The 288,358-nt window shown below is 36.2% G+C and overlaps 2 protein-coding genes and 3 pseudogenes across 5 annotated transcripts; 3 read left to right on the forward strand and 2 right to left on the reverse strand.

Moving 5' to 3' along the window:
* The first annotated feature begins 50,259 nt into the window (after nt 1-50,259).
* LOC144253040 (lysosomal cholesterol signaling protein-like) lies at nt 50,260-98,602 on the forward strand. The gene is made up of 16 exons (XM_077794994.1): nt 50,260-50,321; nt 60,934-61,430; nt 69,233-69,632; nt 71,343-71,508; nt 72,347-72,502; nt 74,262-74,345; nt 74,962-75,079; nt 78,677-78,761; nt 78,855-78,945; nt 79,923-80,133; nt 86,313-86,417; nt 89,299-89,435; nt 91,290-91,385; nt 93,482-93,546; nt 95,153-95,290; nt 97,840-98,602. The coding sequence occupies exons 2-16, from the start codon at nt 60,965-60,967 to the stop codon at nt 98,135-98,137; spliced, it is 2,616 nt and encodes an 871-aa protein (XP_077651120.1). The 5' UTR covers nt 50,260-50,321; nt 60,934-60,964; the 3' UTR covers nt 98,138-98,602.
* Nucleotides 96,627-130,679, reverse strand: LOC144253039 (secernin-3-like). Of its 4 annotated transcripts, none has more exons than XM_077794993.1 (8): nt 130,602-130,679; nt 128,689-128,855; nt 125,482-125,663; nt 124,804-125,003; nt 118,946-119,158; nt 107,364-107,526; nt 106,240-106,420; nt 96,627-96,704 (listed from the first exon to the last, which is right to left on the reverse strand). In XM_077794993.1, the coding sequence occupies exons 2-8, from the start codon at nt 128,842-128,844 to the stop codon at nt 96,699-96,701; spliced, it is 1,101 nt and encodes a 366-aa protein (XP_077651119.1). In that variant the 5' UTR covers nt 128,845-128,855; nt 130,602-130,679; the 3' UTR covers nt 96,627-96,698. The 4 variants fall into 4 exon arrangements, with proteins under 4 accessions (XP_077651119.1, XP_077651118.1, XP_077651117.1 ...); XM_077794992.1 differs by lacking the exon at nt 96,627-96,704 and adding an exon at nt 101,170-103,420 and having other exon boundaries at nt 118,946-119,008; XM_077794991.1 differs by lacking the exon at nt 96,627-96,704 and adding an exon at nt 101,170-103,420 and having other exon boundaries at nt 118,946-119,155.
* Nucleotides 130,680-130,730: 51 nt separating this feature from the next.
* Nucleotides 130,731-166,654, forward strand: LOC144253037 (corepressor interacting with RBPJ 1-like; annotated as a pseudogene).
* A 14,744-nt stretch (nt 166,655-181,398) lies between these two features.
* LOC144253034 (protein spire homolog 1 pseudogene) lies at nt 181,399-194,236 on the forward strand (annotated as a pseudogene).
* A 60,675-nt stretch (nt 194,237-254,911) lies between these two features.
* Nucleotides 254,912-255,871, reverse strand: LOC144253045 (heterogeneous nuclear ribonucleoprotein A1-like; annotated as a pseudogene).
* Nucleotides 255,872-288,358: the final 32,487 nt, after the last annotated feature.

Here is a 288,358-nt window from a genome sequence, read left to right on the forward strand (position 1 = left end):
TGAGCAAGATTGGTGACACAGGCATGGAGGTCAATAGTACAGGCCCCTTGTGGCAGGCAGGAATGTGGCCCTTTGCCTACTCAGTCGCAAACACTTATGGATTCATACATTTGTATACTAGGAAGTACTTGGGGATGTAAGATGGAATTCTTGACCCAAGAAACATATAAACATGAAGGAGAAGTTAGACTGATCATAAATATTGCTAAAACAAAACATGCTTTATTTACCCCACAAGCATTTTCTAAGCACCTCCCATTCTGTGTACAAAACACTGCAGTAGTGTCATAGGAATTGTGCTTGGGGTGCAGTGAATCCATTCAGAGCACCATGGTTCTCTGTATAGGCAGACCTAAACAGCCCATATGAGGGGGGATGGGAAGCACAGGAAATGCCAGATGACAGTGCATAACCCCAAATCTGCCCTCATACCTTGGCCCTGTGCTTCCCAAGATGAAGACTGAGGACATTTCAATTGGGAAATGATTGTGGTGCTTCTCTTCCATTTTCTTTCTTTTTTAACACATGGTTATTAGTGTGGATTCACTCTGTTTACAGTTTGACCACCTCATAGAAAAACATGTCTGTAATATACCTGGTAGTTGTAAAAAGGCTCAGTTAAAGCCAGAGAGCCAGATAAATATATGTTATTGTTCAGCTGTCCCAAGCCAGTCTCCTTACACCCAAGGACTGTCTGTCCTCTCCTAAATTTTATTCTCCTATTCTTTCTGCATAATCAGGGATTTTCAAAAATCAGGGAAATCAAAGTTGTACCTTCCTAAAAAAATACCTTTTTTTAACAAAAAATCTTTATATCATTTCAGATAGGCTTTTAAACTATGGACAAAGAAGAGAGTTGCAAATGTATTAATCTGGATCAACATTCGATCCAAATAGAAGTTATCTGTCAAAAAAGGTCCACAAATATCCACAGAGCACTTCTGTGATACAGGCATGGTGGTGATACCTGTATTAAGTACCATGACAGATACCAGAGATTCTAGCACTTTCTCTGCCCTCAGCATCCAAGACACAGTGTCAGAATAAATGGTGAATCCACTACCTGTCCCATCACCTGTGGAAAGCAAGCTGCCCTGTGGGCTTTGATCAGACCTTTTGCTCATCTTTGATATCCAAAGATAAACCCCAACCTGCCTTCTTCCCTTCAGTGACTTTTCCAAGACAAGTTATATTCAATTCCTTGAATACATTACTTTATACATTTTTAATGCATAAAGTATGAATTTTAAATGTATAAAATTTACTGTGATGATGGTCATTCAATTCACTTGAAATTCTGATTCAGGTAACTTTTCATAGGGAGTTAGAATCATGGCTTCTTTGTCTAATTTTAGTATTGATTAAACCCCTTCTCTGCAGGATCCCCAAAGAGACAGTATTCCTGGTCAGGTGCATTGGTGCATGGCTGTAATTCAGGTGGCTTAGGAGGCTGAGGCAGGAGGATTGCAGGTTCAAAGCCAGCCTCAGTAACTTAGCAACTCAATGAGACCCTGTCTCTAATTCAAATACAAAAAAGAAAAATAGCTGGAGATGTGGCTCAGTGATTAAGTGCCCCTGAGTTCAATCCTTGTGTGTGTGTGTGGAGAGAGAGAGAGAGAGAGAGAGAGAGAGAGAGAGAGAGAGAGAGAGAGAGAGAAAGGATATTTCTACTCAAGACACGCGGAAGGGCAGGGTTGTGGTTCAGTGGTAAAGCACTTGCCTACTACGTGCAAGGCCCTGGGTTCGATCCTCAGCACCATATAAAAATAAATAAATAAAATAAAGATATGTGTCAACTACAACTAAAATATATTTAAAAAAAAAAGACACGTGGAAAAGTTGCTTATTGGGCAAAGAAGACAGGATACCACTACAGAGAGATCCAAGCCAATGAATGGAGTGGGAGAGACCTCCAAGTGAGTTAAGATGTTGAGACGCACTGTGCCAGGGTATAGTGACCTAACTTTTCTAATTAGACCCCAGGGCAGGTAGTCTGGTCCATGGCCTGATAATAGGACAAACCATTTGATATGTGGTCACAGTAAAAAAAAAAAAAAAAACAACAAAAGCCAGCAGCTGTTCAGAGTTGAAGTCATGAACAATGAATCTCTGTGAGTTGAGGGACCCAGTGGAGTGGGTGGGAAGCCTGCTGATGTCATCCATTTAGGAGCCAGAGCTTCCTCACCCAACACAAAGAAGGGTTGTTATGAGGTCTTCCTGGAACCAGTGCTGTCATCACCTTGTTGTTTGCAAGTCACAAAGGTGCAATCTCCTGACCAAAAAACAATGAAGCTTTGCTTCCAAACAACACAGTCTGGGAATGCAAAATACTAGGAGCTGGAGCAAGAACAGGGCAGATCACCAGTTGTCTTTTTCTCTTTCAGTTCTATAACTGCTTCTTTCATAGATTTCAAAACACACCATATTTTTAAAGTTCAATCCTCATTCCTCTGCTTGTTAGTCTTCTGATTCAATTTGAAACTTGGGAGCTGTTTTGCTGCAAAGGAAGATATTCAGAAATTCCAATTCTCCTACTTAATAAGAAAGTTATGTCCAGTGTAATGTAATAGGAGATAAGTTTCCCTTTATTGCCAACACTCAAAGTCAGCTCTCAGTTATGTGCTTTGAGAATAAGCCTTGGAAAATATTTTCATTCTAATTCCTAGCAGCAACACAGAAGTTTCTAAGCCTCCATCTCTACTTTTAAATTGCTGTGTGCTTTTTAAACTTATATCCTATCAAAATCTGATTTAAAAATATGGCATCATAAGTTAATTTTGACATTTCCATGACTTGGGCTATCTGAATAAACACTTTATTAGAGTATTTAAGAACTCAGTTTTAGGGGAAACTCAAGGCCAAGGTTTGCAAGCTTCTCCCCTTCCTCCATATCAGAGTTTTAAATAGTAAGCAGAAACATAAAATAAATTTATTTGAACATACTTGCTGTGTCTTTTAGGTTGTTGTAGCCACAAACAAATAAAAGTGGACTAAACTCACAATCTCTTAGAGGAATTCTGGAGGTAGGGCATTTGCGGGTTTGGCTCTGTCTACCACTCCCATACATTCAGTTTTAAACTTGGGAACTGTTTGTTTGCAAGGGAAGAAATTCAGATCTAGAAATCCCAATTTTCCTCCTTAATAACTCTGAGGTTCAGTGACCTACTAAGGACCCAGCTTCCTTCCATATTTCCAACCCACCCTGGGCACATTGGTTTTAATCCTCAAGTCTGCACCAGAGGGTGAAGATGACCTCTGCACAGTCAGCACCTTCCATCGTCTAAAGGCACAAGGTGACAATATCTTCATTAAGAGAAAAAGCTTCCTCAAAACTATCCAGGCTTCAAAGGAGTAAGTAACTGGCCAACCTCTAAAATGGGAGGTGAACTCCATGAGCATATAAAAATGTGTGGGCAGGTGGGTTGGGGAGATGGCAGTTTAATAGACACAATATCTATCATAGGGAGACTTTAGAAAAACTCCAATCATATGTGCTGAAAATTAACAGATCCTTCTGATTATTTTCTAGGGAGATGATATCTGTGAAATGTGCTTAGAACCAGGTAACCATTTTCTCCTCAGTTAAAGCCATAAAAAGGAGAAGGCAAGTCTGAGGGGGTATATAGCTTGATGGTTGAATTGAAAGATTGGTCAATAATGAAGAAAGAAAATCTTCTAGACAATGATAATTAGTTGCTGTTAAGATTGCAAAAAGAGGTCTTTTAAAAAAAAAAAAAACCTTATTTGCCTTCCTTTGAAAATATACAAGGCATCTATGAAGCATTTCTGCAAAAAAAAAAAAAAAAATCAGCTTACGGAAAGTACAGGGAACAGAGGAACTTATTAAACACCACCACAGGTGAAAAAGTCAGCAAAACCCAGACTCTATAGGACTAGTGATCTGATTTCAGTAAATAAAAGAGAAAGACATTTCGAGATTAAAATATATCTGTGAAATGCAACATTCAGACCTTGTACGAATCTTGACTCAAACAAACCAATTGTAAATAACAGGAAATTTAAACCTGAATAATTGATGATAGTAAGGAATTATTATCAATATTTTCATGAGTGGTAAAGGTATTGTGATCATTCTATAAAAGAGCTCACGTCTTTTAGAGACATATGCTGAAATAACTATAGGAGAAATGATATGACATCTGAGATTTACCTCCGAGCCCTCACAATAGTGCAGCAGAAGTGGGCCAGTCAGGGTGGTGGAAGTGACTGGCTGTGAATGACAGTTGGGAAGTTGAGTGATGTGTACATGGAGTTCATCATGCAATTCTTCCTGTTTTTGTTTACTTCAAAATGACAGTTTTTGTAGATTTAAAAAATAAGAGATGAGAAAAGGTTAAGAAAAGAAGGAAGAACTACTGCAAACTATACTTACTCAGTCATCCATTTGAACCAATGGACTTCTGCTGGGATTTTTATGGTCCAGGGCAGGAACTGACAGTGATGGATACTTGAAATTCCTCTAGACAGGCCTTCTGCATTTTTTTTTTTGAGGAGGGGGGTTGTTACCAGGGAATGAACCCAGGGGCACCTCACCTCTGAGCTACATCCTTAGCTCTTTTTTACATTTTGTTTTGAGATAGGGTCTCATTGAGTTGCTCAGAGCCTTGCTAAGTTGCTGAGGCTGGCTTTGAACACTCAATCCTCCTGCCTCAGCCTCTCGAGCCACTGGGATTACAGGCATGTACTACTGCACCCAGCTGGCCTTCTGCTTCTATAAAGTGACACAGTCAAGATGTTTCAAGGGAGTACTCACAACAGTAGTCTGCACCATTATTGTGAGAAAAATGCAGAAAAGCATTTCTGACTATTCCAAACCCAGCATCTTCAAATAAATATCTTTATTCCATTGAAATAAATGTTATCAAGTTATAAAGTGTTAAGTGCCCTTGAAGTCCTAAGTAATTTTTAGATTTTTATTTTTTGATAAAAATAAAATTCTAGTACTCTTATCCTATATGTTGTTGTTAAAGTTAGTGTCTGAAGACTTATAAGTATTCACTTTCAATAAAGCCTCTGCTCATTTTGAGAAGGTGTAGCATGGTACACTTAGAAATAAGAAACTTACTTTTTAGATTGTTTGCTTGCTATAAATATGAGCAAATTAAAAAATTAAACTTTTTCAGAGTGGTAAGCCAACTTTGCTCCAATATGACTTAATTATTTCTATTTTCCAAAGACAAGAAAACAAAATGCAAAACATACACACACCCAAAATAGACAGACAATATTCAAACTTTTTTAAAAATATGAATGGTAAAGATCCCCTCTTAGCTCCAGGTTGCTTGCAAAAGAACAATGGGCATAGTCCCCAATAAAACATCTGAACCACAGCACAAAACTATGGTTTGATACAGGTAGGTGTTCTCCTGACTACATTTAAGCATTTCCTACACTTCTGCTGTAAATCATTTTCACAGTAGCTCAATCAAGATGCTAGTTTGGCGGGAAAAAAATAACTTTAAACCCTATCCCACCCCATTATCCCATCTCCCAGAGGGAGGGAGGGATGGAGGGAGACAGAGAGAAATGGAGAAAGACACTGGAGGTCAACTTAATCACCAATGGACAATGACTTAATCATCCATGCCTATATAATAAAACTTCCAAAAAAACCAAAAGGATGAGGCTCAGCAAGTTTCCCAGTTGGTAGACAAGAATGCATTCATGAGATACATGATGGCACACCCCAGAACTCCATGGGCTCAGAAGATCCTGTGCTCAGGACCCATTCAGACTCACCCTGTGTATTTCATCGTCCAGCTGTTTATTTGTACCCTTTAATATATTCTTTGTAATAAATTGGTCACAGCACATTTGGGGAAAAAAAAAGATGCTAGTTTGGTTTTTACTTCTACCACAATGAGACAGGGACAAGAGTTGGGGGGGAAAGTGGGATGTAAGTAGCCCAGGAAAGACCATAAGGGAAAGAAAGAAATAATATCTATTTTTGGTATTTTTCCACCTTCAAGTTCTTACTTTCTGACTTCATCCCTCTTCATCCCTACCTAGGATTCCAGTGCTGTCAAGTCTTCCAGCTTCCCTGAACCTCTCTTATTTTTGCCTCTTATTAAATGTTCATTGCTCCTTATTCTTTTGGTGTGATCTAATCTAATAGTTATAAAAGCAGTCTAATTGAACTACAGGAGTCCCTCATTAGCCACACAGGATCCATTCTAAGCCCCTCAGTGGATTCCTGAAACAGAAGCTAGTTCCAAACCCTATACATACTGTACCGTGTTTATTCCCATTAATACATTCCTATGATAAATTTTCACATTTCTACTTAAAGGAAGCACTTCAGGGCTTCTCTTTGACATATACAAATTTCCTGTTTCACTAATCTTGTGCTTTGGGACAATAATGGTCCCAAAGTAAAATAAGGGTTACTGGAACACAAGCATTATACACCACAACAGCAGATCTGATTACCAGGATGTATAATAAGCAGCTAATGGGCTGGCAGTATATACAGCGTGTATATTTTGGACAAAGGGATGATTCATGTCCTGGAAACTGCACTGCATGAGATTTCATCATATTGCTCAGAATGGTATGTAATTTAAAATTTATGAATTGTTTATTTCTAGAATTTTCCATTTAATTATTTTCAGAAGACAATTGACCATGGATAATAAGGTCATATTACTGTACCTCTAACAGACATTCTCAGCTACCAGCTCACAGTCCTTAGGGCCTATTAGCCTCATATTCTCTCTCATGGAATGCCCAAAAGTTGCATCTTAAAGAAGTAGGTATTCACAGGCCTTGCATAACAGAAACCAAGGAGAATAAGAAGTTTCAAATGTGCCTAATCATTCTAATTAAAAAAAAATTAGAAATGAACCCAATTATGATGTATAATTATAAAGCTCTAATAAAAAAAAAAATTAAAAGTGTAGCCTGGCTAAGTATTTGGGAATAGGAGTGGTACAAAGCAACAGAACAAAGGACTAGTAGGTTTTTCTCTCTCACCTCATGAAAATTTTCACAGAAAAGAAGTTAAGACTTAAGCTTTAAGAGGTACATAAGAGGGCTGGGGCTGTAGCTCAGCAGCAGAGCACTTGCCTAGCATGTGTAAGGTACTAGGTTCGATCCTCAGCCCCACATAAAAATAAACAAATAAAATAAAGGCATTCTGTCCATCTACAACTACCAAAAAAAATTTTTTTAAAGATGCACATAAGAAGGTTCACGTAGTTTTGATAGTTTCATAGAAGCATTTTTTTCTTCCAGAAAGTCAAGGTAGCTCATGATTTCCCTATCCATCTCTTTTTATGCCCCCATTGAGATAATATGGATATATTTTTAAATTTTAGATTTTCAGGCAGGAAAATATTTTTACAAAAGTGATTTCTAAACCTTATTAGTCATCAGAATCTCCTGGGAATTTTTAAATTTTTTTAATAAGCATTTTTAATCTTCCCCATCCCTGTTGAATCACATTCTTAGCCAGGGTGGGAGAGGAGCTATAAGAGTCTGAGGTAGGAATTTTATTTTATTTTATTTTTTTTTTAAAGAGAGAGTGAGAGAGGAGAGAGAGAGAGAATTTTTTAATATTTATTTACTTTTTTAGTTCTCAGTGGACACAACATCTTAGTTTGTATGTGGTGCTGAGATCGAACCTGGGCCGCACGCATGCCAGGCGAGCACGCTACCGCTTGAGCCACATCCCCAGCCCCTAGGAATTTTATTTTTAAAAAATATATAAATATATATCACTGAGCCACATCTCCAGCCCTTTTTAACATTTTATTTTGAGGCAGGGTCTCACTGAGTTGCTTAGGGTTTCACTAAGTTGCTGAGGCTGGCTTTGAACTTGCAATCCTCCTGCCTCAGCCTCCGGAATCACTGGGATTGTAGGCTGGACCCTACTTATCTTCCGAGATCAGACAAGATTGGGCACCTTAAGGGTGGTATGGCCATGGAGTGTTTTTTAATTCTCCATGTTAATTCTATTGATCAATCAGGCTTGGGCATCACTGTTGAAAGCACAGAGATTTCTACAGTACCTGATAAGCTGTACCTCTTACTGCTCAGAACCACATAGAGAGGGAAGAAAAGACTTTGTGAGCTGTAGGGTGTCCCCTGCCTGGCAAAGTTCATCTGTTCTCTATTCTCAGACCCCTAGAGTCTGGACCGTCCAATTCAGCTGTTTGCACTTCTACAAAAGCCAGTGATCCCTCCTGTAGGGGAAAAATAAGAAGAGGAAATAAATTCATTAGAACCCTAAGTATCAAACAGCTAACTTCTTTACTTCCTTGGCAGGTTGGTATTAGCTCAATTCTGTAGCTGAGGAAGTGGCTAGACAACTGATATTTAATTTTGCTAGGTTTCCTCTGTGGGTAATCAAGGGGGGGCGAGGTTAGAGTCCAGTGTAATGGGATGGGCTAGATTATTGCCATAGTAATTTATGCCCTTGTAGTAATTTATAAAGTAATTTAAATGGTAATTTATATAGTAATTTATGTCCTTGTTTCTAGGAATAGTAGAAAATTTGATTTCCCCCCTCTTTTCCTCTTGGGAAGGAAGTCCCTCACTCCTGTTCCAAGGCACAGGACATTTATATGCTCAAGTGTAAGAGTTTTAAGAACTTTGTGTTCCAAAAGTTAACCTGGAAAAGGCCCCAAAGGAGTTGTTGACTCCTCAAAATAGATGATAGATAAATAGACTAAAAAAAATTGGATTATTCTAAAAATAGAGGAGATGTAAGACATTGTTTCTGGTCAGAGACAGATATGCCTCTCCCCAGAGAGATGGAACCACCCCACTCCAAGTTGGAAAGCGGTGTGAACATCTCCTGCACTCAGTGTGTAGGCAAATTCAGTTTTCCCTCCACCATACCTGCAAAGGAGCAAGGAACATGCCACCCTCAGCAAACCTCGCATCTCAAAATCGGACTCACAGGAACTGCAGGAAGAGAAAAGAAACATTCATTGCAACCTCTACTGTTCCAAGATCACTTTTTTCTGGGACCCATGGATCCTGAGAACCTTCTGGTTGAGTCCAAGTAGGAGCAGAGGCGGCCCTGTCCAGCACGTTTCCTCCTGCCCCTGCTGTGGAGTCATGGAGTGTGCTCCTCTGCTTACAAATTCATGGCCTGTCAAACATCTTATTTGTTATCAAAATAAGGATCAAATAGGATGAATGAAAGAAACCAGATGTGAAGGAGCTCAAGCTGTTTATGTTCCATTTATGTGAAGTTAGAAAATAGCTGAATTCACCTGTGGTAACGGAGGTTCATACAGCAAGTATCTCTGGCCAGGTATTGACTGGAAGGCACCAGGGAGCCTTCTTGGTGCTGGAAACCTTCTTTATCTTGGTCTGGATAGTAACTGTGTTTCTAAACCAGGCTCATCTCCACCTGATGCCCAGGAAAAGCCAATCCCTCAAGTGCCCAGTTTTGCAAAAGAGAAAGCATTTGAATTCTTGAGTCAATAAAGCAGCCAACCAAAAGGAGATTCGAGTCTATGGACTCAAATCCACCTCCCCAAGAACAGGGTCTGCGAGTATTTATGGGGTGGGTAAAACAGGGGGTCGTGGTACATGTGTGGACAAACTTCATGGCACTGCACAGAATGCAGGGTCAGAAAAAGGCAGCATTAGCCTGGCCTTGGGGGGGGGGGACACCAGAGTGTTGCCCATCAGATGCTTTCTGCAGGTGTAGGTGAGAAAGATTGTGATTTTAAGTAGTTAGAGCCAGACAATGCTTCTTTCTCAAAATTTCTTTTTAGAAAGCTTATAGTGATCATTACCACAAATTGAGCAAACCTAGAATTCCAGCTATGGGGAAGGCTGAGGCAGGAGGATGGCTTGAGACCACGGTTTTGAGTTCAAGGCCAACCTGGGCAATATAGCTAGACCCCAGCTCAAAAAATAGTTACCAAGGTGACCATGCTTCAGAAGTGTTATCCAAAATAAATCTAGCAGGGGTCCATCAGACTTTCCCTGAGTGAGTTTTGTGTGTGTGGTTCTTTTGTTTGGAGGTACTGGGACACAAACATGGGGCACCCTACCACTGAGCAACACCCTCAGCCCTTTTTATTTCATTTTGAAACAGGGTCTCACTTAATCACCCATGCTGACCTAGAACTTGACATCCTTCTGCCTCAGGCTCCTGAGTACCTGGAATTAGAGGAGCGTGCCATCACACCTAGCTCCTGAGTGATATTTAAAAGAAAGGATGTGCTCTTTGATTTTAAAATGTTTACTGGGAAGAGAGAATAACTAAAGCTTCCTACAGGGGAAAAAACAAACAAACAATTGTTAATTTTGTTATGAACTCAGAGTTCCACAGGTGCACACATATGTAAGAAGCCATTGAGCTGTACACATAAGATCCATGGACTTTATTTACTGTTAGGTAAATGTTACCTCCGCAATAGTAAATACATCATAAAGCAAACAAGCCAATAAATGAACACAGATACTAAACAATAACCTAGAGTGGCCTGCCTATTATTGGGGTCATTTTTCCCCTCTTGCTGACTCAAGCCCATTCCAATTCCTAAAATGAACATAGTTCCCTACCCCAAAATTGCATGAGAAATTTAAAAAGCTAGAGAAAAACACTCAGCCCAAGAATCCTCATCCATGGTGGGCATTCTGCATGGTGTTTATATGCAGGATAGCAGAGCCAGGCTCTGTCACTGGTGGTTATGACCTTAAGCAGCTTACTTAAAGTCTTCATTCCTCAGTTTCTGGATCTGTGTAATAGGCTTAATAATCAGGATTAAACAAGTTTAATCCATGTAAGCACACTCAGAGATATCCAATACTATTATACACCAAGCCATAGCAAGGATTTTACCAGGATTACGTGCTATAATCCTTGCAGCAACCCTCTAATAGATACTGTCACCCCCATTTTACAAGGGAAGAAACTAAAGCTCAAAGAGACAATGTTTGCATAGTTAGCCAAGGGCACCATCAGGGTTTGAAACTAGGTCTGTCTTGTCTTTTCCTGTTAGAGGACTTCCCTGATGATAAGTGGGATCTTCCCAACTTCTGCTTCCTCCTGGACTGCCCTAGTATTAACCCACCAGTAATCTGCTTCTCTCCTGTGGCCTGTGGCTGAGACTGGATCACATAGTCCACTCTTCTGGAAACACTGTAGTCCTTTGTTCTGTTGGAGCCCCAGGTACACAACTAGTCTAAATAATAGATGCCCAAGTGAGCTCTTAAGACTGTATCCCCTACCATTACCCTCCCCCGATTTTTTATTTTATAATTAAAGGAGGGAAAGTGGTGCTTTTAAAGAACACACAGCACTGGAAAAGAGGAAAATGTGCTACTATCAGAAAAGAAAAATTAAAGTTTCTGGTAGATAGAAATTAAATAAAATAAATATCAACAAGAGTTGGGGGGGGCCCACATTCCAAAACTGGCTGCAGAAAATGATCCTAATAAATTTTTAAAATAATGGAAAGACAAGAGCAAATCCAGAGAGGTTCCCAACTCAGAAGGGCATTTACAACAAAGACTCTGAGTAAACCATCAGGATGATTTATTAAAATCTATTTTCAAAGCATGGAATCCATGGCCTTTTTCTGCCCCTCAACTGGCAGAAGGAAAACATCAGTAGTGATTGGCTTGAGGAGGGCAGAGGGCAAGGAGAGGGCACCAGAGATATGCCTGGGAGGAAGTGTTACTTCTAACTCCACAAGGAGGGTCATGCATATGACCTGCCCCCAGAGTGAAACCCTCCTTACTTTAGCACCATGGCAGGGAAACCTGCAGATGTGTGGGTATTAGTTTTTTATCTCTGCCAGAACAAAAGACCACAAACATAGTGGCCTACCACAACCCACATTGATAGTCTCGCTGTCCTGTAAGTCAGAAGTCTAACACAGACCCTGTGGGGCTAGAATCAAGGCCTGTGGAAGGTGCATCCCTTCCTGGAGACCCCAGAGAAGATTTTTCCAGCAACTGATGTCCACCCACATTCCTGAGCTCCTGGTTCTTTTTTCCATCTTCAAAGCCAGCAGTGTTGCACTTTTCTGGCCCTTCTTTCCTTCTTTCTTTCTTTCTTTGATAGTTTTTTATTGTCAATGGACCTTTACTTTGTTTATTTGTGGTGAAGAAAATCAAACCCAGTGCCTCACAAGCTAGGCAAGCACTCTACCATTGGGCTACGATCCCGCCCCATCTGACCCTTCTTTCACAGTTCCATCTCCCTCTGATAATAGGAAGGAACATTATTTTCAAGAATCCTGTTTGTGGGCCCAGATGAATAACCCAGGATAATCTCCTCAGTTACAATTCCTTTAATTAATCTCATCAAAGTCCCTTTTGCCATGTAAAGGAACATGTTTACAGGTTTTCAGGAATTAGGGGCCATTACTTTGACCACCACAAGATGCCCTTGTATCCTGGTTGGCGGTTCCACTTGAAGCTGGAGTGATGTCCCTGGGCAGAGGCAGCAGTGGCCTAAGCCAGCCCATTTTTGCAGGGTAGCCTTGGCTGTTTCCCTTGATTCCTATTGGTTTCCCAATTCTGATTCTTAGGCTTCTGGTCAACTTTGCAAGCACCCAAAAAGCCTATCAATAAATTATTTTTCTGCATAAATTAGCCAAAGCCAGTTTTTGTTTATTTGCATTTGTGGTGCTAGAAATTGAACCCAGGGCTTGGTTCATGAAAGGTAAGTACTCTGCCACTAGGCTATATCCACAGTCCCCCGGAGCCAGTTTGACTGATAAAAATATCCTACTGCCTGTTCCACACCCATTTATCTTTAAATAAATGCTTCCTGTGGATTCCCCCACAGACCTACACACAACTTACATTTTTGCACTTATAGGAAAGGTCTGTTAGATAACACTCCTATGCAAAAGCAAGTAAGACCCATGCTATTTGTCTATAAACATTCACCTTGTTCTTCATTTAGAACCCAGGATCACCAGGCATTGATGAAAATTAACACCCTGAGCATTTTGAGAAAAATAAAACAGAACTGTCCTAGGAGAAAAAGAGATCAGAACAAAATCTTAACACTATAAGAGTTTATTTGGTATACTCAGGGATTTGAGAATATTTTGCCTACACACAAGAGCATTTATTTAGTGTATAAGAAAGAGATCTTCTTTTTAACAACAACCTTCATTATTTTTATTTTTATAGGGCTGGGGATAGAAACCAGAGCCTTGCACATGTTAGGCAAGCACTGTAACACTGAATTATACCCTTAGTCCCCGCCCCAATAAAAATTTTAACAACATCCATTTTTTTAAAATTTTTTATTCTAATTTGTTATATATGACAGCAGAATGCATTACAATTCATATTATACAATAGAGCACAATTTTTCATATCTCTGGTTGTACACAAAGTATATTCACACCATTCATGTTTTCATGCATGTACTGAGGGTGCATCTCATTACACCATCTTTTTTACCCCCTTGCCCCCTTCCTTCCCTTCCCACCCTTCTGCCCTATCTAGAGTTCATCTAATGCTCCCATGCTCCCCCTCCCAACCCCACTATGAATCAGCCTCCTTGTATCAGAGAAAACATTTGGTATTTGTTTTTTGGGGATTGACTAACTTCACTTAACATTATATTCTCCAACTCCATCCATTTAAAATCAAGATTAATAAATGGGATGGGTTCAAACTAAAACGCTTCTTCTTAGCAAAAGAAACAATCAGTGAGGTAAATAGCCTACAGCTTGGGAGCAAATTTTTACCACTTGCACATCAGATAGAGCACTAATTTCTAGAATATACTAAAAATCATTAATTTCTAGAATATACAAAAAGCTAAGCACCAAAAAAACAAATAACTCAATCAATAAATGGGCCAAGGATAAGAATAGACACTTCTCAGAAGGTGATCTACAATCAATCAACAAATATATGAAAAAAATGTTCATCATCTCTAGCAATTAGAGAAATGCAAATCAAAACCACTCTAAGATTTCATCTCACTCCAGTCAGAATGGCAGCCATCAAGAATACAAACAACTATAAGTGTTGGCGAGGATGTGGGAGGAAAAGGCTCACTCACACATTGCTGGTGGAACTGCAAAATGATAAGCCAATCTGAAAAGCAGTATGGAGATTCCTTGGAAAACTGGGAATGGAACCACCTTTTGACTCAGCCATCCCACTCCTCGGTCTATATCCAAAGGACCTAAAAACAGCATACTACAGGGACACAACCACATCAATGATTATTGCAGCACAATCCACAATAGCTAAAGTGTGGAACCAACCTAGATGCCCTTCAGTAGATGAATGGATAAAGAAATTGTGGTGTATATACATAATGGAATATTACTCAGCAATAAAAGAGAATAACAACATTCATTTTTGAAGTTTAAAAATAAACTGTTTTTAATCAAAGGAAAACAGAGAAATAAGCATACCCGTCTGTATCATTTTAGAAGCCAAACAGTACTAGAAGACTTGTGATTAAAACAAATCTCTCCTTCCTCCCTTCCCAACACCCAGTTCTATCCCTATAGTTTCACTGACATTTTTCTCCATATCTTTAAAAAACTATATGCTTATATTAATTTTCTTTATTTTTATTTATTTATTTTGGAGCTGGGAGTTGAACTCAGGGCTTGCACATGGTAGGCCAGTGCTCAATCACTGAGCTACATCCCCAGCCCCTATGTCACTATTGATTTGTCAACTTTAATCCTTGTCTTTCAACTTCCCTCCAGGGTGAAAAAATGTTAAATATCTCTCCCCTATCCCTTCATTTTTCTTACCTCATGGCTAGTTATATGTAATTTTTTGTTAAACCAATGGTCAATGTTACCTTAAGTCAATATCAATGTTATTCACTGCACCAAATAATGCATTGCAACCTCTTTTCCTCCACCTGCTTTCATTTTTTCTGAAGTTAATAATTGCCTCATTTTCTCATTGGCTTTGTTTTTCATCTACCTATTGTCATTTTTTTCCCAATTTTCCAGTGTATCTGCTCTATACTAACCAATTCTATTTTTTTGAAGCTGAGAACACTTAAGATTCTTTTTTCTAAGCTGCTTCTGGAGCCCTCTCCCTTCCTTCTCAATAGCACAGCTGTTCCCTTGAGGTTCTGGGATATCCCCTCCAGCCACCTTAGGGTTCTCCTTGATGCTTCCACATCTTCCATCTTCTTGTTTAATTTCCTTATTTTAATGAAGTAGTTCTTCTAGCTTCATTTTCAAAATTGCAGCATATTATCATTCACAGTTATTTTCCAGCCAAGGCCAGAAACCTGCACAAGATGAGGACCCAAGTTTGGGGATTTGTCTTGAAAGAACAAAGGTCAGCCAGCCACCTGCTCATAGCTAGGTGAGACCCAAGGCTCCGCGAAGCCTCACACCCTCGAGGAGCCCCAAGCTTCAGTGGAGCCTCAAGCCCCCAAGGAGCCTCACCCCCATGGCACTCAGGTCCACAAGAAAGAGACCTTGAAGGCACAGCAGGTGTCACAAATCTCTAATCCCAGCTACACTGGAGGCTAAGGCAGGAGGATATCAAGTTCAAGTCCAACGTATGCAACCTAGCAAAACCCTGACTCAAAATAAAATAAAAAGACCTGGGGATTTAGTCCAGTGGTAGAGCTTTCTTGTCTAGTATGTGAAAAGCCCCGAGTTCAATCCCTAATACTGCCAAAATGTGAAAAATTTCTTAGATAATAAAACTCCAATAAGAGGACATTGTTCACCACCAAAGCCCAGCATTTGAAATAATGTCTAACATCCAACAGGAACTCAATACATATTTATTGAGTGAATGAATATTGATGGAACCTATACAGCTGAAAATTCAAATTAGTAATCTGAAAGATAAAGGTAAGAAGCTCACAAAATTTAAAATAAGAAGGAAAAAGCAAGCAGAAAATAGAAGAAATATCTTAAGCAATATGGAGAATTCAACCAGGTGACCAAAAATGCATTGAATAGGTGTTCCAGGAGAAAAGTATGAAAACAATGAAGGGTGAAATCATTTAATTTTTTTATTAATAAAACATCCTGGAGATGAAGAGGGCACAAATTTTAGATTGAAAGTTTCTCTGGCAAGTCCTCGTGAAATTTAAGAAGCACACAAATGAAGAAAACCATCCTGAAAAATTCCATATAAATAAAGTCTACAAAGGAGAAGAAGCAGAGGAGTATTACACCTCTCACCAGCAATCCTGGATGCTGAAGGCATCTGAACAATATCTGCAAATTTCTGAGAGGAAAAGCAATTTTGAACCTGGAATTCTATATGGAGGCAAACTTATAATCAAGGGTGAAAAGCCTGGCAACATTTTTGAACATACACGGACTCAGAAGTTTCGCTGCAAATATACCATCTCTAAAAGAATTATAGGGCTGGGAATGTAGCTTAAGAGTAGAGCATGTGCTTAGCATGTACAAGGTCCTAAATCCAATCCCTAGCACCAAATATGAGTAATAAGTAAAAGTAAAATGATTTCTGCCCTCAAAAATGTGCTAGAACAAAAACATCAATGACAAGAAGTACTCCAAAGAAAAAGATCACGTGACACACAAAGAAAGGGGAAAGTCAGAGGTAAAACAAAACCCTCAAGAGTCAAACTCAACTGAAACTAAAACTAATCTAGCGAATTGCTTACACTATAAGGGAAGGAGAAAGTCAGAGCATATGTATGCATATATATACATATATGTATAATTTATTTAAAAGTATATATGTATATATATATATATATATATATATATATATATATATATAAAAGTGTATACATTTTATATTTTTTTTCTTATGGGAGATATTGAGGGGTGGCAGAATATGTGACCCTATAATATGACACTTTGGTTTAAGGATTATTTTGAGTTAAAGGCACTTGAGAAACAGCCAATGCAAGCAGGACATTCTAGTCTCCCTTTTCCTTCCAGGACACAATAAATTACAACCAGAGCTGGGCGTAGTGGTGCACACTTGTAATCCCAGCCTTTCAGGAAGCTAAGGAAGGAGGATGGCAGGTTCGAAGCCAACCTCAACCACTTAGGGAGGCTGTAAGCAACCTAGTGAGACACTGACTCAAAATAAAAAATAAAAAAGGTTGGGGATGTTGCTCAATGGTTAAGCACCCTTGGGTTCAAACCCCAGTACCAAAAAAGAAAAGAAAAGGAAATGAAATGAAATGAAAACCACCATGTGAAAGATGTCGTCTCTGTACCAGAGGAAAAAAACATTCTTGTGCAGGGAGTCAAAGACAAGAGAACTCTGTAGAAACAGAACTTGTTAAAATTATTTTTACTTTAGGCTCCCCACATGGTTTAGGGTTTTTTTTCCCCCAAAATTGCCTCTCTTTATTCAACCTAGGTTTGGAATTTCTTTGTGCCTTCATTTCCTCCTGTGTTAAGTAAGACTTATTTGAATTTGGATGTTTTTCTCCTGTTAATCTGTCTCATGCCAATTTATTCTCAAGCTGAAAACCCTGAGAGGGTGGAGATAAAACTTTGCTTCCCTTACAATGTAAAGATGTATTGATTGTAGATGCTGATAGAAAACAGCATGGGAGTTAAAAAAATAAGTTAACATCTAAATAATTGAAATAGAATATATACCTTTGCCAACCATTCAAGGAAAACAAATGAAACAAAGAGAACTTAATTAATACAACAACATACAAGAAAAGCAGAAAAAGGAAACAGAAAGAAAAAAATGAGTGGAAAATATGTATCAAGATAACAGGAATATATGCAAACATGCTAAACAATAATAAATGTGAATGAGTTAAGTTCCCTTATTTAAAAATCTAGTGCTGATTCAGGTTAAAAATAATTCAATTTTGGGCTGGGGTTGTGGCTTAGTGGCAGAGCATGCGTCTATCACCTGTGAGGCATTGGGTTCCATCCTCAGCACCACATAAAAATAAATAAATAAAATAAAGGTATCATGTCTAAGTAAAACTAAAAAAAAAATCAAATAATCCAATTTTATGCTACTTATGAAACAGATATCTATTACATTAAAGGGAGAGAATGCTCTTTCCAAATGATAAAAGTCACAATTTACTAACCAGACCAAAAAAAATCAAGAATCTTTATTCACTTAACATAGAACTTGAAAATTTGAAAACCAAAAGATGTTGATCTATCTACAACGATGGTAGAAAACTACAATAATCTGAGCCAGGTACAGTGGTGCACATGGATAATCCCTGCTACTTAGGAGACAGAGACAGGTGGATTGCAAGTTCAAAGCCAGCTTGAACAATATATGGAGGCCCTGTTTCAAAACAAACTAAAAAGGGCTAGGGATGTAGTTCAGAGTATTTGCCTGGCATACAAGAGGTCCTGGGTTCAATCCCTAGTACTATAAAAGGAAGGAAAAAGGAAGGAAGGGAGGGAGGGAGGGAGGACTATCATACCTGTTTCAGAAGTTGATAAATAAAAGACATTCTTTTAAGTTAGTAAGTATATTTGAGTAATGTGTTGAACCATCTTAAACTAAAAAATAACTTTATAAGATATCAGGAATCTCTGCTCCACAAAATCCCACTATTTTCACCTTCCTGTCTCAGCAGCAATTGATGTTCAGCATCCCCTCTCCTGAAGCTCTGCACTGAGCTCTAGAGACCCCACTCCCCTCTGATGTTCCTGTAGTGGGTCCAGTGTGGTGAACTTACTTCTCTGGCTCTTCCCCCTATTCCTGACCTCATTAATACTGACTTGCCTGAGAATGAGTCCTAGGTGATCCCTCCAGTTTGCAGTCTTTACATGACATCTCTAAGCTAACTACTCCCAAATGTATTTCTCCTGCCCTGAACTCTCCCCTGAGTTTCAGATCCCTTTACCCAACTCTACTTGAATAACTAATAGGCAGCTCAAATTTAATGTCTCAAACTAAACTCTTGAAATTCTCTACATACATTCTAAAGTGTTTGTAACAGCTCAGATTCTTTTTTTTATTGTGCTAAAGTACCTATAACAAAACATTTACCATTGTAAACATTTTAAAACAGTTCCATGGCACTTAGTTTATTTGCAATTTTGTGCAACCGTCTCTACTAGCCAGTTCCAGAACTTCTCAACACCCAAACAGAAACCCCATATTCATTAAGCAATCACTTCCCATTGCCTTTTTCTCAGCCCAATCCTCTGCTAACCACTTACCTGCTTTCTGTCTACGGATTTGCCTACTCTGGACATTTCATATAATGAAATCATACAATATGTGGTGTTTGTGTCTGAGATCATTCACTTAGCACAATGTTTTAAAGGTCACTCATGTTGTAGCATGTATTTGTATTGTGTCATCCTTTTCTTTCCTGAATAATATTCTACTTGTGGAATACAGGTTGAGTATCCCTTTTTCAAAATGCTTAGAACCAGAAGTGTTTCAGATTTTTTTTTTCAGATTTTGGAATATTTGCATATACATAATGATATATCTTGGGGATGGAAACCCCAAAATATAAAATATAAACATTCATTTATATTTCTAAATATAAATTCATTTGTATTTCATGTATAACTTGCACACTTTGCCTGAATAAACTGTGTGTTAGGTGCCTGCATTTTGACTGCAACCCACCACATAAAGTTAAGTGTGGGATTTTCCACTTGTGGCATCATGTCAGATGCCAAAAGTTTCACTTTGTCAGCATACTACAGTGACACAGCCACATCAATGTTTATAGCAGCACAATTTATAATGATTAAGTTGTGCAGCCAACCTAGAATCTCATCAACAGATGAATGGATAAAGAAACTATGGTACATATACACAATTGAATATTTCTAAGCCATAAAGAAGAATGACTTTATGGCTGGTAAATGGATGAATCTGGAGACTATCATGCTAAGTGAAATAAGACAATTCCAAAAATCCGACAGTTGAATGTTCTCTCTGATATGTGGATGCTAACCCACAACAAAGAGGGTAGTTGGAAGTTCAGTGGATTAGACAAAGGGGAATGAAGGGGAGGAGGAGGCAAAAGGGAAGACAGTGGAATGAATCTGACATCTTTTTCCTGTATTCATATACGAATACAACACAGTGAATCTCACCATTGTGTCCATCCACAAGACTAGGATCCTATTTAGAATAAGATAGATTCCATGTTTGTATAAATATGTCAAAATAGATTCTACTGTCCTGTATAAATAAAGAGAACAAGTAAGAAAATAAAAATAAAAATGTTTAAGGAACAAACCTAAAAAAATGTTTCAGATTTCAGACTTTTGGATTAAGGGCGGGCAAACTGACTACCTTTTGCTTATCCATTTATCTGCTGGTGTTCACTGGAATGAATTTTTCCACCAATACACACTAAGGTTTTTCTTCTCATTGCCCTATGCTCTTTCCCCTCTACAGACATCTCTATCTCAGTTGGTGGTACAAATACTGACTGGTTGTTAAAGCCCCAAACCTAGAAGACATCTTGATTCCTCTTTCTCTTGACCCCAAACCATCAGCAATTCCCAACTGTTGTATCATCAAGATCTGTCCCAATTTGGGTTATTTCCCTAGCCACCAACAGGAGCAGTGAGTGGCACATGTCTGTAATCTGAGCTACCTGGGAGGCAGAGAAAGGAGGATTACACGTCTGAGGCCAACCTGCGCAATTTAGGAAAACCCTGTCTTAAAATAAATAAATACAAAGGGCTGGGGATGTGGCTCAGTGGTAGAGCGCCCTTGGGTTCAATCCCAGTACCCCTTCCCTCCACAATATAGTGTAAATTAGATCATGCCACACCAAGGCTGAAGACCGTTGGTGGTTTCTCATTACATCATAATAAAATCCAAACATTTGGCTATAGCCAACGAGATATGATTTGGCTTCATTACCACTCTGAGCATCTTAGCCACACTGACCTCTCTCAGACATCTTCAGCACGCTCCCTGAGCTCCTGTGGAGGGACCCATGCCTTCCCTTGGGCTGCACGTCTCCCCCTTCTCAATATGCAGACCACTTCCACAGACAGGCATTCCCTGTCTCTGCTATCTGAAATAGAGCTCTCACCCCCACCCATCTCTTTCCATCTCCTTCAGCTGCAGGGGTTTCCCTCATACTGAGATCCATAGGAGACTCTACTATTTTTCTATCTGTTTATGATCTGTCTTTTCCCACTAGAATGTAAATTCTGAGGAAATAAGCACATTGCTTCAGCCAAATCCCCAGGGCTTAGAGCATCCCTGTTATGTCTGAGGCATTGAATAAATACTTGTTGCTTGAACAATGAGCACAATGCATTGTGTACACATACAGAAAGAGGATTTGGGGCTTCATAAATAGAATAGCCAATCTTTTCCAACATCCTTAAACATTTACATGAAGAGAACAAGGAGCATTCTTCAACCAAGTTGGTAAGAGTATAAATTAGTGTAAGCTTTCCAGTTTTAAATATCTATCCTAGTTTTCAATGCAGATATTCTTTGAACTAACCCAATATCTTGAAAGGCCTTTTCTTTCCCCATTGGGTTTCACTGGCACCTTTGTGATAAATTAAGTGATCCTCTATTGCAGGTCTATTTCTGGGCTCAATTTTATTCTGTTTATCTTTTATATATTACATCAGTTTTAATGTTGATATGGATGTTCATATAAACCACAAGGAAAATTTTCCACCATATTATTTTTCCTCCTGTTCTATGTTCTAGAACTGGTTACTCTTTACGATAGGCTCAGTGAGATTTAATACTATGGTAGTGTAGAAAAATACTTTTGGTTTTGATAGAAATATTTTAATTATATTTAGAAGAATATAATTAGGGGCTAGGGTTGTGGCTCAGTGGTACAGCACTCGCCTAGCAAGTGTGAGGCACTGGGTTCGATCCTCACCACATAAAAACAAAATAAAGATATTGTATCCACTTAAAACTAAAAAATAAATATTAAAAAATATAATTTAAAAACACCGACTGTGAGAAGTTGTCCTTTTCTCTTTTTTTCCCCCCTTTTATTTGCAGTGCTGGGGCTTGAACCCAGGGCCTCAAGCCTGCCAGTCAAGTGCTCAACCACTGAGCCATATCCCCCCTACTGGAAAGTTGTCCCACTGAATCTTAGTGTGGGTTTGGAGGAAGGACAGGGGTAAATTTTTTTTTTAAATCAAAGGAACAGTCATTTTGCCTTTTATGTTGTTGTCAAGTATTCTTCCCCCCTCCCAAAATTCCTAAATGGCATTGAAATGATAGATGTTGTAAATAATATTGAACAGGCACCATGACGTGAATAAGGGTCAGGTGTCAGCACTAAAATATCTGATAAAACCAGTTTTTGATTTGAGAAGTTGTCACTGTAGTCCCTGGTATTGATGCAACTGGTTATCTATGTGGCATTATAAATGGTACAAGACTCAACCTCTTTATTCATTAGTATTTACTATGCTAAGACTTCTGTTTGTCTGTTACATAAGTTGGAAGAGAAGAGGACCAAGGATCCTCTTCTGATTGGACTGAGCAACCCTGTTAACATTTATGTCACTTGGGAACATAAATGCCAACTACATTATCACCCAGGGCAACGAATCAACAAATACAACTGTAATTTGGCATTTACAGGTGACACTGAAGGTTTTGTTCACAAAACATGGCAACAATTTCTAAAACCTCTAGCATCTGAAAGACCGCTTTGTTCAAATTATTCTGGTGACAGATTGATATTAAAGAGAACAGAACAAATTGGTATCAGGACAAGACTTCAGAACACACAAGGAAAAAGACTGATGTCTTTGGGAGAGTTCACATTTACTCTTTTCCTTACTAGGTCCTTTGAGTTTGAAGTTGTAAAGGATGATTCTCCCTTTGCAGCTGTGGAGAAGAAACTTTTTTTCCATCTCTTTATTTGACTTTTGACTTTAAAAAAATGACATTTTATATTTTTAGAGCCAAGTTCTGATGTGTCATTCATTAGCATTATTAAGAACCAGAACGCAAACCTGTGAACTTCAATTTAATTCAATTTATTTATTAGCAGTACTGGGCATTGAACCCAGGGGCGCTGTAACCCTGAGCTACATCCACATCCTTTTTCTTTCTTTTTTTAATTTTGAGATAAGAGTCTCACTAAGTTGCTGAGGCTGGCCTCAAACTTGTGAAACTTCTGCCTCAGCATCTGGAGTCTCTGGGATTACTGGTATGCACCACTACACCCAGACTGCAGCTCAATTTTAGAAAATGGAAAATGGATTATTAGGATTTTACTTGATAAAATACAAACAATCTCCCATGTTACAAAGCAACACTCAGGGTGACATCAGAGTTCTCATTAGCAACACGGGTACTAACACACAAATTCTTTGGCAACATGTGTGTGTGTGTGTGTGTGTGTGTACAAGGGATTGAACCCAGGGCCTTGAGTATGCTCAACAAATACTTTGCCACAAGCTACACCCTAGCCAGACATAACATGATTATGAACTAGAAAAAGACAAATTGTACTCAGAAAAAGACAATTAAGTGTGAATGTGGGATAGGACCATTTTTAGATACACAAGGATTTGATTCATTTACCTCCCACATGCTCATTTGGGGGAAGTTCCTTGAAAAACTAAGAAAGGGGAAGACCAGTGATCCAGGAAACAGCAAACAAACCCAAAAAGCCAGAAAAGGAAGTTTCTCTTTGATTTGCTGTTTAGCAAGACTAATGAGAAATCTGTAGAGATTGGAGGAGACTGTGATGCCACGGGAGGTAAGAAAGGGTACCTAAAGGAGAGGGATGGCAACAAGTGATAGAATAAACAATAAAATGAAAAATCTGGGAGTGGGGGGGAGGAAGGAAAATAGAAAAATCCCACAATTAGAAAAGGAAGTGAAAGCACCGTGTGCCCAAGTTCCCAAGAGAGACCTGCCCTCTAGTGGTCCAAGTTCAGTGTTGAGTGGAGTGAGTGGCCGTCAAGTTCAAGTGTCTGCACAGATTAAGGGAGACCTTCAAAGCTACACTCCAATGTGTACCTGTGGTCTAAAGAGGCCCAGAGAACCATAACTGGTTCTTGAAGAACAGAACGAAACGTTAAGGCAGCTTTGGAGTAAACACCAGCCTGCGGTGGGAGAGACAGGAAGCTGAAGGATGCACCTGTTGCAATTTTCCAGGCCCAAGGAGGAGGAGGATAGCCCCACACTAGGGAAGGAGAAGAGAACCATCAGGAAGGCACTCAAAGCAGGACTCTGCAGGACTCAGGTACAAGGACTGGATACATGGGTGGGGAGGGTTCCAAGGCTTTGGGGTGTTTAGACAAGAAAATGATGAGGGTGTTGATCTGGTCCTGCTGTTTAATTATTACTCACCTACTTCCCCTCCTCCTGGCCCTTGGCCACCTCCTTTTCCTCTTCCTTCCCACCAGGTTGATTTTAAGCTCCGTGTTGGCAGAGGTGAAAGTGTGTGTTGGTCTCCTTGACAGGAATTCTGGGGCCCCTGGCAGCAGGCACTCAGATAATGCTGTGGTTGCTGCTACTGCTGCTGCTGCTTCAATACTGTAAAGGTTATTTTATGCTTTGGGGCATAAAATAATGATGATGGAAATAGAGATTAGTGAGATGCCAGCTGCTATCAAGAGTTGGAAGAAACTACCTTTTGAAATTATTGTCATTACTTTGGTGAAAGGCCTTACTTTATTTGTCCTTTCTTTAACATTCTTTAGTTATCCCTGTCAATACCTATGTAGAATTAGAACCATGCAGTATTGGGAGATCTGACTGTCGTCAAGGAAATCACTTCTAAATTCTTCTTTTAAAATCTTGTTTGATTGAAAACTGACTCTTTCTTAGGTTTTAGAGCTATTTAAATCCACTCTGGCCAAGGAGTCTGAGTGTTCTGCATGTTGTTTGTTCATGTGTCTGAAGGGGGAAAAAATGTTATTTTCAAAGAAAGCACTAGATGGCACTTGTGATGTATTCAATCAAGGATCTGTTGCCTCGGATTCTTTTTAGAAAAGGGAAAAATGCAATAAATATTAAAATGGAAAAATCATCATTACAATAATGAAGATCAGTTTCCTATGATTGAGTTTACTATGTTCATATGTATGAGCAATATCTTTATGCAGTGTTTGCATTTAAACCTGGGCTTTGCTTTATAAAAACCATAAGAGGGAAGCTAACATCTCTATAATATATGAAAACCCAATATTACTAAAATAATAAAAGAGAAAATAATATTTGATTTATACTTAGATTGACCAGTGGTGTTTTTAAAATAACTGTTCTATTCCACTTGGAATATTTCAATTTGTAAAAACAGATTACAAAATCTATGTTCCAAGGCCCATCTATCATGTAAAGAAAAATAAGTAATTGTTCATTTAAAATAAAGCACTACTGCTTAAAGTCTTTATAAGTAATATTAATAGTAAGGAAAGAAGGGAGAACAGAAGTAAGGAAAGGAAATAAAAATTAAAGCAAGTGTCTCAGGAGTTTCACAATCTTTAACGAAATAACACTCATGACTTTAAGCAAATACAGTGTCTTTTCTGTTAGTTGGTTAGTCGGGTCTCTTTTCACATGTTGCATAATAATCTCATGAAGCCACTTTAATGTAGAGAGATTGTAAACTTTTAATAGAAATGCAGGTTGAGCTGGTCCTATTTAAAGTAGAAAATATTGTTGCCAAATACCATGGCAACTGTAGCCTGAGGACCCTCTCACATCAGTGCATCTTTCCTCTACCTATTGCCCTGCCTTGTCAGTAACCATTTTATAGATTAGTTTCCTTATGGTTCTATTTCGCTTTCTGTCCTTATTCCCCCTTTGTCTCAGTTTTGTTCCTTATTTCAAATGTACTTTTTCTTCCTGTATCTTTGTAGGATAATTCAACACAATGAAATTCTTGGGGAACAAGATGGGTTATAAATAAATTAATAATAATGCGAATATGCTGTCTTGTAATTACACTAATTTATGGGTTTGGGATGAAATTGACATTTTGAAGGTAGTATCTCTTGTAGTAGTAAACTCAGCATGTCAGAACTCACAGCTGAATATGCAAAACAGCGACAGTGCTGAACAAAATCTGGGATCTGTGGAACAGTCAGTTTCTTAAGATGCAAATGATAGGACAATTCTGGCTAACCAAACCAAAGCAGATTTCAACAGAGAGCTAACCAGGAAGTCTTGGGATAGATGGAAGGCAGGAGGGACAATACCGGACACAAGACAGGAATGAGGTCAGTTCCTGGAGTACATATAGCAAGAACCACTTCAGGATCTTGTCTGGGTGCTGCTGTTCCAATGTATGCATTCCAGTTTTTTTCCCAACCTGTGTGTCTCTACTCAAGATGAAGAGTTCCAAGCAGCTAGACTGCCTAATGTGTTCTGTGCACTCATAGATCTATGGAACCTTGAAAGTTTGCAAAGTATAAAGTAATACAGTTTGGAAAAAAAAGAAAACATTCCAGAAGTCTAGTTGTCTTACCTTGGGTCACATGTGGCTCCTTGGTTTCAATGGGATGAGATATATTGATTTACACCCCTAACAAGACTGCCCACAAAGGGTAAGAGGAAATTGAGTGTTCCTAGGAAGGGAGAATGGTTGCTGGCTGACCCCCCCAAAAAAAAATCAACCATGTGTATTACTAGGTGAGTGCTCTACCACTGAGCCACATCCCCAGCCCAACCATGTGTATTACTACTATAGCAAGAACAGACTGAGTTTCTGTATTGCACTGTAAAGCTCTATATGTGATTGAGTAGTGCCCCTCCCACCTCAAATGCAAAACCTCAGTAGGTGGCCTTATTTGGAAATAGAATTATTACATGTAATTAGTTATGGTTCAAGATAAGATCTCACTGGATTAGGGTGGAGTGTAAATCTGATAAGTATCCTTATAAAAGACAAAACAGGACACCCACAAAGACACACAGAGAAGAAGGAGATATGTAGATGGAGGCAGAGATTAGAGTGATACATCTACAAGCCAAGAGATCTGTGGAACAAGGAATGCTGGCAGCCACCAGAAGCTAAGAGAGAGGCATGGAATGTTTTCTCCCTCAGAGCATCCAGAAGTAACTTACCTTGTCCACACTTTCATTTTGGACTTCTGGCCTTCTAAGTGGTGAGAGAATACTTATCTGTTGTTTTAGGCCATTCTGTTTGTACTTTTTTTATGGTAGCCTTTGGAAACTAATACAACTCCTAAGAGCAATTTCTTTATTGCAGAACCCTAAGAGGTAAGATTATGGAAGTGAACGCTTATACCTTAGTATGTTTTATGTTATTATAACAAAATATACCTGTCACTTGATACTTTACAAATTAAAGAGGTTGATTTGGCTCTTGAATCTGGTGCCTGGAAGGTCCAAAGAGCAAGATGCTAGTATCTGGTGAGGACACCCACCAGCCTCACCCCCAGCCTATATCACAACATGGTGAATATGTAGAAAGGGAAAGAGCTGCATGCAGAAGGGCCAGTCTTGTGGGGTGGCCTCACTTTATAGCAACCTGTTCTGGAGAGACTTATTCAGTCACATGAGACCCAACCCACTCCTGCAGATGGTATTAATCCATCATGAGTGGTCATAAGGGTAAAACCCCTCTGGGTAACAAGCTTACAGCATAAGAACTTTTTTGGAAAAATATCACATCCAAATTATAGCACTTAGTGAATATATATATAGTGTTTGTGTGTGTGTGCGCGCGCGCACGCACATGCATGCGCTGCACTGAAGACTGAATCCAAGGCCTCATCCTTGCTAGGCAAGCACTTTTACCACTGAGGTATATCCCCAAACCCAGCAAATGTGTTTTTATAACATTGAATGAACGTTTCCTTAATGTATGAATGCTTTAGTGTATTTATTCCATAAGAGCCTCTATGCACTGGCATCTTTGAGGACCCGGAAAGACAGTGCGAACAATTTAGACTGAGTCACTGCTCATCACAGAGCTCACATTCAGAGGGGAAGCCACAAACAAGACATATCAGGATTGAGATCAAGGCTATGAAGAAAGCGAAACTAGATGATGTGATTTAGTGATGGACCGGGAGCAAAGAGCCAGTTTAGATTGGGTGGAGAGACAAGGAAGAGAGAGCTAAAATCTGAATCATTAGAAGTAGCATTCATGACCTGGGGTAAGAGCATTCCAGGCAGAGTGACCACTGATGAGTAAAAGGAACTAAACTAGGAGACTTAGGTAGAGACAGATCACTGTCTTTTCTAAAACATAAGGAAATGAAGGATAATAAGTAGGAGAGTAACATTTTCTGATTTAAACATGTAAAGTCAATCTGATGCTGTGTAGGAAAAGGGTCAGTGGGGTGCAAGGAGAAGGAGGTGCCTGGGAGACTGCAGCCATAGGCTAGGTGAGAGTTAAGTGGAGCTAAGAGCAGAGTTTACTGGGGTTGTAGAGAAGTGGACTCATTCTACATATTGGGAGGTAGAGTTTCATGGGACTAGCAAAGTATAACTTAAGTGGCTTCTCTGGGCTTACTGTTACTTGAAATTCTATTAAGGGTGAAAAAGAAATTACCAAGTCTTATATCTAGTAACTTTGCATGTAATTAGAGATAAGGTGTATACCTATGACATATTTATAAAACACACACAGACTCAACGTGCCTTCTAGCGTGACAGAGGCAATAATGTAGGAAAGAAGGCTCCAGTGTGGGTAAAGTTAATAAGGAAAGCTCCATGAACTTGAGAATGGTCTTTAAAGACTCAGAAGATTTTAAAAATCAAAAGATAAAAAAATTTTTAAAAAAAGAAGATAAATAAAATTGAAGGAGAGCATTCCAGGTTGGATAGGGTATGAACAGAAGAGTGGAGGATTGTACAATACTTAGGGTGGGTGAATAAACTGATCTGATGGGAGTAGGGTACTAGTGTAAAGTGAAGAATGCCACCAAAGTTAGGTCAGCCAAGTAACCATAGATGACAGAGGGCTTTAAAATCTAGGACAAGTTTAGATTTGACCTTCCAAGTCAGAAGTCAGCAAACTGTTTCTGAGAGGGCCACACAGTAAATAGTTTGAGTCTTGCAGGCCATACAACAACTCAAATCTTCCTTGCAGTGTGAAGGCAGCCTTAGACAATACTTCAAAAATGAGTGTGGCTGTGTTTCATTAAAACTTTATGAAAACAGGCGGCAAACTAGTATTGGCCCTTAGGCTAGAGAGGTAGTGTCATAAAATAAAGCAGGGTTTTATTAGAATTTTTTAAGTGACCACGTACAAGCATAGTATACATTTTACAGTTACTGAGTCAGCATCTATTTCCCCATTCTCCTTCCTCATGGTTTCCAGGCTTCCAGTCAGATGTCTGCTTCTCTCACATGTGTAGGACGGAGCTGATGCACTTGCCGCAGAGGAGGAATCTCCGACTGTAAATCTCTCAGGTTATCCCATCCCTCTTTCACAATGTTGGCCCCTGCATCCTAGACCTAAGCCAACTAGTGCTTTCATTTGTCAGTCACAGATGTTGGTTCATGGAGAGCAGCTGGTTTAGTTTGGCCCAGTAAGTTTACTAGGCCTTCTGGGAGAAAAGCTTTCTCACATTGTGGAGGGAGCCACCAAATGGGACTCTCTTGCTCCTTCAGGAGAGTTCTATTGGTGCATACATCACTTTCATTATTGAAATCCATCTGAGTTCCCCATTAGTTGAAATTCAAGGATTCTACTGTCACAGCAAAATAACATGGAATGGGTAAATACTGAAGGGCTCCAGATCAGAGGAAGACCAGGACTGATGTGATAAGGAACAAGGTAGTGATGAGAAGGGGCAAAGGGACACTCTGGGCCACTGAAGAGGGAGAGTTAATGTGGGCTAATCTATATTAACATGGCCAGCATTTCCACAGTGGATATATGAGACAAAGGAAAATTTTAAGGAAGACAGAGAATGAGGGAACTTGAGACTACTCACAAGGAAATACATATAAAACAGAATTGAAATGTTGAAGATGAAAGAGACACTTATTTGAAAGTTTAGCCAATACTAATTCAACAGATGATCTCACCCTGGCAACAAAAGCTCACTATAAAAGCTTCAACTAGCCTGGCCCTGGGGGCACAGGCCTGTAATCCCAGTGCCTCGGGAGGCAGAGGCAGGAGGATCCGTAGATCAAAGCCAGCATTAGCAATTTAGCAAGGTGCTAAGCAACTCAGCAAGACCCTGTCTCTAAATAAAATATAAAAAAGGGCTGGTGATGTGAGTCTGTGATTAAGTACCCTTGGGTTCAATCCTCAGTACCAAAAAAACAAACAAAAAAACTTCAACCAGAGTTCATAAAACACTATGTAAAACCGTAAAACTAACATCTGTAAAGATAGAATAACTACCTAACTTTACAGAACTTTACAGAATTTTCGGGTTATGTCTTGGCATGGAAGATGCATCACATTAAGAACAAAAAGAATTGTGATTGTGTGTGTGTGTGTGTGTGTTTTGGGATCAAACCCAGGGCTTCACACATTCTAGAAAGTGCTCTACCACTAGGCTGCATCTCCAGCTTAAGAACAAAAAGGAAGAGAGGGAGGGTGGCCAGATGGCAGATTGTGAAACTAACTAGAGGTCAGTGTAGGACTGACCGATCTATTTCAGTTACACACATTTTAATATTTTGAGTTAGGAGACATGAAGTCCATTTACATATATCTTCCGGAAGCCCCAGTAGAACAACAGGACAAGTTAGAGAAACAGCTGAGAGAGACCCAGCCCCAGTTCACACAAAATCATTGAGCCTTCTCATGTTTCAGTGATGAAAAGGTAGATGGGAACAACTGAAAGGACTAATGGAAGGGCGCCCTGTGCTTAAAAGAAATAGTATTCAAAGGACAGAGGCAACTGTGAAAAGAATGATAAAGTAGAGGATGAAGCATGGCGTTGTAAAAAGAAAGACACGGAAAGTTTTCAAAAGAAGTAATGAAGATGTTACTTCATTACTTCATAGGAAGACCATTTCTTGGGGATGCAGGGTTCAGTGGCACAAAATAATAGTGAGAAACGAATTTTGTTGGGTGTCTGTAGTATGACAAATTGAATAAGATGTCATTTTTAATTCATGTCATTTAATCATGCAATAGGGCTTTATTGTTCCTATGTTAAAGTTAAGAAAGCATGAGGTAAGGTGTAGATTCACACCTATTGCATTAGTTTCCTTAGAGAGTACCTTAAACTCATTCTGAATTTTTTTTTTCAAGAGTGAAAGGAGTAGAATTTATTTACATGAGAAGAAAAGAAGTAGAGCTCTTATTGGGTGAGAAGGAACGTGAGAGCAGTTTACCCTAAACTCGTCTAATTTAAGAGTAGGGATTAACATATTTGAAAGGTCAGTATGAAAAGAGAATCCACAGGAATAAATGAACTTTGAAAGTGCCATAATGAAAACCTTTGGGGAGTAACAGGTTAAAATCATGGGAAATTTTAGTTTGTTTTAATTTTAAATTTATTCTAATTAGCTAAACATGACAGTAGAATACATTTTGACATTGTACACAAATGGAGCACTTCTCCTTCCTCTGGCTGAACATGGTGCAGAGTCACACTGGTTGTATAATCACACATATATATAGGGTAATAATGTCTGTTTTATTCCACTGTCCTTCCCATACCCAAACCCCCTCCCCTCCCCTCAGTCTCCTCTGCACAATCCAAAGTCCCTTCATTCCTGACCCCTTCCCCCATGAAGGATTAGCATCACTTATCAGAGAAAACATTTAACCTTTGGTTTTTTGGGTTTGGCTTATTTCATTTAGCATGATATTCTCCAGCTTCATCCATTTACCTGCAAATGCCATAATTTCATTCTTCTTTAAGACTGAGTAATATTCTACTGTGTATCTGTATCACATTTTTCTTTATCCATTCATCTGTTGAAGGGCATCTAGGTTGGTTCCACAATTTAGCTATTGTGAATTGAACTGCTATAAACATTGACATGGCTGCCTCACTGTCGAATGCTGACTTTAAGTCTTTGAGGTATAAACTGAGGAATGGGATAGCTAGGTCAAATAATGGTTTTATTCCAAGTTTTCTGAGGAATATCTATACTGATTTCCATAGTGGTTGCACCAATTTGCAATCCCACCAGCAACGTATGAGTGTACTTTTTTCTCATGGGAAAGTTTTAAATGTGCTAAAGCTATAAAGACAAAATATACATGGCATATAGTAAGGCTAACATGTACATTCATACTTTGAGCTCCTAAACACTTACCAATGACCGATGAAACATATAAAAGAGGAAATTTAAAAAATAAGTGGAGTCTTTTGGTTTCAGTTTTCACCTCTAAAAAGCTTGGAAATCACCACTCCATTCTAACAAGTAAAAAGCTGAATAAATTGAAAAATCAAAACTCTTCTTAGATCAATCAGAGTAGAATTACAGGTAAACTGCTACTTCCCAAATTGGAGAGACAGACAGATGGATATAGAAACAATTTACTAGAGCAGAAAGGTTTGCAAGAGCTAGCATTTAGGTAGGAATATCTGAGCTTTAACTGACAAATCACTGAAGGCAAGGAGTGGACAAAACTAAGAGCTAAAGACTCCAGAGGGACACAGTCATGGAGAGCCTCCATGCTTTTGTGAGTTTTTACCTCCAGGTGCCCACAGTAAATGTTGGAAAAATTCCCCTAGGGCTCCGGTGGGAGAAGAGAAAAGGTCCTATTTTGAATATGGCAGAACCCTCAGTTGGTACCAAGGTCTGCCCTCAGGAAAAGCTAGTTTACCAGAACCTAACCTGCTGGAGTTTTACTAGCACTTAACTAACCTGGAGGAAGGGAAAAACCCAAATCCAACCTACTCTAGTCATTCCATCCCACCTAAGTGGGGAGAAAAAAAGCTGAGGAAACACTTCTGAAGTTCATAGTTAAGAGGCATAGGCTCATGAAATAATGAGACTTCATCACAGGACCATGAGTGCCTCCTACCTACTTCCACCTTACCACACATTCCTAAAGGTCTACTTAGTCTATTCTTTTTACCCAATACATCATGTTTGGCTACCAATTAAAAAAAATTACAAGGCATACTAAAAGGCAAAAAACACAGTTTGAAAGACAGAGCAAGCATCAGAACCAAATGTGGCAAGAACACTGACATTATCAAAGAGGGAATTTCAAATATCTACGACAAATATACTAAGAGCTCTGATTGGTTAGCAGACAACATTGCAAGAACAGATGGGCAATGTAAGCAAAGATAGAGAGGTAGAAATCCTTAAAAATCAAAACATACTAGGGACTTTAAAAAGCAACAACACGCTATGTGCTGTGGCACACACCAGTAATCTCAGCAACTTGGGAGGCTGAGGCAGGAGGCTGGCCTCAGCAATTTAGCAAGCTCTTAAGCAACTTAATGAGTCCCCATCTGAAAATAAAATGGGCTGGGGCTGTAGTTCAGCAGTTAGGTGCACCTTGGTTCAATCCCCAAATCCCCAGTGGAAAAAACAAAAAGGAACAACATTGTTTTAGAAATGAAGAATGCCTTTGATAGACTTAATGAACAACATGACTAAGGAAAGAAATCTCTAAAATTGAGGATATGAGGATATGTAAATAGAAACCTCTGAGACTTAAAGAGAACAAAGAATAAACAATGACAACAAAATATAACAGACTATCCAGAAACGATGGGACAACTTCAAAAGGTGTAAATACATATAATGGGAGTGCCAGAATTAGAAGAAAAGATGAAAAGAATAGAAGAATTATTTGAGGCAATAATGACTGAGAAATTCCTAAATTAAGATCAGCTACCAAACCACAGAACCAGGAAGCTCAGACCACACCAAACAGGATAAATATCCATCTAAATACACCTAAATATATCATTTTTATACTACAGAAAAATCAAAGATAAAGCCCTGAATAAGCTTGGGGGTGGGATGAGAGTGGGACACGGGGAGGGATTACCACCCTGTCAAAAGAAGAGCAAAGATAAGATACATATTACTTTCCCCAGAAGCTACACCAGCAAAATAAAACTGAATGTTTAAAGTATTGAGAGAAAAAGACTACAATTTAGAAAAAAGACAACAATCTAGAATTCTGTGAAACTATCCTTAGAAAGTGAAAAAGAAATAAAGACTTTCTTGGATAAACAAAATCGGGGAATTTGTTGCCAGTAGATCAACTTGTAAAAAAAAAAAAAATTAAAAGAAGTCCATCTACACCTAAAAAATAAATATTTAAAAAATTTTAAAAAAGAAATTAATATAGTTAGAAACTCAGATCTACAAACATATATATTTATAAATATTTATTTTTAAATATTTATTTTTTGGCTTTGGAGAACACAATATCCTTATTTTATTTTTATGTAGTGCTGAGGATCAAACCCAATGCTTCACGCATGCCAGGTGAGCACGCTACTACTTGAGCCATATCCCCAGCCCCAATAAGGACATTTTTAAAGGAAGTAAAATAAAAACTTTTATTTTAAAAAAATCTTTTCTTTTGAGATGGAGTCCCACTGTATTGCTCAGTGTGGCTTCGACTTCTGGGCTCAAGCAATCCTTCTGCCTCAGTCTCCCAACTAGTGTTTTGGATGTGAGGTATCCCCCAAAAGTTCATGTGTGAGACAATGCAAGAAGGTTCTAAGGAGAAATGATTGGGTGTACGAGTCTTAATCAAATCAGTGATATAATCCCCTGCTAGGGATTAACTGAGTGGTAACTGAAGTGTTAGGGTGTGGCTGGAGGAGGTGGGAATTAGGCTGTGGCTTGGTGTATATATTTGTATCTGGAAAGTGAAGTCTATTTCCTGATCACAGTGATGTGAGCTGCTTCACTCAACCACACTCTTCCTCTGTGTTCAGCCTCACCTTGAGCCATGAGGAATGGAGCCAGCCTTCTATGAATTAAGATCTTTGAAACCGTGAGCCCTCAAATAAACTTTTCCTCCTCTATAGTTGTTCTGGTCAAATCCTTTGGTCACAGAAATGAAAAAGCTGACTAAAACATAGACTATTGGTGTGTGCTACCATGCACAGTTTTATTTTTCTTATTCTTAATTGACTTAGACAGCAAATAACATCACTAATGCATTTGATTATGTATAATTTATGTATATATCATATAAACATATGCTTATATATAAATGAAACAAATAACAGTCCATGATATAAGGGATAGAAGGGAGAAATTATTTTGCTATTGTACTTATACTATTTCATGGGTACCATAGTGTTATAGAAAAGTAAGTTTGGATTAGTTGTTAATGAATATTGCAAACTCTTGGGCAACCACTTTAAAAAGTTTTTTAAAGTATAACTTGAAGCCAGGAGTGTTGGCGCATACCTATTATTCCAGCTACTCAGGATGCTGAGGCAGAAGGATGGCAAATTGGAGGCTAGTCTCAGTAACTTAGTGAGGCTTTTCCTCAAAATTAAAAATAAGAAGGACTGAGGATGTATCTCAGGGGTAAAGCACCACTGTGTTCAATTTCCAGTGCTTCCCCCCAAAAGTACAATGGATATACTAAAAAAAAAATGCAGAGAAAATAGAATCGTATAAAAAGGCTTGATTAAAACCACAAAAAACAAACAAAAAAAGAATTAAAGGCAAAAACATAAACAAAAAACAAGGACAACAAATAGAAAACAGTAACAGATTATTGATATAGTTAGTAGATTTAATCCAACTATATCAATAATCTCTGAATATCAGTCTACCAATTAAAAGACAGTGTACCAATTAAAAGACAAAATTGTCAAAGTAGATCAAACAACAAGACCCAGGGAGCTGACTTTAAATGTAAATATGCATATAATTTGAAAGTAACAATTAGGGAAAGATTTACCATTCTAACACTAATAAAAAGAAAGGGGAGTTGGGCATGGTGGCACAGTCCTGTAATCCCAACAGCTCAGGAGGCTGAAGCAGGAGGATGGCAAGTTCAAAGCCAGCATCAGCAACTTAGCAAGACCTTGTTTCAAAATAAAAATAAAAGGGGGTGGGCTGGGGATGTGGCTTAGCGGTGGAGCACTCGCCTCGCTCGTGTGCAGGCCTGGTTCCATCCTCAGCGCCACACAAAAATAAATAAATAAAATGAAGGTATTGTGTCCAGATACAACTAAAAAATAAATATTTAAAATAAAATAAATAAAAAGGGGTGGTGATGTCTCAGTGGTAAAGCACCCCCCCAGGGGGGTTAATCCCCAGTACCAAAAAAAGAAAAGGAAAAAAGAGGAAGTGGGTATAGCTATACTGGTTTCAGACAGAGCACTTCAAAGCAAGGAAAGCTATCAGGGATTAGAAAATGCATTCTCTAAGAAGACAGAATAATTTTTAATGGGCATGCCTCTAGCAACAAAGCATCAAAATACATGTGTCAAAAGCTGATAGAACTGCAAGGAGAAACAGATGAATCTTCTTTTATAGTTGGTGACTTCAACAACACGGTGTCAGAAATGGACAGATTTGACAGGCAGAAAATCAGTGGGATAAGAACAGCTTTCTAGGATTAGAAGTTCTGACCAGATGGAGGTCCCACTCTCAGGCATGCTTTAGCAGCAAAGCTGCTCTCTCAGCACCTTAGCCATGGAATCCTCATCTTTCCCCGTTATTCCACTTTCCACACATTAGTTCAGGGCATCTCTATCAGAGGTCATGCCCAATCAGACCAGATCCTCCAGTGATAACTGACAATTGATCACAGTCTGTGCTATCTTCTCTGTTCTTTTTTTTAATTTTAATTTGTTATATATGACACCAGAATGCATTACAATTCATATTACATACATAGAGCACAATTTTTCATATCTCTGGTGTACACAAAGTAGAGTCATATCCTTCGTGTCTTCATACATGCACTTAGGGTAATGATGACCATAACATTCCACCGACTTTCCTACTCCTATGTTCCCTCTCTTCCCTTCCCTCCCCTTTTCCCCTTTGCCCTATCTAGAATTCATTTAATCCTCCCATCACCCCTCCACCCCCAGCAGCATATTATAAATCAACATCCTTAAATCAGAGAAATCATTCGGTGTTCGATTTGGGGGGATTGGCTAATTTCACTTAGCATTATATTCTCTAGCTCCATCCATTTACCTGCAAATGCCATGATTTTATTCTCTTTTAATGCTGAATAATATTCCATTGTGTATATATACCACATTTTTTTTTTATCCATTCATCCACTGAAGGGCATCAAGCTTGGCTCCACAGTTTAGCAATTGTGGATTATGCTGATATAAACATTGATGTGGCTGTGTCCCTATAGTATGCTGTTTTTAAGTCCTGTGGGTATAGTCTGAGGAGTGGGATAGCTGGGTCCTTGATCCACTTTAAGTTGAGTTTTGTGCATGGTGGGAGACAGGGGTTTAATTTCATTTTGTTGCATATGGATTTCCAATTTTCCCAGCACCATTTGTTAAAGAGGCTATCTTTTCTCCAATGTACATTTTTGGATAGGTAAAGAAGAACTCAAATTAGCACTATTTGCTGATGATATGATTCTTTTAACTAGAAAACCCAGAAAATTCCACCACAAAACTTCCAGAACTAGTAAACGAATTCAGCAAAGTAGCAGGATACAAAATCAACACCAATAAATCAAAGGCATTTGTGTATATCAGTGACAAATCCTCTGAAAGGGAAACAAGGAAAACTACCCCATTTACAATAGCATTAAAAAATAAAATAAAATACTTAGGAATAAACTTAACAAAAGAGGTGAAAGACCTCCACAATGAAAACTACAGAATGCTAAAGAAAGAAATTAAAGAAGATCCTAGAAGATGGAAAGATCTACCTTGTTCTTGGATAGGCAGAATTAATATTGTCAAAATGACCACACTACCAAAAGCACCATACAGATTTAATGCAATTCCAATCAAAATCCCAGTAACATTCCTCATAGAAATAGAAAAAGGAGTCATGAAATTCATCTGGAAAATAAGAGACCCAGAATAGCTAAAGCAAGTTCCATTACTATACTAGATCTTAAATTATACTACAGAGCAATAGTAACAAAAACAGCATGGTATTGACACCAAAATAGACTGGTAAACCAATGGTACAGAATAGAGAAAACAGAGACTAACCCACATAATTACAGTTATCTTCTCTGTTCTTATGAAACTTCCACATCCCCAGCACACACACAAACAGAACTGTGTCTCTCCCCATAAGACCAGGGTATCTTTATTCTTGAAACAAAGCCTTTGAGTGATTTCAGTATGCAGGGTACAAAGCTAAATAGTAGAGGACAAAAACAGGGTTTATAATCTGCTCAGGAATACGTGCACGAGGGAAAATTATCCTTTTACAGGATGGAATTTGTGAGTAATCTGGCTTGTTGTATTCTTACGAAAATATATGTGGTAGGCTAAATCATAGCACTCCAAAGATGTCCATGTTCTTATCTTCAGAATCTGTTACATTACACAACAAAAGGGACTTGGAAAAAAGTACTCAAAGAAAATTCCTGATCAAATTAAGGACCTTGAGATGGAGAGATTATTCTGAATTTTCCAGGTGGACCTAATCGTATAATCGTTAAAAGCAGAAAACTTTTCTAGATTGTAGTCACAGGGAAATGAGATCATGGAAGAAAGGTCATGGGGAGGCAACATTGCTGGTTTTGAGAGTGCAGGAAGTGGGTCACAAGCCAAGCAATGGGAGTAGCCTCTAGAACCTAGGAAATAATTTTTCTTTAGAGCCTCCTGAAGAAACTGGCTCTGCTGATGCCTTGACTTTAACCCAGTGGAACAGATTTTGGACTTCTGACCTGCAGAACTGCAAAATAATAACTGTGTATGGTTTTAAGTCATTAAGTTCATTATAATTTATTATATCAACAATTGAAAACAAATATGCATAATATGCATGTTTTCCCAGATAGTGTATTCAGTGGTTCTGAAGAGTACACAGAACCTAACACCAAGTTCCTCTTAGGAGGAAGATCATGTAGGGAGCCTCAGTGAAAACCTTTCTGCTAGAATTGGGGTATTTTCTGGGGAGGCAGAAGAACAATTTACCTGGGTCACAGGCACATGTTGGCTCTAGCACAAGATACATAAAGCTACTGAGGCTGTCCCCATGGTGTGAAGGTGCCACTCCTCATTGATCTAGTCTGAATACCCAGTACAGAAATGCAAACTGTAAATGACTGGAATGTCTCATGGGGCTTGCAAAGAAGCTATCCCTTAGGGATGCCGGGGAGGTTGATAGGGACAGAGAAGGAACACTGAGAGTGGCAATAGCCCACCTAAGACTTTGAAGAAAGCAGAAGAGAATTCCAGACCTACAATTCATGAATTGTAGCTAAGCTTATGAGGCTTCTGTGATGGCCAGGGCTCTGCTACTGCAAGAACTCTGGTGACAGATGAGATCTATACACACTGAGAGGCACAAAATTGCCTCCATGTAGAATGCTAACCACTGGAGGTCATAGCACAGCATAGATGACAGCCAATGATTTGAGGGGTGGGGGTCTAAGATATCAGAGCCTCATATTCCTGGGCTGTTAAGGGGTATTGAACATGGAAGTAGTAGAAATGTGACAGTGTCAGTCCATGCCTTTTTACTGAGGAAGCTGACTTGCGGGGTGCGGGGCGGAGTGGGGGGGAGAGTACACAGAGTAGTGAGAAAGAAAAGTGCCATCACCTAGCCAGCCAAGGCAGCCGGTTCAACCCCCTCATTCACCCTCACACCCAGAGACCCACCCTAACCTGCTCAGAGTTTCAGTAACAGCAGTGATACTTGTTCTGGTGAACAGTGGGGAACGCTGCTGCCTGGGAGGAGAGGAATCTTCCCTTGGGCCCACCCAAATATTGGAGTTACTTGCTAAGAGGAAAACAGGTCTTTCCACAAAGGGTGTGGCTACTTAGCCCATTGCAGCCTCATACAAGTTACAGCTTTGAAAACAGATAATTCCATGTCCATGGAGATGCCGCCTTTGCTAGGATGATTTTCAATCTTATCCTATGAGTAAATGGAAAGTATCATCAAGATTTGGTTATGCTAATATAAACCATAGTTTCAGAAGGTAACAGCTGGCCAGTTACGGTTGAGAAAGCTTATGCTCATCTTGAGAGAGTATGGAGGATTCTGCATGGAGGCCCTCTGATTCTGATGGGACACAGGACAGTACACAAGTAAGCAACTGGGTACCTAAGGCAATCCTGGGAGCATGTAGAAGACAGTAGGGGATAAATATTCACAACGCAGTGCAAGAGCAGGAGCTGGAAATCAACAATCAATTCCAAAGTTGAGTCAAGGACTCTAGGGAAATGGTGGGTGTGAGTATCAAAGCAGGAAAACAACTCTTCCTAATCATCTGTGGGAACATCTTCTAGAAATTGTTCAAATATTGCTTTCTTTGAAATGATCGGTTTTTTTAATTTGACCTCACATGGAGCTGTGAAGTGACTTTTGCTCAAGGGCATCTTCAAGGCCTTGACAGATATTACTATATGATAAGCATATCCCAGTTAGACATTAAACAAACATGTGATATGCCTACCTACAGTGGGAGTGATAACTAGCCCTTAGGCCACGTGTGCTATAGGCCTTATCTCTTCAGTATGGAAAAATTTATATTTCCATTAGCTAATCCCACTGTGCTATCTTCTCTGAATACATTTTATAGATGTTTACATCTCTTTGTACATTCTAATTTTATTTCATTTTACATTAAGGGTTTTTTATCTAGATTATAGCAGAAACTACAAAAGCATTTTTCTCTGTGTTGGGCAGGAACTTTCTGCATTTTTGAGTGTATGTAGAGTGGGGTTCTAATAACAAATGGAAATTTGAAAGATGGTACCAAGAATAACAATTTTAAAAGTCATTTAACTCTTAGAAGAAAATGTAGGTGAATATCATTATCACCTTGATGCAGGGAGGAATTTTTTTATTCTAATTTGTTATATATGACAGCAGACTGCATTACAATTCATATTACACATATAGAGCACAACTTCTCATATCTGGTTGTATACAAAGTATATTCATATCATTCGTGTCTTCATACACGTACTTGGGGTTATGATGTCTATCACATCCCACCATCTTTTCTAGCCCCATGCCCCCTTCCTTACCCTCCCCTCCATTTGCCCTATCTAGAGTTCATCTAATCCTCACATGCTCCCCCTCCCAACCCCACTATGAATTAGCTTCCTTATATCAGAGAAAACATTCAGCATTTGGTTTTTTGGGATTGGCTAACTTCACTTAGCATTATATTCCCCAACTCCATCCATTTACCTGCAAATGCCATGATTTTACTCTCTTTTATTGCTGAGTAATAGTCTATTGTGTATATATACCACATTTTCTTTATCTATTCATCTACTGAAGGGCATCTAGGTTGGTTTCACAGTTTAGCTATTGTGAATTATGCTGCTATAAACATTTAGTATGCTGTTTTTAAGTCCTTTGGGTATAGAGTGAGGAGTGGGATTGCTGGGTCAAATAGAAGTTCCATTCCCAGTTTTCCAAGGATTCTCCATACTGCTTTCATTTTGGCTGTACCAATTTGTAGTCCCATCAGCAGTATATGAGTGTGCCTTTTCCCCCACATCCTTGATGCAGGGAAAAAATTTTTAAATAAGATGCCACATGCACAAATATTAAAGAAAAGATTATTTAAAAGCTATATTTTATAAATAGAAACTCAGGAAAAATGGGAGGAATTTTGATTGTTTCTCAAAAACTTTAGTTTTAAGAGATGGTGAAATGACTGCACTGATATTCTGTTACATGATTCATAATATGCTCAACGTATTGACAGAAAACTAGTTCTCCCTTGATGTGAACTTTGTGTCTGGGATTTGAAAAATGGCACTATAGTGAAGATGTGGTATATATCCACAAGACATAAAGAGAGTGGTTTGTTGTGCTTTGTTTTGCTCTTCTCCACAAAGGACAAACCAAACAAATGGAAAAAGTTACCGAAATGGTTTTCTGAAGGAAGATGCCAGATTCAATGTGACTTTTTTCCTATAATGAGAATACATTTATCCCCAGAGAGTACTAAGACTCTAGTAAAACTTTCTGTGCTCCTCTCATACAAATACTACTTGCTTTTAAGATTTATTTCTACTTTTCAGTTTGTTACCTAGATGAGTAGCTCTTGACCAAGAATTTATATTAGAAACATCTGAGAATATGAAAAAATAAAATACAGACCATGGACCCAACTGCAGTGATATTGATTTAGAAAGTCTGCGTGGGGTTCTGGCATCTATATTTTTAAACATTATATTCCCCCAAAGAGGCTGAAGCAGGAGGATTGTAAGTTTGAGAATAGCTTGGGCAACTTAGTATACCCTGTTAAAAATAGAAAGGGCCGAGGAAGTAGCCAAGTGGTACACTTAGCACCTGCCTAGCAAGCGTGAGACCCTGGGTTCAACCAGTAATACACACACACACACACAAACACGTTTTCCCCAGATGATTCTAGTTGAAAACTGTTGTGACAGACCTTTGGATTCCTGACTGTGATTAAGAATATTGCTTAAATCCTCAATCTTTATGACTGATCTTCACCCCATGTTCTTCCATGTTCTTCCCATTTTGGCCTCCCGAGGCTCTTGTCCAGTAGCCACACATGCAAGTCATACTGAACAAATAATGTGTAGAACAAGCAGTAGCCTGGTAGCACCAAATCACTAGCATGTAATAACAAGATGAGATCACTAAAAAGATGAGAAAATGCTGAGAAAATACAAGAATGATAGAGTGCCTGGAAGCACATTAAGACTGAGGCCTGAAGAAAAAAGAACAGAACAGCTATCGTTCTGTTGGGAGGAAAGGTCTAAACTCTAACCCCCTGTTGTTTCGGGAAACATTCCTCATATAATATAATCCCTGTCCCTGCTGTCTCTTTACAGGAGTTTTCCATTGGTCACCTATCCTCAGTGGATTGTTGCAACACTGCTCTTATTTCCAAGATCTGGGGAGACAAATTTCCCTTCTTCACTTACTTTGCAGTTATGTTCACTAATGTTCTACATCATTTGAAATGAAGGCTTTCTCTTCTCCAACCTTCGTATACAAGCTAACTTCCACGTAACAGAGGTCACACTCGTTCCCTGCTTACCACCTTCCATAGTAAGGAAAGGATTTTGGACAAACATAATTCTCCAATTTTTAACACTTGCAGCTGGATGGGTGAAATTCCAATGGTTGAGAAGAGATTCAGAGAGGGTCTTCTCAATTTTATTGGGGTCTTTGTATGTAGTTCAAAGATTTCTTAAAATGTTCCTATTGCCCTCAGGGATGATCTAATTTTGTCACTAAAACAAACAAATCAATTCACTATGGTAAATATTGGGTGTGATTTTTTTTTTCCTGTTGAGGATTGAACCCAGGGCTCTATCATTGAGCCTTAGCCCCAGCCTTGGGCTTCAACTTTTTATACTAGACCTAGGTGGGTTAAAAAAAAAAAGGAAAATTGTTGATCAGTTATTGAGGCAACATATGAAATGAATTTTTTAAAGTGTTTTCTAGGAATTTAACCAAATTTTAACATCACCATAAATATCATCTCCATAATGAATGCATATAATAAACCTATGTGGGAGGGTCTGGGATAGGCCTTTAGGACTAATAATAAGCCAGACTTGAGGATATAGTTAACCAGGCTACTACTAGCTATATAGTACAGAAACCTCAATTAACACTGCATGAGAAACTCACTTTTATCCACTTTATTCTCCAACAATAATGACTGCCAAACTAGTGACTAGGCCTCTTTGTGACAAGGTCTGGGTAATTTTCTTGCAGCTCAGAAGCTGTAAATTTTCTTTCTAGTTTCAATGTTTTGGAAAGGGTTAGGGAAAGCATGCATAAGAGAGTAAAGGAAATATACATAACCTTTGGACTTATAGAGACATTTAAATATTTGTACAATTAATTATAGAAACACTTTATCATATTTAGTCTATATTACAACCAATGATGATTCCTCAACATTTATTCTGTTTCAACTACTGATCTGGTTCCTCTGTTGCCACACAGATAATTGAGTTCTGATTCTTCTTTTCCATCAGTTACTTTTACCAAAAGTGAAAGAAACAGGCCAAGAAAGAGCAGGTGTTTCCGTTTTTTAAGTGATTCTCTAAATACAGAAAACTTCACAAACCTTTTTTGGCTTGTATTCCAAGAGTTAGGAAGTCAACAAGTGCCTACTATGTGACAAGCACTGTTATAGGCACTTAGAATACTATGGAAATCAACAGATAGAGGACCTGCCCCTTCAAGGAGGGAAGAAGACTGGAACCCTTGAAATATATACTCTACAAAAAGAATGTTTCTGACGTACTGGGCTTAATTGTTGGACTGCGCATGTGAGAGCTTTCTTTTCTCTCCCTCTTAGCTAACTATTCATTCACTAGCTCTACACATATTCTAACTAGAAGTGGCTAAAAGCCTACTTATTCCAAATCAACGTTAAAATCTGAGGTTTTTTCCACTTCCTCTTTCTAATGTACAAAATTGGTTATTTTAAGTATTTCGTTTTTTTTTTTCTTTTTCTTTTTTTGGCGCTAGGGATTGAACCCAGAGTTGCTTTACTACTGAACTACACCTCGCCCTTCTTATTTTTTGAGACAGGGTTACTAAGTTGCCTAGGGCCTCATTAAGTTGCTGGGACTGGTTTTGATTTTGCAATCCTCTTATTTCAGCCTCCCAAGGGGCTGGGATTACAGGCCTGCACCATCACATCCAGCAATATTTCATTTTAGACACTATTCACATTAGAAAATGCTCTGCAGTTACAAGGTCACTTCACTAAAGAATGCTTATTAAATTTGTCAGTGAGCCCACTTTTTCATGAACAAGCTAGAAGAAACAAGTGTATTTTTTGTCTTTCATTTCCTATTTCAGATCTCTGACCTTAAAAAAAATGTGGTATTAAGAAACTAAGTCTTGAAAGAGACTGGCTGAGCCCCCAAACTTACCATGCTTCTATTGAATAGTTTCTACTCTTTGTCTTATCTAAGTAACTGAATTAGCTTATAATTTCATCACATAATTCTGTTTTGTTTCTCTTCTTAATGTCTTAAGTGCTGGCCCAGTTAAAAGCCTCTGCCTATTTACCCATATTCAAACATTACCTAAGTCGATAAAAAGATCAAAGTCAGAAGCAGTGGCACATTCCCATAATCCCAGCTACTCCAGAGGCTGAGGCAGGAGGGTTACAAATTCAAAGCCTGCATCAACAATTAAGTGAGACCCTGTCTTGAAATAAAAATTAAAAGGGCTGGGATGTAGCTCAGTGGTAGTGTTCCTGGATTCAATGGCCAGTAATACAAAACAACATCAAAAACATAAAAGGCCAGGAACAGTGGCACACACCTGTAATCCCAGCAGCTTGGGAGGCTGAGACAGGAGGATCACAAGTTCAAAGCCAGCTTCAGCAACAGTGAGGTGCTAAGCAACTCAGTGAAACCCTGTCTCTAAATAAAATACAAAAATAGGGTTGGGGATATGGCTCAATGGTTGAGTGCCCCTAAGATTAATCCACAGTGCAAATAATAATAATAATAATAATAATGAGGTGAGATGGTTAGGCTCCACTTTCTTTCATTGCTTTTGTGAGAATATTTCAGTAATAAAATTGAAAGGAAAGAAAAAACTAGTAGGCATTTCTTCAAACACACATATTATTACAAATATTAAGTTAAAAGAAAATTTTCAGGGTGTTACCCTGACAGATGAGAAACCAAATTATTAAATTAAAGCATTTATAATAACAAAAAGAAGTCAGAAATTTGGAAGAATATTTAAATAAGGCTATAAACAAAAAGCACAAGTGAAAGCTAGGAAAAAATAAGAAATCCACTTATTGTAAAAGAGCTATATCTCCACTGCTTATATCAAATAGCTCCCACTAAATAGAAGTACACTTCAACTTCCTAGATATCTAGTGGAAATCAGTTTTATTCAATCATTCAAAAACATTTCTGAATGTCTATCATATGTCAGAGAAAGCACTAGTCTAAGTGCTAAGGGTACAAAAATTAACAAACACAAAGCCTTTGTATAATATAAGTTTATGCACTTCACTGTATCAGTGCTCTTAAATTGTTCTGTTTTATGGGTGAATTTAGTTTACCTACCTGTTTTAGTACTTGGTAGTGATTTAGAAGAATTTTTATTAAGTATTGTTTAACATTTCCATATAACCAAAATATATCCTTTATGACTTACTTCAGACTTTTTCCTGATAAAATTAATACACATTTTTGATAGAAATTTTGAGAACTTTTCTACACAGAAAAAAAATCATATGTACTCTTGTCATACAGAGATAATTACTATAGGTATTTTCTTTTAGAATTTTTTCCATGAATTGATTTCAGGTAACAGAAAATTCAACTCAAACTTGTTTAAATAATGAAAATAAAAAATGACTGGTTCACACAAACGAAAGATCCCCAGGTAAACTTGTGAGGCTACTTCACATGTATAGTATGTCATCAAGTTCCCTATTACTTCCTTCTCTCTGTTGTGCCAAACTTGGTATCTGCATCATTTTGAGGATGATTTCTTTCACGGTCCCAAGAAGGCTGTCAGCATCTTCCTCTTGTCCAGCAAAAAAGAACATCAATATTTTCTGCAAAAGTCTTAAGAGTCATTATGTTGAAGTACATTAGGGTAAATGCCCACTCTGACTTAAATCACTAAGTTCAAAAGCATGCCATGTACTGATTGGATAGGCAAGGTTACATTACCACTTAAGGTGGAAGGATGTCAACTTCTCTGGGAACATATAGATACCTAGAGAAAAATGGTACTGTTGTAAGGAGGAGGAGAGTTTTCCAGAAACTAAATATTTCAGGATGAAATTGACCAAAAGTAAACTGTTACATTGTGTACATGTACAAATAAATAACAATGAGTTCCACTAATTTGTGTAAATATAATAGTCCAATAAAAAGTTAAAAACACACAAACACACAAGAAGCTGTTTTAAAAGAAACTTACATCATATTAGATATATTCAAACAACACATTTTAAGACATTCTTTTACATTTCTATTCTTCAATTACACTTAATTGCCACTTTTTCATGGAAGATCATCCTCAAATTTTCATTAGGTAGGGCTGGGGTTATGGCTCAGCAGTAGAGCACTCAACTAGCATGTGCAAGGCGCTGGATTCCATCCTCAGCATCACATAAAAATAAATAAATAAAATAAAGATATTGTGTCCAACTACAACTAAAAGTATATTTAAATTTTTTTTTCATTAGGTAATACTTAATTTTCACCATTTCATTAGAAATGCTGAAAATATCTATGGGTTAAAATGTTAATATTATTAAAGGAAAAAGGTACTAAAATCTCATATGTATTATAATCCCATTTTCCTTAAATAAGCTGCATGTGCACAGAAAGTGATATAATATCATTTATAATATTAACAGGTTATTTATAGGTATGATTTCACTTCCTTCATTCCATTCTGTATTATCTGAATATTTTATAATGGTTATTTACACTTTAAAAATCAGAGAAAAATCAGAACTACTTCATTTTGGAAAAAGCAAAATTTTATCAGGAATCTATATGCACATCACATTGTCTCAACATATACCTACATGACACTTATCATTGAGTCAAAACACTTGTTTTATTTCTCCTCTCAATCAGCTGGAGTTGAAGGCAACGGGTTCAATGGCTACAAATAACTTATTTGTAAGTAGTGGAAGTTAAGATAAATTTATAGTTCCTATTCATTGGTCTGCATAACTTTGAGCTTTTCCTCACTCAGTTAACATTATAATTAATAGAGATCTGCATTACACAGAATGATTAGTAGATTTGATAATGAAATCAAATGATTTTCTTATGGCTTTCACCACTAATTGCTTACATAAACATGACTTTTCACTGAAGTCTGTCATCTTTTTCTTCACTTTGTTCCTACAGTTTCCCTCCACAAGATATTCTTGGAAAACTCAATCAGTCCACACAGATGTCTCTTCAAACCACACCTTTAGTGCTATTCTATCTCTTGAGCTTCTCTTTTTTCTCTCTGGGTATCTACCAGAAATGTTTATGCACATACACCAATGCCTTCATAAGTAGTTAGCTCACAAGACAGTGAGGTCTTTCATTCTAATTCTCACCCCTAGTCAGTTGGGTGTTCTAATCCCATAAGGCCTCAGATGGAGCAAATAACTTCGTCAAGAAAAAAGACGACACAAGATTGCTTCCCAAAGTTTTAGATTTTAGGTCTAAAACCAAATTCACCCTCCTTGTAACTGTTTTAGGAATATTTCTTCCTTTCATCTTCAGATAAAAGAATTACAGAAAACAATGGATTTTAAAACTGGAAGAGATATTAAAAGCTCACTACACCAATATCTTCTCTTCATTGCAATACATGAGGAAATACATAGTTTAATTAACGCCTTCTTCTTTGTTAGCCCTATTAGTCACATCAGTTCTCATTTTAGAATATTTCTTAAGCCAATTCCATTCTTTTCACTGCCATCATCCTAGAGTAGGCCTTCATTTCCTTATGTCTTGGGTTTTCCCCAAATCACCCTACTGCTTTTCTTGCCTTCAGTCTTTCAACTAATCCTGGGAAAGCTTCCAGATCACACATCCAAAAGTAGTGTGATCATGTTTCTGTGGGGGAAAAATTTGATGGTTTCACTGTGGTCAAAGAATGAAATTCAAATTCTAAGGCTAATCTAAGGAACCTCCTACAGGTTGATGCTAACTTTCTAGGCCTATCTTCTTAGTAGTCCCCTAATATTCAAAGCTTAGTAAGTATTTATTTAATTGAATTAATCTCCAAACTTTCTAAATAGAGATAACTGTGGTATTAAGAAGATTTTTTTATTTTAAGTAGCCAGGTTCAAGGGAAACATAAAAGGATGTTAAAATGAAAAACACAACGAACAAAGAAGTGTAAGAAAGTAGGAGCAGGATGCATGCCTTTTCTATAGTTTCAATAATGTTCATTTTCTCGAAGTTTCATACCCTTTAACCTATGATCAACTTACTGAGTCATTTCTCGGAAGCCACAGAGTTTTATATCTTTACACTGAAACTGCAGAGATGACAGGATGACAAGAATGTCCTTAAGTTGCCAGACAGAACAGTTTTTAAAAATGCAAAGATTTAAAAAAAAATGCTGTGGAGATATTAAGTGGGATCAGGTTATAAATCTTTTAAAATATGAAATAATTTTGATTCTCATGGCATTAGCCAAGTACTGGGCTTCTTCAGTTTTCAAAATGGCACACTGTATCTGAGGACCTTGACTTCAGGCTCAGAGGTTAGCCTCCGATACAGGCAGATTCTTCTCAGTATATTGAGGGAATACTGCCTTTATGTTTCCCCCAAATTAGAAATACAAGCAGTTACTAATAAGGCCCTTATTCTAAAATCAAACACAATGCTAAAGCTTTACACTTTAATCTGATTTCGAAGGTCAAGGTCACACTTCCTTAGGAAAGATGGGAGGCAGGATTCGACACTGATCGGAGTCTCAGTCCTTGCTTTTATGTTCTGTGCTATGCAAAGACTACACTAACCAAGAGGGGAACTAGCAGATCTCAATACACGAGACTGACGTTAGCCAGAAAGACGAGACAGCTCCGCAGTCGACCAGAGGAGAGACCAGCAACCCCTGGAAATCCCCCGCGGCGACCGCCATCTTCTAGGGGCCGGGCCGGAAGTCGCGCGGCTGCAGACTGTGGTGGCTGGGCGGGGCCTAGCGCGGGGGCGGTGTGGCCCTGAATGAAGCTGGAGACTGGGGCGGGGCCTGAAGCGGGGGCGGGCTGTGCGGTTAGTCTAGGGACCCGGGGCGGGCCTGAGGAAGGGGCGGGGGCTGTGCGACTGGAGGCTGGGGCGGGCCTGCAGGCGAGGCGCGCGCCAGGTTGCTCGAAGCTGGAGGCCGGGGCGGGGGCTGAAGGCGGGACGGGGGCGGGGACAAAAGCCGGCACCGGGAGGGGCCGACCCGGCCACAGTGGCTTACCCCACCTCACTTTCTCGAAACGTGCGGCCGCACTCTGCCGAGGAGGGCTTGGGGCGGGAGATGACGGTGATTTCCTCGCTGCTTGGCCCTCGGCAAGCACCGACTCCCTTCTCGCGGCCGCAGGGCTGCAGACGCAGCAGGTGAGCTAGGGCCCCTGGGCGCGGACCCGCCTAGCCCTGACTCTGCCTAGCGGGCACCCGATGCTCCCGCCCCCGCCCTTCGGGGCTGGGCTGGTGGACGGCGCCCGGCCCTCCCTCTGCAATCAGGCCCCGCGGCCAGCTGCCTGCGTCTGCTCGCCTCTGCCTCTCAGCGCCTGCCTTTGGCCCGAGTGGGACCACCTGGGAAGGCTTGCGCAGGAAGGGCGGCTTGTTCCCTCCCGTGGCAGAACAACCATTCCCAGTGTGGACAGCTCCTCACTGCACGTGTATCCACCCTGTCATTCTCCGACTCTTCCTTTTATCCCGCGGGTGGCCACAGTATCTGCCCTCCTGAAAGCATCTGCTCAGGTACCTAGAGCATTTTAGTTAACCATGACCTTGTGACTTCCATGCCCTGCAAAGTTGAGTGACCACCTTTTTCTTACCCGTTTGCCTTTTCCATTTCCACTGCTTTCCCAGGCGTTGGGTGGCAACTGCCCTCTGGACAGTATTTAGTTAGGGACTCTCCGCACTCCTTATCTGGAAGGGCTAAAGTCTGTCCCTGAAGATAAAGGAAGATGGAAATGCTCAGCGCTCCACACCATGGGTTCCCTAGGGAGGATATTTGGTCCCCAGCAAGTAGGTGGGAGTGGATGAATGGTATGACTGTTCGTATTGTAGAATTCTTTAGTAGTTTCTCACTGTATTGGGCTTTTCCCATGGGATAAAGGATGTCCGTGTTTGAGAAATAGCCTAAGAGTTTACAGCTTTATCTTTGATGTTAACACACACCGTTTTCACTTAATAATTATTTGCAATTTATGTGGTTTGCAGAAGTTTTCTAAGTCAAATATGAAGGAGCCAGACGCAGTTTGTATACATAATTTCTCCAGTACCTGGTCCGGTGAACCGTCTTGTACTGTGACAGGTCAACTTGTTTGTTCTGTAACAAGCCTTATTTTTATAGATGAAAAGACTGGGTGTAATTTTTAAAAACTTCCCTTGCTATGGTTTCTGTTCATTTTTAAAATATGCTTTTGGAAACATATTTTCTTCACGTTTAAAATAGATTTAAGATGAGCCAGGAGTGGTGGCACAAGCCTGTAATCTCCCTGCTACACGACAGGCTGAGGCAGGAAGATTACAAGTTTAAGGCCAGCGATTTAGAGAAACCCTGTCTCAAAATAAGAAATAAAAAGGACTGGGATGTAACTCAGTGGTGGAGCAATCCTAGGTTCAATCCCTAGCACCTCTAAAAGAAAAAAAAAAGATTAGGATGGATAAAACTTTTAAATCCTTTTGATTGTTTTGACTTTTCCCTCAGCAGGTGTTGCTTTTATAATACTGGAAAACATTAAAAGAAACCTCATAGGAAGGAAGAAGTTACTTTTCAAAGTTTTTTCTTTTAATTTTCAATTAATTGAAAGTTAACTCTGGACATTGCTACAATTTTTTGACCATCAGAGAGAAAAATGAAGAGCTCCCTTTACTGTTAGCAGCTATTTAAGATCAAACTAAATTAAATTCAACCTCCCTTAATTTGATTATAAAACAGAAGCTGATAACTTCATGACATATGCTATCCTCTAGTTTAGTTGTAGGATCTTTAATACCTAGTATGTTTGGAGAACCAGGAATACATTTTATTAACTTTGTTACCATTCTTATTAGGACTATAGCTTCTAATAGCAATTGCTACCATTTCTTAAAGGCCTACTTTGTGATAAGCTGTGCATAAAATAGCCCATCTACCCAATATCCCTCTGAGAGGGTTTTTACTGTCATTTTACAGTTGAGGAAACTGAAATTCTGGGAGGTAGAGTCACTGACCCAAGGTGTTGGTAATTGTTATGGTCCAGAATCTGTTAGATTCTTTTCACTGAACTACTGTTAGTTACAATTGTTTTCAAAAAATATTGGACTACATTGATGTTTTTGTGGTCCAAATAAGAGGTTGTGGAGCAGTATGACTTATTAATGCTCCAAACAAAGAGAACTTTTGAAAAACATCAGAAGACTGGAATAGTTTATCACCTTCTTTACAACTGCCTTTCCAAGTCCACGTTTCTTAATGGCTCCAAATGTTTAACATCTTTGTTTACCAGCTGCTTCAAGTATGGGTATTTGTACCAATGAATAACTTTCCCAGGATATAATTTGATGCTCATTTGGTAAACTTCAAGTACGTGAGTGTTGTCAGGTTTGTTTATATTGAACCACTCCTGTCTAATCCTGGTAGAAAAATACCTGTCCTAATCCAGATTGAATGTAAGATTTTAAAGTGGTTTGGTTTATACAAGGATAGGATAGAGAAAACTCTCTTAACACATCCCCATATATCACCTGGTGATCTCTGGCCTGCCATGTGAGTCTTTTAATGTGCTAAGGATATTTGATAACTTAACCATGCAGGGTATTATAAATTTCAGGAAGCATGAGCCGTTTTACTTTCTGCCTTATATAAGGCCACTTTAGATGGTAAACCCAGAATAATTACTTAGAAATTGGCAATAATTATCAATTAACTTCAAATTACTAATAAAATTACTAATAAAAGCTCTTTAACTTGAGTCATCCAAACCTCTTCTTCATTGTGTCCCTGGCAGCAAGAGGAGAGTCTGATAATTTTTTGTCATATTAACATACAGAATTTGTTCTTTGTTGAGCATTTTTGGAACATCTTCATAATGTTTTACAACATATTTGTGTTCTTTAACATTTTATGAACATCTTTAGAACATTTTAGAGCACATTTTGTGTTCTAGGGCCTGTTGCTATAGTGAAAAAAAATTAGAATATTTTATTATTCAGAAAAAAATTCCAGGGGGGGACTCAAGATGGCGGCGAAGGGAAGGCATCACCGCAGTGAGCTGCGTAACTAATCGGGAGAAAGTCGATGTGAAACGGCTAAAGGATATCTTGCTGGGAATTTCAAGTGAAATTGAGGTGCTCCAGAATCTAGTTGACAGATTTCCACCGGGTGAAGTTCGGCTGTGAGAGCTCTATTTCTCCGCACGGAGGGCCGCATAGCCTGACAGGCGTTCGCCCCGCGGCTGAAGTCCGTGGCGGCAGGGGGCCGGAGCGGCGGAGCAGCGATACGGATTCCGGGGGCCACCGCCAGTGGTACATTGGCAGCCCCTAGTGCTGAGTTCCGGCTTTGAGACAGAGGAGAGAAGCGGTCCAGCTTGGTTCCAGATACCGGTGGTCAGACCACAAAGGAGGACAGCAGCCGCCATTTCGGAGAGATGATGTAATCAACTCCATGTTCTACTGATCGCAGCCCATTCAACCACGGAACAGGTGACATAAGGCTGGTATTTGCCTGCATCTAGCAGACAGAGTTCTTGCTCAGGCTCGGGACTGGGGATCTTGTGGAGAATACTACTAGGGGCTCGTGCCAGGCAAGGCGTGCGCCAGGCACTGAGCAGCTAGAGGCTGGTTTCCGGGACTAACCGAGCCCAGGTCTGAGGAAACTGCGGGGTCGGCCTGCGGAGGCCAGCTCCAAGTGGAGTGTGCGCTGAGCTTGGGCCGACTGAGTTCTGACTCCCGGAACAGTTTTGGCCTGGGGCTGGGGAACCCGCGCGGGTCGCTCGCTGGAGCCAGCTCCCAGCGGAGAGTGTATCGGGATCAGAGAGGCGGGGTTCCGGCTACCTAAGCTGCGTTGGCCCAAGGCTAGGGAACCGGCGGTGACTGCTTCTCAATCAGGGTCCTGCTGGGAGCGGTGGGGGCAGAGTGGAACTTCCACCTGTGCCCAGAGTAGAACAAGTGACCCGCCGGCGTGGTATCATGACACCCCAAACGCAGCTGGGGCTGAAGAGAGTTGCTGCCCACGCCTAGAATAGGACCAGCGACTTCGCGGCGCGGTAGTCAAGTAACCTCATTTGGAGTAGGGGCTGTGCAGACCTGCCATCTGAGCAAGTAGTGCAGGCAGGCAGACCTGCCGCCCAATGGCAAGTCAGGCCAGGTAGCTTGCCAGCGTGGTGGACACGTAACACCCAGGCAGTCGCGTCACACTGGTCGGAGTGGGGGCGCAGCAGGGTTGCCGCCCGAGTCCGGAGGGGGCTCAGCGAATCGCTGGAGAGGTAGTCAGATACCCCCCATTGGGAGTGGGGGCTGTGCAGAACTACGACCCACCGGCCTAGAGGTCTGCCAGCGTGGTAGATGCGTCACACCAATTGGAGTAGGGACCCACCAGAGTCGCCACCCACATCCAGATCTGGACAAACGACCCCAGGGTGTGGTAGTTACGTTACCACAATTGGAGTGGGGGTAAAGTAAAGCCGCCTCCCGGGCCCGTGGGGGGGGGGCAGACCTGCGACCGATCAGCGAGGTAGACAGACCACCATAATTAGAGGAGGAGCACAGCTACTACCAGCCCAGCAAGGGAGGCTTCCCAACTATACAAGAGCAACGTAAATAAATAGGGGGTAAATTTCAAAAACACATCAGTTGCACCAAGCAGAAAGAAACGCCAGCAGTATGAAAAGACAAGGAAAGAAGGGACCACAAGCAATGCAGGTCAACTCAACTTTAGAAGAGGTAATAGCTGCAACAGATGGAATGTCAGATAAAGAGTTCAGGATATATATGCTTCAGATGATCTGGAGTCTCAAGGAAGACATGAGACAGCAAAATCAGTCAATGAAAGATCATATTGACAAACAAATCCAGGAAGTAAAAGATCAACTTCACAGGGAGATAGAGGAAATAAAAAATAAACAAATAGAAATACTAGAAATGCAGGAAAAAATAAACCAACTTAAAAACTCAATTGAGAATACTACCAGCAGAGTAGATCACTTAGAAGAGAGAACATCAGACAATGAAGACAAAGTATTTCAACTGGAAAAGAACATAGACAGCTCAGCAAGTCTGCTAAGAAACCATGAACAGAACATCCAAGAAATATGGGACAATATCAAAAGACCAAATTTAAGAGTCATTGGGATACAGGAAGGCACAGAGCTCCATACCAGAGGAATACACAGCCTATTCAATGAAATAATACGAGAAAACTTCCCAGACTTGAAGAATGAGACAGAATCCCAATTCCTAGAAGCCTACAGGATGCCGAATGTACAAAACCATAAGAGATCCACACCTAGACACATTATAGTGAAGATGTCCAACATACAGAATAAGGAAAGAATTTTAAAAGCTACAAGGGAAAGGAAGCAGATTACATTTAGGGGTAAACCAATTAGGATAACAGCTGATCTCTCAACACAGACTCTGAAAGCTAGAAGATCCTGGAATAACATATTTCAAACACTGAAAGAAAATGGGTTCCAACCAAGAATCGTGTATCCGGCAAAATTAAGCTTCAGGTTAGAAGATGAAATTAAAACCTTCCACGATAAACAAAAGTTAAAAGAATTCGCAGCTAGAAAACCATCTCTTCAAAAAATCCTTGGCAAAACATTGCAGGAAGAGGAAATGGAAAATAACATTGAAAACCAACAATGGGAGGTAGGACAGTAAAGGGGGAAAAGTAGTCAAAGAGGATAACAAATCAGGTTTAGTAACATCAACAAACAAATATGGATAGAAGTACAAACCATATCTCAATAATAACCCTAAATGTCAATGGCTTAAACTCACCAATTAAGAGACACAGGCTAGTAGAATGGATCACAAAACAAGACCCAACAATATGCTGTCTATAGGAGACGCATCTGATAGGAAAAGATATCCATAGACTGAAGGTGAAAGGTTGGGAAAAATCATACCACTCATATGGACAGCGGAAACAAGCAGGCATGTCCATACTCATATCTAATAAAATAGATTTCAAGCCAAAGCTAATCAAAAGGGATAAAGAAGGACACTTCATACTGTTCAAGGGAACCATAAACCAACAAGACATAACAATCATAAATATATACGCCCCAAATAATGGTGCAGCGGTGTTCATCAAGCAAACTCTTCTCAAGTTCAAGAGTCTAATAGACCACCATACAATCATCATGGGAGACTTCAACACACCTCTCTCACCACTGGACAGATCTTCCAAACAAAAGTTAAACAAGGAAACTATAGAACTCAACAACACAATTAACAACCTAGACTTAATTGACATATATAGACTATACCACCCAACATCAAGTAGTTACACTTTTTTTTCAGCAGCACATGGAACCTTCTCAAAAATAGACCATATATTATGTCACAGGGCAACTCTTAGACAATATAAAGGGGTAGAGATAATACCATGCATCTTATCTGATCATAATGGAATGAAACTGAAAATCAATGATAAAAGAAGAAAGGAAAAATCAAGCATCACTTGGAGAATGAACAACAGGTTGCTGAGTGACCTATGGGTTATTGAAGACATCAAGGAGGAAATTAAAAAATTCCTAGAGTTAAATGAAAACACGGACACAACATATCGGAATCTATGGGACACATTGAAAGCAGTCCTAAGAGGAAAATTCATTGGTTGGAGTTCATTCCTCAAAAAAGAAAAAACCAACAAATAAATGATCTCATACTTCATCTCAAAATCCTAGAAAAAGAGGAGCAAAACAACAGCAAAAGAAGTAGAAGGCAAGAAATAATCAAAATCAGAGCTGAAATTAATGAAATTGAAACAAAAGAAACAATTGAAAAAATTGACAAAACTAAAAGCTGGTTCTTTGAAAAAATAAATAAAATTGACAGACCCTTAGCCATGCTAACGAAGAGAAGAAGAGAGAGAACCCAGATTACTAGCATACGGGATGAAAAAGGCAATATCACAACAGACACTTCAGAAATACAGAAGATAATCAGAGACTATTTTGAAGCCTTATACTCCAATAAAATAGAAGATAGTGAAGGCATAGATAAATTCCTTAAGTCTTACGATCTGCCCAGATTGAACCAGGAGGATATAGACAACCTAAACAGACCAATAACAATAGAAGAAATAGAAGAAACCATCAAAAGACTACCAACTAAGAAAAGCCCAGGACTGGATGGGTATACAGCAGAGTTTTACAAAACCTTTAAAGAGGAACTAACACCAATACTTTTCAAGCTATTTCAGGAAATAGAAAAAGAGGGAGAACTTCCAAATTCATTCTACGAGGCCAACATCACCCTGATTCCGAAACCAGACAAAGACACTTCAAAGAAAGAAAACTACAGACCAATATCTCTAATGAACCTTGACGCAAAAATCCTTAATAAAATTCTGGCGAATCGGATTCAAATACATATCAAAAAAATTATACACCATGATCAAGTAGGATTCATCCCTGGGATGCAAGGCTGGTTCAATATACGGAAATCAATAAATGTTATTCACCACATCAATAGACTTAAAAATAAGAACCATATGATAGTCTCGATAGATGCAGAAAAAGCATTCGACAAAGTACAGCATCCCTTTATGTTCAAAACTCTAGAAAAATTAGGGATAACAGGATCATACCTCAACATTGTAAAAGCAATATATGATAAGCCACAGGCCAGCATCATTCTGAATGGAGAAAAATTGAAGGCATTCCCTCTAAGATCTGGTACAAGACAGGGATGCCCTCTCTCGCCACTTCTGTTCAACATAGTCCTCGAAACACTGGCCAGAGCAATTAGACAGACGAAAGAAATTAAAGGGATAAAAATTGGAAAAGAAGAACTTAAATTATCACTATTTGCAGATGATATGATTCTATACCTAGCAGACCCAAAAGGGTCTACAGAGAAGCTATTAGAGCTAATAAATGAATTCAGCAAAGTGGCAGGATATAAGATCAACACGCATAAATCAAAGGCATTCCTGTATATCAGCGACAAATCCTCTGAAACGGAAATGAGGACAACTACTCCATTCACAATATCCCCCCAAAAAATAAAATACTTGGGAATCAACCTAACAAAAGAGGTGAAAGATTTATACAATGAAAATTACAGAACCCTAAAGAAAGATATAGAAGAAGACCTTAGAAGATGGAAAAATATACCCTGCTCATGGATAGGCAGATCCAACATCATCAAAATGGCGATATTACCAAAAGTTCTCTATAAGTTCAATGCAATGCCAATCAAAATCCCAGCTGCATTTCTTGTAGAAATAGATAAAAGAATCATGAAATTCATATGGAATAATAAAAGACCCAGAATAGCAAAAACAATACTAAGCAGGAAGTGTGAATCAGGCGGTATAGCGATACCAGACTTCAAACTATACTACAGAGCAATAGTAACGAAAACAGCATGGTACTGGTACCAAAACAGGCGGGTGGACCAATGGTACAGAATAGAGGACACAGTAACCAATCCACAAAACTACAACTATCTTATATTTGATAAAGGGGCTAAAAGCATGCAATGGAGGAAGGATAGCATCTTCAACAAATGGTGTTGGGAAAACTGGAAATCCATTTGCACCAAAATGAATCTGAATCCCTATCTCTCGCCATGCACAAAAGTTAACTCAAAATGGATCAAGGAGCTTGATATTAAATCAGAGACATGGCATCTGATAGAAAAAAATGTTGGTTATGATCTTCATTCTGTGGGATTGGGCTCCAAATTCCTCAATAGGACACCCATAGCGCAAGAGTTAACAACTAGAATCAACAAATGGGACTTACTCAAACTAAAAAGTTTTTTCTCAGCAAAAGAAACAATAAGAGAGATAAACAGGGAGCCTACATCCTGGGAACAAATCTTTACTCCACACACTTCAGATAGAGCCCTAATAACCAGAATATACAAAGAACTCAAAAAATTAGACAATAAGATAACAAATAACCCAGTCAATAAATGGGCCAAGGACCTGAACAGACACTTCTCAGAGGAGGACATACAATCAATCAATAAGTACATGAAAAAATGCTCACCATCGCTAGCAGTCAGAGAAATGCAAATCAAAACCACCCTAAGATACCATCTCACCCCAGTAAGATTGGCAGCCATTAGGAAGTCAAACAACAATAAGTGCTGGAGAGGATGCGGGGAAAAGGGTACTCTTGTTCATTGTAGGTGGGACTGCAAATTGGTGCAGCCAATTTGGAAAGCAGTATGGAGATTTCTTGGAAAGCTGGGAATGGAACCACCATTTGACCCAGCTATTCCCCTTCTCGGTCTGTTCCCTAAAGACCTAATAAGAGCATGTTACAGGGACACTGCTACATCGATGTTCATAGCAGCACAATTCACGATAGCAAGATTGTGGAATCAGCCTAGATGCCCTTCAATAGATGAATGGATAAAAAAATGTGGCATTTATACACAATGGAGTATTACTCTGCATTAAAAAATGACAAAATCATAGAATTTGGAGGGAAATGGATGGCATTAGAGCAGATTATGATAAGTGAAGCTAGTCAATCTTTAAAAAACAAATACCAAATGACTCCTTTGATATAAGGGGAGGAAATAAGGACAGGGTAGGGACGAAGAGCTTGAGAAGAAGATGTACATTTACAGGGTTGAGAGGTGGGAGGGAAAGGAAGTGAGAAGGGAAATCGCATGGAAATGGAAGGTGATCCTCAGGGTTATACAAAATGACATATAAGAGGAAAGGAGGGGTAAGACAAGATAATACAAATGGAAGAAATGATTTACAGTAGAAAGGGTAGAGAGAGAAAAGGGGAGGGGAGGGGAGGGGAGGGGGGATAGGAGAGAATAGGACAGACAGCAGAATACATCAGACATTAGAAAGGCAATATGTCAATCAATGGAAGGGTAACTGATGTGATACAGCAATCTGTATACGGGGTAAAATTGGGAGTTCATTACCCACTTGAATCAAACTGTGAAATATGATGTATTAAGAACTATGTAATGTTTTGAACGACCAACAATAAAAAAAAAATTCCACAAACTAGAGAATGCCTGAAAGAGAACATTGATCCATGAAAGGTTAGGGAGCTTATTTAAGTACAAGATACTGTTTTAGGGATTCATTAAACAAGAACTTTTTTTTTCAGTGTTTCTTGTGTGCCAGATACTATGCTAGATGTTAGGGACACAGCAGTGAACAAAGACATGCTTAGTTCTTTCTTCTGTTACACTTAATGTCTGGTGAGGGAGACAGACATAAGTTCTATGTCACTCTAATATATAGTATAATTACAAAATGAGAAAAAAGTGGTTAAAGGTAAGGATAATCATTCCATTTGAAAGAGACTTGACTTGGCTAATTAATTATATGGTTTAGGAGGATCGGTAGGTGTTAATTATGTACAGAGTGGTAGACAGGTAGGTAGGGAATGTTTTAGAGTGGTTTTGCATGTGCAAAGTCGCTGTGGTACAAAGGAACTCTTGGGCCAGTCAGTATGTGTAGGTTGATGGAATGCCATCATTTTTTCATAATTTTGTCTTTCATGCTCTCATATTCAATCTAAAGTTATATTTAGCTTTGTTTAATTCACCAGATGTGATCATAAGGACTTTACTTGAATAGGCTCACGTTTTTGTGAGGTATAGACTGTTATTGCCATTTCACAGATTAAGTGAGGCATAGAAAAGTTAAAATTATTGGTTCAAAGTTGATAAGTGATGCTATACTGTATTCTTTTTCCTTATACTCAATTATGATCACACTCTGGAAGGGACTCAGAATGACTCCTTGGTCATCCCCTGATAATTTCTGAAATTTCCAGAGAATCTGGATGCAAGTGGACAACAACAGAGACTCTGTGGATCCCATCTCTTAAATACTAGATACCTCAGTTGTGGATCACTGGAGAGAAGAGCCTCAGGGCATCACTGCAGCTGTAATATTTGTGCATCTTATTTAACATATGTTGGATAGGAATGTAGAGTAGCAATACAAATGTTTGAGCTGATCTACCTTAGAGACTAAAAATGTTAATGTTAGTATCCTCCCCACCTCCACTTTATTTCCATTGTATTTTTCCTTGGTGATCGTTGAAGGAAGTATGTATAATTATTTAACCGTTTAATAAGTAAATAATTCTAAATTTGCAGTATTTCCTTTCACCTAGAATTCTTCATATTGTTACACTGAATTTTCTTTTCTTTTCAGAGATCTGACCAGAGTTGGAGAGTGAGAGAAAATGGATTCCTTTTCTAATTTGCCTACAGAGAACTCAACCATTGCCATCAATGTATCTGAGACTTCATCTACCACAGTAACACATGGATTCAATTCCACTAATGATTCACCTTCAATGTCAATAACAAGGCTTTTTCCAGCCTTACTAGAATGCTTTGGCATAGTCCTTTGTGGCTACATAGCAGGAAGGGCCAATGTCATAACATCAACACAGGCTAAAGGACTGGGAAATTTTGTCTCCAGATTTGCACTTCCGGCTTTATTATTCAAAAACATGGTTGTACTTAACTTTTCCAATGTAGATTGGGCATTCTTATACAGTATCTTAATTGGCAAAGCTTCTGTGTTTTTCATTGTATGTGTATTAACCTTACTGGTTGCCAGTCCTGATAGTCGATTTAGCAAAGCTGGACTCTTCCCTATTTTTGCTACACAAAGTAATGACTTTGCATTGGGATACCCTATAGGTAAGTTCTTTGTTGTTTTTTTTTTCAATTTTTAAAAAATTCAGGTGTTTAAGGAGGTAACAAATATAAGGTTTAAATCTAAACATTTGTTAGTAATAGATTCTTATTCTTGAATTTAAGAAATCTTTCATATTTTTATCTTAAGTATATCATAAATTAGGATGGATTGTAATTTTCCCTCAACATAGGAGTTTAAGGATCCTTTAAACACCTACCTAAAATAAATGGTCATATCCTCATAACCTTTGTAAATATTCTTTCTAGTAGTATTCTATTTCTTCTTAAAAATCACATATGAAAGAAATATAATTTCCCAGAAGGGCTCAAATTCTGATTTAAATCATGTAAAGAAAACTTACATTTATATAAAAATAGTCGTTACTAAGTATTAGCATTAGAAATTTATGCTCATTAAGAGTGATATTTTTCCCTTCTTTATTTTTCTTACTATATATATATGTTTGGTTTTACTTTAAAAATTGTTTTGAAGCTTTTATTTTTTTCAAAATTTCAGAGTATTTTCATTGAAGTTAAATTATTATTTAAGAACAGAAATGGTAAGGGTATTTTTATCTTTCCATCTCTTTAAGCAGCCTAATTTTATGTTTCTATATGTGTATGTTTTCCTGAAAAACAATAAATAAACCAAATTGAGATGTTGGGGTATCTTGGAAGGAAACGTACTCTATTTTTCAGAACACTCGGTCACCAAGAAAAAGTACACCTACTAGCTTCTTTTTTATATTTTAAAATTAAAGTTATGTGTATTTTGATCATGAATCGCAATGTGCAGACATGACTTGTATGGATATAGTCATTCATTCACTCGTAAAGCACTGTTATATACCAGTGACTGTGCCTGCTGCTAAGAATACCCCTGTAAACAAATAAGTAGTGTAGAGGCACAGGAATGAGAAGATGCCATTTGAGACAAGGTGGTCAGTTAAGGTTTATTTGATGACATCTTCTGAGCAGAAATGTGATTGGAATTTTAAAGTATACAACTGAAATCTACCATTAGCTTTTTTAAAAAAATTTATTTTTATGGGTGTAGATGGACACAATACCTTTATTTTTATGTAGTGCTGAGGATCGAACCTGGGTCCCACCCATGTTAGGCAAGCGCTCTACCGCTGAGCCATGATCCCAGCCCCTCTACCATTAACTTTTAAGTTTCTTATCTATTCATTTCATCCTCTCTTCCCACCCCCAATTTATTTCACCACTGGTACCAAAGAGACTCTAGTGAACTATACTTCATACCTTTTTCCACCTTTGACCTTTCTCCATCTCACTTACCCAAAATTTAAAAATACCAAAGAAATCAAATCATGAGTAAAGCAGGAGCCTTAGTAGATGGAAAACTAGAATCTTAGGTAACTGAGCTATAAATAGTAACAAACTAAATAGGTGTTCCTTTAAGGTTATTGAATTTTAAAGGAAAAGATTTTTGGAAATAGAAGATCGAGGAGTTAATGTGTTTGACCATTTCCTTAGAACTAATAACAGATTAGTCAATATATTTATGATATAAGAAATTCAGAAGTGGCTCAGTACCATGGTTTATATATTTAATAAATATTGCTTATCTTACTTTGACATCAATTAGAAGTATATTAGTTTCATATAATCTCATAGATTAGTAAACCCATAACTAAACAAAACTAACATTTGTAACTTTGTAGTTTACAGAGTACTTTCTTACACTTATCTCATTTGAATAGGGCAGATACTATTATCCTCATTTTCAAATAAGGAGATAAGCTTACAGAGATTGTTTTATTCCAGGTCACACAGCTAACAGGTGACTGAGATCCAAACCTAAGTTTTCTGATTCTAAGTCCTGGGCATTCTCTTATGCCACATAGTTATATAACATGCCAAGTTTATCTCAGAACACCCAACCAGCCCTTGTTATACATTATTTTCAGAAAGAATCAAAATTCTTTGTCCCTATAGTATTCCTAAATTTTCCATGAAATGAGCAGTAATGAAAAAAAGATCTATTAGATGAATTAATCAAATTTTTTATCAAGGCAGAATATCTAAATAAAGAATATAACCAGCCATTCTCATCCTGCTCTTCTTGTGTCCCATGTTGTTTTAGTGAATCTTGTAATAATCATGTTGGGCATGTGCTTGCCCAAATTTCTTTGATGTGTATGCCAATTTTGGGTTGCAATTTTTGTATTTTATTTTATTTTTTTTTACTCCCAAATAATAAGAACTCTTGTAACATTAGGTTGTAGTCTATAATTTTACTAAAACCCAATAACATAGACAACTTTCTCATATGCCTTCAGATTGGAAAATGTGATACTGAACTATATAGACATATATCTGCTCCTGGGTGAGGTTGTTTATTATTTCTGCCTGTGTCCATCTGCCTTTTGGCCTTGTACAGGGTGAACAGAGAAGCCTCTCCAGAGAGAAGACCTTTCTGTTTGTTCTGTAGCCTCTCCCAAGAATTCCCACTCTCTTGTTCACAGAGGAGCATCAATTGGGAGTTCTAAAAAGATGTCCTTTTTAAGACATTTATTCCATATCTGTCCAATTTATAGGTGACTTGAAAAATGCTAGCAAGGAAAAGGCAGATAAGTTAATGAATAAAGAAAAAGGGTAGTCACATTTGCTTTTTTGAATACCATGACATTTATAATGGTCTATAAAATTACATTAAAGTGATTTTTCTTTTTTACTCAAGTGACAGAATAGTGCATTATGACAGACTTTTTAAAAAGCCCACTGTTGTTTATAACAATTATTTTCAAAAGTACTTTAAAAATCCAAGTGTAGAAGAAACCAAGAATCTACCAAGGTGAAATGTTGATTTCAGCAAATCAGAATGGTTCCCTGCCTCTGTCATTAAAAGATACTAATAGGGCATAGTTAAGTCCTATAATTTATTCTTCAAACAATGCTGATAGCATAAGTACCCTGACTAATCATAATTATGCCCTAGTGCTTGAGCTGTAAACAGAAAGGAAATGAAGCATTTAACTATATGCCATTATATAATAGAATGATCTTGTCAGAGTCTTTGTGTTATTTGCTAGAGATTGAAACCCTGCAGGAATCAAAATAGGAGCCACAGTAGGTGGCTAATTTTATCTCTTAGTTCTTCAAAGCTATATAATAAGTCCTCATAATGGGATTCCTCCCTCCCTCCACGAGCCTTATTTATAAGCATTAATTAATTAGAACTTAATAGTTGATATAATGATTATAAATCTAATTTTAGTTACTGTAGGTTTCCATGTTCATATGTAATTTCTTTTCAGATTTAGAAACCATCTTCAGATTGATAACAGAAAAGCAATGCCAATTTATAGATAAAGATATAATGTTAAATAATTATGCAAGTGAATGGCTGACATAGACTAAAATTCCCATGTTGAACCCTATTCTTCTAGTAATTTAATAAGCATCTAATTACAATTTTTGCTCCCCCACTAGACTATACTTCTTTTGCCTTTGAACACTTGTTCAGCTGAGCTTAAAAACCCCAATTGTAACTAGCTTGTAAATATTCATAGTGTTAAAAAATACTTATAGGATTTCAGTTTGGAGGAATAAGTTCAAGAGATGCATTGTAAAACATGGTGATTACAGTTAATGTCTTATATTTTTTAAAATTGCTAAGAGTAGATTATAAGTGTTTTTATAACAAAAATGATAAGTATGTGATTAGCTCCATTTAGCCATTCCCCAATGTATACAAACAACATGTACAAATAATTATGTTTAATTTTTATTTGTCAATTAAAAAATAGATTTTCTAAAAGCAAAAACAGCTGGGCACATTGGCACATGTTCATAACACCAGTTACGTGTGAGTCTAAGGAGGTTTGCAAGTTGAGGCTAGCCTCAATAACTTAATGAGACCCTCTCTCAAAAACAGGCTGGGGAATGTAGGTCAGTGGTAGAATGCCCCTGGGTTCAATCTGCAGAACTCCTCCCAACACACACAAAAGCAAAAAACATGAAAAACTGATCTAAAAAGAAATGGATTAATTGATGTTGATTAGATAAAAAATTATTGTGTGTTACAAAATACATTTTTGCTAGTCTGAAAACTTTAGCATTCATTGATGGGAAGTTAATCCCATTCAGCAAGTATTTTCAGATTTGTTCAGCACTGTGCTGGGGACTGTGGGTCATAAAATGATGCCTTTAAGGAACTTAGAATTTGCCAAGGTGGTACTAATATGGAACAAAATACCATAGCATTCCAGTGGAGAGATTATTGATGTAAACTGAAGACTTGGTGGAAGAAGTAGCATGAGAGAGTGGCTTTAAATAGCAGCCAAGACTCAGGACTAAGAAAGGAAAAAGAGGGTGCTGGGTGCAGTTGTATGTAACCCCAGTGACTAAGGAGGCTGAGGTAGGTGAATTCCAAATTCAGTTGTGGCAACTGGGCTGTTTATGTCAAAAGAGGTTTTTTTTGTTTTGTTTTGTTTTGTTCTTTAATTATTTATTCTAATTTGTTATACATGGTGGCAGAATACAATTCATTTCATATTACACATATGGCTCAGTTGGTAGAGTGCTTGCCTCGCATGCACAAGGCCCTGGGTTCAATCCCCAGCACCACAAAAAAAAGGCTTTATAGTTGTTGTTTTTTTAACATTTATTTTTTAGGTGTAGATGGACACAATGCCTTTATTTTTTATGTGGTGCTGAGGATCAAACCCGGGTCCCGTCTGTACTAGGCAAGTTCTCTACCGCTGAGCCACAATCCCAACCCTATAGTTCTTCTTGTGGACAGTGAGAACCGTGGGATAATGTTGACTTTTGACAGTTATGATTTGTTAACAGTAAATAAAATTGATGAAGGGAGTAATTGAAAAAATCCAAAATAATGTATTTTAGTAATACATTAGGTAGTCTAATTTTGAGACTTCTAACTAGTAACAGTAGTAAGAATCAAGCAGAGAAAATAAAGAAGATCCTGCCAAAGAAGAAAGTAAACACGGTGGTTCCTCTAATCTGCCAGGAATATGTTCCAGGACCCCTAGTGGATGCCTGAAACTGAGGGTACCAATGTTTTAATCCTATACACACATACCTACCTAAAAGAAAATTAAATTTATAAATTAGGCACAGTAAGAGATTAACTATAATAACTAACAATAAAGAACAATCATAATAATATTCTTCTGAAATAAAAGTCATGTGAATATAGTCTCTCTTTTCTTTCAGAATATCTCATCCTACCACATACTCACCCTTCTTGTTGACCTCAGGTTACTGAACCTGAGGAAAGCAAAAACACTGTTTGATGATTGGGCAGCCTTAGGTAATAAAACTGGTTGCTCAAAGTTGCATTGAGCTCCTAAAACAATCAGAATCTATTATGTGATGAGGACTACTAATGTACCAGGAAAGTAAATTTCAGAAAAAGGTCATTAATATAAGTGGCTTTGAGTAGATCATACAACTGTAAGTTGTTAGAGGAAACACCTTTGCATTGTAGTGTGCCTGCTTAGGGAAAATTCTTATACTCAGATTTAAAACAAGACATTTCCAAAATATCCACTCAAGTTAAAAACTGAGTGGTGAGCAGGTATCTTTCTCTTAGCGATAGAATGTTTAATTAGAAGTAAAATGAACCTTATGAATCATGAAAGAAAACCACTAAGAGTTATAAAGCTAGCATAATTTAGAATTCAGTGAAAATTATGAAACTTTGTATAATCAAATATCTTTTAACTTCTTCATTTTGGAGATATAATAGAACTTCCTATGTTCTTTGCTGAAAAATGCGGGGTGGGGGTGAATTTTATACAAAGAAGATTTTGGCTAATGAGAGCAAGGTGAACTTCTAAAGGTTATATAATCTAGTTACATAACTTTAACGGGTCATGCACATGATATTAACTGAACTTATGTATCCCGAGTAAGTAAACAACTATGTTTTCCTGCCTGTGTCACTTTATCTTAATATAAACAGAGAAACCTAATCTTTACATTTTTCCACAAGATTGAGTCTCTCCTTGGCGACTGGCTGTCCACGTTTTATCTTTTTCAATTTCAATTCTGTATCAGTTTTTCTATTTGGGACCTACTGCCAAAAATGTGCCCACAGACCAAGTTATTTATTCCATGACTCTAAATTGCCCTAATAATCCCAGACCAGGCCACCAACCCTTAACTCCTCCAGGAAACTGTTAGAAGTCAGATCCAATCCACTTAACTCCCTCCAAGGAAACACATCTTATATAGTATCAGATTCTAAAGTCACCTGGATACTCAAACCCTTGGGAAAATTCCTTAAAATTACCTATAATACACAGCACACATACTTTGTCTTATTCTATTTCCTATAACTCTAACATAGCCAGACTTTTTCTTGAGCCTTATTGTTCTTTAATGAACAAAAGGTGAAATAATTAGTTTGTACTTGAGAACATGCTATATGAGAAAAAAAGATTTTGTTTTCCCAAGAAGGTATAGTTGAATGTGTATTTATCAAACGTACATTTATGTAACTCCACTTCATTACTCTCACAAACGTTTGTTAGATCCAACTTTCTGTCCCTACTTGCTTAGTGTCTTCACAGGTTTTCAGTATTCATTGCCTTTCATTCCCTCTCAAATGGAGGATACTCATTACCCCATAGCCTACATACCACCTGAGCCAGAGGTAGGTGAGACTGGCATCCTCACCTGGCTAGCTGCTGTGAACCACTGCTAATCCATTGCTCCCTACTCTGTTGTTGACAACTATTTTGAAGTTCATGCTATCTGTCCAGTCTGTTCATCCTCATTGCTTTCATCTTCTGACTTCATTCTAGCCATCTCCCCTCATTCATTGAAGACTTTACTGTCCTGCTTGCTGTCATCTTCTTTGTCCTAAGTCCTGCTGTTCTCTTGTTTGACTTTAGCATCCTTGTGAACTTCCCATCAAATTCTCCGCCCTCTAGATCCCTTGGCCTCCTCATCTCTAATGATAACTTTACTCCTTGTCAGTGAACAACTCCCGTGGCCACTTTCTGGACCTAGTGATCTGGAAAATATTAAACTCAACTCACTATCTGACCTATTCTGAATCCTATACTTCCAACTGCACTTAATTCTCGAGCTTCATAAGGGCCTCCAGTCCCTGACCTCTCTACTTTCAGTCAGTCACCTCCCATCTTTACTTCTTTTCCTATACAGTGTGGACTCCATTACTTCAGTGCTCATTTTTAGTTCCTTTTCTCTACACCTTCCTCAGTCTTCTGAAATCTGACTTATGCCTCATGACTCCAATGAAGCTGCTCTCTCCAGGGATACAGTCAATCACTTTGTTGCTATTACTACTTAAACATTTAGTTTGATACTAGATTTTTATTTTTATTGTTTCTTTTAAAACTTTTACAGTTCTGCCTTTTTTATGTTTGTTTTTGAAGACTAATCTTAGATCCTAGATAGTAAAAATTAATTATGTTTTACTAAAAATAATTTTAGGGGGCTGGGGTTGTAGCTCAGCGGTAGAGCACTTGCCTAGCATGTGCGAGGCCCTAGGTTTGATCCTCATAACCACATGAAAATAAATAAATAAAATAAAGGTATTGTGTCCAACTACAACTAAAAAATAAATATTAAAAAAAATTTAGGTTATCATTTTGTAAACTAGATTGCATTTAGTATAATAATTTTTTTATTACTAAAATTGACTTTTCAAAAAATAGGATAATGAGGTCATTTGGAACTCTTTAGATAACTTTGCAATATGCTAAAATTAAACAGAAAATGTTATTTGCATGTTTATATATTTCTATGGTAATCATTTTAAGATCAATATTCTTGTTTTGCAGTTGAAGCTTTATATCAAACTACATACCCAGAATATCATCAGTACATTTATTTGGTGGCACCAATATCTCTTATGATGTTAAACCCAATTGGGTTTATCTTCTGTGAAATCCAGAAGTGGAAAGATTCTCAAAATGCTTCTCAAAACAAAGTAAAAATTGTGGGACTTGGATTCCTGTGTGTATTACAGAACCCAATAGTATTTATGGTCTTCATTGGCATTGCCTTCAATTTTATTCTTGATAAAAAGGTGCCTGTATATATGAAAAATTTTCTTGATGGACTTGCAAATTCTTTTTCTGGAGCAGCCCTATTTTATCTTGGTCTTACAATGGTAGGAAAAATAAGGAGACTGAAGAAGTCAGCATTTGTTGTACTAATTCTTCTCATCACAGCTAAACTGTAAGTTTCACTTATTTAACTTGGGAATTATACTTTGTAAAAACCTTGTTTAACCAATTCATTAGGATGTGTCTGAAATTATTTTTTTCCTTTGACTATTAATCCTTCCTTATAGAATAGTTGTGATTTAAAGGAGAATGGAATATTGGTGCATTTTGAAAAAATGGTCTTTCATTTCCTTATTCCATGTAGGCTATTCTTTGCATTTTACTGTCAGATATTAATAACTGTTTCCCTTTAGCTTTTTTATCCTGCTTTTATATAGTTTGTTAATTGTCTCTTAATGTCCTAGTTAGATCTTATTTTTCAAGAAATTTTGCAGGATTTCTGAATCTATTAAAATCCTAAAGGAAGAGGCATCCTAGTTATGTAAGAACAATAATTTTTAACAAATTTTTTTCATGAATTTGGGAAAATATTCTGTAATTCTGAGTTTGAATGAACTTTCTAAATAGAGATGTTGATGAATATTATTGGATATATGATCCTAACCTGTCAAAAAGTTCTTCTTAGCTTCTTAGTTTTCAATTTATGTGTATCATTAGCCATGGAGTCACACTTCATGGTGCAGGTGACATAATTTGACTACAATATTAACTCAGAGTACTTGAGGCATACTTAACTATGGGACTCAGCTCTTGTATAGGCAGTTAAGTTCATGAAAGTGGTGCAATAAGATATGTATTTATATTTGCAAAGTAAAGTTCTGAAAATCATTTACACTGCTGTTATGCTCCTCAGAAACAAAGTATTAAATAAAATTGTCACAGTAATAAATATTGTTCTAATGATAACAGTATTATCAACTTCAACTTAAAAGTAGAATTTAACTAGTCCAATTAAATTTTTTCTAGTTAAATTCTTATTAAGTATATGTATTTTTTTCAATTAAAAAATTAAATGAGTAGTTCTTTATTTCATCCTGGAGCTTCTCTCTGGGTGCTGCTATAACAATGTTATCAACCTCGGTCTTGCTGTTTTCTTAAAGGAGAACCCAATTATTTTAGTCACTGGTTTTATGCTCTTCAATGAAATCTTAAAAGAATTTGTTTAATAATTTATTCTTCACCAGATCTGTGTTTCATTAATTTTTCTGCTCTACTTCAGTTGTTTGAGTTCCTTTTGCTGAATGTACATAATACACACATACACACACACACACACACACACACACACACAAAGAATTAATTGTAAGATACGTATTTTTTCTACTGGTTTTAGAATTTAATCAAGCAGTGTTATTACCATTTAAACTCCCAATCATTTAATAGAATTCAGGTTATTTTCCAAAAAGTAATTTAGTTATTTTCTTAATATTTTGTTTATTTAGTTATTTTCTTAAAAGAAGTTCTTCCCCAAAATGATCAGGTTTTTTTCTTCTAATATTTCAGTGAACCAATAGAGTAAGGAAGATAGCAGCTATAATTGCAAGTTTTACTAATATTTTTTTGGTATAGAAATAATGTTTTCCCCTCATCCCAATGTTTGAAGTATTTACAGAATGTTGTAACTCTTGAAATGGTTCCAATATGAATTCTTAATTCTTTCAATAAAATGTTCATAAGTAGGCATATATAGAATATTTGCAAATAGATACAACTCTGGGAAAGAACAGAAAAATAATCTAATGCCAGTTCACTAGCGCAATCTACTATTGAGGGATAAGCATACCTTGATACCAAGTAAATTATGCATTTCTTCTTTCTTCAGCTTGGTGCTGCCACTTCTGTGCAGAGAAATGGTGGAACCCTTGGACAAGGGTGACAGTGTAGTGAATCACACAAGTTTATCAAATTATGCATTTTTGTATGGTGTCTTCCCTGTAGCACCAGGAGTGGCTATCTTTGCTACACAGTTCAACATGGAAGTAGAGATTGTATGTATATACTACTTTCTAAGTTTGATTGAAATCCAGAAAGCAACATTCTTTCTATGATAATTTGATATCTCTAAGCTACCTCATTGTAAATAAGGAGGTATTGTGTAACATTATGTAACAATAGTTATTTAATCCAGGGTCTTTAGTCATCCTTGCTTTCTTACTATTCTTTTTTAGTTTCAAGTATTCTGTTTCCATACTTATACTTAAGCCTGAAAGTTATTTAAAGAAGGGTAGCTTTGGAAATTCTGAGGAAAAAAATATATTATATTCATGATAATTTATCACCAGATACAAAATACCACATAACCTATAGCAGTAAATATCTAAAATTAATTAACATCAAATTATCAGTGTCTAAGAGTATTGTGTCTACAGCATCAAAGATTTTGAAATATGAAAGAACTGAATTATTTATTGAAGGTCAATTCTACTATATAATCTGAAGAATGTATGTGTGGTTATTTTTCTCTTTGCAAATTGCTTTTTTTGTCCTATATTTTATGAAATAGTATGTAAGGAAACTATTCATGAGTTTAATTATATCATTAAAAGGATCACTTTTAGAACCTAAAAATAACAATGGAATTTCTAGTACTTGTGATACAAATATTGATTTAACCTAGGTTAGAAGAGGGACCAAGGGAACTTACCTATGGTTTCTTTTAAAGACTTTCAGAAAGGTAAAATATGTTATTAGACAATATGCTGGATTCTATAATATCTTTTTACTGATTTATTTTTATTTCAGAAACCTTTAGTGTGTTGTGGGTATTTAAAGTTTAAAGTAATTGAATGAGATCATGACTCCTCAATTTGATCTATTTTTTTACAGATAACCTCAGGGATGGTAATAAGCACATTTGTGTCAGCTCCAATTATGTATGTTTCTGCCTGGTTATTGACCTTTCCCACTATGGACCCTAAGCCATTGGCATATGCCATCCAGAATGTTAGTTTCGATATAAGTATTATCAGCCTGGTCTCCTTGGTAAGTATGTTTCAGTGTAAAATTGAATGGAAACCATAGAACAAGTTTGAAAATAGCTTAGTAATAGAAAAAAGATTTAAAAATTAGTTTCTTAGGAAATAAAATAAAGTTAAAGCCTGCCCATAAAATGGAATATCAACCTTTCAATTAAATGAGTTTTGTCTTTTCATTTGGGAGAGTTGTAAGAGTAGACAAGGTGTGAGATTTAGTCAGACCTGGATTTGACTCCTGGCCCTATCACAAATTAGCTGTGTATCCCTGGAAAGTTAACTTAATCTCTCTAAGCTTTAGTTTTCTCAGCTATAAAAGAAAGATAATAATTTCACATATCTCCATGGGTTGTTTAAGGAATAAATGAGATAATAAATGTGATAAACATGCTGTGAATGACGACTTACCATATAAATACTAGCTGTTGTAGAATCATGAGGTCAGAAGAGATCTTTGGGGCCCTGTTCAATTGCCGATTTTATGTTAGTGACAATTTAGATTACTATTCAAATTGGATATATCTAGTTCAACTTAAATAATTAAGCATTTGACAACTACAATATCTTGTAGATCAACTTGCCTCTTAAATTCAAGCAATATTTTCAATGATAAAGGGGGTGGGGTGGGGATGAATATGTATATTGGCAACAAATAAATGTATGGCTAACATAGTTTTTAATAAATTTGACATGTCACATATTGTAAAATCTATGCCCACTGAGAAGAGAATGGTGATATAAAATCTATTGGCAATGATGGGAGAAAGAAGGAAATTGACTAGCCTACTTACTTGGCCACTATGTGGATAGAATAGAAACCCAGACCTGGGACTCAGGGCATAGCCCAGTGGTAGAGCATGTAGTTAGCATGTATAAGGCTCTGGGTCAATCCCCAGAACAACAAAGAAAAGAAACCTAATCCTTTTAAATATGAAAAATGCAAGATGATAATTCTCAGTATAGATAGTCTGTTTAAAGAAAGACAGCTTAGAATTTTGAATTTAGCTACCTTATCAGCCAGTGTGGTAGAAATAAAAAAGGGAAAACTTAGGATCTTATATTATTGTTATTATTATTATTATTATTATTATTATTATTATTATTACATCTCCACTAAAACTTCTTTCCCAAATAATTGGCTGTGACCCAGTGTCCCCTCTCAGCCATGGAAGATAGGCATAGTTAGAACATGGCTCTAGTCAAAGCATTAGTTTTTAAAGATCACGTAATTTTAAGATGGTTAATTACTATGGGAGATTCCCATGCTTTTCATTTTATTTTTGATGTAGTTATTTACCTTAATACTCTATTTGGTACTAGGTAAAGAAAATAACATTGGAATTTCTTTCTGAACTAAGATAAAGAAGTTTTTGTTTGTTTGTTTGTTTTGTAACAGGGCTTGAATCCAGGGGCACTACCAGTGACTTACATCCCCAGCCCTTTTTTGTTTTGAGACAGGGTCTCACTAAGTTGCTTAGGGCCTCGAAAAATTGCTGAGGCTGGCTTTGAACATGCAATCCTCCTGCCTCAGCCTCATATAACTAGTTGCTGGGATCACAGGTATGCGCCACTGTGCCTTGATAAGAGGATTCTTTAAAGATAATCATCCCAGGGCTGGTGATGTAGCTCAGTGTAATACTTGCCTACTTTGCATGAGGCCCTGGGTTTGAGCCCCAATGCCACCAAAAAAGAGTTAATCAATATGTTATTTAATAAGTAATTTTAAATATTTAGAAACATGAATAACTTTTGAAACTTTTGTCTTCAAGATCTGGTCTCTGGCTATTCTTCTCTTGAGTAAAAAATATAAGCAGCTTCCTCATATACTTACAACCAATTTACTCATTGCTCAGGTTAGTATATCTATAGATATTTAGAATTTTTCAGGGCTATTCTACTGCTCCTGAGAAAATTAATGTTAGGTTTTTCCAGTTATAAAGTCATAAATACTATTAAATATGATCAATTAAATTTGATCATAATTAGTTTATGCCTAATATATTAAATATTGCAATAGGCCTTGAACTTTCAGTTGAGGCTAATAATAGCATTTGATAATAACTTTGAGTTATTAATAGAATCAATTGAATCATTAAAATCTGAACTCTCACAGTCTTATTTTTCTAGTTAGATCTTTGCATGTCACAAATCATAATGGAAAGAAATTTAGCATTTTCTATATAAATCATTACTAAATTTAAGGTTAGTATTTAGAATATATTCATTATCAGTTTCAGTTAAACATGTACATTGTTAAAGGCTCTATATACAGAAGTTTTTATTACAAAGCTTGAATTTTTCATATAACTAGTTGATAATTGGTCAGAAATAATTTACAATGAATAATTATATTTGCTGTGAATAAAACTTATACAAATATAGTTGATTCAATAGCTATTTTCTATAATAATGTTGAATTGTACGATTTGCTTAGCTATTTACAAAGTCTTTTAATAATTCTTTCTTTAGTCTATTGTCTGTGCTGGAATGATGATATGGAATTTCGTTAAAGAAAAAAATTTTGTTGGACAAATTTTGGTGTTTGTTCTATTGTACAGCTCCCTGTATAGCACCTACCTGTGGACAGGTAAGTTGATCATGAATGGATGGATATTGAGGTGTGCTTCCCCTTCCCCCATGTTTAAAAGGCCTCAGCTTCTAGTGATCTACTTGAAGTCTGGTAGCACAGGATCAGGGCGTTCATTCAAGCAGATATGCCCACTAATATGAGCAGTCTACAAAGCTGGTTTCTGTTTCCTAATGTACTCTATTTCTCCCTGGGCTCAGAGCCTTTTCCAATAGCATGGCCCTTTTTCTTGGAGTCTTTGGCTGTATCTAGGCCACTATCAGCACAGCTCCCCTTTGGAGACACCAAGGGGCAGGTGCTGAAGGCAGGTGGAGAAAGTAGAGAAAGAACAGAGGTGTGTGTATCTCAGAGCTTATTACTAGAATCCCATTGACCTGCAAAATTGTGGCTCTGATTTATGCAAATTAATTGCCTTTTGGAGTCTTAGTTTCTTCACCTGTAAATCTGGGTTATAGTATTTTACAATTATTTTGAGGATGAAACAAAAGTATGGATATTTATGTCTGCTGGGTGCTAAGTGCTCAATAAATGGACCTATATTAATTATTAAATAGAAGAACAAGAAAAGTAGGAGAATAAAAGAATGTGGAAATATGAGTCAATAAGACTGTTTCTCATCTCAACTGGCTCCAGAAGGGTATTTAAAGTGTTTAAGCACATTGCTATTCTTAAGTATAACATTTATTTGGATGCCAGCATTTTGGTTGTGTATTAAAAGTTCTGTCTGGCTATTTTGTGTTATTACCACAAATTTGAACCTGTAAAATTGTACATAAAAGGAAATTGCATAATGGTTAAGAAGAAAGTGTCAGAAAGAGGCTTCCAAGGACAGACCTTTGGTTTCATGCCTTCAGGATCAAAAGCAGGTCCCATCCAAGTTAACAGTCTTTTGAAGTGAAGCAACAATGAGGTGAGGAATTGTAGAATGAAAAATTCAGTACAAACAGAAGATAGTTTGTACTTCTTAGAGAGAAGTACACCTTGCATGAGTTTTCATGAAATGTCAAATTAAAAGAGCCTATCGACTATACTTGCAAATATAGAAGCATCAACCTGATCTCTAATACCTAGGTTTATTTAGGTAAAATTTAGGATGAGAATAAGAATAGCAAATAAATCAATATGTTAAAAAATTCCCAATTCTCTCTGAAACCTTCTTCAAGTATGCATGTTAAAATTTATCCCAAGAAATTATTCTGAATTCCCTGACCCTGAAGAGGTGCCCTTTAACCTTCAGATTATTATGATATTAGAGAATTTTAGATCCCAAAGTGTATATTTTACTATATATTTTTTTAGTTGTAGTTGGACACAATACCTTTATTTTATGTGGTGCTAAGGATCGAACCCAGCACCTCACATGTACTAGGCGAGCACTCTACTGCTGAGCCATAACCCCAACCCCCCCAAAGTATATTTTTAAATCTACTGTTCCGTTATTTTCAATTTTATTCATTTGCATACCATTCTCACAATTTTTGCCCTGTCTACATACCACATTTTTTTCTTCTTAAAGTCAACTTATTTTTTTAGTTCAATCAATTGAGCTTTATGTCAATGAAATCTCAGATTTCATATGCTAATTACAATTTTTCAAATGCTCATTAAATGCATAGCTAGTCAAAAAATCTCCATCTTCCTGCTGCTTTAGTTTAAACCCTTCATTTTGCAAATTAGGAAAACAGGCCCAAAGAGTTCAACTGATTTCAGGCAGGGGATCTCACAGCTCCCTCAGTGAGAAGCAGGACTATATTCTGCCTTATTGTGTATGCTTCCTTTCATAAGGCAGAAACGAAAAACAGAATCTTAAGGAGTGCTCTTACATAGTAACACAGCACCATTCGATGATGAATTACTTGTTTCCTTGGCACTTTGAAAACCTAAAACTAGAGAGTATATAGATATATTGATGAGGGAGTAGTGGTAAGAAAAAAAAATTCTCAAAGACCTTTAGGTGGATAAATATTCATTCTAGCAGTGTTATTTAATCTGTATAATTTCAAATCTAGGTATGAATTCTTTGTATACAACTATAAAAGCACAGCAAATTCATAGATTAGAGTCAAGCAAAACTACAAACCCAGTAATCTTTATTAACACATTAAATAACATAACAAAGGAACTTGTGTTACTAATGTAATTAATAACTTGTAATGTAAAATGGAACTCAGTTCCCTGGTATTTTAATTTGGCTTGAATTTATTAGGTCATGACCTGGTTATCTTACTACTTTTCTTTCCTCAAATTACCTCAGAACCTTCATTTGGACTGGATATTGTGATATCATTTGGCTTTCAGTTGTTGCAAACTTTTTGGGAAGGCGGAGGGGTGAGAGGTACTAACCAGGGATTGAACTCTGGGGCACTTAACCACTGAGCCACATCTCTAGCCCTTTTATAAATTATTATTTTTTTAAATTTCCAGACAGAGTCTCAGTCAGGGCCTTACTAAGTTGCTAAGGCTAGTATTGAACTTGTGATCCTCCTGCCTCAGCCTCCAAAGCTGCTGGGATTACAGGTGTATGCCATCACACCCAGCTAACTTGTTACAAACTTAATATAAAACCAAATACAAGCTCTGAAGTCATGAGACTATACTTGATTATAAGGATGGCATACAGATGATTATCACTGAAAATAAGCCAAAAGACTTAAAATTTCTTTTTTTTTAAGTTATAGACACAATACCTTTATTTTATTTATTTTTATATGGTGCTGAGGATTGAACCCAGTGCCCCACACATGTGAGGCAAGTGCTTAACCACTGAGCTACAATCCCATCCCAGGACTTAAAATTTCTAACTGATTTTTTTCCCTCAGATCCTGAAGCATATATGATAGCAACCCCAGGGAGACCTACAGATCTGAGTTTGAGAAACAGGGAATTGAAGAATTTACCTTATGTCAAAAGGCTTAGTTTCTAGACTGGCTCTGCCCTCTGCTGGCTGTCTGACTTGGGCAAACCTTTGTTTCCATGTCTAAAAAATGAAGGTGTTAATTTGAAACAGAGGTCTCTTCTAGCCCTAAAGTCCTAAGATTCTTATAGCTCTGTAGAATTTATTAAGCAAGATGTAACTTGTATAAATGATTGGGTATAAGGTATAAGGAAAGTCTAAAAACTTGAAAACATCCGTGTTTGTATTAAGGTCACACCATGTTTGTATTAAGCTCCATCAGCACACTTAATGTGAAGCATAACTTGTATAAGAATTGCTTATAGTTCTTACCACTGACAGAGTATGTTTTCTGTACAGCTAATTTTCTTTCAATCATATTTAGAATGCAATCATATACATCCAAAGAATAAAATGATCAGGGCTTTTGGGGAAAAAAATCCTACTGGATAAAACAAGATTTGAGTAAAGAAACGATACAGGAGAGAATTCAAATGATTTTTATTATTCATTTTTAGCTGTAGATGGACACTGCACTTTTATTTTATTTATTTATTTTTATGTGGTGCTGAGGATTGAACCTGGTACCTCACATGTGCAAGTGTTCTGTCACTGAGCCACATCCCCAGCCCTCAAATAATTTTTAAATTAGGGAAACATCAAGAATAATGATCTCTCTTTCTATCTTTATTTCTTGTTCTTAGGCCTTCTAGCAATTTCTTTGTTTCTTTTGAAAAAACGAGAAAGTGTACAAATTCCTGTCGGAATCATCATAATATCTGGCTGGGGGTAAGTTGGTAGTTTTTTGTTTGCTTACATGTTTCCATATGCACAGTTACTATTCATTCTCTCTTTCTCTCTCAATTACCCTTGTTATTATAGAATTCCTGCTCTCCTTGTTGGTGTTCTTTTGATAACTGGAAAACACAATGGAGATAGCATTGACTCAGCCTTCTTTTATGGAAAAGAGCAGGTGGGAAGAGTTTATTAGCAGTTCTGTTCTTGAGAACATCTCATTTTAGCTTGTTAATGTACCTAATTATACTTACATTGAAATTAACTTTAAAAATCTATTCTAATTTATTGCAGTTTATACTGGTGATCCTATATCACCTTGTCACACCTCAAATATGATGAACGTTTTGCATGCTAAGTCTGTATTTAGCTGAAGAATGCTTGAGCTTAATTGATTCTTCTTAAAAACTCTTATGAATTATGTTTTCTTTACTGGAGAAAAGAGTGATTAATTTAAAGCCATTTAACAAGCTAGTAGTTATAGTAAATGTCAAACTCTTGATTCTTAATCCTATCAAAAATATAAATTTCAGAAAACAATGTGTCTGGGAAAAAGTGTACTTGAACAGCTATAGAATAGGAGGCTTATGAGCCTGCTGAATTCTTCAGGAAGGCCCCAAGAATGTGTTTTTAAAAACCTCCCTGAAGATTTTCATTTGTTATCCTTTTTTTTCCTGTTCTGTAATTTTGAATTTGAGTTTTTATGAGAATAAATAAGATATACATGTAAAGAACTTTGACTAGTGCTGGCATATAGTTACTGCTCATAAGTATTAGCTGTACTTATTCATTTTTACTATCATTATCATAAAATTTCTCAACTGAAGTATACTTGAACTACATAAGCAAAAATTCAAAATTAAAGTTATAACAAATTATTCCAATTACTTGTAAAAGAAACCAGTGGCTATGTTAATCAGCTGCTGTACAACAAAGCATCTAGAACACTTACATGATTATAAACAGACTCTGATTTCTCTTCAAGTACATTCCTTATATGATGTTACCCATTCTTAAGAACCACTGTTCTAGAGTATTTACAACTGTGCAGATGTATTTTCCATCAAAAAATGCTCTTAATGCATTCTGCTAAGATTATCAGATGGGATTATAAAAGTGGCCTAATGTCTTTTTTTTTTTTTTTAACATCGTCAGATGATCACCACAGCAGTCACCCTGTTCTGCAGCATTCTAATAGCTGGTATATCACTCATGTGCATGAACCGCACCACCCAAGCAGGACACTATGAAGGTTTCAGTCAGTCTCAGAGCCACAAAGCAGTGGAGCCTGGAAACACTGCTTTTGATGAGAGTCCAGCACCAACAAATGAACCAGAACTTTTTACAAGTTCAGTACCAGAAACAAGTATGTTACGTGCCTTTATAGCATACATCCTAATTATTTTGCTTAAGAGAGGATCCCTGAACTATTCTGAAAATCATAGGTATTTGCCAAATTAAGAACCTGAATCACAGTCAATAATCGGAAGAGTTTACAAATTATTTCTGAAAGTATGTTTGTGAGAACAATCTTTTGTTAAAAATGTAGGACTTCCTGAGACCTGAGAGCTTAGAAAGTTTAGAAAAAAGTCACAATGGAAAGGAATATTCTTCCTAGAAATCTACACACATATATATGTTAATTTAACAACATTTTATCAACAAAGTGAGCTAAAGGAGGCCTACTAAGAGGCTGGGTTGATAGTAGAAATTAGGCATCTGCAAACTAGAGCCCAGACCAAATCACACCCACCATATAAAAATGATTTTTACACTTTTAAAAGGTTGAAGAAAAATTAATAAATATTTTGTGACTACTGGAAATTATATGAAACCTAAATTTCATGTCTGTAATTTTATTAAAACAGCCATGCTTATTGATTTACGCATTGTCAATGGCTGCTTTCATGCTGTAATAGCAGAGTTGAGTCATTGCATCAGAGACTGGCTTGTAAAGCCTAAAATATTATCTAACCCTTTATGGAAGATGTTTGCCCATTCTTGGTATAAGTAAAAATATGATCCTAACTAGTATATGTGTTAGTAAGAGTCAACAATTGTTACAGGATTTGTTTCAATTCATGAAGGGAAGTCAACAATAGTGTATGCATTTTGGATGCACTGATGCGTGTGGAAAGTTCACAGATAACGGACATTGTGTTCAGAAGAATAAATGATGGTTTACGATATTTTGTTTAGATAGCTTGTGGAGTAGAAAGATGAGTAAAGTATAAGAAGAAAGAGTGACAACAGAGATAGAAGATAATTTATTCATCTTCAAAAGGAAGAAATGAGAAAGTTTCATTGCACAGCACTTTGTCATGAACTGTGTTAGTGCTAGGAATGTTGCATTTAAAATGCTGCCCACAAATCTCGCCATTTTACATTTCCTTTCTTCCTTCCTCAACCGTTCCAAACTGGAAGTAAATAAAAGAGTGATTAAAAACTTACCCTGGAGCCATATTGCCTATGTTCAAAGCCTGACTTCATGATTTACTACTGTCTGATCTTGGGCAATTTCCCAGTGTTTCACTTTCTTTATCTAGTAACACCTACCTGTAAGAATGTGATTGGAGCCAGGTACAGTGGCAACCTATAATCCTAGCGGCTTGGGAGTCTGAGGCAGGAGGATCCCGAGTTCAAAGCCGGCCTCAGCAACTTAGGAAGGCCCTAAGCAACTCAGTGAGACCCTGTGTCTAAATAAAATGTAAAAAAGGGCTAGGGAAGTGGCACAGTGGTTAAATGCCTCTGCGTTCAATCCCCAATATAAAAAAAAAAAGAAAGAAAGAAAAAGAATGTTACTGTATAAAATGAGTGAACATGTATAAAGTCCAGCACATAGTAAGTATGAGTAAGTAATAGCTATTATTATAACATTTATTAATTTTTTTACAGAATTTTAAGTGTACTCCAGATATTTTATATGACAAACTATGGCAAATCAACTCAATTGTATTGAAACAAAGAGAGTAACTCAACAAAATTATCAAAATATCCAATAATATGAAACTTTTGCATTTTGAATTAATATGGCTTGATGAAGAGCCTCCCAAGAGGCACACAAGAAAAAACACAAAGATACAGGGCAGATCCTGTTTTCTGAAGACAAGACATCCTTATCCAGGAAAAACAGTTTCCTATAGTTCTCCAATATCGCACCCCTGTACAAAACCCTCTGAGCGGGGTTCAGGCACTTGCATTTCTCCTGTTGGAAAACACTGTGGCTACATCCCTGAATGCCAATAATCCCAAGGGCACCCACATGCAGGTGTAGGGACCCCAAGACTCTGGAGGTATAGGACTAGGTACTGATAACATTTTTTATTATGATTATTACTGTTATTGTTATTTTTGGTACTAGGTATTGAACCCAGGAGGGCTTTACCACTGAACTATATCACCAGCCCTTTTTACTTTTTATTTTGAGTCAGAGTCTCACCAATTTGCTGAAGCTAGCCTCAAACTCGCAATCCTCCTGCCTCACCTTCAGAGTCCCTGAGATTTCAGGTATGCACCATTGCACCCCGCTTATTATAACATTTCATTATAAAAGGAAGACATCAAGGTTCAAGACTAGCCTCAGCAAACTAGAGAGCCCCTAAACAACTTAGTGAGACCCTGTCTCAAAATAAAAATGGCTAGGATATAGATCAGTGATAAATTGTCCCTAGTTAAATCCCCAGTACAAAAAAAAAAAAGACATTCATACAGTAAGGAATTCAAATACAATTACAATTATAATTCAAATACAATTAAAAAGGAATTCAAAGACAATTAAAAGAGAAGCTAAACTCTTCCCCTCCCTTGCCCTTGGCTCTACTCCCCAGAGTTATTTTATGGTTTATTTATCACAATTCATAATGTTCCACAACTTCTGCAAAGGTAATGAAATATGAGATAACAATTTTTCTTCTTAGATAACTGTAAGAAATTCAGTAAAGCTTGAACTCAGGGTACATATGGGGAAGAGATCAAAAAAAGTTGGAAAAGTAAGCAGATACAGAGGGCATTCTGTGTCATCGGAAAATATGAAGGTTTTGTCCTACATGTAAAGGGTCCTATTAGTAGTTTTTGCAATAGGCTAGGCCAGATACAGGGCAGAGGGTGGTAGGTGTGGGATGGACCGGATAGGTCAGACTCAGAAGCTGTACTGATGGACTTGCAATCAACTGGACTGGTGAGAGCTAATGGAGGACCTGAGTATAACTTCCAGAAATTTGGTTTTAGTGAATGTGTGATCATCCTTCAGGCCTTCCAGGCACATCTTCTCTTTCCTTCTCAGGTATTTTAGCATTTCAGAACAGGCAGTTCTCCCTCCGCAGGGTCCTTCATCTACACCTGACCTTTATTCCCCACTGTGGCCTCCAGTCTCTCTGCTAGATTCTTGTAATTCCTTCCAAACTGGGCTGCCTGTCTCCCATCACTCCCTGCTCCAATCTGTTTTATATGAATTGGCAAAACCTTCCTCACAGAGCTCTGGTCACATAGACTCCTGATGCAGGTCTAGGAGGACCCTGCAGTTGGACAAGGTTCACACTCCTGAACATGGTGCTCAAGATCTTCCACAATCCAGACATGCCCTGCTCTGGCCCAGTTCTGCCCCCTCTCCTCTTCAGCTTTCCCCTCTCTCCACTACTGAGCTTTCCATGCTTTTCCCCAAAATGGCATTCATTTTATTACACCTCTTTTCTATTATATTATATTATATTATACCTCCTTTTAAATATATAATATATATTTTATATATATTATACCTCTTTTCTATTATATTCTTTTCTATTATTCTTTTATACTTCATGGCCTTTAAACCCAAGCTCACTAATTTCTTTCTTAGGTAATTCATGATTATATCAGAATTTCATTCAAGTTTCTTGACCACTTTCCTTTTGAAAGCTGAAGTTCAAGGATTGAATATTTAAAAGCTGACTTCCATGGGCCTAGAGTACTGTTCTGATCATGCACAACTTCCTTTCCTACTTTACTTTCTTGAAGAATCTTTCAGGTATCCTACAAACCCATATATTGATTGTTTTCTGACAGAGCTTGAAGACCATCCCACCTACAGCTGGCTGTGTCTTTCTTTTCCACAAGTGTTTTAAAACTGGCTACCAAAGGCCAGACATCTGTGGGAATTGCTGAACTAAGAGTTTTAGGCCCAGAGACTTTTGCTGCTACATCTTTACCTATTATTTAAAAATAGCAGATGAACTGTATAATAGCTTTTCTTTAAATCCATTATTATCATCCCCAGCAAGAAAATAACGTGAACCTATAGTATAAATAAATGGAGAGCAAGATGATAGCTATACCTTATCTAAGAAACCTTCTGTGATGTTTATACTTCCCTCTTATTTCACTATTTTATAATTGCTTTTTAAGTTGTTTATATAGCCCACTAGACTAGACTATAAGTGATTTGTCTATCTGATAGACTGGCTGGATGTGGTGGTGCAATCCCAGCTACTCAGGATGTAGCAGGAGGATTGCAAGTTCAAGGCCAGCCTCAGCAACTTACCAAAACCCTGTCTCAAAATAAAAAATGTTTTGTGGATGTAGTTCAATCCCTAACACTGAAAAGAAAATTAGCTGATTGAAACCTTCAAGTTTCTGAAGAAGTATGGACTAGATAATGTATTTTCTTTTCTATTATCCTTTGGTTCTATTTTAACCTTGAGATAGCATCAATATCTTAAATTTAGCAAGGCCATTTTTGACTGCAGTTTTGTTACTTTTAAATACTTTTAAGAACATCATTGAAGAAATTAAGCATGTTGTCAATGAAAGGTTATTCTTGGGAATTATTCATTTTTCTAGCATATTAAATTTTAATAGTTTATTATTAAAGTTATTATTCAATTATAATTCATGTCAAGGAGCACCATGTCTATGTAAGTGTGAAAGGTTTCAAAGAGCACAGTGGATACAACAATTATTAATTGGGCATTATGTAAAATTGTGGATGTGTAACCGACGTGATTCTGCAATCTGCATTTGGGGTAAAATTGGGAGTTCATAACCCACTTCAATATAATGTATGAAATATGATATGTCAAGAGCTTTGTAATGTTGTGAACAACCAATAAAAAAATAAATAAATAAATAAAATAAAGAGCACAGTGTACAGTTCTATGACTATATGGAAGAAAAAATTACAGCTCTATAACAGATATCTCAGTGTGACTTCTATAAGCCAACCTGCCTATAAACCTGCAAGAGATTTTCAGCAGTATATATTTGAAAGAAAAACATATATCATTGTTTTTACTGCATCATCTAAACTAATAGGAGACAGATTCTTGAAAGAAGTGATTTCAAGCCTAACTTAGAAAGCAGGAGAAGATTTGATCAGCCTAGGTCTTTTATTGTTTGTTTGTTTGTTTGTTTTAATTAGTTACACATGACAGTACAATGATCTTGACATATACAATTGAATCAGATGGGATATAATTTCATTTTTCTAAGTGTACAGGTTGTAGAATTACATTGGTCATGCAGTCACTTATATACCCACAGCAATAATAATGTCTATTTTATTCTGCTGTCCTTCCATTCCCCCCTTCCCCTCCCCTCCCCTCCCTTCTCTCTACCCAATCTAATGTGACACAATTCTTTTTTTTTTCCCTCACATCATCATACCTGTATTCTGTATAATGAATATGCAATTCCCTTTCTCCCTACCTTTCCCTTCCACCTCTCTTCCCTAACTAGAGGTAATTTTCTTCTCATGCTCTTCCTCCCTACCCCATTTTGAGTCACCTCCCTTATATCAGAGAAGACATTCAGCATTTGTTTTTTGGGATTGACTAACTTCACTTAGCATGATCTGCTCTAATTGCCATCTATTTCCTGCAAATGCCATGATCTTGTTATTTTTTAGTGCCGAGTAATATTCCATCGTGTATAAATGCCACATTTTTTCTATCATTCATCCATTGAAGGGCATCTAGGTTGACTCCACAGTCTAGCTATTGTGAATTGTGCTGCTATAATTATTGATGTGGCTGTGTCCCTGTAGTATGCCATATTTAGGTCTTTTGAGTCAGCCTAGGTCTTGATGGGACTTGTGGAGGGTGTGAAGAATTTTCCTGAAAGAAGGAAATGCTTTTTGTTGCTTAGGATGGGTAGCTGGCTAGGAAAAGAGGCCAAGTCATAGGCAGCTATCCATTTAGACTGAGTTTGAATTTTCCACAGTTACCAAAAGAACGCTAGTATGTATTTTTGAAAAGTGATGAAATAAAAGCTGTGTTTTAGGAAAGTGAATTTTTAGTTCCCAAAATACAGTAGAATTAAAACAGCAATGAATAAATTTTTTCTTCTCTCATATAAGAAGACAATATATAAAGATGATGATCATTCATCCTACACTTTTTAAAATGTTAATATTGTACAGCACATTTGAATACTTTTGATAATTGTCATGTGAAAATATTTCCATGGAGGCAGCATGAGTAGGTTTTGGGTGGTTTGGTTTTGTTTGGAATTTCTTGAACTTGTCCATTTCTGTTGTGGTTGGGCTCTACTCTCACATTATTTTTCTATATATAGGTTGCTGCTCTTGCTCCATGGGAAATGGTGAATTATGCTACCCATCAATAGAGCCAGCAGCAAACACAAGCACCAGTGGGCCTGTGATTCCTTCATTTGAGAAAAGTAAGTGCCCTGGGATATGAGGAAGGGCATAAGGAACAGAAGAGCCCTTGTCCTTCTGTGTCATGAAACCTCTACATAGTATTTCTTCAGCAGCTGTAATACTACAGAACACTATTTGAGAACAGATTCTCAAATAAAATAGGAAAAAGATGTGAATAGAATAATAATCGTGCAGAGAAAACATTTATTTTAAAAAGATAAAGTTCTTATAGTATCACACGTGTGTATGCATGCACGCATACACGCACACACACACACACACATGCACACACACTTTCCAATAAATTTAACTCAAGAGATAAACCCAAGAAATTTGCCCTAAAAGCTATTATTATTTTGGCTTTTTTTCTTATTTTAGAAGCTGAGACTTTCCCCTATCACTAACCCTTATGACCAGGACTAATTAAATAGTGCTTAATTATATTGTGCTTTAAATATAACTTCTTTTAAAAATAAGAAAAACAACTTTAAAAGTAATAAACTTTTGGCATGTAAACTAAGAGACTAAATCACTTTTTTCTGAATTTTAAATTATTTAAAACTGAACATATTTATATAGAATTGGAATTGCAGTGCACTTTCAGTTGATTTTGCTCTTTGTGATGGAGAATCTGTCAATTACATTGTTGCAAAAGGCATTTTTAAAAGTTTTTTAGTTATAGATGGACCCAGTACCTTTATTTTTATTTTTAATGTGGTGCTGAGGATCGAACCCAGTGTCTTCCACATGCAAGGCGAGCACTCTACCACTGAGCTACAACCCCAGCCCATGGCATATGTCTTTATATAATAAATGTTGGGAGGATTATAAGAAATTATGGGTGCAAATCACTTAGCATTGTGTATGGTATACGTGGTAAATGTTCATTAAATGTAATACTGGCAACAGTTGTTATTCAGGTGGCATTTATATTTGTCTGCTATCTGTTGGCTAGGAATGAATCTTAAATAGTAGCAGAACTTCGGTTTCCATAGAAAGAAATATCAGATTATCAGCCTTCATTAAATTTTCTAATAGGACATCCAATCTCGAATTCAGTTAAATTGTCTTAGTTTTTATTTATGTGCTTCTTTTGTAAAGTAGTGTTTCTTTATGTCCCAAGGTTTGCTTTCTTAATTTTTTTCTCTCTACCCAATATCATAGTAAAGTCATTTTCTGCTTCTCAAATTATCCTTAGTCTTTCTTTAACTATCATTTTCTTCATTACTAATACTGATTCATGAAAACTTTTATACTATAGGGACTTTCAAAATTTTCTGATCATGTTTTGTAAAAATCATATTAAAAGAAAGCCATCATATATGGACATCATCTAACCATGTAATTTAGTATCATTCCTAAGCCTGAAATTTTAAAAAAAGCCTAAAGGAAATTAAACCATAGACAAATGAGAATTTCTAGAGCTTTACAATATAATTCGTCCCCCATTCCCTGCTGTTGCACAAAGGCAAAATAAATATTACATTTAGATTGCTATGTGGCAACAATGTGGGAAAAGGCAAATGAAAAACTAATAAGATTTATTTTATGCATTTTAATAATGTGTGTACATAATATTTTAAAACCAGTTTTTTCATAATATATATACACACATATATAAATATAACTCAAATTTTCTACACATAAGTTATTATGTTAGCTTTCTATTACTGTGACAAAATTTCTGAGGTAATCAGCTTAATAAGGAAAAAAGGTTTATTTTGGCTCATAGTTTAGGAGGTTTCAATTCATGGTCAAGTGACCCAGGTGCTTTGGGCCTAAGGCAGCACAGTACATCGTGGTGGGAGCATGTGGCAAAGAAGCTGCTCATCTCATGGCAGCCATGAAGCAAAGAGAGAAAGAAAGGAGGGGCTGGAGTCCCAATATTTTTTCTTCCACTGTGCCTTACCTACCTCCTAAATGTTTCACAACCTCCCAACAGTGCCTCAGACTAGGGACAGCCTTTAATACTGGGTCTTTGGTGGACATTCAAGAGTCAAACTAGAGCAGATATATACAAATAGTTATTATTAAAATAGAATCATACTACAGAGATAGTTTGGTGACCTACTTTCTTTTTACTTAGCAAGACTGTAAACTTTCTCCCTACCATTAACTATTATGCTAGACCACATTTAGTGGTTGTATGTGTCCTTTCCCAAAAAGTGGCCTTAAGAAATAGATTTTTATTTTTAGGGTAAGAGCTATAAAATTGTTTTTTAATCTTTAACTTATATAAGATTGTATGTTAGACTAGGCATGTATTATGTAAAAATTTTTCCTTTTTCTTTAGTACCATATACAAAGTGGAGCTGAAGTGGAAAAACAAGTTTCTTTTGAAAGATCCCTCACCCCTGTTTTAGGACAGAAAAGAGTCAGTTTTGTGATTTGAGTTTGGTCTCATATGTGAACAAAACATAGCATATAGACCTAGTTGGTACCTTGTAAGGCCTTTTGTAAGGCAAATTTTAAACTCAGAAAAGGCAGGAGTTAATTGTAAATTTATTTCACAGTTAGTCAAAATAGTGTATTCATGACTACTATGAAGATTTAATGCAGGTGAAACATGAGTTATTAATTTAGCCTTTTAAAATTTTATGTATAATTATAAAACATATATTAATATATAATTATATAACAAATTATGTAGATAGAAAACATTGGTGAATGGAATAAAAGGGAAATATTACATACTAGTGGTTTTTTTTCAGATAAAAACACTCTCCAACTAAAACTCCTAAAACAACATGACGGAGCTTTCCCCCGATTTCATCGAAAATTACATACTGATTCTTAGCTGAATGTGCTTTTTTGTTGTTTCTCTTAGGAAGTCATTATAAATTTAAAATGCATTCAAATAAAAAGCTCTGATTACAAATTGTTGTGCTTACTGTTTCATAGATGATCACTGTGTGAGTCGCTGTAACTCCCAGAGCTGCATATTAGCCCAGGAAGAAGAACAGTATCTGCAGAGTGGAGACCAGCAACTGACTCGACATGTCTTGCTGTGTTTACTTCTCATTATTGGCCTATTTGCTGTAAATGTTTCTCTGGTTTTGTTTGGGACCTGTTTCTTTAAATGTCTGGCAAAGGTTTTATTTAGGCATCTGGGACCGAAACTTAGTTGCTACTTTTCAAGAGTAGAGTGGCTAGGCTATCTAAATTCTAATCTAGTTTAAGTGTTTTTTGTTTTTTTAGTTTTTTTGGTGGCGAGGGGAGAATCATTCATATTTCTCTGTTGCCTAAGTGTTCCAGTAGCCTATTCTATTAGAATTACTTATTCATTCTGTGCTCTGAACGTAAATTTGGTAAAATCAGATAGATATCTCCATCATGTGTCCAAGGGCCAGTTATCCCTAACATGCTTGACTGACCGAAGTGGACAAATGCCTACATTATCACTCACAAGATATTTCTCATATAAATTAACTTGAAAGAATAAGATTTAATTATGGAAATCAACCTAACTACTTCATGCAGTAGGGAAAAGAGGAAAAATGCCCATCAAATTACTGACATCTGGGGCTGGGGATGTGGCTCAAGCGGTAGCGCGCTCGCCTGGCATGCGTGTGGCCCAGGTTCAATCCTCAGCACCACATACAAACAAAGATGTTGTGTCCACCGGGAACTAAAAAATATATATATATATATATATGTATATATATAAATTCTCTCTCTCTCTCTCTCTCTCTCTCTCTCTCTCTCTCTCTCTCTTTAAAAAAAATTACTGACATCTAACATTTTTGTGGGGAAGGGGGTGCTGGAGATTGAACCCAGGGTTATCACACATGCTAAGCACAGGCTCTATCACTGAGCACCACCCCTGGCCCCTGCTTTTGAATTTTTAACACATTTTTCATGGTTCTAATAATACATATATTTATAACCTGGTTTTTCACTTATGTCAAGCATTTTCAAAGTGTCCAAAATTAATACTTTAAATGGCTCCCCAGTAAACAATAGAGAGCTATATAATTTACTCAACCACTTCTTTATGAATTGTTTCTAACTTTTCAAAATACTCTAAAAAACATCTCCATGCATTATATTTTCTAGTGATATATTCCCAAAGTTGAGAAACCTGGATCAAAGAGAATAAATATTTCTGTGATTTTAGACGTATTCTACTAAATTGTTTTTCAAAGGGTCGATAGTATAGATTTATAAAGTGCTCTCACCAATATTGAATATTGTAATTTTGGGGGGAGGGATTTAACCCAGATATGATTTCTACATCTCCACCCTTTTATATTTTATTTGGAGATAGGGTCTAGCTTAGTTGCTGAGGCTTGTCTTGAACTTGTGATCTCCTGTCTCAGCCTCCTGATCCACTGGGATTATAGGCATGCACCACCGGGCCCAGCTAGTTATTATAATTTTTTAAAGGTAGTTTAAGTGTAACCTGCCTAGAGGTGGGAGATAGGCCATATAACCTACGAGCCCTTTTCACACAGAATGCTTGTTACATAGTATGATATCAGCCAGCTACACTTTATCTGCTGTTTAAGGACAAAAATTAAAAAAAAAAGAAATGCTTCCAAGAATTCCTGCTTAGTGATATAATTATTTTCATTGTGTAGAACTAATTTTAAAATCAGTCCTGTCTTAGGCTAGTCGGCAGTCCTGGTATATTATGTAAGTCTCTGTATTATGACTCATGTCTTCTTGCTTCAAATCTGATCAGAATAGATGCTGTTTGAAAGACATCTGTCAGAAGAAGTAGTTGAAACCTCTTGTTTGAAAGACAAAGCCTCTGTATTCTCTCAGTGTTTTTCCCTTTAGTCTCTCCCCCCCCCTAATTATTAGGTAGAAAAGTTATTGTACTGTGCTCTGGATGGAGAGAAATGATTAGCAGGCTTCATTTTAAAATACTCTTTTTTTTTTCTTTATAGAATCTTTCCAGTTGTTTATGGTGGCTATTCAACCAAGAGCCTGGAAGACTATACGTTGAGTTACAGTTTTTCTGTGCTGTGTTTAACTTTGGCCAGGTACTTATTTACTGAAACTTTGAGGGGTTTTTGTCTTCCTGGATGAGTTGAATGCAGAGAAGGGTATGCGGATGTTGTTGTTTTCTTCTAAATCAATAGGGTTTAGTTTGTTTGCCAGCTGCTGGTATACATGACAGCTGACAGCTGCTGCCTGTCTTCTAGTAGAGATGAATTCTTATATTGGTTAAAGTCATCAGAATGTACATTGAGTGTTTCAACCAGCAATACCAAATAATTTTTTTGCTTTGGTTTTGAGATAAAGAATCATAATTTAAGCAGGGACAAGATGTCCTAAGTTCTTTTTAAACTTTTTGTAATCTTAAAAACTCACTTTGAGAAAAATAATTCACCTTCCTTTAAAGGATTTATCCCCTTAGATGGACAAATATTATTTCATTTACATTTTAAACAACAGATACTTAAATCTTTACTTTAAAATCATGTGGTGTGTAAATAAAACTTTAGTCAGGGGTAATACTTTTCTTTCCTTGATAGTTATTTGTGTGCCAAAAATTGCTAAGCATTTTATATTCATTATCTCATTTAAACATCACAATAATACTTGCAACATAGATGTTATCATCCCCAGTTTAAAACATAGAAAACTAAAATTCCATGAAAAAGTGATGTAAAAGGTACTATTGTCTATGTTCATGACACTATTAAAATACATATTTAACAATACGTTTTACATATTGGAAAATATTTTTAGGTGCAAATTTCAAAATTTGATCTTTTCATTAACTGTGGGTGTCGGGGTGGTGGTGCTTGGGATCAAACCCAGGATATTGCATATGCTAGTCAAGTGCTCTATCACTGAGCCACATCCCCAGCTCAGCCCCTTACTTTTTAATTAGAGAATACTCATCCCTCATCCAGAGATTGAATATCAGTTTGAAAAAATATTGTATTTGAAATCAGTATGTTGCCTACTAAATGTAAAATAATTTGCCAAGAGTTAGTTAAGACTTGTCAATAAATGCTCCTGCAAGATTTTTCCTAACATTAATTTCTTGAAGTATTTCCAGTTTGTTTTGCCATTATTGTGGGAACAAAATTGTTATATCTAAAGGTACAAATTACCTCGGTTATTTGTGTCAGCTTATTACAACAAATATGAACTTCCCAAGATCTACTTGATAACTATATCTTACATTGTGATATTAAGATCTGACTTTGTATCCAAGAATTATAAAATACTAGATTGAAAAATCTCAGTCTTCTGTGGCATTATGCATTCAGAAAGCCAATTCAAGCTTAGCCCTCCTAGTCCTGGGGCTGAGAAAGCTTCATTGCACTGCACTTTGTCATGAACTGAATTAGTGCCAGGAATGCTCCCACACAAGTAGTTCAAGGGAGTGAGAGACACACAAACCTCACTCTCATCCAGTCTTCCTCTTGGAGAGGAGGAGAAAGATATTCCCTTCTGACTGCTTATAGTTTGGGGTAAAGAAAATCGGGCCCTTCATATAATGTTATATTGCCTTCTCCATCCCACCTTCCACCAACCTGCACCTCAGTATGCTTCACAAATGGCAGCTGAGCTCTCTTTCTCCCAGGCAGTCCTAAATTTCCTGATCTGGGGCTTATATCTGGTGCCAGTTTGCCTTATTACTCCAATTCCTTCAAGCCCTTTCCCTAACCACTAGCCAGTACCACTTCACATAAATTCTGTTCAGTTATTATTATTGGATATTGCAGCACTTGTTAATTATGTAATTTATGAAGTTTCAACAAAAAAACAATAAATACCTAAGCACAGTGGGAGATTTTTTTTTCAAAACAAGAAAACAAAGACATATAATTCTTAAATATTTTTATTTTTCTTTAGTAAGAAGTCATAGGAATATGGTTGCTCAGCACTAGTTTTTATCACCCATCATAATTAGAACAGAATGATTGGGAAGAGGCAGCAAACATGTCTGGTTCCAGGTACTGAACTTTAGAGTACCTGCTTTGTATGCTCCATTTGAAATGTTGCTCTAATCACACTATAGGTTTGCCTCCTCAAGCACTAAATTTGGTGACTTCCTTAATTCCTGCTCTTACAATTTTATTGCTGCATTCAGAAAAAATAATTTTGTTTTCTTCCCTAGGGATTTATTTCCTTTGGAATCTTTGGATTGGACAAACATTTAATCATCCTGCCTTTCAAAAGAAGGTAAATTTAGTTTTGAAATAAATCTCTATATTCCTAAATTTGATGACAAAGCCATTATATTAAGATACTGATATTTTTATACCTTTAAACTGTTAGACCACCACTAAACACCATACAAGGGTTATCTGTTGATTCACATAGTTGTAAATAACTGCAGAGAAAATGTTGGAAGAACTATTATAAATGGAGCAATATAATTTGCATTTTAACAAAAACTGATGGACTCTGATTTTGATCTATGCCATTAGCTACATAAAGTTAAATAAAACTTGAACATATCTTTAGAAAGGGTAGTATTAAGTGGTGCCCCCAAAGGAATATATTTGATTGTCTTTCACCTTTGACAACAGGATTCTTCTATCAAACTAACTTATAGAAAACTCAATTTTTCTTTCTAAATTATTTTATTGGCTTAGTAAAGGGCTTCTTTGAATTAAGATCAAGAATTTTAAAAAGTAACAAGTATTGCAACTTGTAGGTGGGAGGAAAAGGCAGAGGGACAAATCTTTGTACTTCATTTGCTTTTAAAGTCAAAATTAGTAGAAATTAGAAGTGCTAACAGAATTCATCCTACCTGCTCTATGAATAGTGCCCCAAAACAGTATCTTTTATTCTTTCTTTCTTCTCCTTCAGCATCAGCATCAGCATCATCTTATTCACTAAGATTTCATTGTTAGGGTCATAATCATTTCATGAAGGAAAAGCGTAGTAAGAAAGTTATTGAACTTAGTTATCAGCTTCATAATGTGAACTACTCAACAGTTCAATTGTGTGAGCTGGCCAAAACAAAACCAGTCTGTACTCCAGAGCCCAGTATTTTCCTCTGTGATACCAAAATTTCAAAATGATTGAGTAAACTATTTGATATCTAAGTTATCTTTATGTTTCAAAAATACAGTATAAGGAATATTTCTTAGTAAAAACTGAAATGAGCCAAAAATGTCTAGAGGATTTATAAAATAATTAGGTCACTCACCCAGCCTTCTGTGAAAAGGAAACTAAATGCAGAATCAGTTGTGTTGTAGATGAGATGGGAAATTTGGTGACTGGCTTTGGAACAGCCATTTTGATAGAGCAGAAGGGATTCTCTCTCCGTGCTTTTCTTTCGTTAAAAATAGCCTCCTTCGGCTGGGGTTGTAGCTCAGTGGTAGAACACTTGTCTAGCACATGTGAAGCACTGGGTTCAATCCTCAGCACTACATAAAAATAAAAGTAAAATAAAGTTTTAGAAAAAAAACTTTAAGAAAGTGAATATTTTTTAAAAAAAAATAGCCTCCTTAGTCAGGCATGGTAATACACATCTATAATCCCAGCTCCTGGGAGGCCTCAAGTTTGAGGCCAGCCTGGGCATATTAGTGAGAATCTGTATCAAGACAAAAACATTTCTTAAAAAGGGGCTGAGGGGCTAGGGATATAGCTCAGTTTGGTAGAGTGCTTGCCTTGCATGTAACAAGACCCTGGGTTCAAGCCCCAGGACCACAAAAAATGGTGGGGGGTGGGGGGACTGAGGATGTCACTCAGCAGTAGAGCATTTGCCTAGGTTTTCACAAAGTTCCAGGTTCAATCTCCAGTAAGAAAAAATAAACTCCTTAAATTTGGTTTTCAGACTTGAATTTCTATGGAACAATAAAGAAACAGCAGAAAACAGAGATTCTCTTGTTTCTGAGGAAATAAAAATGACCTGTCAACAATTTATCCATTATCACCGTGACCTCTGTATCCGTAACATCGTCAAGGAAAGAAGGTAAGCAAATTGCCATTGTAGATCCAAATAATTATATTTTAGATTAACTATTTTTGGATTTTAATAGGCTAATAGTTATGGGTCAATTTTTAGTTTAAGAAGTAGCATATGAAAGAGACATATTACTTTGATTTTACTATTTTAAAATATCATATAACTTCTGATTTCTACATAAAATGTGAGAACTTTAAAACAAACCCGAATGTGGTAGAATATTAACATTCACTTCATGTTGGCCATTAGTGTCTCTCACAAAGCTTTGAAATACATTGGATTCAGAAATGGTTTTATATTCCCATTTTCTAGTGTTATATTATTATATTGTTTCATATTGCCAAGAAAACAAAATGAAGGCAGGAGTGGTGGCACACTCCTGTAAGCCCAGCAATTTGGGAGGCTGAGGCAGGAGGATCGCAAATTCAAGGCCAGCCATGTTAACTTAGTGAGACCCTGTCTCAAAATTTTTTAAAAAAGGATGTAGCTCTGGGGTAAAGTGCCCCAGATTCAATCTCTGGTACCACAAATAATAATAATAATAAAATTTCTGCCTCTTAATTAATTCTGCTGCTTATATTTCACCTCAAGTCCTAATCTTCCTTTGGTATATGACATTATATCTTCAAGGTATGGAATATACTGCAGCAGGAAATGACCAACTTTGAATAAACAAATTTGTAGTGAAAATATTTTTGGTTGTCATGCAAGAAAAATAAAACATAAGGAAAGTAACATGTGTATAACGGAAAATTATATAGGAGAGTTTATTTGCACCTATTATGCCACTATATTTAATATACATGCCATTATAATCAGAAGGTAGCCTAGGTTAGATGGTGGAAAGGGGAAGCATTTGGGTGTAGGTTAATACTAGAATTCAACTCCTGAATTGAAGTTTCTTGGCTGTGTGACAATAGGCAGGTTCAATTCTCTAGCCTTAGTTTTCCTTTTCTTTAAAAATCCGACTCTCAATATTGTTTGAATTAGGTGACAAAATGTCTGTGATATGCCTAGCCTAATGGTAAACTATGGAGAAAAGCTAATGTTCTACCCTTAAAGGGCTGAGCACAATTATTTCAAGATATTATCCGCATCAACAACTTGTTTTTCAACTGCTTTTCAAAATTAAAAAAGAAAACTCTGTTGTTATCTCTGTCAGGCCTGTTGTGATTGCCAACTGTCGGGAAGTGTAGCTCTTACCATTTGCAGGGCTGCCAGGCTGCCTTGGTCCCAGATGGTTGAATGGGCACCAGCTGGTAGTGTTCTGGCCTGTTCCCTGTCCCTTTCCAGGCTCTACTGCCTGTACAGCATCACATTCTCTGACACTCTGTACATCTCCATGGGCTTTTGTTACAGCTGCCTGATCACAGTCTTCAAGAAACTATTCAATTGGTGTCTGGGACAGAAGGCATTAGGACTATAAATTAAAAGCCAACAAACAGGAAGAAGGCTCAGACAGGGGTTGTAACATTCAGGCTTCTGTCAAAATGATGTTTGCAGTTGCAAAGAATTAAGTTAAGAGTTCTTATTACTAAGTTAAAATATTGTAATCTGGGGTTGGGGATGTAGTTCAGCGGTGGAGTGCTTGCCTAACAAGCATGAAGGCCCTGGGTGACATCCCCAGCACCTCAAAACAAAACATACTGTGATTTTTACATACTTGAGAAACATTTTCGTTTATTAACCTTTTTTATAATTCTTATATGATACACATATATTTTATTTATGATAAAATGTTTTTAAATTCTTGTCACCTGTTTCTCATTTCATCTCAGTCTTCATTCGCTATTTCTCATTGTCAAGCACTTTAGGTTTTACAGCTTGACTGATGCTTGTGGACAGATTTTTGTTGTCTATTGCATATTTGTACAGAATTTATGTAATTGGGTTTGGTTGGGTTTTTTTTTTCATTTCTCTTTTCCTTGTTTATTTGAACACATTTGAAGGACCTCATATTTGCATTAAGAAGACAAAATTTAAGTGATCAAGAAGTAGATTTATAAAGCACATTTTAAAAAATCTTAAGATTTGTAGCAAGACAGATCTCACTTATTCTTTCCTTGCTCTTTAATGAAGCAAATCCTGACAAACACAAAAGTGAGGTTGTCTTGGTTGCTGATGGAAAGAAACACTACTTGTGGGCACGATAATAAAGTTTGATTTGAGTAGTTTAATAAAAATAGTCACTTCTTAAGAGCTTACAAAAAATATGTAATGTTCCTGAGACAATTAAAATTACTTAGCACAAATAAGAATATAAGAAATTATAATATATTTAATATTCAGACATTACCTATGTCCATTTTTTGTTGTTGAAGCGTTTCTGTTTTCACAAGCATTATTGGCATATTTTATTTTTCTCCAGGAGTCTTTCTGGGGTCAGGAAAGTTAACAATTCCTTTATATTCAGAACAGTTTCATTCCTGCCATGCTTTTAACTATCGTGCCGTCTTCCCTTGTTTCCTTCTATTTTTTCCTTGCTTGTCCTCTACCATGCAGTGCTGATACCAGGTTTACAGAACATATGGGTGAATCATTCCTTTGACATACAGGTGTGGTGCAAAGACTTCTGCTGGGACCTTCTGTGGCTGTGACCAGGTGAACTGGCTAATTGAAGTTGGCCTTGCCTCTGACCGTGGTGAAGCTGTGATATATGGAGACAGACTGGTGCAAGGGGGAGTCATCCAACATATTACCAATGAATATGAATTTCGGGATGAGTACTTGTTTTACAGATTTCTTCAAAAGAGTCCTGAACAGACTTCTGCTATTAATGCAGACAGCCCCCAACAGGAAAGCTATAAAGAAATTGAGCATTCACCCCCATCTTCACTTTCTCCTAAGTCCTAAATGATAAAGGAGAGAATCCTCCATGGAATCATATTCTAGTCCCAGATCCAGTATTTATCTGTGTGATCTTGGGAAAGTTAGACCCTCTCTGAGCCTTAGTTGCCACTTCTGTAAAATCTGACAAGATGCATTCCCCCCGCCCCGTGCTAACACTGTGGTTTTAGTATGGAAAACACATAGGAAAGTGACCTAGGAAAAAGAAAGAAACAAAAGGAAAAGTTCTGATAGTGAATATAATAATTACTATAAATAATACTAATGTGGCAACATTATAAAATGATTTCTTCCTGCAACTGTTTGCTATAACTTCAAAATCAATATCCAGTTGACAATTCCTTTTAATTGCCAAATTTGACAGATGTTCTGCTGGTGAAATGGACATAAAATTATGGTAACTTTACATTTATTAATGGCACTTCCTAAAAAAAATAATTTTACTGAATCTAATAAGAGGTTCTTATTCCTCCCAGCCCCCGTCCATTTCTTCGAAAAAACTCATTAACAAATTAGAATCACTGCCTTTTTTTTTTAAATAGGCTTGTCTCTTCTTGCTCTTATAACCAAAGTACTAATCTATGTCATTAGGAAAGGAATAAAAACCTCCATAAATATTATCATCAAAATCCAATCTCTAACTTTTGTGCTACAGATAGTAATTTGTGCATATTTATTTAAATATTAAAAAATTATTGTCATGTGATGTATCACTTATTATTTGCACAAAGCAACATAGTACAGAATAATAACCCTACTACTTTTCTCCCTGCAGTGAATAAAAAGGACCATATATATAGGCCAAGTCAAGAGTTAAAACTTCTAGACATAGCACCCTATGACTACCTTTAGAATTCAGTCTATGAATTCTATGTATTAAAAAAAAAATATGTTTTTTAAATTTTTAAATTACTAAATGTTGCTATCTTAGTCCATTAAGGCAGCTATAACAAAACACCACAAACTGGATAGCTTATAAACAACAGAAACTTATTTCTTATAAGTCTGGAGGCTGTGTAGTCTAAGATTTAAGACATGGGCAGGCTCAGTGTCTGGTGAAGGCCTGATTTCTGGTTTACAGCTGGTGCCCTTTTGCTGTGACCTCACATGGTAGAAGGGAAAAACTCTTGTCTCTTCAGCCCTGAGAAAGGGACTGATGCCATTCATGAGGGCTCTACCCTCACGACCTAGTCACCTCCCAGTACTATCCCACTGGGGATTACATTTTAACATATGAATTTGAGGGGATGCAAACATTCAGACCATAACAGATAAAGTTCATCTTCAGAAAATTAAAGGGAGTTATTCACATGATTTTTGAACATCTACTTAATTATTAGGTGTCAGTTTAACTTACTTAAAATATGTTGAAATGTTTATCTCATGTTTAGTGTTTTCTATATAAAGCCATTTAGAAAATTATTGCCCTTTTAATGCAACAGATATATAAATTTTTTAAAAACCTGCATGGAAGCCTAGTGTATTTAACAAGTAAATTTTACTTTAGTATACCATTAACCTATACAAATTTCAAGCTATCATTAGAGAATGGGCGTGTTTTTAAACAGAACTGTCTTGTGGGGGAACTTTTTCTAAAAAAATATGACCACGTTAATACTCTTTGAATGCTCAGGAGTAAGCATAAAGCCTCACTGCTGTTCCAATAGAGATGTAACTCACATGCATGCAGGCAACTCAAACTCAAGTGGAGAAATTTTTTATTTATGAACAAGTCATACAAATAAGTCATACTGCATATGTTCTGTTATTTGCACAAAAGGATTCTGCAACCTCTTTTTCCATGGGAGACACTAAAAGAAAATCCTAGATCAGAATGATCTGCAGTTTCAGATAAAGGATTTTAAGAGATGTTTTTAGATTAAGGATATGTTAATTTTATTAAATGAAAATATTTGTAACTGTTACTTTCTCACTGACAAAGCAAGTTTCTCAATAAACTACCTATTTTAACTTTCACTGCTGTCATCTTTTCTTTGGGCAACTGCAATGATACAGATACTATCAAACGGGTCTTTAATCTAAGTTCTTAATGTTTTCTTAAATGAGTTTCTTAAGACTGTCCCTTTCTTCATGACCCATTAGGTCCTGTGCATAGGAACTTCCCCAATTATGAATTCACTAAACACCTTTTATGAGTGAGTTAATATGAAATTAAGAGTGCCTTACATACATTTCATGATTTTTCTTAAATATTATTTTTAGTTGTGGTTGGACACAATACCTTTATTTTATTTATTTTTATGTGGTTCTGAGGATCAAACCCAGCGCCTTGCACATGCTAGGCAAGCACTCTACTGCTGAGCCACATCTCATGATTTTTCATATGTAGAGTCACAGCTGAGAAAATTATCTGGTACAATTTTGATTAAAATCTACCCCTTTTTACTAATCTTCAGCATAGTCTATTGTTATCTTAACTCTCAATGAACAAGTCCATGCCTAACTTGTGCTTTGCTTTTAATATTTTTAGAATAAGATAAAGTATATTTTGGTACTTGGAGAATAATGATTAGTGACCCAAAAGTTATGCAAAAGAGAAAAATTCACTATGTAGAACTGTTTTTGGAAAATTTTACAAGAAGGAACTAACTTTCCAAAATTCTAGGCTACATATTATTTCTAGGACAACATTCTTTTTTTAACAATAAATATATAAACTGATATTTTCATCAAGATCAAACAATGTAGCTTTCTGTAAAGTACTCAATTTATTAGATGACTCCCTTGGTTTATAACATAATTTAAGGGTTGACCTAATAAAAAGCTTAATTCAGCAACTATATTTTTTACTCTTACAATAGATAAAATTTAATAAAACCTTAAATTTTTTACAATATATCCCAAGGCATTAATCACCCCCACAAGTACTCACAGCCCAATTGCATTTATACAGTAAAAGTCAAGCTATATTATATTAATTTACACTAATAATTACATACATTAATAATACATTAATAATCCTTGTGTTTTTAAACATTTTGTTGTAGATAGACACAATATATTTATTTTTATGTGGTGCTGAGGATTGAACCTAGTGCCTCACACGTGTGAGGCAAGTCCTCTACCACTGAGCCATGGCTCCAGCCCCAATTATCCTTGCTTTCATATGGGGATATATTCCCATTTCTAATATGGAAAGAAGCAACAGCTTGATTTGAAACTTATCAAAAGCTAACAAGTTGTATAGATAAATTATCTAGATAATTTCTGCAACCTTGCTTTTTATAGGCAGAGGACTGTATAAATTTTTCCTGTCAGTATCTGAATATTCATTTTGCAAATATCTATTAATAAGCATTTATTACATGCCAGACACAATACTGAACACTGCACATACAACAGTAAGAACAAATATGATTCCTAGTTTCATAGAGCTTAGTTCTACTGTGTTTAAAGTTCTGTGCAAATGTTTAATGTATAATTAATTTGTGATCAGGATAGCGTGTGGCTCCAAGAGTATTTAAGAGAGACCTGACCTTGTGGTTTGAGGAAAACTTCCTTAAGGAATTCCTGTCTTGGCAAAACCATTAAAAGAACTACAAAAGGTGAGAACACGGAATGAATGTTCCATGAGGAAGGAACTGGGCACATTCCAAGACTTGAAAGGGCAGCATAGGTGAAACATAAAAAACAATGGTGAACGTGTAATAAGATAAAGACAGAGGACAGATTAATTAGCAGGCTCTTGGTGGTATTTGTTAAGAGACTTTAACCCAAGAACAATGTCTTTGAAAGAGTTTTAGACTCAACAATAAGAAAATGAACAAACAACTGATTTCAAAATGGGCAAAAGATCTGAACAGACACCTCACCAAAGAAGATGTACCCAGGTGGCAAATAAGCAATGAAAAGATGTTCAACATTTCATGTCACTAGGGAATTGCAAATTAATACGAGAAACAACTGCACAACTATTAGAATGGTAAAAATTTAAAACACTGACATAAAAAATGCTGGGAAGGATATGGTGCAACATTGCTGGTGGGGATGCAAATGGTAGTGACTCTGGAAGACAGTTTGGCGAATTCTTACAAAAACTGAACATGGTCTTACCATATGACCCAGCAGTTGCACACTTTGTAATTTACCCAATGTAAGTTGAAATTTTACATCCACACAGAAACCTGCATATGGCAGTGTGTAGATTTACTCATAATTGCCAAGACTTAAAAGCAACCAAAATGTCCTTTAGTAATGATACATCCAGACAGTGATACATCCAGACAGTGGGATATTATTCAGGCTAAAAAGAAAGGCGTTATCAAGTCATGAAAAACACGGAATAACTTAAGTGTATGTTACTAGTAAGCAAGAGAAATCAATCTGAAAGAATACCTACTGTATGATTCCAACATTATGGGGAAAGCAAAACAGAGAAAACTAAAAACAAAATAGTGGTTTCTAAGAGACAGTGGAAGGCTAAACAATTGGAGCTATAAGTTCACTGGTAAGCCAACTCTTGATACAGAGTGTGTTTAAATGAAAGTGTATTTTCAGAATTAATACAATGACAAAGATTTAGTGTGTAAATCTAGAAAATTCCCATGTTAGCACTGGTTAATATTTGCTTAAAGCGTAAGAAAACTCACCACTTCATATTTTTTCCGTTACTAAAAAAAACTTAAAATAATTGATAAAATGATTTGAGGGTTCTACGAAATTATAAGTATAAATCCATGCATCATATTAATGTCTTATGCTTTATGTAGAATTGAATACTTAATTTTTTTTAGTTGTAGATGGACACAATACTTTTATTTTATTTATTTGCATGTGGTGCAGAGGATCAAATCCAATGCCTCACACATGAGAGGGAAGTGCTGTACCACCGAGCCTCAGCCCCAGCACCTGAGTACTTAATTATTGTGACAAAAAAAAAGTTATTGTGGCTAAAAGAAATAATTGCCTGGAATAACACCTAGCTACCTCATGATATATGTTTGGTTTTCTTTGTCAGTATCTCAGCAAAACTATATGAGTTTTAACAATTGAACTATCACTTGAATGCTATTAAAGAATAATAGCTAAGTAGGTTTACCTCAAGACAATGGATTCTGACTTTGAGGGAGATTTCCACCATTTCTATGATTGCTATGAAGTAATATTTGCCTTATAAATTCTAATTTCATCCTTTGTACTCTGAGGAAAGAGATTAGCAATTTTATCCATATCAAGATGCTTGTTTTGGAGGACTGACTCCATCTTTTTGAATAGTTCTTTCTCCAGCTTCCTCATGTTATCCAGTATTGTTCCTAAACAGTATTTATCCTAAACAATGAAAAGTACACAAATACACATACATGAGTACATGAATCTATCCAAATTCCAACCCACCCTCACAGACAAGATTTGTTCACTGTGGTTTCTACTTCTGGATTAGTTACCCCTCCTAATATGTAAATATAGAAGGAATGAATCTCTATTTTAGACTGAATGAAATCCCTGCGTTCAATTATCAGCATCAAAAACAACAACAACAAGGGCTGGGGTTGTGGCTCAGTGGTAGACATTTGCCTCACATGTGTGAGGCACTGGGTTCATTTCTCAGCACTGCATACAAATAAATGACTAAAGGTCCATCAACAACTAAAATATATATTTTAAAACAGCAACAACAAAATCCCTGCACATAACAAAGTTAACATTCATATTTTTTGCCTCTTTGATGCAAAACACACAAACATAAATGACCCAAAAGTCAACTGAGAGGGGCTGGGGCTGGGGCTCAGCATAGCGAACTTGCCTGACATGTGTGAGACACTGGGTTCAATTCTCAGCACCACATATAAATAAATAAAAGAAAGGTCTATCAACAACTAAAAAATGTTTTTTTAAATCACCTAAGAAATAAGCTATGAAAAAAAACCCAGCCAAGTCATTTAACATTTATACCAATAAATATAGAAGATTTTCTATCTCACTAGTAATCAAGAAATGTAAATTAAAACTATCAGTAGGACTGAGTCTCCCTAAAACAAAAAAGTAGTTATAGAGTCAGAACTACAACACAGCTTATTGATACCACCCTCAAATTACATTATTTTTCCACCACTTTATATTGTCAATCAACAATTAACATCTTTTAAACAGTAACAGCTTCTAATGTTTTTAAACATTTATTTATTTATGTATCTTTAGTTTTAGGCAGACATATTATTTTTTTTAATGTGGTGCTGAGGATCGAACCCAGTGCCTCATGTATGCTAGGTGAGCACTCTACCACTGAGTCACAACCCTAGCCCCGAGCTTTTCATTTTTATCCCAAAATTACTTTGTAATTCCAATCAGCAATTTAATTTACTTTAACAAATATTTAATACTAACTCTATAAAGCTCACCTCCCAGAAGCAGTATAATGGGGAAAAGAGAAGTGAAAGCTCATGAGAGCAATTATGAGCAACAAAGGCTGTGTGGAAACTGCACAGGAGGAGTAAAGGGAAGTTCCTGAAGCATAACACTAAGGGACTTGAGCAAAGACCAAAGAATCAGAGTGCACATCATTGTTCACCACACTGTTCTGAGTGTGGAGAATAAGCTAAGTACATAGGAATGATAGACACCTCAGGCCCAGTCACTTGGGCCCCAGTCAGCATATTAAGTGGGTTCCTATTACTTGCCTCTCATTTCACACCACTAAGCTACAAAACAGTATTTAGACTGTAGACCAGATGTGAAAACAAACTGGTCCCCAATAAAGCAGAATCAGCATTAAGAATTCTTAGCAAATAGGAAGTCTGGCAAAGTGCTTCAAGCAAAAGCAAAATAGTGAAGTGGGGGGAAAAAGGCAGATAACTATGCAAACATATTACAGGCAAAAATGAGTAATTGCCTGGAGGAAAATTAATTTAATTGATTTAAATGTAGACAGATGTAAATGCCTAGATCTTGAAAAAGTTAAAGGATTATATAGCAAGAAAAATTAGCAAGTGGTAAAAATAGCCAAGAAAAGATATAGGATGGTTAATCTTTTCCTTCATTGCACGTTGTCAATTGATAGTTGCCTTTAGACAGCACTTGTACTTTCTTTTTTTCTTTTTTATTTCTTTCTTTCTTTTCTTCTTCTTCTTTTTTTTTTTTTGCAATGCTGGGTGGGGATCAAACCCAAGGCCTCATGCATGCATGCTAATGCATGCTAAGCAAGTACTCTACTATTGAGCTACAACCCCAGCCCCATTTCATTCTTATGGGGGGGGGTTGGACAGGCAAGGGATAGGGAAGGCTGAAGAGGTATATTTTATAAAATTAAGTTTCAATCTATGTCATAAAATAAATACATCTGCTTATTTCTGGAGATTTCAGGTGATATGTTGCTCTTTACAATGTTCACATTTTTAAAATAATAAGCATATATTATCTTTTTTAAAAACAACTTATTATTTTAAGTCTATGTGGCCTTCAATCACTTCCAATTAATTTTCATCTGCAGTTGTAGGATTAAAATTTACTGCCCTTTAGAGTCTTTGTAATTTTTGGTGTGAGATACTAAGCTAATTACTAAACCTCTCTCCTAGTCTTGGATTCCTTATCAGTAAAATGGAGATAACAATAGTACCTATCTCATAAAATGATTGTGCAGATTAAATAAAATAATCCATATAAAATGGTATATGATAAGTGCTTAATAAATGTTAGTTATTATTATGTTTAATATACTAAATTTCTCTAAAATAGTCACAACATACATATTCTTAACCAAAAGTAAAAATAATACAGCTTTACTATAGTAATAGCATCTACACTATTTCTTTTTTTTTTGGGGGGTGGGGGTAGAGGGTACCGGGGATTGAACTCAGGGGCACTTGACCACTGAGCCACATCCCCAGCCCTATTTTGTATTTAAAGACAGAGTCTCACTGAGTTGCTTATTACCTCGCTGTTACTGAGGCTGGCTTTGAAATCCAATCCTTCTGCCTCAGCCTCCCAAGCTACTGGGATTACAGGCGGGCACCATCATCTCCAGCAGCATCTATACTATTTATAATCCTACTTTTTACATGAAGGAAAGAAATTGGTTCTTCAATGTTTAGAATTCAGATTGAATCATACTTTAAACTATTCTAATGATACAACAGATAATATAATAATACCTCATTATTATTTATTACTTCCAAAGCCTGTTGGTGGTTTTGGTAGAGTGGGTGTCTTCTGTCAGGCTTACTCTTTAAGTGCAGCCTCTTTTTAACTGGATCTTCAAGTTCAAATGTTGGTGAACTGGTATCCAACAGTTGTGAAATATGTGGCACAAATATGAAAGGCTTAAAAACTGATCTAGAAGAAAGAGACTTAATTAAATTGACATGTCAAAATGTTTAAAAATTCAGCATTATTCTAAGTTTTCCAAGATTCTCTTAGAGAAGTTTCTGTTAATGATGCTACATAAGTAAGTTGTTCCTGTCATATTAATTATGCTATGCCCAAATCCCAGTGTACAGTGTGATCTCATTTATAGCAGGGGCAATGCTTAATTTAGGGCTGCATTCATACCGACCTACTGAGAGCACAGCACATATACCATGTCAGTGAATGAACAGTTTTCCATTTCCTAAGGTAAGAACAATTCTCAGTGTTATAGACTGAGGATTATAACTTGGAGTGAAAATCAGTACAAGTGTTAATGAAGGGACACAGGTTTCACACTCTAACTTCTTGAAGTATCTTTAACAATATGAAAGTCTATAACATTAAGGGATAGCAAGTACGAAATCATTTCTAAATGTAATGTGGTGTTAAATTTGGTAAGAGATACAAATGACTTGAATCAAGATAGTCTATAAATAAAGTCCTAAAGATATAACTTGAACTACTGATAGTTTAAGTTTTATATGTATGTGTTTTCTATATGTACAAAAGTAAATCTAGCACAACTACATTACTTATTCAATTTACTAACTTATAAATCATCTAATGTCATTAATGTCTGAAATCTGAGTAGAGAAACCTATCTACCTTCTTTTCTTGACAATGTTAAATATATTTGTAGGAAAGAGGAGTACAGATAAGGGTAAATACAAAACTATAAGCCTTTTCTTCCCATAAAAAATGAGAACAGTTACACATTTATGGAAATTGCAATCTAAAATTGGCCCAGAAAATCCACCAACAAGTTGTCTTATTTATGTAACAAAAATTTAGTCTCACAGAATTATCAACACACTATGATTCTTCCCCATACCATGACCACTTGCTAGTTCACAGTATTTTGTGACTTTACCTCTCAGGATCAGGAGTCCCCGTAAAGAAGTGAATGCAAGGAAGGTTGGAATCTTGAGGTAAAACAGAAACCATGCTTGCAGTGGTCAGGAATTCTCCCTCCATATTAATGCCACTTGGTTTATCTCGGAGAATTTCCATCATTGTTTCAAATGTTATGTTTCCTAGGGAAATAATTTTAAAATCCATTAAATATGTTTGCATATATATATTTTACAATTACAAACTGCTTTCTCTACTGACAATATAGGAGATATCGATTTTGGTATAAATGAGATATCAACTATAAACAAACTCTGTTTCAACAGCACATTGTCACAGAAAGATATTTTCTTTTAAATATAAAATATGCAAAATCTCAAAAACATTCTAACAGGTAAAAACTTTGTAAGCAAAAGCAATCAATAGTATAAAAATACATTCAATCCTATTGCACTAACAGAATTTTTAAGGCATATTTAGTAATGAACTGATGATATTTCAATAACCTATTATCTGAGCCTGTCCATTCAATCAATAAAAATATTGTATTTAGTTTCCAATATTATAAAAAATTATTTTTATAAAACAACACATTATTTTTCCTATATTAATTTCTGTGTCTGACATTAATAAGCTTACATTAAAGTGTGGGCTAGAACTTGAAAAAGAATGAAGATGACAAAACACATTATGGTTAATGGAATTTGGGTGTGCATAATCCTGCTGGGCTACTTTAAAAATTAAACGTCCATGTGTGAGATGAAACATGTATGTGATGATATATTGCATGTGATTATACTGTTTTATGCTTTTATATTTAATGTGTATTGTTTTTCAGAATTTTTTTTGAGGAAAATAGAAAAAATTATTTTCTATCTTTAGTAAATATAACATGTCCCTGGTTACACAGAGTTTCAGAATTCAGTATTTGGAAAGCATCACAAAAATTTTTTTAAAGTCATTGATGTTTTCAGACAGCTCTGTTCCTTGCTATACACATTTATAGTCAAAGATGTGGCTCAGAACTACCTTACAGTAACAACAACAACAACAAAAAAACCCTAACCTACCTATATAGTTATTATGGTTTGGATATAAGGTATTTCCCCAAAGTTCCTGTGTGAAGGCAGAAATGTTCAGCAGTGAGAGGATTAGATTGTAAGAGTTGAAACCTAATTAGTGGATTAAGCCACTTGATGGATTAATAATTTGAATGGACTAGTTGGGCAGTAACTATAGGCAGGTGGGAATGACTGGAGGAATTAGGTCTCTAGAGGTGTACCTTTGTATTTGTCCCTGATCCCTCTCTGTCTGCTTTCTGGACATCATGAGTTGAGTAGTTTTCCTCCATCAGCCCTTCCACCATGATGTTATGCCTCACCAAGAGCTCAGAGCAATGGAATCAGCTGAGACCTCTGAAACTGTGAGCCAAAATAAACTTCCTCCTCAAAGTTGTACTTGTCAAGTATCTTGGTCACAGCAATTAAAAAGCTGACTAACACAGCAGTCCTACAAAAATAGTTTGTTTTTCTTCTGACCTATCATTAATTTTCTTCTGCAAAATTTATCACTCCAAATTCCTCCTAAATCAAATTCAAACTCCTGAAAATTAAAACTTACTATTAAGCTCAACTGAAATGACCTTTTCCTCTCCATCTATAAGCATTACTAATCTTTTGTTTATTTGTTGTAGCCCCATCATTAGATTATACATTCCCTATAGAAAAGGATGATATTTCCCTCTATTTAGTTCTCATTTATTTAAAAAAAAAACATTTTGGGGCATCTGTTAAGTGCCAGGCACTGTCATAGAAACTAGAGGTGTATATCTATATAGAGATATAAATATGAAGAGATATATCTCTTCATGAATATGATCCAATTTCAACTAAAGTAACAACAGTTAACAAGTCATTGACAATCTCTCCTAAAAAGTTTCAGAATAGGCTTAAAAGTTTTCCTTTGAATATAAGAAATTCTCATTATCAAAAGAAAACTGACACAAGAAAAGACTACTACTCAAAGTAACACATTTAAAATGAGAATCAAAACTTCATGGTAAATAATGGAGTAAAAAGGATTGATTGAACTTTTAATGTAAAATAAAAATATTACAGAAATAAATTTATATAAGTATAAACTTACAAAAAACAATTTAGTTTTAAATTTTAACATGCTAATTCTTAGAACAAAGAATGAAGTATAATTTTTCCAACAAAATTTTATGAGAATACTTTATGACTACTGCAGGATGATCATAAAGACAATTTTCACAAAAATATTTGAGGATTACATCAAGTTTCTTAACCCATCATTTCCCAGCATCCAATAATGGGTTGTCACTCTCTTAATCCTTTAATACTGAAGTCACTGTCTTTGAAAGCACTTGATCATATTACCATCCTTAGTTTTCTCTTCAATTAATAGGTCTAACTCTACCCATGTGTTATTTGTCATTGACTTTGTATGAGACTTTTCTTGGGATAAACTGAAAAAATATTATAAAATTCATTGGCAAAAATGAACATTCAAGAATTTCCAGAAATAAAAAAAATTAAATCAACTAAAAATAAAATATATGATTATTAAAAAAATTGCTAGGATAATTCTGAAAAAGCAGAGTAATAAGGAGGTGTTTTTCATGTCACATAAAAAAACAGTATTATAAATACTCTCATATTGTTCTCTAGCTCATAAAACAGGTTTTGGGGGGCTGGCGATATTAGCTCTGTAACTCAGAGGAAGAGTACTTGCCTAGCATGAATGAAGCCCTGGGTTCAATATATAGCACTGAAGAGAGAAAGAAAGAAAAAGAGAAACTGGGTACCATGGGGCACACCTATAATCCCGCTACTTGGAACACAGGATTGCAAGTTAGAGGCCAGTCTGGGTTAACTCAGCAAAACCTGTCTCAAAATTAAAAGAGGGGTGGGGTATAGTCAGCCTAGCATACTTGAAAAATGTTCAATTCCCAGGACTGCAAAAAAAAAAAAAAAGTCATGTTCTGACTGTTTCAGGTATTCATTCATGTTTTTAAACAGGGAGATTTCCACTACTCCAGTTATTATAGTTATTCCTGGAAGAAGGTAAGTTTAATTCCAAGTACTCCAACACAGGTAGCAGTATTCTTTTAACCACTCCATTATTATGCCTCCAATTTATTAAATACATCAGTTTTTTCTTACCCAGAAATAGTACCAGGTTATTTTTTTTAAAGAGAGAGTGAGAGAGAGGAGAGAGAGAGAGAGAGAGAGAGAGAGAGAGAGAGAGAGAGAGAGAGAATTTTTAATATTTATTTTTTAGTTCTCGGAGGACACAACATCTTTGTTGTTATGTGGTGCTGAGGATCGAACCCGGGCCGCACGCATGCCAGGCGAGCGCACTACCGCTTGAGCCACATCCCCAGCCCAGTACCAGGTTCTTAATAACAACAATGAACATGGTATATCCATATTGTAACAAGTACAGTTTGTTTGTTTTTTAAGTAATAAAACATAGTGTCTGCCATCAGGTATTTCAGATAACTTATGTGGAAATATTTAATTGTTTCCTTAAAATCAGTTTTTGGTTTTGTTTTTGATTGTACCCAGGGGTGCTTAATCACTGAATCACATCCACAGCCCTTTTTATTTTTTATTTTAAGACAGGGTTTTGCTACATTGCTGAAGCTGGCTTTGAACTTCCTATCCTCCTGCCTTAGTCTCCCAAACTGCTAAGATTACAGGCGAGCATCACCATGCCCAGCTAAACATAGTTCTAAAGACTTAAATAACTTTCACTTAACATGGTTAATTGACCACAAGTTTTTGTTTGTTTGTTTGTTTTCCTCTCTCCCCAAACTCTACAGTTTTGGGGCTGGAGATATAGCTCAGTGGTAGAGCACACGCTTAGTATGCACAATGCCGTGGATTCAATCCCCAGCACCAAATAATAAACACAACATTTTACAATACTTACCAGAAAGAAATTTTAAAATGAAGTAACTCACAAAGATAAATAGAATAGGGAAAGCAAGAATCTCCCCACACCATTCCCCTAACATGGGGATTAAAAGAAAAAGCTTCACTGGGAGCAGTGGTGCATGCCTATAATCCCAATGGAAGGCTGAGACAGGAAGATTGCAAGTTCAAACCCAGAGTTTAGCAATTTAGCAAGGCCCTAAGTAACTCAGCAAGACCCTGTCTCTAATAAAATACAAAAAGGTTTGGAGATGTGACTCAGTGGTTGAGTGCCCCTGGGTTCAATTCCGGGAGGGAAAATGGAGGGAAGGAAAGAAAGAAAAGAAAAAGCTCATAGCAAGTCTATACCCAAAATATGATTTTTGTGATACTTCAAAAGAAAATTAACTTTCATATACAATAATGTAATGTTCTGTCATCAGTTAATCATGCAACTTACCAACAATTTTATGGTAATGAAAATAGATTTACACAAGTCCATATTCTATCTGGTTTCTTCACAGTATAACCATGACTTCAAATTCAAACAAGAAAAATAACTTACTGAATTTATAGGTAACTTGTTATAGGAGTCATAATTTTCTGTTAATTTTGAAAAACACAGGAAGAAAAAAGGGTGTTACCCAAAAAAGCACCTTTAATGTTAAAACTCGGCAATAAAACAAAAGCCTACCACCCATACTGATCTACTACTATCAGATACATAGCTCCAATACCTAGTGAGATTTAAAAATGATTCAAGTCTAAATTCCTATAAATGCAAGTTTTAATAAAAAACAGTGGCAGAACATAACACTGTGATAATACAAGTATTACAAAAATGTTTTCTGTATTCAAAACCTACAATTCTCAAAATGAAAGGAGGATTTACATGATCACTTGAGTAGGGTAGCTATAAGTAATCCACTAGCAAGCATTGAATAAGTACTGAGACTGCAGTGGCAGGGTTCAGTAAAATAAATGCAAAACACAGGGTGCAATTTCATTGCAATTTAAACTAGTTATTTAAAATACATGAGTGAATATAGATACAATTTGGATATACATGCAGCACAGTTAATAGCCATCAGGTAGGGATGGTTAGAAAGGAGAAAGGTAGGCTCTTCTATCTAGAAAAATTAGCCATAATGTACTAGTGGACAATTTTCTATGAAAGAATTGGAAATACATTTATTCTTTTGGCAAAGCACAGAAAGCTAGATGAACTATACTTCACACTTGAAAAAAATAAGCTTCATGTCAGATGCATATATTAATATATTCATGTATAACTATCAAATCTACAATTCAGTATTTTGTAGTTAAATATAACAAGTATTATGATGCACTGGGGAATTAATGTTTTATTATTTCTATTTGGTTTTCTTCCTTTTGTCCAATTACTCTAAACCTTACATTCTTGACATTTTCCTTTCCATCTTAATTATGCATTGTTGCTCTTCATTTTTAAAAATTATCTGCTAATTTTATTTCCTTGACTTTATGTTTACTGCCTGAAAAATATACACAACAGTGATCTTTGCTAAACTACCTAGAAGTTACAATTTAATTCAATTCAACCCAATAATGATTCTTAATTAATCATTTCAACACTTATTAAGCACACACAACATAGTAGTACAAGACATTGAGCTAAGTATTAAGATAAAAATAAAGGTAAATTTAAAAAGCCCTTTTTTCAGTTTCATAGAGAATATAAATGAAGAGCACAAATACATATAGTTTTCTCATTTGTAAAATGAAGATAATATCTACTTCATATGGCTGTTTAAAAAGAAAATGTAAGTGAATAACTTAATACAGTACCTAGCCCTGGATAAGTTTGCAATAAATGAGAGTAGATACTGCTACAACTTTTTTTAAATCTACTTTTATAATAAGTCTAAAATTGAAATATTTAGTATAACATTCTGTATCATTTTTTATATACCTATCCCTATGGAAAAATAGTTTAAATATACTTATAAAATGATAAATTAGCTGGGCATGGTTGTACACACCTGTAATCCCAGTGGCTCAGAAGGCTGAGGCAGGAGGATCAAAAGTTTAAAGCTATACTCAGCAACTTAGCGAGGCCCTAAACATCTCAGGAAGATCCTATCTCTAAATAAAATACAAAAAAGGGCTGGGGATGTGGCTCAGTGGTTCAGCACCCCTGTGTTCAATCCCAGTACTAAAAATAAATTAATTAATACATAAAATAAAATGATAAACTAACATTAAGAAACTTTGTAGAAAATATTTCAAATTTTGACATTGTTTTAGAAATTAAAATATAAGATATTAAATACTTTGAAAAATAACTAATGTGAAATTAATTTGTTTAATGAATACTTGAAAAAAGCAAATATCAATCACTGACTGATCCATCTGAGTAGTTGGTATCTGATTGATTTATAGAACCATTTTATTCTTTAAGTGAAGGAGGATAGAGCAGTCACATGTTTTTTTAGTAAAATGACTCTTTTAGCTATTATCTGCTACTCAGTAATCTAAATAAAATTTATTCTGCCAGAATTATTTGGTAGCAAAGGGGAAAAGTACATTAAAAGTTATTTTTTAGGAGTTAATAGTGACCCAATATAAAAAATGGGAAAAAGATACACTAATAAGTGGACAATTTATAAGAAAATTATAAATTTTCAATAAATATCAGAATGTCTAATCTTACTAATAAAATAATATATATTGAGATAATAATATGCCACTTTTACCTACAAAATTTATAAGGGCTAGTCAGGTGCAGTGGCACACACCTATAATCCCAGTGTTTCAGGAGGCAGAGGCAGAAGGATTATGTGTTCAAGATTAGCTTCGGCAGACTAACCCACAAAATTACAATTATCTTATATTAGACAAAGGTACCAAAAACATGCACTGGAGAAAAAATAGCCTCTTCAACAGATGGTGCTGGGAAAACTGGAAATCCATATGCAACAAAAAGAAATTAAAACCTTATTTCTCACCACTCAAAAAACTCAACTCAAAATGGATCAAGGACTTAGGAATAAAACCAGAGACCCTGCATCTAATAGAAGAAAAAGTAGGCCCTAATTTCCATTATGTGGGATTGAGCCCCAACTTCCTTAATAAGACTCCTGTGGCACAAGAATTAAAATCAAGAATCAATAAATGGGATGGAATCAAACTAAAAAGTTTCTTCTCAGCAAAAGAAATAATCTGTGAGGTGAATAGAGAGCCTACATCTTGGGGGCAAATCTTTACCGCTCACACATCAGATAGAGCACTAATCTCTAGGGTATATAAAGAACTTAAAAAGCTAAGCACCAAAAAAACACAAATAACCCAATCAATAAATGGGCCAAGGACCTGAACAGACACTTCTCAGAAGATGATATAAGTCAATCAACAAATATATGAAAAAATGTTCATCATCACTAGCAATTAGAGAAGTGCAAATCAAAACCACTCTAAGATTTCATCTCACTCCAGTCAGAATGGCAGCTAGTATGCATACAAACAACAAGTGTTGGCGAGGATGTGGAGGAAAAGGTACATACATTGCTGGTGGGATTGCAAATTGGTGCAGCCAATATAGAAAGCAGTTTGGAGATTTCTTGGAAAATTGGGACTGGAGCCATCATTTGACCCAGCTATCCACTCTCCTGGGTCTATACCCAAAGGACTTAAAACAGCTTACTATAGGGACACAATCACATCAGTGTTTATAGCAGCACGATTCACAATAGCTAAACTGTGGAACCAACCTAGATGCCCTTCAGTAGATGAATGTATTAAAAGAAATGTGGCATATACACAATTGATTATTACTCAGGAATAAAAGAGAAAAAATCATGGGATTTGCAGGTGAATGGATGGACTTAGAGAAGATAATGCTGAGTGAAGTTAATCAATCCCCCAAAAAACAATCCTGAATGTCTTCTTTGATATAAGGAGGCTGATTTATAGTGGGATAGGGAGAGGGAGCATGAGAGGCAGGGATGAACTCTAGATAGGGCAGAGTTGTTGGAGGGGAAGAGGGGGACATGGGGTTATAAATGATAGTGGAATGTGATGATCATTATTATCCAAAGTAAATGTATGAAGACACGAATTGATGTGAATATACTTTGTATACAACCAGAGATATGAAAAATTATGCTCTATGTGTGTGGTAAGAATTGTAATGCATCCCACAGTCATATATAAATAAAAATTTAAAAAATAAAAAGAACTATTTAAAAATGAATAAAAATAAGATCAGCCTCAGCAATTTAGCAAGGCCGTAAACAACTCAGCAAGACTCTTGTCTCTAAATAAAACATAAAAAAGGGCTGGAGATGTGGCTCAGTGGTTAAGTGCCCCTGGGTTCAATCCTGGGTACCCCCCACAAAATTATAAAGGTTAAAAAATAAGTATTTAGAAAATAGGCACTCAACTATTCAAATATTGCTGGTGTTAATTTAAATTGATGTATCTATTCTGGTGGCCACTGTGGCAGTGTGTTTCAAAAACTTTAAAATATATATACATCTTGACTGCACATTCTTCTTCTAAAAACTCATTCTACTAAAATAACCATGGATATGAATATAAGTAGGCTATGAACACTTTATATGATTTTCAGTAATGAAAAACTAAAAATTACCTAAGTAACAGTTATTTGTTAGCTAAAGTATGATTCATACAATCATTCTTTATTATGTAATGATCAAAATACTACTACATAAAAATTGAGGCAATATCAAAATAATAAATATGTATCTATTTAAAGGAAAGTTCTGCAGATACTAAAATAGAATGATCTGTATTATATACTACTAACTTTGGAAAGTTATATGTACAAAAGTATAAATGGCATGCTACCATTTCAGTAAAATACATATACATATTTGTCTCATTAAACCTGTTTCATCTCTGGGAGAATATATAAAGAACTGCCTATGGGGGAAAAAACTAAGTATTTGGGGACAGACTACAAATGTACCTTTAAATTTTCAATCATGTGAATATATTTATTTTTAAAAGTAAAATAATATCATGGAATAATAAAAGACATGTGAAGGAGTTCTACTTTGAACTTCACTATGTAAGCTCGTATCAGACCAACCCTCCCTAATATAAACTTGGAATAAAAATGCAATGAACAATTAACCTGAGGGCTCTTTACAACTAACAAAGGCAAGAAAATTTGGAGGTGATGTGGATGAGAGGATGATGCATAGGGTGAGTTTCCCAATTTTTTTATGACTGCAACTTATAGGAAGTCCACAGTCAGTGCTGTGCTGGCTGCAACAGATAACCTTGGTATTTCTGACCTCAAGAACCAGAGGTCAACCACAAGCACTGGAAAGTGAAGGGCAAATCCCATAATGCAGAGAGTCAGGCAGAAGAAATTCTAAATTCTCTGTTCAAAACAATAACAAAAAAAGAACACATCTGCCCAAATAGCCCAAATATTCATCTGATCCCTAAATAATCATGTGGGGCAGAATGCAAGCAATGGACTGAAAGTTGAGCCAATGATAGTTTGCAGATTGAGTATAATCAATTAAGATAAGTATCTGCTAAAACAAGTTATCCATTTCTTATTAGGTAATTTTGGTGTTCTGTGGATTTTAGGGAATTGGTTCATTTCCTCTGAGTTAATGAATTTAGGAGCATAGATTTATTTGTAGTATTCCTTTGTTAGTTTCCTAAAGTCTGTGGAGCCTATAATGAACTCTTATTTCTGACACTAGTCATTTATATCTTCTTCCTCCCCAGAATTAGACTTAAACCAGCCCCAAAGGAAAGACTACTATAGAGCGATCCTAATAAGTCTTAAAAATAGGCCTAAAGGAATGAAATTACTAAAATTCCAATAGTGTTTCAAAGAATACAAAATTGCAGCATTCATCAAATAAAATCATAATGCCCACCATCCAATCAAAATTACTAGATCCTTGAAAATGCAACTCCCCCTCCCGCAAAAAAGATGAAAATTTGGTCACCGGAAGACAGACTCAAAAATTATGGAGATGATATTGTTAGCAGACAAGAATGCTAAAATTTCTATTACATTGCTATATGACGAATATGCTCAAGGATTTAAAGAAAAACACAAAGGTAATGAGTAGACAAATGAAAGATAAAGAACCAAATCAAATTTGTAGAGATGAAATACAATATTGAAAATGAAAACATCACTAGATGAGATTTAACAGCAGATCAGATAATACACAGGAAAAGTCAGAATACTTGAGGACATTACAGGAGAAGCTATTATAGTATAGATAGAAACTTCATTCTTTCATCAGAATCCCATGTAATTTAAATGTTTTCAGTGCAGTTACATGTAGATTTATTATAGTACATTTTCCATTAGATAGGTAATTTGAGTAAAATCTGAATATGTATTGTATCAAATATTCACATAGTAGAGTTAGAAATACACATATGCTGAGGTCTTGTATGGTTTACTAATTCCAAACCAACATTTGTTTCTCAGCCCCACACAGGTAGCCCACAAAATAAATGTGGTTGAGAGTTCAATCTCTCATAAGAGACTGTATTGACTTATAGCCTGAGAAAGCAGGAAGCGCAACTCTAGGCTAGGAATCTAGGCAAGAAGTACAGTAGTATTTTTTAGATTTGTACCTTGGGAAAGAGCCTAGCTCCTATTTTCCAAACAAGTCTTTGACCTAGCCATCTATGCTTTCATGGATGTTAAAACTCTAGCCTGTAAGGCTTAGCTCCAATGCAGAATCCCCCTGCCCTTTGACCCAGAGATGAGGAGGACTGTCTGGGGGTGGAAATATTCCAAATCTTGCTCATATTATAGGTTTTCTCTTCATTTTTAGAACCTGGTGATTTCCTATTCTTGTATTTGAACTTAGTTATATATGCTTTTAATGACTATTTTAATCAATATTTCTGAAGTTTTGAAGTGGGAAGGAGGGAATTCTTGTATCTGCTCAGTTTGTCTTCTCAACCAGAACTTCTAGATATAATTTACAGTAATAAAATAACCAATAAGAGTACTATCAAGGGGCTGTAGCTGTAGCTCAGTGGTAAGCACTTGCCTTGTATATGTGAGGCACTAGGTTTGATCCTCAGCACCATGTAAAAATAAATAAACATACTGTATGTTTATCTACAACTAAATAAATATTTTTTAAAAGAGTACTATCAAAAGATAAATACAAGAAGTAGCAGCAAGAGTCAAAGAAGCATGTTTCCATGTTTCAAAAAATTCTGAGAGCCAGGTAGGGTGGTTCACGCATGTAATGCCAGCAGCTCAGGAGGCTGAGGCAGGAGGATCACAAATTCAAAGCCAGGCTCATCAACTTAGCAAAGAACTGGGAATGTAGCTCAGTGGTTAAGCAGCCCTGAGTTCAACCCTGGTACCAAAAAAAAAAAAAAATCTGAGAAGTAACCACAATTTTGTTTGAAGAATATTAACAGAATTTTTTTTAAAGTTTCTAAGAAATGAAAATCTGAACTTTCACATAGAATCATTACCTTCCCACAATTATAAATTTTACACATCTCAAAAAATAGCTTACATCATCATACTGTTTTCAGTTTTAATGACTATATTTTTATTAAATATAATTCCTAAAAACAGATTTATCACTCCTACATTATATCCACAAAAATGTAATTTGTTATTTTGACATTATTAAAATGCTAAAATTACCTTTGTGTTTATTCAGAAGCTTGTAGCCCTCACAGTATCTGCCTGATGAAGTCATCATCTTGGCTGTGTCAAGATAAGAATATGTTGCAGCAAAATCAAATTCCTTTTTACCATCCCACCATCCTTTCTGCTTAGCATAGTTTCTCATGTCTGGGTGTTCTTGGTCAATCTTGGTTGTTATAGAAAGCTGATTAGAAATATTACGAACTCCTTCTATTTTCAAAGAAAAGGGAAATGAAAACGAAAAGTTATGTTTAACATTAATGTTCCATCTATACATTATAAATTCTTAATCACTATTTAAATGTAAACATAGACTTCTAAATTTTGTACTATGTTCATCTATTGCATATTCTAAGAGACAATTTTTAGAATTAAACTTTTTATGTTCAGATAATTGTAGATGCATATGCAGTTATAAGAAATAATCCAGGGAGAAACTGTGTTCCCTTTACTCCATATCCCCCAACAAAAACATTTTGAAAAACTAGAGTATAAAGTCACAATCATAATACTGGTAATGATACAGTCAAGAAAAAGAATGCTTGTACTACCACAAGAATCCTTTATGTTGCCCCCTCTTAGAGCCATACCCACTGTCTCCCACCCGTAGCATACATGAACTCCAGGCAACCACTAGTTTGTTCTCTTATTTCTCTAAATATTAATTCTAAAAATCCTAGCTTTTTTTTTTACTCAACATAATTCTCTTTTTTTAATATTTATTTTTTAGTTTTCGGCGGACACAACATCTTTGTTTGTATGTGGTGCTGGGAATCGAACCCAGGCCACACGCATGCCAGGCGGGCGCGCTACCACCTGAGCCACATCCCCAGCCCCTCAACATAATTCTCTAAAGATTCATCCAGCTTACTGTAGGTATCAACAGTTCGTTCCTTTTTATTGCTGAGTAATACTCAAGGATGTGGATTTACTATAGTTTCTAACACTATTTTTTTTAAATCATAAATACATTGCTTGCAAAGATATTGTGGCACAAGTCACAAATAAAATTTTCCACTAAAATACAAAAGAGGAAAAAATAATAAAAGTCTGTTCACAATAAATTATATAGCTGATGATAAATGAAAATTGACCCAACCACTCAGGAGAATCACAAGTTTGAGGACAGCCTAGACAACTTAGGAAGACCCTGTCTCAAAATTTTTTACAAAGGGCTGAGAATGTAGCCCAGGGGTAAAGTGTCCCTGGGTTTAATCCCCGTATCACAAAAATAAATGTTAATTAATTAAAATTGATAATGTTTTGAAACTGATTTAAAAGACAGCTGCAAAGTAAAAATCAACTAAGTAATTATTCTACTGAAGTAATACTTGGGATAGTCTCACTATAAAATCAAGACTTAAGTCAAAATAGAATCAAGGATAGTGATGAAGTTTCCATCTAAGAGATGATTCCCTATAATCCAACAATTCAGTTTTTTTAAATCAACATATATTTTAATTGACACATAATAATTGTACATATTTATGTGGTACAGTGTAGCATTTCATTACATGTATAATAATGTCTAATAATCAGACCAAGGCAAATGGGTGTATATTATATCAGACATTTATCATTTCTTTGTGTTAGGAACATTCAAAGACAACAATTTAGTTCTTGGGCTCATTTAGAAATAGAAAAACTGGTGACAAAACGTACAACTGGATAATGATACCCAGTGAAGGTGCTTATTTTGCATGACCTAATGAGACTTTTTCACAGAATGTTGAACTGTGTTGAACAGAATTCGTTTGTCTTTTCATGTAGCATATTTGATAAAATTAAAAGTGCTTAATGATATAATAGGGTCAATTAACACAATCAGAAAATAGTCTAAGTTAAACTTTATATATTAAAAAAGATAAAATACATAAAATAAAACATAAAACAATATATATAAAGCAAAATATATAACAAAATGTCCAACAAAACAACTGGCAATGATCTGTTTTGAAAATAATATCCAAATCCTCCAAAGCTCAAGTCTTCCTTTATGAAGCCTTTCTGAACTCCCCCAGCTTACAATGACCTTTCCTTTCTTTAATATTCACAGCATCTATGTGTATCATTCATACAACAATTAACATTTTTACATGTATATATTATCTCCTTAGTAAAACTAGGAGATCCTCCTGGATCTCAAACATAATCACATGATTATGTTTGAACACAGGTTGTGCTCTAGTGAAAGAACACTGAACTGAAATCAGGAAGATCTCAATTCCAAGTTTTGCATATACCAGTCTCTTACATCTCTGGATTTCCTCACTTGAAACAAATAAAAGGAATATATGATCAAAACAAAACCATGGGAAAGAAAAAGCAAAGCATTCTAAAGCAAACAACTTGTGTTGTTCTACCCAATGACATAAAATTTTGTTTTACTATTATATCATCGTACCCTTTCTTTTTTTACTGATAACATTAAAATTAAGCATAATAGTGGGATTTATTATTACATATTAGTACATGCACATAATTTAGACAATTTCATTCACCAGTACCTTCTTTTCCCTCTCCTCTATCCTCCTCCTTGTCCCTTTCTTCTACTCCACTGGTCTCCTTTCTATTTTTATGACAACCTTGCCCCTGCCTTTTATTTTCTTTAGCATCCACATACGAAAGAGAATATGACCATTGAGTTTCTGAGTCTGGCTTACTTCATTTAACATAATGTTCTCAAGTTCCATCCATTTTCCTTTAAATTACACAGTTTCATTCATATTTATGTCTGAATAAAACTCCATTGTCCAAAGTACATGTATGAAGGCACAAATTGGTGTCAACATACTTTATATACAACCAGAGATATGAAAATTGTGCTGTATATGTGTAATAAGAATTGTATCCGGGGCCGGGGATGTGGCTCAAGCGGTAGCGCGCTCGCCTGGCATGCGTGCGGCCCGGGTTCGATCCTCAGCATCACATACCAACAAAGATATTGTGTCCGCTGAGAACTAAAGAATAAATGTTGAAAGTTCTCTCTCTCTCTCTCTCTCTTTCTCTCCTCTCTCACTCTCTCTTTAAAAAAAAAAGAATTGTATTGCATTCCGCTGTCATTTATTTTTTTAAAAATCAATTTTAAAAAGCTCCATTGTATATATATGCCACATTTTCTTTATTCACTTATCCATTGATAGACAATGTTAAGGTCTGTAAACAAGTCAAAATAACACCTGGTATTTTGCCAGGGGAATGTTAGAGTTCGTAAACAAGTCTGGATGGTGCCTGGCAAAATGCCAGAGGGAGTGGTTTGAAAAGTAACAAAAGCGAGCCATTAAGTGTGGAGATTCCTTATTGGTTGACTGATGTATCTACTTTATACTAATTAAGATAAGCTGTGCAAAATGTATAAATAGCTCTGTTGTCCTACAATAAACGCTCCTACTCCTGCTGTATCAATCTACAGAAGTTATTCGTCACCCCCCACCCCCCCACCCCCGGCTATTTTGCTGCAGCCGGACTGCAGCAGATCTGGCATTTTGCCAGGCAGGCACCATCCAGACTTGTTTACGAACTCTAACATTCCCCTGGCAAAATACCAGGTGTTATTTTGACTTGTTTACAGACCTTAACATTAGACACTTACAGACAGACATTGGTTCTATACCTTGGCTATTGGGAATTGCATTGCTATAAACATGGGTATGTATGTATAGCTATGCTGACTTTAATTCTTTTGAATAAATATTGAGGAATATCATAGCTGCATCATATGATCTTTCCATTCCTAGTCTTTTGAGGAACCTCCATACTGATTTCCATACTGGTTATACAAAGTCATAATCCCATCAAGATCCCATAAGTATTCTTTTTCTCCTTCATTCTTGCCAGCATTTATTATTAGTTGTATTTCTTGATTACTGCCATTCTAATTGGAATAAGATGAACTCTTAGGGTAATTTTGATTTGCATTTCCCTGATTGCTAAAGATGTTGAAATTTTTTTCATATATTTGTTGACCATTTGTATTTCTTCTTTTGAGAAGTGTTTAATTTTTTTCCCCATTTATTGACTGGGTTATTTTATAGATTTTTAAAGTTCTTTATATATTATGGATATTAATCCTCTGTTGAAAAACTAGCTAGCAAAGACTTCTCCCAGTTTGTATACTCTCTTCATGCTCTTTTTTTACTTTGCTGTACAGAAGCTTTTCAATTTGATGCAAACCCATTTATTAATTTTTGGTACTATTTCCTGAAGTTTAGGAGTCTTGTTGAAGAAGTTGTTGCTTGTCTGTACCTATATGTTGAAGTGCTGACCCACTTTAAAGTTGCCACGTTTCTGGTCTGATTCCTAGGTCTTTCATCCATTTTGAGTTGACTTTTGTGCAGGGTGAGAGGGAGCTCAACCTCAAATTCAGGGTGAGTTTCATTATTCTACATCTGGATATTCAGTTTTTCCACACATTTGTTTAAAAGGCTATCTTTTCTCCAAAGTATATTTTGGGCACCTTTGTAAGGATCAGATGAATGTATCTGTGTGGGTCTGTCTCTGTGTCTTCTATTGCATTGCTCTATGTGTGTTTTTATGCCAGTTCTGTTCTGTTTTTCTTACTAGCTTTGTAGTGTAATTTAAAATTGGGTATTGTGATGCCATCAGCATTTTTTTATTTTCTTTGAGTTGCTTGTGATATTCTGGATTTTATATTCTTCCATATGAATTTTTGGACTGTTTTTTCTAGTTCTGTGAATAATATTATTGGTATTTTGATGGACATTGCATTGAATCTGTAGATCACTTTTTGTACTACGGCTATTCTGTCTCTCCATGAACATGGGAGATCTGTCCATTTTCTAGTGTCTTCTTCAATTTCTTTCTTCAGTGTTCTATAATTTTCATTATAAAGGTCTTTCACCTCTTTGATTAGATTTATTCTTTCTTTCTTTCTTTAGGTTATTATGCATGGGATTGTTTTCCTAATTTCTTTTTCAACGGATTGATTATTGGTGAATAGGAAAGTTACTGATTCTTGAATATTGATTTTGTATCTTGATACTTTGTTGAGTTTGTTTATTAGTTCTAGAAGTCTGGGGGAACTTTTTAGATCTTATAAGTATGGGATAATATCACCTGCAAACAGTGATAATTTGACTTTTCCCTTTACTCTTTGTATCCCTTTTATTTTATTTCCTTCTCACATAATTGCTAAAATTTCAGAAAATGTATTGAAATATATATACTCGTGAGAGTGGACATTCTTGTTTCACTATATCCTTTCTAACCACCAACCCAAAGACATCCATCTCCAGCTCCATTCCCCTTTTCTCACCTCCATACTTAAGCATGAAAGAATTTTGGTGTTCAGCTCAAAGTTAAAAGAGGACAAGATAGCAAGGGGTTATTAAAAGAAAAAAAGCACTATAAAATAGCCAAAAACTGATGCACATAAAATATACACACATTATATGAAACTCATATAGCCAGAGATAATGCTACCTTTTAACCTTTTCAAGAATGCACTTCATAGTACATGTTCTTTCCAATTTTTAACTTTTCCCCTACAGGTTACCCTTTATTTTGCTGGAATATAAATCTTCAAAGACAATGAAATGCAATATCTGCAGTTAAGGGTATATTTTATTAATAGTAAATTAAATCACACAAAAAAGTTGTCCATCTAGATTAATTACCACAAGAGCAAGTTATTAAAGCAAAGTCATTCCTTATGTTCTTCGTCTTCTGCATGTGCCCATTTGCCCTACTGCTTTCCCCTATAGGCCGAAGCAGTAAGACCTGCCACAAGAAACTGAGCAGATGTGCCACCATATTCTTGGATTTTCCCCCCTTTCAGAATTGTGAGCCAAAATAGATTTGTTCCCTTATAAATAAAAAAAAAAAGTTTTCCATACCTTTTACTTTTTCTGCTGCCCAATGCTTCCCTGCAGTCTCCAGAATCCAGGCTTCATTCCTATCAGCTATCAGGAAACTGTTGTGATAACTAAATTCCATCCTGCCCTCTGTACAGTTTCCACCCTGGCCATATTTCTCTAACAAATCAACAATGACCTTGAGGGCTTTTTCAGCTGTGTCAGCTCTTTCAAGGCCAAGTCTAAAATAAAAATATTAAAATAAACTTTGTTTATTTTTCTGAAATATTTTCATGCTCATATGACTTTGTGTTTACATTCAAAGCAAAAATTCTTTCAAGTTAACAAATAATATGAAATCTAATTTTTAAACTTTTTGACTTGGTAATTTATCGGCAAGTTGCTTTATATCTGAAATTCAGATATCTCATTTGTAAAATTATGATAGTAATACATATTCCATAAGGTTATTGTGTAAATTACACAATTATATTAGGTACTTCCAATGAACCATGATTTCCCTCTCCTTCCCTTCTCCCAATTAGTGATCTTTGATAGCCATGAAATTGCATGCTGAAACTCTAAAACATTTTTATCTTTGATACTATGAAGTATCAAAGTCCAAAAAAAGAAAAATTGAAAAATAAAATAGGTAAGAATTATACCAAGATTTAACAATTAGACAAGTTCTATAATGAAAAAATATAACACACAAATAACCTGACAAGGTCCATGCCCAGTAGTGCTTCTTCATCACAAACTTCTTCTCTTCCCCATACAGCTTCATTCCCAATGCAAACTCCATGCTCACTGGCTCCCATTTCTGCCCCCCACAACCAAGCAGGGCAACTAAGGACAACAGCATATGTTTCTGGAACTTGATCAATTTCTATATAAGTACACTGTTAAAAAAAAAGTCATAGCCATAACCACAAAACCAAAAAAAGTTATCAAAATCTAGAATTTCAAAAATCATTCAAAAGATACACCATTATCAAAGAGGTCAATGAAATATAACTAAATTGAAACTTTTAGTAATAAAGGCATTACTCTTAAAAATATTCAGAATTAATGCTAAATCATTTATTCATCCAAATAATGGCTGAGTATCTCCTACCGTAAAGTAGTCTGCTAAAAGAGATCTTAGTTATAAAGACTTAATCAATACAAAGCTTACTTATAACAAACTAAGACTTCTACATTAAGACACAACAAAATATAAAGTACAAGGGTCATGAAGAGAAGTGAACATGAGGCACTACAGAAGCTCAGGAAAGAATTCTAGTTGTAAAGTCTTGAACATTTTTTGCAAAGGAAGATGTATAGGAATTGATGATTAAGAAAGGAATTCTCCAGCTGCGGTTGTGCCTCAGCAGTAGATCACTCGCCTAGCACATGCGAGGCCGTGTGTGCGAGGGCCTGGGTTTGATCCTCAGCACCACATAAAAATAAAATAAAGATATTGTGTCCATCTACAACTAAAAAATAAAATATGAAAAAGAAATGAATTCTCAACCTCAATGTCCAGTGTTTCCTAATTAGGCACACATATGGTAACCCCTAAATACAGGAGTATTATCATAGAAGTCTATATCACTTGTGGAAGAAGTCCATCAGGTATGTCTGCAGCAGTGGAAAGAATGAGAACCACTGGTTTACAAGATAGCCAGATTTAAATATAGAGATAAAGTGGAACCGGTATCCCAGATGAATAAACAGTTTCAGAAAAAGAAAAAATATATAGCCTAATATATAGAAAATGTCTAATATATCTGAGTGTTAGAATGTCACAGAATTAAAATACAAAAAGTACATAACTTAGCAATAAAATATAAAGTGAAACTTTCACTAAAGTTCCATAGTAAATTATTTCTTCCATAAAAATTTTAAAGGATCCTTCAATTCATTTGTATACTATCAAGTGACTGAATAAAATGCATGTTGTTAGTGCTATTGCAGGGCTTAATAAACCTTTTAATGAGTCATAAACCTTTATCCAGAATCTGGATTAACTTTTCTTATTCTACACCAATCAAAATCTTTTTTGTCTAACAAACTTCCTAGTGAAGCTTTCCTTGATCCCTAGTCTGAATCACATGTTTCTCCTATGCTGCAATATGTTGCTTCTACTTAAATTTATCATTTAATTTATAGTGGAATTAGTTGCATATACCTCCTATTCCAACTGTAGACTCTGAATTCCCATCAGACAACATCTGAATCTTACAGCTGACTTTAAACTCCTTGCTCTAACATGCTTGCATGTGAAAAGTATTCTAATATTTCATCAAAGAATAATTTTCATTAGTTATTTCAATTGCTTCCAAATCATTGAAATAAAAATCAGAAGCCTATTTCTAATTCAATTATTTTTCATATTTAAATTCTTGAATTTTAACTTCTATTATCTCTTCCAAATTGCTAGTTAATGATAGTAATAGGGCTGGGGATGTGGCTCAAACGGTAGCGCGCTCGCCTGGAATGCGTGCGGCCCAGGTTCGATCCTCAGCACCACATACCAACAAAGATGTTGTGTCCGCCGAAAACTAAAAAGTAAAATATTAAAAAATTCTCTCTCTCTCTCTCTCTCTCTCTCTCTCTCTCTCCCTCTCTCCCTCTCTCCCTCTCCCTCTCTCCCTCTCTCTCAAAAAAAATGATAGTAATAACTGTTTTATGATATTTTTAAAGTAGCATATTGCTAATAAAACATGTATTTCAGATTTCCTGTTTTCTGGGATACTTTGGTTTGCAATTTGAAGCAATGAAGATCTCTGACATGCTAGAGGGCTCTGCCTGTTTTTTGTGTCAATTCATGGCCTTGGTGATTTGTCTATAAACTATTCTAAATTCTGGCTCCTGGTCAGAATTAGACAAATGCCTTTTGTGAATAACATGCCACCCCAGAACTCATCTAGGAACGGGTTGTCTTGTAAGCAGAGTGATGCCTGACCTCTTAAAATTCATTTATACTCACCTTCTGTGGCATCAAGAAACATGAACACCCATGGTATATTCTCATTGAAAGTTGTCACATATAAACCAGTGTTTTTAAATATTAGAGGTTACACCTAAAATTATTCTCTGATCAAAGGAAGTTTTCAATCACTGTTGTGTAAAAAGAGTTACGAAATAATAGTGCTACATCTGGAGAAACAATCCAAGGGCCAGTGGGAAACAAAAATTCAACATCATCTCAAATAGAAAGTTGGGGACCCTTCTAAGAGTGTCAGATAGAAGCAGTTTTTCCCTTGGTGGACTGTCTAATTTTTTAAAAGAGAGAGAGAGAGAGAGAGAGAGAGAGAGAGAGAGAGAGAGAGAGAGAGAGAATTTTTTAATATTTATTTTTTGGTTTTCGGCAGACACAACATCTTTGTATGTGGTGCTCAGGATCGAACCCGGGCCACATGCATGCTAGGCAAGCACGCTACCACTTGAGCCACATCCCCAGCCCAGGACTGTCTAATTTTTATTGCTTGGTATTAAGTGGAGAAATTAAGCTATAGATTCTGGTGTTTAAGACAACCTTGGTACTCTGGCGATGTGAGGACTGCACTGCCTCTTAGAAGATGGACTAATATCTATGGGTGTTATCTTATACTTTTTTAATGACATTCTTTTAAAAATGAGTTTCTGGGCTGGGGTTGTGGCTCAGTGGCTGAGCACTTACCTAGAATGTGTGGGGCACTGGGTTCAATTCTCAGCACCACATTGAAAAAATACATAAATAAAGGTATTGTGTCTATCTACAACTAAAAAATATTTTTTTAAAAAACGAATATTTTTTTTAAAAATGAGTTTCCTCTGTTGTACATATTTATGCACTCTTTGTGAGGTGAAGGTGCTTCCCAGATTTAGACTTGGAATGAAGGCAATTTTTAAAAATAAAGATTTGAATATCTAGAAAATAAAAACATATATTTTACCTACCTTAAGAGGTTCTCTGTTATCATGAACTGCAGCAGGAAAATAAACTACCTCTTGTACTTCATCACAGAGTCTGTCTGAATTTTTTCCAAAAATAATCCTCTTATCAATTGTTGCTGGAGGTAATGCCACAAATGTATCACAGGAATAGGGCTCCATTTTCTAAACAACTACCAATCACATAGAAGTTTTTAAATAACAAGAGAAAATATTGTTAAGTATATACAAAACAAATACTCCTACTCTCTGGCCAAGGGATATTATTACCATGTCTAATAAAGGGTGTTCATTAAAGCTTTAAATATCATAAACTATAATACAATAATCAACATGACTTAAGAATCAACCATGAACTACAAGAATCAACAAGAAAATAGCAATGTGAACTACTTTCTTCTAGTTGATGGGTCAAATTTATTCTCTAAAACCTTTCTCTCCTAAAGTCTCCCCTGAATTTCTTTTCATTATTCCTATATTCGGGAATCTCTACACCTAGCCTACTGTTATAAAGGCTATATTCTATATATTTGTGCACCAGTCCTCTTATTGGCAATAAAATCCTTATGAGGCGAGAGTATGCCTTAATTATCTTTGTATTGTTATCATTGAAACTTACAGGGGGGAAAAAAAAAACATGTTTTCAGTATTTTCTCGAAATAAGAAAGAAAAGGTTTCCTTTGACCTAAGGAAGAATATGCAGAGATTATAATATTAAAAAGACAGAAATTTTGAAACAGATTCACTACTTCAAATATAAAAAATGTCAATGAAATTCCAATTGTCAATATTTTATGGTGGAAGTTCACAAATATAATTTGTAAATCCTGATTGTAGAATTTCATATGTAGATTGTCTTCACTAGAAATTTGTAAAATTTAAATCATCAATTTTAGTAATATACTTAAGTATTCTATACTTTATTTTGCTTTCAGAATAGACACATTGTTTTAGCTGTTTATTTTATAATGCCCAAACTCCTGAAGTTTTTCTCTTCTCAATGATGAGAAAGAGGTCACTATCCTTATTGTTCTTTTCTTTGAGTATTTCAACTTTTATATCTTGCATCTCCTTCTATTTGTGTTCCAAAGTTGGTTCCACCACTACATAACTTTGACAAGCTATTTAATTGTTCTATGCTTGCAGGCTCAATAGTAGAATAAAAGATTAAACAGAGTTATTACGGGAGATTTCAATTAGACAAGTTAAGCATTTTGCTTAACATGAAACATAGTAGATCCTCAAATGAAAGATGTTATTATCTGGCAGAAGAGTAAATTACACAAATAGTCTAGTCTAAACCCCGCTAGAGGACTTGGTTGATGTGTGCTCTATAATAATAGCAGCCACATCTATTCAAAACCCTGGAGTCCTGACGTCCATCACGCTGCACTAGGAGATCTCAACTATCCAAGAGGGGTCGTCAGGGAAGCTAGGTACAATTGCTGCCTAGTTAGAATGGTACTTGGCCCATTGAGGACATGAAACTTGGACTCTCACACCACTTATCACTCAACAAATGTTTGCTGAACATCTTTCTGCACTAGGGAACGTACAGCTGGAAATAACTAGAAACAAAAGGAGCTCCCGCTCTTGTAGAGCTGACATTCTATTTTATAGCTTTCAAAAAGCATCACATCGTTTGAACCTCACAATCGTACTCCAGTTAAAGCGAGAATTACTCTCTCCACAAGACAGGTGAAAAACCCGGTGCACAAAAGTTTTTGCAACTCGTGTCAGCGTTCAACGAAAGCAATCTGACAGCTGGTAGAAAGAGCCGCCACCGCGGACCCCGTACACTGCGTGAGACGATCAAACGGCTGTGGCCGCGAGTCCCGCGGTCAGGCAGCGCTGCGCCGCAGCTAGTCCAGGGCTCTGGCCTCCGCTGCGCACGTTCCTCCCTCTAGCAAGCCCCTCACCTGGCCTCTGCGCTTCCAGAAGTGACAGCTGAAAGTAGCGGGAGGAGGCGCCAGTTGACGGAAGCTGTCACCTTTGACCTAGGAAGTTCCCGCGGCTGCTGGAGGCGCAGTTCCGGTTAGGCTGCAGAGTTTGTTTACGTTGCTCGCTGACCGGTTGGTTGCCTTCCTCAGCTCGGATGCCAAGATGGGGAAATCCTTCGCCAACTTCATGTGCAAAAAGGACTTTCATCCTGCCTCCAAATCCAATATCAAAAAGGTGAGTAGAAGAAACCCAAAGGGATCTGGCTTACGGCCACTGGGTCCCCAGGGGCTGCTGGGGTGAGAGTGGTGATGTCGCTGGGATGCCAGGATATCACCTCCTCTCCAGGCCAGAAGCCCAGGTGCTCTCGCCCCCTTTTCCTCACTGATGAAGCAGGCGCTCTACGTTTGTTCTACATCCAAGACGAGTTGGGATGCTCTCGTTGGCTCTGTCGGTCAAAGTGTAAATCCATAAAACGTGGAGCCTGCGCTCACAGTTGCTCAATACTTGCCTTAACTGGTTCGGGTTTGGTCTTTTCGAATCCGAGGTTCACGGCTCCTTAGTTTTCTCCTCTACAAAGACTACTGTTTATTTAAGATAGATCGTATAAAAGAAATCACCCTCATTGAATATTAGCGTTTTAAATAATTAATTACAGTCGGGGCGGTGACGCACTCCGGAGGATCTCAAGTTGGAGGCCAGCCTTTGCAATTTAGCGAGATCCGCAACTTCGCGAGACCCTGTCTCAAAATAAAAAAAAAAAAAGAAGAAGAAGAAGAAGAAGAAGAAGGGGTTGAGGATGTAGCTTAGTGATAGAGTACATCTGGACTCAATCACTGGCACCAAAAATAAATAAAGCAAAATTAATTTATTAGAGGCTGGAGTTGTGGCTCAGTGATAGAGCACTTGCTTAGCATGTGTGAGGCACTGGGTTCAATTCTCAGCACCGCATATAAATAAATGAATACAATCAAGGTCCATCAACATCTTAAAAAATATTTTTTAAAAAATAATTAATTAGGGCTGGGGATGTGGCTCAAGCGGTAGCGCGCTCGCCTGGCATGCGTGCGGCCCAGGTTCGATCCTCAGCACCACATACAAACAAAGATGTGTTCGCCGAAAACTAAAAAATAAATATTAAAATTCTCTCTCAAAAAAAAAATAATTAATTAATTAATTAATTACAGTTTGGCTAAGCTCAGGGCAGAAAAACCATAGCGAAAATGATTGTGGTGAAAAGCAAAAGGATGAAGTAAAAAGTCAGGGCTTTGGAGGCAGACGAGGATTCTAACCATTCCAGCATAGTCGGTATTAGACCTTGCATAAAATATTTATATATTTATTTGTTTATTGGTATTGGGGATTGAACCAATGGGCTACATCCCAACCATTTTTTATTTTGAGACAAGTTCTGCTAAGTTGCTAAGGATCTCTCTCTACAAGTTGCTGACACTAACCTTAAACTTAGCAATCCTCCTGCAGTCCCTGAATTACAGGCATTGTCACACAAAATAGTTAATATTCCTGATCCAAAATTTCTTAATCTACAAATAAAGGATGATCAGTATCACTTGCTTTGACTTGTAAAGTTGTGAAGAGTAAATGAGATGGTGTATCTCATCCAGCCCCTAGGACTGTCCTCCATAAATATTAACACCTCATACCATTGAACTGCCATCCTTTTCTTTATACCCTGCATTCTTCCTTGAATGTGTATCTACTTTCCTAAATCTCTATCTGTGCCTTTGGGGGGAAAAAATGAGATAGTGTGGGTAGAGGATTTGAAACAAAGTGAGTGCTTACTACTGTGTGCATCACATACAGGGGGTACTAAAATTGTTAATTGACTATACACACAAAGTTGTGAAATGAACTAGGCTTTTAATTTTATATATAGCATGTTTTATGTTTTTGAGTTTTATATAGCCATGTGAATATGTACATATATATGTAAAGTATGTTACCACCATGTAAATAGAATTATGTTTTATATACTAATGCATATGCATTAGAAAATCTTTGGCAGAACAGGGCATAATAGTGCACACCTGTAATATCAGTGGCTTGGGAGACTGAGGCAGGAGGATCACAAGTTCAAAACCAGCATCTGCAACTTAGTGAGGCCCTAAGCAACATAGAGAGACCCTGTCTCTAAATAAAATTTTAAAAGGGCTGAGGGTGTGTGGCTTGGTAGATAAGACCCTTGGGTTCAATCCCTGGTGCCAAAAAAAAAAAATCTTTGGCAAGGGTTGGGGTTGTAGCTCAATGGTAGAGCACTTGCCCAGCACATGTGAGGCACTGGGTTCAATCCTCAACAGCACATAAAAATAAATAAGTCAAATAAATATATTGTGTCCATCTACAACTTTAAAAAAATTTAAAAAGAATCTTTGGCAGGATATGCAATAAATGGATAACACTAGCAACCTGTGAATACAATTACTTGATAAAAAATAACTTTTAATAACCAAAACTAAAAAATAAATAACCAAAACTTATAAAGCATTCTATGCTTGTAAAGCATTCTAATCTATGTCTCATTCTCTTTACTATTTTTATGGTGTTGTGAATTTCACACAGACACCTTTACCCTAAGGTGTTCATGCTCCTGAGCACTTCTGTCTTATTTCTTTGGTTTTTTGTTTTGTTTTATGCTGAGGATTGAACCTAGGGCCTCCATCATGTTGGGCAAGCACTCTACCACTAAACTAAATCCCTAGCCCCTGTCTTATCTCTTTGTTTCTTTTCTTGTCTCTTTCTTTTTTTCCTACAATTTCATTTCCTTTCCCTTTTTTCTCTTTCTCCAGTTCTCCTCTCTTAGGGTATTGGTGACACCCAGTAGCATTGGTGGCCATTGCATAACACTACTTCTAATGTTCTGTACTAATGGGTTATCTATGTTAAACATATTCTATGTAAAGAAATGCTTTTTTTGCTCTCTGAAATAATGTAGGGACCGGTACAAGGTGCTGTTGTACCACACATACTGAAAGCAGTTCTCATGTTTGTGTGAAAGTATAGCTATGTTGAATGGTTGAATTTTAGGATTTATATCAAGATACAAATCATATTTTCAGATATTATTTTGTGATGATGTCATTATTACTAAATTGGACTGTCATAAACAATGCCATTTTATATTTAATTATGAAAAAACAAACTTGCTACTTAACTTAAATCCAACTATTTAATTTACTTTTTTACTTTACTCATTTAGGTATGGATGGCAGAACAGAAAATATCATATGATAAGAAGAAACAAGAAGAATTAATGCAACAGTACCTTAAAGAACAAGAGTCATATGATAATAGGTGAGATATGCCCCTCTGCCATTGTTTATAGAATAATCAATTACAGGAGACTAATCCCTTTACTCTCATAGATGGTCACTTTATTTGACTTTACCCATAATTCACGTAAAATGTATTTTCTACGACTCATATAGTTTCTGAGAAAAGCTGGGTGTGGTAGCTGCTTCAGAGGTGTGGCAAGAGATTTGCTTGAGCCCAAGAGTTTGAGACCAGCCTTGGAAAATAGTGAGACCACTGTCACAAAAATAGATTTAATAAACAAAGCACAGTGGGGCACATCTGTATTCCTAGCAGCTCAGGAGGCTGAGGCAGGAGGATTGGAGTTGAAAGCCAGCCTCAGCACCTTAACAAGGCTCCAAGCAACTCATTGAGACCCTGGCTGTAAATAAAATATAAAAAAGGGATAGGGTTGTGGCTCAGTAGTTGAGTGCCCTTGGGTTCAATCCCCTGTACAAAAATATAAATAAATAAATAATAAAAATAAGTAAACCAATCAATAAAAATCAAGTGAACTGTAGAACACTCCTCTGTTTATAGGCATTGGGTTGCTTATACTTTTGAGCTATTGTGAATAATGCTGTGTAAATCTTTAGAGGTAACTGGTCAAGTTCCTGTTTTCAATTTCTTTAAATATATTTTTAGGTGGGGCTGGGATTGTGGCTCAGCGATAGAGTGCTCGCCTAGCACTGGTGGGACTGGGGTTTGATCCTCAGCACCACATAAAAATAAAGGCATTGTGTTATGTCCATCTACACCTAAAAAATAAATATTAAAAAATAAAATTAAAAAATAATAAATATATTTTTAGGAATGGAATCACTGGATCATATAATTCACCAAATTCTTTTCTGTAGTGACTGTGCTATCTTTTTTTTTTATTAGAACTTTATAGTTATATATAGTAGTTGGGGGGCTCATCCCAACAAACTCATACATGCATGAAATTTTAATTCAGGTCATGATCCCCACTTTTTCCTCCCATTTCCTTCCCCTCTCCCATTCTCCTTCCTCTACTATAATTCCATTTGCTTATTTATTTATATTTGATCAGTTCTTTTTACTTATGCATAATGGTGAAGTTCCCTGTTGATTTTTGTTTGTTTGTTTGTTTGGTATCAGGAATTGACTCAGGGGCACTCAACCACTGAACCACATCCCCAGTCCTATTGTATTTTATTTAGAGACAGGGTCTCACTGAGTTGCTGAGCACCTCACTTTTGCTGAGGCTGGCTTTGAACTCATGATCCTCCTGCCCCAGCCTCCCAAGCCACTGGGATTTCAGGCATGTTTTTGTTTTTTAATTTATTTTTTATTTTTAATTTATTTTTTATTTTTTAGTTATAGGTGGACACAATATCTGTATTTTATATTTATGTGGTGCTGAGGATAGAACCGAGAGCCTCACCATGCTAGGCGAGCGCTCTACCTCTGAGCCACAACCCCAGCCCCTCCCGGCCACAATTTCTTAATCCATCATTTATTGGTGGGCACCTGGGTTGATTTCATAATTTAGTTATTGTGAATTGCTCTGCAGTGAACATGGAGGTGAATTTATTGCTGTAGTATGCCAATTTTAGATCTTTTAGGAAAATACCAAGGAATGAGATAGGTGGGTTATCCCTAGTTTTGTAAGAAATCTCTATACTGCTTTCCTGAGTAGTTGTACTAGTCTACAGTTCCACAAAAATGTACAAGTGTACTTTTTCCTTGCCAGCATTTACTGTTTGTGTTCTTGATCGCTGCTGTTCTGACTGGAATAAGATGAAATCTTGGTGTAGTTTTGATTTGCGTTTCCCTGATTGATAGAGATGTTAAACATTTTTTCATAGATTTTTTTGACCATTTGTGTTTCTTTTTTCAGAAGTTTCTGGTTAGTTCTTTGGCCCATTTATTGATTGAGTTAGTTGGTTTGAGTTTTTGTTGTGTTTTTTTGGGGGGGTATTAAGTTGAATTCTTTATATATTCTGTATGTTAACCCCCTATTGGAGACGTCACTGGTCAAGATTTTCTCCCATTCTGTAGCTCTCTCTCCATACTTTTAATAATTTCCTTTGCTGAAATGCTCTATTTAACTTTTTTTTTTTTTTGGTTTTTTGTGTTCAGCAGTAACCATCCTAGTAAGTATGAAGTGGTATCTCATTGCAGTTTTGGATTTACATTTCCATAATATTTAGTGATGCTGATCTTTTTAATTTTCACTTTTTAAAAATATTTTTTAGTAGTAGTTGGATACAGTATCTTTATTTTATTTATTTTTATGTGTTGCCGAGGATCAAACCCAGGGCTTCGCACGTGCTAGGCAATTGCTCTACTGCTAAGCCACAACCCAGCCCTTAATTTTCATTTTTTAATGGTGTTAATATAAGACAAAATTTACATACTTGTGTAAAGATATGTTGACTTCTAAGTATATTAAGAGTTTTTGGGGCTGGGGATGTGGCTCAAGCGGTAGCGCGCTCGCCTGGCATGCGTGCGGCCCGGGTTCGATCCTCAGCACCACATACCAACAAAGATGTTGTGTCCACCAATAACTAAGAGTTTTGGCATCATCACCATAATCTAATTTCAGAACGTTTCATCTCTGAAAAAGAAATCTTATACCTATTAGCAATTACTTCCAATTTCCCAACCTTGTCCTTCTTCTACCTCTCAGCCCTAAGTAATTGCCAGTCTACTATCTCTATAAATTTGCCAATTCTGGACATGTCCTGTACATGTGGCATCTTGTAACTGATTTCTTTTTCTTAGCATGTTTCATGGTATGACATGTATCAGCACTTAATTCCTTTCTGTTGCTGAATAATAATCCATTGTATGGATGTCTGTACCTATGTTCCTTTGCTTCTCTTTTTTTTTCCATAACAGTTGTTTATAGAATCCAATGGAAGTAAGAGAAGAATCTCAATCATGTAGCATATCCATTTTGATTGTCTTTTCCAAGTATGAGAGGAAATTCTATTTCCTTGTTGGCTTTCTTCTTTATAATTAGCACTTTACCTGTATTTTTTTTTTTATATTTATTTTTTTAGTTATCGGCGGACACGTTGTTTGTATGTGATGCTGAGGATCGAACCCGGGCCGCACGCATGCCAGGCGAGCGTGCTACCGCTTGAGCCACATCCCCAGCCCTTTACCTGTATTTTTTGAATTAAACTTTAACTCAGGCATACAATTTGTGGCTGAGGATTTTTTATAAAAAGCCAAACATTTCTTTTTGTAAATGGAACCTGAACAGGAAACTTTCAGTGTTAAAATGGAACAATAAAAATAAGATTTTTGAGGTACAGCAGGCACTGATTCTATCATATTAAGTTGCTTATTGGAGAGTTTTTTTAAAATGAGTCTTTTTTCATTGGCCTCACTAAAGAATTTGATTCTCTCATTTAGATTCTTACAAGCATTAATTGGCTTTGACTTTCTCAAGAAAACCCAGACTCATTTTCAAAACTGATTCCTCACAATTAAGAAAAACTGTTGGCAACCTTGTCCTTGTCCAACTGTTTAACTTAATTCCAACTCTGTGATGACCTTCAGGATTTCAACAGCATTTCAGAATTTAAGAAAAGTCCTTTAGAGTGACCGTAGAGCTTTTCCTCTTTTTTGTTGAGAGGACCAGAATATTTCAAGTAAGAAGACGGTTTCAAAACTTACAGCCTATTATTAAAGAAATAGTATTGTGATTTCCATTCACATATTCTAAAGAAACAGTATTGTTTGATTTCCGTTCACATATTCTAAATGTCCTCTAATCAGTGGGGTAAAATTTTAGAATTTGAACTCTAACAAAAAAAATATTTATTTTTATTCTCTTGGGGTTCCTTTTGGGGTGGAAGGATAAAACTGTTAAGTTTATTTCTTATGTCATTTAGATTGCTTATGGGAGATGAACGTGTAAAGAATGGCCTTAATTTCATGTATGAAGCCCCACCAGGAGCCAAAAAAGGTACTTGCCCTGTTTCCTTAAAATATTTTATATGTTTACAACTACAGATTGAGAACTGCTGGGTGTGATAGCACAAACCTGTAGTGGCAGCTACCAGGGAGTCTCAAAACAGGAAGAGGCAAATTCAGGACCAACCTGCACAACATAGTGACCTCCATCTCAAAGAAATTAATTAATCAAAATTTTTAAAAAAGATTGAAAACTGCTAATAGACTTTTTTTAAGAGAGAGAGGAGAGAGAGAGAAAATTTTTTTGTTGTTGTTTTTAGTATTTATTTTTCAGTTTTCGGTGGACACAACATCTTTATTTTATGTGGTGCTGAGGATAGAACCCAGCTCTCCACACATGCCAGGAGAGCGTGTTACCGCTTGAGCCACATCCCCAGCCAGCTAACAGACTTTTTAAAAGTATTCTTTGTTTTTAAAGATTGTTATCATGTCAGGTGCAATGGTGCAAACCTATAATCCTTATCTGGGAGGCTGAGACAGGAAGATCACAACTTTAGTAACACCCTCACTTAAATAAAAAGGACTGGGTTTGTAGTTCAGTGTTAGAGCACCCCTGGCTTCAATCCCCAGTACTACAAAATAATAAATAAAAAATAAATAAAATTGGTTTTCTGAGGAGATAATAAAGAATAATATTATAACCAATAAAGTAGAATAAATATTAAAAATATTGTTCTAGTAATTTTTCATGAGGTGTCCTTTTGGGAGGAAAAAAAATCTCAACACCAGCAGAAATGCATTTATTCTTTTATAATGTGGTTATATCTTTAGTCTTTCCTTCTAAATATACTTGTGTATATAAAATACAATATTCACTATCTGTAAAAAGCATAAAAGTTTCAAAATTAGCAATTAACAATTAGCAGTTAACATGTTTGTTAAATATAGTATTGTTAAATTCAGTATTGTATTTTATCCTTTCGTCCTTGATTTTTATCTCATGCAAAAAGAAAGAAGTCAAACCAGTACAATCTTACAAATTATAATCAAATAACATATCATAGTGGTAATATACATTTGATTTTTACACTGATAATTTTAACTTGTCTTACTTTTTCCCCTCCTGTATTTTTGATATGCAATCAAGAAAACAAAGAGGTAAAGCACTATTTACTGTTTTAATTTACTTATAATTAATTTTGATTTTATGGAGAAAATTGAAAGACTTTTTAATGAATGTTTTAGAAAGAAGAAACAGAAGGAGAGACAGAATACAAATTTGAATGGCAGAAAGGAGCTCCATGAGAAAAGTACGGTCTGGTTTGCTTTTAAGATACAATATATATCACTATATCTGCAATCCCATCTTATGTTATTACCTTTATATGCGTTAGAGAAAGTAACTAATATGAAAACATTTTTATTGAACTTTCTTATGCAACCAATCTACTTTTATCATAGTCTTGTTTTATATTCTTGTTCTTTTTATTTATAAATTACAAACTATAAGCCTAGATATTTGATAACTATTTTGAAATATTAAATAGACTATAGTTCTGTATACTTATTGAAGTAATAACACATTTCATATTGTTTTGAGGACTATAACTTTTTCAAGTTAACTACCATTGAATTTATTAAATTATTCTTAATATTTTATTTATACATTTTCTCTATTTAATAGATATGCCAAAGATGACATGAACATCAGAGATCAGCCCTTTGGCATTCAGGCAAGTGACATGTATTTTACCCTTTACGAATAATTTTTATTTAGTAAATATCTACATAATTATCAAAAAGGTGTTCACGCTGAAAAAGAACAATATGGTTTGTATTGGTATCAGATGATGGTAGGAATAAGGAGAAAACATTAAATGTGGTAGACTGACCAAAAATGTGAATCAAAATTACTAATAAGAGTTATGGGGAGGCTGGGATTGTAGCTCAATGGTAGAGCGCTCGCCTAGCATGCGTGGGGCCCTGTGTTCGATCCTCAGCGCCGCATAAATTAAATGAATGGAATAAAGGGATTGTATCCAACTACAACTTAAAAAAATAAATATTAAAAAAAAAATTATAGGGCTGCAGTTGTGGCTCAGCTGTAGAGCCCTCACCTAGCATGTGTGAGGCCTGGGTTTGATCCTCAGCACCACATAATAATAAATAAATAAGATAAAGATATTGTATCCAACTGCAACTAAAAAATAAATACTTAAAAAAAAGAGTTATAATGATGTTGGTGTCTGCTCTTTTCCAAGAATTTAGAGAATTAGGTCATGACCAAGAAAAGATTTAAAACAGTAATTTGTTTAGAATCAGGGCAGCCTGTCACTAGAGGGAATCCTTATAAAGAAAATGTTGTTGGAACCTTTCCTTGCTTGTTCATTTATGTATTATCTGTAACTTAAACAGCAGAGCTGAGTCCTTACAGTTGGCACAGAGGTTGGGCCTGAAAAGCCTAAAATAAGTTCTATTTGAACCTTTACAGGAAAATTTTGCCAGCTCCTGGTTTAGAAATTTGAAACTTTTAATTTTGACTTATTAAAACTAAGAAATTTTAAGATGATATTGTTATATTGCAACCAACTAAGAAGTAAAAAACAATAGGATTCAGCTTAGGTGTTAGGCAGAATTTATAATAAGATTTTAGTATTTGTATTAAATTTACCAAACTTAGTTTTGTAGTATCTTTTCCTACAGATCTTTTTAAAATGTGAGTAATTTAACTTGAATCCTGCCAAACATTGGTTAGATTCGTAGTATTTTAGTAACCAAAAGAATATTCATTCACTTTTCTCAGGTTCGAAATGTAAGATGTATTAAATGTCACAAATGGGGTCATGTCAACACAGATCGAGAATGTCCTTTGTTTGGTCTTTCTGGAATCAATGCAAGTTCGGTTCCCACTGATGGCTCAGGTAGGCATTAGACATGATTTTTTTTAGAATTTAGGTAAATAAGGAAAGAAAAATAACATTTTTTTCTTTAATCTGAGTATTTTTTGTTTTATTTGAGTTTTATTGTTTTAGACTAAGGCACATTACCAAAATATGATTATCATTGAGAAATTCTGTGTTGAAACTAAAATGCTTTGTAATAGAATTAAAATGTAATTTTTCCAGCCAAAGGCCCTATGAACTTGATTTTTTAAGGTAAGATAACAATAAATACTTTATCAGGTTAGTGGCCTAAAATTAGAAAATAAATAGTTGATTCTCATATTTAGATTCTCCTGATTTTTAAAAAAGGCTGGAGTGAAAGCCTCAGCAATCATTTCTCTTTGGTTCATGGAATTAAAAACAAAACTGAGTAAAAAAAGATGATAAATATGTTTAAATTGGGTTTATATTGGAAAATTATTTATCTTACTACGTATTATTTTCTAAAAAAAAATTTGTCCACTTGGGTTTGCATCATTTTGGCTCTTCATAAAAAGGATACTAAAACTGTGAAGTTTTAGCTTAAGTTCATCATTATCTTACTACTATTTCATTGAGATAGCCATACTAATTTAATCCTGTCTCAGAATAAGTCATAATAGAAATACCCTACTTAATTCTATAACCTTCAATGAGTAATTTCACTTTTATGGGCTTCAACTCCTGATTTTTTTTTTTTTTTTTGGTACAAGGGATTGAACCCAAGGGCACTTTATTACTGAACTACATCCCCAGCCCTTTATAAAATCTTTTACCTGGAGGGAGGGTTCCACTAAGTTGCTGAGAGTCTGACTGAATTGCTGAGGCTGACATCAAACTTGAGATCTTCCTACCTGAGCTTCCCTAGTCACTGGAATTACAGGCATGAGCCATCACACCCAGCTCAACTCCTGATTTTACAATAAGGATGATAGTATGACTCAGATTTTCAGCACTTTATAAAGCAGCTATAGAACTCTTTTTTTTTTTAAAGAAATCTTACATAAAACCCTAAAACATAAAAGCACTGCTATTTATTGAAACAAGTCCTCTGGGCATTAAGTCCCCTTCTTTCAGTCGCAAGGCCTCCAGTCATCTCTTTAGAATCTCTATGGCTTTTGCTGTTCACCTCAATCTTGAGCCTAGGGTTCACCCTCATTCAGCTTTCAACCTTTTGCATCTGTTCTTACTTTCTTCTAGAAAACCACGTTCAAAAAAGTTCATCTTAATATTAGGAGTTTAGGAATTTGATCCATCGTTATTTTGGGCATTTCCCTAGTGGTGGTATAGATGTTAGAATTGGTGAAGGAAGCATACCTATAAAATACTGTGATTGATTTTTGAAAAATCTTTATTCCTGTAAAATAAGTTCAGAAACCACCTTTTAAGGAGAAGGAGAACTAGTTGTTCAGTTGTAAGACAATGTTAATACAGTCTTTGTTCTGGCAAAATACCTTATAAAAGAACTTACCAGGGCTGGGGATGTGGCTGAAGTGGTAGCACGCTCGCCTGGCATGCGTGCGGCCCGGGTTCGATCCTCAGCACCACATACCAACAAAGATGTTGTGTCCGCCGAGAACTAAAAAATAAATATTAAAAAATTCTCTCTCTCTCTCTCTCTCCTCTCTCACTCTATCTTTAAAAAAAAAAGAACTTACCACTGATACCACAATACAGATACTCTTAATAACCCACATAGCTAATTCTCCCTCCTTCCCTGCCCTCTTCCAATTAGTAGAAGGGATAAAGGCCCCAAAGGAAATAAAACCCCAAAGAAAATGGAGTGGAGTAGGTCATACATCACGAACCCATTTGGCTCAAATATTTTTGACACTTCCCTTTCTTAGTCCAGAGATTCATTGTTACATCTTAAAAGTATATTCTGTTTTCAAGATAGGGTTGCTTCTTTCTCATCTTTTCCTTCATGCCAGTCTTATAGTTTCCTTACACCTACATGATTCATGGGTTGTTTTGAGACAGGCAGAAGTAGTAGCTGTCTTTCTTCCCCAGCCTCATCTTACTCTGATCCTGCTTCTGAGAGAATGAGTAGGATAGACTCCAGGCTTAGCCCTTTCTTTTAATAATCAGTAGGCCTGCCTTGTCTTGAGTCTGTATTAGAAAGTATGCTAACAACAACCCAAAGAACTTGTGTATTAACCTATTTTTAAAAGTATTTAAAACAAGAGCTGGGGTTGTGGTTCAGTGGCAGAGCACTGGCCTCGAACATGTGAGGCACTGGGTTCGATCCCCAGTGTCACATAAAAGTAAATAAACAAAATAAAAGTATTGTGTCCAACTACAACTAAAATATTTTTTTAAAATAAAGATATTATGTCCATGTTTAACTAAAAATATTTTTTAAAAAAATAAGTATTGAAAACAGTAAAACCCCACAGTCACATGCCACACAGTTAGTAAATTCCTGTTTAATGCAGCTGGTTATTGACTTTTCTTTAGCCCTCCATTTGTATCCATTAACCTTATGGTAATTCAGTGTATGCAATTCAGGTTTTTGTATGCCATTCATTGGGGTATTATTGTAGAACTATTCTTTTCAGTTAAGTGAACTTTGTCCAAATAACATGAATGAAGTAGAAAAATACATAACTTGTTGAATCCTATTGTTTTACCTATATTTAACCATATTTAAGAAGTCTACATATATTGACATATGTTACATACAATATATTGTCTGTTTTGCCTGTGAAATTTGGTAAAGACTTGAAAGAACTGTATACAGGGTGTTGGAGCAAATATGGTAAGATGAATATTTAAATCCTTTGTTAATAAATTGAACAGCCATTTTGAAGGGCCATAATATATATCAGAAGTATTCAAAACATCATTTGGGGCATGCCTGTAATCCTAGCTACTCAGGAGGCTGAATCAGGAGGATTGCAAACTTGAGGCCAGCCTTAACAATTTACTGAGGCCCTGTCTCAGAAAAACACAAACAAAAATCCACCATATCCTTTTACCTTCCAGTAGTTAAAAGAAAGCAATAAGGTATACCCTCAAAGATTCACAGTAGTGAAAGATTAGAAACAACATGTAGACTTCTCAAGTATGGTTAAATATAGGTAAAACAATAGGATTCAACAATTTATGCATTTTTCTACTTTGTTCATATTATTTGGAAAAAGTTCATTTGACTGAAGAGGAATTCTACAATAATACCCCAATGAATGTCTATCAGTAGGGGGTTTATTCAGCAGTTATTTATGAAGCAATTATAAGTTCTGTGATGAAAATGTAATTGGAATCTGTGATCAAAACTAACTGGGGAGTTACTATATTAAGTGGTCAGAAAGGCCCCTCTGAGGAAGTGATGTTAAGATGAGACCTGAATGACAAGATGATTACAGCAGTGTGAGATCTGGGAAAAGAGCATTTGGCGTATCAGGCAAAAGGAACAGCCTTTCATACAGAGGGACCATCAATCCTGATAGGGCACATACTTAGTGGCACTCACCTAGTGGTTAAAAACATTGACTAAAGGGCCTGGGGTTGTGGCTCAGCGATAGAGCGCTTGCCTAGCCATGTGTGAGACCCTGGGTTTGATCCTCAGCACCACTTAAAAATAAATAAATAAAGGTATTGTGTCCAACTACAACTAAAAAATAAATATTAAAAAAATATTGATTGAAGATGACTCCTTAGATGCCTGCTTTAGAACTTCTACTGTGCTGCTTCTTAATTGTAACTTTAGGCAAGTTATTTAACATCTCTTGCTGATATGTATAAAACATAATAGTACCTACATCTCATAAAGTTGTTATGAAAACTAGATAAGTTAATACATGATGCTTAGAATAGTGCCTGGCATGTAATAATCACTTCTTGAGTATTTTTTTTATTAATTGTGGAGTATCTCCCGCAAATGGAATACTCTACAACCGTATGTAATATATATACATAAGTAATATAGCTAGAGATCTATGTTGATTTGTAAGGATATAGGAGGATATATAAAGTGTAAAAAAAGTTAAATGGTATCAATTAAAAGTATGTAGGATAAACAAAATGTCAGGCATTCCATAATTAAATTGGCTTTCAAGGATGAAGTTATTTTTAAAATCTGTATGACTTTAGATGCTCTACCTTTTATGATAAAAGGATGACTTACTGATATAAGAGCCTCTATTTTTAGGGTTGTCGGTGTAGCTCAGTGGTAGTGCATTTGCCTGGAGCCTCTGGATTTGATCCCTAACCACCCGCACCCCCCAGAAAAGCCCTATTTGAAAATTAATTCTTAGAACCAGTTTATTATTTATTTTTCAAACACTTGTTTTTAGCAACTATGTATTTGACATCCTACACATTAGCCAATAAGTTTTTTAAACTTTATGTTCTGGTTTATTGAAGGTATAGACTATTCCTAATTTCCAATCAAATCAGAAACATTAACATATCACATAAGAGACAGTTGGGCACAGTGGTGCATGCTTATAATTCTAGCAGCTCAGGAGGCTTAGGCAGGAGTATCACAAGTTCAAAGCCAGCCTCATAAACTTAGCAAGACCCTGACTCTAAATAAAAAATAAAAGGGGCTAGTGACAATCTACTCAAAATTAGAATACGATTTAAGAGTCTGTTTAATAGAGGAAAGCATTGTTAAATTAGGTAGTTAACAGAGTAAGAAGGACTAAAATGATCTCTGAAGAATTAAAATTTAGATAGGTAGAAAGAAAGTTTGACACCTCCCCCCCCCAAAAAAAAGACCTGAAGAAAAACATAAGCACAAAAGAATTTAACTTGAATAGAATAAAATTTGAATGGCTCTCAAGATGGGATGGAGGGAATTTGTCCATTCATCCTGCAACCAGTGTTTCCCAAGCTTACCTACTGTAAGGAATCACTTAACACAGCTTGTTTAAATATTGGTTCTCAAGCTCCTGCCCCATAGGGGCTATTGAATAAGAGTCCAGAGAAAAGTCTGAGAATCTTATCCTCGGATAATGCTTATGATCTGTTGTTTGTCTTTGGAAGGCAAATAATATAGAGGAAAATGAAAGAGAAATGTGTTGAAAGAGCCTTTACATAAAAAAGGGGGGGGACAAATTTTCAACATTTCTAATTTTTAAGTATTGTAAAGAATCTAAATATCGTGCAATAGGGGAATGGCATGATATTAATTAAACTAGGTGTGGTATCGAAGGCCTATAATCCATCTACTCAGGAGGCTGAGGCAAGAGAATCACAAGTTGGAGGCCAGCCTCAGCAACTTATTGAGACCCTGATTCAAAATAAAAAATGAAAAGGGCTGGGGATATAGTTCAGTGTTAGAGAGCACCCCTGATTTCAATTCCCAGTACTCCAGATAAAAAATACTAACTGAATTTTCATTGGAATTAGTTAAGATGTTAATTTGATGAAATTACAAGCAATATTATTTTGTATTAAAATTTTAAAATAAACTTAAAATTTAGCCTTTTTAAGCACTAAAACTCTTCAGAAAGCTAATGCTTTCCTTTCTATTCCCATGTTAAGTTTATTTTCAGAATATTAGAACAGCTAAAGGAAGCAGAGTTATGGTTGTGGTGCAAAGGCTGTGTTCACAATGAGAAATACCTAACAGACTGAATTAATTCTTTGCCTTAATCTTTATATCTTTAAGATATTAGGGAAACTTTATCTTTATATCTTTAAGATATTAGAGAAACTTCCATTTCCAGTTTTTTCTTTCAAACTGACAAGGTATGAGAGTAAAAACTGCCATATACACAGGGTATTTTAATTTCTTAAATTCTGTATCTGAATTGTCTAAGAATATCTGAAGACATTGAACTCTGTTAAAATTGTGAAAGGAATAGGGATTCATTCAGTTGTAAAGCCCTTGCCTAGTATGCACAAGGTCATAGGTTCCATCTCCAGCACCACAAAAAAAGAAAAAGAAATCAGTAGCTTTCACTATCTAGGCTATTACATAAGGTGAAAGTTACCAATCTGTTTCTGATGTACCATCAAGGTTGAAAACCATTATCTTAAGCTGTTTATAAGAATAATTGAAGATTTGGGAGGATAGTACCTTTTACTGTATATTTGTTTGTTTAACTTGTGTTTTATTTATCATAAAGTCATAAATTTATCCTAAGGAAATAGTCATGAATATGTCCTAAAGATTTAGTCACAAAGAATTGTGTATGATAGTGAGAGACAATACTAAAATATCTAGTAAAAAAAAAAAAAAAAAATTCCCTCATACTGGGGTTTGAACCCAGGGGCATTCTACCCACAAGCTATATCCCCAGCCCTTTTTATTTTAATTTTGTGACAGGGTCTTACTAAATTGCTGAGGCTGTTCTCGAAACTTGTGTGTGATTGTTCTGCCTCAGCTTACCAATCTGGGATTATGAACATGAACCTGGACTGTTGAAAGGAAATTAAGTGAATTATGGAACATTGTTATAATGGAATTCTGTACAATGCAGCATTTAAAATGATAAAATTTCTTAATGATGGGGATATTTTTTAAAACATTTAGTGAATTTTTTAAAAATAGGTTATAAGACAGAGAAGTTACAGTTGTATATCTGTTTATGTGTATAGGTAGACACAGAAACAGATATTTTAAAGAAAAGGATTGGAAGGAGATAGACCAAATTAATAGTGGTTGTGTTTGGGTAGTAGGATTACTAAGATTTTTAGTTTTATCTTTTTGCTTATCCATATTTCCAACAGTGAAGATAAATTACATTTATAAATTTTTAAGTGAGCATTTCTTTAAAAGAATTAAAAATTATACATAGAAATAAATTATTTTAAATTGTATTGCTCCATTAATGCCTCTAAAGTTTGACCTGAATTTAGCAGTAGTACTTAACTAAAGCTAATAGAAACTCTTAAAGTTTTCTCAAAAACAAAATCAAAACTCTACTATCTTAAATAGAAAAGTGAGTAATAATGATGTAATATTCTGAACTTGAATGCAATGAAAAATAAACTGACCAATTTCCTAATCCACTTGGTGATTCAAACTAAAAAAAAAATCTTTTCATTTAAAAAAATCACCTATTGAATAATGTCTCACCAGTGAATAGAGATTATTTTTGCAATAAGGCAATTTCAGTAGATGTGGTTATCATGGGATAATCACACCCCTGGGGTACAGCCTTGTGCCTGTAATCTCCCAGGAGTGTAATTATTTCATGATAACTGCACCCCCTGGTGTTACATTATTTCTATTATGAAATTCTTAGTTTAGTATATAAAGTAACTTACTTTGATCACTGGAAACTGCAAGGTGCTGTTAGAATGCTCCAGCTGTGAGGTTTACAGAGACCAGCTATAAGATTTACTTCTCCTTTACAAAGTTAAATTAGGCAATCAAAATGCTTCTTTGGGCTAAGCTGGTTTAGAATATCTTTTCTACTGAAAAGATCATCTTACCTTTTTCATCCACTCCAGATACATCAAAATTATCCTTAAAACTTGTAAGCTTCAGTGGTAACTGAATTTTTATAAAATATTCTATAACATAATTAAATGACTAATTCATATCTTTTATCTATACTCTGTAGAACTTATTTTTTATCACTGACTCTTAACATCTGTCAGTTATTTGTGTTTTTAATGTATATTGAAATTAAAAATCTTTTTCTTTTTTCTTAAACCACAGTGGAGTATTTCAACAGAGCAAGTGATTTGTTTGTTTTTTCTGGTACTAGGGATTGAACCCAGCCAGGGCCTCATGCATGCTAGGCAAGTGCTCTACCACTGAGCTGCATCCCCAGCCTTTTTATTGTATCTTGAGACAGGGTCTCACTAAGTTGCCCTCAAACTGAGGCTGACCTCAAACTGAGCAAGTATTTTTTAAACAGCTTTATTGAGCTATAATTTACATGCCATCAATGCAATGGCTTTTAGTGTATTTACAGAGTTGTACATCCATCACTATAGTCAATTTTAGAACATTTTAATTTTTCTAAAAAAGAAAGAAAGAAAATCCCTTGACCCTCACCCTCCAGTCCCCAGCTGTAGGCAACCACTAAACTACTTTCTGTCCCTATATCTTTGCCTCTTCTGGACATTCCATTCTTCCATGGAATGTGTTTTCCCATTATGCTTAAATGCCCAGATATTCACACACACATACACCAGTCTTATAATAGCCCACCAGGATACAAGTTTATATGTAGGCACCTATAAAACAGGTAAATGTGTAAGATTTTCTTCAAAGAACATAAAGCAAAATTCTATTTTTAAACTCCTTTATTCCCTAAACATGGATTTTGTATCTCTCTCCATGTTTGACTTTCAGATCTTTTTCTTCAGGAAGCAAATAGTTAGCTCTAAATAGTTACTCTATAGGAGAGCTAGACATGCTGAAGCACTTCCATTGCTAATATTTTATTAAAGATTATTACACCTATATTTTTATACCTCATGAGAGGTACTGGCATGTAATTTTTCTTTCTTGTTTGTATTTGGTTTTGGTATCAGGATGATGTTAGTCTTATAGAATAAGTTAGGTAATGTTCCTTCTGTTTCTGTTATCTAGAAGAGATTATTAATATAATTTCTTCTTAGGGCTGGGGATGTGGCTCAAGTGGTAGCGCACTCGCCTGGCATGCGAGCAGCCCGGGTTCGATCCTCAGCACCACATACAAACAAAGATGTTGTGTCCGCCGATAACTAAAAATAAATAAATAAATAAATATTTAAAAAATTCTCTCTCTCTTTCTCTCTCTCTCCCTCCCTCCCTCCCTCCTTCTCTTTCCCTCTCTCTCCCTGTCTCACTCTCTTTAAAAAAAAATATATATATATATATATATATAATTTCTTCTTTAAATATTTGATAAAATTAACTAGTGAATCCATCTGGGCCTGTCACTTTTTGTTTTAGAAGGTTATTGATTGATTGTTGGCTAAATTTCTTTACTAGATAGATGCCTATCAAATGACCTTTTTCTCCTTTTGTCAGCTTTGGTAGATTGTGTCTTTCAAAGAATTGGTCCATTTCATGTAAATCAGATTTAATGGTATAGAATCATTTGTTGTATTCCATTATTACCCCTCTAATGTCCATGGATCTGTAGTGTTGACCCTCATTTCATTTCTCTTTCCTTGGTTAGCTAGAGCTTTATCAATTTACTGATCTTTTCAAAGAACCAGCTTTTGTTGTGATTGATTTTTCTCCCTTGTTTTCCTCTTTTTATTTCTTCTCTTCTTATTTTGAATTTAATTTGCTCTTCCTTTTCTAGTTTTATAAGACAGAAGATTATGTAATTGATTTGGGAGAGGTGATGAAGTTTGAACCCAAGGCCTCACCCATGCTAGTCAAGTTCTGTTCCACGGAGCTACACTCCAGCTCTACATATTGATTTTAAATCTTTCTTCTAATACATGTATTTAGTACTATAAATTTCTTTCTGAGTTGGTTTTTGCTGTGTCCTACAAAATTTAATAGGTTTTATTACAATGATTTCTGACATTAACTACCCAGAAATAGGCCAGACTTCATAGGTTAACAGTTCTCCAAAGACTATTCTCAATTAAGACACCAGCTACAAATTTGGGAGTTCCTAGACCACCCACCAAACCTGCTACAAATCCACGCTTCCTTCTACCTGCCTAAGGTTTGATAATTCACTAGACTGACTTACAGAACTCAGAAACTAACACTATACTTGTGATTACAATTTTACTATAGTAAAAGGATAAAAATCAGGGTAAGCCAAAAGAAGAGGTACATAGAACAAGGTCTGGGAAGGTCCCAGACACAGTCTTCCAAAGTCTCCCTGTAGAGTCAGTACCTGTCAATCTTCTTGTACATTAATATATAACAACTTTTATTAACCAGGGAAGCTTATCCAAGCTGTCTAGTTTTTATTGGTCTTTATTACATAGTTGTGAATGATCAAAATCATTAGCCATGAGATTTAACTCTTCTATCTCCAGCTCTTCTTTCTTCCTCAAAGGGCTTCTCTCACCTAGCTCAAAGTCTAGCCCTCTAATCACATGATTTATTTTTCTGGTATGGTCAGCCACTATCTTGAGTCAGCTCTTTTTTTGTTGTTTTGTTTAGTATTTTTTTAGTTGTAGGTAGACACAATACCTTTATTTCATTTATTTATATGTGGTGCTGAGGACCGAACCCAGGGCCTCTCACCTACTAGGTGAGTACTCTACCACTGAGTCACAACCCTAGCCCTTGAGCATGATCTGATCATGTATATTGAAATTAAAAATCTTTTTCTTTTTTCTTAAACCACAGTGGAATATTTCAATCATGAGTCACCATCATGAGGCACATCAATAACATAAACTATCAGGACCCACCAAAGATACTCTTATTACTCAGGAAATGTCAAGAGTTGAGGTTCCCTCAGAACTGGGGACAAAGGCTAGGCATGGGGACCAGCCCAGCCATTCAGGAAGCTGCGGCATGAGGATCACAAGTTCAAAGCCAGCCTCAGCAATTTATTAAAGCCCTGTCTCAAAAAATAAAATGTGTTGGGGATGTGGCTCAGTGGTTAAGCACCCCTATGTTCAATCCCTACTACTTTAAAAAAAAGAACTGGGGACAAAGACCAGCCCAAAATTGTTATACAGCAGTTGTATTGTCTATTCTTAGTTGAAAATATTTTTTACTTTTTCCTGAGACTTCTTTGATATATGTGTTTAGAGCTCTGTTATTTAATCTCAAAATATTTTAGGTTTTTCTTTTACTTTTATTAAGTTGTGTTATATGGCCCAGATGTGGTCTATTTGGTAAATGTTCTATATGAATGTGAGAAAATATATATTTTTCTGCTGTTGCTAGGTGAATGAAGTATTCTATAAATGTCAATTAGGAAAAAAATGTCAACTAGATCCAGTTGATGGATCAGTTCAATATATTCTGATTTTTCACCTGTTGTATCTGTCAGTTATTGATAGAGGGATGGGAAGTCTCCAGCTATAATAGTGGAGTTGCCTGTTTCTAAAGATACTCATCAGTTTTTGCTTTACACATTTTGATGCTCTGTTAGGCACATACACATATTTGGGTCTTTTTGGAAAATTGACCCTTTGACCGTTATGTAATACTCTATTTAGCCTTGGTATTTGTCCTTGCTCTGAAATCTGTTTGTCTAAAATTAATATGGCGCCAGGTACAGTGGTGCATGCTTGTAATCCCAGCTACTCAAAAAGCTGAGACAGGAGGATTACAAATATGAGGCAATCATACTTAACAACCAAAGCAACTTAGCAACCCCCAGTCACAGATTTAAAGAATAAAAAGGGTGGCTCAGTGGTTTTAACGCAGTGGTAGAGTTCTCCTGGATTCAATAAAATTAATATATATGCTCCATCTTTATTTGGTTATTGTTAGCCTGGGGTATATCTTTCTCCATTCATGCACTCTTTTGCTTTGTTTTTATTTTTGTTTTTTGTGGTGCTAAGGATCGAACTCAGAGGCTACCACATGCTAGGCAAGCACTATTACTGAACTAACCCCATCCCCCATTCTTTTACTTTTAATTTGTGTCTTTTTTTTTTTTTCAGTACTGGGGGTTGGGCCCACGGGTACTTAACCACTGAACTACATCCCCAGTTCTTTTTTGAGATAGGGTCTCACTAAGCTGGCCTTGTCCTTAAGATCTTTCTGCCTTTGCCTCCCGAGTTGCTGGGATTATAAGTGTGCATCCCCCAGCTCCTGTGCCTTTATGTTTAAAGTAGATTTCTTTTGAATATCATACAGTTGGGTCTTTTTTTTTCTTATAGTCTCTTAGTTGGTATGTTAAGATTCTTTATATAAAAGTGATGATTGGTATACTTAATAGCTTTCATTTTTTTAACATTTATTTTTTAGTTATAGGTGGACACAGTATCTTTATTTTACTTTACGTGGTGCTGAGGATTGAACCTAGTGCCTCACACATGCTAGGTGAGCACTCTACCTCTGAGCCACAACCCCAGCCCCTAGCTTTTGTTTTTTGTAATTGTTTTCTATTCATTGCCCTCATTCATCGTTTCATTTTTGTTCTTTTTCTGCTTCATCTGGTTTTAAATGAGTATTTTATATGATTTCACGTTTTCTCAACATTTCAATTATACTATTTCTTGATATTTTTTTTAAATTGGTCATCTCAGACTTTGCAATATACACGTATAACTAAGTCTACTTTCAAAGAACACTCTACAACTTCCTGAATAGTGCAGGTGCCTTTTAACAAAGTACCTAGTTCCTGTTATATAATAGAGTTCTTCCTTCCTATCCCTTAAACATTGCTGTTATAATTTCATTTACTCATAAGCTATAATTATTTATTTTTGCTATCTTTATTTTGAATCAGCAGTTATCCTTTGGATCAGTTAAGAATATGAAAAATGGGTTGGGAATATACCTCAATGGTAGAACACTTACCTAGTATGCACAAGGCCATGAATTGATTCCCAGCACTGCAAATAAAGAAAAAAATTGAAAAATAAAAGATCTGATTGATTTTATTTGACCTTCATTTATTCTTTCTTGAACACTCTTCCTTATGTAGACCTGAGTTTCTGACCTAGGTTATTTTGTTTCTCTCTGAAAAACTTAAAGACAGGTGTACTGACAGCAAATTCCTTGTTTGTCTGTTTATTTTATATTTTAAAGAAGGTCTTTGTTTTTATACTTTTGAACAATAATTTCAGTGATACTGAATTCTACATTGGTGGGGTTTTTTCTTTCTTTTTATTCATTTATTAGTTCTAATCAGTTATACCTGACAGTAGAAAGTTCTTCAATTCATTGTACACAAATGGAGCAGAAATTTTCACTTTTCTGGTTGTGCATGAACTCAACCTATACCCTAAAGATTTAAAAAGTGACGCAACCACTTCAGTGTGTTGTGTATATGTACCATCATTCCATTTGAAAAATAGATACCTTCTTTATCTATTCATCTGTTGAAGGGCATCGAGGTTGCTTCCATAGTTTAACAACTATTCACAATTGCTAAACTGTGGAAGCAACCTCGATTCTGTCCCTCCTTCCTTCCCTTCCTTCCTCACACTAGATAGCATTAATCCCTTTATGAGCGTTGATCCCTCAGAGACTAAACACTTCTTAAAGGTCCCACTACCTCTCAACACCATAACACTGGGAACCAAGGCTCAACATGTGTATTGGTGGGGTCAAACTATATTCAGACCATAACAGACAGATATTACAACTACCAAAAAATTGACTTAAAAATAAAGAAGTTAAACACCAATTCTCTCCTTTATAAAGTTGATCACAAGTGCTTATACTTGATTGTGGTTGATTTAATTTTTTCCTTTATATGTAGATGATTTTATGTTGTTAAATATTTTATGCAAGAAGAAGCTAGGTAGTCGTTGAAAAAAAAATGTGGACCTATTAAAGAGATTATCTAGGCTGGGTACAATGGTGCACACCTATAATCCCAGTGGCTCAGGAGGCTGAAGAAGGAGGATTGTAAATTCAAAGCCAGCCTCAGCAACTTGGCAAGGCCCTCAGCAACTTAGCAAAACCCTGTCTCAAAATATTAAAAAAGTCTGGGGTGTGGCTCAGTGGTTAATTGCCCCTGGGTTCAATCCCTGGTACCAAATAAAAAGAGAAGTTTATCTAGTAAAACTTGTCAAGTCATATTGTGGCAGAAGTCAAAATGATACTCTTTACTAGTACTTTAAATTTTAAGTGACACCAGTGGTTAAGTTATTTCAGACTATTTGTATATATTATATAAGTTAGTGATTAAATTTGTTAAAGTGTCTGTTCCTTGAAATTCTATTGATGTGAACAAATTAATTACAGTCCTGTTCTAAATGACTCTGTTCTGTGTTAAAGGTGTGTGTGGGATTAGAGGAGGCTACAACTCCCACATTCTCAAAGGGGTATTATGATTCTCAGATAACAATCATAATTCTCTCTTACATATTTCTTCCTATTAACATCATTGCATCCTTTCAAGGTCTTCCAGCCTCAAGTAATAGAAATTAGTTTGAGATTACCCAGGAAGGAAAAGGAGAATGAATGGAATTCAGTACACCTAGTAAAACTAATTCTTCTACCCAAATCAAACATAATAAACTTAATATTAACCTTCATCATGTTCCAAATGCTTTGCTTTTTACCTTTTCTAAATTCTATGAGCATTTGAAAATCTAACTCAAATTCTATTTTATTCCTGAAAAATCTTAAGTTTTTCTGAGATAGGGCCTGTGTCTTATTTATTTTTGTATCCCCATTGCCTTAAACAATGTACATACTTAGTAAATAATAGTATAGTTGGTGAATAGAAAGGCTTTGCTAATAAACATCATTGTTGATCATCTCCTCTTAATTATATATATATATATGCATATATGAGTATATATTAGGGGTACCAGGGATTGAACTCAGGGATACTCGACCACTGAGCCAAATCCACAGCCCATTTTTGTATTTTATTTAGAGACAAAGTCACACTGAGTTGCTTAGCACCTCCCTTTTGCTGAGGCTGGCTTTGAACTCTCAATCCTCCTGTCTCAGCCTCCCTAGCCACTGGGATTATAGGCATGTGCCGGCTTCCTCTGATTATATTTTATAATAGAAATTATAATTTGTTTTACTTATGAACTAATTTTCCCCAAAATATTATAAGTTTAAAGGTAAAATCCAAGTTCTTGAGAAGTTCTAGTAAGATGAAATAACAAGCCCTCACTAACACACAAATTTAAAAAAAAGAATTTTCTGTGTTATATACTAGGGATACATAAGTTCAAATTCCCTATACAGGGCTCTCCTCAGTTATATACATACAAAATATATATGGGTATAGCCAGAGTCTATAGTATCATGGTCACTCAGTAATTACTAGTGACTGAAAAGATCATGTGTAACTTTTTTTTTTTTAATAAAATACACTAGTCTTAAGTATAGGGTTTAAGTTTGGCAAATGTACACACCTGGTAACAAACATACCTGACAAGATAAGGAGCATTACCATCACCCTAGAAAATTCCTATCTGTCCCTTTCTGGTCTGCCTCCTCTAATCATGAATTTCTAATCCCATCTATTAGTCATACCTGGTTTTTTATTTGGTTTAGTTTTTGGTTTTTTGTTTTGGCACTAGGGATTTAACCCAGGGGCACTTTACCACTGAGCTACATACCCAGCCCTTTTTATTTTGAGACAGGGTTTCACTGTGTTGCTTAGGGCCTTGCTAACTAAGTTGCTGATGCTTGCCTGGAATTTGTGATCTTCCTGCCTCAACTTCCTGACTCATTGGGATTACAGGCCTGCGCCACCATGATTAACTTTATTATTGCTGGTTGTATCACCACTGTAATATTTGCATATAAATTAAGTTGAAAACAAGTTATAAAGATATAATGAAATATGTGTCAAATATCTTCATACTGATTCTGTAAATCAAGGTTGATTTTAATAAATAGTAATTTTTACTAGCATATAATAAGGACAGTTTGATATTTTTTTGCCTTTGTGTATTTTTTAGACACATGGACTAAAATGAAATGTTTGATTTTCCTTTATATTGTGTGTTTTAATAGAGATCAGTTAGTTGTCTTCAGTATGAACTTGGGATGAGGGCAATAAGAAATCCTATTGTTTCCAGCCTCCTCAAAGATGAACTGGCAGTGTGTCAGGAAAATTCCCAGTATGGAGCAGTTTTATTACAATTCAGTACAATTGGTTCTTGCATAACCTTTAGAAAATCATACATAAAACATTCTCATCTATATAAATAAAAATCACCCACACACTTTATTAATAGCTTTGTTCACTTTTTTCCCTGGGAATTATGCTGCATGTTCCTACTGTGCCCCTTTTTTAGTCTTTTTTAAAAGACAACTTTCTATAAGCTTTCTTAAAAGCAAAATGGTTACAGTAATATAAGTGTGAGGTAATTCTCAATAATTCCCACAAGACCTAGATCTCCCTCTTAATAATGTACTATAAATAGTGTTTCTAAGTGTCATAGTCAGTTTAACCTTAGGAAAGAAAAAAGGACAGAAGATTATGCTTTCATGGAAATGATAGTCATGTTTTCTTTTATTTGTGATAATATATGATGATTTACTTATTTGTATTCATTCTGGGGATTGAACCCACAGTCTCGTGCATGCTAAGCAGATGCTCTGCCACTGAGCTGTATACTCCCAACCAACCACTGGGTGTTTGGGGGGTTTTGTTGGTAGTGGTGGTTTGGCTTGCTTGTTTGTTTCTAGTGTTACTAGGGGTCGAACACAAGGCTTCAGAATTGTCAGTCAAAAGCTCTACCACTAAGCTGCATCCCCAGTGCAGGGGGGTTATTGATCTTATTTATTTATTTACTTATACATTCTTGGAGATTAAATCCTAGGTTACTCTACCACCCAACTTTATCCTCAGCTCTCTTTATTTTTTTTTATTTTGAGGCAGTGTCTCTCCAGCAGTGTCTCCAGGTTGCTCAGGATGGCCTTGAACTTGTGATCTTCCTACCTGGGCCTCCTGAGTAGCTAAAGTTATGGGGCATGCAGCACCACCAGCCAAGGAGTGTTATTTTAAAATACACATTTTCAAGTTTATGCTGCTGTTCAACTAAGGCCGCAGTAAATACATGGTAAAAGGGGTTACAGAACATACTAAGTAGAAGTCTTACTAGCCTGATTTGCTTAATTGGAGATATATTTGGGGGCTATCATTTTCTGGAATACAAACTTTTTGGAAAATTTTCTATATATTATTCCAAAGGTAATAATGTAATAATAAACCTGTAGATCCAACTACCAATTTACAGAAAATTAAGGAGCTGGAAGAACATGTTCAACAGTATCACCCTCCATAATGTGGGATATTTAACAGGACAGATTACCTGGTTTCTTCAACAAATGAATAGCAGGGTGAAGGGAAGGAGCGGGTAAATTTTTTAAGATTAGAAAACTAGATACAATTGGAGAAATTTAAATATAAACTGGATATTAGATGGTTTTTTAAATTATCAATATTGATAGGTATAATAAAAATAATGCAATGTTAAGAAATTGTCCTTACTGATTCATACCAAAGTGATATCTGAGATTTTGCTTAAAATACTTTTCCAGAAAAGAAATTTGGATGTAATAGATGAAACAATAATGGTAAAATAGTAAATGCTTGAAGCTATGTTACATAGGTTTGAAACATTCTGTACCATAAAATTAAATTTAAAAGACATAGTTGGGCTAGGGATATAGTTTAGAAAAAGATTGCTTGCCTAGCACACAAAATCCCTGGGATCAATCCCCAACACCACTGAACACACACATATATTGGAAAGGGAAAAATATAGATCACCACAGTAAAAGTGAGCAAAACTGTATTCACTTTCAGAATAGCAGTTTAGTTTAGCAAACAACATCCCTATAAATTAACATGTAAAATTTGGGGGAAGGATAAAAAGGCATTTATAATGAAGCCTTACTCAACCTACAATTCATCCTATTTTCTCTTATACCATTAAATTTTTAGACAATACTTCATTTAAAAAGAATAATGAACTCAGAATGGAAGATACATCTGACAGTGGGAATAGTAGATGGACCTAACTCTGGCAGCGGAACACAACAAGGGTCTGTCTTGTCTTCCACCTTAGTCTCCACCTTGTACCATTTGTGGCATTCACCTGGGACTGCTGTCTTCTAATTGTGGAGGAGTCAGATTTGTGGCCTTTCCTCATAGCCAGACCTTTGGCTTTGTATATTTATCTGGGATAAAATACCTATTTTACTACAGAACATTTTTGACCTTCTATTGCTCATTGCTTTTGTTCAGTTTTATATATTTTTTAAAATATTTATTTTTTAGCTTTAGGTGGACACAATATCTTTATTTTATTTTTATGTGGTGCTTAGGATCGAACCCGGGGAATTGAGCCAAGGGCCTCAAACATACTCTAACACTGAGCTACATCCCCATATACACCCCACCTCCTCAGACAAGGTCTCGCTAAATTGCCCACACAGCTCTCAAACTTGTGATCTTCTTGCCTTGACCTCTCAAATAGCTGGGATTACTGGTATGTACTAGTGAGCTTGGCTAAAATAAATGTCCTTAATGAGTAGATTCAGCCTCTTACAAACATACTTTGTGCAGCTTAATTTACCTTCTGAGAATTTTTTCTTTCCTGAGTTACTGATTGCATGGTATTTTTCCTGGGAGAACATAGTCCACGTCTAATTAGTATATAGAACTGAACACCATAGCACTGGTACTTTGACACTTTACAGTATTGCCATATTACAATAAGAAAAGTTTGCAGAATAAATTAATATTGAGATTAATTCCTTCAATGGACTTGCTTCCTAAATCAGAAATTGTTTTTTATGCTATAGAGGCCTAACCCAGTGTGGCTGAATGATGTAGAAAGCCCTTGCAAGTCTACGTTTTATTGAAATCTCTAGAATTATTCTGCCATAGTAAATTTAAGAGTTAACTAAATATTCCTGAGACCCAACTCCATTTGTAATTTAAATTAAGATATCATACATTAAAAATGTAGTTATTTTTTGTATTTGAACATTTGCATAATCTATTTTATTAGCATATCTGTATTATCAATGAATTTTGAGTTCTCAGCCTAGTGTCATTTCTGTCAATATAACTCTACATAGCCACTGCCATAGTGACATGAAAGTATAAAGATGTCTTGCTAAATATATCTTAATTAAACTTGACTTGTCACATCTTCTAAACACAGAGACTTAAACCTAGAACTTTTGATGCTAGGAGATTTAAGTACAAAAATAAGCCAGGCATGGTGGCGCACTCCTGTAGTTCCAGTGACTCCGGAGGCTGAAGCAGGTAGATCACAAGGTTGAGAACAGCCTCAGCAACCTAATGAGACCCCTAAGCAACTCAGCAAGATCTTGCCTCAAAATAAAAAGTAAAATGTGCTAGGAATGTGTCTCAGTGGTTAATAACCACTGGGTTCAATCCCCAATACTGGGCTGGGGTTGTGGCTCAGTGGAAGAGTGCTTGCCTAGCACACATGAGGTACTGGGTTTGATCCCCAGCACTACACATACACACACACACACACACACACACACACACACACACACAAAACCAACTAAATAAATCCCCAGTACCCAAAAAATAAAGGTGAATAAGACTAGATTTGAAAAATGTTACTACTAAGAACAATTTTTAAGAATTATAGACTGTTATAAAATAATCATAAAGATTATATAGCTACTGGTAAAAATGAATTGTTACTATTAATTGAGTACTGTTTGTCAGGCACTTCACTAAACACTATTTACAAAGTAGTAATGTATGCTGTTTTTGTACTGCACAAAGTTCGGTTGGGGTTTTAAGAAATATAAATGCCATAAGAGTAATAGTTGTGTAATCTGTATAATCTGTCGCATTGATAAAAGAGAACATTTTCTTGAAGTAGTTGGAAGTACTGTAAAAAATGCATGCTTTCTAAAACATTAAAATTATCCATCTTGTGATGAAAACTAATGAAATTAGTGGTAACCTCTCATCCTAATGACCAAGCTCTTTGGCCCTTTACTAGAGTGGTTTTTATCTTAATTCTTAGCATATTTGCTTTCTGAATTTATATGACATATAATAAAGTTAACAGGGAATTGTATTTTTGACAGTTCAGAGGACACATTTTCTACTTTCTAAAAGTATGTTCCTACATGTGAAATTTGAGAATCCCACCAATTCAATTGTTTTGGGTTCGGGGTTTGGGGTTTTTGGTTTTTGCTGTGCTGTGGCTCAAACCCCCGTCTTTGCAGATACACTAGGTAAGCATCTACCACTGAAGTACATGGAGCTGTTATTCATTCATGTGAAGCCATTAATTGTATGAGCACTTTTATGCCATTTACAGACAACTAGTAACTAATACTTAAATTTTGAATTTTTTAAATTTTTAGTTGTAGATGGACACAATACCCTTATTTTATTTACTTTTTTTGGTGGGGGGAGGGAGGTACCAGGAATTGAACCCAGGGGCACTTAACCACTGGCTGAGGCTGGCTTTGTACTTGTGGTCCTCCTGTCTCAGCCTCCTGAGCCACTGGGATTACATGCCCCAGCGTATTTACTTATTTTTATGTGGTACTGAGGATCAAACCCAGTGTCTCACATGTAGTAGGTAAGCACTCTACCACTGAGCTAAAACCCCAGCCCCTGAAATTTGATTTTTATTTAAAATTTTATTGTCAATATATGCAACCATTTTGTAATTTTAAAGGGTCATTAAAGTAATCCATAGGAATTAAATATGAACTCTCCCCATATGTCAATGATAGGCAGTTTCCTCCCTATTCTCTCCTTCACAGCTAGAGTAGCCATTCAGTTTTTCTTGATAACATGACTAGAATGGTAAAGCCTAGAGAGCAGTACCCTTTTCCACCCAGTTTTACCAAAGCTGCTATTGACAAATGAACAGATTTGGATAGATTGCCTTTTGTTTTTTTTGTTTGTTTGTTTTAAGTTCTTTTTTTTCTTCTTTTTAAAGAGAGAGAGAAAGAGAGGATTTTTTAATATTTATTTTTTAGTTTTCGGCGGACACAACATCTTTGTATGTGGTGTTGAGGATCAACGCAGGCCTCATGCATGCCAGGCGAGCGCTTGAGCCACATCCCCAGCCCCTTGATTGCCTTTTGTTTTCCATGGTAACAGATAGTTACCATATTAATGATAAATAAGTGGTAAAAGACCAATAAAGAAGAGAAAAGGGAAAAAATAGACAAAATTTTTAATCAACAAACTAGAGAATCTGTTTCTGAATGTTTCTCTGTCTCCTACCATTTGTTATGAAGTCCTTGTCTTCAGTAACTGTCTCAGTCTTCCTTGTATTACAGACATGTGGCCCAGGGTAGTTCATTTAAGCTAATGTACAGAAATTTGGGTGTAGTTACCATGAAATGTTGTCAGTTTCTTAGCTACAGGGAAAATAAAATGGAACAGGAATATAGAAAAGAAGGAGCTGGGGTTGTGGCTCAGTGGTAGAGGGCTTGCCTAGCACATGTGAGGCACTGGGTTCGATCCTCAGCACCACATAAAAATAAATGAGTAAAATAAAGGCATTGTATCCATCTACAACTAAAAATATTTAAAAGAAAAAGAAAATTAAGAGTGAAGAATCTCTTCTGCTTTACATAGCCTTATTTTAAGGGAATAGGACAGACCTTTCAACTTTTTTTTATAATGTATATTCTGTTAGTCCGTATCACAGGACCAAAAAGAAACTCACTTTTCAGTTTGGGATTTTGCAAACAGTAGCTTATGAAAAATATAAAATATGCACACCTATACCTATCCTAAAATTGCTTTTATCAACCCAAATCTAATAACTAGAAATTTCAAAATCTGGGCATATTTTATAAGCGAGATTAAAGAGCCTAGTCGTTACTCAGTAGACATGGAGGCAAGACTGTTGATAATATCAACCCCACAGCATTGTATTCAATATTGGTGTTTGATAAGCAGGGGTAAGGAATTTTCTTTTGGAAAGTAGGATAATAAATTGTGTATGTACCTGTAAAAATATCTCTTTTAAGTGAATTCTTACTGAGAGAGTAACTATTAAAAGTTTAATTGTAGTTTGTCATTTTGTTTTGATCTTATACTAAAAACTTCCAACCAAACAATATGTAAATATATCTTTTTCAATATGACAAAGTTGCATAAGAGAATCCCCTTGCACGTAAAGAAAAATGCAATTATTTTCTATTCTGAATCTCCAGACTGCTGTTTTAGAAAATCATATCTGATTATTTGCTCAGCAGAAGATTATTGAGTTGATTTAGCTGTGATTTTACTTAACAAAGCTTCAACTGCATTCCTACTGTGGAGTCCGAAAAAGGTAGAGAGATATAAATGATACATTCAAACTGTGATTTTTGTGAACAGGGCCATCGATGCACCCCTCGGAGCTAATAGCGGAGATGAGAAACAGTGGGTTTGCACTGAAACGAAATGTACTGGGGAGAAACTTGACCGCAAATGATCCATCACAGGTAATGATCTTTTTATCAGTAAGCTGAAAATGTCTATAAATCTAAATGTGATTGCTTGTGAATTGCTACTTAATGTTTCCAATGTGCATATATCCATAGGAAAGTCACATAGAGCAAAGAAAATTCCTAAAATGTATTTTGATTTTGCCTCTTTATTATTTTAACCTAAATGAGAAATTGTTTATAAACATATATTTTAATAAATGAAACGGCTCCTCTGTGTTTATATGGATAAAATAACCGAATGAGTGTTAAGATTGTTTTTCCCTTCCTGCCAACTCACCCCTGACATGACATTAAATTGAACTAATGGTAAGAAATATATAGGCAAACTCCTAAAAATTACAGAAAATATTTTAAACTTTTTTAATTTATTAAAGTTAGAAAATAGTTGAGTTTGAAGGGTTGTATTAGTATGTATTCGATAACATACAACTAATATTATAAAGGCTAAAATTATGGATATCTGTGGATATTTTGACCTTCCTATAAGATTCATGATCTTTTTTTTTTTTTTACAGTGTTGGTAATTAGCTACATGCTAAACAAGTGCCCTACCAGTGAGCTGCACTCCCAGCCTCTCATGATCTTCTTGTTTTTTAAATTTCATTAAATTATTTTAAAGATAAAATATTTAAATAGGAAAATGCTGAAATTCAAGAAATCTAAAGATTGTTTCTGTGTTCATTTTTTCTTTTCTTCCTGATAAAGTTTTCTAATGTTAGCAAGGCAGTTGTACTAACATCTTATGATCCACTGTAACAGGTAGACTACAAAGAAATTTTTAAAATTCCATTTGCAGCCAGGTACAGTAAGATATATCTGTAATCTCAATGGCTCACAAGGCTGAGACAGGAGGATCACGAGTTCAAAGCCAGCCTCAGCAAAGGCAAGGCACTTACAACTCAGTGAGACCCTGTTTCTAAATAAAATACAAAAAATAGGGCTGGGGTTGTGGCTCAGTGGTTGAGCATCCCTAAGTTCAATCCCTGGTACCAAAAAGAAGAAAAAGAAAAAATTCCATTTGCAGTTCCTAGTCCAAAATACCATATTCATCTATAGTATGTCCCTATTAAAAAAAATCTTGTTTATGTTTTCTTTCCTGATAACTACTTGTCTGAAAATTTAGCAATTTGATGTCTTTGTTGACTCAGGAGTATGTTGCAAGTGAGGGTGAAGAGGATCCAGAAGTGGAATTCTTAAAGTCACTCACAACCAAACAAAAAGAAAAACTTCTCAGGTAATTGGAAAAGTATATATTTAATAGATTTTATGTGTGCATGTTTGTGGTGCTGGAGATCTGAAGCAGGGCCTCATGCACTACAAGGCAAGTGTGCTACCACTAAGCTACACCCCCAGCCACACTAAGAGCTCTTGAAGCTATTTAATATGCATCGTGTTGATTTATTCTTCAGCCAAAGTAATACAATTCTGTTGTCTTTTTTTTTTCAATAATATAAGATTGTGTACTTGGATAATACCACAAACTATTGCACTTTTCAGTATATTTAATTTGAAAATTGACTTATTTGTAGGTTTTACTTTTCAGAATAGATTTGTGTGTATCTTTGCACAGTTTTTCTTAGAAACTATTTTTGGTGCTGGGAGTGGTGGCACACGCCTGTAATCCCAGCAGCTCAGGAGACTGAGGCAAGATGATCCCGAGTTCAAAGCTAGCCTCAGCAAAAGGGAGGCTTGCTAAGCAACCCAGTAAGACCCTGTCACTAAATAAAATACAAAATAGGGCTGGGGGTGTGGCTGACTGGTTGAGTGCCCCTGAGTTCAATTCCGGGTACCAAAAAAAGGAAGAAAGAAAATGTTTTTGCCCATGTGTCTTTGTTTTCTTTCTACATCTTGTAAATTTTTGAGAAATGCTGAAAGAATGTTTAAGGTACATGTAAACTTTATATTAGACTACCTTTGGATTAATAAATCTAAGAAATATCTGCTGAGTCCAATAGAGGGAGCTCATGATGTTCTCAGGAAGTAGAGTTTTAAGAATGGCTGAGAAAAGCCAGTGAAGACACTTACCTCAGAGAAACTCAAACATACCATATAAACAAGAAGTTACTCTTCTGAGACTGCATATTCGTCTTTAGAAATTCTCAATGCCCTGATGGAATTGCTCTAATTATTTATAAAACTGAACAGTTGTTGAAAAGTAGTATGTGATTGTTTTGTTACATAAACCTAGAAAGGTCATCAATTTTTATTTATTTTTGTGGTACTGGTGATGGAACTCAGGAGTGGTTTACCACTGAATTACATCCCCAGTCCTTTTTGTTTATTATTTGGAGACAGGGTTTTGAGCCTCACTAAGTTGCTAGGGCTGGTCTTGAACTTGCCATCCTCCTGCCTCAGCTTCCCAAGTAGCTAAGATTACAGGCATGCACCACCTTGCACAGCTAAGGGTATCTTATTTTTTTTTTTAGTTGTCAATGGACCTTTATGTTATTTTATTTATATGTGGTGCTGAGAATAAAACCCAGTGCCTCAGACATGCTAGGCACGCTTTCTACCACTGAGCCACAACCCCAGCCCTAAGGGTATCAATTTTTAAAGTGTATTTTTATTTGGAATTTTTGGAGAATATATTCTTGAATATTGATAATGTAATATTAATATTCTTGAATACTGATAATGTAATATTAATATTTTCATACTTTAATACACAGAAAGTTTCAACAGGTTCAACTAATGTGTACACCATTCACAGGCTTTCAGATATATATAGATATTTCTCTCTTTTTTTTTAATTGTAGATAGACACAATACTTTTATGTATTTATTTTTATGTGGTGCTGAGGATCAAACCCAGTACCTCATACATGCGAGGCCAGCACTTTGCCACTGAGCCACAGTCCCATCCCTCACAGGCTTTCTTTAGATCAGAATTACTATACCTTTAGAGTACTAAATAATTTCAAATTCTAACCCAGTAAGAATTTAATAGTCATTTCCATTGATGAAGTACAATCAGAGAATTGACTTAATACATTTATTTACTTAAATATAATGTAAACATGCCTTGAACAATTTAAAAGAAAAAAATGATTTGCCGTTTAATAAAATAAGTTGTTTATATATGGATACCATTTTTTAGTAGCTTCTAAGAAAGCATATTATCCATTAACAATTTTATAGTTGGTGAAATGGCTACTTTTTAGTTTGCTACTATTTTTTCCCCAATTACAGGAAATTGGACAGACTTGAAAAGAAAAAAAAAGAAAAAAGATAGAAAAAAGAAAAAGTTACAGAAGAACAGAAGTAAACACAAAAAACATAAAAGCAAATCCTCCTCCTCTTCCTCTTCCTCCTGCTCCTCCTCTTCCTCCAGTACAGCTTCAGAAAGCAGTAGTGAGAGTGACAAAGAAAAGAAGAAAAGAAAGAAACACAAATGTTCAGGAAATAACAGTGATTCTGAAGAAGACAAGTCTAAGAAGAGAAAACTTCATGAAAAACTTTCTAATAGTCATAGTAACAAGGAAAAAGTCAAGGAAAAGTCTAGGTCTTTAAAAAAAGAGAGTTCCGGAGAGAATAGCAAACAGAGCTATCCTGATAGCCACAGGTCCAAAAGCCACCACCACAGCCCAGAGAAGAGAGGATCAGAAAAAAAAGAGGGGAGCAGCAGAAGCTGTAGCAGGGATGAGAGGAGTAGGAGAAGCCGAAGCCGAAGTCCTGGTAGTTATAAGCAAAGGGAGATAAGGAAGCAGCCACAGCAGAGTCCCAGTGAAGAGCGCAGCAGAGGAAATGACAGCAGGAGCCATGGCACCAGTGTATACAGAGGAGAAAGAATGCACAGGGAGCATCCCGGAGATAAGCACACCAAAGGGACCCACAGAGAAAGAAGCAGAAGTCGGGAGAGAATAAAGAGACCGCATGTAACAGTTACCTAGTAATAAAAGCATCTCCACTTTCTTACTAAACACTTTTAGTAAGGGCTAAATTATGTACTATTATCTTTGTAATAAATAAAGCTCTATTTTAATTTTCCATCTCTGTAAACTGTCATTTCAAATATAAAACCATAAGAATTAATTTTGCAAATATTTGTAAGTAATGTATTTTGAGAATGTAGAAGTATTTTCTGTTGTTAACTGTTTCTTGTGCCCCTGTACCAGATAAAGCTCCATATAATTCTGACATTTTCTTTGTTCTGAAACAAATTAAAAGAGTGACAGTACATTGAATGGTTATAATTTGATTTTCTTTTTGGTCAATTCAAATTTGTTATTACTTTTAAGATTTGAATTTGCTTGAAGCAAAGTGTAATCATTGAAATTCACTAGTGTGAATTAAACAAGGGATATTTATCAATATTTCTTTAAGGCTTTTAAACTCCTTTCAGGTGTTTTGTTCTACAGAGTAAGCTAATTACATTTGGATGATCCATTAGCTTTCTGTGCTCCCATAGAAATAACATAGAATTTTACCTCAAACTTAGAACAACATAATAAAAATCAAGGCAGAGGCAGGACTGTGTTCCTTCTGGGGGCTCCAGGGGAAAAAAATTCTGTTTGCTCACCTTTGCAGCTTTTTACTGGCTCCCTTCCTCCATTTTTCAAAACTAACAAAGGGGAGTCAAGTAGCAGACACTTCCATATTCGGCATTCTACTTTTTTAGGACCCTTGAAATTACATTGGGCCCACCTGCAGAATCCAGGATAATCTCCTATTTTAAAATCAATGGATTAGCAATCCTAATCCTCCTTTTCCATGAAACATAATATGTACAGGTTCTGGGGTTAAGACATGTATATCTGTGAAGGACCATCCTACCTACCATAGATGGCCTTTCTACTACCGGCATATAACTATTATCAGATTTTGCTTAAAAATATCAAGCATTTAGATTATGTCCCAAATGAAATAATATGGACTATTTCAATACATTTCATGAGTATAAGAATATAAGACATATTTAAACTTAACTGTAAATTCTCCTATATTTCAAAGGAAAGATTTAGAAAAAAGTTAGCACAAATCATAAGTAACATGCAATTTCAAAAACACATATGATGGACATAATATTAGGGCTCTACTTTTTAAAGACATCTGTCATTTAATACAAAACAAATATTGATTAGATGGTTTTGATAGTTGGCAGTCACAATTTCTTAGGTTCTGTAAGAAAGTAAATTTGAAAGAAAAGTTAAATAAAATCATTCCAAGTAGTCTGATACATATCTCTTATTCTTGTCTGCACACACAGAAAACACGTGTGCTACAATTTAAAAGAAACTAAGGTGGTAAGGAATACTTTGGTTATTTAGATTAAGAGAACTAGAGGAGGGGAGAGGAACCTGAATTCCTCTTCACTGTTCTTTCAAAATTTACAGTTCATCTCAAAGACCCCATTCCTTCACATTATATATATTAATAACTGTGCATTTGAAATTGATAGACTAATAATTTACACCTTAAGTTCATCAGTGTTGTAGTGATTATTTTATCTTATACCTTCTTAGACTTTATAATTTTCATAATATCAAAACCTATGCAATACTTAGTGCTTTAAAAATGGTTTCTGAACCAATATAGTACTCATGAAGAGAAATGTTAAAAATGAATCTTGTAATTAAGAATGAATTAAAGAAATACATATTTCTTTTCCCTTTGACTTTCACAAAAGTGCAGTCCACTTTTAACTTTAAAATAGCTGTTAGGTTTTTTTTTTTTTTGGTGTGTGTGTGTGTGTGTGTGTGTTTTAAATTTACTTATTCCGATTTGTTATATGTGACAGCAGAATGCGTTTCAATTCATAGTACACACATGGAGCACAATTTTTTATGTCTCTGGTTGTACACAAAGTATAGTCACACCATTCATGTCTTTATACATGTACTTAGGGTAAGGATTTGTTTGTTTATTTTTAAATCTCTGATTTAATCTTCATTGTTAAGATTGAGAAACCATAAAGTGCTATTTCTTTATGAGAAAAATTTTCTTAGAGAAAAAGTCCTACATAGTTATGAAAGATGTCAATTTGCTGTTTGTCTTATAGCCTTGGTCACCCAAGTGTGTGCTAAACAACCCCAAAAAGCTAGCATTCTAACTTCGTAAACTTAAAAATGGAAGGGAAGCATTTTCACACAGTCATAACATAATAAACAGCTTTAAAGAGGTTTTATCTAGTGTACTTTGTGCACCCTAATGATATAGGGGGGGAAGTGATTTTTTAATAAAAATACTAGGCACCTAATTCTACTTTTGCTTTTGAAATGTAAAAACCAGAGATGAACCTCAAAAAAAGGGGGGGATCTGTCTAATTGTATGTGTAGAGATTCCTCTAAGTACAGAAGCCAAAGAAGAATCCTCCAAGTTTAATATGATTTAAGAACCCAAACAAAAGTCCTCAACAGTCTAGGTTCAGTGGCTACCCAGGAGGCTAAGGCAGGAGGATCACAAGTTGGAGGCTAGCCTGGGCAACTTAGCCACACTCCAGCTCAGAAAAGTAAAAAAAAAAAAGGCTGGGGTTTTAATCTATGCTAGAGTGGCCCTAGGTTTAATCTCCACTACAAGGCAAAATTAGTACTCCAAAGTGACAATTTTGTGAAAATCCATCCGGTGAGGTTGGTCATTCTTCTTACCCTTAATAGAGAAGTTCTTTTAAAGGAATCTGGGTACATGTAGACATTTCTTGATGTGTCCATAGGCCTGGAACTGCACTGAGAGGCATAGAACATGTTTGGGGGACATCCCCTTAATCCTTTTGCCCCAAGCCTAACACTTAACGTAACACTAGCAAACTGATTCCTGTAGGAGGTGCTGTCGATTTACAAATGACCAGGAACGATCAGGCTGCTAGGTTAGGACTTAAGTTATCTGAATGTCTACATAGTGAATTACTTATAATTTCTTTTAATAAATGACAAAATAGTAAGAGGTTGCTGCAGCGTAGCGGCAGGTCTGCTTACCTTGCAATGTGAAATCGATCTTGTTTTGAATCATACAGATGCAATCTGAAGAAAGCTTTTTATGTGAAAGGTTTGGACCTTTCTTACTGTTCTTCCATGAGACGGCTTGCTGACAGAGAAACAGATCAAGTCCCCACTGCTGGAAGCAGGCTTCCCAATTTTAATCATGGAACATTTTTGGTATGCTTTAGCCCTGAAGCTCAGAGTTCAAAATCCACTTGGCCCATATCACTTTTCTTACTTAACGACCAACGAGCCAAGACGCTGGCGGAGGCCTCTAAAAAAGGCCACATCCTCCACACCCTGTGCTTAAGACCAGGAAGAAAGCTGCATTTTTAGCTCCAGTAGCTAAAGGATACTAAAACATCTTATTTAGGTTTTCTGAAAAGAAACCTTTGCTATAGTTACCACTTCTTGAAAAGAAATAAAGAAAGGCATGCAATACCTGCGGGCCTTGGGAGCATTTTAAGATCAAAAGGAGAAATGCTTTTTAAAAGTTGTGAGGAACAAATAGAAACGAGGGAACTTAGCTTTGGGAAACGCAACTGAGAGCTGTTCTGATTGAGGCTCCTAAATCCCGGTTCCTGCTGGCAGAAAAGGAAGCAGATAACTTTTCGACACCTTCTCCTTTTCTCCTCCCTCACACCACACTTAACAGAACCCCAGAACCCCCAGAATGTAACAGTAATAATGAAGCGAGGTTCGGAATGAAATGCCAAGAATTGCTTGGAATGGAGAGAAATGCACGCTCCGGCCGCACTGCCTGTGAGCCGCCTTCCCCCACTCGGAGACACACAAAACCTCTGTCCCTACTGCTCCAAAGACTTCCCGAGGGGGTGGGAAGAATTAAAGGTCCGGGAACTCTGGTGCAGTTCGGAGCCGGGCTTCCAAGGACATCACCCTAAACTTGTCCATTTCCCTAAACCAGCACTCTACCCCAGCCTCTTCCTGCTTCCTTTTGGTTTAGGGTACAAAGTAGGTTGCTAGAAAATTTGAAATTGCCGCTAAGCAGTGCCCCCCAGTAGCGGAGCTCGCTCCCTGATAGAACACAAAACCCCGCTTTTCTTTGCTTGATTTGCTGGGTTGCTGCAGCTCACAGGAAAAGCCAGCTTCCGCACGCTAAGAGCCAAGCTCCAGGCAGACAGGGCGGCTCTCCCATTTTGGAGCTCTAGATGGCGCCAGCGAGCCGCACTCGCCACGCTCCTCTTGTGGGAATCAAGAGCTACTGTCAAACATAAAAGCAAATTAGAGTTTTCAGTTTTTTTAATGTGTTAAGAATGTTATTCCTTAAGAAAATTTGTAGCTAAATTATTCTCACTTAAAATAAACACTTAGTATACCAATTACCCAAATGGGCGGGATTTATGTGAGATTTACTTCATCTGCATTTTTGTAGTGGAAGAGAGCTTTGGTGAATACAGATAATAGATGCAAATAAGATTAGAGTTAAAATAAATAAAGTTTCCATCTGAATAATAAGAAATTCAATTTTACACGATTTGCAACGACTTGACCGAATGTCCAGACACGCCGTTCAGGTGCACAATCTAATCTCATCAAAATAATGTTTTCTCTACTTTGCATAAAGAAAAATTTTTTCCTTTCCTTTTTCCTCACCAGGAAGGATCCAATTCACTCCAGGGGGTTAAAGCAGCGTCCGGAAAGGAAAGCACGGAGGGAGGGTGTAGTTTGGGGATGGATAGGCGCAGGCCGAGGAACGCTGGGTCTTGGTTCCTCTATTGCCCTAGAAGCTGCGGAACAGAAAACTTTGAGAAACCCGCTAAAACGAAATCGCATTTTCCCTCACCCCGGGTCGGGAGGGACTCCGGGCCCCCGTGCAACGGCCTCCAGCCTCGCACCGACCTCCACATCTGTGCCCGGGTTCAGGCGGCGGCCTTCACCTCCTCTGGGTCGCGAAGCCAGAGAGGCCCAGGCCACCCGGGCCCCGAGGTGGCCCTGGGGAGGCACGGCCCCACCTCCGTTGGGGACCCAGCTAGTGTTCTCGCTTATGGACTCTCTCTTCTCACGGACGCCCTCTCCAATTTGCTCGGCCTCAGCTGGTCGCCACCCACTGGGGTCAAGGTTCTCCGCGCCCCTGGGATGCCTACGGCTGAGGGAAGGGACGGAGGAGGGGCTGGAGGCAGTTGGAATCCGTGTTCCCAGGTTGGTTTCGGCCAAGAACGGTTGTCCCGCTCCCACCGGGTTCAGGTTCCGCGCACTCTGGTCTCCCCGCAGGACACTTGGGTCTGTGTCGCCGCCCGCCGTTCTCGGGAGCCGCAGTGATGGACATCGGCTGACCCGCGGGGCAGAGGCAGGGCGCAGATGCCTTGATCACTGGCCTGCGGAGGGAGCTGCGCGGCAAGCGGGACCTGCACAGCCAGGCCCTTTGATCTGCTTTCATTATAAAGGAGAAACAAAGCTTCCTGGACCCGACACCCAGGCGCCCTCATTCCTCGGGAACCCTCACCACGTCCTCACCTCCACGCCGCCCGCCCCCGGCCCCAAAACCTACCCGGCACACTCTGGGCCTGCAGCGCTTCTGTCCAAAGCACCTCTGCCAGCTTCTCCCCAAGACCAGATATGAACCCCGAAGGAGCATGAGGGGCGAAGAGTCTCCGTTAGAAACGGCTTGAGCGGTGAAAGAAAATGGCCAAAGTGAAGAAAAACTATAGAATAGAGTTTTCCCTGCGGAAGAGCAGGGCTGCCGAAGCCGGGGGTGGGGGTGGGGGGAGCGAGCAAAAGAAGCAAAGAAGCCACTGAACCTCACATTGCAAACGCCCCGCTGGGGACCTTCGTTCTGTTCAATCGCTACTTCACTACTTAGCTTTTCAGAGCGGAGTTCTGATGACTGTTAATAACAATAATTATTTTTTTTTCTTTTCTAAGAATTAAAATCTTCAAATTTCCAAGGACAGTAATCGAAAAAGAAAAAAAAATCTGTTGGTGATGACTTCTCTTGTATTTCCTATTGTGTAGGAAGCCTTTTAGAAATATTTTTATTCTGCAAATATGTACTTTATTTTCCAAATTAACATTTTTTTTCCGAATTGCAAAAATTGTCTCATTGACCAATTTTCTTTTCTCTCCCTCCCTTCTCCCTCTTTTTAAACTGGTGCTGTTAAGTTGGTGGTCAGAAGACAAAGAGAGTGAAAATAATTTTCATTTCAATAATTGCCTTCTGGTCAATTTAACTGTGCCTTATTTTGAAAGAGACTGTCTAAATGAGATTCCTGTCCCAAATGTGTTCCCAGGCCTGATCCCAGCCTTTAATTATTCCTGAGTTTTTTTCTTCAGAATAAGACGCCGCACTGAGTAATCACAAAGAAGTCAGAGAGCATCCTTGAACCTTTTCAGAAGCAGCGCCACTGATATTCAAATAACCTGCGAGGGCCATTTGACGGCTCCGGGGACCTAGGCATTTCCAATTCACTATTTGCATAGATCAGCCTTCTTTGAAAAGGAAAGGAGCAGTTGTCTTCCATAACATTAAAAAGCCTAGTTATCAAATCAAGTGCTTAGTTTGGGGGCTTTTAAAACGTTTACATTTTATCTCAGGTTGCCCTTTACTGTTTGACATGCAAATTTGGTGCAGTTAATTTAGACAATTAAAAAGATCTTCAAGGGAGCTTTGTCACAGAGAATATTTGGAGTTTTCCCCGTGGACCAGCTGAGATAAAGTTGGCCAGAACAAATGATGTCTAGGAGATTAATTAGATATTTGATAAGACATGAATCCCTAATAAAGGAATACAAGGCACAGGGGGCTGCTGTGTGCTCTAAGTCAAAATTAATAACATTTAACAAGATTTTCATTTAGGCATGAAATGTCTTTTCCGGGGTATTGACTCTAGCGATTTATTCCCCTAAGATACCTCCTAACCTAGAGGGTCTTAAGAGCTAAAAGACTTCTCTCTAAAAAGCTTTTTCCTTTCACAGATTGTTTTCAAATTACTTTCAAAAAACAAACAAATCCACCAGCGTTGTCTCTGACCCCTCTGGGAAGTTAGGTGTCTCCCCAGTTAGACTTGCCAAGGAACTCTGCTGTTTTTAGGTGATGCAGATACTTAAAATGTCACTTTTCCAGAGCCCACCCATTAAGTAATACAACTTCACGTTCTTATAACCCAATTTAATTTATGCTGTTGATATACAAATAAATAATTTTGACTTCTCAAAAATGTATATGTATTATGGCTTTTATAACCCACATAAACTTTACATTACCTACAACTAACATTAATGGAATTGTTTCCCAACAAAAAAGTCAACCACATAAAGGTTATTAAGGGGGAAACAGGATTTAAAATAAAAAAAAGGAAGTGTATTGTTCAGAGTCCTTTAATAATACCAAAATGAAAATATGTCAAGATTTTCTTCATACAGATAAACGCATTTAATTTCTTTAGATGACCTTAACTTACGTGTTTGAGTGAAATGATAACTCAACATTTTAAATATCTTTTTACATATATACTGACTTTCACAAAGTGCATCAGAAAATTAAAAAAAAAAAACCTCCCTGAATTTCAGGAATTCACCAAAAAGAAAAAAAAAATTCTATTCGAATGAACATTTACAAGAAAATAAAAGCGAACACAATCTTTTGAACCCTATTTATACAGATGTTATGAAATACAGAGAAACTGTCGCTAGACTTCCAGTTTAATTTCTCACCTTAAGCCTCTTTTTTTGATGCTTCCTTTTTAGGAAAAAAAAAGTCTCATTGTAAGTAGATATCAAGCAGGACTTGGAGCATTTTATATATAATATAATCCACACAAAGGGTCTGTTTTCAGTTTTACACAAGACAAAAGTCTAAATCTACAGTAATAAGTAGTGAATCATTGTTTGCCATGGGCTAGTGAGTGAGGAAAGAGTGTGAAAATATGAAGGAGAACTGGGATATTTTTGATGTGATGGAAGGGATATTTTGATTATCACGATGTTAACACAACTATCACTACTTTCCCAAAAGTATAGAAATGAACATTTAAAATAACTGGACATTATGATGTGTACATCAAACCTCCATAAATTTAGCTGAAGTTAAAATTGCAAAAAATGGAAAGATTAATCATAAAAATTTGGCAAAAGTATGGCCACAGAAAATATTTGGAAGAAACTCCAAAAATCAAATCATACAAAGAGTTTGTGAGCTGAGACTTGTCACTAAAAGAGTAAGTCACCTATAAAATGTGGGATCATCCTAAGGGAATTCCACAAGATCAGTGCTACAGATAGGAGACAAGTTTCAGACCAGTATTACATGTAGGATAGAATTAGAGACTCCCATGTTATATCAGAACACTTTGAAGGGAGAGAAACTTGATCCATAAAATTAATAAATAGGGAGACAAGGGGAGATAGCAAAATTATTAGATAACAATGGAGATATGAAAAAAAGAATGGGAATGTCTAATATGTGTGTCTGATCAGATATCCCAAAGTAGAAAAGAGAAATTGGCAGACATGAAATATTTGAAGATATAACCATCTAAACTTTTCCTGAAGGTATTAAAATATAAACCCACAAAGAATTTCTCAAAGTACAATTTAAAATTCATATGGTAAGAACAAAAATATAAATACATAGAGGCTTTTAGGAATGCTGAGAAACACCATACTCAAGAGAGGGATTTTAAAAGTAGTCAGAAAATGCCTGGAGGTATTACTTAGTGCCAGCACAACAAAATGATAAGTACATACATAGTAGCTAGAGAAACATATAAGATCAAATATGCATCAAGGAATAATAATTAAACTGATTGCAGATTTCTCAGCAATTAAAACCTGAAGATAGAATTCTATATTTGGGGTAGAATGTTTCTAGAACATCATTACCAATTAAGATTTGTATATCTAGCAAAACATCATTTGAAAGCAAAGTGAAAATAAATAAACCTTCTCAAATATATAATAATTGAGTATACCATTATCAGGATTATATTTTAAAAATTTTAAAGGAAGTTTAATATTTTAAAGAAAAACACTGAATAAGAAAACAATGTAAATAAAACAAAATCCAAAATTTTTGAGAGATAATGCAGAATAAAAATGTTCAGGATAAAAATGTAGGATAAATAAGTAAAAATTCATGATAAAATTCCAAAAAGTAAGAAATCCCACTTGATGTATATATAATCAGGATGATTATAAATATATTAATATAGTGCTTAAATAGTGGTAGCAGTTTGGATTTTAAAATTTCACCCTTATGCTCTGAATAAGAGACCAACCTAAACACAAGTAGTTGAAAATATGTTAAGTAAAGGGAAAAAAAGAAACAAGTATTGCTAATCAAAATAAAGTTTATATGGCTTTACTTATATCATACAAAATATACCTTAAGATAAATATGTTATTAAGATCATTTTGTATGATAAAAGTCCTAATTTAACAATTTTAGATTTTATGTACCACATAAGATAGCAGGAGGAATTTGAGAAATCTATCCTAAATATCTGAGATATTTGAAATATTTCTTGCAATTAAAAGTATCTCATATACAGAAAAGTTTACAAATGTGTAGTAACTTTTTTAAAAAAATGAACCCAGTTCTTAGAAATCAACTAATTTGCCTACCTCCATAAAATTGATATTAGATCGTCTTCTCAAGCATACATGAAGTATTAAACTGCTGACCACATATGAGGACATAACATAAATTTTTGAAAAATAATATGTACAAAATGTTCTTCGATCATAATACCTTTGAAGTCAATAAGGGGATCAGTAATATGAACACTTAGATATTTTGAATTCTACAATCACATTTGTAAAACACTCATAAATCAAAAGAGAAATTATAGTGGATAATATAAAAGTAGTTTTAAATGAATTTTAAAGCACTAGTTACAGGAAAAATTCTTATTTTTAAATGCTTATCTTACACAAAAGTAAGGACTAAATTATTTATATATGTATGTATTTATTTTTGTGGCAATGGGGATAAAACTCAGGGGAATACCATCACTGAGGTATATCCCCAGTCCTTTTTATTTATTTATTTGGAGAGATGGTCTTGCTAAGTTGCCTTGGCTGATCTTTAACATGGGATGCTCTTTCCTTAGTCTCCTGAGTCTCTGGGATTACAGGCATGTTCCACCATGCCCAGCAAAACTAAAAATTAATAAACACACTTGTAATACAAAATTTTCAAACAAAATTACTAAATAGTACAATAAAACTCAAAAGAGGAAATATAATCATATGACCAAATGTTAATGAAATTGAAGATATAGTAAAAATGATCTACAAAGCTAAAACTTAATTAATGAAAAAGTCTAGTACAATAAGCAAATATTTACCCATATAGACCAAAAATGAAATTTATGAGACCAAATAAATACTAGCTATTGTAAAATAGGATAAATGGCCCCAATAATTCTGATATAATGTACATAGGCATTGAAAAATACTTACAATATAGTCAAAATGCACATATTCCAAGATAAATTAACTCACCAGAGCTCAATTTCATTTAAAAATTTAAAAATCAAAATAGATCTATGATCATTAAAGAAATGAAATATCTAGTCTATAATTCCCATCAAGAAAATGATAGGTGTAAATCATTTCTGGAATGTTTTTCATATTTTCAAAGATGATACTACTACTATATAAATTCACTGAAACATAGGTATAAAAACAAAAGGAAGGAAAGTGATTATTCTCTTTATTTGCTCTCTCATTTAAGCAGACATGGAATCATTTACTTGGGAGATCTGATGTTCACTTATTTGTACTTCTCTGAAATTCTTCAACAGAACATGCTACTGGGAACAAAATTAACTAAGAGTTACAGATTGTTACCTGTTTGGATCCACTGTTTAATTGTGTGAAAATCATACTCTCTTGGCTGCTGTCAGTCCCTGAATAATTGGGGCACTAGTATCAGTCCAGTCTTACTAGTGAGGGCATTCCAAAGGCCACTCTCTGCTGGGTACTCTTTGCTCTAGAATTGTCCTATTTCCTGTGACTCCTATTACTCAGTCATGCTTTCTTCTTCTTTTTCCTTTGTACCAAATCTACTTTGTGATTTCAAAAGTCTTGCTTGCCAATACCTGCTTCTTCCTTTTCCTTTATACATATTTCTCGTGAATCATTTTATGAAGATCTAATCCAATCTTTGCATTTTCTACTCAAAGGTAAATAATAGGTGTAAATCATTTCTGGAATGTTTTTCATATTTTCAAAGATGATACTACTACTATATAAATGATACTCAAATTGAGTGACAAACACTAAGATCATGTTTGGGGACAGGCCATCTATGATACACCTGTCTAGGAGGACCCATCATGAGTGATATGAGTTCTACAGAAAGTTGTTGGCATGGTTATGTGGCCCAATTGCAAACTTTTACTCATAGTGACCCCTAAGAAAATTTCCAAGTGAGGAGAATTTTAGTGTTAGTGTGATGATTCAGGCATTTAAAAGCAATGAGAGGGAAATTCCTCCAAAGATAAGAGAGCTGGCAGGTTATTATTAAGTTGTGTTGAAAGTCAACAGAGGAATAGAGCCTTGTCTTTTTTCAGTATACAAGTACAAATGAGGCATGGTCATAGGATTTGGGACTTTGAGTCAGAGAACTCCAGAAATGTTTTACATCCCCATTCATAACTAAGATTAGGATGCCATTTGAGAAAAAATGGAACTATAAAATGTGATATCAGGATATCTAGATGAATATCACCAAGAATTTGAACTCTTCAAACCTTTTAGAATCCTCTAAATTTGCAAGAGCAGCCCACTCATATGCTAGATGTAGCAGGAAGATTCTATGGAGGTCTCTTCATAAAAAAGAAAAAAAAAGTTATTGCTATTAGAATCTTCCTATGGTCCACTCCTGACTGCTAGGCTGAAATCAAGGCATAACTTTCATAACAACCCAGCTCTGGAAGAGCTATAAAAAACAACAAGCTTTATTAGTAGGCATCATATCTTGGGAACACTCTTGAGATTGTATTTTGTGATTGTTTGATCTAAAGGATCAGAACATAAGACTGAATAAGCCAGAATTCATTGAATTTTGGGTGCTTTTTTGGAACATGGGATTTAATGCCCTGTAAGAACTCAAGGGAAAATGTGGTTGAGAAAGGCCTCAAAAAAAGCAGTGGCCTATTCTGAATAAAATGCCTGAATTTCTCTAGTACATAGTAGAAAAAAAATAAAGAGGCTTAAGTCAGTGGTTACTCTAAGATACATATTTATGTAACACCAGAACAATAACAGAGATTATGTTCTATGTGACAACCAGAACCTAAGGCTATCAGAAAAGTTCTTGTGAAAGGGGAACCAGCATTACTAAGGTGGCAGATGGCCTTTGAAAGCTAGGACTGATGGTAGCAGAAGTAATTGCAGATCCAGCCTCTTTAATCACAATAGGGCCAGGCCAATGGGGCTGAAGTGATTTGGGCTGGGTAGTGATGAATTCACTAGGTTCATGGACCAAATCTGTACTAAATTCTACTCTTTCTGATTATATAATTGGAAATGAAATATTCCAGAGTTGAAATATCTCAGCATAGATCCTTATTCTGAGAGGTAAGAGCTGTTTTAGTGGACAAAGCTGAATGGACCTCTCCCAGGCTACCCTTCTCTTGATGCTGTCCTACAAAAGACTGAAACAAAAATTATATAACATCTTTGGAAGAGTGGTAAAGATTAGTAATGAAATTAAAGATAAAAATTATGACAGGAAAGTAGTCCAAATTATATCTAAGTGTCATTCACCAATATGGCCTCAAATGAAGTTGAGTAAATCTTTGAGAATGACTATAGATTCAATCAAAGAGAAGCCACTAGGATTACCTGTGTTTAGAGGCTATCATTGCTTAAACAGTAAAGCATCAGGTATATATGTTATATTGGCAACAGATTTGATGATTGTTTCTTTTCTTTTCATTGTTTTCTTTTCTTTTTCTTCCTTCATTCCTATTAGCTGGAGGAATTAGAAAGAACAAATTTGTGTGATATGGGTAATTGTATTAACTTAAAGATTTTCTGTTAAGTCTCTTAATTCTTCTTCCCTCAATAGTAAAAGTCCAGAAAGATCTGGATTACTTGGCCATACCTCAGAACATAACACAGATATATTATAATGATGGCATTGTGCTGTTTGGACAGAAGCAATAAGTGGATAGTATGTCAAACATCTTGGTAATACATGTGCTCCAGATGTGAAAAGATAAATCTTATGCAGTTTTAGAGCTTGCTACTAAATATTTTAGGCCCTCATGTTCAAATCTGGGTAGAAATATAATCTTCAAATAAAAGAAAATCAGAGAATCTTGCATTTCCTTACCACAAAGGATGAAGATCCTGGTAGATTTCTTTTTTTTTTTCTGGAGACTTTGTATTCTACCCACAGGTATTTTGTTCAGAATCACATATTGGTAGACACAAAAGCTGCCATTTTTGGCTGACACTTGCCATAGTCCAGCTGGGCAAAATAACCAGAGGTGACAAGCAACTTGAAGGTTGAAGGGAGTGAACTACTATTTATTGTGAGTGAACTCAGCGGGAAATGAGTGAGAACTCAAAGTAGCGGGCACCCAAGGTAGCAGGAGCCACTTCTCTGCGGGACAGCAGAGGTTCATATACCCAGCTAATTACACACAGCTTAACTTAATTAACATCATCTAGATACAGCAGTCAGTCATTAAGGGATCCTCATCATTTTAATGGCTCGCTGGCTTTACTTCACAAACCACTCCTCCTGGCAAAGTGCCAGGTGCCATCTTGACTTGATTTGCATCCCCAACAGAGGCTCAGTAAGGAAAGTGCTCTATGTTGCAGTATTAGAGGCCCCTAAATCTTGATCTATATGATTTGGCTGACCCTGTTATTGTGTCTTCTTGATAAAAAAAAAAAAAGCAGATATAGTTTGGGTCATTCCAGTGCAAGTTTGGGCAAATTACTGTGGAAGAAACATAAAGTAGACCACTAGGTCCTGTCATTGATAGTGAAGAATTATATGTTTGTTTTTTGCAGGTGGTGGGTATTGGTAATTAAACTCAAGGTAACTTGACCACTGAGCCACATCCCCAGCCCTATTTTGTATTTTTATTTAGAGACAGGGGCTCACTATGTTGCTTAACACCTTGATTTTGCTGAGGCTGGCTTTGAACTTGCTACCCTCCTGCCTCAGCCTCCTGAACAGCTGGGATTACAGGCATGCACCATGACACCCAGTCAAATTATATGTCTTCTGATAAAAACTTCTGCCATGTTACTGGGCCACAGTAGAAACAAGCATTTTATCTTCTGATACTTCATGGCTATGTTTCCACAACAGGTTACTGAAGCTGAAGAATAACAAATGAGATTGGAGTGGTAGGCAGTAAAGGCAGCTAGGGATAGATCATGCAGAATATAATTCGGCAGACAGAAGAGCTTCAAATGCAATCAGAATAGAAACCTATATAATTTTATATATATATATATATATATATATATATATATATATATATATATATATATATATATTTCCAAAAGAATGCTCTGTGAGTTGCTGTGAAAAAAATGAATGAAGAGAAAACAAAGATGTAGGAAGTACATTGGATGCAAAATAATGAAGAATTGGATTGGCAAACATGAAGATGGTAAAAAATAATTGTCTTCAGTGTTTTGATTTAGAAGGAATGATAATAACTGATTCATTGGGTATAGGGGGTAATATTTTTAAAATTTAATATCTATATTAATTACCTGGGGATCCTGTTACAATATAGTTTCTGAATTTGCAAAATTGAACTGGAAATGTGATTTTGCATTTTTAACGAGTTCTCGAATGATGATAAGCCAGGATCACACTTGGAGCAGCAAGTTCCTAATGACTGAAATTGAGAACAATCTGGGGGATTTTATGCTGGGCAACACTGATGCAGTAATGTGATAATAATGTGATACTGCAGATGGTCAGGAACAAGGGAATAAAGCATTTTGATTTGGTGAAAATAAATTTAAGATTGCCATTAAGTATACATGTTGAGATGGTAAATAAACAATTGAATGTGTCAATTGCAACTGCAGAAGAATGATCAGTCAGAGCTGACATTTTAAGATAATCAGTTTATAAATTATATTTTAATCTAGGGGATTTTTTGAGTTAATTCAGAAAGAATGGACACATATAAGCTCCAGTTGGGCCACATGATGAACTCTTAGTCACTCTTACATTTAATGTAAAGTATAAACTAAACTCAGAATATTTTTAAGTTAAAAACTGTTAAAATATGTTTCTTTCTTACTTTTTCAGCTTTTGATGAAGGAAAACAGCAAATTAACATAGACATCTTAAAACAAACAACTACAAAAATATTGAAGTTATTTTCCTTTTGTTCACAACAAAGAAAGGAAAAGTAGTCAAGTAACTTTATTTATAAATTAATTGACCAATAACAGGTAGATATTTTATTAACTAACATTTTTCCTAGTATCGCATTCCTCAAAGTATGCAACATTTTAAAAATTTCTCCACAATAATATATAGCATTTTGTAGTTGATATAAATCTCGATGGTAAAAGTTGTATTTCAGGTAATTGAAGACAGGCTGAGTAATAAAATAATTTGTAAGAAATATCATTTACACTGAATGAGAGGAAAAATATAATAAGTAAAATGATTCTTTTTTAAGTTAACCATTTATCTCAATATCATTAGATTGGAGGTAGGCTCTAGATTTTTTGCCTCCATAGTATGAAAGTGCCCTAATCTTTCACTTTTCTAAATAGGTAAAAGAAATTATTTGTATAAAAGAATGTGAGTAAATTGTTTCTATATCTAAGTGAATTATAATGCCATTTAAAAATTAATATTGATTTGATTATATACTTATATTCCTCCTGATTTTATAGGTTTTTTATAGAAGAAGAGGCTAATTATTTTTGTTTCAATAAAATCTGATGCATGGCATATTTTAAAATTTCATCCTAATCAAATGAATGAATACTTCCTTAACATAAAATCCAGGTAATTAAATATAATAATGAGATATAGAAGAAAGAAAAGAGATAGAGAGAGAAAGAGAGAGACAGAGAGAGAGAATGGGAGAAGTGAGGGAGGGAAAAAGAGATATAATTGCAAGAAAACAGAAAAACATAATTTTTATTAATAAAACATTTGGACATACTAACAAATGCATTTAATCAAGTTTATTGTACTATATAGTGTAAATCCATATTGCATTATTAAATGCATTTTACATTTTTAAATGAATCATTCCATTTTAGATGAAATTATAAAATTAAATAATGTATAACTTGAAAGCCCCAGAAAAATCAGCTGAAAAGTTATGAGGAACAATGTGGGAAATCAGTGCTGTACTTCCCCATGTGTATGAAGTTATGGGCATTGTAAAATAATAAACAAATACCCCACCAAAATAGAATATGAATCTCTAAATTTGGATTTTGTATTGTAGAAAAAGTAAATTAGTCACTTTGGTAATTATTTAGTTAAATTATTTATCTTTTTATAATTTTCAGATTTTGGAATATGATTTCATGATTTATTTAATATTGGAAAATAAAATTTTATTCAACTTGGCCTAGTTGTTCTTTGTAGGATATAAAGTTATAAATTAAACACTAAATGGATTTGTATACAACTCATATCTGGAACATATAAATAATATATCAGAGTGGCTTACATAAAATTTCAAAAACTTTGCTTTCCAGGAGAGGATAAAAATAACCATTCTGAAATCTATTCAGAGTACTAAGTCATTTACTTTGCTTTCCATAGCAAAGAGTAACTTCAATAAAAATCATTTTTACCAAAGTCATAAAGAACAAAGGCAGCAGATGCAAAAAAGGGAAAATGTGACATAAATCTGGTAAATATTAATACAATCATATCAATAATACTCAAATGTGAATCACCCAAAAGCACCAATTAAAGATAAAGATTAAAGAGTGAATAATAATAATAATAATAAACTATAGTTGTCTTTAAAAATTTTACTTTAAAGACACACAGATTTGAAGTAAAATATTGAGACAGATGTGTCATGTTAACTCTAATAAAAAGAGTCCTGAAGTAGCCATATTAATTTCAGAAAAGCAGACTTTAGAGCAAGAATAATTATCAAGCATAACAATGGGCATCATATAATGATGAAGAGGTTAATTCTGCTAGAACATGTAACAAAATAGTGTATCAACAATAAAGAATCAAAATACATGAGGCAAAAACTATAAAATGGCAAGAAAAAATAGATTATTCCAGCATTATAATATTTTAAAAATTTTAATTCCTTAATTATACTTGGAGACTTCAACAATCTTCTTTTAATAATTAGCAGACCCAGCAGGTAAAATATTGGGTGAGATATTATTGAACTAAAGATCATAATCAATTACCTGTATCTAATTAACATCTATAGAACACATCACTTCATGATAGCAGAGTATGCATTCTACTCAAGATCACATGAAGTGTTCACCAAAATAGTCTACATTATGGGCCATAAACACACTAAATAAATTTAAAATCCCAGAAATCCTGCAAGTTTCTTTCAGAACACAATAGAATTAAACTATAAATCAATACCAGAAAAATAGATGGAAAATTGCCAAATATTTGAAAGTAAAATAATACATTTCTAAATACCACTTACATAAAAGAGAAAATCTCAAGGAAAATTCAAAAAACATATTTTACACTAAGGGCAAATGAAAATAAAATTCTCAGAATTTGTTGGATACAGTGATAGCACATATATTAGATAAGAACATCTGAAATCAATAACATACTAGAGGCAGAAAAGTAACATAAAGTTGAAGCAAGTAGAAGAAAAACAATAAGAATTAAAGTGAAAATTAATGAAATTAAAATAGGTAAACAATAGAGAAAATCAATGAAACAAACATTTGGCTCTTCTAAAAAATCCATTGAATTGATTAACCTTTATCCAACCTAAGGAAAAAAGGGAAGAAACAAACTAATAATATCAGAAATAAAGAGGTCATCACCTCTTTCCCAGGGACATTAAAAACCTAATAAAAGAATATTGCTACTCCTCAAATTATTCCATGAAATAGGAAAGGAAGGATCCCTTCCAAACTCATTCTTTGAGGCTAGAATCACCTTGATATGAAACCAGACAAAGACACATCAAAGAAAGAAAACTTTAAACTAATATCCTTGATGAAGGTAGATACAAAAATTATGGATTTTTTTTTTTGCAATCACATCAATAGACTTAAAGACCTTGCACCTAATTGAAGAAAAAATAGGCCCAAAAGTTTACCATGTCAGCTTAGAACATGACTTTTTTAACAAAACTCCTAAAGCACAAGAAGTAAAATTAGGAATCAATAAATTGGATAGATTCAAACTAAAAGGCTTCTTCACAGCAAAGAAGATCATCATTACTGTGAAGAGAGTGCCTACAGAATGGGAGAAAACCTTTACCACCTCCACCTCAGCTAGAGTATTAATCTTCAGGATATATAAAGTACTCAAAAAAACTTAACACCAAAACAACCAATAATCCAATGGAAATGGGCTAAGGAACTCAGCAGACACTTCACAGAAGAAGAAATACTATCTGTTGCCATATATATGAAAAAAATATTTAGCATCTCTAGCAATTAGAGAAATGCAAATCAGAACTACTCAAAGATTTTAGCTCACTACTGTCAGAATGGCAATTATGAAGACTACAAACAACAATAATTGTTGACAAGAATGTGGGGAAAAAAGGTACACTCAAACATTGCTGGTGGGACTGCAAGTTGGTGCAACCACTATGGAAAGCAATACGGAGATTCCTTAGAAAATTTGGAATGGACCCACTTTTGACCCAGCTATCTCATTCTGGAGTTTATACCTAAAGGACTTAAAAATCAGCATACTTTCTTGATGCAGCTACGTCAATGTTTATAGCAGTTCTCAATTCACAATAGCCAAACTATGGAATCAATTTAGGTGTCCTTCAACAAGATGAATGGATGAAGAAAAGGTTATATATATATACACAATGAAATATTACTAAGACTTACAGAAGAATAAAATTATGGCATTTTCCAGTAAATGGATGGAGCTGGAGAATATGCTAAAAGAAAAATAAGATAATCCCCCCAAAACAAAACAAAAAAAAAGATGAATGTTTTCTCTGATATGGGAATGCTAATTCACAATATGAGGACTAGGGAAAAATAGAAGTACTTTGATTAGGCAGAGGTGAGTGAATGTAGGGGAGGTAGTATAGGTGTAATAAGGACAGCAAAATGTATTGGACATCATTACCCTATGTAGATATATGACTACATGATTGGTATGATTCTACATCATGTACAGTCAGAAGAATGAGAAGTTATGGTCCATTTTCATATGATGTATCAAAATGCATTCTACTGTTTTGCATAACAAATTAGAACAACAACAACAAAAGAATATTATGAACAACTCTATGGCCAAATGTTTTTAATTTAGATGAATTGAACCAATTTCTTGAAGGAGATAATTTTCTCAAACATAGTCAAGAAGAAATAGAAAATCAGAACATGTTTTTATCTATTAAAGAAATTGAATCAATAATTAATAGTAATCCTTCAAAACAAGATCACTGAGCCCAAATTGATTTCATTAATTAGTTCTACTAGACACTTAGGCAAGAAATTAAATAAAGCTTTTATAATCTCTTCTAGAATTAGAAACGGATTGCATTCATCTCAACTAATTCTATGAAGCCAGTATTATCCAAAGTCAGAAATAGATGTCTTAGTAAAAATATAAAACAGTATCTCTCATGAACACAGATGCAAAAGCCCTTGAAAAATACTGCCAAAAAGAATCCAAAACTGTTTAAAAATAATGGAACATCATAATCAGGCAAAATCTATCCCATCCATTCAGATTTAATAATTAGAACGTTCATGTACTCCCTAAATTCATTTTGAAAGCACCATTGTTATATTAAAAGTTGAGGCTGTTAGGAGGATTTAGGTCGCAAGGACAGAACCTTCGGGAATGATATCAGTGTCCCTATTAAAGAGTTTCCAGAGAGCTGTCCTGCCTCCTACACTATTTGAGGATATAGCTAGAAAGGATAATCTGTTAAACAGAACCAGTGTCTTCACTAGACACTCTTTGTGCCTTGATATTCAACTTTAAAGCCTCCAAAACAGTAAGTAATAAATTCCTGTTCTTTATTAGATATCAATTTATAGTACTATGTGATGGCAACAAAAACTGGCTAAAACAAAACTAGTGCAACCTTGAAAATTCATCAATTGGTGCAAGTTGCATCTTCAATGGGCTAAGGAAAACAAAAAAACATATGGCCATACAAATGGATGCACAATAATTTGATAGAATCCAACACATATTCATGGAAAAATCTATTCGGAAACTAGAATTAAAGGATGAATTTTCTCAACTTGTTAAAGAACACTTAACAAAAATCTATAGTTCATATTATATTAATGATTAGAAATTACATACTTTCTCCCTAAGATTGAGAACAAGACAAACTTCCTCATCATGCTGAAAGTCCTATCTAGTGCTATTCAAAAAGAAAATGTATATTGATTTGAAGAAAAAAATGAATTATCCTCCTTTGAATATAATACGTTTCTGAGGAAAATTTCAAAGAATCAATAACAAAGACAACAATAAAACTCTTGGAGCTAGTATGAAATTATAACAGCAAAGTTTCATAAGCTATTAACATAAAAATCAATTGATTTTCTACATATCAACAATGAAAAATACATATTCAAAATTTAAAACACAATACCACTTTCATTAGCACTAAAAATACTTAGTTAAAAATTTGACAAAGTACATAAAAATCTATATTAGGAAAATTATAAAACTGATGAAAAAATTAAAGAATGTGTAAGCAGAGACATATTCATGTTCATGTATAGGAAGACTTAATGTTTTTATGTTGTCAGATCTAGACAAATACATAATGGTCCATAAGAAATAGACCCATGCAAATGGGAAATAAGCAAAGATAATTAAACAAAAAATATACTCTTTTCAACAAATGTTTCTGGAAGTACTAAATATTGCATGAACAAAAGTAATCTAGACCCATATTTTATACCTAGAAAAATGAGTTTCCTAGATTGCCAGATTTTTCGAGGTACACTGAGGACTCCCGAAGGAAATTTTTATCATGCCTTATGTCATCTGAGAAATAACCTCTAACATGTTAAAACACTTTTCTGCTTATAAACATGCTAAATAACAAAAAAATGGATCAATAGATAAAACTTGATTTTATTAATATATTTATATGCTTTGAATTTATGCAATAAACTCAAAATCATTGTAATCACATTTGTTTATGTAAAAATATCACACATTTGAGCAAGAGACTTGGCATCTTCCAAGAAAAGAAAAAGGGAATGTTTCTACTGGTATATCTAAGAAGTTTTTTGCCAATTTCATTCATTCCATATTATCCCTGGATGATACATGCACATGATTTCTGGTGATTGTGGAGAAGCACAGCTGGTAGCTACCATCAAAACTCAAATACACATCTGTTGTGATATTGCCTAAAAGAATTTCTTACTAATTTATATGACAAAACATCTTTTACCCACTACCCCTTCACACAGTAGTGTAAGATATTTTCAAAAACATCTGGACTCTCTGCTCAAAGGAGGCATTTCTTATCTAGTAGGGCATTATTTTCATTAGATTTTACTATAATTTGCTATTATTATCCAGTGAATCATTAAAAACAACATATTAGTGTCAAAGATATGTTAATTCATAAGCATTTTTTAACTTTCTTTTTTAATCCTTCTGAACTATTCCAACTGTCTCAGGATTTCCAAAGCAAAGCAAATTAATTCATTTCCCTACTTTAGCAAATTAATTTTTCTCCTGATTATTTTTTCTAGAGACTTAGCATTCCATACATTTTTAGATCTCCAAAAGTTGCTTGTAATAAATCCAGTATAAGAATACAAAATGAATTATTTATAACTCATACATTTTTAGGTTGATTTTTTAAATATCTAATTTGTTATTTGCTATATTGCATGATGGTCCTGTTGTTGACACATAATCTATATAGCAGACTGACCAAATAGTTGACAACTAAATTAACATGATCTAAGAGCCCTATCTTCGGTGTTTTCTAAGTTCTTGGAGTATATACTAAATTTTTATTGATTATGCATTACACAGTATCTATTTTAAGTTGAATGCATGGTATCAGGTGACATGAAATCATAGGACACTATAATGAGATACAAAAAATACTTAAAAGAAAAAAAAGCAATTTCCTAATTATAGATGGGTGTTAAATCTGTGAATTTTCAAGCATGAAAAAAAATCATTATAAATGTTAAATTTCACACTTAGGCAAATGTATTCAACAGAATGTTCATGTACAATCTGCACATTCTCCGCATTTCTAGCTGGTTTTCAAATTCCTCACAGTATACTTCTAAACTATCTTTGTGAAATTAGGCATAAAACAGCTTATGAAATTTACAAGGCCAGTCTAAAATGAATATACAATTTCCCTTCAAATATCCCAAGAGAACAGCAAATAAGGCAATAGGGTTGGACAGCAGCTATTTAAAATAAGGGAGGTAGGAAATTAGAGAAGATGGAATCAACTGTGATAGCGCCATTGTTGACTCTTTTAAGGAATTTGGAGTCAATTTTAATGTTATATAGCTAATATAGAGAGTTTAGTAGACAAAGTACTGCTTTCTCTAATTTATCTTTTTAAAGTTTATTTTTTTACGAAATTTTAAGAAAAAGTACAGGTGGTTAAAACCTAGAATGAGATCAGAAATGGGGCTGTCTTAATGTCAGTGTTACATTAAGTCTAAGCTGACCTCTCAGTACATTCAGATTGTGCAAGTATATTACAAATAAAGAATCCAGGATGCCCATGTCAACCATATCTCTTGCGTTGGCATCTGTCCTTCAACTCACATCTATTTCTATTGCCTCATTAGGTGTGTGTGTGTGTGTGTGTGTGTGTGTGTGTTTGTATATACACACAAATGGAAAAGAGAAAGCAAAATTCAAGGTTTAGACAGCTCAATGATACTAAAGTTAAATTTTTTGTTTTCATTAACAGTCCCTCAATGAAATAGTGTGCATATTGAAAATGGATGGTTAGAGGCAGATGTGAATGATGTGGAAGGTTGGAGGCACATATGAATGACTTGAATTTTTGTCTGGTTCTCAAAGTAGCGATATTGGAATATCACTGGAACAATCTTGGAAAACACTGTGAACCTATGGACTTTAGCACAAGTATAAGAATTCTTGTGTCTCATAGCAGCAAAGCAGGTTCTGTAGAAGAGATAGTAAATCACTACACACACATACACACAGTGATTCATTCATGAGTGGAATTCTTTGTCACCTCTGTGCATATAGAATAGTCCTATGAACAAAGTTGTTATGGTTTCAGGTATGTGGAATATTCCTGAGCCAAAGTGAATACTCTCCTTTCTATTAAGTTGGTCTAATTCTTCTATTAGCAGAGACAAACTTTGAGTTTCCATGATGGTATTATTTCAATAGGAAACGGATCAGCAACTTGATGGAAAGTAAATTCTCCAGCTTTCCTCTTTGACCATGGAAGGTGCAGAAAATTTTCTTTAGATAAATGATAAAAGTTATAGTCTAGTAGACTTTAATTTTTAACGTTACTTTTTTTAAGTATCATTATAGTCATTGTGACCATCCATGACTGTGGGAAATTAGTAACATAATGAGTGGTTCCAAACTGTGTAAGCAGTAGACTAGAATTCAGAAGATCTTGTTGGAGCTTCCATCTGCATTGCTTTTTCATGTATTTCATTATTTAGACCAAGTATTTTTTTCCTACTATAATCACATGTTCATCATTGAACAGATTTTTGTTGATGTCAGAGCAAGATCAGCCTGTACCTATGGCAGACTATAAAAGTTAAGCAATTAGTGACCTTAGGAACCCCTCAAAACCAATAACTGGTAGAAGCTAATGAATCTATATCAACAGTTGAAAATGATCATAAAATATATACTTTAAATCAATCTTTCCTGTAACTGTTTTTATCACTTACAAATTAAAATATTTCTATTCAAATCTTTCTTTCTGATTTGCTTTTGGCAGAAGATTACAGAAGACATTAAAAAAAATTCCCTGATTTGTGTTTCTATAAATATGTTCATCAATGAAAGTGAGATGTCCCTTTCACTAGAATCCTGGTTATATCCAGCTTAGCATGTCTCTCTGAGGAATAATGAAATTTCAGAGGATTGTGAGTGTTTGATGCTTCTTTCCCCAAAAATATTCTCTTGTTTAATTTTGTGTTAAAATTCTAAAGCATTAGTTGTGTGTGTCCACATTTTCTTTTCCATGGGAGTTTCTGCTTCTTAGAGATAACACTAATTCTTTATCTCATTCAGTACCACATTAATGCCCTACATTGTAAGACTAAACTACAAAGATTCTATAAATACTTACTTTGTATAAAATAATAGGGAAATATGAGAGGGGAATCTGTGTATTGGCTCATATGGCTCAAGTGGTAGGATATGCCTTATAACCTGGACCAGCTGAGAAGTCTTGTCTTGTTCTTGGACCTATTCAACTTATGTAGTTTTAAAGATTAAAGATATATTGGAAACACATGCTAACCTTTGGTATTAATTACCTCTAAGTCCAAAATGTCACTTATCTTGTGCTGCATCACTTTCTTTTTTTTCTTTTTTTTCTTTTTAAACATGTATTTAATTTTTAGGTGTAGATGGACACAATACAATGCATTTATTTTTATGTGGTGCTGAGGATTGAACCCGGGTCCCAGGGGTGCTAGGACACAAACAGACAACTGAGTGAATGAAGGAAGACTGTACAGGATATGAATGAGAAATTCAATAAAGAGATAGCTATATTGAATAAGAATCAAAGAGAAATCCTGGGGGGGGGAGCACATTTCAAAACCCAGTTAAACATCTCACCAATAGGGCTCAGAGGTAGAACGCTCACCTAGCATGCACAAGGCACTGGGTTTGATCCTCAGCACAGTATAAAGTAAAATAAAGACATTATGTTCACCTATATCTAAAAAATAAGTATTTTTTAAAGTCTCACCAATAAATTTTAAAAAATAGAAGACAGAATTTCAAGACTGGGAAATTCATAGCAATAAAATAAAAAAAAAATACAAAGCTCTTACTAGAATATACAAGAACCCTTGGACAACAATAAGAAACTAACTTAAGAATTGTAGGTCTTGAGGAAGTATAAGAGGTATAGGTCAATGACATAAGATATTCTGTAAATATAAAATTCCCTAAACCTCAGGAAGAAGATGGACATTCATAGACTAGAGGCATTTATAACCCCAAAAGATAGGATTAAAAAAAGAACCTCTCCAAAATGTATTACAGTTAAAGTGTCAGAAGTCAAGTACAAAGAATACAAGTTGCAAAAGACACATAATAAATCAATTATAAAGTCAAATCAGAATAACAGCAGATATCTAAGCAAAATATCAAGGGTCAGGAGGGCTTAGACTGTATTTCAAGTCCTGAAAGAAAACAACTGCCAACCAAGGTCCCTATATTCAGAAAAGCTATACTTCAGGATTAGAGAATAAAAACTTGCTATGATAAATGGGAACAAAATGAATTCATGACCACTAAATTATCATTGCAGAAGGATATAAAAGAAATCCTACACACAACCAAGAGGGCATGGAAAAGAAGAAATCTCATTAGAATTGTCCACAGACAAATGGGAATTAGAAATAAATCAAGACTTAGAAATGAAAAACAAGAACAAGAAGAAGTTAATATATAGCTATGCATATTTATACATATTTATAATGAAAGAGAATGCAAATCATCTTAATTATTCAATTAAAAGATACAGACTGCCCTACTGTATTTAAAAATAAATTTTATATTGTCTTCAAGCAACACGCCTCACAGGCAAAGACATTCACAGACTGAAAGTGAAAGGATGAAAAATGATATTTGATGCAAACACAATCCAAAAACAAGCAGGCACAATCACTCTAACACATGTCAAAGCACACTCTAAACCAAAACTAGTCCAAAGAGACAAAGAAGATGAAGGGAAGAATTTAATAAGAAAATAGTAGGATTATAAATAATACTGGCACAAATATTGGTGCATCTCATTTTATAAAACTAATGTTACATGATATAAAGTTAACCTCAATTGTACTGATAAAGTTCTTTATAATAAAATTGGGGGGCAGCCGACCCGCCTCTCGGAGCCGCAGCGGCGCAGGCCGCCTCGCTCGCCCACGCCGCCCGGCCCTCGGGTCCCGCGCCTAGGCGGCGCGCGCGGCCGGGTGGGGCTCGGCTCGGGCGGAGGCGCGCGGGGACGATGCCACGGAGCTGAGCGGACGCGGCAGTGGCGCGGCGCCCTCCACGGGGTGGCGCAGGCGGCTGGCTGCTAGGGCCCGGCCGAGCCCGCAGCCGCCGCGGGCCCGCCGGAGGCGCTGAGCCTGGAGGAGATCCTGCGGCTCTACCGGCAACCCATCAACGAGGAGCAGGCGTGGGCCCTGTGCTACCAGTGCTGCGGCTCGCTGCGGGCCCCCCGCCGGCCCGCGCCGCGTGCGCTAGGCCGCACAGGTCCGCGTCTGCAGGGACCCCGTAGTCACGCTGGCGCCCGGAGACGAGGGCCCGGCGGCCGCGGGTAAAATGGGAAATTCACGTTGTACAGAAACAGAGGTTATCCAGTCCTTGGGAATTATTATCTATAAAGCACTGGAAGGAGAATGAGGAACGGGAGCTAAGCCCTCCCCTGGAGCAGCTCATCGACCGGATGGCCAACACGGTGGAGGCCGATGGCAGCAAGGACGCGGGCTACAAGGCTGCAGACGAGGGCCTGGAGGAGGAGGAAGATGAGAAGAGGGCCCTCTCTGCCATGCGCTCCTACCGAGACGTCATGAAGCTGTGTGCTGCTCTTCTCCCAGCCGAGTCAGAGGCACCAAATCATTATGAGGCAGTGTGTCGCGCACTGTTCGCAGACACCATGGAGCTCCACACGTTCCTGACTAAAATCAAGAGTGCAAAGGAGAATCTTAAGAAGATTCAAGAAATGGAGAAGAGTGATGACTCCAGCACAGACCTAGATGAGCTGAAAAACGCTGACTGGGCCCGATTCTGGGTCCAGGTGATGAGGGATTTGCGAAATGGGGTAAAACTTAAGAAGGTCCAGGAGCGGCAGTACAACCCACTGCCCATCGAGTACCAGCTGACCCCCTATGAGATGCTGATGGATGACATCCGGTGCAGAAGGTACACCCTGCGGAAAGTGATGGTGAATGGTGACATTCCTCCTCGGTTAAAGAAGAGCGCTCATGAGATCATCCTGGACTTCATCAGGTCAAGACCTCCTTTAAACCCCGCTTCAGCCAGAAAACTGAAACCAACCCCACCACGGCCTCGGAGCCTGCATGAAAGAATATTAGAAGAAATTAAAGGAGAAAGAAAGCTGCGGCCTGTGTCCCCAGAGGAGATTAGACGGAGCCGATTGGATGTGACTACCCCAGAATCTCCAAAGAATGTTGGGGAGCCATCTATGCTGAATGGAGGCCTGACATCGCAGACAGAGATTGGGGGGACCCCTGCTGCCCAGCAAGCAGTAAAAATTAAGTCAGGTAAATGACATACATGTGCATTGACCTAACGATCTCACTAGATTTCAAGTCACGTCTTTCAAATTAAACCAGAGGTTGTTATATAAACGAGTCTTAAAAATAATCTTATGTTAAAGAAATTATGTGATTAATACATGAACTCATACCATGAAAAAAAAAAAATGGGGGACTTCAATATATCTAACTCACTGACAGATCACCCAAACAAAAAAATCAAGAAAGATACATTGGATTTACACTTTACTATAGATAAACTGAACTTAAAAAAAATTAGTTGTACATGGACACAATATCTTCTTTTTATTTATTTATTTATTTATTTTTATATGGTGCTGGGGATCCAATACAGGGCCTCACGTGTGCAAGGCAAACGCTCTACCACTGAGCTACAGCCTCAGCCCCAGATAAATTTAATTTAACAGAAATCTACCAAATATCTATCCAACAACAATCAAATACACTTTTGTTTAGACATCTCATGGAACTTTCTCAAAAATAGATCACATTTTAGTCCATACATTCACAATGTTATGAAATTAGAAACCAATACAAACTGTTCAAATACATGAAAATTATACAGTACACTTTTAATAATGAGTGGGTCATTGAAGAAATTAAGGGTTAAACTTAAAAATTCTTAGAATTAAATGAAAATAGAGCCAAAATATACTAGAATCTGTGATACAGTTAAAGAAGTGCTAAGAAGGAAGAATATAGCTATGAGTGTCTACATAAAAAAAAGAAACAGATTTCTCAAATGGTAAACTTAATGACCCATCTCAAATCCCTTAAGAAATATGAACAAGCTCACTCTAAAAACAGGAGAAAGAAAGAAATAATAAACAGTAGAACTGAAATTAACAAAATAGAGAGTAAAGAATAATACAAAGACCAACAAAAAAAGTTGTTGAGATTGATAAACTCTTCATAAAACTAATCAAAAGAAAGGCAAAGAAATTCCAAACTAATAAAATTGAAGAATAAAATAATTATTTTTGTTACAGCAGATGTTACAGCAGACACAACTGAAATGCAAAGGATCACCAGGGATTGTTTTGAAAACATACATTTAAATAAATTGGAAAATTTAGAAGAAATGTATCTATATCTAGGCTCACTTGAACCTAGAAGATTTAGAAAACCTAAACAGACTAATATCAAATGATTGAAGCAATAATAAAAATCTTTCCAGTAAAGAAAATTTCAGGATCAGATTGATTCATACTTAATTTTATTGTATATTTGAAGACTAGCTAATACCAACACTCCTAAAATTATCCCATAAAATTGAAAGCAAATAATCGTTCTAAACTCATTCTATGAAGCCTATATCACTCTGATACTAAAACTGGATAATGACAGTTCAAGGAAAGAAAACTCTATAACAATATCTTTGATAAACAAAGATGAAAAAATTTTCAATACACTATTAGAAAGTCAATTCAAGAACACATTAAAAACATTATGTATATAATTAAGTTGATTAGTTTTCAAGGATGCGAACATTATTTAACAGATGTAAATCAATAAATTTAATATACCACATAAATAGAATCAAGGACAAAGCTACACAATCATGTCAGTAGATGCAGAAAAATCTAAGAAAATTCTACACCCCTTCATATAAAAACCCTGAAGAAACTAGAATAAAAGGACCTACTTCAACATAATGAAAGCTACATATGACAAACCCAAAGTCAATATCATAGTGAATTGGAAAAGCTGAAAGAATTTCCTCTAAAATTAGGATCAAGGCAAGGATATCCACTCTTACCACTCATATTAAATATAGGGCTTGAAATTTTATCCAGAACAATGAATCAAGAAAAGGAAATAGGAGTTTACAAATAAGAATATATCAAATTATCACTATATGCAGATATACTTAGAAGACCCTCAAGTTTCTAGCAGAACACTACTAAACTGATAAATTGAGAAAAACAAGAAGATTCAAAATAAACAAAAAAATAACTAACTTTTCTATATATCACTAATTATTCAGCTAAAAAAGAAATTAGGAAATTAATTCTATTCACAATTGCTTAAAATAATTAAATCTGACCATAAAGGTGAAACTCCTCTACAATGGAAATTATAGAAAAATTAATATGACTTTGGAAAATGGAAAGAACTTTCTCTTCGTGGATAGGAAGAATTAAAATAGTTAAAATGACCATTTTCAAATTATATGTAAACCCATCAAATACCAATTAAAATCTTCATAAAACTGGAAGAAGACCATCTTAAAATTCACATGAAAGAAAGAAAGACCCAGGACAGTCAAAATAATCCAGAGCAAAAGAGGAATGCTAACAGCATCACAGTACACAATTTCAAGTTATATTGTTATAGCATCAAAACAGCATACTAAGTACTATGCACGAAAACAGACATGTAAAACAATGTAACAGAATAGAAGACTCAAAAACAAACTCATTCTGATTCTTGACAAAGATACCACAAATATGTTTTGGGGAAGAGGCAGCTTCTTTAAAAACTGTTGCTAAGAAAATCAGTTTAGTGTTTGTAGAATAAAACTATATCTCTTATCTCTCACTCTATAGAAAAGTAAACTCAAAGTGGATCAAAAACCTACCTGTGTATATTACTAAAAACTGTTAACTGTTGCATCTGTTAGAAGAAAAAATAGGAAAAACTCTTAACATATAGGCAGAGGTAAATATTTCCTGAATAGGAACCCTACATCTTGTGAAATATGAGCAATAATTAATGAATGGCATAGCATAGAATTTTAAATCTGCACAATAAAGGAAACCAAAGAGTCAAAAGCCAAAGTACAGATGGGAGAAAATCTATGCCAAATACTCTTTTAATATAGAATCAATATCCAGAATATATAAAAAGAACTAAAAAAAATCACTATAAAAACAAGTAACCTAATCAATAAAAAATGGACAAATAAACTCAATGAAAACTTCTCAAAAGAAATACAAATGACCAATAGTTATGTGAAAAAATATTCAACTCTTTAACTCTCAAGGGAATTCAAATCAAAACTACACTTAATTTCCATCTTACTTCAGTTGGAATGGCAATCATCAAGAATGTAAATAATAATATTAGCAAGGATAGAGAAAATAACTTTTGCTCTGTTGGTGGGAATGTACAATCATGTAAAAATCAACATTCAGTTACATTAAAAATCTAAAAATAGAACAATGATATGATCCAGCTGTACCACTTTTTAGAATTTATCAAAACAAAAATTAAGGTCAGCATACTTTAGACGTATATGCATACCCAGGTTCTTTGCAGCACAACTCACAATATCTAAGTGGTAAGAATCAGACTTACTGTCCATGAACATATGAATGGATGAAGAAAATGTATATACACACAATGGAGGTTTATTCAGCCACAAAGAAGAAAAAAAATTATGTCATTTTCAGGAAAATAGATGAAACTAGAAACCATATTTTAGAGTAAAAGAATTTTTAAAAAATTATATGTTGTCTTTCATATGTGGAACGTTGAGAAAAAAAAATATAGGTACTATGCTAGGGTAGAGGAAGGAGATCAGGGAGAAGTAGGGTTCTATGATGGAGCTATTGAGGAATGAAATTTACCATATTGCATTTTTATGTATATGAAAGTATGCCATGATGAAACTAAATATTTTGTATAAACAATATGAATCAATATAGAAAAAATGACATTAACCACATTAATTTGGTCCAATTAAGAAATCATATCAGGAAACTATCTGTAATCTGGGTATCATCATTTATTTTCATGATAATCTACTTAGGTTCTCTAAACCAAAATGCCATTCATCTTTTGCCAAACCACAAGAATTTTCTATAACCCCCAAATTAATATCAACTTAATGTATATAAATCAAAATCCCTCTAAATTGAGTATTTTCTTTTCACTGATACGCATATTCTCTTTAGCAAGTCACTACAAATAAACATTATCATATATCTGGCAATGTTAAAATGTCCTTCCTCAAATAAAGTTTGTTCCCTTTTCATTCTAAATGCACTGTGTCCATGAACTGACTCAGGTCTATAAGTTGGTAAAATATCTGCACCCTCCATTATAATAATTCCAAATAAATACATTTCCCCATGCATGAAAGTTTTTATGTTGTGCTTTGTTTTAAATTTGTTTCATTTATTTTTACAAATCACTTAATTTGTTTTAATTAGTTATACATGACAGTAGAAAGCATTTATTCATTTTGATATATCATACATAGATGGTGTATAATTTCTTATTTTTCTGATTGTACATGTTGTACAATCACATTGGTCATGCAATCATATATATAATTATATATGTATATATTTATATATATGTTATTACATGTAATAATATATATATTATTACATAAAGTAATAATGTCTGTTTCATTCTACTATCCTTCCTATACCCAGATTCCCTTCCCTCCTCTCCCTTCACTTCCTCTACCTAATCTAAAGTAACTCTATTCTTTCCTAGTGCCCATCCCCCTTATTTTGATTTAGCATCCACATATTAGAGAACAAAAATGGCGTTTCGTTTTTGGGGGATTGGTTACTTTGGTTACTTTTTTTAAGCTTACTTTGCTTAGCATGATATTCTTCAACTCCATCCATTTACTGGCAAATGCATAATTTCATTCTTTTTTAAACCTGAGTCATATTCCACTGCGGGGAAAATATATATATCACATTTTCTTTATCCATTCATCTATTGAATGACACTATTTTATAAGAAAATATTTTGTCACATGTCCAAGAGGATTTTATTAGATTGTTCATCTATTTTTGTCCATGTAAAATCCTGAAGATTTGTCTTTCATCAAGAAAACAGAGATGGCATCCAAACCAGATTTTTTTCATTTTTTAATAAATTTTATTTTATTTTTGATTAAGATATAATATTTCACATATTTATGAGGTATTACTGAGTAGATTTGCTGTTTATGACAGTAACTATATCCATTCTGCTTCTGGCATTTTTTTGGGCCATGTCTTTCAAGAGAGATAGAGAACATAGACACTAATGTAGGTATTTCTACCAGAAAGTGATTTATTGCAAGCAAGTTGGTAGTGAAACATCACAAGAGTGTCTGAGTAGTAACCTTCACAAACACATCTGTGTTGCTACAATAGAAAGCTCTAGCCATTGTGCTCTTTTCCTCTTAATGCTACCTCTGATCTCATAAAGATAAGAATATGATAATAGAATACAAATCTATCCATTTCACATTTTCGTGTGCAGTGATTTGCAAGTCAATTCTTTTGACCCAGCTGGGTATAACTGATATCCAATCACTCAGTGTAATTGATAAGTAAAACCCCTATACATTTATTGCACACAACATGGTGTTTTGATATATACCTATACACTGTGAAATGTTTAGAATTAAGCTAATTAGTATATCTACTACCTCACAGTTACTTTTGTGTGTGTATGGAGAGCATTTAATATCTACTCTCAGTGAATTTTGGGTATACAATACAATATTTTTGAGGATAGTCACCATGTTGTACCACTCATTCAAGTCTTCAGCTACTGCATCTAATTATTGTAATCTAATTATCTAGAAATGTGAAAATGTAGCTTTTGTATAGAAGTTTTTCAATGCAGGAAGGTTGAGTACTTATATAATAGTTACATAGTTTCTAATTTTTATGTATTTTCTTATTTGTGCTTTTCCTTATATTATTAGCATAAGGAATTTAAAAATTAAATTGGCAAAAACTCATGAAAAACAATGAGAGTGAGCTTAAGGTGTAATTCAGTGTTAGAGCACTCACCCAGTGTGGGCAAAAACCTGGTTTTGATCCCCAGCATTACATACACACAAATAGTAATAATAATAATAATAATAATAATAATAATAGAAATAATAGCAGCTCTTTTTTTGAAGACTTGTGATATGATAAGCACTGTTATCATATTACCTGCTTTATATATTTTTCTTTTTCACAATAGCTCTATGGGGTATTATAATTATTTTATAGATAAGAAAGTTGAAATGCAGAATGCTACATAAAACAACAAATATCACAGAGGTAAGTGGCAGAAATGGATTTCAAACTCAGACAGTGTTTTTTCAGAGAATGTACCCTGAATCACTGTGATACACCATCCTTATTTCAATATTTTCTCAGTATAAGGCTGATTCTTCTATTCTCTCTCTAGCTGTAGCAAGAAAATTAAACAATGTTTTTAAAGATCTAGAGTCACTTTTACTATGGTTTTCTTTCCTAATTCTTTTCATTTCTTTCTTGACCTAGGTATGTACTATTTCTTATGTTCACTAAATTAGTAATTGTATATCTTCTAAGTAAGGTTTTCATCTCAATTTCTTTCATTAAAAGCAAACATTTTTAGCAAAAAATAAGGATGTATACTATGCATTTATACATATCAACTGTTTTTCTAAATATACATTTATTTACTATGAATTCTAGTGATTGAAGAATATTTTTTAATTTATTGCAAGAATAGGAGGTATAGAATGTTTGTATTTTAAAAACTACAAGAGATTAATACTAATTTTAAATATCAAAAATATTTCCAAACACATTGTTTCTATTATTAAAACTACTGTCTCACCATCACAGTTTTTTTTGGGATTACATATATATAAAGAACAAAAACTTAAACACAAGATAAAGAAGATAAAGATGATGAACAGAGATAATTAAAAGAGCAAAGATATTATTTAGCACCATGTAAAAGGGAAATTCCAAATTAGAAATTAATAGTGAATATATATAGGAGGTTTGATATGATCATACAATATGTGTTATTCCCTCTATCTCTTTTCTCCTTCTGGGGCTGAGGATTCAACCCAGGGTCTCACACATGCTAGACAATCTTTACTGCAGAACCATACCTCTTCCCTGTGTTACTAAGGAGAAAATGGTCATTTAGCTGGTGCTCCAGTGTGAACATTGGAATGTGTCCATTGCTTGCATAACTAGGCTACCCAAGTAGTTTGCAGTGAATGGAAATAGGAAGACAATTCTTATTATTAGTTGCAATATTGCAAGCTTTTGTGTTCTGCCCCAAGCAGATAACTGTGGACACATGTCTGAATTCCCCTTTGTGAAATTAAACCTCTTAATGGGGATTCATAGAAAATATTCTGAAATTGTATTAGTTGAAACTATTATACGAAGTAATTGAAAGAACAGATCATTCAATTCATATATTATGGTATAATTACTGTTTCTTAACAAAATCCAAAGCATTAAAGAATCTGACTTAATTCACATGGCTTCAGTGATGGGAAATCCTGGGGTTATCATACCTTTTCAGTCTTAGTGGCTTGGAGGTCAGTATTTCTAGTAGAATTCAGCACTTTCCCATCACACATGCTAAATTTTATTAATTTCACAAGTTATTTTAAACTTCAGCAGAGATATCAAATCAGGTGACACTTTTCTGATAAACTTATTGAACAGAGATTTCGTTTTGTAGTTAGAATTGAGGTTTAAAAATGATCTGTAACTCTGTTGAACATTGGAAAACCTGTGGAAATATACCAGAAAAGTTTTGTCACATTCTTACACCTTCTACATTTCTAAGAAAAACTTAATCCATATCAAAGAATATTACTTTTAAATATCATTCTGTCTTGGATTTCTTCCAAAGAAAGATGACTATCCTGGTGTTTGACATTTTTCTAATTGAAAGCAACTGATACATCTGCAGACCTTTTTTAAAAAATTTTACTTTTAATATATAATCTAAAAAATAAAGTTTTTCTTGAAGCTATCTCATAACATCCTCTCATTAGCCTCATAGTTCTAATTTTGTTGACAGAAGTAAGTGAATTTATTAACAATAGTTCTAAAGGGACTAATATGACAAATATTTAGTAATAAAAAGTTATTAATAATTAAACTGCTTAGGTATAAATACATAAATAACCAAACATTTGATGGATGCTTTTCAGAATATTCCAGAATGTAATCCAGAATACATGAAATTGAATAAAAAATTCTCAAAGCCTGAGTCTAGTCAATATTGTAATTAGTATATAAGTCTGCAATAAGTAAAAGGAGGTTCAATTATTGTGGTGAATTGTATTTTTACATATATATAAATTTCTTTTCCTGAACTCATTTCAGCTATTACAGGATAATGAGGATTTAGTGCAGTTCAGTATCACAAATATGCTCTTTCTCAACCCTGTGACAATTGACTCATGTCTAAATTAAACTCTTCTAAGCTGCCAATCTTGTTGAACTCCATTTTCACTGAGCACTATTAATTCAATTATTAACACTCTACTTCTTTTGACTGATTGCACCTTGGAGTTTCTAGAGAAGTAATTGAACTGAAAACTATATTCTTTTCTCCCTTTTGTAATTACAGACTGCAATGATTATGGCATAGCTATGCCCAATTTCCTATTTCAGATGATCAAGAGGACCTCATTTAAAAACAGAGATAGTAGGATCCCTTGTGAGTAAGATTTAGTATGTATAAATGTTTCCCTTTTGAGTTTTAGGAAGATTTGCAATTATCAACTCATAAAATATAATTTAAATTTTTCTTGGATATATACTATGTCATTTTCTGGCATATGTATTTAATTTTATTATAGATTAATCTTGATGTGTTTTAGTACTGTTAGATGAATAGCAGTATTTAACTAAATTTCTTTATTCAGAATAATTAACTGATTTAACAGTATGTGCTAGCCTTTTCAATAGCAAACAATTGCGTTGGCTCTTTGGAAGATATTCTTAGAAATCCAGATATATGGGTAAATTTTCCAATCAATAAAAATCTTAGTAATATTTCTTTTATCTGATACATTTTTAAGGTTTTTTTGTATTTAAAAAATTATTACAGGCATGCAATCCAACTGTAAATTTAATGTACATTTAAATGCAATTAAAATTTATTATGGTACTTGAAAAAGATTAGACAAGGCTACATCAGTAATTACACTGTACTATTTAGGGAATAATCATGAGAAAAAAAATCTATACATATTAAGAACAAATGCAATATTTTTTCAAACATTTTTATTGGCAGTGAAATTTATGAGTGCAGAATCTATGGGTATGGGATGGCCAACTGCATTCATTTGAGTGGCTTAATATGCTTAGTTTCTTGGACGGATTTTAAAATCCCTCCACTAGGGTTTTAGAAAATCTTAATCTGCTCTCTATTCTTGGTTCCAACCACAACTCAGTTCTGTAGAAGCTGCTGAGATATCAAATTAATTTTCTTGAATAAAGAACATGAAGTGACTTTATTTAAATAAAAGATTCCAATTAGGCTTCAATGTTAAAATTTTAATATGATAATAAATGATAAATTTTAAATAACCTTCTATTTTACAACAATATGTATCCTCTTATAATTTGAAATACAAAGTTCCTATATATCCCTTGCCCTCATTTCTCTAGTATTGACATTGTGCATTATGGTGTATTTGTTCCAAACAATTACATAATATTGATAACATGGTTCTTAACTAAGTTCAGACATATTTATATTTCCACTGTTTTTGCATAATGCCTTTTTGGTGCTTTAGATTTCCATACAGGATGCATTACATGTAACTATTATGAACCCTAGGCTTCCCTACCCTTTGACAGTTTCTCAGACTTCCTTGATTTTAATAATTTTGAAAGTTTGAGTATTGACTGTTCTGCAGAACATTCCTAATTTGCATTTCTCTCATGTTTTTCTCATAATTAGACTATATTTATCAAAAAAGAAAAGCACCATTCTCAATGAGGTTGTATGCACATGTGTTAACATGTGTTAGTCACTAGTAATGTTAACCTTGATTCTCTGAGATATGGTTCCTCATTTTTTTAAAATTGTAAATTAACTTTTCCCTCTCCTTTCTAAACTGTACTCTTTGACAGGAAGTCACTATGAGTAGCTCACATTTAAAAAGGACACCATTTTCTTGAGAGTATCTACATAACTTATTTAGATTTCTTTGTGGAATATTTATTTCCATTATTTTTGTATTTATTGTGTTATACTTAAATTCCATTATTATTTTTGTTTGTCACATGCTTCCAGCTTTGGCCAATGGAAATTCTTTTACTTGGCTCCTATAACCCCATGCCCTTTGTTTTGTTAGCTCTTATTTTTGGCAGTACTTCAGTTTTATCTTTTATAGTCCATGTCCCAAACCTAGAATCAACCATTTCTCCAAGAATACCTCATTGATTTTACTGAAGAACAGTATCAATATCAGTATCAGTATCCAGACACTGGATTTGCTCATTGCTGCTAGTATAAACTGATATCAAGAGAAAACCATAAATGACTGATGACTTAGAACATCATAAATAAGCTAACAAATTCATCTCTGATGAATCCCACATCGTGGGACAATATTCTGTGGTTTATCTCTCTGCTGCTACCTATGTAGAAGGCCATAAGCATGTCAGTGTGCTATTTGGAATCAAATTCTTTTAAAATAATGGATAAGAGTAATGGACACGGGTTGTTCAGGAAGAAAGCGAGCCTAATTTGCAGATTTGCTGGTCTACAGTGGGGTTTTTTTCCCAGTTATGTAAATACTCCCAGCATGGCTGATTCCAAACTACCAATCAACAGCTTGAAAAAACTCCTGAAATTTTATTTTTTTTCAATTTTCAAATTTTTTATTGGTTTAAAAATGATAGTGGATTGCATTACAATTCTTATTACACACATACAGCACAATTTTCCTTATCTCTGGTTGTATGTAAAGTATGTTGACATCAATTTGTGCCTTCATACATGTACTTTGGACAATGATGTCTATCACATTCCACCATTCTCACTAATCCCCTGCCCTCTCCCTTTCCCTCCCACCTTCTGCCTGATCTAGAGTGCATCTATTCCTCCCATGCTATCCCTACCTACCCTACTATGAGTCAGACTCCTTATATCAGAGAAAACATTCAGCATTTGTTTTTTGGGGATTGGCTTAATTCACTTAGCATTATCTTCTCCAATGTCATCCATTTACCAGCAAATTCCATGATTTTATTCTCTTTTATTGATGAGTAAAATTCCATTGTGTATATATGCCACTTTTTGTTACTCATTCATTTATGAAAGGGCAACTAGGTTGGTTCCACAGTTTAGCTATTGTGAATTGTACTGGTATAAACATTGTGTGGCTGTGTCCCTGTAGTATGCTGATTTTAAGTCCTTTGGATATAGACTGAGAAGAGTGATAGCTGGGTCAAATGGTGGTTCCATTCCCAGATTTCCAAAGAATCTCCATACTGCTTTCCAAGTTGGCTGCACCAATTTGCATTCCCACCAGCAATGTATAAGTGTACCTTTTTCCCCACATCCTCACCAACACTTATTGTTCTTTGTCTTCATAATAGCTGCCATTCTGACTGGAGTGAGATGATATCTTAGAGTAGTTTTGATTTGCATTTCTCTAATTGTGAGAGATGATGAACACATTTTCATATATTTGTTAATTGATTGTATATCCTCTTCTGAGAAGTGTCTGTTCAAGACCTTGTCCCATTTGTTGATTGGGTTGTTTTTTAAGTGCTTATCTTTTGAGTTCTTTATATACCCTAGAGATTATATGATGTGTGAGGAGTAAAAATTTGCTCGCAAGATATAGGCTCTCCATTCACCTCACAGATTGTTTTTAATGATGTGAAGAAACTTTTTAGTTTGATTCCATCCCACTTATTGACTCTTGGTTTTAATTCTTGCACTATAGGAGTCTTATTAAGGAAGTTGGGGCCTAATCCCACATGATGAAGATTAGGGCCTACTTTTTCTTCTATTAGATGCAGAGTCTCTGGTTTAATTCGTAGGTCCTTGATCCATTTGAGTTGAGTTTTGAGCATGGTGAGAGATAGGGGATTAAATTTATTTTGTTGCATATGGATTTTCCCAGCACCAATTTTTGAAGAGACTATCTTTTCTCCAATGCATGTTTTTGTACCTTTGTCTAATATAAGATAATTGTAGTTTTGTGGGTTAGTCTCTGTGTCCTCTATTCTGTACCATTGGTCTACCAGTCTGTTTGGGTGCCAATCCATGCTGTTTTTGTTACTTTGCTCTCCAGTATAGTTTAAGATCTGGTATAGTGATGCCATCTGCTTCATTTTTCCTGCTAAGGATAGCTTTAGTTATTCTGGGTCTCTTATTTTTCCAGATGAATTTTATGATTGCATTGTCTATTTCTATGAGGAATGCCATTGGGATTTTGATCAGAATTGCATTAGGTCTGTATAGTGCTTTTGGAAATATGGTCATTTTGATAATATTAATTCTGCCTATCCAAGAGCAAGATAAATCTTTCCATCTTCTAAGGTCTTCTTTGATTTCTTTCTTTAGGGTTCTGTAGTTTTCATTGTATAGATCTTTCACCTCTCTCATTAAGTTGATTCCCAAGAATCTTATTTTTTTTTAGGTTATTGTAAATGAAGTAGTTTCCCTCATTTACTTCTAGAGGTTTTGTCTCTGATATACAGAAATACCTTTGATTTATGGGTTTTGATTTTATATCCTGCTACTCTGTTGAATTCATTTACTAGATTTAGAAGTTTTCTAGTGGAGCTTTTTGGGTCTTCTAGGTATAGAATTATATTGTCAGTAAATAGTTCTAATTTAAGTTCTTCTTTTTCTACAAGTATCCCTTTAGTTTCTTTAGTTGTCTAATTGTTTTGGGCAGTGATTCAAGAACTATGTTGAATAGAAGTGGTGAAAGAAGGCATCCATGACTTTTTTTTCCCTCATTTTTAGAAGGGAGTGCCTTTAATTTTTCTCCATTTAGAAAGATTTTGACCTCAGGCTTAGTGTAGATAGCCTTTACGATATTGAGATGTGTTCCTGTTATTCCTAGTTTTTCTAGTGTTTTGAACATGAAGGAGTGCTGTATCTTGTCAAATGCCTTTTCCATATCTATTAAAATGATCATATGTTTCTTATCTTTGAGTCTACTGATGTGATGGTTTACATTTATTGATTTCCACATATTCAACCAATCTTGCATTCTTGGGAAGAATCCCACTTGATCATGGTGCACAATTTTTTTATCTGTTTTTGTATTCAATTTGCCAGAATTTTATTGAGAATTTTTGCTTTTTTATTGAGAATTTTATTGAGTATTTATGTTCATTAAAAATATTGGTCTGGGGCTGGAGATGTGGCTCAGCGGTAGCGCGCTCGCCTGGCATGCGTGCGACCCGGGTTCGATCCTCAGCACCACATACCAACAAAGATGTTGTGTCCGCCGAGAACTAAAAAATAAATGTTAAAAATTCTCTCTCTCTCTCTCTCTCTCTCCTCTCTCACTCTCTCTTTAAAAAAAAAAAAAAATATTGGTCTGAAGTCTTCTTTCTTCAATGTATCTTTGCCTGGTTTTGACATCAGGGTGATATTGGCCTCATAGAATAAGTTTGGAAGTGCTTCTTCTTTTTCTATTTCCTGAAATAAATTGAAGAGTATTGGTATTAGATCTTCATTAAACGTCTTGTAGAACTCGGATGTGTATCCATCTGGTCCTGGCTTTTCTTGGTTGGTAGGCTTCTGATGACAACTTCTATTTCATCACTTGATATTGGTCTGTTTAAATTGTGTATATCTTCCTGTTTCAGTCTGGGCAAATTATATGACTTAAGAAATTTGTTTATGCCTTTAGTGTCTTCTATTTTGTTGGAGTATAAGTTTTCAAAATAATTTATAATTATCCTCTTCATTTCTGTAATGTCTGTTGTGATATTACACTTTTCATCTCCAATGGTGGTAATTTTAGGTTTCTTTCTCCTTCTCTTTGCTAGCATAGCTAAGGGTCTATCAATTTTATTTAGTTTTTTAGAAAACAAATTTTGTTTTGTTATCTTTTTTAATTTGTTTCTTTTGTTTTGATTTCATTGATTTCAGCTCTAATTTAAAATATTTCTTGCCTTCTACTGCTTTTGCTGTTCATTTGTTCAGCTTTTTCTAGGGCTTTGAGATGTAGTGTGATGTCATGTACTTATTGAATTTTCTTCTTTTAAGGAATGAATTCTATGCAATTAATTTTCCTCTTAGTATTGCTTTTATAGTGTCCCAGAGATTTCAATGTTGTGTATATGTTCTCATTTAGCTCTAAGAATTTTTAATCTTCTTATTAAAGTCTTCGCTAACCCTTTGTTCATTCAGTAGCATATTGTTTAGTCTTCAGGTGATGAAGAAATTTTTATTTTCATTTTTTTGTTGATTTCCAATTTCTTTTCATTATGATCTGATAAAATGCATGCTAATATCTCTACATTTTTGTATTTGCTAAGAGTTGTTTTTTGGCATAATATATGGTCTATTTTAGAGAAGAATCTGTATGTTCCTGAGAAGAAAGTGAATCAGCTTGATGCAGGTTGAAATATTTTATATATGTCAGTTAAGTCTGATTTATTGATTTTATTTTTGAGTTCTATAGTTTCTTTATTCAACTTTTGCTTAGAAGACTTATCTAGTGGTGAGAGAGGTGTGTTAAAGTCACTCAAGATGATTGTGTTGTGGTCAATTTGACTCTTGAACTTGAGAAGAGTTTGTTTGATGAACACACCATTGTTTGGAGCATATATATTTATGATTGTTATGTCTTGTTGGTGTATGGTTCCCTTGAGCAGTATGTAATGTCCATCTTTATCCCTTTTGATTAGCTTTCGCTTGAAGTCTGCTTTATTTGATACGAGGATGGAAGCCCCTGCTTGCTTCAGCAGTACATGTGAGTGGTATGTTTTTTCCCAACCGTTCACCTTCAGTCTGTGTATGTCTTTTTCTATCACATGAGTCTCCAATAGGCAGCATATGATAGGGACTTAAATAAAAGTGCAATAATTGTGGCTTTAAATTCTGGTTTGCAAAACTATTAGTTTATAAGTAAACAACAACAAAAAGTCTAAAATTTACCCCAAGGGGGGAATATATACATATATATATATATATATACATATATATATATATGTGTGTGTGTGTGTGTGTGTGTGTGTTTTATGCATTTCATAACCATCTTTGCAAGTATACAAATTCATTGCAATAATGTTTGTAGATATGTGCATTGATATTTTAATCATAATTTAATATTTGATTTCTTTAAGAAAACTGATTTCATAATTCAGTCACTTGCATCTTTTCTACAGAACATAATTGGTGGGCAGAATTCTCAAACACATATTTTTTTATTGACATATCTGAGAAAAAGATGTCATTGTGTAAGTTGTATCAGGGATATGAATACAGATATATATTCTTATTTGGCCATGTGAAAAATGCGGTCCTGTAAGTTAAATACTTATAATTTCAAATCAGTTCTTCCCTTGTTCTTATTATTCTTTTGTTGCTTTTCGACCTATGAGATGGAGCTGCCCTTGAACTTGGGGGTTCCACCCCCCGCCACCCACCCTGATCATTCAAGTGCAACCATCAACTTGTCTGTAATATTTTAAATCTGAGGCCTCATAGTGTTATTTTACAAAATAACACCACATAAAAGTCTGGGCTTTGGTTTCCTTAAAATACAGTGTTGGTTGCTTTATGAATAAAAGCATAATTTCAATTTAGGAGACTTTTTGCCTGAAGCCTGCAAGACAGATGCATCTGATTAACTTTAGGGAAACTGGCCTGGCCTGTTATTGTAATGTAGATGTTTTGGGGTTGGGAGGATATTTTAAAAAGGCATGCAAGAAGGTCTCTTTTTAAGAGAGTCAGAGAACAGTTTTGCTACAGAAGCTGCATCTCAGATCGCTTTTTTCCACACTTTTATTTTCTAGTGGAACCTCTCCATTAGCCTGTCTGAATGCAATGCTTCACACTGACACTCGGATAGGGGATGGAACATTCTTCAAAATCCCTGGAAAGTCAGGCCTCTATGCTCTCAAAGTAAGTTGTATTATTCTGCATGTTATGTGTGTTATTACCATGTATCATGCATTTTTTTCAAACATAAGAAGGTAAACAAAATTAAGTTTGAGTGAAGGGTTGAAGAATGACCCCTATGCCTTTTAAATGTTTTCAGATGTCATAAAAATGATTTCATACTGAGAATAAACAATGACATTTTTCTTTAAGGAAAGCTTATCTGTGGTTTCTCCACAGCATCTGGCAATGGAAAATAGCTACGGCTTCCTTAAAACTTTTGATTTTTCAAAATTTATAGGGAGGAGTATCATGAGTCATCAGTGAGGAGTTTAAGACAATCAAAGTTGCCAGAAACTCTTTGACTTAATGACCATCAGCTTCATTTTTACTTATTGCTATTATTCTCACCAATTCTGTGAAGTCTAGAAAACTTGGACTACTTTTCTTGAGGAAATATATGATCTTAGTTAACTGATATTGACTGGGAATAAATAAAATATTTTTTTGTTACTTTTATCTTCAGAAAATAATGGAATTATCAAGTGTACATTTTATATAGCTAACTGTAGTTAAACCACAAAAATTAAAAATGGGTTGCTCCAGAAGTCTCTATTCTTAGATATTAGGAACACTTATGTAACATTTCTTATTTTTCACTTATTTTTTAAAATTACAGTTAATGCAAAAGTTAATCACCCTAATCAAAATTACACAGTTTAAAACTCTATATCTCTGTGTATATATTCATATACATACACACACACATACACATATATACATTTATATAAAAAGCAATAAAACTTCAATGTTTTAACAAAATATCTCTAAAAGTTCAGAAGTTACTTACTTTCTATCAAGATGCATTGGAGGAATCATGATGTCCCAATTTATAAAAGAAAAACAAAGAAAAAAAAGAAGAAAAGAAAGTTAGTTTTCCAACATTAAACATGATTCCACATTTTACCATTTCCATGCATAGGATAATGTGTAAGAACTAGACCAAAGCCTTAGATTTGGCTGCCTATGAGAAGATAGGAAGGAAAAAAAAGATCAGTGGGCTAAAAGTTACTTTGCTTTCCTTCCTAATTCTTCTACAATGTTTTCATTTTGTTCATAATGCACATATATTTTCAGATTATAAATACAATAAGAAACAAATAAGCAGGACAATGTACACCCCCAATTCTTTTCTTTCTTCCATCCTCTATAACTGGGCCTTTTCCTATACACCTGCCAGGGTAGATACACAGCTTATTCTGTTTATTTGTTTTTTTCCCCTAGACTGTAAGGTTGTGGAACCCTTCTAGTTTGTTTTCATTTCCCACAACCCCTGAAGCAGAACAGGGGTGGAATTTGGAGGCAGGGGAGCAGGCATAATTTAAACTCTCTAGACATCAAAGAACCCCCAGAGACACTTTGCAGAGCCCCAGTGCTGTGTGAAACATAGAAAAACCACTGCTTTATACCATCAAAATGCTGATGGGACATACAACATTTTACTAATAGTAAACACTTGGTGAAGGGAATGAATAGCCTCTCTATTTAAATAACTTTAAAATTCAGGAAGAATAGTGGAGAATGTGACTGAAAGACTATTTGCAAACATGACAAAGAAATATCATAATCATGAGCCTCCATTCCTTTATATATAAAGTAAAATGCTTTACATGACAGTACTGAAGTAAGCTTAATATTAAACTATTTTATTAATGTACCTGTTACTTTATAAAAAATTTAGATGGAAGCTATTTCTCATAAACATTTTTAAATCTCATTTTCAGATATGGAAATACAAAAAATAATCCTTTTCAACATAAGTGTAAAAACAGATTGAACAAGCAATTATTAAGCACCATTAGTTATTAGAAGTACTATTAATATCAACAATTATATGCTCACTCTCCTTTCAGAAAAATTATAATTGCTTTGTTCAAGTATTTCCAGTATCAGTTTTCAGAAAATATCTTAATTATAAAGAACACATCTTTAAGAGAAAAGTATGTGGGCCTCTGGCAGTGCAAATATGATTTCAGCTGTTGATCTCTGTGTTTGGGTTATAAAATTAAATTGTTTATACTTAGGATATATGCACTTAAATCTACACGTTTTACTTCACAAAAAAGTTTTTGAATGTTGAAAAGGAAATAATGTACCTTTGGATATATTTGACTATTCATTCTACAAGTGGAAAATTAAACTATTTTTACCAGTGAATGAGGATAACATCTAAGCACACATAGTAATATAGTATATATCAGCTGATAAAGCAGAGGCCTAGATGAATAAAAAGAACCCTAAAAGTAAAGACCAAACTAATGTCTACTCTAAAGAAATGTTACTACTAGTAAGATATTTTCTTAAATGACTGCTAATAAAACCTTTATTAAATACTAAGGTCTTTTGTATGTTATATGAATAATACATGCATGTAAGTATGTAATTGTTATCTGAATAACCCCAGCACAAAACATGCACAAAAATGACCAAAGTAAGCTTGAAATTGATTTTGAAGAACAGTCCCCTAAACTACACATTCCCTTCAAGAAGCTCACTAATGAGAGTTTGATGAACACTGACACAGGAGAAATAACAAAGATTAGAGGTTGGGGGAAAAAAACAGGAATAACTCAGGAACTCAAATAAGAGATGGGTTAAAGGAAGATATTGGGTAAATTTCTATGTAAACATATTTACATGATTTTCAATATTCAGCATGTCTGTAATAGAAATGTAATCCTAGTCCTCTTTTATCAGATGAAGATATTGAGGCAAGAAATGATCATCAAATGCCATATATTATGCAACTTACTTCTTCAATTCTTAAATGAGAATTTCAGACTTCAACCTTAATGCACATCTGATGGACTTCAATATAAGAAGATATTCTTAAACAGATATTGAAACTTAGACATTTTATCCATTTCTATATACTACGATACTGCTACTAAACAGATGGTAATAATTCATACATTGTTACTAAACTGACAATAATTAGGAAACAAAAATTTCAAAACATTAAAAGAAAGATAAAAGTTTAATTAGTATCATTTTAAAATAGGACCTAAAAGGGCATTAAATATCCCTATAAGTATAAACAAAGTATAAAATCTATATTATAATTTTCAAAGTCTTTCCAGTAAAACAGGAGGACAGATATCATCTTTGATTGAAGACATCCAACAGCCTGTATGCCACATATGGGGCTAGATATTGATAACTTTTCCTCTACGAACATGCATGTCCTGACACGCTATGTTAGCCTGCTCACTACGGAAGGCCACAGAATGAACACGACTGTGGTCCCTGGAGGCTGGCAGCCTGAGTTCAACTGAAGCAGACTATTCACAAGATGCATCACAATGAACTCAGCCTTCCTGGGTCACACTCTCTTCAACTACAAAATGTGAACACTTAAAGTCACAATATCATAGAGAACTATTCTAAAGATTAAATAAGTCAAAACATGGAAAACATTTAGAATGATGTTTGACATGTTCTAAGTGTTCAAAAGTTACCACTGCTACTCAACATAACCAATATCTATCTGTAGGCTCAAAGAATGGAAAATGGAAAGAAGTTAGTATTTCATATCTTGTTTAAAAAATTGGTTCAGGAAAAAAAATACATGTATAAAGACATGAAAGAAAGAAAAAAAAGAACTGGTTCAGTTAAGATACTGTTTAAGTTCTAATTTCATTTTCATCTCATTAGTAAGAATTAGCAAGTGAAGACAAAGACAGTGAAACTCCTAGTCTGCAGTCCTTCACATGTGAATAATATTGAAAATCAGGGATGACTTACACAGTCAGAATACAGAGAAAATAACAGCAATAAATGATTATTACAGTTATTGATTATTAAGAACATCTAAAATGTGTCTAGGCTTTCACAACTGATCCATATTTCTTATATCCCTGACAGCTACATAAGATGTAAGCATGATTCCCAGTTTTACAGATGTGGTTGAGGCTCAGATATTAAGAATCTTATTGACGTACAATAACAACTAAGTGATAAAGTGAAATCCAAAATTGAATCTAATTCCAAAACTTTCCACTGTCCTATATTCTGTCTCCACAAAACTGCCTGCTACACTTCACCCATCTTGACCACAAAAGGAAGAATATTTAGCACTTGAAGGAAACACACCAAGAAATGCCAGATGTTGCTGAATAGTAAGGTGGTTGGCTCCATCTTAAGTCAATACTGCATATGGCTTTGAATTCCACAGCACAGATTTTAAATATTATAAATATAGACCTAGGCTATAGAAGATTTTGTCAGTTTTCTTACTTGGGTAACGCTATCCCTGGAAACTAAGGAAGGACAAACTTTGAGAAAATATGAGAGAGAATTCAGACCTACAATTGAGATGCCTTTGTAGAATTGGATCACTAAAGAAAAACAATCCATTCATTGAACAAACATTTATTCAAACACTATATATGTCAAGATAATCTTGAAATAAATTTGCACTCTGACAGTGCTTCGCACATAATGGAAATGTAGGCTGAACTGAACTGAATTTTCTGAATACATATGAAAGGACTGGGATTCGGGAAAAAGGCTGCCATGGGGCACATTACAAATGTGAGGTGAACCATTTAGAATTGAAATGTTGCCCTTAGTTTATTCCAAGGAGGTGACTGGAGATATGATCATGTGTAGATTTCTCATGTCATCAATTCCAAATGCAACAGTCAATCCATGTCCACTGGTGACTCTCTGGGACTATATACTTTTTCCCCAGTCATGCAAGCCCAAAGAGAATACTGCCAGATCAAAATGAAAATTTGTACATTCTACTAGGACCTACGCATCCTCTTCCATCTTGTCAGCAACAGTTAATACCACAACTCCCTTCCCAAAATCTGTTCTCTGGGATATTATTCCCAAGTGATGCTCAAAAAAAAAAAAAAAAAAAAAAAAACCTGACAAATGTGTTTGGAAAACACAGCATGCTGTAGTTGACTCTGGCAAATTTACCAAATATATTAGCAATGTATATTAAAAATCTCTGAAAAATTCTGGTTAACTCCTTGTTTCTTAACCGCATATAATAAAATAATTCTCCACAGCATGATATTTAGCAATGTCTCCAATTATATGCCAAAAAATATACATGGTAAAAAAATGCAATACTATGTTTATATGGTTAGGATCATTTGGAGGAGAGTACTAGTAGTCATCATTCCCAATGTGTTTAATTCTATTAGCGAGAACTTAAAAAGATTATTTTAAAAGAATACAATATATCTATTTTTTATGAAAACATAATGCAAGGTGAGATTTTTTCCTGTGTACATTTATAAAATTGAAAAATACTGACAAGAATTTTGAGTAGTATTGAGATATTATAAGCAGTAACCATATATAATTGAGAATACTGTGAATTTTCAAAACTATATTACCCAGCTCATCCTCCCCAATTTCCAATTGCTTAGTGAGCGGCACCATCCTCCTCTTCATCATCATCATCACTTGGGACAAACATTTCTCAGACTATTCCAACTATTTGCCTCCACAAAGCCTCCTCAAAGTTCACCTTAACTTTACTACATTATTATTATTATTATTATTATTATTATTATTATTATTATTATTATTTTACTTTCTCACATTCTAATTCAGTCCTTGCCTCACTCACAAGAGGATAATTCTATGGCCCCTAAATGTTTTCTCTGCCTTCAATATCTCCCTGCTGTATAATAATTCATCCAACACAGTGGTGCCAAATAGTTTTCCTACTTTAAAACAAAAAAACACTGTTCAGACTGCTTCTTAGGCTATACCATTCACTGGCTTTGTTTTTTAATTTGTGGGGGGTTTTTGCCCACCAAAGGAAGTACAATCTCACCCCGCCGGCAGTGTAGTCCTATACAACATGCTCGGCTCTCATCTCATTTCATCGGCTTCAACCCTCAGACATTCTCCCAGTCCAGTCCAACTCAGTAAATCACAATGCCTCTGCCGTTTTCCACCTCTCTGCTTTAGAGCTCAGGTTAGGACCTGTGCCTGCAACCATCACCTCATTCCTACTGGGTTTCATTTTGCCACTCTAATACAATTTTTAAAGGAGATGTTAACCACCTACTATACAGTGAAGCCCTTTGAACTCAAGTATATCCCCCTTCCTCTGGAAAATATTAACACTGAGGTCCTCTTGCACAGTTTCTTGTCTTCAAAAACTGTTTATACCTCTAACTTTGCTATTCTTCCTACTTCCAAAATGTTTGGAAACTCCCCTGGAGATAGACATATATTTATCTCTGTATCAGCTGACAAAACATTCCAATATACTCAAAAGGTGTTCACTGAAGTAAGTTTGATTACTGCTATAAAACTGTTGCAACCATGGATGCATAGACATAAAACACCTGTGGTGAATATCATAATGGCTCCCTTCATGTCAGAAAACACTCCACACACCCGTCTGCAGAGGTCATCTTACAACTGGCATGCCCTGCAGTCTTTCTTGCAGAAACTCTCCTTCCTTATTAATGTGATTCCAGTGCAGAAATCAATGAAATGGTCCAATTTTCCCACCAAGAACACTGGCCAGATTAGGCTGGGGATATAGCTCATTTGGTAGAGTGCTTGCCTCACATGCTCAAGGCCCTGGGTTCAATCCCCAGCACCAAACAAAAACAAAAACAAAAAAAGAACCCAAGAAGACTGGCCAGATTAAACTATGTTCCTGATCATAGTGATTAGTCCTCGGATGGGAATTGAGTATTTTGGTGGGTGGGGGGTGAGTGGGTAGAATTTTTAAAGAAATAAAGAGAAGGAATATAAGTAATTTTCAGTAGGAACATTAGCTGTAAAAACATAAAAAATATTACCTGGTGCGTATCTCTCTGCCTCTACAAGGATAGAGCCTACTGAGAATAAGGCTACCAAGAGGAAAGCAGAGCAAAACACAGAAAGAAGAGGGAGAAAAATTATCCCACCGAATCTACTGCATTATGTAATCATGTTGAAGATCAACCCATTCATTAGATGTTGAAGTCAAATAAGCCAATAAATCTGGCTAATTTTATTTTCGATACCTGGCTAATAGAAAGCCTAAATGACTTATATAAGCTGACCTTATTTTTATGTGTTTCAATTTCAATTTCCTCATCTATAAAATGATGAGTTTAAAACAGGTATGTTTTAAGGCTCTATTAATCTCTTTCTGGCTAAAGTTTTAAGGGCAGCTAGTGGTTGACTATTAGCTTTCTAAAGCTCATTCCACTTGGGCTTCCTGGCTACATGCTTCCCTCATTCTCAATGCCCTTTGCTCCTATAAACTGCTAATTACCTCTCCAGCCTCTAAGGATCCTCTCTGCACCTCCACAGGCAGTGTAGTCTGTGCTGCTATCCTAGCACTTAGCTCTGGCCAGTCTAACACTGCAATGCTTGTGGCAATAGCTGCCGGAGGACTCCGGCTTTATTAATGATTCTTCCTTTTCCCCTCATTGGAACCCACTGGCCTTGAACACTCAGAAAAATTCAGGGCTTGTTAAGAAGCTAACATTTCACAATTTACAGAGAGGAACAAAATTTAAACCTTGAGGATTCCAAGTATTGGCTGAGGATGTCCAGACATGGGAATTATGAAATACTCTAGTGAGAACATGAACTGATATAACCAATTTGGAAAGACATTTGGCAATATCTAGTGAAAATAAGCATACATGCTCTACAGACCAGTAATTCCACTTTTTGGTATAACTCTAGAGAAACTCACACTTTTACAAAGAGATGTTACTCACTATGGGGGTGGGGGGAACTATAAATACTCTAAACGTTCAGTAGGGTACAACTATAGGCAAACTTTTCACCCAGATAATCAAAGTAAAATGTAAAGTTCCAAACTTTAGTAATACATAACAAATCTATAACAGTGGCTGCCTCTGAGCAGAAAGAGAAGGAAATTGAAGGAATTTCAGCTTTTTCTGATACTTTATTAAAAAACAAAAAAACAAAAACAAAACCTGAAAAACTATGACAATATGTCCAGAACTGTTAATTCCAACTGGTTTCTGCTGGTATATGGGCACTCTGTGGTATTTTCAAAACAGAATTTTATATATATATATATATATATATATATATGATTGATCATTGTTATTGTTCTTTTACCCATGATTCAGCTTCTCTCTAATACTATCGGATTTCCTGCTTGATTCAATTTTTGTTAATGGCTAATTTTTATGCAAGCAAATTAATATTTATGTACATAGAAAGTATAAAGATAAACATTATACTTGGTTAAAAGTAAAAGTGCCTCTCAACTCTCCTCAATCCTACCCAACATTTTCAGAAGCAATAACTACTGAAAAATGTACAATGTTTTCTTTTAGCTCTTTTTGTATTTACATCTATTTATGCACATATTCAAATGGTTTAAAGGCTTTATTTTCAAAACAAACAAGAGCATCATAGTAGGTACGCCTTTGTACTTAACATGATTGGGAGATTTCCCCACAGAATAATTTTTGTTCTTTTTGTTTGTTTGGTTTTGGTGGTGCTGGGGATTGAAGCCAGGGCCTTATGCATGCTAGACAAGCATTCTACCAACTGAGCTATATCCCCAGCCCCATGTTTTATTCTTAATAGTCTACAGAATCTGAATGATTTTAATATTCATTTAAAGCTTTTAAGAGTCTATAGAATCCATATACTGTATCATGACTTAAGTATTTCCCTATTATAAAGTAATCAATTTGCATATAATTTTTTCATTTTGAATAGGGCAGCAATAAAGAGACTTGTTTATACTTTCTAGAATATATACATATATATATATGTATATATTCTAGATTTCATATAAATCTTTTTTAATATTTATTTTTTAGCTTTTTTTTTAGGTGGATACAATATCTTCTATTTTTATATGGTGCCGAGAATTGAACCCAGTGCCTCAGGCATGCTAGGTAAGCGTGCTACCACTTGAGCCACATCCCCAGCCCTAGATTTTATATATCTTGAACCAATTCCAAAAGTTGAGTTTTTAATTTGAAGAGTGCTTTAAAAATGTTGATGGGTACCTTCCAATGAGAGTGCCTAGTTAATGAAGGATCTTAAATCTTTGAATTTTTGATAAGCCCATCAAACGTGGGTGTGGCAAGATCATTCCAAGTAGAGGGAGCAGCACAAATGAGGCATAAATGGAAAGGACAGAATGCCCAGTGCAACATAATTAGCTGGCATTTCCTCAGCAGACAGTAGGAGAGAGTCTAGGGTAGGGAGCAGATTCCTGAGGGAAGGCATGCACTCCATCATAGTGCATGACGTTTACTAACACAGCAAACAGCTTACACTTCATGCAGGAGGTGATGGTGAGGCCCAGAGGATTAACAGGAAAAGTGCTCTTGTCCCTCAGCCAGCAGCAGAACAGATTTAAACTGAGACACTCCTAGATACATACCAATTAGGAACCTGTAAGACTGGCCTGCAGGGAAGATGGGAAGAGTTCCACCAGACAATGATATTAGTATAAAAATGTGTTAGGACAAAAGATGTGGATAAAAGTCAAGAAACACATGGGGAGAAGTAGGGCAGACAATGACAGGATTGCTTCAGGCACTAAATGTGAATAATGCTTTGATTAATTAAGATGGACAATAAGGCTTGGCACCGTGGCGGATCAGGAAGCTGAGGCAGGAGGATAGTGAGTTCAAAGCCAGCCTCAGCATAAGCAAGACACTTGGCAACTCAGTGAGACACTGTCTCTAAATAAAATACAAAATAGGGCTTGGATGTGGCTCAGTGTTCAAGCATCCCTGAGTACAATTCCTACTACCAAAAAAAAAGATGGGCAATAAGAAGAATGGTCAGAAGACAATATGGTGAAATTAGTTCTGGACTTTCTAATTTAAGGTGTGCATCCAAATTCAGATAGACACAGACATCACAGAGTCAATACTGGGGTTAGAGATAAACACTGGGAACCATCATTTCCTAGATAGCATTTAGAATACTGACAAACGATAGGCACACTTGTAGAGAAACAAAAGAAAACTTACTCATTTGAGTTTATTATACTCCAACTTCTGAAAACTACAGGAGAAAATGTTCCTGAGACCAAAGAATGGAAAAATTCTATGAAGACTTCGTTATAATATTGTAAGATCTATTCTAACATCAGCATTTGATTATTTTATAAGCCAGAATTAAAAAATCTGATTTCACAAGGAGAAACAACTTATAAATAGGATGTTATCTAGAGAATCTTGCCAGCAGAAACCCTTCCTTTAACAGTCTTCTTTTTCAAATTAACAAGAATATTACAAAACATCTGCCAATTGAAAAAAAAAAGATGAGAAAAATTGCTCAACTTCATAACCCCTTAAAATACTTTCAGCATTTTGTGAATTTTCTTTTAGACTATTTTTATTATTCCCCTATTTTAAAGTTATAATTTACCTAAATATTACAACTCATGATAACGCTTTTCCATACTACCACAAAACCACCATTAACATCATATCACATATGGTTGAACACATTGTCAGTGGTCTTCAACCTGGCTGCATTTTAGAATCTTAAGTGAACTCTTCAAAACTGTGAATTTCAGGACCCATTCTCTATCTATTAAATAAAAATCTTTGGGTGTGCCCAAACATTAGCATTTTCTTAAATCTTTCCAAATGACTCCAATGTACAACCAAATTTGAGAAACACTGATATCACCAGTGAACATTTACATTATGTTCTTTATTGACAATTGAAATAGCATCGATATGAATCTCTCAGTGCATATAATATCTTTTCCTGGGAATCAAGAATAATTTCTTAAGATGGTGTGCAGAAGTGGCATTATTAATTCATGAGATGGAGGTTATTTAATGACCTTTGGTGAATAATATCAACTGACTTTTCATATAAGCAAGAAGCACAATTTGGAGTTGGGACAAAAGCATGGACTTATTAATGTATTTGGTGCGCCCAAAAACAATCTCAAAGGGTTGCTTTAACTTGCACTTTGATGATTATTAGTAAGAACAGATATTTATCCACCTATTTGTTTATTATTCATTAATCTTCTCCACTGGAGGTCCTCTGTTCACATCCTTCCACCATGATGCTTGACAGTTATTATCTTTTCTTATTGTTATAATAATTTATTTATATAGCCCTTCTAACATGTGCACTAAAATATTTTCTTCATGGGTTTATTGTCATTTTTATATGCAGGCATATTACAAGCCAATTACATCCACCTTTTCCCTCATGCTTTGTTTTATAGCTTCTGTGAAAAGCTATTTCTCTATCAGTGGTGAATTTAAATGTTAGATTTGATTTTTTTTCTGATTTTTTCCCAATGGTATGAATGTTTCATATTTGAATTTTCTATCAGGCTTGTATCTTCTTCAACATAAAACACAACTACCACACTACAGGTTCAATAAAAATTTATCATTTGTAATGGCTTTCTATGGCTCAGAAAGAAAAGGTATATAGTTCCCTTGTCCATTACTTCAGTTCAAATGAATCCTCCCACTCCTTCTCTGCAAAAGACTCTGGCACTACTACTCTGAAATTCCTTGATCAGCAGAATGTCAAAAGAATTCAGCTCAGAATTTTGCTGGCTATGGGAAAAATTTTACCTTTAAATGTTTGATAAAGGAAATGCCTAAAAATAACTACACGGACCACTACTGCTAAGATTGGCATTCACACCACAAAACAAATGCCAATTTGATTTAGTTTTCTTCTCTCCTCTCTCCCTTCTCTTTCTTTGTCCACACATATTCTTACTTTGTTCATAATGCCTTCTACTTGATTAGAAGTGTTAACATAAAAAGATATTTAATAAAAATAACCTTTTAGGAAAAAGATAACTTTCTGCTATAAAATGTGTTTTGTAAAAATTCAAACACCATAGTTATTTATAATGATAAATTTTTGATAGAATTATAATGTAAAAACAAACTTTATTTTACCAAAGGCATAATTTCAAGATAATACTTCTTATGGAAATAATGTGCTTTGGAAAGAAGTATAAATACAAAAACCAATGATTTGAAGAAGCATCCTTCCTTTTCCCAAACTTAGCATGCAACACTTAAAAATATATCTTAAGAATCAGCAGGAGGTCTAAAAGAAAGGCAATACACCTAGTTCTTGCTTTACTTTCACCCTAAGGAAAATATGATTCATGAGAGATATAAATAGGAAGCAGGGGATTGCCGAAATGCTTATGTTTACTGTAACCCACAGTAATACTCTTTCATACAGTAAAAGAAAAAAAAATAACATAAAGTTCAGGATGGATACAATCAATGTAAATGTTTAAAGCAAACAAATACTAATGTTTCAGGCTACCAGTTTTGAAAATTATAAAATCACATATACATACATATTAATAAACTACAAAAGTAATGTTACTATTAGGTTATGTATATATTACTTCTGTTTTATAGTAATAAATATCTTCCTCTGGGAAATTGTGCATTTTGATTACCCATGAGGAGAAATACATGTTTAGATAAAACAAGATTTCTTGTACATTATTTGACAGCAATATCAATGTTCCAAACAGGCATACACAGACTCCCCAGAGAACAACCACAGTAAGAAAGAGGGAGAACAATAGATAAACAAAATTGGGGTGGCAAGAAAAAGAAATGGTGAGCTAAGGTAACATTCAAGAAAAACTACTTCAAACTCGTGGTCTTACTCAACCAACTAACCGGTTGTTAAAATTACAGAAAACCATCTATGTTTACCTAACTACAGGAGAAAGATTTTTTCTGTCTTCATGTCTTAATTGTTTTAAAAACACAACATGAGCTATCATGGTTTCTAGCAATTTGTCAAACATCTTATTTAAATAAGCATAACTCCAATCCATTCAGTTAACTGGAATCAATATTCCTGAATTTTTATACTGCCACTTGCATAAAGCTTTCAGGAAATATTTCCTTGATACACCTGCCACCCAATTCCATGAAATCAATATTTCATTGGAGCCAAACTGGGAAATCCTAAGGCACTGAACTCAAATATGAACGCTGCTTTATGAGTTGCTAAGATAGCAATGAAATTGAACACCACTATCGTCAAAGAGTTTTACCTCTCTTTATTGCAAGGGGTTTGTTTTCTAAGGTACCAATGAAGTAATTAATAACAACATTGTGCTAGGATAACAGTAACAACTTTAATTTATTATATAGCACTTTCCTATTTACAGATGCCAGTCTGTAAGCCCAGAAACAACACTCTTTTGGGCTATTCCTGAAATAAATTTATTGTGGTGGTAAGAGATAGCTACCCATCAATATAAAAAGGAAGACTAACAATACGAATCCCAACTTTGAATCCAATTCAAAGATAAAGACAACCATTTACTAAAATACATACAAATTACTCTTTAGGCAGAACAAAAAAAATTCAGCACACTATCGGCCACATCTATCATGTTCACGTGTGAGAACACGTAAGCAGAGGTTCCAAACAGAAAAATTCTGCACATTTTTTAAAAGCCTTTATTCACAGTAAACACCTGGTATTTGCCTTCAAACGTTGTTTTTTCTCAAATAATTACTACCTGAGTACTTCATGCATTGATCTTTAAAAGTAGTTTCCTAGGATCCAATACAGGGTATCATTACTTCATTTTCAGCACCAATAGTGAACAAATGTCAGAACAAAGATATAAAATCCAAACTCTAAACCTATTCATCTCTTAAATGGTAAACATTTGCTGACCCTAAAATTATACCTTTTGTCACTTGGCTTGTCAAACTGGGTTGTAAGAAAAACTCTGAAAGTTTTCAAAATAAACATTCAGCTAGTACATTCCTATGTCTCCCATTTCCTCCTTGGTTTTTTTCATGGCTCCTAAAAGGCCATGTTTTTCTTTTTTTTTTTCTTTTTCATCTTTTTGTTCTTTTCTCTGGAGACCCCACTTAAAGCTTAACATTTGCTTATAGCCCACTGTGACGAAAAGATTGAATCTAGAATCAGCCAACCTAGGCTCAAATACCAGATCTTCCACTTCTAACTGTGAAGTTAGGCAATATACCCAACTTCTCTCAGCATCAATTTCCTCATGTGTAAAATGAAGACACAGCACCCACTTCTCAATGTTACTGTGAGGATTAAATTAGCCAAAAAAATAGAAAATGCTTGGCTCAGTGCCTGACACTGATCACTTACTGCATAAATGTTAGTTTCCTGCCCTTTTGCCAAAATGACATTCAACAGACAATTCTAATGATATTTACAGACACATACATCTGTGTTTCTTCTTTTCAGTTCTTTACCCACAGGCCTAATAAGATTCCTCTATGTGCAGTGCTCAAAACGATTTTCATTCTTCCAAAGGAAAATAACTGAAACTGCATTGCATAAATAAATAACAACCAAAAGAGGCACCAGATTTCTAAGAAAACATGTCCAAAATTGAAGAAAATCTACCATATTGCTTGTAAAAAACTTAAAATGCCTGAGCAGCTTAAGGAAAATTATGTTGCAGAATTCCTTAAAAGTACAGCCCAATTTGATTCTCGGTTAAACAGAGTCACAATAATGAAGTGCTTTCAATGAATAAAAAAACAAAATCACTGGGAAAAATCAGCCATCAGCCTCCAGCATATCGATTAAACATTACTCAAATTGTAATAGGGTTTTTATGATGAGATAAATTTGTGCTTAAAAATATGGCCACAGTGTACACGAACTGTAATTCTAACAGAGAAATTAGAAAGCACACCAGAGCGCCCCACATATTTTCACTTTCCTACATGTTACCCTTTCTCAATTTCCATTCCAGACGGCACTGCCACACTGACAGACGGAAAGTATGTGAGCGACATCATTCTGGGAATCACTCTCATAACCTTCTACCCAGTCATTCAGATCGCACTGCCTGGTCTTTAAGTTGTCCTCTCATGTCCACTAAACATGAACTGGGAATGAGTGACCACTATGGGGTTCCATATGGGAAGACCCTCAATGTCCATTTCACCCACATCACTAGCTGGTACCTACCCGGAAGGAATGAACGGAACCACTCCAATGCAATCCCAGCCACTCCTGCTAGTTCAAGCATTCGGTTCAGCATCACCCCATGACCAACACGAAAGCAGCTGAGGCTCTAATATAATCATCATGGAAAGTTGTCCCAAATCCTTCATTTGAGGAAGATCCTTCATACACACCAACGCTGTCTCCAAGCCATGCCGGGGTCTGAAACCAGACTGGAAAATATTATATATGTGTATATATAGTAAAACTCCCACAAACCACTCTTCTACTTTGTCATATTTATTTACAACTGCTAATCCCATCCTCTATGCATCACCTTTGCAAGGTGAAAATATGACCATTCAAGGAAAGATCCTTTCCATAGTAGAAGGTAAACTTAAAGCATATGAAGACCTGGTGCTGCCTGGTAAAGTGGTTGAGGCGATCCCAAATGGAACATACTTTGTCCTGAAGGGAAGAGAGAAAACACAATATTGGTTTCCAAGGCTAATTTTCTAAACTTGGTGGACAGGATCAAACTATTCTGATTGTTTTAAAAGCCTTGGCATTTTCAGGGGATAGAATAACAGTGCCAGATTAATTCTTGAAGCTCAATTTGTTATTACCAATTGTGCCTCATCTCCTGAATCCCACTGGGTAGATACTGCTTTCATAATCCTAACTACCACCACCTTAATCACGTTATCAGACTCTGTGCTCATCAAAGAGCTCTACTGCACTTACTCATCGCGGAGACAGGGAGGGCTAGGAACCTTAGAGTGAACCACAACTTCAACTGGGAGGAAAAACAGAAAAGTGATCAATCGAGCCCCAAGATCTATTATAACTTAAAATAAAATAAAATAAAATTCAAGACAATTTTAAAAAAAATTTCCTTCTCTCTCCTTAATGAATAGACTTTTTAGAAAGAAGGTGATAGAGTATACAAAGTTTAATCAAAGAGTCACCATTTTTATTATCTTGAGCCCTTTATTAAAAGATTGAAGACTATTCCTTTCAGCTTGCCCATTTTACCTAAAAGAAAATACAGACAACTACAACTTTCAATCCCACCACAAAATTTTACCAAGTTTCTATTTCCAGAATATGTTTTAAATGAGTTATATCACTGAAACATTATTTTCTATGTACTTACCCTAAATTATTTTGTATCAAGCAAACAGCTACCTATGAAAGTGCTTGTCACATGTAATTCCATTTAAAAGTTAGTAGAATTCTGTCTTATCTCCATTTTCACTTGCTCTCCTGGCCAGACTCACTCCATCCTTATCTGTTACATTCAGTTTATATTAAAAGAGCTTGGAAATGTCCATCTGCTAGCCTGCCTACATACATTCACTCCCAACTCCGTTAAGTTCTGTGGACATTAAATATCCAGAAATCTTTCAGACAGATTTGGACCTGTAATACTTATTATGTTTTTCTGCACAGTCCCCACTACCTCACTACATCTCCTAAAACTGACATGTCCCTCATTAAGGATCATTCACGTAGTTAAGACTCAGAAAACATTATTTAAAAATTTATAGAGATATAAAAACTGAAGGGACAGTATACTTGGTTGTTTAGTTTAAGCTCACAGACTGCTTGGTGCTTGCAAAATAGTGCTTTTCCTCCTAAATGTTAAGTTCTCAAATTGAACCCTGCAGCATTATCTGGTTTCTGACCATAGCACAGTAAGTTTATCAGTTTTCAAACCATCACTTATGCAGATAAGGCTAAAGGTTATCTGTAAGTAATAAAGGTTTGGTCAATAAACATTTGCTCTGATGCCTACTATGAACTAGGAAACGTACAGGATGTGCAAATATAAGGTATGTCACTCACCATTGAGGAATTCATAATTCAGTTGAAAGAGAGAGGTATAAACAAAACAATTATAATAATGATACAGTAAAAACATTCCCATGAAATACAAAAGAAAATTTATTCTGCTTGGATGCTATGGGAAAAGTTTCATCAGGAAAGTGACAATCTGTATCTTAAATGATAACAAGCATTCGAATGACAGTGACAGTAATAACCCACAGAAGCTAAGCCATTAGATCTATGCAATTTACAAGAATCTTGGAAATCAGTTCAATACTTGCAACTAAAATATACACTATGGTATATTTAGTTTCACAGGCAGCAAACTATTTCATTATAACAGAAAACTCCTCACATATTATAAATATTCAAATATATAAAAGCTGTGAGAATCTCAGTGACTGAAGTACAAAAATAATGACACAGATTTTCCAAGAAATTAATTATTTACAACATATATAAATTTAGAGCTAAGAAAAAGCAAAATGGGATTGTTCATTAAAGTCTCTTCTCCAAAATTTTATTTTGTGTTTTTAAAATTTCGTAATTGAATTTCAAACAAAATTTAGGTGATATGTAAATACGCAGGACATTATGATGCATCTTCCTTCCTCCAAAAATAAAAAATAAAACCACGCCAATTAGATAATTAGGAGTACTTTCAGGATACTATATGTTAACGCATATGAATTTAGAAGGTGAGGGAGCAGAGGAAATTCTACATCAAGACTGTAGATTCAGAAGGCTCGGGTGGCTGAACAATGGGAGTTACCTAAGGAAATACACTCTATAGATTGCAAATAAGACCGAGGAAAGCATATTATTTCACAAAAAATAATTTAATTCCTGGTATTCTATATCAGGAAAATCCCTAATCCCACACTCCCAACGTTCATCCCTGGCATATTTCATTACTAATAACAACTGGCTTTGCTCTACCAACTCACAGTAATTTAAAATCTTGTCATGGAGTCTGAATTAAGAAACTAACTAGAATCCCTTTTCTAATCTTGGATGAAATTTTAGATAGAACTTAACTGGTCAATGATATTATACATTTCTTATTGTAATGTGAAACATTTGGCACCACTGTGACAAAATACTACTGTAAATAGCTTAGGAATAATATAAATTGGACTTCATCCCATCTTGATTAACTGCCTCCAAATTGCTAACAAAATGGCCAACATGAAATCTCATAAACCAAGTATCTTACAATTGGCAGCACATTTTCAAATTTTTCCACATTATTTATATCTTTATATAGCCTTATAATGCAAATAAAGTTAAGTTTCTTCTATTTTACTGGAAAGATGAGAAAGAAATGACAGAAAGACTGACGACTGACTGACTGACTTATCCAGGATAACACATTATGTTAGAAGCAGAAATAAATCTGGAATTCAAATTTCCATTCCCTCAATCAGAAAACATCATGAGCCTATTATGTGAAGGGCACCATAGGGAAGAAAAGGATCAATGAGACATGAACTTTACCATTAAGGAAATTGTAGTCCTATTACAACAAGAGAAAATTTGAGAGAGTTTATTAGGTACTACAGCAAAGGAACACACACATTATGTTATAATGGAAAAGCAAGGATAAGATGATGAACTGAAGCTGAAGGAGTTAAAAGAATTCTACACTGAGAAAGTGGACTTCACATCTGAGCCTTGAAGATGGGGGCGGAAAGCAAGAAACAGTGAGGGTCCTTATAGGCTGGCAGTGACAGACCTAAAAAACACATGAAATGTTTACATAAAGTATACAATTTTTTCAATATAAAAACACATATTTAACTCAAATCAAGTCCAAGCATGAGATTAAATGAAAAAATAGGAATGGGAGAGGTTGTTATTTCATCCTCAATAAGGACTTCCCTGCACTTAAGTCCTGCCCACTGTTTAACTGGGAACATGCCTCTTTTGCAATAACCATAGTACACCCACCCCCTGCCCACCCCCAACCACCGCCTCAGCTTCTCTTTGAGCTTAGTACAAGTATAGGTAAGGCCAATAGGACATAAGGAAAGAACTGATGCCCTTAACGTCCAGAACAAATCTACAAAGGGATTACATGTGTTCCTTCTTCCAACTGCAAGCTCTCTCAGATCAATGAGATAAGAAGAAAATCACAGAGATGGGAACACAACAAGCTGCAAGGATCTGGTTCCCGGGACATCTTGGTAGAGCAAAGCTAATCCCATCACTCCTGGGACTCCCCTTCAAACACCTATTTGATTAAGCCACTTATGTGGGAAATCCATCATACCTAATTAAACTTATACATAAGCTTGTATAATAGGTTACTGTATAAAGTAAATAGCAATCAAAAGTAATTCTCAAAAATCTAACAAAACAATCTGAAAATATGTAAATTATTTGCAAGGGCTAAAATAAAATGTGCAACATGCAGTTGTAAGAATTTTTAAGTGTATTTTTAAATTTTAATCTATGGAACAGCCATAAACATTAGAAAATTCAGGGTTCAATATTATTTTATATGTGAGGAATAATAAAACATATAATTAATTACAAAAGATATTTGATAGCCACAAATTGTAATGAATTTAACCTCATTTAACCCATTAAAAAATCATTACACATATTCCATGCTACATTGATACCTAAAGACCCATTCATTAAGTCAAATAAATTATTAATATCAGAAAAATAGGAATCAATGATTGAAAACTTGATTTTTGCTGTAGGTTCACATTGGTCTATGTTTTCATTTACCCAATGGACTTTTCAGACACCTCAATTTCATTGATTATATTTATATATTTAATTATTTTTATATATGTGCATTTAACTGCTATCCACCTGTGTTTATATAGAGAAGAGAAAATATAATAAGTAAGCATAAAATAGAATAACATTTAAGAATATTAATACATAAAAGCACAATAGGCTGCAAGTCCACTTGGAAAAACTGAAATCAAGAGAAAAATGGATGCTGGATGAACCGTTTTATTCAAACTATCTGCAGGCAAATCTATTGGCCCTTGTTTTACTCGTCTTATTCTCATGTACATTAGAAAGAACAACTAGACTAGGAATAGTCAATAAAATTATCTGTTCCATTTTCATTGGTTCACTGAGCCTGGCTCTCGCTGGATCTCTTCAATCAGCCCCCAGCAAGGAAAGTCTATTCTCCTGCTACTCCTTTGGGGAACCAAGGAGCCCATGAGACCAGAACCAAGAACTTTAGATCACGATTATAATCTACAGTACAATCTTTCTTTTACCCTTATGCCAAGAGTGCTACTGGAGGCAAATGGGTCATCAGGTAATAAAGATGATAATAAAATCAGGTAATAGAAGATGACTGGATCACAGTCATCTTTAACTCAACACTTCAGTAAAAACAACTGAAAGGCATGATCCTTCTACTAGTACCTTAGAACACACCTGTTTTCTTTATAAAGTCTAGTCTTCACTCACTAGTAGGCTTTTGTATATTCTACTCAAACTCCAAAACAATCACCCTTTTCTAAGTTGAAAGATGACTCAAATATTCACCAACTCTACTATTGTGGACAAGTGACTTACATTTTCAAAGTCTTAGTGTACTATCTGTAAAATAAGAATCTAAAACTATATGATTTGTGAAGTCCTCCCCAGAAACACAATGGTATAATTCCAAATTAAACTTCATCACATCTTAGCTTGCATCGTAAGTCGGAGCTGTCTGAAGGATCTGCTTCTAGAAGGGAGTTTGCGCTTCACAACTATTCTCACAAGAATAGTTTAAGGTTGACAAATGACAACAGTAAAACTAGTCCCGACCTTCTCTCTACCAAAGCACTTAACCCCTCCTGATACTGAGGGCTCTCACTACCCGTCCACTTTGTTTTCACAGAGCCACACTGTTTAAATAAAGACTAGAAGTTTTGGGAAACTAGGTAGTTGAAGTTGAGTAAAGGGAAGACTGGATTTTAAATTTTAGATAATTATCCTAATTTCCCCAAATGCCTTTGAGTTTATTTCATAAGTACCCATCCCTTTCTTCAAAGAAGACTGTAGGTTCACATTATTCTACCACTGTGCCTGATTATACAAAGTAATTTATGAAAGTATAAAAACTAAAGTTTGTAACTTTTTTTTGGTAACATGACAGATGAATGATTTGTAAAAATAAGCATTAAGTGATCATCTTAAAAATCAAGTTAAAATTCCCAATATTGAAATTGGAATTTTTAAGAGGGTGGGGGGCTGGAGATATGGCTCAGTGTTCTAACATTTGCCTAGCATGCATGAGGCCCTTGGTTTTGATCCACAGCACTGCAAAATAAATAAAAAAATAAATAAATAAATAAATAAATACATAAATAAATAAAATTAATATTTTTAATGTTAGAAACTGGTTTGGTAATGCCTAATAGAATCTCTGTTCCTAGATGTGCACTTCCCTTCTTGGAGTGAACATGTGGGGGATTCCTAAGTGAACTTTGCCAGCAACCCCAACACTTAGCAACTTAAGATTGGAGGCATTCTTTCAACTATCCCACTAACAAAAGCCTATTCCTAGATCTGCAGCAATGCCATTTTCTAGCAATGAGCAGGTCTTCTTCAAAGAACACAACATAAACAACAAGTTGAATAATTTGTTATATAAATCATTATACTTCATGAAGACATGTTAGGAAAGAATTAAGTCATGGATTCAGGAGAACCATGGCCTGGCAATTGTGCATGTCTATTGTAAAAGTAAAAATTAAAAGGAAAGAGAAACGATCTTGTGACTCCCAGCAGGAGTACAGGAAGGCTGATAGATAAGTGGACATGATACAAATTACAAATAACAATAAATTGTCTCTGGTCATTTTCTGCTTAACAAAATTTCCTAAAGGAAGCACTGATGGTGCTTCTGAAACTATATTTACTTATGCCTCTCAGCCTTCTAGTGTCTTTTCCTACTTGCGTCTCTCAAAAGAAAAATGGGATTAATAACCCAGTGTTCCAGTACCTCCACCCAACCACGGTTTAAACAATACCATCTATTTTCATTCAGTTGTTTCCACAAATGGACAGACTGCTAATCTCTAAAATTGTCTTTTGGATTATCTACATTTTGTTAGTAATCATGCTTTGATTAATCAAGTTAGCCAGAAAGAAGAATTTTAATTTCTAAGTCTAAGATCAACAATAAAACAGTAATATTCCTATGAAGTCTTTGGTTCTCCCTTTATTCACAGTACAAGTCACATTCTCACAGTGTTACCTTGTTAAAAAAAAAAAAAAGTAAAAATTTTGCATTTGAACGATGTCTTGCTGCTGCCCATAACCTTGATTCTTTACTCAAAATCACCTCCTCATATTAGACAAGCATAGTCATCAATGTCTGTCAAAGGCGTGGCATCCCACAAATCTCAGGGTTTATGAGAAGGCTTTTTTTTTTTATCCATCCATCCTAATTACAAATAGACTATAAACTGAAAGCACTTCAACACATTTACCTACAAGTTAGATTTTAATCTTGGTGAGTAATATATACAAGATATCAACAATGAACCAGAAAAACCACTAAAGAAGATGGGAGGAGTATTTATTAATAGAATCTTACAGGTTTTAACTTTGTAAAGTTGAAATCCTGTTTTATCACTAGCCACTGGAAGAATTATCTCAAGGTACTTAACCTCACCTTCCCCCATTTCTTCTCTGTAACATGGGATATAGCAGAATATCTACTCACCGCAGTGCTTATTTTACAAAGATAATTCACACAAAGTCCTCAGCCTAATATAAAGGATCAATAAACATCAGTATTCTTTTTATCATCAAGTCCCTACTCATTAATTTGCCTGACATGCTACATAAAACACAATGTCTTGGCACTCTGCTAAGAAAATTAATGGATAAAGGTATCAGTTTCTTATTTTAATGATTTTAGATTTGTGCTAGAAAGACAATCTTTACTGTCATGTTGGAATACCAGATATTTGTAAAAAAAAAAAATCAAGAGTTTAGACATTCCCAAGTATAAAAGTTAAACATTATGCACTAGGTTTAAGACATGCTTCACAGAGATTAGAAGATTGAATTAAATAACACAAAGACTGATCTGGAACCACAGTGTTAAACCCCAAAGCAGAGACCACATTTTGTTTTTCTATTAACCCCATCATGGGCTTAGAAATGCTAACAGAATAAATATTTGCCTCTTAACTTCCACAAAGCCCCTAGGATCTTGTAAGTGAACACTGAGTAGGCCCTTAACTGGCCAACTTTGTGCAACGATAGTCTCTCTCTACAACTTATATTCCTTGATGCCCTTTAATTTCTCTTATGTCCCTCTAATGTAACTCCTATGCATCCTGGGCATACACACTTGCATACTGAGAAAAACCCAAAAGATGATAACCAACAGACTGAAGAGACCAAATACAAAAAAATCTTTACACTACACCTAGCACAGGTCTTGACTTAAACAAAAAAAAAAAAAAAAGGTTAACAAAATAATCACCTGAATTTCAGGCAGAGTTCCAGCCAACAATTAGCAATTTAATTTTGCTTGGGTATGTGAGGAGGCATTAGATAAATAGTCTTTTTCCCCCCTAAGAGAAGTACAACTTGTTCTTAGGAATTATGCACTATAGCTTTTAGAAAACCTGGCTCAACAAAATACCATAATTTTTATTCCTTCTGAAAACAAATCAACTATAAAAAGAAGTCCCCATGTCAGCATATCAACTATTTTGCATTTGAATTATGTTGTCAAGTTCAAAACAATGAAGCAAAACTAAAATCATTTAGGCGTGTGGCAATTAAGAGCACAAGGAATGTAAGAAAGGATGAAGAGAAAAGCACCACTTAGGAAAGAATGAAACAAAATCACGACGCTTACAAGCCTGCTCCTCCCCAAAGATTTTCACCTGCACAGGATACTTAGAAAGACTCATGCACAGTGTAATTTTATATCCATTTCTGGTTCTATTTCTGCACTGAAATATTTATAGAGTGCTCAGTGTTTCTGGAGTAAATTATACCTAGATCTTGGTAAAGCTAAAATCACTTAAATTACCTTTTTTGCTCAATTATTTGGAAGAATGGAGAAAGAAAGCTTGACAGAATAAAAAGATATATTAAGCAATGGCCATTTCATAGCTATAATTGCATAGCTAAGTGGATATTGATGCCTTGAGGGCTATATGCAGTCACCACAGCTATTTTTACCAAAGGCTTCAAATAAAATCCAAATCAATTTATGTTATGTGAGCATACACATTATACTTGAACATGAAAGTTCTTAAGCCAAGTATTCCATCGGTTTGTATGTTAGGAATAACATAGAAAAACACATATTAGCAGTACACAAAATGAACGTATGGTACTATGTTAAGCACACAAGTATAAATACCTTCCAAAATAACCACTCAATTCTAGAAATATTCTTATGATATGCCATGAAATTCAGAAAATGTTCCAAATTTGGAAATCACTGTTATGGACTGAATGCCATTCACCTTCCCCAAGATTCACATGTTGAACCCTGAGCCCTCAATGTGATTATATTTAGTCCTCTAAGGAAATAACTAACCTTAAATGAGAAAGGGGTCCTGATCTGATAGGATTAGTGTTCTTATAAGAAGTGACAGACAGCTCTCTCTTTCTCTGCAAACTGTACTGAGGAAAGGCCCTATCAGGACATAAGCAAGAAGGTCAGCTACAAGTAAGGAAGAGACCTCTAATCAAAAATTGACCCTGCCAGACTGATCTGGGACTTCTGGTCTCCAGAATTGTGAGCAAATAGATTTCTATTACTTCAGCCACCCAGTCTATGACATTTTGATATGGTGGCATATACAAACTAAGACAATCACTATTAATATGACTTTGATGTGGAGAATCCTGTTTTAAAGTTACTATATCACTGTGAAGCACTGCATGTGAAAAGTACATTAGACCCACTCACTCAGCAATTCAATCTTTCTTATATCAAAAATGTGATAACTATCAAAAGTATATGGGAGTGTATACACACACACACACACACACACACACAACTCAATTCATAAATGCCTTGTGGGCTCTACTTCTATTTTTCAAACCATTAAAGAAATAATGGGGGAAATTTCACAATGAAAGACAAGTCATCAACTGAGGCCACAATGTCAGATATTTGATTTTGAAGGCTCTACAGCTGCCCAAGTCCAAGTTAATTAGGGTTGTACTAAAGATCTGGAACCTGATCTTGTAGGATAATATTTCACATAATTACTTTTAACTTAGGAACTGCTTCCACAGTAAAATATAACGGTACTCCCCTCAAGAATTATTTCAATTATTTTTGTCACTATATAAAAAAGTAATTTTAAGTTTAACAAAAACTTAATTTATGAGATTACAAAATTATTTTTAAACAATTAGTAATATTCATATATGACTATGTATTTAATCAACACTATACCATTTAAGTTGAAAATTATATACAGAAAACATACAATGCCAGCAAATATTTTTAAAGATTTCTTTTGGGAAAAGTCAAATGTATATTAAAATGACCAGATTAGAAATTCAAAATTTCACCTACATGTAAAGTATAACAACATGCATTCATCATTCATATCATATATTGTCAGAAATATCGTAATTTATACAGAGACCAAAAAATAGGAAAAATACCATGCCTAATTTCATCTGATTAACCACAAACATACAATGTATAGTAGTTTTTGATTCATAATTCACCAAGTGTGATACTGGTTCTAGAATATTATAGATCATTAGTAAGAAATGCTACAATAAATGTTGTTGTTTGTTTGAGGGTGAGAAAATAGATTTGAAAAGGGAAACCTAGGAGTATGGTCAACAGATAAGAAGACAGTGCAATAATACAGGTAAGAAATAATAAGTGCTTGAAGAATGGCAAAAAGCAGGATACAGAGAAATAAATGTGTACCCGAGTAGTAGAACTGACACTATCCATGAACCAACTGGCCGTAAGGGCTGGGAGAAGACTGTTAAGAATGACTCTAATGGAGATTTCTAATCTCACAGTGATGACAAGTAAAATTTTGCTATCAACCTCTAGAGGCTTGCTTAGACACATGGACACACACATAAATATATGCAAATTACCCTATGTTTCTGCTTAATAACGCCATTGTCTCATGCATCCCTCTCTCAGTAGCTGACTGTGCACACCATTTACACAATGAGATAATTAGATGTTAACAAATGGTAGGGATGACACTGTGTGCTAACACTATAATTCTAAAATGCCCCAACACAAACTAGAACACCATTTCAGTATGAAAGGAGGACTGCCAACATGGAGACTGGAGATAAGAATTGATTTTGCAATAGAAATTATTTGTGTCTCTCTCTTATCTCTAGACAAAACATTTCAGCAGCAAAAAAAGGAATCATCTCCTATAGCACTAATTAGCAACATAAATCTCACCAGGAGCAATGCCAAAAGATTGCAACTTAGTGAAGCTGTAAGAAAATCAACAAAACCCTTTTTCTTTATAGAATAATTTATTAAAGACTGAGAGTGTTTTTAGCAAAAAAGCATATCTGATTTCAATTTGTAATATGAGAGAGATCTTGCAAAAATAAAAAAAAAAATAATCAGTGACACTCTTAGTGTCAAGTATGTAAATAATTTTAAAGTAATAGTGAGCTAGTTGGAAAACACATCTAGGTTGTTAACTGATGCTTTGGAAAGTTAGTCTGCTCTCCAACATATAAAAGTGAGAGAGGAATTCTTTATTAGGGTGTGTATAAGAAAAAAGGGGAGTTTTGACACAGCTTTTAGTTGACCCAGACTGGGTCAACTTTAGTGGGTGATTAGGGTTCTGCCAAGATGATAAATTCTTGATTTATTTGAAATAATGTGATTTTATCTAGTCTTCATAAACAAAGATTGAGATCTAATATAAATCAGGCTTGGCTAAGGAAAAACATTTCAATGAAAAGTAAATGTATGAATAAACACATAAAACAATATTTAACAAAAAGTTAACATTCAGAATATTTATGCAATTATGTAATGATGAGTAATGTAAGAACAATGACAACTAAAGAAAAAGTGAATTAATAAAAAAACAAATAAATAATGTAATGGATTAATTAATGAATGAATAACTAACAAGTACAAAGATGTAATGTGACTGGAATTGTCAAAGTCAGCTCATAACCATGAAAAAGTGTAAAGGTACATAGAAATAGTGTTTTACTACTTACTGAGACATACCCTATGAACTATAAATTCCACTCCTAGGTGGGAAGAGTTGAACACAGAACCCATTCACCTGGCTCTCTCACTTGGGATCTGTGCAAAAAATTACCATTTTCTTTCCCCTCAAATTTTATTGCTGCTTCCAAGAACACTAACCTCTATATTGGGTATCATTGTAGACTTGTAGCATCTGAACCCCTCTACTGTTCAAGTTTTTCTTCTCTTTTTTCATTGCTCTTTTTCTCCCTACCCCCATATCATCCACCAATACTTATTTTGTATAGCAAAATCTACATACTCAGCAATCACCAGTCTTATATCTTACTATATCCATTTCCTACCTTGTGTATGACCACTTTGAGATCCCCTCCATCAAAACGTCAATAGTCCAAAGTGATCAGAATTGGGGGTAAAATTTGCAGAATATTAAAGGTCAGTTACATAACAAGAAAGCTATAAAATGTGGGCTTCATTTAAAAATAAAAAGAAAAAGAAAACCTTTAGACTTCACTAGTTAAAATAAAGGATCCAAGATTTATGAGTCTCAATAATTTGAATTATACTTGTGAGTCACTTTTTTGTGGGGAAGGGATATAAGGACATTGCTAATGAGTTTAAAGCTCAAACTATTTTTTATGAGACAAAGAACAGAAAAGTTAAAAAATATTAAAGTAATTGAGATATCATTTTAATAAATAAAAATATATACATATTTATTCACAAATTGCTTTAACCTTATAAACAGTTATAAGTGTCAATGCACTTCTCTCTGCACTAGCTCCTATTATTGGAAGAAAACTTTGCCTTAAAATAACCCCATACACAGGTATTTAATGCAATTTACAGGCCATTAAATAATAATAATAATAATAATAATGATAATAATAATAATAATAATAATAAGTGAGGTGTGGAGGATTTCAGGGTTGTAAAGCATACCTGTAATATAAGTTAATTGAAAAGCCATCACAGGAGAATTTTATACACTGACATATATATTTAAGACATATATGTAAATATTATTTATAAAAAGTGTTTATGGGTTCTGTAGTCTTTTTTTTCCCCACAGTCTTTTTTTTTCTTGAATATTTTTTGTTGTAGATGGACACAATATCATTAGTAGTTTGTTGGTTGGTTGGCTTTTTAATGTGATGCTGGGTGTTCAACCCAGTACCTCACGCATGTTAGGGAAGCACTCTACCATTGAACCATAACCCTAGTCCCCAAAGTTCTTTACTTAATTCATTTTTTTGGAGGGAGTGTGTGCGTGTAGTGCAGGGGATTGAATCCATGGCCTTATACAAGCAAAACAAGCACTCTACTGACTAAGCTATATCCTCAGCCCTGATCTGGAGTCTTTAAAAAAAAATTAAAAAGCGAGAGAGAATTTCTGCAGACATAGCACCTTTGCTTGTACGTGGTGGTGAGGATCGAACCTGGGCCACACTCATGCCAGGCGAGCGCGATACCCCTCGAGCCACACCCTGAGCCCCAGATGTGTAGTCTTTATACAGTGACAATGGAGCAGCCTGTCATTCAGACTTTGATTGTGTGTCCACTTGGCTCAGGTTGGGGGCAGTGCCTGAAGCCTTGACCAATCAGTCACTTAGGTGAGAACTGTCCAATCCTCAAGCAGCCGGTGATGAGGGGGGGGCTTTCACAATCTTCCGTTCCCTTTTCGTATGGAGCCCGCCATTTTTTCAATCTTTTGGTAGGCTTCTGTCCTGGATCCGGAGCCCAGGTGTCTGTGCTATGCAGAATCTGAAAACAAACCACAGGGAGAATCCTGAGAACCCTGAGAGCCAGGAAATGGTAAGTGTGCCTTGTTATATTGAGACTGGGTAGGAAGGTGGCTTAAAGCTGACAGGAGTGGCAATGGTGGAAACTGGCAGTCATGGCTAGGGACTCCTCGTGGTCCTCTCCAGAGTCTTGTGGCCAGAGGGTCTCTCTGTGGTAGCTTAGCCTTCAAATCCCTCTGACTAGTCTAGTGAGGCTTAGATCAGCAGTTGAAAACCTGGGCATTTTATTCCATAATTGTATGGTGTTTTCAGCTTCTTTCTAGAGCCCTTTGTGGGCTTCCATGTGCCATGAGTCCAGCATGTCTCCAGATTGCATAGTGAAGACTGAGATAATTACCAGGAAAGAACTCCAAATCCATTTATTGTATTCATGCATGAGAGAGGCTGTTGATTTTAGGGCTTGTTACTCATGAGGGTTTTGTTTGTTTGTTTATTTATTTATTTATTTTGTATGTGTCAGTGTTTGTCTGTGTGTGTGTGTGTGTGTGTGTGTGTGTGTGTGTGTGTGTGTGTGTGTGTTGTTTTCTTCTTGGTACCAGAAATTCAACCCAGAGGTGTCCATCCACTGATTGACATTCCCACCCCCTTTTTTAGAAATATTTTTATTTAGAGACAGGGTCCCTTTGAATTTCTTAGGGACTCAGAAATTTGATGATGCTGGCTTTTAACTCATTCTCTTCATGAGTCCTGAGATTTTTAAATGTAGCAGAAGCAGTATCTCAAATCCAGAACAAAAATCTGAAATCCAGAACTTCAGCTCAGCTCTCCATAGGTCTCAGAATAAACCCCTAGTTTTCTAGCTCTCTGTTCACATATCCAAAACTAGGGTTCTCTGTTCACAGAGAATGAGTATAAAATAGAATAGATGATATAATGACCATGTAATTTGAATAATGGGCCTCACTCAAACACACCTGGTGGCTAACTGAAAGATATGTTAATGAGCACCATTAAGGCCTATTTGACATGTAAAAGACCTTGAAGCCCACTTGTGGGAACACCTTCTACAAAGTCCTTTGCCCCAGAGGTGATTCCTGATTGAATTTGAAGAAAAAAGGACGGGTCACAGAAAGTGAACCTATATGGTAGTCAGGATGCCTTTTCCAAAGCCTATTCTAAATGCAGTATGCTCCTTGTTCTGCCCAAAACCATCAGTAAAGTTGTAAGATGGTACACAAAAATGAATTTTTTTTCTGGTATCATTCCTCATACCACATGGTGGTCATTCTATTTCTTTTTGCTTAAATAGATTTTTTTCTTCAAAATTTATGAGACAAGCACCCAGATTCAATTGGCAAACTGAGAAATTTTGGTTCATCTCAAAACTGCACTTTCAGCATTATTAATCATTATTTTCCCATGTTTTATTTCAAATGTATGCATCATTTATAATGTTTTTCTTCAAGAACTTGAGGGCATTTTTAAAAGATTTTAATTTATCATCTGAGATTTTCACATGAGAAAAAAGCAGAATAAAATTAGGTGACATTAAAAAGAATGAATCTCTCCTAAATGAGATTTATGTGTCCCATTTAAGGATTTTTAAAAAGTTTAATGGGTCATCAATTGAGGATTTATTCATTTATTAATTAATTTGTTTATTTACTTATTTATGGTCAGATCATTTCATTAAAATAACCCACAGAAGGGGATGGGGTTGTGGCTCAGTGACAGAGCACTCACCTAGCATGTGCAAGGTCCTGGGTTCGATCCTCAGCACCACATAAAAATAAGTAAATAATAAATAAATAAATAAATAACGCACAGAAACGTTCCAAACATTTCAGGAAACTCTTTTATTCTGGTGTGGCAGGAAAAAATAAAAGTGGGACTAACTTGAATTTAAATTACATGCAAGTTAAATCTCTCTCTCTCTCTCTCTCTCTCTCTCTCTCTCTCTCTCTGTACTGGGGATTGACCCCAGGGCCTCATGCTTAGAAGGCAAGCACTCTACAAGCTGAGCTATTTACTCAGCCCCATTTATTTTTTTTTTGGGGGGGAGAGACCAGGGATTGAAGTCAGGGGCACTCTACCACTGAGCCACATCCCTACCCCTATTTTGTATTTTACTTAGAGACAGGGTTTCACTGAGTTGCTTAGTGCCTCGCCATTGATGAGACTGGTTTTGAATTCATGATCCTTATGTCTCAGTCTTGTAAACAGCTGATATTACAGGCATGCACCACCATGCCTGGCCAACTTCAATCTTAAGGGCTAAAGTACATAGCAAATTAGATCAAAGTCCATGTCAATATCTTGGTACTATATATAAAAGTTGTTGATAGACCTTATATTTCATTTACTTATATGTGGAGCTGAGAATTGATTCCAGTGCCTCACATGTGCCAGAAAATTGAGCTCCACTGAGCTCCAGCCTTAGGCCCCTGGTACTTTTTTTATGGGGGATATTGGAGATTGAACTCACGAACACTTGACTACTAAGACAAATCCCCAGGATTTTTTTTTTTTTTACTTTATTTAGAGACAGGATCTCACTGAGTTTCTTAGCACCTCACTTCTGCTAAGGCTGTCTTTGAACTTTTGATACTTCTTCCTCAGCCTCTTCAGCAACTGGGATTACAGGCTTGCACCAACACACCCAGCCCCTGGTACATTTTAATACTGTTTTATGTAGATTTTAACCAGTAGCTTTAACTTTTTTTCTAATATATATTTGATTTGAATCCATAACCCAGAAATCAGTGAAACAGAATCTATTTTTTTTTTATCTCCAACACTGCTTTTGGTTATGACAGTGTCTGAGTTCAGATTCCCCATTAAAGAGTTTACTGTGTGTTGTGTTCTCATTCTGACCCCCCATATGACCTATTTCTGAGTTTTAGAATATCTGAAACAAGGTTCCCAGAGATTCCAAATTTTTTGGAGTATTTAGAAAACACCACTATCTAAGTCTTGCCTTCTAGGGACCAGTTTGAATTTTAAGTGTATAGCATCTGAAGGGATGGAGTAATTAGATGCTTTGCAGTTGGAAGACATTTTCTGATATACTTTCTATCTAAAAGGTACTTCATTTGTTTCCTTTAATTAGATACTGTGAATAAAGGTACAATAAAAATAGATGTGTGGCAATATATTTAGCAAAACGATTCCAATTTTTTTACATATATACCCAGAGTTATTATTACTGGATTGTATGGCATTTTTTAACCAAGAATTATTATTTATATCTTTTTATTTATTTAAATAATGGAAATTAACCCCAGGGCACTTTACCAGTGTGCTACATACCCAGTCTCCAACACTTTTATTTATTTATTTATTTTTGAGAGAAAGTTTTACTGAGTTTCTTAGGACCTTGCCAAGTTCTTGAGGCTGGTCTTTAATTTGAGAATAAACCCATAGTTTTCTACCTCTCATCCTCCTAAGCCACTGGGAGTACAGGCATGTACAACCTTGCACTGCTACCCCAAATTATTACTAGTGGATTATGTGGCATTTTTATTTTGGGCTTTTAAAGAACCTTAACCCTTTTATAAAATATATTTATTAAATTTACTTAAAATATATTTATTAAATTTATTTAAAAATGTCACCAACATTTTTACATATTTGTGTACCCTGGAATCCCTATTAATTATGAGATATTTGCTTGGTTTTGTATGGTTTGGTGCTGAGTATTGAACCCAGGGGTGCATACCACTGAGATACATCCACATTCTTTTTTATGTTATATTTTGAGATAGGCTCTCATTAAGTTGTTTGTAGCTTTGTTATGTTAATGAGGCTGTCTTTGAATTAACAATTCTCCTGTGTCATTTTCCATAGCTTCTCGAATTTCAGGCATCTGCCACCATACATGACAATTTTATATTTTTATAATAGCTATTCCAACAGCACTGCATAGGCTGCAGAAAATCTATTTGATTACTGCATTAAATCCCTGAGGCAGTTTATGTGAAGTAGCCAGTGTAGGAGTGTTGAGTAAAGATTATCAAGGATTGTGGAATGTGATAGACATTATTATCTAAAGTACATGTATGGGGCTGGGGATGTGGCTCAAGTGGTAGTGTGATCACCTGGCATGCATGCGGCTGGGGTTTGATCCTCAGCACCACATACAAACAAAGATGTTGTGTCTGCCGAACACTAAAAAATAAAAATATTAAAATATTCTCTCTCTCTCTCTCTCTCTCTCTCTCTCTCTCTCTCTCTCTTTTTAAAAAAATAAAGTACATTTATGAAGACAGGAATTGATGTGAACATACTTTATATACAAACAGAGGTATGAAAAATTGTTCTATATGTGTAATAAGAATTGTGATGCATTCCGCTGTCATTTATTTTAAAAATTTAAAAAAAAATCTTTATATGTATTGCTGAGAATCAAATTCAGTGCTTTGCACATGCTAGCAAAGTAGTCTACCACTGAGACATAACTCTAGCTCATGTACCCAGCTTTTTATACTCTCTTTGTAGTAATCAGAAACAACTTTAAAAATTAAAATTGCATTTATATCATTTTTCCTAGTATAGTAATGTATTACTAACTAAACTTATTCTTAGTATTTTTTAAAAATAATCTAATGGATGACTGTTATTTTTTCCAGAGATTATTTTATCACTTCTTTAGGGCTTGGTGAAGAGTCTTTTTTTTTTTCAGAATTTAGATGTCTTCTATTATCAAATGGGTCCATGCTAAGTGTGTTGAAAATAGTGATTCTAAAAGTTTGCACAATCCACACCTTTCCAAGACTATAGGAGAAAGGGAAAGACAATATTCACAACCAAGAAACCATTTCCCATGGAAGCATAGTATCAATGTCCAACCTTTCAGTGGTAAGGTTGTTTAAGAACCACAACCATAGGTTTCTGGGATCCTCTAAAGAACACTGAATGGCTAAAAATGACTTACTCTTCTTCAAAATAAAATTTTTGCTACCTACTTAAAAAATAAAGCACTATGAATGAGAAAGGTGAATGAGACTTAAGTTCTGTGGAGGTACTGAGGTTGACATTTCATTATAGTTTATAAATAGTCAAATAAGAAGGGCCTTAGAGTTGTCTCATCTTTTCCAACACATGATATGGAATACTTAGATGAACTGACATGAAATAATGAAAATGCATTTCAGGGAAGTGATATCACAGAAATTTTCAGGGTAGAATCTTGGAAATGTGGGAAAAATGTATTCATATTCATTTCTATAGAAAAAAATAAGTGATAAGTACATGAGTAGGGTAAATTCACTGTGCCTCATGTATTGTAGGTTGAAAGTAATGAGAAAGTAGAACTGAGGAGATCCAGAACTCTATAATTGTAGGAGAAATTAATAGCAATTTAGAAAAAGAAAATATAGTTAAATCCCTTTAGATTTGCCTCTGTCCTCTGTTCCTCTTATGAATTTGATTCTGTCAAACGAGATTATGTGGGTATGGTTCTCTTTGAATTTGTTTTCTTTTGTTTTTAGGATTTTGTCAGCTATGTCATGTAAAGCCCTGTGTAAACTCACTTTGGGGGCTCTTTTACCTCCTGTTCTGGACTGCAGAGCAGAGACCCACCTCACTCATTGTGTGCAATGAATTGACTTTTGTCAATCTTTGCCAACAATGGTTGGAAGAACAAGCATATTGGAGGGTCTTTCATATCCTATAATATGGTTGTCAGACCCTGTGGGTTAAAGGGTAATTACTTGCTATGTTAAAAACATCTTCCCTATGAGAAGGGCTTACCAATATATATATATATATATATATATATATATATATATATATATATATATATATATTGTTTTGGAAGCCCCATAAACACAAAAGGGAAGCATTTATGCTCAAAAACAAAGGAAAGCCAGAAGCCATTAGATGTGAAAAAATACAAAAAATAAAATCTTCTCTTAGAGCTTTCAGAAGTAAAAAGTTTATTTCTGTTTTGTGCAAGAAAACTAAAATTTCTCTTTGGCCTGACAATATTTTGATGTTTTAAACTTACTTGTAATTTCTACCTGTGTTTTGAATTCACCTATGCCTGGCTATCCCTTACCAGATAACAACCCTCTCTAAAACCTTACTTGTGCCTCATAAATTCTGGCTTCCACTGACCAAACAACAATTCTCTCTAAATCTCAGTGGCAGCTCATAAATTCTAATGTCTGGAGCTGAATTTATTCTCTCCCCTGAAATGTTAGTGATGTAGATCCTTAACCTGCTATCTGCCTTTGTATTATGATTGTCAAAATCTTGTTAGCTGTAAGCACCCTATACACCCACCTCCTTTGTAACTTTTTGTGCTTTAAAAACTTTTTCCTGAAGATCAGCGGGATGATCTCTAGCATGGAATCTTGAAAGAGACAGTCCTGGCCAGTTTTTGTGTACACAATACAATCTTGATTTAATTTGATTTAAAATTGGAGTTGGTGGTCTTTTCTTTGTGATTTGGTTTAACATTAACCTTTTTTTAACTTCACTGTAAATAAAACCAAAGAACACAACAAAACTCCTGTAAATGAGCCAGGTGCATAAAAATAGTCATTCTTTACTGAAAGCACAGTATTCATTATAGAAATGATATAAGCTTAAAAATTAAAAGATAGCTCAAATATCAAGGTAGTTTAGGAGTTAGAATTCTTTTCTTTCAGAATATAGGTAGTAAAATAGGACAAAAGAGAAAATGTGAAGCCTAAATATATTAAGTAATATGCAAAAAAAATCACCAAAATATTTATTATAAAAAATTGTTTCCACAGAAATGGTTCAAAAGAAGCAGTCTTTTTGTCAGGAATAAACATTTGGACAGGAATGGAAGTTTTGGTTCTCTCTTTAAGTAGTTTTACTCATGGTGAATAATCTTTACACTATTTCTGCATTTTACTGGTTGGAATTAATTGTAATTCATATGTCTGCAAAAAAGGTACTAAATGCAGAAAAATATTATCTCTGTATATTAGCAGCAACTGAGTTATAAAATTTGCTATGATAACTTGTCTCTTCATGTACTTAAAGACTATGAATTTGCTGCTTAGCACTTAGGTATAATTCTCTATGTTGTTCTCTAGTTATTTATGTCTCTATGTTTTATACCAAGCTCTTAGTATGTGCCTTAATTACTGTGTGTAGCAATGTAGGATTTATGTCTTATTTGTGACACTTTGTTCCCAGAACTGTGTCTAAAGGGAAATATTAACAAAATGATTCTCTCTAATATTATATTATATTTTATATTTATTTATATATTTATGTATACATATATTTATAATTTAGAAACATACTTTGGTCTGAAACTACAATGATATAGTGTATTTTAGCTTGAATTGGTTGTGAGAAACAAACTAAAAAGACTTTTCTTTTTGTTGGTTGGTGATTTCTGCAACCTCAGGAACCTAATGAATAATGGCAGAAATAAATAAGTAACTCTCTAGTGTGAGGCAGAACCACCAAACTAGATGATGTTTTGCTTCTACTTTCTATATTGATCATTAGAAACATACCTTTAAATTTACATGGAACACTTTTGGAATTCTGTTCTGTTAGTTCTTCTAAAAAAATCAATGAAAGTGAAAAATAATGCAGGAAAGATAAATAATTAATTTCAAACAATTCATTTCTTAAAATAAATATTTTTTTCAAATCACCAAAAATTCTGAAAAGTTAGAAAAGTTGAAAGCTTTAGAAATAGCCTAAGGTCTTTAGTCTGCATTTATTCTCTTATTCAGTTGTTAGATCTTCTTTTAGATCATTGGACATTTTAATAATTAGTTTTTCATTATCTTTATCTGTGATTTTATGTACTTCCATAACTGTGGGATCCTTTGTTGGAGCATTGTGAAGGGGGGGGGGGCGCGTGCCTGTTTCCTCATGTTTTCTGAGATCACGGACTTTCACTTCAAATGAGATGGATTTTCTTTCCTCTTTTTTTACATGTGTCCCTTTGTTGGTATCTTTCTCTGTTTCTGATACGAGTAGATGTCCAGGAGTAGAACCTGTGCAGAGGATTTTTTAGTTTGATTCATCTTGTTTATCTGTTTTTGCTTTTGTTTTCTAAAATAGGGGTCTTGTCTAAAAAATCTTTTCCCATTACAATAGCCTTAAAATGTTTAAAAATAAAATTTTATTTTTTTCAATTAATCCCTGGTTCTCCTGCATGGTAAGCAAGCATTTTACCACTGTGCTACACCCCCAGCCCATTTAATCCACTTTGAGTTGATTGTTTCTGAGTAAAGAGCCACAGGGTTCTAGTTTCATTCTTTTTCCTGTGGATTCCCTACCCTGTTTTCCCAACACCATGTATAGAAAAAAATGTCTTTTTTTTAAGAGAGAGGGAGAATTTTGTTTAAGATGGACACAACACAATGCCTTATTTTTTTATGTGGTGTTGAGAATTGAACCCGGGTCCCTCCTGTGCTAGGCGAGCGCTTTACCACTGAGCCACAATCCCAGCCCCAAAACTGTCCTTTTTCTACTGTACATTCTTACACCTTTTTCAAAAATAGGCTGCTGTAGGTGTGTGGGTCGAATTCTATGCTCTCTGTTCTGTTCCATGGGTCCATGCTTCTGTTTATAAGTCAGCACCATGCTGTTCTGATTACTCCAGCTTTGTCCTGTATTTTGAAGTCAAGTCATGGAACTCCTCTTGCTTGGTTCTTTTCATTCAGGATAACTGTGACTCTTCAGGAGCTTTGTGGTTCCATAGAAATTTTAGGATTGTCTTTTCTAGTTCTGTGAAGAATGCTCTTGGTGTTTTGGTAGGGATTACATTGAATCTGCCGATCTTGTTGGGTAGAATAGACATTTGAACAATATTGGTTATCTTTTTATTTGTGTGTGTGTGTGTGTGTGTGTGTGTTATTTTCAATTTCTTTCCTCATTGCTTTATAGTTTTCATTTTAGAGATCTTTTACCTCTTTATTTTAATTTGTTCCAAGGTTTTATATTTTTTGCAGTTATTGTAAGTAGTATTGTTTGCTTGATTTCTATTTCAGATGATTTGCTATTTGTATATAACAACTCTAATAATTTTATTTTTTGTATCTTGCAATTTTGCTAAATTCATCTATTACCACTACTAGTTTTGGATGAAGTCCTTGGAGTTTTCTAAATGTAACATCAGCTCATCTGCAAACAGTGAGAATTTTATTCCTTTTTTCCCAGTTTGGATGCCCTTCATTTTTTCTCTTGCCTGATTGCTCTAGCAAGCACTTCCAGAATTCCATTGATTAAAAGTGGTAAAATGGGCATCATTCTTCTGTTTCAGATCTGAGAGAAAAAACTTTCAGTGTTTATCCATTTGATATGATGCTTGCTGATGGCTTATTTGACACACCTTTTATCATGTTGAGATGTATTCCTTCTATACCTAGTTGTTCAGCATTTTCATCATGAAGAGATGTTGATTTTATCAAGTGCATTTTCTACATCTATTATATCGGTTTTGCCCTTCATTCTGTTAATGTGGGATATTACATTTATTGATTAGATAGTGTTGAACCATTATTGCATCCCTGAGATGCATTCCACTTGGTCATGTTAAATAATCTTTCTAGTGGGCAATTGAATTTAATTTGCTAGTATTTTGTTCAAGATTTTTGTATCTTTATTCATCAAAAATATTAGCTGTGGGGGCTGGGGCTGGGGCTCAGCAGTAGCACACTTGCCTGGCATGTGTAAGGCACTGGGTTCGATTCTCAGCACCACATATAAATAAATAAATAAATAAATAAATAAAAAGTTTTATCAACAATTAAAAAATATTCTAAAAAAATAGCTGTGGATTAGTTTTTGTGTGTGTTGTCAGGTTTTGGTATCATGGAATTGCTGGCTTCATCAAATGTATTTGGAAGAATTTCTTTCTCTTCTATTTTTGGGAATTACTTAAGGAGAACTAGGAACTGTTCTTCAAATATTTGGTAGAACTTTTAGCAGTAAAGCTCTCTTGTATTGGAATTTTCTTTTCTGGAAGGCTATTACTACTGATTCAATCTTGTTACTTATTATAGGTCTGCTCAGCTTTTTTATTTATTTATGATTCAACCTGGGTAAGATATATATGTGTAAGTGTTCAGGAATTTTTCCATTTATTCTAGGTTACCAAATTTTTGCAAATAATAACAAACATGGGTATCTTTGTTCCTAATAATCTCAAATGATCCTTTGTACTTTTGTGGTGTCAGTTGCAATCTTTCCCTTTTCTTGTCTGAATTTGAGTCTTCTCTCTACTTTGCCTAGTTGTCTAGCTACTGACTTTTCACCTGTGTTTAGTTCTTTGAAGAACCAGCTCCTTATTTCATTACTCTCTCGTGCTCCTTTTTAGTCTCTGATTCATTATTTGTGCTCTGCTCTGAACTTATTATTTATTTCTTCCTTTCCACTAATTTTGGTTCAGGTTTGGATACCAGATGTTTTTAATACACTTGATAAACAATAATCTCCCAGGCTTTCTTAAAAATCACAGTGGACTGGTCATTTTTCTGGCTTTTCTAGTATATCTAACCTGGCATATACAATTTTATGAACCACAAAGCACATACTTCTGATTCCTTCCTTTACTACCTTTCTTCAAACTATGAATTTTTCATTTTATTCAGATTACAATATCACTTTCCAACCTAAAAAGGGCAATCTCCTGGGACAGTAGTGCCATCTCCTAACAGTCAAGCTAAAAGCTATGAACCATAATTATGAACTCTTTCTCATGCAGCTGTGATCCCATCCTCACTGCACCCACCATGACTCAGCATGCACAGTCCCTTCTCCTGCGTCTGATCGTCCTCTGCCAGGCAGGCCCTTCCCTCACAGCAGGCCTGGCACTGCCATTGCCAGGTGATGTTCTGCTGGGTGTAGGCATCTTTCAAAGGGCAGAGGGGAAGTGGGCCTCCTCTTCAAAGGAGGGGAACATGCCCAACTTAAACAGGTGAAGCAGAGAGCTTGGGAAGGGTCATTCTTGGTCTGCCAGCTCAGCCCTTCAGAGGGATGGGGAGGGGGTGCCTAAAGGGTCCTTTCTCACCAGCCCAACCCTTACTCGCCCTTTTCCCTCACAGGCACTCACTCCCTTCACTATGACTTCACCGTCAATTCTAAGGCAGCACCTGGACAGCAATGGTTTACAGTCCATGCCCAGGTGGACCAGAAGAATTTTTTCTCCTATGACTGTGGCATGGACAAGGTCAAATCCTTGAGTGCCCTGGGAGGGAAAGTGAGTGCCACAGTCACCTGGGAAGAGCCCAAAATGTCACTGAGAGATATTGTGAATACGCTAAAACAGAAACTGGCTGACATTAAAGCAGAAAATGACATGGCCAGAGGTATGTAAGGATAGTCCAGGGATATGAGAGAGCTGATATTGGTTGAAGGAAATTGATTGTGTGCATATATAAAAAAAAAGAGTTAGATGTTGGTCCCTCTAAAAGCCCAGACATAACTGTTTTGGAGGACAGAACACAGCCAGATTAGAAGGAAAACAGGGAAGGTGGTACTGGGTTGGACAAAGGATTTGTTAAGAAAGGAGGCTGATTTCTCTCTGATGGGGGCAGGTCTGAACACCCTGGAGGGCAGGATGTGTTGTCAGCATAAATCCAACAGCTCCTGGAAGTTTGGCTTCAATGGACAGATGTGGCTCCTTTTTGACTCAGACAACAGAAAGTGGAGAGAGATACATCCTGGGTCCAACTGGATGAAAAAAATGTGGGAAAATGACAAGGAGGTGACTGAGTTGTTACACAGGTCCTCGATAGGTGACTGTAGAACCTGGATTCAGAATTTGAAGGAATGGGAGGCAGAGTTGGAGCCAACAGGTAACTGGCAGGAGGGGGAAGAAGTGGGATTCACATGAGATGCTTCTACGTGTGTGTGTGTGTGTGTGTGTGTGTGTGTACAATCCATCAAGCATGAGTCAGACCTGGGTTAACATTCATAGGTATAGTCTTCCTATCTTTTTCCCTTCTCACCTCCTAATGCCTCTTTTTTAGTGCACATTCTTTTGGTCTGACATTTGCTCGTCTCTTTTTGGAAATTCCTCTAAATCACTTCACATGTCAGCTCCTGAGACCCTTCTCCACCACCATCCTCATGGGTCTCCTCATATTCTGCCACCAGGAAGGATGAGTTGTATGGTCACCCAGGCTTCTCCCATTAGCTGTATGAGCCCCTTAAAGACATGGCCCGTTTCCTGTCTCCCTCATTTCTCAGGACCTGTCACAGCAGCTGCCACATAGCAGAGATCTAGGAACTATCTGCCTTCCTGAATGACTTGGGGCAGCAGGATCTAAGCAGATATGTCCTCATATTTTGGTCTGAAGAAGGGCTAATACTCTTATGTTTTCATTTCAGGACCTTCAACCACCACCCCAAACACAGTAATTGCGAAGTCCTCAGCCAGTACCTTTAATCACTGGAATTCAGTACCTTTAATCACTAGAATCCTCATCATAGGATGCATCATAATTTTTTTCTCACACGTATTGTAGGCAGATTGAAGAGAGGGATGGGGGAGATGGGGAAGCAATGAGGACAGGAAAGTGAATTCCCAAGATCCTAGTCTGTACCTTGACTGGTCCTTCCCATTCTGAGGTGAGACAGAAGAATCAGGCCTCCTGTCACTGGAAGCAATAGCTTGACCATGCTCAGCCCTGAGTTCTGAGAAATCCTCCCTGTCAGGGCCCATGGGAAAGAGGAGTGGCCATACCAAGGCAGCCTGTGGGCTCTAAAGGGTTTTAGCTTATGCAGGTCTGATTCAGACCAGATTTCTATTAGAGGGACACAGTGGGGCATGGTGTGGAGATAAAAGGAACACAGGAAGGAAATACCCAATCCTGGAAGATGGCAGCATGGTATCTCCATTTAATGTGTACAGAGAAAGGGACTTCATACCCACAGTCAAAGAAGAGGGTCCTGGGACCTCAGTCCTGGCTCAGTGGTAGAGTGCTTGCTTAGCATGTGTTAGGCACTGAGTTTAAACTTAAAATCAAGGTATTATGTTCATATGTAAAAGAGAGGGAGAGAGAGGGTCCTATGGCTAACACCAGGGTAAGGCGCAGGGAAGGCCTTTCCCAGCCCAACCTGGAAGGCTGGAGTTCAGGGCTGCATTCCGACAGGAGGCTCATTTCCAGAAGCTGAGTTGAAAACAGAGTGGAGTCTGTTCAGGATGAAGGCAGAGGATGCCAGCTCTCTGGGGACTCCTACAACTCCAGGATTGGGCTGTGGCCCTGGAACCCAGCCTCCTGCAGACTCCAGATCCTGAGCCAGCTCAGCAGCCTCTGCCTTGAGCAGGGCCTCTGCAGAGACTGGTGGGGCTGAGCAGCTGCTGGAGCCTGATGCTCCAGCTGACTTAACCAGAGTGGAGGGAGTAGGCAGGGCCAGTCACTTTTAGAGCTGTGCTGCTCCCAGGTAAGGAGAGGTTGAGGGAGAAGGGGGAAGAAAGATGTCATCTGCAACCCCACCCAAAGTCTGGGAACTAGGTTCCATATCCCCTCTCTTTGGCAGGACTCTCCGCATCCCCAGGTCCTATGGACCCTCCTATCGGGGGAGGAGCAGACTTCCAGTCAGGGAGCAGATCCAGTCATTAGGGCTTCAGTCCTGAGACCAAAGCCTATAGCAGGGCAGGAACTGATTCTGGCCTGTGGGAAAGAAGGGAGGAGGGGATAGAGGCTGTTGGATCCTTGGGTAATGGATGGAGGGAAATACATGACCCAAGCTGAGCACCCAGAAGAATTGAGATAGAATTTCTTCAGAGAGTTGAAGTAACACCTGTTTCTTTTCTAAAGGTTCTCCCAAGAAACTTCTGAAAATGTGATTCAGTTAAATAACTGGCCTTACTGGTCTTCTGCCAGTCTACTCCCTGCTCTTCCTCCATAGAGCAGATGAAGATTGAAGTACAAATCCAGAGGCCTCCAGCACATCATCACGTATTCTAACTTAGCCTACAGCTCTCCGTTCAGATCCAGCATGGGTGAGGTACCCATGGGAGAGATGGGCTGGCTGTGAAATAAAAACTGTGAAAGTAATCTATCAAGAAATAAATACAAAACGACAAGAATCATATTTTCAAAGCAGGGCATGACCTGTTGGTAAAGTGCTTGCCTTGCACAAGGCCCCGGGTTCAATCCCTAGCACCACAAAAAAAAAAAAAAATTATATACATCATATTGTTAACTTTTAAATAAGCCAGTGTGTCTTAATTGTCTTTTAGAAATATAGTTTACTTTGCAGTGTAGAGAGTAACATAAAATTTTATAACGTATTTATTTAAATATAAAATATTAAATGACACCATTAATTTCCAATTAATTTGTTATTATTATATAGTTTAAGAGCTATTGTTGTAGAAACTTTTGTTTGAAGAACATCAGCTTAGTAAAATGTTCTTTTAAATCTTGTACTTTAATGACGTGTGTATTTGGGAAATAAAGATACAATTAATATGTTATTAATAATTATCATAATTACACTGATTTTTTATATTAACCAAGTTTAGCTTTTAAAGAAAAATTTGAAATATGGAATGTAATGTGGTACTTTTAAAATAACAGTTATTGTTTAATCAAAATGTTATATACCTTAAATCCTTTAAAACTAGTGTTTTTTTTAAAATAATAAAACTCAACAGACATAAAAAATTATTTTATTGGAATGAGAGTAGATTAATATTTTCAGTATTTCTTATTTCTTTTATCCTTTAGTTAGAATTCCCAAGTAATAAAAGTCTGTGAAAAGATCTTATCTATATTGGTAAATAAGCCTCATGTCAGAACCTTAGCAGGATTTAAAGAGTAAAAATCTTTCAATAACTTCAGCTGATTGTGTTAATTTCATGTAACCAATTTAGCTATATGTAAACATTTTGAAAATTATTTTGTACATATTTTGTTTTAATTTACTGAGACATTTATAGCCTTTCACTTTACTAGGTTAAATTTTTCTTAAACCTTTCTATATAAATCACACCTGATAGAAGTTTAACTCCCAGCCCCTTGGTTCTCATGAGGACATAGAGAATAAAGGAATTTTAGATCTTATTTTATATTAACCAAATTACAAACACATCTAAAGTTTAAGTATATTTTAGTTAATAGGGTCTGATGTTTTTATATTTAGTAGATGATATTTTAGCACCCAATGGATGACATTCTAGCACTCTAACCTTGCAAATCAATAAGTACCTCTTTTAATAAAGACATATAATTACTCCCCTTTACCTTAAATGTATTTATTCTTAACTGTAAGATACAAGACATCAAACAAATTTAGATAACAGTATTAATTATCTTTTTCCTGTTAAAGAAAATTGTTAGAAACAAATAGATATAAATTTTAAATATCATAGGGATTAACAACTTTATTATTATTATTATTTTAATATCTGTATTTATCAAGGGGGTCAGTAGATAGTTTTCAATGTGGTAGGAGGCTTGTTTTGGTGCTTGTTTCTTGGTGTTGCAGGGATCTTGAAGGAAATAGGTTGTTTGGTCCTAAAGCTGTGAGCCAAGACAAGGGCCAGCATGATCTGGGCTTTCTTGAACTGGGGAATTTCACCCAGGAGTTCCCAGAAAAGTGGCTTCTGTGCCTTAATGGCTCAAACAAACCCCTAATTTATATATGGTTCTTTTGCTTATTCACATCCAGTCAGGATTTAGAAGACCCTCAGGTATTTCACTTTTAGGGACACAATGGGGTGGACTATTCTGATAGCTGCTTTCACTCTCCTGTCTATTGCAGCAGCCACACCCACCTTTTCTTTGCCACCCATTGATTCCTGCTACCCCAGGATATGATGACCCTCATGAAGATCCTGTAACTTCAACTTTGAACTTTTTTTTAAAAGACATTTATTCAGCGTCATGATCAGACTATTACATTTAGCAATCAACAGCCCAGGTGCCAAAAACAAAGTAGATTAATACCCTTTGTGGAATGCTTTGAACTTTTCACAGAACAGAAACTAAAAATAGCCTGTTATACAATTAGTCACAAGTGTAGCCCTTGAGTTTTTTGCCCATACATATGAGTATTGTCTAAACCATGTCTTCTTTGTAGCAGCTAGGCCCTGCCAATACTGCTTGGCTGAGTTCACAAATCTATTGTAACCTTTAGCTTCCCTGTCACTTCTCTGGCTCTCCTCTCCTGCTAAGCTTTGTTTCCTGGCAGTATTAAAACCTTCTGCCACTGCCATGGCTACTGCTGCTGCTGCTGGAACCACCATTACCATCATGGTTTCATAATTTGGCAAATATTGGCCTCTACCACCATAAGGTCCAGAGCTTCTGCCTCCAAAGTTTCCACCCTTCATGGGTCCAAAATTTGATGACTGATTGTTATAACTCCCAGAATCATTGTAGCTTCCACCATCTCCAAAATTGCTTCCATCATTACCAAATGCATTTTAGCCATCCCCACTGCCACCATATCCACCACCATCATGGCTGCCACCAAAGCCACCATGACCACTGAAGTTCCCTCCATGACCAAAATTGTCATTTCCACCAAGACCACCTCTATGACCACCACCAGTTTCCAGAACCACTTCGACCTCTGGCTAGATGAGGCACTAGTCACCTCTTGCTTTGACAGGGTTTTCCTCACTTCACAGTTGTGGCCATTCACAGTATGGTATTTTTGAATGACAATCTTATCCACAGAGTCATGGTCATCAAAGTTACAAAAGCAAAGCCCCCTTTTTTTCCACTGCCTTGGTCAGTCATGTTTTCAATAACTTAGATTTTCCCATATTGTTCAAAATAATCTCGTAGGTGATGTTCTTCGGTGACTTCTTTAATGCCACCAACAAAGATCTTTTTCACAGGTCAGTGGGCCCCCGGTCTTTGAGAATCTTCTCTTGAGACAGCTCTCTTTGGTTCCACAACTTTTTTATCTACCTTGTGTGGTCTTGCATTCATGGCTGCATCCACTTCCTCCACAGTGGCACAAGTGACAAACCCAAAGCCTCTGGAGCGCTTGGTGTTTGGGTGTCTCACAATCACACAGTCCGTGAGTGCTCCCCATTGCTCAAAATGGCTTCTCAGACTTTCATCAGTTGTTTCAAAGCTCAGCCCTCCAATGAATAGCTTCCACAGCTGTTCGGGCTCTTTAGGGGACACTGATTTAGACATGATGGCAGCAGGAAGAGAGACTTTGACGATGCTTTCTATGCTCATCCATGGGCAGAAAAGCCAACTTTGAGCTTTTTTATTGTGTTTTGTGATAGTTCAATTCTGCACTTTTCATTAACGTGATAAGCAATGTCCTTTGCTAACCTGTGGAAATATACACTTAGCCTCTGGCTATTGGAACAAGAAATAACAATAGTTTCCATCTTGGTTTGTGTAACCAAATATTTCTCCGCACCTTGAGTTGACCTTTGTTATCGTTTAGAACTGGGGTATCCCCCAAAGATCCATGTATTGACTATGGTGCTATTGAGAAGTGAGGAAAACTTTATGAGGACAGGAGCTGGGTCACTCCCTGAAGGGCTCTTTGTGTCCCAGGCCCCTTCCTCCCTCTATTTCCTCTCTTCTCTGTCTCCCCCCCCCCGCCTTCTCTACTTTCAAAAAGAATAAATTGTTTACCATTGCTACCATAAAGGGAGCAGTCTCTTTTGCCACAGATCCTACTGTCAGGATATTCTTCCCTACCTCAGACCCTAAAGCAATGCAGTCAGCCAAACTTGGACTAAAAATTCTGAAACAGTGAGGCAGAAATTAATCTTTCCTCCTTTAGTTTACTGTCTTCAGTAGTTTCCTCACAGTGATGGAAATCTAACAACCTTGATGGTGCAAGCAATATTGTTTGTAAAATACCATGGCAGACTTTATTTTTAACTTCAGGGACTCTCTTTATATGATTTGTTGTACTTAAATAAACATCTCTGTTTTTAAGCAATTTTTAATGAATTGATAATTTTTTAATGCAGTGAATGTGATGGTTAATTTTATGTGTCAACACACTGCCTAAGGAATACCCTGATAGCTGGTAAAACATTATTTCTGGGTGGTGTTCTGAGAGTGATTCTGGCAAAGATTTGCTCTCAAAGAAGTAGACTGAGCAAAGTCTCCCTTCTTAGTAAAGCAAGCATCATCCAGTCCTTTTAGGGGCTCAACAAAACCAAAAGTCAAAGGAAGGGCAAATTCCTCTGCATGATCTGAGATGTCCATCTTTTCTGGTTCTGGGATATGACAAACCTTCACTATTTCTCAGTCTCCATGACTCAGATCAGGACTTAAACTATCAGCCCTCAGTCCCAGGTCTTTGGTTCAAACCGAATTATACCCCTTGCTTTCCTGATTCTCCTGCCTGCAGACAAACACTAAAATTTCTTGGCTCCATAACCCATCAGCCAATTTCTACAATAAGTCTCTTGTTTCTGATTCCCTGCAGAACTCTGACCAAAAAGTCTTGGTAGAGAATGAATGATATTTTATACTTTCTTCATATTATAGAGTAAAAACAAAACAAAACAAAAACCAGTGATTCTGCTTAGTTGGTTCATATAAGTAGAATGTAACGATCACTCTTAACAGGTAGTCTAGATTGCAATCTCAAACATTTTGCTGGCTCAAAACAAATGTTCTTGTGCTTAAGGTATGAAATTTTACCCCAGTGAACTTCACCCTTGATAGTGATTTTTTGTTGTTGTTGTTTTAACCACAATAACCTCAACCTGACCTCACTTTCAATTAGTAGTCCTGCTGCTTCCACCCGCACCCAGAGGTCCATTGCCAAGTTGCCTGCAGGTTTGATTGCACACAGCCATCTCCATCTTGAGACACTGTCTAGTGCCTGGGGGATGGGGGGAAGGATGCTTGCAGGTTTGCTGCCACCACCACCTCACCTCGTGGTGCAGCCAACTCTGTCTGGGGACACCAGCCAAGACCTGGAGGTCCTGTGCCAGGGTGCCTAGGGTTTGGCTGCCCTAAGGTCCTCCTGCTGGGAGTGCTGGTGGCCACCATCTTGCCAATTCTTTGCAGGGTCCCTCCTTTGAGCACATCCCTCATGGTCTTTCTGCAAGGTGAAATGGTGTTCAGATCCTAAGACTGCAACATGGCTGAGCCTGGGGTATCTTACATCCTTATCTGTCAGATAGTGAGTGGGTCTGCATGGGTCATTCATGTCCAGGCAATCCTGTGAAACTTCACAGACGAGGGGCATTTTGCCTGGGGGAAGCATTGGTTGGAAATGCTGGAGAGAGCCAAGTTTCCCAGCACCACTAGTCCTGAAGTGTCTGGGGACAGATGGAGCTGGTCAGAAGGTTGTAAGAGGGTGTGAGGGCATCTTGCTATCAACTTGCCCAGCCAACCAGTCTGGCACCCACCAGACTGGAGCTATCATCAAACTCTAGATAATCCCACCTATCACAACTCTAAATGATCTCAAGTCTAGCCTATTTTGCAGCCATTCTAACATGTAGTAAGGTGGGATGCAGACTCTTATTTCAGGTAAGGTGGGGATCCTGACAAAAAAAAAAACACAATACAACATTACATCTGAAACATAAATTAAACAAAGACTAAGAGAAATTTTAACTTTCTTTTTGTGAAAAAAAAGCAGCAAAATGCTTCCTTGTTTTACAACTTCACCTTTAAACAGATCAGACTCTCATTATTAGCTTCCAAAAATGTATTTAAATTCCAATTCCAATGTGAAGATTAACACCAAATTATATATATAACTTATTCAACATGTTACTTGATACAGCTATAAAACCTCAAATGACATGAATAAATACCAACCAAATTTGTTATTTTTATACAAATAAGAGATTTTGCTACACATAATTTTAGTTTGGAGAACACCAACTTGGCAAAGCTTTGCATTCAACTAAGTTTAACTTTAAAGTGCAATTTAGAATCCAGAGTGTATGGTAACACTAATCACAGGTCTGTATGGATTAACAAAATCAATAGCCTTAAGTTTCTTATAAATTTAGGAAACAGGGTTAATGATAAGAAATTGACTTACTCAAAGCAAACATATATAAGACAGGTCTTCAATTGAGAGCATGGTCCTTCAATGTCAGATACAATGTATAAAAGAGAGCACTTAGTGGTTATCTTGCCAGTAAACTTGCATATACTTTCATTTTATTAACTTTTTAAAAAATATTAATTTTCAGTTGTAGTTAGACACAATACCTTTATTTTGTTTGTTTATTTATTTGTTTGTTTGTTTTTATATGGTGCTCAGGAAAGAACCCAGGGTCTCTGCTCTACTGCTAAGCTACAACCCCAGCCCCTCGTTTTATAAATTTTTACATAATACTTATACAAGGCTTAGATAGCCATAGTTCTCAGTATATGTGACTAGGCATAATGAATACATTATACCTAGTCACATATACTTAGGGTGACATCTATATTGGTAGGTTTAAGTAACAGTTGTTTGATTAACCAGTTACAAAGTAATTGTTTCAGACTTTCAAACAGATACAAACCCTAATGACTTTAAGACTTAGTTTCCACAAGCCGAACAAATAGAATAAAATTATCTTGATAGATAAATTATAGCCAAATTAAACAAACACACTAAATTTTTGAGATTCATCTTCTTCAAACTTTCTGCAACTTACTTAGACATTCACAACTTTAAATCCTTAGTTTTGTCATCTTTAATCTGGGATGTTAGCACAAGAATATTACTTTACCAGACAAAATATTTTCTCATTCAGAAACATTTCTCTTACTTTCTAATTTTCCATACTAAAATATATTTCTATACCTGTAATTTTCTTTTATCTTTACTAGTTTGGGAACTTTTTTGAAATTCATATTTTGAAACAATCCTTATGGATGTTATCTGTGCATTTAATTTACACAACAAATTTCATTCCAGGAGAGGGTTGGACAATGCAACATATACAATAATTATGATTTAATCTTTTTTCTCCTATGTTGCTTTCAATGACATTTTTGAGCCTGACCTGTCTCCATGAACACTATCACAATGCCATCAACTTTAAGTGAGTTCCCCACTGTCACTTGTACCCAGAGGCTCCTTTTGGGCCTTTTCTTATACTAGCAGACTGATATGCAATGCAAAAAGCCCTTTCCATTTTTCTCTTTAGGGGTTCTTGAAGATCCCTTTGCAGAGGCTGCCTATGAAACACAGGTTGTCCTTAGTTTCTGTCTTTTTCTTTTCTGGGTGCAGTTATTTGTCCTGCCAGACTCCCCAGGCTTTTAGTTTATGGGATAGTGTTGTAGCAACAACACCGCTTTGTCCCAGTGATGAACTTGCCCTGGCCAAATGGAGTGTCCTGTCAGATCTTAACAGTGGAGACTATTCCTGTCCCCAGGTCATAAACTGACAGTTCTGGGACCGACTATCACATCCTTTGTAGCCAGCGGCCTCCACCCCCCACACACACCAGAACAAAAGGGGCAGAAAGGCAGGACAGAGGCCAGGCTCTCTTTGGCTATTGTTCTAGAGCCCAGGCAGTTTTCTGTGATTTTCCCCCAGGTTTAGGGCTGGTGTCCATGACCCACAGTGAGATGACCTGCAGCTGACAGGGGCCAGGATGAGGAACAGTGCTAGGAGTGCCAGCTCTGGGTTTAAAGACTGAAATCTTTTGACCCTTTCCTCTGGTGTCTTGCTATTCTTGCACACCAGCAGCAATGCCTTTGGCACCTTCCACTTAGTTCCTGATGGTTGAGAACCCTGATCTTCCTAAGTGCCCGCCCATACAGGATCCTTCATATACTTTACCCCTGACAGGCCTACTTCAACTTCTGAATTGTATAATAATCCAGAAAAACCATTCAAAGGTAAGACGGTGTTACAGTAAACTGTCTTTCTCTTAGACAGGTTTATACCTATTCATGGTGAAAGGAAAGTAATCACTACACTCGGAGCAATCAAGGGATCTTTATTGCAGCGGTGTCTGATTGACTCGGAGAAAAAGAGGAGAGAGAGAGGGCCCAGCAGGAGAAGGTTTTTAATAGCCCTTTACTGTGCTAGCTGCCTTGTTGGTGTACAGTGATTGGGTCACACTGTAATTGATAAGGGTGTCATCTTCTGCCTTCAAGCAGATTGGGCATGGGCTAGGTGTGGGTTTCAAACTAAAAAACAACAAGAGGAAGTAAAGGGAAAAGGTGCCAAATAATCATCCCAAAAGAAAGGGCTAATGAAGGGTGGGAAGCAGACAGGTGAGGGTCGGGTGTTCAGCCTGCCCCACAGCTAACATTTGTTCAGCCTGATCCGCAACTAACAGTACTTCCTTATATGTGGAAGGCACTGGGTTTGACACTTAGCACCACATAATACTAAATAAGATAAAGGTATTGTGTCCATCTAGAACTATAAAAACTTATTTTAAAAAATGTAAAACCACGGACTGGGGCTGTAATTTGGTGGCAGAGCACTTGCCTAGCATGTGCAAGGCACCGGTTTTCATACTTAGCATCACATAAAAATAAAATAATTTTAAAAAGTAAAACTATGAAAATGGTATTACCTAATATTTTCCATAAGGTTAGTCCTCTATTCAAGTTCATCTGAAACATGAATACTGTTCAGTCTTACTGTGTGCACATTCATCATAGCCCAGGAATGGAACTTACTTGAACGGGAAATTAGAACTCACTGAGAACACTGAGGACTGTCTTTATCCTGGCTCTCTGCCCCGACCCAGCACTCCCATTTTCCTGTTACCAGGTCTATTCTCTTCCTCTAAGTCCAAGATTCACTCCACTTGGCTGAACACTAGAATTCTTGTCTCTATTAAAGTTAGGCAGAAAATCATTCAGTGCTTGAAGCTGCCAAACATGAATGGCAATACAAGAGTGGCACCCAGTCTGAAGCAAGGGATGGTGATCAGAAAAACATGGAAAGGACCAGACATTGAAGGGAGGTTTATAACCAATTATTGTAATTTCTGACTGTAAAATTGATTCATACGGATCACACACCATTTGAAATGTAAGAATACATAAATAACAAAATTAACTTACATGTACATTAACAACCCAAAGATAATTAGTGTGAGTGACATTAGGAAGATAGCCATGTAGGAGTGCTTCAGCTTCATCCTGCCCCTCCCATACAAATTCACCCCACAAATATCCACAGACAAGAGTGACCAGAGACAAACATTTAAATCCAGAAAAGCAGGGTTCAAGTGGTAAGAGAGACCATTTTTTCCCATGTTCTCCCTTCCCCAGCTGGAATGAAACCACACACAGCCCATCCCCCTACACACCAGGGTTTCTACAGTGGAAAATGTGAGGTGAAGATGGACATTCAGCTTCACCACCATTCTGGAGCCCTTCACAAGAGGCAGGCCCCTGTCTCTCCCCACTAAAAACATTGAGAAACCTTTCAAAATTGGATCAACTGTAGCAACTATAAACAAAGACAGAAGAGAGCTCACAGCAACAGATGTGTAGATCTTGGTGGTTGCCCTATGCTCTGGGCCAGGGCACACTGCAAAATTCTGACCTGGCTGGGCAGTTGTGGCAATCCTGGTCATATAGTGATAACTAGTGGTCCAACAGGTTCTGCAGAGAGACCAATCCAGATAGTCTGATGGGACTTTCTGAATAGGATGCCTCTTGGAAAACCTCACAGGACAAAGTTAACTAGGAAGAATGGAGTAAGTATACATACTTCAAGCTTTATAGTGTACATGACAAATATACACAATATTATCTGTCCATTTTTTAAAATAATAAAAATTGAAGTTTCAGCCAATTAAAAATAAAAGAGAGCTAGGTATGGTGGCTCATGCCTGTAGCAGCTCAGGAGGCTGAGGCAGGAAGATTGCAATTTCAAAGCCAGCTTCACCAATTTAGTGAGGCCCTAAGTAAGCAACTTAGTGAGACTGTGTCTCTAAATAAAATATAAAAGGGCTGGGGATGTGGCTCACTCGTTTAAGTGCCCCTGGGTTCAATCCCTGTTACCCCCCCTATATATATATATATATATATATATATATATATATATATATATATGTTTTCACATTTCACAATCAATTAAAATATAGCCTATAGGATCTGGAGTTGTAGCTCAGTGGTAGAGCACTTTCCTTGCAAGTGTGAAGCACTGGGTTCAATCCTAGGACCACATAAAAACAAATAAAGGCATTGAATCCATACACAACTAAAAATGTTTTTAAATAATTATTTTTTTAGCTCTAGGCGGACACAATATCTTTATTGTATTTTTATGTGATGCTGAGGCTCGAACCCAGTGCCTCAAGCATGCCAGATGAGAGCCTACCACTTGAGCCACATCCTCAGCCCCCCAAAATTTTTTAAATAGAGTAAAATATACCTATAGACTACATAAATTTCTCTCCCATGCAAGCTTGCACCCTGACATTAGCCACACACTCAAGATAAAAAATTTTATGGGATTATTTGTTATCCTCCCAGGGAGTCTTAACTCAACTCATGGGAATCTATTCTCCACTGGAAATTTTGTTACTGTTAGGCTCACTATGAATACTGTCACATTCTTGTTGAGAAAAATTGGACCGCTTTGCATTCCTACCATAGTAACAATTTCACTTCCCTTGTCAACGCTGGGTCTTAACAATTACAAGTTTTTACAAAAAAGTTGCCCTCGATGAAATGATGCACTTTTAAATTGAATCAATTTGCACAGCATTTTATTCTAGGAAATTGTATACAGGTTTAAACATGTATGATTATTGCAATGTTCTCTTTTTGCTAAAGTAACTAATGGGAGACCATCCTCATCTTCATCAAAGAGCTGGCTGCATATAAATCTGATGGACAGTCCATAGATTGCCATGCAGAAGGAAAAAGAAAAGTCCTTATAAAATGAGCTAGTCTGGGAGGATCTTTAAGATGTAATATTTTAAGATATATACTGAGAACAGCTGAACGTATATGGGCTCCATATTTGCTTTGAAAATAAACATTAATACTAGACACAGCTCTCCTTTCCCTAACGAGAAGTGTTCCCAAACTCATTCCAGGTTTTCCTGTCTGATGTCGAAAAATAAATGTATTTGAAAAGCCACTAGCATTAGTTATCAACTCCCCTGATTTTGCAGGGTCCGACAATCAACCTAGTTTATTGTCAAATTAGAACAAGAACATGGACCCAGCTCAGAAGCTTAAAGGTGTTGCTTGCTTTGGTAGCAAAGAAAAGCAGAGTGTGCTGGACATGACTAAGCTGGGCCCACTTCTCTGCCCTAGCTTCCCTGGGCCAGGTTCCAGGATCTGAGTGGGCGCCTGCTCCTCACCCACCTCCCCACCAAGTACAGCAACAGCTGCCTGACAGGACATTACCACTAGACAAAAAAGTGCTGTGCTTTTTTAAACACACGTGTAAGAAAAACAGAAAGAAAGAAAGAAAGAAAGAAGGAAAGAAAGAAAGAAAGAAAGAAAGAAAGAAAGAAAGAAAGAAAGAAAGAAAGAAAGAAAGAAAGAAAGAAAGAAAAAACAGCACAACTCGTTTGGGAAGAAAAGACTTGCAAAACATGTTTTTGAAAAAACCATTTAAAAATTTTTTTTAGTTTATTTATTTTTATTTTGTTATATGTGACAGCAGAATACATTACAATGCATACTACACATATAGAGCACTTTTTTCTTATCTCTGGTTGTATGCAAAGTAGAATCACACCATTCGTGTCTTCATACATGTACTTAGAATGATGATGAAGTACATGAAGATGTATGAAGGCACGAATGGTGTGATTCTACTTTGATAAAACCATTTTTATGGAAAAGAAAAGGGCGGAGACTAGAAACGATGATGCAGAAATCAAGGGAAAGCGGCCTCACTCCCTTCAGTGAAAAGTCTCGGGCAAGAGGAAAAGAGAAATCAGTAAAGTACTAAAGCGGAGGCCTAGAAAGTCTCCAGGATGCATCCCCACCACCGTGCCTAGCCCGGCCCACACCCCCGCGCCTCCCCCGCACCCAGAAATTCCCAGCACCCCCTGCTCGCCCTTACCAGCATGCACAAATTCCCTGCTCCCTGCTCCCCACTCCGCCCGAAACCCGCTCCCCCCTGCTCCGGGTGGATCCCAGAGCCCCACTCCCGGGCCCCAGCCCCGCCCCCAGGCCCCAGCTCCGCCCCCTGGCCCCAGCTCCTCGGGACCGCCCGGCACCCCTCATCAAGCTGCGCCCACAGAAGGTCTGTGCTACGGGCCACCCGCCCAGCATCCAGCTTCTCGCCTCATCCTGCCTCCTGCCTCCTGAGTCAAAACCGGTCTTAGCCCTATGTATAGAAGTCTCCACGCCCAGCTCCGCTCTCTGCCCCGCGCCCGCGGATCTTTTAAAAAGCGGCCGGCACACACGGGCACCCCCTCGCGCTCCAGTGTAATCCACACATGGCTCTGGATACCCTCACCTGGCTGCTCTTTTCGGTCACCCTAGCTCTGCTTCTACTGCCCGACTGTTTCTGGTCGGCGGGGACCGGTGAGTTCAACTATAGAGGACTTGGACCAGGTGGGACTGAGCCTGTGGGGGCGGTGGAGGGGCCTGAGGAGGGGACCCAGGCTCAGTCCTGCCATCAGGTGTACATATGTGACGCCTGTCACATGACTTTCTGCCACCCCTTAAGTTGTATCTTGTCTGGTTCTCATCCTCAGGCCATTGAGAGGAGCTGGAAAGAAAAAAGTAAGGGCAGGAGGTGGGAGGGGCAAGAGGAAAGGAGAATGCAAGCTGGCAATCCCTGCTGATGTCTCCCAGCCTCACCGCTGTCTCCCCAAAGCATGCCTGAGCCACAGCCACCAGGGCCAGGTGCACAGAGGCGTGACCCCACAAGGTTAGGACAACAGATATCCCTAGGCCCATCTCTGCTCTACAGACTCTCATCCCAAGGCTGTTGACCCTTGAACTTCCCACCACACTTTGGGAATCTCAGCACCTGCGCCCACAGAGCCTCAACTGCCACCAGCCACAATCACTTTTTTGTGATTCAGTGAGCCACCACCCAGCTCACCTCCCTTCACAGCTTTTCTCATCTAGCCACGCCCCATCCAGGGCCTCCCTACCTTCCCATCCACCTAGGGGACCCTAACCTCCACCAGGACCACCTGGCACCATATACCCATGCCTGAGGACATACCCTGCAAACATCCCCGCCTCACCCACAGATCCTAACACAAGAGGAGGGGGCCCCATTTTTCCAAGTATGACCTTGGTAATGGTATAGAGCTGGGGTCATCTAAGAAACAGATAGTGCAAAGACCTCCTCTTCAAACCCCAGTTCTTTTGATCAAGTCCTAAAGATTTCAGACATTTTACCAGAATAACAAAAATGAGTTTATTGAAGAGAGAGGAAAAGGGAAAGGCAGCACTCTCAAGGGAGAGAGTGGGTTCTCTCAGAGAGGAAAGAGACAACCTGCCTCTCCTGTGCTCCAGTTGTATTGGGGATCCCAGGAAAGTTTCCAGAGAATCCTGCCCAGGCCCATCTCTTGGCTTTTATATATATATATATTTTAGGTGTAGTGGGACACAATACCTTTATTTTATTTATTTTTATGTGGTGCTGAGAATCGAACCCAGGGCCCTGCATATGCTAGGCGAGCGCTCTACCTCTGAGTCACAACCCCAGCCCACCTCTTGACTTTTGACTGACATCAGGGTGACATCAGATTTCAAGTTAGCATTGCCATGACAACTCTCTCTCCTTGGCCCATGCTGACTGGTTCTAAAAGGAATTTTAATCATTTTTATAGGTTTTATGGTTAGGAGGAATTATCTTTATATTCCAAAATCTGTTCTGTGAAACACCCTTCACATAGCTCTCCCTTCAAAGTAACTTGGGTTCCTCTTATCAACATTATTTTCTGCCTAAATTTCTTCCAGATAACAGGTACTTTGCTGAGGAATGTGACATATCCTGTCTAGTAGAGTTAGATAAATTGCTTTTTAGCAAAGAAAGCATATGGGGGTCAGCACATTGGGACATTTTATAATTATTATTCAATTATTCTCTTGACATCATGTTCCCACCATTGTCAACTGTCTGTCTAACAGCAAAGGTGCCATCTATATGTTTCTGTTGTGGGAGCATCTATAGACTCCTGACCTTGGATCCTAAGCCTATGTAGTCTATCTCTTGGGGAGCCAACATCTTATAGTGGTATAAAGTAGGCACAAGTTGCAGACAGTAAAGGCAGACAGTAAGCACTTTCAACTCTGCAGGACACACTATACCTGTCTCTATATCAAGTACTCAATTCTGCTTTACTGTGAGAGGAACTAAAGACAACATGAAAATGAATGGGGCACTAGATTTGCCCACTGTCCTAGTCATCTGACCCTAGATTAGAGTGTCTCCAATGTTGGTGCCCATTCCCAGGTTGTCTTCCCCAAATAGTTCTTCAGATGCATATTTCATAGGGAGACGCAGGTCCTATGTTCCTGTGGCTTCAGGTTGGACTGGTTTTTAGGAGGGGTTCCTGTAGATTGGGGCTGACTATCACCCAAAATACACCATTTGCTACCCAGTGGATTCCTTGGTTCACTGGGCAGTAGGCTCCTTTCTGAAGTCACAGGTGTGAGCTGAGGGTGAGGTGTTGCACTAAGTAGAGGACAAATGTGTGTCCTCCAGGATGACATACTATTTTAAACAAACTGTCTGCGCAAGGCATTGTCAGAAGATTGTACTTGGCCTTCACTAAGAGTTGTCCTGATCTCACAAGTGACTTACTAAGTCCGTGGATGATTCATTTTGGTTATAAATTGAAGGAATTTGAAATGACCATTGAGGTTGGTCTGTGGTCGCAGACCTCTGTGAGCAGGACCTGAGTCAGGTCCATTCATTCCTGGCCCCACATGCACCTACCTTGTCAGTACCAGGGGGCCATGTGATACTTCAGATGCCTGGGCATGAGGGCAGCTCACACTGCCTCCAGGATGAATGTCGGCATGTTTTCTCTGTCTCTATGCACACAGACCCAACTGAGTGGGTGGATGGCCCTGTGGGACAGGCTGAAAGGGGACACTGACTGGCTCTGTGGTTGAAGGGTCCCTCCTGATAGGACCCTGGCCTCTCCTCCTAGGAATGAGTTCAGGCTCTGAGACATGGCTGAGGTCTGGAAACTGAGCCAACAGCCAGACTTTGGCGGGCATCAGCCATCCTTGGGTTTTGCTTCACTTCTTGGAACTCAGACAGAATCTGGGTTGCCTGCCCAGGTGCTTTGCCATGAGGTACCCTGTGATCTCTCAGCCCAGGCTGCCTTTCTGCTTCTAAGAATGTGCAGACTCTTTCCTTCCACCTGTTCATCACGTCCATTTGGGTTCTGTGTTACCAGAATTTTTCTTCTCCATTACTTGCTGAGAGTCCAGTTCTGGAATTCTGTCACCCAGCAAGCACTTTGGCCCTTAGCAGTCATCATCAGTGACCTCCTAGACAATGTTGGTGCCCTTCTTGCCAGGTTTTTTATTTTGTTTTATTTTTAATTGCTACATATAAACATAAAATTATATATATTAAAGGAGGTGCCATGTGAAGTTTTAATACTGTGTGAGATTTAAATCATGTTAAATGTGTCTGTCGCTACAAGCATTTATAATTTCTTTATGGTGAAAACTTTCAAAATCCTTTCTTTTAGCTACTTGAGATACACAGGACTTTGTTGTTGTCTATAGTCACCCCCACTGTGCCATAGCACACCAGAACTTCTTACTCCTACATAACTGTAACTGTAACTTAGGACCCATCAGTCAACCTTTCCCCAGCCCTCCTTTTTCAATTACCACATACAGCCTCTGGAACCATTCTCAATTCTCAACTTTTGGGATCAACTTTTTCGGATTCTATCTCCAAGTGAGATCATATGGTACTAGTCTTCCTGTTCCTGACTTACTTCCTTAACATAATGATCTCCATTTCCATCAATTGTGTTGAAGATGACAGGATTTTGTCCATTTTATGGATGAATAGTATTCCAGTGTGTGTTTTGTATCACATGGTCATTATCTGTTCATCAGTAGATTGTTTCTGTCCTTTAGCCTTTGTGAATAGTGCTACAATAAACATGGGAGTGCAGGTGTCTTTGGCCTTTGTGAATAGTGCTACAATAAACATGGGAGTGCAGGTGTCTTTGATAGACTATATTTATTTCCTTTGGCTAATACCCAGTAGAGGAATTCCTGGATCATATCCTGGTGTTATTTCTTAATTTTTTGAGGACACTCCATACTGCTATTCCTAGTGGCTCTATAAATTGACATTCCCACCAATAGTATATAAGGGTTCCAAGCCAGCACTTATTATCTTTTGTGTATTTAATAATGACCATTCTTAGTGGAGGGAAATGATATCTCATTGTAGTTATGATCTGCATTTCAAAGACAATTTTTGGTACTGAGTACTTTTGCATATGCCTGTTGGCTATTTGTGTGTCTCTTCTGAGAAATGTCTGTTCAGATTTTTCTCCATTTTTTAATCAGGTTGTTGGGTTGTTATTTTTTTTTAGTTCCTTATGTAGTCTGGATATTAACCTCTCATCAGATGTGCCATTTACACACATCTTCTTCCATTCAGTACAGTGTCTCTTCACACTGAAAATTGTTTCCTTTGCTGTGCAGAAGCTTTTTATCCTGGTCTAAGTCCAGGCCTTCTGGAATGGTATAGTGAGGATGCCTAAAAATCTGTTCCTCATAGAACTATTGAGAACAGGTACAAATGTTTTCAACAATCAGCTTTGTCAGGCCTCTGAAGATCAATCAAAACTTACACCAACGTGAGGAGCATTTATTCAAGAAAAATGCCAAATTTCAATAAGAACTGTGAGATTTATGGCATGTTAACATGACCCATTCCCATTCCCCACACCCATCTTGGAAGTGGCCTGGAAATGGAGCGAGTGCACAATCTTCTAGGAAAACTAGCATCCCAGCCCAGAAGGTGCACTCTGGCCTTGGTGCACTCTGGAGTTGCCCCATTCATAGGTCTCATCATTATTTGACTACACAGAACTCATTCTTGGCAAAAGTGGGCAAGGGGAATCCTGACAGCAACTTTGTCTTTATATATATATATATATATATATATATATATATATATATATATATATATATATATATATATTTTTACTTGTAGATGGATATAATAACTTTAATTTAATTATTTATTTTTATGTGGTGCTGAGGATCAAACCCAGTGCTTCACATGTGCAAGGCAAGCATTTTACCACTGAGCCACAACCCCAACCCCTACCTTCTCGTTTAAAAGCAAACTAATTTTATTCTTAAGGGACTCCATCTTCATGGCCTAATGCTGCTACCTGAACTGCAGTTAATTCAGGAAACCAGACGAGGGGCAATAGGGGATTAGAAAAGATAAATAGATGGCAGAGTGCTTGCATTGCATGCACAGGTCCTGGATTTCATACTTAGCACCATAATAAAAAAGACAGACACAGAGGAAGAGAAAAAGCTGGGACCTGGTAGATATTACACTCTGGTGGAGTGCAGTGACCATGAGTCAGCTCAGCACATTTATTATATGTTTTATCACTAAAAGGGTTTTGTGAGAAAGTTTCTTTAAAGCAAGCAGAATCAAGATCATAGCTATAAGCAGCCCAATTATGATAATTAGCTTGCACCCATAACTTTCTACCCCTGAACAGCTGGCATCTGAACCTCAAGGTCAAGAACTGGATAACTCTGTGGCTAACAACCTCCTATTGAGCAGGGTGTCACCACAGCAACTGGGCTATCTTAATAGCACCTTCTCCCTGAGAGTTCCCAAGAGAGGCATCGCCTCTGTCACAGGACAGTTCAAGACCCATACTTCAGTCACCACTCCCAACAACCTAACTACCAACCAATGACTTTGTCACAGGAGAAGAAGTTTCTGGAGAAGGGGTCTGAGGATTCCCAGAAGCAGGCTGACTCGGCTCAGGACTAGCTGGGTCCTTGGCATATGCATCAGAGAAGAATTTCAGCATGAGCCAGACAAAGACATAGACTGGGCTTTATTTAGGAAGGTAGATACACATCCAAGGGAGAATGCAGCTGACTTGAGTGAGGAGCAGCCCTGACTTGGGCTGGGGGCCCAATATTTAGAGATGAGCTGTACTAGAAGCTGGAGTGGAGATGGATCCAAGGTGGGGCTGCAAAATTTCTCCCAAGTTTTTCTGCACTTGTGTATTTCCCTCATTTTACAAGGGCATGGGCCAAGGTTTGCAACTGTGTCTTCTGCATCTCGGTGGCATGATTCTGCACTTCAGTGGCTTGAGGGTGTTTCCCTTAAGATTCCATATTTCTCTCTCTTTATCCTAAATCCCTAATACACATTGTTGATTAGGTTTCAACATATAAATTTGAGGACAACTCAAATATTCAGGCTATAATAATCCTTCTGCTGAATTGTCTCACCATATAGATGAAGAAACTTGAATAAGGCACATAGCCCTTGTATTTGTCACTTGAATATGATCAGAGTAAAAACCAAAGGCCTAGGTATCTCTATAGTCAGGCCAACCATTCCCTACTCTGTCCCCTGCTCACTTAGTCCCTAACCCAGTGTTTACTCGCTGGTCTTCAGCATATTGCAGAATTCTCCAGCCTCAGAGCCTTTGCACTGCCATCCCTTCAGACTGGACTGTTCTTCCCTGAGGAATCTACTTGTGTCATTCTCACATCTAGTTCTCAGGTGACACACCCTTCCATGCCTCCCCCTTTTGAATCCTTTATTCATTTATTCTTTATTTAATTTTTAAAATTGTCATATAATAGAGATATATATTTCTTTAACCATTTTGTTTGTAAAGGTATCTATTTAAAATTATAATACCTCCACCTGCTGGAACAGTCCTGAACCTTCTCAACCTGAGTTTCCCCCCCCCTCATTCTGTGACCTATTTAAACACACTGTGCCAGATTTTGATTGCTACTGTAATAAATTACATATATATATTCTTTCATTGTTCTGAAGATGTAAACACCAAACTCACAGGGTTATAATCAATAATCATTTCTTTGTAAGGCTGTATTCCTTCAGAAAACTCTAAGAAAGAATATATTTCCTGGCCTTTTCCTGATTCTATTCTTTAAGTCTATTGATGTGATGAATTCCAAAAATCTAAATGGAACACTGGACATCATTTTTTGTTTTAAGTTTAGTTTTAATTTACACTTCTCTAATTGCTAGAGATGTTGGACATTTTTTCATATAGCTTTTGACCATTTGGATTTCTTCTTCTGTGAAGTGCCTGTTCATTTCCTTTGCCCATTTATAAATTTTGTTTGTTTAGTTTTTTGAGTTCTTTGTATATCCTGGAATATGATGCTCTGAGGTACAAGTTGCAAATATTTTCTCCCATTCTATAAGCTCTCTCTTCATGTTCTTAATTGTTGCCTTTGCTGAGAAAAGGCTTTATAGTTTAATGCCATCCCATTTATTGATTCTTGATTTTATTTCTTGTGCTTTAGGAGTCTTCTTGAAGAATTTTGTTCCTAAGCTGACATGATGAGAGTTGGGCCTACATTTTTTCTACTAGGCACATTGTCTCTGCTCTACTATCAGGGTCCTTGATCTACTTTGAGTTGCGTTTTGTGCAAAGTGTGAGATAGGCGGTCAATTTCATTCTGCTATGTATGGATTTCTAGTTTTCCCAGCACCCTTTGTTGAAGAGGCTGTCTTTTCTCTAATTTATGTTCATGGTGCCTCTATCTTGTATGAGATAACTGTATATATGTGGGTTTGTCTCTTCTATTTGTTTGTCTCTTCTATTCTGTTCTATATATTCCCTTCATACTGGACTGTTCTTCATAAATGTTTTTATGCTAATACCATGCTGTTTTCATTACTACAGCTTTGTAGTACAATACAAGGTCTGGTACTGTGATGCCTCCTGCTTCACTTTTCTCACTAAGGATTGCTTTGGCTATTCTGGGCCTCTTATTTTTCCAACTGAACTTTATGACTGCTTCTTCTATATCTATGAAGAATGTCATTGGAATTTTAATAGGACTTGCATTAAATCTGTATAGGACTTTTGCTAGCATGGCTGTTTTGACAATATTAATTCTGCCTATCCAAGAACATGTAAGATTTTTTTCCATTTTCTAAGGTCGTCTTCAGTTTCTTTCTTTAGTATTCTATGGTTTTCATTGTGGAGGACTTTTATCTCTTTGTTAGATTGATTCCCAAGTTTTTGTTTGTTCTTTTTTTTAGGTTATTGTGAATGGAATAGTTTTCCTAAATTCTCTTTCAGCTGATTCATCATTGGTGTGTAGGAATGCAATTGATTTATGGGTGTTAATGTTAAACCCTCTTACTTTGCTGAATTCATTTATGACTTTTAGATGCTTTTTGGTGGAGTTTTTGGGTCTTCTAAATGTAGAATCATGTCTTGGCAAATAGGAATAGTTTGAGCTCTTCTTTTCCTATTTATGTTCCTTTAATTTCTTTCTTTTGTCTAATTGCTTTGGCTAGGGTTTCAAGAACTATGTTGAATAGGAGTAGGAAAAAGAGGGCATCCCTGTATTGTTTCAGTTTTTAGAGTGAATGCTTTAATTTTTTCCCCATTTAGAATGATGTTGGCTTGGGTTTAGCATGGATAGTTTTTACAATGGTAAGGTATGTTCCTATTATCCCTATTTTTATCCTGTTTTGAGCACAAATGGATGCTGATTTTTGTCAAATGCTTTTTCTGCATGTACTCACAGAATCATACGATTCTAGTCTTTAGGTCTATTGAATTACATTTATTAATTTTCATCTGTTGAAACAACCTTGCAGCACTAGAATTAACCCCATTTGATCATGATGCAGTATCTTTTTAATGTGTTTTGATATGCTACTTGCAATTATTTTATTAAGAATTTTTGTATCTATGTTCATCAGGTATATTGATCTGAAATTTTCTTCCCTTGAAGTGTCTTTGTCTGGTTTTGGTATCAAGATGATATTAGATTCATAGAATGAGTTTGGAAGGTCCCTCTTCTTTCTTACTTCATGAAATAATTTGGTGTAAGTTCTTCTTTGAAGTTCTGGTATATCTTGGCTGAGAGGCTATCTGGTCCTAGGCTTTTCTTTGTTGATAGCATTTTGACGGTGTCTTCAATATCATTGTTTGAAATTGGTACATTCAAATTTTCTATGCCCTCCTGATTCAATTTAGTAGATCATATGTTTCTAGAGATTTAAGACAGAAACTTTTGACAAACTGGTAAACTGTTTTCTTAAAGAAACTTTCTCCAATACCAGAGATCTTGAATAGCCTCCAGATCAATAATCCAGAAACATCTCTCCACATAATTGAAGAACTTGGCTTCCATTTTGGGAAGAGAAGGACCCTTTTGTACTTTCTTTCATTTCTGTTTTTTTTTTTTTTGTTGTTGTTGTTTTTGTTTTTTTGGGTTTTTTTTTTTTTTGCTTTGGCAGAAGTGGGTCTTTGGTTTTTCAGGAGTTTTTCTCTGTGTTCTGGAGGATTCTTGACCTCTTGATCTAGGTGTCAGTGGTTTTTCATCTTCCCTGTTCTTATGTCATTGTTGTGCAATTTTAGCTGGAGAGTCACAAAGAGGTTTCCTCACTAGTGCTTTTATTTAGTTTCTTCATCAACAAAATCATCACCTTTAGCAGAAACAAGTTTTACTGCTTTCTGTTGAACCTTGCTACTGCTTCTAGGGTCCAACAGCTTTTCAGATTCACTAAAGAGCTTGACATCCCTGGGATATTCCTCCACAGTGTGCACAGACCAGGAACCACACTTCATATCAAGACCATACATGGTGTAATTTTCAAGTCCCCAAGGGAAATTATTTACTGCACAGATATTTTTCAAAACTGCCACCATTGCCTTACTGGGACTGCCTTCATAATCTATTGCCTCTGTTTCAGCAAGGTGCAGTTCATTCTTTGCACCACCCATCAAAAGACCATTCTTAAAAATTACTTGTGTTCATTTTCATCATTATCCACCTGAAAGTGATCATCTTTGTCAGCCTCTATTTCTCAACCAAAAAGGTAATTCTGGGGCTCTAGGGCTCGTGTCTGTATTGACTGAATCTCTCATTGTGGGGTATTGAATGCAAATGGATCTCAGTCTTTAAGAGGAAGGGTTTGAAAGGTTAGAGGTAATGGGACAGAGGAGAGTGAGGTTGGGAGAAAATACAGACATGGGAAGAAAGCAGATAGCAAAAGAGGCAGGGAAAAGAGGAGAAGCAGTATGTAGAAGGAAGGAACTCATATAACCTCCAGCAAGCTCTGCTTCCCCTACAGAGACTGGGTATTCACAGTGAATTTTGTTTTTTAACATCTGCATTTCTAATTTTTAGAATTCTATTAATAAGTAATTCTGTTTTGCATTACCTGCTAAACATGCCTTAAACAACCTTTTTCTTCATTGAATTTCAATAGACTGGTCCTTAGTCCTCCAATGGTAGGTTTGGGGCATGCCCACACCCTAGAGGCTAATTTTGCGTGTTTCTCTGAGACTTATTCTCAATAGAATGTCTCCGGTATATTCCAATAGCTATCTTCTTTTGCTACTTATGCTGCTAGTAGAAGCTTGGAAGACTGTGAGTCATGAGCGTTAGCAAGAACTGGTTAGGGGTTGGGTTTGTAGCTCAATGGTAGAGCACCTGCCTTGCATGTGTGAGGTACTGGGTTTGATCCTCAGCACCACATAAATAAATAAAATAAAGGTTTTGTGTCCACCTAAACTAAAAATAAAATAAAAATAAAAAAAAGAACTGGTTGGAAACAGGGAGAAGAGATTGGGGCTCCATGCTGGGCACAGATAAGTGGATACCTCTTCTAAAGAATGGGGAAAGGGTGTGGTTTGGCTAGAGAGGTTCCCTGGAATCTGATGATCAGCTCCTAGGGCCCCAGCCTAGGACACCAGACTAGGTTCTGTGCTCCTGTGTGGCAGCTCCCCTCTGCTGCCATGTTCCTGTATCTACTCCATGATGACCTCCCTGAACACCAAGACCATGATGAATTGACCTGTGATCCCTGATGCCTCCTTTTTCTCTCTATTGGAAATACTGACTGTTCAGCTAGGTTTTAAGTTTAAGGAGAACAGATATCATCTTGTATTTTTTGTACCCAGAAGTTGGTAGAGGTCACTGAAAGTGCTTTCAGATTTTCTCCTGGTAACACTGTGCCTGTGAGGGGTCCCTGATAGCATGAGAGCATCCTACAATATCAGTTAAATGTGACACCAAAATAAGGATCTAGAAGATTGAGGGGGTCTAGGATGAAGAGTCCTCTATCTGCCAGCCTGGCCCTTCAGAGGGAGTCTGAGAGTCACAAAATGATGGGAACTAATGGCTGTCTTCTCCCTGTCCTGAATCTCACATCCACGTTTCTCTCACAGGTACCCACTCTCTTTGCCTCGACTTCACAGTCAAATCTCAGTCCAGACCTGGGGAGTCCTGGTGTGAAGTGCAGGGCTCAGTGGATAAGACCACTTTCCTTCAGTATGACTGTGAGAGCAACAAGATCAAACCTTTGGGTCACCTGGGAAGGGAGGTGAATGCCACCAAAACATGGACACAATTGACCGAAATGCTGAGAGAACTGGGGCAAGATCTCAGGATGATCCTGCTTGACATGGACTTGGAAAAAAAATAAGACCATGGGTAAGTATGGAATGGGGTGAAGAGATAGAGCAGGAGAGAGGAAGGGGTGGAGTGCACATGTGGAGGAGGCTCTGGATGTATTTGTGTAAAAGAGATTAACATTGGCCCAGCCTTAGAGGGATGTGGGGCTTAATGGGCAAGAAAGGGCAAATCTGGGAGAAAAGAATACAGGCCTCTAAATGTGCAGAGAAATTCTCAACTTATTGGGAGGTGATGAATCTATCAAGAGTGGAAGATGATAGTTTTGTTGTGTATTGCAGGTCATCTCACCCTGCAGGCCAAGATGTCTTGTCAGTTTGAAGGAAAAAATCACATTGGTTCATTCTGGAATTTCAGCATTGATGGACAGCCATCTCTCTACTTAAACGTGATGCACATGGAGTGGACAGTGATTAATCCTAGAGCCAGAGGGATCAAGGAGAAGTGGGAGAATGAGAAAGAACTGACAGAATTTTTAAGGAAGGTCTCCATGGGAGATTGCAATCACTGGCTCGGGGAATTCTCAGAGCACTTGGAGGAAATGCCAGGTAGAGAGCTGAGTTACTATGAAACTCAGCAGGATGTGAAAGATGTAGGAATTCTCTTTAAAGGTCTGATGACTTCCCTGTGGGATGTGAGCATGTGCATATAATGGAAAATTTGATGGGCTGAATGACTGACTTCTTCATCAGCTTCTTGACTGGACAATCAGTGATAGCCATGTGGATTTGTCACTAGCCTCCTTTCTCATCTCACCTCCCAAGGTCTCTTCTTTACAGGAGCCCCCATTGTCCATTAATCAATGATGCAGTCATTAATGGTCGGCCAACTAGTTCCCAGGTCTATATACATTTCTGTAAACTTCCAGGCCTTCTCTTGTTACAACAAATTGGATGAACTTTTGCTGTCCCCTTCAGTTGTAATGTGAGCTCTATAAGGACATAGCACAACCTCTGTTCATCTCTGTACTCCCAGGACCTGGTAGAATAATTGTCCCATAATGAGTCAGTATATATGAGTTGAATGCACTGTATGGGGAAAACGGGTGCTGAACAATGGATATTTTTAATTTTGACAGGGATTTTGCTCTTTTGTTTGTTTTAGCACCAACATCAACAGTCCCAGTTACCAGCAGATCTCCACGTACCTCATCTGTTTCAGTGACCAGCTTAGGGATCATCATTGTCTTAATTTTAGTCATCAGTCATCATCATCATCTCCATGGCCAACAAGTTCTACAGGAAATAAACAGACACCATGAAAGGTGAGGAATAGTCTGTCCTCTGGCCTTTGGGTGGCGCTGTCTCAGTCTGGTAGGGCCTTAGGACAGGTGTCCCACCAGTTTCACCCAAGCCCCTGGCCACTGATATCTCTCCACAGAAGTAATGCCCTTCCTTAGCCTTGAGCACTACCCACTCCACAGTAGTGCTGGAATGACTGCTGCTGAGTAGAGGAGGCCACTGTAGGTAGCACAGCAGTGCAGTGAGAGGAGGGACACACAGGAGTCTCCTCCTGAGTGGGGCAGTGCCTCAGATCTGGAGAATCTGGTGGGTGTTGGCTCCAGATCTTTGGTTGAGGAGTTATTTGCTCTCTGGGATAATATAACACAGGTTAATAATTTTCCTTAATGTTGTAGAAGCTGTTCCATCATCTACTATGTCTTCTGTGGACCACAGGAAGGCAACATCATCAGACCACCCTTGGTGGCAAGAAGTGTCCTTAGATGACTGTCTCTACTCTGCCACTCTTTCCAACAAACTTTCCTCCATTTGAGTGGAATTGGAAAGCCTGCAGACATTTCCCTTATTTATAGAGGAAGATGATTTAAAAGGATATTTATCTTGGTTTAATGAGGTTTATCTATGTATTCACACTTATTTTTGTATATAATTAAGTTACTGATGGACAGAAACCACAAGTCAACTCTGCTAACTCACTAGATATTATGACACAAATGATTAAGGCCATAGAGTGAAGTGACATGTGGATATATTAACATCTTGTTAACACTATTAGACTTTATTAGCAAAAACTCCTCCTCTGGCTAGTAATGTTTCTGATATGGGGCTCTGGCTCCAACATCTAAATGGAGAATCTCCATTGTGACCTGAGCTGCAGAAGAACAGTTCTTCCAGCTAATAAAGACTGAGCTGACTCAGAGCAGAACATTCAGTTGGGTTTCTTGGAGGCTTGTTTATAAAGACCATTCTCTGATGGAACAATTCCATCTTCAGGAAGCCAGAGAGCAGCAGGGCTTGCAGACTGGCAGGCTGTTGGTGAGGACAATTATGCCCATCTTCAGAGGAGTTACTAACACCCCCCCCAGGACTTTACCCTCCGTGTGCCTTGAAATCTGGGGCTTGGGAGGGGTCCCCAGTGGCATCTGCCTCCTCCTCCTCCTCTAGCCTGCCTCAGAGAGACTGGTGTCTCTTGTTCTCCTTGATCTTCAGAGAGGATCTTACAAACCCCTCTAATACTTTTTTTGGCATTTCTAAAAGGAAATCATTATAATGCCAACTTCTTCTTAGCATTCCTGTGGTTTTAAAGCCTGGGCATTTAGGCCACCTATTAGAGACTGGACCAACAAACCTTCAAAGAAAACAAATTTCCTCTTGGTCCATTTGGCAGAATTATACTGGTCTGGGCTAACAATTGCAAAGCAATGAACCCCCAAAGAAAATCATCAGAGTTCTCATGTAATAGAGATATTTTCCCCTTTGAACTACCTTTTTAGAAGGTCATCAGAACACTAGACAATCAGCTTTCTTCAACTACTTGCTCAATGTTTTTAGCGAGACTCCTTTGGTATGAGTTTCTCTCTCCCAAATAATCCTCTAGTCCTTTTAACTTTTAGTTCAGCACTAGCTACTCTAATATTGCTATCTGTGGATGTTACATTTTGCCTATTGAATTTCTGAAGGCCAAGTTCCTGATTTGTTTTTCCTTCTATTACACTCCAGTACCTAAAATAAACTTTCCTCCATTTGAGTGGAATTGGAAAGCCTGTAGACATTTCCCTTATTTATAGAGGAAGATGATTTAAAAGGATATTTATCTTGGTTTAATGAGGTTTATCTATGTATTCATATTTATTTTTGTATATAATTAAGTTTCAGAGGTCTCAGTCCATCGACAGACGACTCCATTGCTCTGAACTGGAAGTAAAGCAGAACATCATGGCAGAAGGGTGTAGAGGAGGAGAAACAGCTCAGGAGGTGACCATCAGGAAGCAGAGAGTGCTCTCACTGAGCAGGGACAGAGGCATACTCCAGTGACCTAGTCACATCCTACCTGTGGATTTAGTTACCACCTAGCTAATTCCTATTGTTAATATATCCACATGTCACTTCACTCTATGGCCTTAATCATTTGTGTCATAATATCTAGTGAGTTAGCAGAGTTGACTTGTGGTTTCTGTCCATCAGTAACTTAATTGTCCTCTGCCTCAGAGCATGTCACATTTTCCATCTTGTAGTAAAGCTGTGTATGTATATTTTGTCTCCCCAGTATAGGGACAAAAGATATTTATGGAAGTGTAGGATAGGTATTTCTGTAGTTCAAATTCAGAAGTTAAAAAGGGTAAACAGAAACTCTTAAGCATGACACCATAGTACCCAATTCCTTTTCCCCCAGACTACCAATGGGACCAGTTTCTTCGAAATTGTTGATGTAAAATAATAACTCAACTTTAAAGGAAATAAGAAAATAGTTTACTTTGAGCCAAATATCAGTGTGACCATGGCCTTGAAACACAGATTCAAGTTAGTTTGGATGACGTTCCACTGTGAAAGAGGTTACATGAACTTTCATAGTCACAGAATAAAAAGTCATGAGTCAGTGTACTTACTAAATACATGGGTGAGGTCCTCCAGCACGTGAACCCCAGTGAGATGGCGCAGTCTCCTCCACAGGGTTCAGGTGTCTCAGCTTTGAGGTTGGTGGAGGCTAGAGGTGTTTCAAGCTTAGCAATACATTCTGAGAGTTTTTTCTGTAAGTCACAAGGGTGTCAGATACAGAGGTTGATAAGAAGTGACTGTTAAAAGGGACAAAAGTAGCCCAAGATAACTTTGACTTCCAATCTACACCACACCTCTGATGTTCCACTTAGCCAGGGTCACATGTCTGTAGGGTCTTTGGTACACAGATGCAGCTTCTTCAACCTCAGTCCATAGCAGAACCGTACTCATCATGCCATGTATTATTTATTCCCTCTATCAAAAAGCAGAAATGCTAATGTGGAGGAGGAAAATGTTTTCTACTCATCTTGGGTTCATGATTAAGATCTTATAACCAAAAATCAAAACAGAAAACAGAAAAGCATACAAATTATAACTTCCGCATGACTTGAGAGCCTTTATAACAAAATGGGAACTCAGTTAAATTAAAGTGATTTTTATAGTGGACTTGATGAGGAACGGTCAGTCATGGAGAAATATGATTGAAGGCAAAAGGATATGAGGTACCAGTGATCAACAAGGGACTTAGGAAGGCCTGTTCGGATTCTTCTTGGCTCATAGTCCTGGAGGGAGGATGCTCTTTCCTCCAGGTAGCCAGGAGGGCACTTCCTATAGGAAGGTCTCATGACCTGTGTTTTAGTCAGATTTCTCACTGCTGTGACTAAAAGACCAGACAAGAACAATTTTAAAGGAAATATTTATTTGGGAGCTCATAGTCTTGGAGGTCTTAGTCCATAGACAGCTATTTTTTCTTTCTTATAGAAAAGGTAGCATATCATGCATGTTTTTCTTCACTTTGCTTCCCTCAACACTGTCCCCTGGCAATCACTGTAGTGAGAAACCCTCCTTGGTGTTTCTACAGTGTATTTTGCTGTGTGGTGGAAGCTCTGCCTATTTAACTATTGACCCATCGGTTCCAGCTGCTGCTAGTCTTTATCACCAATAGTGTTGCAATGGTACCTGCACATCTTGTCTTGTGCTATTCTTGCTAGTATGTTTTTGGGATAGTGTTGTAGAATTTCGATTCCCAAAAGACTAACTTCCAGGGTGACTGCTTTGTCAAATGGTATCTTTCTGCTAGGTTTGGCCAAGTTCCTCTTCATCTGAATTGTGCCATTCTCCCCTCCCTCCAGCAGTGCCAAAGGGCCCTCCTGCATCACGGTTGCCTCACCAGTAGAGCACGTGCCACATTTTAGTTGTTTGCCAACCTAACCGGCAAGCAATGGTATCTTACTGTAGTTTCAATTTACATTCATCTTGTGATAAGAGAAAGTGATATTGGGCACCTTTTCAAAGGGCTAACAGTCACTTTCACTTATTTTCTGTGCATTGCCTGTTCATATCCTTGATGAAGCTTTTCTTTTTATTTTGAATTATTACCTTTCTGTAAACAGTATCAAATCCTAGCAAAAATACTCTGTCCAAGAGACCTCAGCTCCTGTGAAATACAGTGGAAGGTGGCATGGGACTCTAGAGTGTAATAAGGAATATTGGATTTCTTGGGTATTTTAATTCACATAATTAACTAATCAATTCAACTAATAATGTTTGCATACACACTGTGTCTGAGCACTGTTCTCTCTCAAAGAGTGGTGGAGAAGAGTTTCCTCCACAATTTGTTCTTGTCAGGATTTTTGTCACATATAGCAACAAACCACAGGGTCTTGAGAGGGGAAATCAAAGGATCCCATCAGGACTTGACAGGGGCCTATTACACTCAGTGAAGAAGATCCTCTGAGGATCTTTGGAGATAGGGCAGGAAGAAGGGTCGCTCATGTTCTCCTGGTTGAAATCCTATATAAAGAGGTTTAACTGAATTTGTGACACAGGAATGAAAGAAAGGCAAATGTGAATCAAAGGCCCCATCCCATTATTCCCACCCTAACCTCAGATCCCCTCCCAGCGCCTCTAAATCCAGGGAAGCCATTTCACACTACTCTCTAAGACTGTCTTTAAGCCCACCCACCATACACATGCACAGCAATTCTCTCACACTCTCCAGATGAGCCACTTCTGGAGGGTAAGCCTGGCTCAGGGGATAGGGCTGTGGTGTACAATGGGAAGCCCTTTCCTCCCCTTCCCACTAGGTGTTTATGATTATGCACAGCTTCCCTCTGGAAAGGAAAGGCATGAAGTCATGTCTCCATTTAGGGTCTGTGTGGCTTTGAGCTCCTTCTCAGCCCTTCTCATACTATCTGTTACCCCAGACAAACACAGGACTGAGACTGCACCTGTCCTCACAAGTCTACCTGACATGTGGACAAGGACATTCTCACGCCCATGGGTTTCCTGGTCACTAGAAACTACTAGTGTTTTTTCAGCTACTTGTGGTGATAGGGACAATTGTCCTGGGCTGGGCTGGAGAATCATTATGCAGGAGTGAGAACTTATGTTTTTATGTATGTCTATTTCTCTATTTTTTTAAGGTACTGAGACTGAATTCAGAACCTCACCATACCAGCAGGTGCTCTACCACTCAATGTACTAGTGAAGCCAGACTTTGAGAGCAAACTCCATTCTCCTCTTCTCCTGGCAGGTGGAATCAGCTCAAAGTGTGGCACCTGGAAGAGCCAGCTTCTTCCTCTGGTATTGAGAGTGTGTTACGGCTCTCAGGGTGGGAGCTCAAGATGGTGGGCCATGCCCACCACTGTTGCCATGGACACCATTGCTCATCACCAACTTTTCCCTGGGTTCTTGTCTTACAAACACGACAACAGAATCCAAGGGTGGAAAGAGCAGGATTTATTCAAGTGTGAAAAAGAACAGAAAGTATATCTAAAATGAACAAATAAAATTAGAAAATAGAAACAGAACTCTCACAGGGACAACAGGTGAGCCTAATAGAGGTTGCCGCCTGAATGTGCTAGTCTAGGGGGCTTTTCTACACTTGGGTTAACACCATTGGTCCAAATTCATGCTCATCAGGGCTTGGGAAAGTGCCATGCTATTGGCTAGCCCTACAATCCCATTCAGCTCTGCCTCACTTGTTTTATACCCATTTGTTGGGAAGCGAGAGGTTCGTGAAATTGGAGATGTTGCAGGGTGTGGGTGTATGTAGAGCAGGTGTCCACACCAGGCCAGCCTGCCCCTGTGAGGTGACAGGTCTGCACCCTCTGGCTCCCAGCTCCTGAGACCCACACTGTGATGGTGGTTCTGTGGCCCTCCAGGGCCACAGCTCCAGGACAAGGACTTGGCTTCATTGTTTAAATATACTTCAGTGGCACTAGAAGGAGCTTCTCACCTCTGTGTTCAAGTCGTGTTCAGAGCACTGTGGCCTCTGACATTTTGTTTTGGTTGGGGGTAGGTTAAAAACAGGTCCCAGAAAATGAGAAAAGTTGAAAAAGGCTGTTGACAGCATTTGGTAGAGTCAGGGTCTGAGGTCATTAGTTAGAGGCCTCTTAAGTGCTTGCCAGCCTCCTCTGTGACCTGTCCAACGTTCAGGTAGCTGTGCTGAACACCAGGGTGTGCCAGCAGGACCTTGCTACTCCCATGGCACCCCTGGCCTTTGCATGTTGTCGTGTACAAATGTTTGTCATGTACATGTTTGTCATGTACAAATTTCCTGAAATATTTGTGCACTCAATTATCCTCCCTTAACTATCTGACTTTTATTCATCTTTCATATCTACTCTGAAAAATCCAGCCTGGGTTAAGTGTTCCTGCTTCCTGTTCCCATGGCGTCTTATACTCTCAGTGTCATATCATTGACCTCACTGCATTATAATTGCCCATTTATTTGTCTGTATCCTTCACTAAGCTGTAAATTCCATGACAGGGACTCCTTTCTATCTTATATGTGGCTGTATTTTTATAGCCAATCATGTCAGTAAATTATAGGCTTTTGGTTAAATAAATAAATATTTTGGAGACAAGATTTCTCTCTACAATATGTGATAATTCATAAGCATCAATTAAATATTTATTCTTATCAAATACATTTAATATTTTTAGTCACTAAAATGTATAGCTTCAAATTGTCACACACTTGAATTTCATTTGGAGACATTTGAGATGTTATAAATTATATCAAGAGTGACACTCTACTCCAGGCACAAATGCACACAGCCAAACACAAGAAGTGTTATTAGACACAGCACTGCACAGGAAATTGGGACATTTAAATTCAGATCCCCATTTCACCACAAACATTGTGTCTTTGGCAAATCTCATCCTTTTCAGGATTCATCCTCATTTGTAACATAAAGGGATTATATTAAAATGTTCCACTTGGTTCTCAAAGATCTAGCCTTAAAATTCTGAGTACTAACAATATTAGCTTTGAAATCTGGTATGTCTTAGTTCAAAATCTGGTCCTTAAACTTACTGGCAGGATTTCCTAGTCTGTATAATGGGGGTAATTGCTACTCAATAATGTTGTCATTGATGAATTAAATAAGATCAAGTTAGTTCTTGACCTGGATCAGGTACTTAGTAAGTGTTCATTTCTTTTCCCTTTAGGAAATGTGAAATATCATAAATAGGATTTAACTGGGATAAAAGAAGATAGTTTATGTAATAAGTTCTGTTTTTCACCTTGCTAACTGCTAACACTGCAGGTGTGACTAGGGAGCAAATACCACTTGACTTTTGGTTTCATTTTCTTAGAACCCTATTCTATTGCCAGACACCCTGGTGTTGGTCATCTTGCTTAGGAGGTAATTAAACCTGGAAATTTGAACATGACAGGATAACAAGTACCAAGCCGTTGATGTATGTATATAATGGGGGAAAGGAGAATCTAAATTGATGACCTTATACCACCTCCAAAGATAAGTAAAATCATACTTGATCATTCAAAAGAAGGACACAGATTAAAGTGATTCATAAAAAAAAGACCCAGATACTGGTGAAATCTGTTTACCAAGCCTTAAAATTTGGATACCATTATTAAGTCATTTCCAAGCAATAAGGAAATATAGGAAAAAAATGGTCTTCTGATTAGAGCCAGTTCCAGAAGATAGACACCAAAAGGGTTCCCATTGTCAGATTAGCAGTTGAAAGATATCAGCAAAGTTGCTGAATTTTTTTTTCTATTTTCAAGCTATTCTTAGTTTTATATAGTGATTTTAGCCTTTATTTATTTGGTAATATTGAGAGCAATTTCATGTAGAATGTATTTTTGCCTTGCTGAAGTTCCTTGTTATCAATAGTTTCCAGAGAGTCCCACCAGGCCCACCTCTTGGCTTTTGACTGACAGCAGGGTGACATCAGAATTTCAAGTCTGCTCTGCCATGACAACTCTGTCACCTTGGCCCATGCTGACTGGTTCTATCTGGATTCTTAATCATTTTTACAGGTTTTATGGTTAGGAGGAATTATCTTTATCTTCCAGAATCTGGTCTGTGAAGGGACACATAACTTGGGTTCTTCTTGTCAATGTTACTTCCTGCCTGAATTTCCTTGTAGATAATAATTTGCTGAAGAATAAGACATATCCTTTCCACTTTGGTTAGGCAGAGCTGCAGGTAAATTGTTTTTTGGCAAAGAAAGCATGTGGGGGTGAAGAAAGCATGTGGGAGTAAGCACAGTGGGACATTTCATAGAATTATTCTCTTAATGTGTGTTCCCACCCTCCTCATCTGTCTGTCCCCTAACAGCAATGGTACATCTATACATTTCTGTAGTAGCATCTATAGACTTCTGATCTTGGATCCTAGGCTCATCTAACTCTTGAAGATCCAGCATCATATAAGGGTATAAAGTAGGCACAAGTTGTTTACTTTCTCCGTAAAGGCAGATAGTAAGGGGTGGCAGGCCTCTGCAGGCCACACTATAACTGTCTCTATATCAAGTACTCATGAGAGCAACTGAAGACCACATGCCAATGAATGGGGCACTGGCATAGTTTTCTATGCCCTAGTTTTCTGACCCTAGATTAGGGTATCTCCTGTGTCTCCAGTGTTGGTGCCCATCCTTATGCTGTCTTTCCCAAGTGATTCTGCAGATGCATATTTTAGAGTGAGCAGCAGGTCTTATGCTCCTGTGGCTTCAGATGGTCTGGTTTTTAGGAGGGGTTCCTGTAGATTGAGGCCTACTGTACCCCCACCCACACTCACACCCTTTGCTGCCCAGTGGATTCTTCGGTTCATGTTGATTATAGGGTACACTTTCTAAAGCCACAGGTGTGAGCTCAAGGTGAAGTGATACACTTAGTAGAGGACAAATGTGTGTTCTCCAGGATGAGATACTATTTTAAGCATTGGTCTGGGGAAAGTAGTGTCAGAAGATTGTACTTGACCTTCTCTACCAGGGTATCCCTGACCCCACAGGTGACTCACTAAGTCCATGGATGATTCATTTCAGTTACAAATTCAGAGAATTTGAAATAACCATTGAATGGATCTGTGGCCCCAGACCTCTAGGAGAAGAACCTGGGACAGGTCCATTTATTCCTTATTCCTGGCCCCATGTGAACCTTGTCAGAACCAGGGGGCCATCATGATGCATCTTGAGACAGGGTCTCCCTATGTTGCTTAGGCAGATGAACTTCTAGTCCTCCTGACTCAGGGTTTTGGTACCTGGGATTACAGACACATGCCACCATAACAGGATCAACTTTTAAAAATTATTGTTATATACATTTTTAATGGTTGATTTTTTTGCCCATTTCATTAAACTCTTATTACAATATGATCATTTCTGTGTTTTTGTTTCTGATATGAGTGAGACATGATCTTTTTGTTACCTGCTCCCCATTCTTGGTATCTATTCCATTGTTGTGTAAGTGATAAATATTTATTAATATTACTTATTAATATTGAGTTGATTTAATAGTTTAGTAACAATGATCATGCAGAAGTATAGAAAAGATGTTCTTGTATTAAAAAATAAATAGTACTTCTTAGTGAGATAAGAAATATTAGGATTCTAGTCAACTAGATCAAGAAGGTCATGGAGAGAGTGAATGTCCATTTTAGATTTTCCCTTGCCATTTTGTATAAATTTATTTAGGCTGTAATTCTCTCAATAGCCTGTAAAGGAAGTAGCATTTTCATTTTAGAACTGGGGAGATTAGAGTATTTATGTAAATGTTCAAGTTATTGTTGTAATTGTAGGGCTAGGTTTTGATTTAAACCTTCTACTTTGATCTTCTGCTGCTTCCCCTTTGCTTGTCAGACTTAAGTTCCCACAGTCCTTTCTGTGCCTCGAATAAGGCAAACTGTTTCCTACTTGGAAACTTTGTTGTTGCTCCAGCCTGTTCTCTAATACCTGGGAAGCCCTTATGCTAGAGCCACTTGTGGATGATTCCTCTCATCTCAGGTCTTGGCTCAAATGTCTTCTTACAGTTTAGTTTTGAAAGGCACCCTGTCTACCTTAGCTACTCTACCAAGTTCTCTCTGCTTTTACACAGCATCCTGTTTGTATCCTTCATACCACTAATCACATCTTACATTATCTTGTTTATTTGTTGGCATATTTATTGTCTACTTTTCCTTAGTAAGGTCTAAGGTCCAAATATGAGTTCTTGATTACTGTGTATCTTTAGCACCTAAAACAGTGATTGGAACATTGTGAGTACTCGGTATGCATTTATTGAGAAGAAGAAAGAGATAAAGGATGAGGAAGAGCTAAAGGGAGAGAGAATAAGAGTGAGTAATGAGAATCTAGGTACAAGTTTCCAACTTCTTTCTCACTGGATGATTGACTCCTATTGGAATAAGTTATGTAATTACAACCTGTTCTTTTTGAATTTCCTTATTTAGGAATCCAATATGCCATACTCCTTTTAACTCAAATCTGCAAGACTCCAAAATTAAAGTCTGAGTAATTAGAGTAAAAACCATGGGTTGCACAATTAATAATGCTAAATATTCACCTTGAAATAATTGCAGGTAGTCACTAGAACCCATAAATTGGGGAATGAAACAATAAATTTCATAAAATACTTTTCCAGATACAGATAGAATTGTAGATCAACCAGGACACAAGAGGTGAGAGCATTATGTTGTTTGATGACTTCCCTGAGGAGAAAGTCTGCTGTGTGTGTGTGTGTGTGTATGTGTGTGTACACAAGTGTAAATATATATATATATATATATATATATATATGCACACACATATATGCATGTATATATGTGTGTACACATATACAATAAATTTCATCATAAAAGGAATATTAGAATTATAACCTTGCTGCTACAAACCTTAC

Source organism: Urocitellus parryii, unplaced genomic scaffold (assembly GCF_045843805.1).
Source record: "Urocitellus parryii isolate mUroPar1 unplaced genomic scaffold, mUroPar1.hap1 Scaffold_87, whole genome shotgun sequence".
Lineage (NCBI taxonomy): Eukaryota > Metazoa > Chordata > Mammalia > Rodentia > Sciuridae > Urocitellus > Urocitellus parryii.

Bases quoted from the DNA above. Each gene is read 5' to 3' on its own strand.
- LOC144253040 (XM_077794994.1), top strand. From the start codon at position 60,965: ATGGATTCCTTTTCTAATTTGCCTACAGAGAACTCAACCATTGCCATC. The intron at 78,762-78,854 runs GTAAGTTGGTAG...TTGTTATTATAG, and splicing joins ATCATAATATCTGGCTGGGG to AATTCCTGCTCTCCTTGTTG. The intron at 93,547-95,152 runs GTAAATTTAGTT...TTTGGTTTTCAG, and splicing joins ATCCTGCCTTTCAAAAGAAG to ACTTGAATTTCTATGGAACA.
- LOC144253039 (XM_077794990.1), bottom strand. From the start codon at position 128,844: ATGGAGCCCTATTCCTGTGATACATTTGTGGCATTACCTCCAGCAACA. The intron at 125,664-128,688 runs GTAGGTAAAATA...TTTTTTTAACAG, and splicing joins ATAACAGAGAACCTCTTAAG to TGTACTTATATAGAAATTGA. The intron at 119,159-124,803 runs GTATGGAAAACT...CTTTGAAAATAG, and splicing joins GGCAGCAGAAAAAGTAAAAG to AAGGAGTTCGTAATATTTCT.